The 265,017-nt window shown below is 43.8% G+C and overlaps 1 protein-coding gene, 1 long non-coding RNA gene and 2 pseudogenes across 4 annotated transcripts; 1 reads left to right on the forward strand and 3 right to left on the reverse strand.

Annotated features, from left to right (window-relative positions):
• Window positions 1-1,672: 1,672 nt before the first annotated feature.
• On the reverse strand, window positions 1,673-83,756 carry RAI2 (retinoic acid induced 2). 2 transcript variants are annotated; one of them, XM_075538697.1, is made up of 2 exons: window positions 83,540-83,756; window positions 1,673-3,658 (listed from the first exon to the last, which is right to left on the reverse strand). In XM_075538697.1, exon 2 carries the CDS (start codon window positions 3,632-3,634, stop codon window positions 2,045-2,047), a length of 1,590 nt encoding a protein of 529 aa, XP_075394812.1. In that variant the 5' UTR covers window positions 3,635-3,658; window positions 83,540-83,756; the 3' UTR covers window positions 1,673-2,044. The 2 variants fall into 2 exon arrangements, with proteins under 2 accessions (XP_075394812.1, XP_075394811.1); XM_075538696.1 differs by lacking the exon at window positions 83,540-83,756 and adding an exon at window positions 83,054-83,392.
• Window positions 83,426-140,733, forward strand: LOC142434020 (uncharacterized). Of its 2 annotated transcripts, XR_012781107.1 has the most exons (5): window positions 83,426-83,704; window positions 124,015-124,109; window positions 138,219-138,320; window positions 139,108-139,134; window positions 139,652-140,733. It is a non-coding gene; the product is annotated as an uncharacterized LOC142434020 (long non-coding RNA). The 2 variants fall into 2 exon arrangements; XR_012781106.1 differs by lacking the exon at window positions 124,015-124,109 and having other exon boundaries at window positions 83,437-83,704.
• Window positions 140,734-182,904: 42,171 nt separating this feature from the next.
• Window positions 182,905-183,394, reverse strand: LOC142433174 (putative ribosome biogenesis protein RLP24 pseudogene; annotated as a pseudogene).
• Window positions 183,395-237,230: 53,836 nt separating this feature from the next.
• LOC142433086 (nucleophosmin-like) lies at window positions 237,231-238,619 on the reverse strand (annotated as a pseudogene).
• Window positions 238,620-265,017: the final 26,398 nt, after the last annotated feature.

Raw genomic sequence — 265,017 nt, forward strand, 5'->3', positions numbered from 1 at the left:
CATATCACCTTCAAAGTACTCTCCAATACACTTAATACATGTGTCAACTCTGCGATTCCATTCTTGGAAACATTTTTCAAACCCATATGTTTGTATGGCTGACAGCACCTCCCTCATTTTTTTCTTCACCCCTTCTACGTCCTCAAATTGCTGTTCTTCTATGTCCCTCTGCATTTGTGGAAACAAAAAGAAGTCTCAGGGATCAAGGTCAGGTGAGTAAGGTGCATGGGGCACACTGAGATGGCTGCGTGATCAGGTGCATTGTCATGGTGGCAAACCAGTCCTCCATCTGCCACAAATCATGCCTTTTTGTCGCACACTGTTACGCAATCTTTCCAGAACCTCTAAATAGAAAACTTGATGAACAGTCTGACCTGGTGGAATGAACTCCAAATGCACTAGAAGTCAACATTGTCATCTGTTCAGGAAACCGATGAACATCTAGAATGAGGTTGGTCATCAATCGACATTTCATTTTTTTGGAAATGAAAAAAAAAACACTCGTGCCCTCGTGTTTTTCTCATAGCACTGTCCGTGTGAGCTGTATTCAACAGAGTGGAGCTTTGGTGGTATGCATTTTCCCGATAGGCAAGCATGTAGCAACTCACTCTGAGTTAGTGCACCCAGTGGCATCACCTGGGAAGGTTCTCTTTGGTCACAGTGAATTATTTTGTAAAAGCAGTTTCATTCAAACTTCGCTTTTTGTGATGGTCGATTTAAGAGAACAGGGTGTGGCTGTGAAATTTTCTTTCCTGCTAGGGAAAAAGGCTGCAGAAACTGTTGTGAGGTTAAACAAGAGTATTTTTAAGTCAAATACTCAGCTCCATTCTGCCCAGTGCAATTGGTGTTTTTTGAGCACCCCTCATATTCCAAAGCCTCCTTTTATGGTGGCAAAATAGTCCCTGGCTGGTGCTAAAGGTTAAATGTTCGGCTGCTAACAGAGAGATTGGAAGTTTGAGTGCAGACAGAGGGCCTTCAGAAAGAATTGGCAATCTAATTCTGAAAAATAATCCACGGAAAAGCCTATTGTGTCATAAATTCTATGACTAGATATCTCATTTTGAAAAGAATTTCCATTATGTTATGAGTCAGGATTAGTACAGGCTGCGTTTTGAGTTCATCTCCTGTGAGAGAGAAAAGAGAGCAGACCTGGAGGAAGAAAGATGCCAAAGCCACATGGACATCTCCTAGGAACCAGAAAGCAGAAGCCCAAAAGACAAAGCCCACACAGAGAAAGCCCTCCTCAGAGCTGGTGCCTGAAATTTGATCCTCTGGCCTCCAAAAGGGGAGAAAGACGAAGTTTTCTCCTCCTGTAAAGGGTTATAGTATCAGAAACCCACAGGGACATTTCTACTCTGTAGTTTGGGGTCAGAATGCTAGGGATGGCAGTGAGTTTGAGCCTCTGAAACTGTGAGAAAACCTGTTTGTTAAAGCTATCCACCTGTTGTACTTCTGTTACAGTTGCACTAGATGTCTACGACACCTAGGGAGCGCAGTTCCACTCTGACACACAAGGGGTCACCATGGGTCAATGGACACTAACAGTACCCTTATTGTTCTTTGTCCAATACACCAGGCGATAACTTGTAGTGCTTTATAAGTGACAGACTTGGGGGTCAAACCATCCTAGTAAAAGAAGATATGCACAAATGATAAAAAAAACAGCAGCCAATTAGTGCAAACAAACATTTATTGTGAAATATTCATCCTACCCTTTATTAGGTATTACATCATCAAAGCACTTTGTGGCAATGAAAATAGCTTTTTTTTACCCCCTCTGATTCACCCAATATTCCATTAAAGCTGCAAAAAATGTGCAATCTGCTTGAAAAATAGGTTGCTCTTATTTATTCATTTGTGAAAAGTCAACAATTAAAAAAAGAAAACGATCCTAGCTTACAGGCTTCTAGAGCCGCTTTGTCGCCCCCTCTGCCCCACTACTCCCCGAAATAATTAACAAAGATAATTTGTTTTAAATGCCTTTTTATAAAACCAATGCACCTTCCCCCATATGATAATCCTAAAAATTTTAAAAAGCCATTCTTCACTTTCTGGGGAAAAAGGTGGCCAGCCGTTGTTTTTTGATGGGGAGCATGTGGATTTCCTGGGAGTTCACTTTCTTTAGCTTTATGTTCCGGTTCTTTACCGATTTCCTAAGGGGCTCTGTGTTTTCCATGGCCTCTTCGCCTTGGTTAGCGATGTCGTAGCCCTGCAGCATGGCGTCTTCTCTTTTGAAAGAGAAGTTTTTGGTGGACACGCCCGAGAGGCCTTTCATCTTGCCACAGAAGATGGCAGGCACAGCATCTTCGACAGAGACAATGACCTTGGCTGCCTGGGACTCACTAACAATCTCCATGCTATCTTCGGCCTTGAGCTCGCCACTGGTGTGCTTGGGCTGGCTCCGCATCTCGGGGACATCGTGAGTACTGATGCAGTTCTCCATCATGGTGGGAGCTGCGTGGGATGTAGCAATCGGGAAGGGCATTTCCATGCCACTGGGACGTTTCTCCATTGAGGGGTAGCCTGGGCTGCCCACTAACATGCGGCTGTCATATAGGGGCTCTGGGGGAGGCTCAACTTTCCGATGGGTTGCCAGCGATAGGTCTAGCACTGTATCTTCCTGGCAGGTTGGGGGACTGCCTTGGCTGCCCTTGAGCCAGGGCACCGACTTCATAGAGAGATCCAGGGCCTCATTCTCACTCCCCATCTTGATGACCGTGTGGCGGCTCAGCTGGAAATACTCTCTGGGGTGGAGGAAGTCAAAGGGTTTCAGTTCTTCCTTTTCCAGAGTGGTCTGGGGACCTTTAAAGGGGTGCAGGCTGAAGGAGGATGCTGGCTTGGGGAAACTGGGGCTGAACTTGGCTTCGGAACTCTGAGGCACTGGGATGGGGATGGGGATGGGGACCGGCACTGGCAGGGGCACGATCACAGGGTAGGGCACCAAGAGGGTGGCCGGTGGGACCAGCGGTGTCAAGGGGGAGTTAAAGGTCTGGGGGGACACAGAAGGATAGCCTGGAGGAGGCTGGCAGGGCGGGGGACCGAGAGCGCCCTGGGTGGGAAACAAATTCTGGAGCACAGCTTCAAAGGGCAGTGTGGGCTCTTGGGGCTGGCTGGGGAGCCTCAGGTCCAGGAGCTGAGGCTGTACCTCGGGGTCTTCGGCTCCCGGGAAGAGGTTGTTGTGGATGGCACTGGAGGAGCAGGGGCCCTCCTGCGGCAGGACCAGTGGGGAGTTGAGGTGCTGAAAGACATGCTGCTCCAGGACCACGGGCAGCTGAACCGGGCCTTGCGCGGTCATGACGTAGGTGGCATTGGCATTGGGGTTGAGCTCGGGTGCAGAGCTTCCTTCCACCTGCATGTGAATGGGCATCACCACCGGACTCTCCCCAAGGCACAGGGGCTGTAGCACGGTGGCTGCCACCTTCAGGGCCATGCCGCTCTGTGACTCGGCAGGGGGGTTGAGCATGGATGGGGCTGGCACGGTGACCAGGGCCTTCTTTACCAGGTCAGTGGAGTTGATGTTCCAGGCCTCGGTGGTGATCAGCTGGGCCATCCCATTCTCCAGTCTGTTATTGGCCAAGGCAGGAGGGGAGTCGGCCAAGTCCATGGCGAGGTTCTGGGCCTGTAGGTTGTCCATCACTTGGTGCTGAGCTCACTTGGCCTGCAACACAGAACACATCGTCTGAGTCCTCCTCAAGAGAATATTTATCATGGCCTTACGTGTGCTCGCCCCATCTTTAAAAAGTTTCCATATCTTAGTCAACCGGGGAGCACAACCCACCTCTCTCTGTATACATAGCCAGTATAGATGGGGTCTAATATATACACCCGCATCAGCAGCGGTGGGCAGAGAGCTCCAATTTAACAGACGATTATTTAACACAGATGATGTCACGAAGAAAGAACTAAGTGAGGTTAAACAAGAGTAGTTTTCAGTCAAATACTCAGCTTATATGGTTAAGCCTTCCACAAAAACAAAGTTGCATTCCATGTGGTAGTACGAGACACTTAAGATATGAGGAGATTTCATATGTTTCGGTTCAAATAAGCAGCCTAAAACTGCTTTCATGAGCTGGACAGTGTACAAACCCAAATGTGGTCCTGGTTGCCCCCTGTCTGCCACCTGCTGATGAAGTCCTCTTTGCTCCCAGCCAAAGGAAATGCCACCCCCTGGAGCAGGTTGATGAGGGCGAAGAATGACCCTTGGGCCCAGTTGGCATTGACCCCACCCCGACCCCAAAGCTGCTCTTCTGTTTTTGCCTCGCGGCTTCCCTGAACTTCTCTCCAGATGAGGGCTGGGGAGATGGAACCTTGGTGGGTAAAAGCAATCGTCAACGCTGTGAGAAGCATACTTGATGTCCAGGGTACCTCCCCAGACATCTGATTACCTCCGGAGAGACCAGAGGGCCTTGGCGTGTGCAGCCCTGGAGTTCGGATGGGGCTCAATGAGAAATAGACAGTCATCGGTTTTGCTGTCGGACCTAGTGAGGACTAGAGTCCTCTGGCCATCTCCTCTTCTCCTCCACCTCCATGTCACGCACACAGGCTCCGACTGCTGATGGAGAGAGGCAGCTCAGAGCACCACTGACTTGGAAACAAACAAACTCGGCCCGGCTACAGGAAGACAGCTTGAACAAAAGAACAACTCCGGCAAGACTGCCAGCCTCTCCGAACGTGTCAGATGCACAGAGCCAGGAGTTTCTGTGAAGCAGAAGGAACGGAGGGAGGGAATGAGCAGGATGCTGTGCACACAACTTGGTGGAGAATGCCTGACAGATGATGCTCTTGGCAGGGTGCGTGGCAATGCCTCTCAGGAAGACTCTGGGAGCATGGCTCCCTATGGGTACAGTGCCTCTGGGAGCCACAACAGGCCCAATATCCCCCTGCTTACCAAGAACCCCCCACCCCGTGGGCAGGCAGCAGGGAGGTTCCCCATCCGCAGGGAGGTTACGGGGGCTTGTCCCAGCCTAACGGATTGGGTCTTCCCAAAGACGAGTGCTCCCTGACCCAGCCCAGAAAGCGGGAATGCCTCTAACAGCACACATTCCTTCCTTTGTTTGCCTGTCCAGCAAATAGACGTGTCAGCACTTTGTTGGGGGCTGGAGACGCTCTCAAGAGTGGGACCCGCGAAGTTCTTGCTTTTGCGAAGATTCATCTAGTGCGGGCACGTGCCTTCGATGAGAGAGATTTGGTTAGCACGAGAAGGCACCAAAGGTATATCTGGGTAGGGATCACACCAGCAAGACAAAGCTTTGTCGGCCACTACCACATAGCCCTGAGGACCTCAACAATGGGGCTTTTCAGCAGTGACCAGAGCCCTCAAGGTGGGGTAAGCTGGGTGAGGCTGGTGAGGACAAGGGCAGCAATGGCCACAGAAGGCTCTGGTGGCCATCCATGCCAAGCGAAGGCAGCCCGGCCCCAGAGGTCAGTGGGAAAAATCAGGACCTGTTCTGTATCATCTTTGGACTTCCTGTGACTGTAGGATGCTCAAGCTTCTGGATGCTTCTCGACCTCCACCCGCAGCCAACCTTCAGTTTGGGTGCCAACTCCATCCCTGTCTCCACCGGCCAAGCCTTGCTCCCTTCCCTGCCCAGCCACAACCCTCCTGCTCACAGTTAGAAACAGGCACCTCTTGCAGACAGCACGGTTTACAACTGGCTGAGCATTCCCTATATTCCAGCCCCACCCACTGAGCGCTTTCCATGGACAATCTCACTCAATCCATGCAACATCTCCTCATGTTACTGATGAGAAAACGGATTCCACTGGAAGCTTAAGTCGCTATTTAAGGTTCCAGGAAGGTGGGAGGACATCCCTGGTTTGATCCCAGACTCCTCCTGGGTGGGAGGTGGGGAGCCCCCACCTCCATACCCTCCCCAGTCTCTCATCCACCCCAGTGTATGTGAAGTGGCCTCAGAAGTGTGCACGGGAGAGCACTGGGGGTCAGATTCTTGGAAAGTGGCAACCGTGACTTTTCCCGCAAATGTGCTGAAACCATTTGTTTCGTTTGGGGTCCCCACTAGGAGTCTCCTCTGCCTTCCTCACTGGGAAAGATGTTGAAGGATCACCAGAGTTCCTGTACCTTAGCATGCAGCCCCAAGTGGCCATAGGTGATACCTACTTCCAGCTTACCCCCACCCCTAGCCTGCCTTCCTGAGGCAGATGTCACGTGGGTGGGAGGACCCATCACCCCCACGAGTTACAGGGAGGCAGATAGATCCCCGCAGGTGTCTCCGGGCCTCTGGGAAGAGAGTCGGGGCCAGCTGGAAAGCAGGCCCTGCTGGGATGTAGTCCTGAAGCAAAAGGAAAGGGCAGCCTGGGCCCAGAGACTCACTTTTGCCTCCTTGGACCTGATAGCTTTGGACCTGCCTGACTCCCCAGCTGACCTGGATGGAAAGCCTGTGGAGACAAGCAGGGCACCTCTTCCACCATTGACAAAGCACCGTGGCCCAACAGGAGTGACACGAGACCCGAGGAAGCAGAGGAGCCCCCCCTACTTCATCATACCCCCATTGATGTCCTCCGGTCTCTGCACCGCCTCCCCATTGCTATCCAACCAAACCGCAGACCCCCCTTGAACTCGGAGTCCACAGCCAGCGCCGCCACGCAGGAGCCAGCCCTGGAAGCCGCAGCGCTGCCCTGAGAATACAAACCCACTAATGAAGTGCAAGCTCAAAGGGCAACTCTCTTTCCCAGAGGATGAGCTGAGAAGGCAGCTAATGACTGGAGAGAAGGTGGCAGCCCATCCTCCTCCCTCCACAGTAAAGCTGCTTATTAGCGGGGATAAGGGGTGGGCTAGGGAACCTCTTCAAACCAATGAGTGTCACAAGAGCCACCGACAAAGCCTCACACCAAGTGGGCGTGATTTCATCAGAGCATGTTTTGTTTGGGTTTTACAAAACATTTTCTCATGGGTTTAAAGGAGGTCACGCTTTCCTCCTCCGCCCCATGAGCATGGGAGGTGGGGGGGGGACAAGCAATCTGGGTATGTGGGTCACCTTCCTCTCCTCCTTCCCCCGGCTGACTGATGGGACTGGCGAACTGGGGAAGAGGGGTGACCCGGACGGCTGCCATCTCTCCCTTGGGAGGGCCTGGAGGGAGGCCGAAAGGAAGCCAGGAAGGGAGGCTGCCATACCGGGCAGATGCAGCCTTGATGAGGAGCACGGGCTCGCAGCTGGATAACCCTGCGCCCACAGGAAACCCAAAGACGGCACCCAACGTGTCCTGGCGTCTTCCACTGAGGAGTCTCAGGACCAGCGTGAATTCAGAACCAGAACTTTCTCTGATCATGGCGGTCCTTGTCCTCACCGGCCTCATTCAGATTTCCTCTGGCTTGCTCTCTCTCCTCCTGGAGAAAAGCCAGGCCCTTCTAAGAGACAGGGGAGTCACACCTGGGCTGGATAGGGCTGGGGTGGGGGCAGGGAGTCTCAGGGTTCAGGGCAGATGGGCAGGGACTGTCTGGGGCAAGATCTGGTCTTGGATAATTCATTGTGGGGCCATAGAAGGGCTACTTGTTCCCCCTTGTCTAATTTTGACAAAAATCTAATTATCCCAAACTCCAATGCTCTATAGTTGCGGTTCTCAACCTGTGGGTCAAACGACCCCTTCACAGGGGTCTCAGAAAACACGAAAATATTTTACAATATATAATTACATATTTTTTGTGATTATTCACTATGCTTTAATTATGTTCAACTGGTAACGATAAAAATACGTCCCGCACATCAGATATTTACACGAAGGTTCATAACAGTAGCCAAATGACAGTGAAGTAGCAACAAAAATGTCGTGGTTGGGGGGTCGGTACTACATGAGGAGCTGTATGAAAGGGTCGTGGCATGAGGAAGGCAGAGAACCACTGCTCTACCGGCTCTGCTTTCACTCAGCCAGTTCTGCTCATCTGCCCTCTGAGATAGCTTCCTGCCCCCACTCTGCTCCCTCAGGGCCTCCACTTGCCCTAGTCTCATCCCCATCCTTCTATCCCATCCTGGGATTGCATATTGTTTCTGCACAAGGACAGGCCATCTCATTTCCTCATCATTGCATCCCAGTTCACTGGTGGCGTAGTCGTTACTCATTGGGATGTTACCCTCAAGGTCAGCAGTTCAAAACCAACAGCCACTCTGTGGAAGAAAGACAGGGATTTCTATTCCTTTACCATCTCAGAGACTCACAGGAGTGGTTCTCCTTTGTCCTATAGGGTCGCTATGAGTTGGCATCGACTCGATGGTAGTGAGTTTTGAGTGACCTGGGCAAGGTAGTTGGTGAAGAGAAGTTGCTTTGGAAGTCTTTCTGAACGAATGGATGACTACCACAGCCTTTGGAGTCTGGTGCTTTCATCCTCAGCTTCTTGTCACAGCCCCTCCCCCCTGCCCCCCCCACCATTTATAGTCACGTGGTATATCACTGCTGGAAGGGACATTAAAGAATTACAGTATTTCTAACCATTTCCTGATAGTCTCCCCCCCCCCCAACAGATGAAAATAAACGAGACCTAGGAAGGCCAGTTATTACAGAGATCACCACAGCTCTATTACAGAAAGAGTAGAAGGCCAGGCCCACTGGGACCATGGGAGGGGCAGTGAGGTGAACCCCCCTCCCTCCCTCCCTCTGGCCTATGGGAAACTCGGATAAAGCCACAGACAGGGACATGAAAAGCTCGAGGAAGGGAGGGTAGGAATGAATTCATCTTGGGTTCCTGTGTTGTTTTATTCACACTCTTAGAAACAGGAAGTTACAGGAAAATGGTATTTGCACTGTTTTCCACTTGAAGAGTTATGCTGATAAGAAGAAGCTGACCTTGGGCCCCAAACCCCATTGGTTGGTTAGTGACCTGCCCTGCCCAGTGCCTACTTCTTAATGAGGCCTTGCCCAGCCCCTCTGCCTCTGAAACCTTCCCCTTGGAGAGTCTTATAGAAGGCCTGCAGTTCACTCCACTGAGGAGCATTTCATAATGATGACTCATCTCCGACTTAATTTACAAAGTGAAAACATTTGACCGTTCAGATAATTCAGACTATTGTCTAGGTCCTAGAGTCCATCTGGTTCCTCATTGTGGACAGTTAACAGCCAGTCTCTCTCTCTCTCTCTCTCTCTCTCTCTCTCTCTCTCTCTCTCTCTCTCTCTCTCACACACACACACACACACACAAAACAAACAAACAAATAAATAAATAGGCCTGATACCTTCACCCCCAATGCCTTCAGCCACAGACTAGGGGTCGCAGTCCTGGTGGAGTATCTACACTCCCTGAAGACCGGTCTCCGCACCATCTGCCCCTAAAGTAAGCGCTGAAAGGCATTGTGCCTACCATACTGACTTAGGTTCCTGGAACCACCTCGGACCAAGCCTGGCTCCTGAGTTGTGAATTCCAACAGAAGTTCTAGGGCATGCTGGGAGCTCCCTCTCAACAGCCCACATCACCTTCTAGAACTTGGCCTAATTGTATTTTATGAAGTGAAAGCATTTGCTCGACATGAGTCCCTTGGAACCGAGGGCCCGGTGTCCCTCAGGAAATGTAGAACTGGATACCTGTGGGGCCATTGGGGAAAAGGTTTTCCACCACATAGAAACTCAAGCCAGGGGGCCAAGGCTTGCTCTGGTGCCCTAGGAGGAAGGTGGGACTCCCTGAGTGAGGTCACTGAGGAGATTCCCTCAGCCTTACAGGAACTGACTCCAGTGAGCTGACCTGGATGAGGCCAGATCCCACCTCCTGCACTAGTAAGCTCTAGTGCAGGCCTCAACATCTCTGTGCCAGTTCAGGCCCTGAGGATACCTCTTCGGCCCCAACAAGCTGCAGATGTGGTCTGCTCTCCTCTTCCAAGGCTCTTAGCCTCCTCTCGGTTTTTCTATCAAGATAAATTTCTCTAAAACATTAATATATGTATTATATATATGAAATTACTTCAAGATATGTATTTTCCAATTGTAAATATCAATAACGCTGTTTTCTGTGGAGCCTATAAGCAGCGAGAAGAGTCCTGGTGGAATAGTCCGCAAAGGCAGTACTTCAAAACCACCAGCCACCCCTCTGGAGAAAGATGAGACTCTCTACTCCCAAAATATTTACTATCTTGGACACCCCCCCCCCCAGGGGAGGCAGTTCTAACCTTTCCTATAGGGTCGCTATGAGTTGAAGTTGACTGGATGACCATGAGTTTGGTTTTATAGGCAGCTATCAGTTACTTCAGGTCAAAATTGGGTTGTCAATTGAGCCCAGCCAGAAGCTCCGTGGGACAAAGACGTGGCAGTCGGCTTTGGTAGAGACAGCAGTCTTGGAAACTCTCTGGGCAGTTCCACTCTGCCCTCCTGGGTTGCTGTGAGTTGGAATTGACTTCATGACAAAGGGGAGTTGCTCAAAACAGCATCCCCTGGAAGTTGTCTGGACATGTAGATTCTCAGGCCACAGCCTAGACCTGCTAAACCCAAGCCTGCATTTCAGCAGCATTGACCAGGGACTTCAAGTGCACATCAAGGTCTGAGACCTGAACTAGCACCCATTCTGAAGCTTGGCTGCACAATAGAACTGCTTTGGGGCTTTCAAGTTTATTGATGATGGGGGCCACTCCCAAGATTCTGATTTCAATTGTCTGGGGTTCAGCCCAGGCATTGGGGTTGTGGAATATTCCCATGGTGTTTCTCATGTGCAGTTCGCATCTCAGCAACTGCTGATTCCTTCCCCGGAAAGATGAGAGCCATCATCACCTTGAACTCCCTCACCTTCCCTCTCTACCACCTCTCCTCTTGTGGGGAGTTATACAATCATTTGTCAATTTGAAAAGAATTAAGAGTGAATGGGTGGGGGTTAACCTGTCAATCACGTTGAGGCCTCTGTGTGAGCATGGTCTTTTCCTGAGAATTCTGGAAACTCCATTATTCCTCCTTGGAGGTAGGAGATGCTCTTTATCTCTGCTAACTCCCCGGGAGACATTGCACCTGATAAGACATGCTAGCACCCTAATCTAGAGCCTGAGCTGGAGAAGCAACGTGGAGAACCCTGTCAGCACTGAGATGCCATTGAATCCAAAGACTTTCTACCCACTGGCCTGTGATCATCCTGCATTTGGCATCATTGCATGTGTTTCATGAGTCTGAAGACTTTATAGATCTGTATCAGACATATGGGCTAATATTGGACTTGATCTGAACTGGGCTGGGAAGTTTCTTTAATGCCCAGTTACTCTTTATATAAAGCTCTTTCTTATACCCATACGAGGGTCTATGAATTTGTTTCTCTAGTCTACCTGGACTCACACAAAACAGCTTCTCTCTACATTCTCCTTGCCTCAGGAGGAGCTCAAAAGATTCTGGCTGACTCCCAGGGACCTCTGCGAGAAACCTGCCCCTCTGCCAATGCCATCCAACCTTGAGTCCATTTTCTGATTCTGAGTCAGTTCTTAAACGACATCCTCAATGATTGATCTGATCCTGTATACAAATCGCCAGCCACACACTATGCGCCAAAGGAGAAAAGCATCATTTTTGTCTTTTAATGCAACATGCCGGGACCTGAGCTGCACCAAACATCTAAGAAGTAATTCCAACTGTGTAAAAAAAAAAAAAAAAGGTTTTTCTCTTCCCGCAGGATGTAATAATTGTCAATTACTTGCCCCAGCGAGTAAATTTTCTAAGCTTTAAACATCGGCACTGGACCTTTCTCCCGAAGCTGTGAACATAATGACCACAGATTGGTTAAAATGTACAGAAGACACCACATAAGTTGCTCGCCTTCTGGTAGGTTGCCTTTTCCATCCCAAGGTACACACTGCCCTCCAAAAGGAATACAACCACTCCAATCAGTTTTTGAAATGAGTTCCCCAAAGTGTTAAAGCATCTATTGGAGCAGCCATGGCCATGTGACTGCGACTGGCTCCAACCTTCATAAAGATGGGGGTGAGCAGAGGAGCGGGATAAAGTTCTTCCTAAGCAGCCCGAGTCTGAATCTTAGCTCTGACCTGATCTGGTCATGGATCTTTCTGTGAGAGGTGGCGGGAACATGGTAAACTAGCCTTGGACATCAGAGTACTCTAAGGTCTCCCGGAGGCGGCAGGCTGACGTCATCTGTGGGTGTGGCATGAAACGTTCCTTTCTGTTCCGCCTATCAGCTCATCCATCCTTGCTGGGCCCATTTCCGCCCCCTCCCCTCATTTTATATACACCAGGATTGTCAACCTGGCCGCCCGCGGGCCACATGCGACCCTTGAAGTTTGTTTGTTTGTTTGTTTTTGTGGCCTGTGATACTCTGAAATAAAATGAAATAGAAAAAATGTTAGGAAGAAAATAGCGCTTAGGAGAGTTCGAGGCAATACCTTACACACAATTCCCTCGTTAACCCTTTAACCACTGAAGACGTGGCCCAGTGCCTCTTCTGGGGGGCCTGTGGACATGCCTAAACACGCTACTCTCACGTAATGTAAACAGATCCCAACACCAAAAAGGTTAAAAAGAGCACTCTGGGTTGTGCTGTTATAAATCATACCTAGCGGCAGCGCTAGTTACCATGTTTAGAGGGAAGTTGTTGTGTGAGCAGCTATTTCCGTCATGAAATGAAATAAAAAGGCATATAGATCAAGATTAACTGATAAACATCAATCTGCCTTAATGAAGATTATCTGTTCTCAGTCTTTGAATCCAGATATTGGAAAACTAGTAGGAGGAAAGCGCTGGCAAGTTTTGGGTAAAAAAGAATAATTTTAGTTTTATAAATACATAAAATAAAATAAATGTTTAAATAAAAGCAATTATATAGTGATTTAATTATCCTATCCATATTTCTGATCCTCACTTCAAAATATAAATTTAACAAAATGTGTAAGTGTGATATGGCCTGCATGAATCTTGCCTACTGCACCAATTGGCCCGAGTTTTAATTGAGTTGGACACCCCTGATATACAGCAAGAGGACTTCAAAAGGTTTAGGGAAAACAGCTAAAATATAGGGGACTTTTCCCAGGAACATTTGGAAGCCCCCCTTAATATATGCCATCAAGAAGCAGCTGTCCTCTTTCCTTACGGCCATCGAGTCGCTACCAACTCATAGCAACCCTGTAGGACAGGGTAAAACTGGCTCTGTGGGTTTTTGAGACTGTGACTCTTCACAGCAATGGAAAACATCGTCTTTCTCCCTTGGGGCAGCTGGTGGTTTCGAAGTATTGACCTTGGGGATTGCAGCCTAACACCTCACCACAGAGCCACCAGGGCTCCAGATAAATAGAGAGGACTTGTAAATAATTGGATAATAAATAACTATAAAGCTCTTAAGGGAATGTTCAATTTTTTTCCTGTTAGGACTGAAAGAGTGAAAAAATATTACAGTTCATCAGGAGTGATGACATTCTCAAGGCCCAGTGAGACTTCTAAACTTCTCATGCCTGAATAAGTCATAAAGTCACCAGCGCCACCACCACACTTCAATTTTTCAGACAAGAAAGCTGAGGCTCGAAAGTTAAAGTCCTTGTAACAAGGTCACATAGCATCCCCTCACCCCCAGACCTCCCTCCTCCCACACCACATTCTCTCAACTCATAGTCTCAGAGGCACATTCCAGGGGATGCTGAGGGACAGCTGGGTCTCACATGCTGTCATTGGGATCCGCAGAATCAGGTAGCTGGGAGTTCCGAAAGGGTCCCTTGCTACATCTCTATTATAACCGGCGTCAAACACCAAAAGGTATGGAATGGTTCTAACCCATAAACTCACTCCAAAGGGTTCGATGGGTGAGGAGACTGGTTAGAGAGAAAGAGAGAGAGAGAGGAGAGAGGAGAGAGGAGAGAGGAGAGAGGAGAGAGGAGAGAGAGAGAGAGAGAGAGAGAGAGAGAGAGAGAGAGAGAGAGAGAGAGAGAGAGAGAAGAAATACACCCTAGAATCAGTGAAGTAGAAGAGATGAGATTCAAGACATATGGGGATGTTTCATGGCTGTGGGGAATTCGTTTGATGTCCCTGAGATGGTTTTCCTTTATCTATAACATGAGCTATTTCTGGAAAGTCACCCCAGGCGGCCCATGAGAATGGGCTGGCTAGGCAGGATTCAAACCAGGCCCCTGGGAAATGGTCTAGGAAGAATGGAAGGGACTATGAGGATGGGCAAGGTGTGGCTGATCAAGGAAAATTGGAGGGAGGGAGGAGACTGAACAAAGCATGAGCAACAGCAAGTGGGTGGGGGGGTGGGTAAATGGAAAGTGTAACGGTATTCCTGTTGATTTCATTTCTTGAGATGGGGTGTGTAATACACATATATAGGATTCTTTAACCACCCCCTCCCGCCCAGCCCCGACAAAATTTAAGCCCTCTAGATTACTTATGCCTGAAATCTTAATAGTGGTTTGAGTGAATTAAAAACAAGACCCAAAAAAAAGGGGAGAAAAAATAAAATTGAAATGGACTTGGAATCTTTAGTGACAAATAAGTTCATCTCAAACCAAAAAGAGAAGAAAGGAGCAGACAGAACGGCAGAACCGGCTTGGGAGATCTTCTTGGCCTACTTCCCTGTACATCTTGGTGCCACAGTGGTTATGGGTTGGGCTGTGACCATCATGGTTGGCAGTTCAAAATCCAGCAGGTCTGTGGGAGAAAGACTCGCTTTCTCCTCCTGTCAACAGTTACAGTCTTTGAACCCCACAGTCAGTGCTGGTTGCCTGGAGGGCAGTGAGTTTGGTTCGGTTCCATGACCACTGAGGCTTTGCTTCCTCTCCTCCCAACTGCCCCTGTAGGGGGCTGGGGGAAGCAGTTGTCATGGAAACCAAACGTGGTGAAGAGCAAGAGAGAGGTTGGGGAACACGTAGTGACTTCTTACCCAAGACGAGGGAGAGGCAAGGTGAGCAGGAAAAGAGACAGAATGGAAACCTGCGGCTTCCTTCAGAGGACGGGTTGTCCCTCTTTGGACCAAACTCCCCACAGCAGGGTAAGCGTGTGGTAGAAGACATCACAGCAACGATGAAGAATCTAATGCATGCCAAACACAACTACTAAGTGGTCTCTCTGCAGGTCTCAGATTATGCCTGGGCCTCACCAAGGACTCAGAAAAACATTAAAGCTCAGAGAGCGTCTGACCTTGAGTTTTCATTGCGTTTTACCACAACACCAGAGCTGTGAGACTGGTGGGAAGAGTCCCATGGGATTTCCCTGGTGCCTTTCTCACCTAGAATGAAAATGTGAGGTAACTTGGCTTTTAGAATTCCAGTTAAGAAAGTCTTAACTACTTCTATCCTGTCCACAGAGGCCCTAATGGAGGTCCTGGGCCTGAGTGAAGGCTTACAGCCACGCTGGACTCTTATCCGTTCATTTATTCATTCCTTATCAAGATGCTGTGGGCCAGACATGCATTTCCTCTCCCTCCACCCTGATACGGTTTCTCCACGTTCCTCTCTTTCTTGACTCAATACCCAAGGTGCTAACCAAGTCTGTTTTCAACCAGGATTGTCGGCTCCTCACAGGGCTGCCTCCTGGCCCCCCTCGCTGACACAGGTAAAGGGGTAAGTCTCTCGAGGCAGAATGCCAGTCTCCGAACAGCTGTGGGGAGTTAATTCTACTGTAGAGAAGAAAGGCGTATTGTTCAGAAAGGGCTGACTCAGCACTTAGAGGCACGACGTCCCCTCCTCAAGTCTTGGTCGGCCTCAGGGCCAGGCGGAAGACACATGGGAGGGAATCCTGAAGGGAATCCACAACAGGAGACAGTCACGTGGACCGTGGACTAGGAGGTTCAGTGAGTGTCCTTTCTGCCTTCTGCCGAAGCACCAAAGCCTTCCGCTCAACACCCAGCACCCGAAACACCACCAGATGCTGGTGCCAGAGCGGCCACCTTGTTCAGGAGGACAGGGTCCATCTAAGGTCTTGGGCCAGGGTCTTCCAAACTCCCTGCCATCGCAACCCTATAGGACAGGGTCAAATCGCTCCGGCGAGTTTCCAAGATGGTAATCCGCCATGAGAGTAGAAAACCCGGCCTTTTCCCTCTGTGACTGGCTGGTGGTTTCAAACTGCTGACGCTCCTCCCTCCGGCCAGGGTCTAGCATTTTAAAATGTTAGGATTTAGGAAAGTTTTGGGTTTTATTTTCCGGGCAGCTACAGCAAAAACTCTTACATTTAGAATAAGGAGTTGGGGGGAAATACTCTCTCTGGGCGAGAGAACACTTCTAATTCGATTGAGACATGAAGGTTACATTTTTGTTCTGGGAAAAGGACTGTTTGGGGTCTTCAAGGGACCCCTTCGAAGGGACAGTGGAAGGAAAGGGTATAGATTACTGAAGTATAAAGGACCAGAGTTTACATGTTGCCCTTCTGCTCCTCCTGGGTGCTGGGCTCCACTGCCTCTGTGAGAATTTTCAGGAACACACACTTGGAGTCCAGACCATACTGGGTTCAAATTTCAGCTCAGCCTAAGGTTCCTAGTAATATGGCCCTGAACAATTTAGTTCTAAGCCTCAGTTTCCTTCTGTGTAAAATGGGATTTAAGGAAGCCAAATGCTATGTGCTGAAAACAAGATGATCTAGGCACGTGCTTAACACATGGAAAGTGCTCAATAAATGCTTGTCATCACGCTCCTTGTCATCAGTTTTTCCATTTCATCCTTCCTATCATAGCTGCTGTCATTATCATCATCATCAATTTTTCTCCATTCTCTTTGTCATTGCCGCTGTCATCATCATGGCCATTTTATCGGGTTCACAGCCACGGGCCACATTTCCTCTGAGCATCTGGGATAGCGTTACACATGCCCCCCACACTCCCTTTTCATCTGGGTGCGTTGGTACAGTCGTCTCCAAAGGTGCGGCCCTGTTTCTTTAAAGGGTGTTTTAAATGACTGCTATGCCTGATGATGAGGCCTCCACGCCAGCCCGCAAAACCCGACCAACCTCCCCGCAAACAGCTGAAAGATTAGACATTTGAAGTTAAAACAACATGCAACACCATTGCGATCTTAGAAATTAAACACAGTGAGAAGCAATTCCATTTACCATTCCGGCTGGAAGGCTGGGGAGAAAGAAGACATGGCTATCATCTCGCGTAGCTTGAGTGTGGATGTGTGAGAACTTCCAGTGGTTCTGAAGTGACCAGTGATCGTTCTTATGCATCATGTAGATCCTATAAGGTCCCGCCTACTTGACATGAGGACCTAAGTAGCCCTCCTCTCCTAATTATCAAAGTGATGGGGGTCATTTTTCTCACTCATAAGAGGAACCACAAATAAGAAATTGGTGGACGAGGAGATAATGAGAAGAATAAGGAGAGAGAAACAAGATTTTCTGAAGTAATTAGGCAAGAGTTGAAGGAGTGAATGGGGGAAGAGGGGATTTCAAAGTATAACAAAGGATAGTTCTAGAAGGCACATTATTATGTTTTTAAAACATTTTATTAGGGACTCATACAACGCTTATCACAATCCATACGTACATCAATTGTATAAAGCACATCTGTGCATTCCTTGCCCTCATCATTTTCAAAGCATTTGCTCTCCACTTAAGCCCTTTGCATCAAGTCCTCTTTTTTCCTCTCCCTCCCCGCTCCCCTCTCCCTCATGAGCCCTTGATAATTTATAAATTATTAGTTTGTCATATCTTGCCCTGTGCGGTGTCTCCCTTCACCCCCTGGCACAATATTATAATAACATTTGCAAAGACCTGGAATTTAGAAAACCCAAAGGGAGGAACATACTTAGCATTTCTCAAGCTGAAGGATTGAAGAAAAACCCCAAGCTGTCAGTTGCAATCTGGAAGGATCTATGAGCGAAGTATTGAACGATACCGGAAGAATCGAAAAAAGATGGAAGGTACACAGTCCCTGTACCAGAAAGAATTCGTTGATGTTCACTCATTTCAAGAGTTAGCATATGATCAAGAACTGAAAGCACTGAAAGAAGAAGTCCAAGCTCTAACCGGACTGTTCTTTAGAAGCGAGGCTGGCAAGACTTGGTCTCATGCACTTTGGACATGTTATCAGGTGGAACTGGTCCCTGGAGAAGGACATCCTGCTCAGTAAAGTGAGGATCAATGGGAAAGAGGAAGGCCCTCAATGAGATGGATTGACACAGTGGCTGCAGCAATGGGCTCCAACAGCAAAGAGTGCTAGGATCATGTTTCCTTCTGTTGTACATAGGGTCGCTATGAACTCGATAGAGCACGACAACAATAACAACAATGTAAGTCCAAATGATAAAGAGATTGTTCAGCTGGAAGAGGTAAAACAGAGAAACCGGAGAGGTCAAAGGAGCCTAAAACAAGGAAAGAGGATTCCTGGTGATACGTCGCGCTATACATTGGGCTGCTAACCACAAAGTTAGCAGTTCAGAAGCACCAGCCATTCAATCCATGGGAGAAATATGAGATTTTCCATTCCCATATAGATTTATCGTCTCAGAAACCCACCAGGGTAGTTTTACGCTCTCCTATAGGGTCAGTATCCATCAGAATTGACTGGATGGTGGCTAGTTTGAATTTTTGGAGGCTGTAATGGCAACAGTGAGGCCAAACTATTGACCTGGCCAGGGGATGCTATTGAGTGACAACAGCGGATGCTATTGAGTGACAATGCTATTGAGTGACAACAGTCCAGGGTGGTGTAGGGAGAGGTGGGACTGAAACTTCTCAGACTATAAATCTTTAGGAAAGCAGACTGCCTCATCGTTCTCCTGTGGAGCAGCTGGCGGGTTTGAACTACTGACTTTGCAGCCTGATATTTAACCAAGTGTACTACCAAGACAATCCTATAACACTCAGTACCATGGAGTCGATGCTGACTCATAGTGACCCCTATAGACTCAAGGTAATATTGTCCCTGTGGGTTTCTGAGACTGTAGCTCTTTACGGGAGTAGAAAGCCTCATCTTTCACCCTTGGTGTTTGGCCAGTGTTTTCAAACTACTGACATTGTGGATCCCTGCCCAGCTCACAACCACTATGCCACCAGGGCTCCCTTAGACAGTCCTACAGAGGCACGTAAAAAGGCAAGCCAAAATTGTGGAGAGATTCGCCAGTGCTTTCAAAATCAGCAAGCACATTCATTTGTGACATGGTTGAAATACCTGTCAGCCCTTGGGAAAATTGTAAACGTTTCCTCTAGTTTCCGTGCCTGCTCTTCAGGTTTTCCTCCCCCTGCTCTCCCTTGGATAGTTAGCAATCCATTTCTTTCATACAAATTGGGTTTTCAGAAACATGTTGATGAACTCATTCACACTGTGGTGTCTGATTGATACAATTCAGGCATTGTGCTTTCTTTGCTGGCATAATAAGCATAATTCAGTCATTGATAAAACTCTAGACAAAGAAATGAAACTTTAATTGGAGAATTTCAGACACTGATTATGACAAGGAAACTTCCTAACCATGTTGAGATTTTTCCATGGAAATAAGAGCCTATAACCACGACTAAGTTTCTAGGCTCTATTAAAAGGCAGTTGAAAAAATTTTAAAGGCAGTGGTGGGAGTGGGTGTATGTGTGACATCTCAATCCTTAAGCATCAGAATTAATGCGATGAATTAATTCCCTTCGGAAAAGAAGTGAACATGAGTTAATTATTCATTCCTTTATAGATTCACCCAACATACCCCTCATGAGTGGTACTATTAGTTAATAGTGGGGCTGCTAACCACACGATGCGAGGAACCAGTGACATGACATCACACAGGTGCACTTAAACTCAGCCAATGAGGTCAGCCAATACCCTCAACCACGCCTCCCCAGCCAGTAGGGATAGGAGGGGATAAGTATGTTCCTCATGAATATGCATCTCCTGGCTAGAGAGCTGCAGTGTCCAAGCTTGTCCTTAGTTTATGACCTGGCTACTTTCTGAATCTACAAGTCTCTCTCTCTCTCTCACTCATCTCACACACGCACGCACGCACACACACGTACATACATGAAGGACCTTGCAGTGCCTCAATAGAAATTTCATGACCATCAATATGGTGATGAATGTGGTGAGAGGGGAGAAGTGGGCCGTATGCTGGCTTTTGATGAATCCAACAGATTAGTTATCTAACTTTGGGTTTTCCTGGAAGCAGACCCGGAGGCTAGGCTTCGGCTGAAAGTAGTTTCATTGGAAGGGAGTCAGTAAGACAAGACAGAGGAAGAAAGCAAACGTATTAAGCAAGTTACTTACCATTTTGGGCAAGTGGAACTCAATTCTGCTGAGGGATACTGGGTATCAGTGCAGAGCAAATGCTTCAGAGTCACCCCAGTGGATAAGCTAGAAACTACTAGGATGTGGCTTTGAAAGCTAGCTACAATAAAGGGGTTGGAAAGAGAGCAGGCGCACTAACTAGATACCTATGGGAAAATCCAATCTGGGCCCACACAGATGCGAGGCACCAGAGACATGCTATGACATAGGTGCACTTAAACTCAGCCAATAAGGTCAGCCGATACCCTCAAGCACGCTTCCCCAGCCAGCAGGGATAGGAGGGGATAAAAGCCAGCCTCCAGCCTCAGTCAAGGCCATGCTTTCTGTCTCTTGTTGGGGTGTGCTCTGCAAGTGGAGGGTGACATCATTTTTGCGTGTAAGGTGCATAAGCACCTCCGGGCCCTTTTTCTCTTGGGATGCCCTGCCCTTGGTTCTACCCACTGGCTCCAAGCTCCTGATCTGGTGTTCCTTCCATGTGTTTTTTCCGCACTCCCCGGAAATGGCCATCTTCAGCAAGAACTCTCGTGCGGTGTCAGTGAGCATCCTTGTGCGCTTTCCAGGGATAGTGTGTACTTTTTGAGACTGTAATGCCTGAAACTTCCCTTTTCCTCATAAAAGGTACTTGGATCTACACAAGCGCTTCTGCTGCGTGAATTCTTTCCGTGTTGGGAAGCGAGGACTGAGGTAAAACACCCCAGAAACCAGAGTCGTCAGCCTCCCTCTGTCACAAGTGCTCCTGCAGGATGTGTTTTCATTCCAGGGCTGATGTGCTCCTGGAGCCAGCCCCCCTCCCGCCAAACATCTTCCACAAGAGTCTCACAGTTATTTGCATAAAGCAGCCGTTGTTGTACAGAAGTGAGTCTGAAAGAGCATGGGCAGGACATCAACAGTGTCTGCTCTACACGCCATGCCCTAGAAAGTTTTAGCCAGGGCCTACTGTGACCTCATGTTTCTTCTGCTGGGGAGCGTCACCTTCCAGGACCCTATGAAAACCTTCTTCAGAATGTCCAGGCTGCAGGGAAATCTGCTTGAGAGGCACGTGACTCAAGAGCCCCTAAGTCAGGAGCGTTGGGGCAGGGGGGAGGGGGAGGCCAGGGGGGACTTTCTCTCCCAACACACACACAAAGGTCAAGAGATGCTCCGCTTGGCTAATGTGTTCGTTGTTGGGATATAACGGGAGTCCTCCCGAAAGTCCTTTTCATCATGTTTGTGCTGGCTGGAGTACAAGATGTTCCTGCGCTGAGTCACACAGGGAGTTTCTTTTCTGGCGATCATCTGTTCTAACTCAGGGACCAAAACACAACACATAAACAAACACCCCTTCGTCATCAGCTGCATGCAGCCTAAAAATAATAAGAATAACTACAGCCTGAGAAGCACCCCGACAATGCAGGAAGAAGAGGGTGGAGAGGGATCCTCTGGCAGCTTGGGAATAGGGAGCCTTTGGTCTGGAATGCTCCTTTGTAGAAAACATCCCTCTGCCGGGAGGCACACTGGGAAGAATCTCAGGCTGGGGAGCCTTTTGAAGTCCTTCTGCTTATGGCATTTATCTTAAATTAAGTATGTTATCGTGGTGGGAGCATAAACAGTACAAAGTTGAGAGAGGGAAAAGCAAGATAAGCGCTGAAACATCTGGCTACTTGACAACGAAGATCATTGGTGTTCTTCTCTTTCTTTTTGAAAGAAAGACTCCTGAAAGGCATGCATGTACACACGCGCACATGCACACACACGCGTGCACACACACAGGGCGAGTAAGTAGGACCACACCCATGTGGGGAGTAAGTAGGAAAGAGACGACCTGTCCTCTCTCTACAATTCTAGCCAGAATTCATGTTGATTCATCTCCTTCCTCACCTGCTCTTTCTGGGATATTTCACCTGGGAATTCCAGTTATCATACCTTGATTGCTGGAGGAGGTGACATGCAGTCTGTGCCTTGCTACGTGGGCAAGATATCAGCACAGGAGCTTGTGGAATGAAGGCTTTTCCAGGACCGTAGGAAGGAAGGCACAGGAGGGAAAGTGCCTCCGGGACTGGCCTACAGGCCGGTATTGTCAGACCCTAAGATTCCTGAGGGCTCAAAGGGTGCTGTGAATATTAGAGGGGTGTCAGGCTCTACCAATGGGTAATAAAAGTAGGAGGTCTGGTAGGGCCTGATCAAGGACAATGTAACCAAAGAATCACTGAAACCCAAAGGAAGGCTGAACATGATAGTGTGACAAGAGGAAAGTAAAAGGAAATAGAGGAAAGAACTAGGAGGCAAAGGGCATTTACAGAGGTTTAAATACAGGCATGTACGTGTATGTAAATATATTTATATATGATGATGGGGAAATAGATCTATGTGTATATTTTTACAGGTTTAGTATTAAGGTAACAGATAGACACTGGGCCTGTACTCAAGTACTCCCTCAGTGCAAGAACACTTTATTCTATTAAACTGGCATTCCATGATGCTCACCTCCCCGACATGATCGCTGAAGGCAAAGTGGGTGCATAAGCCAATGTGGTGAAGAAAGCTGATAGTACCCCGCTATCAACAGATATAGCATCTGGGGTCTTAAAGGTTTGAAGAGAAACAAGCGGCCATCTAGCTGAGAAACAACAAAGCCCACATGGAATAATCACACATGCCTGTGTGATCATGAAGTGTCGAAGGGATCAAGTATCAGGCATCAAAGAACAAAAACAAATCATATCATTATGAATGAGGGCAAGTGCAGAGCGGAGACTCACAGCCCATCTGTAGGCAGCTGGACATCATCCCCTTACAGAAGAGTCGCAGGGAGGAGATGAGCCAGTCAGGGTATAGTGTAGCACCTAGGAAACACACAACTTTCCTTTAGCTCTTTAATGCTTCTTCCCCACTCACTATCATGATCCCAATTCTACCTTACAAATCCAGCTAGACCAGAGGATGTACACTGCTACAGATCAGAGCTGGAAACAAAGGGAATCCAGCACAGATACACCCTTCAAGACCAATAATGAGAATAGTGATACCAGCAGGGTAAGGGGAAGGTAGGTGGGAGAAAGGGGATACTGATCACAATGATCTACAAATAACCCCCTCCCTGGGGGATGGACAACAGAAAAGTGGGTGAAGGGAGACATCAGACAGTGTAAGACATGAAAAAATAATAATAATTTATAAATAATCAAGGGTTCGTGAGGAAGGGAGGGAGGGAGGGGGAAATGAGGAGCTGACACCAAGGGCTCAAGTAGAAAGCAAATATTTTGAGAATGATGATGGCAACAAATTTACAAACGTGCTTGACACAATGGATTGATGGATGGATTGTGATAAGAGCTGCACGAGCCCCCCAATAAAATGATTCTAAAAACTGACCCCTTGGCCATTACTAACCTTGCCCCCTCAAAGATGAACAATACATACTGTCAACTCAAGTAAGGGCATTGGCTGCCTTCACTGAAGGTCTTCAGACCATCAGGTTGGAAGGAAAAAACTCACAACGGCTTCTCTCTTTCCCCCCCTCTGCTCCTCCTCCCTCTTTCTCACCCTCCTTCTCTCCCTGGCCTCCCCTGCTTTCTCTCTCTCTCTCTCTTTCTCTCTCTCTCTCTCTCTCTCTCTCTCTCTCTCTCTCTCTCTCTCTCTCTCTCTCTCTCTCTCACACACACACAAAACTATCATAATAAATCATTTACTAAGCATTTACTTTTTCTAAGTCAGGCCTCTGCTATTCATTTACATTTTGGCCAAACCAATTCACACTGATTTACGTAAATCAGTGTGAATTGGTGTGAATTGGTTTGTTGGATTCTCTTCCCTTTCTTTCTTCCATCCGGGACTTGAACCCCAGGGAATGGCTGTGAGGATGAGAGGAAGGGGCAGCTTTTCAACATTGAACAACATTCAAAGGACATTCCCAGTGGGGCAGGCTGGCCTGAGGGGTGTGGGGACTAGAAGGGCCAAGTTTCCAGGCCCCATATTTAGGGGTGGGGGAAATGTGGAAAGGCAAAGGGGGGAGGGCGAACTGCTTGGAGGTCTTCAAGTCTCTGACCAGAGCCTAGGATTGCTTAGCTGGCTTCTGCACCTGGGAAAAGCCTGCCTATCTTTGCTTTCTCCTCCCCTTTCGGAGCTTCCCCTCCATCCTTTCCATGGCAGCCAGAAATTAGTAGGCCCCGAAGAAGACAGCTTGAAACAGGTTGCTTCTGTTTTTCAGAGCCCAATTCTTTCTTAAAACCACTCGGACCCGCTCACACACCAGGCAGTGGCCCAGACTTATTTTTCCTGGGAACATTTCCCCACTGGCCTACTAGTTGACTTGTCAAAAAAAAAAAACCTTGCCCCTGGATAATGTTCCCCAGTCTCCCTGACGTGTGTCCCTGTGACGCCCTTTTAGGGAAGGAAAGGTGGGTAGAACTAGTGTGCTCAGCTTCCAGGCCCGGCTCCTCCAAACCATCCACTCTCCTTCCCCTTCCTTTAGCTGGATGCCCAATGACCCTGTGAAAACCACATATTGACGATCGTGGGGCCATGCGGTGGGAGGGGCGCCTGTGCCTGAATCATGGCTTGGAGGAGGGCCATCATCCATCAAATACATCCAGTTTGCATTTGAGGTGAACGAAAAATAAACTTTGGGGCGTGTTTGAGCCGGGCTAGGCTTTCCACTTGTGAGAGCCACGAACATTAAGGAGCCCTCCTGGGACTGTGATCAAGAGTGCTAACCGAAGGCGTTCAAACTCACCAGCTCTTTCATGGAAGAAAGATTTGGCACGCCGCTTTCGTCAAGATTTACGGGCGTGGAAACCCTGTGGGCCAGTGGAAACCCTACTGTCTTATATATGGAGTCAGAATCGGTTCTAAGGCACTGCGGAGAGTTTGGTTTGGCCTTCCCTTACCTAAAGGTGTGTCTCCTGGGAGTCGCTCTTCACAGTGCTAGCCTTGCAGACTTGGCTCTGGCTCCTGGGCGCTCGCATTCAGACACCGTGTCCTCTTTGCTCAAAGATCCATGCGGTTGGACATCTGAGTGGCTGGAACAGCCCAAGTGCCCAGAGTTTGAGCTGTCGTGGAAAATGATCGAGCGCCCTTCGCTAGTCTTTCTGGTTGGAATCTCTTTTATTATAGCTAGTTCAGGACCATTCTTTGTTTGGGGACTGCAACATGTCAACTGAGAGCATCCCTCTCATGGGCATGCACAGAGCTGGGGGAAGGGGGAGCGTGAGGTGGGTGGGGTGAGGCCTTCAGAGAGCAGGTCAAGGCAGGGCTTTCTCAGTCTTGCTTCCAGAAGCCCCACCACTCCTCGGACGACCCTTCCCTGTGAGAAGGGCACAATACAGGCTTATGGGATCCCACCAGAAGAAGCTGCTAGGACGATGACACCCACATCTCTCTGAGTGCCTTTTGTGCTTGGAAAAGGGAATCCCAGGGAGTCTGTCCTTTCCATGCCAATGGGTGGAACCACACTGGATGCTTTCAAACAAAGATCCAAGTGGACTTTCCTTTGGGATAGGTTTCCCTATGGCTCAAAAGTCTACAGCCAGCTTGGACCCACATGGTGGACTTTCTAGCTAAAGACTGCCCATTGCAAGGTCTCTTTCCCCACCAAGGACAAGGTTAAGTTTCACCATTAGCAAGTTCGTGCCTTGCATTTGACATCACCACCCTCTCTCTGGGTTCCTCTAAATAAAATTGCAATCCTACTAAGCCACGCATTGAGTTACTGCCACACACTGGGGCGATTGAGCTGATCAGCACATTTTCTACGCAGTAGGGGTTTTTCTGTGCAATGGTCCTATCAGGTATCTTCTGTAACCTCTAGAAGCAATGAGCCTGGCAGTGCAGTTTCTAAAGCACTCTGGTTGCTAAGCAGAAAGCCAGTGAACCCACTCGCTGCTCTGCAGGAGAAAGAGACAGCCGTCTGTCTGTTTCTGTAAAGACTGAGACTTAGAAATCCTCTTGGGAGCGCTACTCTGTCCTACAGGGTCAACCATGAGCTGAAATCCACATGATGACAATGGGCGACTGAGATAGTAAAAGTTTACTGTGCCAATCTGACCGATAAACACATGTGGGGTTAATTGAAGGGTGGTGAGGCAAATGGCTCCATGAGCCACCCCTTTCCAGTTCTCGGGTCTCTCACTCTCTGATGGTCGGACCAGGGTGCAGCTGCCTTAACAGTTCCCTGCTTCAGCTGGCAAGGCTCACTTCCTGCAAGACATCCCTGAGGAGAAGCCACATGGACATACCCTGATGCAGCCCTGGGTGCTGGAGCAGTCATGTGGAGAGCCCTGCCAGCGCTGAGATGCTTACACGTTCACTGATTCGGCTTTCCTCCTGCAGTCGGCATCATAGTGTGTGTTTTGTGAGATGGAGGAGGACTTTGTGGATTGGTGTCGGGCATATGGATTAAGGTTGGACTTGTGGATTGGGATGTTTTCTTGATGTACACTTACCCTTTATATAAAACTCTCTCTTATACGTGTGAGTTTCTGTGGATTTGTTTCTCTAATGTACCCAGCCTAATATAGTGACCTTCATGGTAGTCACCTCAGAATATAGGCAGAGATCATGTGTAATTTATAAGTGAAAAGCTTGAGTCTTGTCCCAAGGCCTGAACGACCTTAAACCTATATTCCCTCCCAACCAAAGTTCATAAAGTTCCCTCTAGGCCCAAGTTTCCAGCCCCTCCACTGTCTGTGATTTGCCTACAAAAGGGCATTTCCACTTGGTAACTTATTTGAAGCTCTAATCCTGTTGGTTCAAATTTCAATCCAGAGGACACACCACATCCCATCAATCCTTGTGGCTGGGCTAATGAGCACAGGGAAGGGTGATGTGGTTGTTAGGGACTATCAAGTCCGTTCCAGCGAATAGCGACCCAGTGTACAGGAAAACAAAACACTGCCTGGTCCTCAGCCATCCTCACCAGGGTTCTTATATCAGAGCCTCTGTGGCAGCCACTGGTGCCACCCATCTCGTGGAGGGCCTTCCTCTTTGTCACTGCCCTGCTACTTTACCAAGCATGATGCCCTTCTCCAGGGACTGGTCTCTCCTGATATAACATGTCCAAAGTATGTGACATAGAGTCTCTTCATTCTTGTCTCTAAGGAGCACTCTGGCTGTACTTCTTCCAAGACAGATCTGTGTTCTTTTGGCACTCCACGCTACTTTCAGTGTCCTTGGCCAGCACCATCGTTCAAATACAGGGAATGGTAGGAATGTTATTTTTAATCATGGACTTGGTGACTAGCTAATTGGCTTGATGACTACAAAAACAGGTCATATTAGTGTAGCCAAACTATGTGAAAGGGTGAGGGAAAGCCCAAACCAGGCATCCTTATGGGTGAACTCCTGAGGCTGGCCACCTAACTGGTCCTGTGCTTGGTCCTGGCAGTGGGGAATTTCTGGTTGTCTCTGCTGACTCCAAATACCAAACTCACTGCCCTCGACTCTTGGTAGGCTCATAGCGACCGTATAGGAAAGGGTAGAATTGCACCTGTGAGTTTCCAAGCCTGACTTTTTATGGGAGTAGAAGGCCCTGTCTTTCTCTCTTGGGGCAACCTTGAAACGAGCAGGCCAAAGCATAACCACTACACCACTAGGACTCCTCCATGCTGACTAGAAGGCAACAATCCTGGCCTTGGAAATGTTGCCGTATCTGCTTCCGGTGAAGCTTTTATGCAGTGGGTGGTTACTGCAATTGAAAGGCCAGCTGGCCAGGACCCACTAGAACAGATTTGTGAACGAGTTTGTGCCTGCTGGCTACTAGCGTGTCAGCTTATCGATGTCCCTGTGTGCAGTACGATTTACCCTGAGACTTACTTTCATTATAACCTGCTCACCAGGCAGGGTGGGGGACAGCCCCCCTTCCCTTTCTCTTACCGAGGCTCTGACAGCCTGCAATAGTCTTTGTGGCTGTCACGGGGGAACTCCGCACTCCCTGTGCAGGGCCCCTCCTTCCCTCTAACCATCATCCTTGCCCCCTCTTCTTCCTTGCTTCCTCCCTCCTAGGGCTTTAGCCTTGAGCTTGCCCTGCGGCAGTTTGTAGACACCCTTGGGGACTGGAAAGACTGCTTTAGGGACATTGTTGATGAGTGGCAATCTCACGTCCATAAACATTTAACACCGGCTTCCCTTCTTGGAGCATATTTCCATTAGCTGCCGTGCTAGCTCATTCTTAAAATGTCCTTTTAGAAATGCAACGACACCACTTCCACTATTGTTGGTATTAGGTGCTGTTGAGTGGGCTCCAATGCACAACCGAACAGAATCCTCAGCCTGTATTACAGACGCCCCCTTGTGATCCACAGGGCTTTTATAGGCTGATTTGGGGCAGTAGTTAGATAGCCAGGCCTTTATTCCTAATCCATCTTCGTCTGGCAACACTGATGAAATCTGTGTAGCATCATAGCGACACACATGCACTTTCCCTGGCAGATGGGTGTGGCTGTGCCTGAGGTGCGTTAGGCGGAATCAAGCCTGCTGTAATCACATCCGTTCGAACGACTAAGAACAAAAACCAGACACAAGCAAACAGCCCCAAACCTCCACCCATGCCAACTATTGGCAAGGAGGTGTTGTAACCAGAAAGCTCAGGTCATAGGCTACTGGGAAAATGGCACAACTATTTTGGAGGCGGGTCTGGAAGTTGCTAATGAAGTCAAACAATATCCATGACCCAGGAGTTCCACGTCTAGGCAACCCCTACCCACTCGCCTGCACCCGCAACCTCCCCAAGAGAACCAAAAACATTTCTTCACAAAAAGAGGTCCAGACAGAGGAGTCACAGTGGACTTGAGGCAGTTGCAGTTTTATCCGGGAGCAAGTTGACAGTAGCACCCAGAAAGAGGAGATCGAACCCTTTCGGGGGCGGCGAGTTTATGCTCATGGGGAAGGGACGGCTCAGAAAAGGATGATGAAAAGGGTTGTACAACTCGAATGAAGAATGTCGTCACTCTCCCTGAACCGCACGGGTGGAAACTGTGGACACGGGGTGTTGTGCTAGGGGCATTTCCAACACCAACCACAAAACAAATGCAACCAGACACCACCAGGAGGGAAGAATTCAACAGATCCATCTGAATACCTATGAATCAGTGCCTGGTAGCGCCTGGTGGCACAACGGTTAAAGCGCTCGCCAACAAACCTGATGTCACTCCATGGGAGAAATATGAGACGGTTTGCTTCCATAAAGATTTACATACGGCTTTGGACACCCGAGCAGGGCACTTCTATCCTGTCCTCTGTGGATTGGAATCAACTCAGTGGCAAAGGCTAGGCTACCATTTAAGAAACGAAATGGCAGTGATTACCAGTAAGAGTACACACACACACAAACACCAACTGTATCGGTGCACCAGCAGGTGTGGCTTTTGATCATCTCTGAGCATCCTGTAGGCAGGGGAGCTGGGAGGGCAGCCACTAGGAGCACAGGCGGGGCTCAGGCAATGCCCAGGGCACCTACCAGGAGGCCTCTGACTTCAGGTGCCAACAAAGGAGGTGGCAGCCCCAGGCCCCAGACAGCAACGCCCACTGCAGTCAAAGAACAGCAGCTCTAAGGCACGCTGGCCCATGAGCGTGGGAGAGAGAGGGAGATCAGGCATTGAGCCAAAGCGACTTTCCAGGAAATGCCAATATTTTTCTATTGGGGAAAGGAGAGCAGCGAGTATTAAGGTAAGCACGTGCCAAAACATGTTGGTCCTTGGACAATTGCTACTCATCTGCGAAGGCCCTGAGGGCGAAGCTGTGAAGTGCTGCTACTGAGCCTTTCTGGATCCCTGGGATCTCACCCATTAAAGCCTGGATGGAGTGCACAGCTGGAAGGGAAGTTCCTTTGGAGGCCGCACATTCCAGTCTTTAGAGGCAGAGAGGAATCACCCATTTCCCTAATAAAGAGGCTGGCCAGTCTCACCCCCTCTGAAGGCTTAGCCCTCAAGTAGCCAAGGAAGGTTTTATGACCTTCCTTGAGCTTGCAAGTCAGGCCTGCTCCCAGACTCTAACTCTGTCCGCGAGGAGCTGTGTGGCTTTAGGAAAGTACTCAGCTTCTTGGAGCTCTAGGGTTCTTGTCTGCCAGAGGGAGACAATGATGTAGCACTCACTCTGAAGGCCAAGGAGAAGCTGCCATGGTGGCTAGTATATGCACAACACACTATCTTGGCTGGGCTCTCAAGGTCTTCCCAGGGGTCTACGTCTCTTTCTCAGGCAAAGTTGGACTCCCTTCCAGCCTAATGAACAATCATTTTGTCCTTGTGACCCCACGCGAAGATTTGCCTAAGCACAATTGTTGACTCATGACACTGTGCCATTCTAAACAGGCTTGGCCTCCTTTGGCTTGTTTATTCAGTTTTAATTTACAAAATATAAAACAATAAAGTAAGCATTGGTGGACTGATCACCCAACCCAGCACCCCTGAGCTTCTCCGGGCTCCTGCTCTGTCAGTCCCTTTGCCTGTCCCTGAACTTAGGGCCCCAGTGTCTTTTCATACTTTCTGATGGTGCTCAGCCAAACATGCCACTGTGTGCTGTCATGTCAGCTCTGAGACAAAGTGACCCTAGATGAAAGCTTAGGACTGCCTCACAGGGGGTTCTCTAGGCTGTGACCTTTATGGGAGAAGATGGTCTGGTCTTTCACCCTCAGAATCACGGGGTGAGTTTGAGCTGTCAACCTTTCGGTTAGCTGATGAGTGCTTAACCATTGTGACACTAAGACTCCTAAGAAGAAAGGAAATGAGGGCAAATAGTTAGAGACACAGAGGAAGAGACAGGAAGGGGACTACTCCAGGTAGGGTGACCAGGAACGGCCTTTCTGTGATGGGAGTCTGATGGGAGTCATTTGAGCAAAGACCTGAAAGAACTGAAGGGGACACGATGACATAATGGCATTTCAAAGCTCCAGTAAAACTAACGTGTGTGTGTGTGTGTGTGTGTGTGTGTGTGTGTGTGTAGCAAGAGAGCAAATTTCAGACTGGGGAGAAAAGGAGCTAGATCACACATACCCCTTTTTAATTTTCACTTTATCAAAACTATCTAGAACAACTTATTTTACAGATGAGAAAACAGACTTAGAAAAAAGGGACTTGTGGCAGACCACATATCTAGTTACCAACAACACCCCCCCCCCCACACACACACACAATCCTCACTACCATCAAGTCAGTTCAGACCCATAGCAACCTTATTGGGAAAAGTAGAAATGACCTTTGGGTTTCTGAATTGTAAATCTACAGAAGCAGGAAACCTCATCTTTCTCCTGAGGGGTGGCTGGCGGGTTTCAATGGCCCATCTTTCAGGTAGCAGTCCAATGTGGGACCCACTGTGCTACCAGGCCTCCTTCAACCTTTATGATTACAATTCAAGGTCCCCTCTGTTCACGGCTGTGTGTATCTTCCTCATTACTACATCTCTCCTCTGAGCTCTTAAATGGGTTTAAATTCCACAGAATGCCTCTAAGTGGCTTTCAGGTTGTGGGTACTCTAGGTGACGAATTGTAATACTGACGTCATGTTCTTCCAAGCAGGACTACTTAATCATGAGCAAGGTTATTTGAAGATTAATTAGAATTATGACACCTTTCAAGGCCTTAGGATCACATCAATATCCATGAGGGTACTTCCAAGCCATTTTCTTCTAATGAGTGACATCTATTCTCAAATGAAAACCAAGGCTCTGTTAGTGATGTTCCCTGAAAATTGCATTGGGTGCTATGGTCATAAGCAGCAGCAAGACTTTTTCTTAATAACCTACACTTGAAGTCTACATGAGAGTGCTTCAAACGCCCGTGGAAAAATTCCATGGTTTTTAATTCCACTTTCCCAAGAACGCTTTAAAGCCCCTCATATAAGTAGTAGATTTCACATACATTTTAGTGACATCCCTGGAGTTCTGTAGGCACACTTTTTTTTGGCTGATTCCTAATAATGTGGGTGGAAATATTAAAACCAGAATGTAAAGGCTCGCCTCCCTCCATTTCTTTGACAGCTCGGAGCTGGGGGCAAGAATAAAACAGGAGAGAGACCCATAACTAAAGGTGTTTGAGGAAGTAGGACCTGCGTTCCCTATGCAGCCTGCGGAGGAAATGGATTTGGCAAATCTGTTCCTTCTTAGGCTGGCCTGCTCATCCTTTCCTTTCTGGAGCGGATTTGAGCCCCTCTGCTCCCTGACTTGTCTAGGATGCTCTTCCCAGCTTGTATCCCCACGCTGGCCTCTGATACAACTGAAGAAATTATGACTGACTTCCAAGAGCCTCTCCTTTCCCCCAGGAGAATAAAGCAGAGGAGAAGTTGGGCAAACTCCCGGAGACAGGCGCATTCTGGCTGCTTCTGAATGCCCAGCCTGCCCAGACTTTCCTCCGCCTCTCACTTTGCTTGGGGGGAAAGTGTGCACATGTGCTGGTGCCCGTGGTTGAGGAGCTGGAAATGCCTTGGCATAGGTGAGAGTGTTTTGCTTTTAGTGCCTCTAGCTGTGCCTGCAGCCACTGGGCACCACGCCAGTGAGTCACTGCATGTGTCCCTTCCTAGTCTCGCTGTCTTAAGCCACTCTTCCTACTCTGGACGTGGTAAACCACACGTCCACAATCCTTCACCTCCCCGCCCATAGCTCTACATCTGAGAAAGAAAAGATAATGCAAACGCACAAACAATCCAGGACCAATCTTTCTGACACAGAGAAAACAAACAAACAAAATTCACCAGCACAGAGTCGACTCTGACTCATAGAGACCCAATAGAATAGGTGGGTTTCCGAGCCTATAACTCTTTATGGGAGTAGAAGGCCTCCTCTTTTCCCCATTGAGCGGAGGGTGGTTTCAAACTGCCGACCTTGCGGTTAGCAACCCAATTTGTAACCATCAGGGCTCTGTCACTACTCATCAGAGCTCTCTAAAATCTGAACAGGGGTTACTTGGTTCACTCACAAAGTTGGCAGCTGCTCTCCAAGAGAAAGATGAGGCTAACTGGCCCCACCCAGATTTACAGCCTTGGAAACCCTATAAAAGGTCACTCCAATTTGAGATTGACTTAATGGCAATGTTTTGTTTTTTTAACCCTTTGATTATTATGGAATCACTGGGTGGTACAAACAGTTAACGTGCTTAGTTGCTAATGAAAAGGTTGGAAGTTTAAGTCTGTCCTAATATGCCTCAGAAGAAAGGCCTGGTCATCTTATTCTTCAAAAAAACAAAAAAACCTCAGCCACCGACAACTGCAACACAGATGGAGTCACTGCAAGTTAGAGTCGTCTCAACAGTGGCTGCATTGTTATTATAACCAAAGACAGGGAGCTAATGGACTGCTTTCTTTGGGGCACTGGATCATGTAGACAGTAAAGACTTTTTCTGCAGTAATCAGGAGATCTTCTCAAATATGGGCCTGGCGTGGTGCTAGGTTCCCATGGCCAGTGGCTGGCAAGAAGTGCAGGTGAATGGTCACTGCCATCAAGTCCAAAGTGACAAGTGTTAGGTCAAGGGCAAAGGGTGAAGGATATGGAAGGGAAATCCTCACTGGTTGCACACGAGACTCAGCTCCACGGTCAGGCCTGGGCATCAGGGTGTGTCAGAGCTCCTGTGGTGATGTCAGTGGGTAGCCAGGGGTGCAGACTACTCAAGTGTGGACCCCCAAATGAACACACTGCTTTTCCTCTTCAGTCTACAGGAGGCCCCACTCTCAGCCTCTATTTTCTTTGAGGACGTCAAGAGACACCCCATCAAAGCCCATCCAAGGCACAAAGTGATTAGAGTTTGCTTATGAGTCCACAGGACTGGTACACAGCCTCGGTCATGAATCCATCAGTGAGGGAATGAATGAATGATACGGAAGTAAAATTGAATGACAACTTTCTGGAGGACAATTTTAAAGCATCCATACTCACTGACCTGGACAATCTACTTCTTGGAATTCCCCCAAAGAGGTCCAGGGTCAAACACAGGGAATCTAGGACAGATGATCCCTTCAGGACCAGTGGTGAGAGTGGCGATACCGGGAGGGTAGAGGGAGGGTGGAGTAGAGAGGGGGAACCAATTACAGGGATCTACATACAACCTCCTCCCTGGGGGACAGACAACAGAAAAGTGGGTGAAGGGAGATGTCAGACAGTGTAAGATATGACAAAATAATAATTTATAAATTATCAAGGGTTCCTGAGGGAGGGGGGCAAAGAGGGAGGAGGAAAATGAGGAGCTGATGCCAGGGGCTTAAGTGGAGAGCAAATGTTTTGAGAATGATGAGTGCAATGAATATACAAATGTGCTTTACACAATTGATGTATGTAAGGATTGTGATAAGAGTTGTATGAGCCCCCAATAAAATGATTTTTAAAAAGTAAAAAGATGTTCAGGACCTGGCTGGATTTTTTTCTCACGTGCCTGATTCCAATCACAGAGAAGGCTGTGAGCTTTGCATTGGAAGAAGGGATACTCCCGAGCAACCGTGCTCTTGCAGTTCCACTTATGGGGAAAGGTGGGAGAAGGGCACCTTCAGGCACCTCTCATTCACGTTTGGGATTTACCCAGACCATCAGCCAAGATGCCAGAGTCTAGCAGCCTAAGCAGTAAAGAAATTGTCCTGGAATCTAGACAGACAATGCTTCAAGAAAGGCCTGGCAGTCAATTGCCTCCACTGAGTCAATTCTGACTCCTATCCACCTTATAGGGCAGAAGGGCAGCATAGATCTGCCCCTGTGGGTTTCTGAGACGATAAGTCTTTCAGCAGAAAGCTGCCTCTTCCATGGTGATTTCAAACTGTTGCCCTTGGTGGTTAGCAGCACGACTTAGTTCCTAAAAATTAAAGAAAGGATAGTAAGACGGGGTCTAATATCTGGTTTTGAGCAGAGCAGCCCTCCAAGGTGATGTAACTACAAAATGTGCCCCATGGGGTTGATGATGTGTGCCCCAATCCTGCCACCCGGTAAGAGTAAAAAGATCAGCATTTTACAGCCTGTTGCAACACACGGAAGACAGGTATTTAACTTGGGCTAGCCAAATATTAGCATTTAAAGGGTTTGAAAAATCATTTCATACTATCAGGGTATTTAAAACTTAACGTTGTTGTTATCATTTGGTGCCGTCTAGCTGATTCTGACTCGTAGCGACCCTGTGCCCAACAGAACGAAACTCTGCCCGGTCCTCAGTCATCCTCACAAGACTTGTGATCTTCCAGGCCATTGTTGTAGCCACTGTGTCACTCCAACTCGCTGCGGGCCTTTCCCTTTTTTTTTCGCTGACCTCATCAAGTATGGTGTCCCTCTCTAGGGACTGATCCTTCCGGAAACATGTGCAAAGTACGAGGGGATAACCAATTTCCAGGACCGATTCGGCTGTGCTTCTTCCAACAGAGATCTGCTCATCCCTCTGGCAGTCCATGGTCCAGTCAACATGCCTGGCAACTCCCCTAAGACATCGATTCTTCTCTGGTCTCCCGGATTCACGGTCGTAGCTTTCACATGCCTCTGGTCCTCAAAGACACTGGGGAAATGAAAACTCTACATTTACTGACAATGAGATACATTTGTATCCAACTTGCAGGCATCCTGGGGGGGGGGGCACAGGGGGTAACTTGTCAGGAACCAGCGCCTGCCCCTCAGCATGGGATCTCCACCTTGTCAAAGAGGAGGGGACTTGATTGGCCTTCAACCGATAGGGGCTGGCATAAAGGAGGCAACATGTTGCACACAAGTCTCAAGCAAGTCCAAGTACCTTATCTGAAACTATACAATGTGTTTGTATGTGGAGGCGATCCTTGGTACAGAAGAGAAAATCGAAGTATCTTTCAGTGTTAAAGCATTCCCTGGATAAGACCACTTATAGGAAGTGTAGTCCAGGAAAAATAGTATTCTTGTGTTACACATTCAAAGCGGTGAGGGAGAAATCAAAGGGATAATCGGGCAGGAAAAACACCCGAGTTTCAAAGTGCTGCGGGGGACCACATCAAGAGCATGTAATACTGGAGGCGGTGCTAAGCATACGTTTGCCAACAGTCACTTTTCACCGAGTGTAGCTAATGCGTGCTTTGTGAAATGACGCCTTATGGGCTTTTCTACCATGCTTGGCCCAAGAAGTTCAGGGCAGGGTAAAGGGCTGGGAGGACTTTGGAAATGAAAGGTCACACAGAGGACACCATGATTACCTCTCTAAGTCCTGCCTGGTCCATCTATAAGGGCATTGTCACAGGCATTCTCGGCCACCCATTTCGGATAAACATGGGTCAAAGTTCACAAGAAGTCCAGGTCCTAGATGTTGTGGAGTCGATACTGAACTACAGTCAGCCAATCACACATGGTGATCCCAGGATGACATCTTGGTTACTTAGGATGACATCCACACTACCACCACCATCACGGTGATGGTGATAGTCTTGCAGCCAAGAGACAAGAAAACCAAGTAGTTGCAGAGATGAACCAAATCGCTATTAAGAAATGTGACTAGATTATTGATCTCTCTAACATGAATAAGGAGCCCTGGTGGTGTAATGGTTCTGCATTGGGCTGCTATTCCCCAGCGTCGACAGTTCAAAACCACCAGCTGCTCTGTGTGAGAAAGACTGGGCTTTTTACTCCCGTCCAAAGTTACAGTCTCAGAAACTCACAGGGGGAGTATCCTGTCCTATAGAGTCACTATGAGTCAGCATCGACCTGATGTCAGTGAGTTTGGCTTCCCCCCTGAATGCTTCCTGGGGAAAATCAATGACCTTCAGTATGGCTTACACCTGGACCAATGAGCATCATGAGAAGTGAAAACAATACTGAAGTTGTCAAGGATTTCATTTCACATGGATTCACCATCATCAATACCCATAGAAGTAGCAGCCACAAAAATCAAACAGCACATTGCATTAGGCGAATCTTCTGCAAAAGACTCCTATGAAGTGCTAAAAAAGCAAGGTCACTTTATTGCCTCAAGTGCACCTGGCCCCAGCCATGCTATTTTCCAATCACACCATAGGCCAGGTGTCCTCAAACTATGGCCCACAGGCCACATACAGCCCGCAGAGAACATTTATCTGGACCGCTGGGTGTTTTTACCCCATAAGCTTTTTTTTTTTTAACTTCAAAAATAAGCTATGTGCAGCGTGCGTAGGAATTTGTTCATAGTTTGTTTTAAAACTGTAGTCTGGCCCTCCAACGGGTCTGAGGGACAGTGAACTGGCCCCCTGTTTAACAAGTTTGAGGACCCCTGCCCTAAGCCTTCCAAAACCAACCAGTGAATAAGGAAGCCCAGAAAAGAATCGATGCATTTGAATTATGGTGTTGGGGAAGAATATTAAACATACTTCAGACTTGCAGAAAAATTAGCAAATACAATCTTGGATGAAATATAGGCAGACGATGGCTAGAGACTGTCTCCCATGCTTTGGACATGCTATCAGGAAAGACCAGTCTCGAAATGAACTTCAGGCTTGGGACAATAGAAGGCGTGTCAGAAAGAGGAGAGATGCACAGAGACCGACTGTGGCTGTCACAATGGGCTCGAACGTGGCGATGAGTATGAGGACGGGCCAGACCTGTGTGTGCATGAGGTTGTTATGAGTCTAAACGGACTCGAAGGCAGCGAACTGAACGTGTCTTCCCTGGTGAGACTGTACGTTCTAAACAAAGAGACCGGGAGAGCAGCTGCTCTCCACTTTTTCCATTTGGATTCCTTTTTGTGAAGGTCACGCTGACCTCCATGTGGCCAGATCGCCTGAGAGATTCCCGGGGCCCTCCTCTTACTCATCTCTGCAGCTTGCCATGCAGTTGACCACTCCTTCCTTCTTTTAGAACATAAATCAGATTGTTTTACTCATCTGCAGAACATTCTCCAGTGGCCTCTCGTGGCACTCTAAAATAAAAGCCAAGACCGGCAAAGCCCTATCTCATCCAGCCTCACTTTAACCCTTGCCAATCTGAGTTCCAGGGAACCTTGGTGCTGTCGTGGTTATGCATCGGCTGCTAAAGGCAAGATCAGCAGTTTGAAACCACCAGCTGCCCCAGTGGAGAAAGAGGAGGCTTTCTACTCCCATCAAGCGTTACAGTCTTCAAAACCCATAGGGACAGTTTTAGCCTGTCCTAGAGTCCTTATAAGTCGGTCTCTACTCGATGGCAATGAGAATGTCATCTCCATTCACTATCCTCCTCAACCAGAGTAATCCTTGTCTTAGAAGCCACCAACGTCCTCTCCTATTCTGTAGTCTGGGTGCTGACTGTTCCCCACCTGCTTCTTCCTTGGCCCTGAAAGCTCAAATCAACATGATTTCTATAGCAAAGCTCTGATGGCCATCTGCATCAGCCACCCCACTTCCATTCCAGCTCCTCTCTCTTGTATCTCTCTTTGTGTGTCTTTGCTTTCGCATCCATCCCATTGGCAAAATAAATTGTTTATTTGTTAATGCTAGTAGTCTGTTTGTGCAATCCTAGGATTTAAGCTTTTGGGGGACAGAGACTTGGTCTACCATGTTCTCTGCTGTGTACTCAGCACCTAAGCTAACATCGGTTGCCAGTTGGTGCTAAATAGAGGTGCCTCTATATTCTGAATAATGGGTTCAATTGGCTTTGGCTATAGCTGAGGAGACACAGCCTTGGGGTCTTGTCAAATGGAACGCTGAGCTAGTCAAGCTGCTTGTGTGGCCAGGGTAAAGTAGCAACTGACTTATGATAAAGAAGAAACACTGCCAGGAAGGGAGGTGGTAAGGCCAGATGCCTTGTTCATGCAGACCTTGTGGACTTGACTTTCCCACTGCATAGAGAAGCAAGGCCAGGGTGGTGTGCTCCACTCTGCAGTGTCCCCTAGTGCTGAGAGAGAGAGAAAGTTAGTGAAGACTGCAATCCCTTTGCAGGCAACAGAATGACAGCTTAGAATCAAGCCTAAATTACCCAAGGTTAAATTCTGAGTTCTTCAAGGGTAAGGGTGGCACCTTGTTCAGTAACCAGTAAACATTTTTTTTGGAATGGCTGTGTCTAATATTTGGTTGTGTTGTTTGTTTTTTAAATCCAGAATACAGAACAAAAACCAAAATCACTGCCATAAGGTTGATTCCAACTCATGGTGACAAGGCAATTGCAGAACAGCCACTTGGCACACTGTGAATATTGATGGGAGCAGACAGCCTCACCTTTCTCCCGCAAAGCAGCTGGTGGGTTGGAACTGCTGACTTCAGGGTAGGCCGCCCAATGTATAGCCCACTATGCCACAAGGACTCTCATCTAATAAGAATATCAACAACAATTTGTACGAAGTGCCTATGATGTGCCAAGGACTCGTCTAAATGTTTGCAAACGTTCAATTCTCACAAGAACCCCACACAAGGGAGATACTATCACTGTGGCCAGGTTGACACAATTTTTAGGAAATGGTGGCATAAAAAGATGAAGGGACTTGCTACTAAGTGGTAGAAGTGAGATTTGAATTTATGTATCCTTAACCAATATTGGTACAATCTTAATATCTGTACAATCTTGATATCTTAACCAATATCTGTAAATCTGAGGTCTCCGAGGACCTAGCACTGTGAGCTTAGGATGAGTGGAAGGGAGGGTGGTAGAGAACAAAGGTAACTGTAAGAGTTGGAGACCCCCTTGGGAGGGACTGTGCCACATACTGTAAACACTGCTTCCTGTTTACACCTGGTAGTAGTTACATCATTTCATATCAACTATACAAATAGAGTAGACTCTAACCTGTCAATCTGATCACAGCCTGATGATGCCTCCTTGTGGGTGTGGTTTTCTAAGAGGAGGATTCTGGGAACTTCCTCTCTCTCTGCTTCACCTTCCCCAACAGGAGCCACTTTGATCCATGCAGATGGTGCCAGAGCCCTGAAGATGCATCCACCACCACTGGATTCATAAGACTTTGTACCCACTGGCCTTGGCCTATGATCTTCCTGAATTTGGTATCCTTGAGTATGACTGTGTGAGCCGGAGGAGGGATCTATGGATTAGTATTGGACTTACAGGCTAATATCAGACTTATGGACTTGATCTGGACTGGGCTGGGATGTTTTCTCAATATAAAATTACTCTTTGATATAAAGCTCTCTCTTATACACATCCGAATGTCCCTGGATATGTTTCTCTAGTCAACGGACTAACACACATCTGCTGTTGCTAGCTGGGGAGGTGACCATTTTCAGAGCCCTTGTAGCATAGTGCTTCCACGTTGGGCTAATAATCACAAGGCCAGCAGTTTGAAACCACCAGCCGCTCCTCAAGAGAAAAAACGAAGTTTTTTCTACTCCCACAAAGAGTTACTGTATCAGAAACCCACAGTTCTGCCCTGTCCTAGAAGGTCACTTTGAGTCAGGATTGAGTGAGTGAGTGAGTGAGTGAGTGAGTGAGTGAGTGAGTGAGCGGCTGGCTGCCGCTCTCTTCTTCCTATTTCTACTTTACCTTTGGACCAGTGGTTTTCAACCAGGGATGATTCTCCTCACCCATCCCCTTGGGAGATTGACTTTTCGGAAGCAGATCACTAGCTCTTTCTTCCGAAGCACCTCTGGGTGGACTGGAACCACCAATTTCTCATTTAATAGCCCAAACCTTCACAGCTGGAACAGACATGGGTGGTGGTGGAAAATGCACAGAACTCCCTCCACCCAGCAAAGAATTATCCAGCCTATAGCATTACCATTGCTAATGTCTAGGGATGAGTAATCCTGGTGTTGCCCCAGAGGAGAACGATTGACTGGTGGGTAAGGACATCGGAAGCAGGTGCATCTGTGAATCCCTGAGAAATGCCAGCCCAGATCCTGCTTCTCTTCTAAAGTATCTGCAGAAAAGAAGCCAGGGCCTTCCTGCTGACTTGCCACTCACTCCTGTTTCCGTTTCCTCTTGCTGAGAAGCTAAGGCTTCTAACACACACTTCTTCAGGCAGCATCTGAGTATTATGACTAGGAATTCAGTATTCCTCAAACCCTTTCTCGTCATTAGGTTCTAAAGATGAAGTTGAAAACATGGTGTGCTTCAGAATCTGTCCTACCTTTGATTTCTTCCTCTGTTTTTATAAATCATTTTACTGGGGGCTCTTACAGCTCTTATCAAAATCCATACATCAATTGTGTCAAGCATATTTGTACATATGTTGGCATCATCATTTTCAAGGGCTTGAGGCCTTGGTATCAGCTGCTCTTCGCCGCCACTACCCTCCACAGTGACTCCTTGATAAACTATAAATTACTATTATTTTCATATCTCACACCACCCGCTGCCACCTTTCACCCACATTTCTGTTGTTTGTCCCGCTTGGAGGGCAGGGGAGGGTGTTATATGTTGACCATTGTGATCAGTTTGATCGGTTCCCCCTTTCTCTCTCTTCTTTCCCTACCTTCCCCTTACCCTCCTGGTATCGCTACTCTCATTACTGGTCCTAAAGGGTTGATGTGTCCTGGATTCTGTGTGATAAGAGCTCTTATCTGTAGCAGTGTACATGCTCTGGTCCAGCTGTACTTGTAAGGAAGATTTGAGGTCATGATAGCGGGGGCGGGGGGGCATTAAAGAACTAGAGGAATGTTGTGTGTTTCGTCAGTACTATACTGCACCTGGCTGGTTCGTCCCTTCCTTGTGACCCTTCTGTGAAGGGATGACAGATTGTCTGCAGATGGGGTTTAGGTCTGCACTCTGGTCTATCTCCTTTGCATTGATATGATTGTTTGTTTTAGGTCTTCTGATGCTTGACACACCTCATGATCACACAGGCTGGTATGCTTCTTCTATGTGGATTTTGTTGCTTCCCTACTAGATGGCTGCTTGTTTAACTTCAAGCCGTTAAGACTGCAGACTTCATATCTTCTAATAGCTGGGTATCATTAACTTTTTTCATCACATTTGCTTATGTACCCCTTTTGACTTCAGCAATTAAGTTGGGAAGGTGAGCATCACAGAATGCCAGGTTATCAGAAGAAAGTGTTCTTGCATTGAGTGAAGACTTGAGTAGAGGCCCAAAGTCAATCCCCCAGTTTGATAATTAACAAATATATATACAAAGACCAATATCCTTAATGTTACATATTAATATATTTACATATATGTCTATATTTATACATCTATAAATGTCTTTTGCCTTCTAGTTCTTTCCTCTGCTTCCTTTTTCTTTCCTCTTGTCCCACCATCACGTTCCACCTTCATTTGACTCTCAGTAATTCCTCTCGGCTACATTGCACTTGATCAAACTACACCAGGCATTCTATGCCCTCCTCGCTATCAATTTTAGATCTCTTGTCATTCCCTTCTCCCTGGACTTGTTGGATTCCCCCTAACTTCCCTCCACCTTCCCCTTTCCCCTGTCCCCTCAGAACTGTCAGTCCTGTTGTTTTTTCCTTGGGATTGTTTATCCTGCCTATCTTATATAGATAGACATGAAACAAAGAAGAAAGGGGGTGGGGCTTAAATTGTTCCAGGTTTGTCTGCTGACCCTTATGAATGTTTTCTGATTTGAGTTTGATGAAGTACCAAGCCCTGCCCTTGGAGTCTGAAGTCTATTTTCAGGATTCCTTGGCGGCATCATTGCTTCGCTCCCTTTGCTGCTCTCTTGCACTCCGTTCATGTTTTCCTTGGTGGTGGGGGGATGGGGGGGTTCAGACCAGGCACAATTCCTGCACTGTGTCTCCAGTGCTGTCCCCTGCGGTGCTGTGGGTCAGTGAGGGGATGTGTCTCCTGGTAGAACCTGCCCTACTGTTCTCTCTGTGCCTTGACTGCTCCAAGCAGGAGTGTCATCCTCAGGGTTTGGTAGACCAGGATGCTGTTCTCTCTCTCTCTCTCTCTCTCTCTCTCTCTCTCTCTCTCTCTCTCTCTCTCTCTCTCTCTCTCTCTCTCTCTCTTCCTCCCTCTCCCTCTTAGTTTACTCCCATGTGGTCTGGAAGACCTGCCATGCTCCTTGGGCTGTATCTTCAGTGCTGTGTTCTGTAGTGCAATTTTCTGGGAGAGGGGGTCCTCAGAGCTGGGATTGTATGAAACGCACTGTTGCTCTGAGCAGATTTGGGAGGTCTCTGTTGTGTTGAAGTGGCCCTGAGGGGACCCTGAGGGAACTGGACCAGGTCTCCCAGCCATACTCGAGGTCGAACCCAAGAACATTTAGAATGCTCTTTCTAAATGTCAGGAAGAATAGACTCCAGGACTAGACTTGAGAGGGAAGTGAGTGAGGGACCCAGGTGGCCTGATCAACCCCGAGGGTCTAGCTTGAATCGTGGCTCTGCCCAGAGCTCAGGGACTTGGGCTCGATGCTCCCCTCCTCTCAGCTGTGATGTGGGCTTCACAGCACCACTTCGTGAAGCTGCCTCGTGAGGCAGGGTGGGCTGGCTGCGTGGAAATGACCCCAGACTCTGTGTGGATCGGAATAGAGCTTCATTGGGCCTTTGTTTGCTCACTCAACACATCCATCCTGTTATTCTCTAATCACCATTCACTCTTTCAACTGTCGTAATTAAGTGACTTGAGCATACACCAATGTTCAGAGCTGCATTATTCACAATACCCAAATGTCCATGACCAGGTGAATGGATCGACAAGCTGCAGTAGGTACACACAATGGCATATCACTGAGCCATAGCTAAGTGAAGCCCCGATGAATGCCACAGCAAGAATGAAGGTTGGACATGGTATGCTGAATGAAATACCGTCTATACTTGTGTATAAGCCAAGTTTTCCAGCACATTTTTAATGCAGTTTTTGTGGTAAAATTAGGTGCCTCGGCTGATATTCGGGTTGGCTTATACTTGAGTACATATGATAACTCAGTTACAAAGAGACAAATACTATATGATCTCATTTATGTGAAATATTGAAAACAGGCAATTCCAGAAGCCTATTTTCTTTCAAGTGTTGAAGAGCTAGGACGTTACAATGAAGACTAGGGTTTGCCTGACCCCAATGCCTCAGATGCATGTGAAAAATTGGACACTGATTAAAGGGGACTGAAGAAAAATGGATGCATTGAATTATGGTGCTGGCAAAGAATATTGAAAGTACCATGGGCTGCCCAAAGAACAAGGAAATCTGTCTTGGAAGAAGTATAACCAAAATGCTCCGTAGCAGAAAGGATGATGAGACGCTGTCTTACGTACTTTGGCCCTGTTGGCTGGAGAGACCAGTCCCTGGAAAAGGACATTATGCTTGATAACATAGCAGGACACTGAAAAAGAGGAAGACCTTCGACAAGATAGCTTGACACAGTGGCTACATGGATGGGCTCAAACATAAGCAACATGAAGATGGCATAGGACCCATCAGTGTTTTGTTCTCTTGTACACAGGGTCACTATGAGTCAGAACCACTCGAAGGCACCTACCAACAACAACACAGAGACCAACGTTTACTAGTGGTGACAGGTATGGATGAATGGGAGGGCGGAAAGAAAGGAGAACTCGTTGCTTAGGGGAAACAGAGCTTCTGTTATGGGGGACTAGAAATTTGGAAATGGACTATGGTAAGGAACAAATAACATGATGAGCATAATTAATGTCACTGACTTGTTCATGTAAAAAGATTGGAAAGGCCAAGACCTGTTGTGCACATATATAAATTAGTGCCCGAGAGATCCCAAAGCTATTTCTGCCTCTAGGCCTCCAGCTCAGGATCCATCCGACGTTCTGAGCACTTGGTAGAATAGTGACAAACAAAAGTGACACCTTGAAAGAAGGTGACACCAAGAAATCAGACGGCTAATTGGATTTTCAGAGTGGGCTTCAGCTGGTGGAAAAATGCACAATGATAGTCAAACATAATACCTAGTCCCTGGTCATGTGTACAGAGAAAGACAGACAGAAAGGAAGGAAAGAAGGCAGGGTGGGTCTCGGGTGTTGTGGCTAGAATCTTGCCCAGAAAAAATGGTTTCAGCCAGCAGTCCTCAACCTGGAAAGCGTTCTACACACATAGCTTCTTCATGTGACCCCCAAGAGTCTGACTAAGAGGTCCAGACATGTGTGGGTCTCACCCCATGTCCCCTGCCACCCTGTGCTTTTAAGGTCTGCTGGATCTAGGAATCTCTTCAGGAGATATTGAAATCGTGGGAAGCAATTTACCAAGTGCCAGGCACGGACCCATCATCCTTAAATCCCTTCCAAAATCATTAACCGACATGTTTTGCAAGCATTGTTTGAAGCGGCATTTGCTTTTACATCGAGGGGAACATTTTTAGATACGAAATTTGTTTTCCTTCCAACAAGATGCTCTCCGTCACTACTACCAATCAGGCAAGTTCATGTAAAAGCTTTGGATCCACACTTGTAAAATTCCCCCCTTTCCCCATCCAACTTTATGTCTAAACAGTGCAGCTGATGGCCATACAGTTCCATTTATGAATTCCACTCTTGTGAATGCATTTCCAAAATCATTTCAGAATTGCTTTGTCTGGGAAAGCCAGGACTGCTGGTTTTAATAAGAACATGGTTTAAAGAGAGTTATTCAGGTCACTGATATTTCATAGCTTCCCAGAACCCAGACACAGCACACGGCATCCAAAGGACCTTCTCTTTTTGCAAACCCAAACTACCCTCGCCCAGCTCCACCCTGTCCTAGAAAAAAGCTCCCCACTCCCCACCTGCCCCTTTTTTTTCTCTTAAGGAAGAATGACATAGCTTGATCAAGTGAAACCTGAAGGGAGAAATGTCTTTGGATCCCAAGTAGTCCACAACTGGGGCTAACAGAGGGCACATAGTAGGTGCTCAACCACTCACTGAATGGACGTCAGTGATTTGGAGACATCCTGGCCCCTCCTCCCTCGAAGAAACACAAACCAGAATCCAATGACCACCCGAGGCATTCTGTAGCACTCATAGCTGAGAACGTGTTTTATTACATAATCAACAAAGTCAAAAGCCCTTTTATTTTTAGCTGTGGGAGTTTGCAGGGAAGATCCGAGTCCTATGCAAACTCCCCTTTTATCCCTAACCTTCAAATGGTACTCCTCTGATTTGCTGTCTTAAATTCATATTAAAAAAATAAAACCCCAAACAAACAAACAAACCAAAAAACCCTCATTTAAAGATGGCCTCAAGCATATTTAAAACAATACAAAACAACTAGAGAAATAAACCAGATGGCAAAAATATCATAAATCAGGACAAGCCGTGCTGAACAAGCTACAAAGGCAGGCATGGTCCAACTGTACAGAGAAGACACACTGAGTTCCTCGTGGCACAGGCTCCAGGGGTGCTTCCTTGCGAAGGAAAGCTCACAGGCCCTCCAGCGGAGGGTGGCTCCTCCGTTCAGGGCCAGGCCCTTACTGCTGGATGGGAACAAGCTGCCTGACCCAAAAGGCCAGCGTGCAGAACAGGGAAGCAGGGAGGTACTTCTTGGGCGATCCGGAAAGAACCATTTGCATGATGTCAAAGGTGGGGGGTGGGGGTGGATTTTGAACCTTCCATGTTTCTCCCATGTGAGAAACACCGTGTCAACCCCCATCTAGACCAATCCTGCATCCTTATCTTTTCTACAGCACCTGTGATTTTGAAAACAACAACGAACCTCAGCCTGGCTAGGGCTACAAGACAGGAACGTGAAACCGAAAGAACCCTGCTACTTAACTGTGTCTTTCACCCAGAAGGGCGGGGGTTGGAGAAGAAGCCTGGGAACGTAGTGGGTTACACCTCTGAGCTGCTCACCACAAGGTCAGTGGTCTGAACTCTACCAGTTGCTCCGTGGAACGAAGATGAGGCTGTCCAATCCAGAAAGGTTTAATGTCTCAGAAACTCAAAGAAGCAGCTCTCCCCTGTGCTATTGGGTCGCTCTGAGTTGGAATCACTTCCATGGCAGGGAGTTATAAGGGAAGAAGTTCTTTCATTTTGGGTGGAGGGTTGGCGCTTTCTGTCATGGTATCTCTTTGATGACTGGGCAGAAAGGAACTTATCTGGGGTCTCTGTGTGTATGTTTTCTATAATATGAATCAGAAAAAAATTAATAAGGGATAAAGCAATAGCATGGACCTATTCGTCTACACCATAGGGCCCCAAACTTATGTGGTCGACTGCCCTCTTTTAAAAAAATAAATTACTCAGAAGTCCCCTGGCAATTAAACAAGTTTGTACGGTTGCCCATCATCGCTCAGAAAAATGTGCAGTGTCTGCTTTTGCAGTCCCCACCTCACCCCACCCCGGGCCATCCCAGCACGCCCCCTGGGGGTGGGGTGGGGCGTATCGCTTACCTTGGGGCACATTGGGCAATACCAACAGAAAGCATGTCGAAGAAGACATGGTGAATGAGAAGAGCCTGTCGGCAGCCCCACAGAGAACTAAGTAAACCGAACTGAGCAAGCTATGTCCAAACTCACACAAAATCACTCCTGGAAAGCAGACTTCTGCAAGCATGAAGCGACTTGAGAGCCCGTGGCCATTATGATGCTGTCCTTTCTCCCACCTCAAGCGCCGCCCCCCTGCAAAGGAAATACTACTGGGTTTGTTTTATTATGAAAAAAAAAAACTAGAGCTAGCCAGGTTCCTTTAGGAGAACACATGAGCAAGAATAAAAGCCAAACCCGAAGATCGATAGAATCCATGTCTACACCGCTGATGGCTGTTGCTACTTGCCACCGTGGTGGCGCCGGCTAGCTGACCAGGATGCCTGCTCCTGCGGCAGCCTCACACGTGTTGCCATGCTGGGGCCCATTCTTTGCAGCCACGGTATCCATCCATCTCACAGAGAGTCTTCCTCTTGTTCAAGGCCCTTCGACTTGGCCAAGCATGAGGGCCCTCCCTCCCCAGGGGCTGTGCTACTGTCAGAAGAGAAAGGGAGAGGGGTCCTGGACAGGAGGGGAGCCCTAATGTCTTCGCCATGGATAGGTTTGCACAGCAACAAACAGGGAGGTGGCAGTGCTTGTTTCGTTCGTGCACTGCTGGGTTTCCTGAGCTCTCTGTATTGAGCCAATAAAATTATTTGTACAATCAGAAAAAAATGATAGTTAAAAATAGACACTTTCATCTAAGACTTGTCACTAATGGAAGCAAAGGATTGGAAAATGTTTAGCATTTTGTCTTCCTTTTTTTGGCCATGATTTTCATCAACTGGAAGATGGCAATAAAGAAATGCATTCCAGTATCACAATAAAAAAATCTACCAGGAAAGAAGGTGGGATCCCTGACAGGAGACAGACTACAGGGAGATTAAGCAGGGAGAACACACAGGTTAGTCTCCCCAGAATGCTTCTTGTTTTGTCAACTACTTGGGGCTCTGTTGAAAATTTTAAATGGTTGTCAATGACAATGACACATTTTCAACGGAGAAAAAAAAACACATATGTTATAAATTATATGGATTATCTATATTGTTACATTGTCTTTAAATATAATTTTTTTAAAGTATCACAACCAAAACAAAAAAACCTCAGTCAAGGAGGACAGGGTAGAACTGCCCCTGTGGGTTTCTGAGACCAGAGCTATGTATGGGAGAAGAAAGCCTCCTCCTTTCTCCAGGGGAGTGGCTGCTGGTTTCGAACTACTGGTTTTGCTGTTAGGAGTCCAATGTGTAACCACTATGCCACCAAATTTTCTCAAAATATTTACAAGTATTATATAATTCTTAAGCATAAAATGATATATTTTAATATAAATGATATTACATATAGAAACACACACACATATTCCAAGTACAGTATCTGAAACAAAGAAAACTCTCAATGGATATCTCAGTCATGAATACAGGAATGAGCCTGGCTTGGGCTGACCTTTCACCTCTTACCACAGCTGCCATATATTTCTAGTGCATTAAAACTGTGGGGGCATTTTAATACCCAACATTAACAGGACCTCTTAGGCCAGAGCACATGTCCATTCATTTTAGATTCTTATAAGTACATGCTGTTCTCTTAGACCACAACACACTCTTAATCTGGCGCAAACTTTTCGATTCCGGTGCCCTTTTACAAACATATTGAATTAGTCACCCCAATACGTCGACCCTCCCCCCACTCACATTTTATCTAGAGGACTTGAAAAGTGCATATGGCATGCTTGTCGGTCTGACTTGATGGACAATTCCAAGGATCCCTGCGCATCACTCAGTGGATTACTGTTCACACCCCAATAGAGACAGTAAGCGAGCAAAGAAAAGCAGCTGGGAGATGGGGTGGGGGTGGGGGTCGGGTGGTAGGCAGGGCAAAAAGATTCAATCAGTAGCCCAAGTCTGTCTGTTTCCTCATCATTTCCTCTCCCTTCCAAAGTTTGCAGGTACCCGGATGGCATAGAGGATATGTGGTGGGCTTCATTCCACTGTCAGCAATTCAAAACTCCCAGCCACTCCGTGGGAGAAAGATGGAGCTTCCTACTTCCCTAAAGAGTTAGTCTTGGAAACCCACAGGTGCAGTTCTACCCTATCCTATAGGGTTGCTATGAGTCGCCATGACTCGATGGCAGTGAGTTTGTGAATTGTTTTCCTGAGCCTCTCTGGAAGTCGGTGAATATGTTAAGGAGATAAAGGACTTGCAGTAGACTACAGGACTTGCCAGTGAACTTCCTCTTACCACCACCAGACACTGTAGAGATTCATGACACCCCACCCCCACCGCGTGTGTCAGAGTAGAACTGTGCTCCAATGTAGATCGATGATTCCTGCTTACTTAGTTTTATTAGGGCTTCCTTATTTTGAGGAAATCAATAGGATTTGACCTCTATTGGTGAGACATGCCTTAGTAAAGAACCACTTCTATCCGACACCCCTTCTGCTGAGTTGCATACCCCAAGGGAATATATGCTGCGGGTAACTTTATATATTGTTGTTAGTTGCCAATGAAGATTCTGACTCAAGGTGACTTCATGTATACGACAGCTGAACTCCACTCCAAAGGGTTTTCAATGGCTGTTTTCCAGGGGGGTTGGGTGGTGTAGACTGCCAGGCCTTTCTTCCTAGGTACCTCTTTGGACTTAAATTTCCAAACTTTTAGTTGATAGCTGTGTGCTAACCATTGGCACTATAGGATAAGCATTGGGCTACTAACCAGCTCCTCGGGAGAAAAATGAAGGGTTATCTGCTCCCATAAAGATTTAGTCTCAAAATAATCTCATACTTTAGTCTATGAGTAAGAATCAAGTTGATGGTGGTTGGCGGGTCATTTGGTTGTTGCTTTGGTTAACCATTTGCACTATTCATGGACTCTTCTGCTTCTGGCAGCCGGTATTTCTCAATTACAGTACTCAATGCTGTATTGTCCCCGCCGAAACAATCATTTCATTGTATTGTGTTCATTTCTTTTAATTCCTCCTTTATTACTCAAGGAAGTGCTTTAGAAGGGGGCAGGGCGGGCAAAGGTCATATCTGCCTCGCTGATTACTACTCTATCCCCAAAACTTGTGTGGGGCAAGGTCTCTAATCTATGCTCAAATAAATATTAATTTTCTGGATGAAGAGATAAATGAGTGAAAAGGTCTCCCTGTTGTCAGACGACCAGTCTTCCAATCCTGACCAGGGCAGAGGTCTCTCCTAGTACATGGAAGCTTCACTGTTCAAACTGGGGAAGTCCAAGGCAAATTGGGATGATGGGTCATGCTACCTTTTCCCTTCATTTCCACACCACTAGGTTCAGCTTGTGGGTCCACCCATCCTAGGAGTTCCTAGCCCTGTGCCACCTGTATGCACCTGCCCTCCTCAACCATCACTTAGTCAGGAGGAGGGGAGGGGGCACACCTCTAAGTTTCAAAACATTCGGGCTTTATTTCTGCCGATGACAAATGTCTACTCGAGCTTTAATGCCTGGTTAGCTTTTTTTTAATGAGTGGTATTTATTTTCCAAAATCATAAAATAGGAAGGTGTCAGAAATATCAGTAAAGATGCCAACATTTAATCTGTGTCCATGAGTCTTCCCAAAGGTGGGCATGGTGCCAGACACACGGGCACTCCAGATGAGAAATGGCACCTCCGTTCTCTTTGTATCTGCCTTCAAACCCATCCAAAGTCCCAGCTTCCCATCTGTTCCTATGCTACATATCTGACTGGCCGCAGGCTCAACTCACGCCCCCTCCCCGGATTGCATTAAAGGAATCAAGGTGATGAAGTACCCTCGCCTTTGTCCCACAATGCTGTGTGCTCGTGTGTGTGTGTGTGGGGGGTGGGATGTGAAGAGAATCAGAGGCGGGTTTGATTCTCAGGGTAAAGCTAACCTAAGGCAGCCCAGTCACTGGGACATAGAAGGCTTGGGGATGTAACCAAGTGGATTCGACTGTGCATAGACTAGCAAGAAAACTACAAGTGAAAAACTAAAGTCAAGAGGAAAAAATGGAAAACAACCCGTGTTCATCCATAGAATAAGTACGGCAACTATACCTTACTCATTTAATGGAATATTGTTGTTATTTGATGCTGCTGAGTGGATTCTAACTCAGACCAACCCAATGTGACAGAGTAGAACTGCCCCCTAGGGATTTCTAGGTCACTATGAGTCTAAATAGATTACACAGCCGTGGTTGGTTTTCTTTTCTTTCTTCTTTTTTCCCCCATTTTGTTGGGAGATCTTACAGATAGTATACAAATCCATAGTTCAATTGGATCAAGCATGATGGTACCATTGTTGCCACCGTCATTCTCAACACATTGTCTTTCTTCTTGCACTCTGTGGCATCAGCTCCCCTTTATCCCTGCCCTCCCCCACCCTAGCCCCCAGGAACCCTAGTTGCTCTATTCAATAGTATTATTGTTATTCCTTTGGGGGCTATATCTTACACCATCCAATGTATCTGTCCACCTTTGTTTCGGTTTCCCTGGAGCAGATCCTCAGGTCTCTTTCCTGTGGGGCCGGAGCTGCTGGATTGTTCGGAGCCGCCAACCTCTTAGTTAACAGCTTACCCAGGCCACCACCAGGCATCCTGGTGGAGTATTACAGAGAAATATAAGAGTAGGGCTATCAGGTAGTCAGACGCACAACATGGAAGGACCTCAAAAATGAATGGCACCAGACCCAAAGGAAAAGCATACTGTATGACACAGTTTATATGCAGCTCCAGACAAAGCCAAATCGATTCTCATGGTTAGAAGGCAGGTGCTGGTCACCTTGGCAGCAGGAGAGAGGTGTGGACTCTGTGTGGGGATGGCAAGGTGCTACCTCTTGATTTGGGTGGTGGTTATTCAGATGGTTACCAAACTCATTACCATCAAGTCCATGCCAACTCATAGCAACTCTATAGGACAAGATAGAATGGCCCCTGGAAGCTTTTGAGACTGTAACTATGTGAGTGGGAAGCCCCGTCTTTCTCTCTCAGCGTGGCTGGTGGTTTCAAACAGTGGACCTTTCAGCTCACAACCCAACAGGGAACCACTCCACCACCAGGGCAAAAAGGCATTAACTGGCACACTTCAGATTCATTCACTGCATGTATTTCACCCCCATGTAAAACAAATAAAAGGAAACAAACCAAAAACCCAACACTTTACCCTGGATCCTGGAAGCCATGTCATTTAACCCTGGGAAAGGCATTTGTACCTCCTCTGTAAGTACATTATTCTGCCTACCTGCTCTGGCTGTCAAATTCAATTAGATGACACTGAGTGGGGCGCTTGTTCAATCTCATTTGTTAAACGTACGCTAGACACAGGCAGCGCTGTCAATCCCAATGAAATTAGAGTTTGTCAAACAAAGGATCTCATTTCTTTTTTTTTCTTTTCTTTTTTAAAAGACAGCTTTCTGACTTTAGGGCACCCCCTCAAAATGTCTTTCCAGCAGCTGTATTTTCAGCCTATTAGTCAAGGGCAGGCACCCAGCCAGCTGTTTGCTGAATTCCACTTCCCAGTCCCCGATCATTTCAAAGGTCGTGTATATGTTAATTTACTACCTGGTTGTTATTTAAGAGGATTTTATGACATCATTTTATGCTGATTTATTCTTTCTGTTCCTCTAGGAAATTCTGGATTCAAGAGCAGCCAATGGGGGCAGAGAGGGGGGGAGCTCTGGGTGAGTATGAGACTTCACAGAAATCATGGGGCCGTTTTTCAAATGACACAGGGACACACATGAGTAGTGTGTTTTGGTTGGGCATGAGGATGAAGGTCATTGTCTGTAGTTGGGAGAGAGGGTTTACCCAAATATGCTCCCTGCTCAGGAATGAGAGAGAGAAAGACGAAGCAAGGGAGACCCAATTTACGCACCCTGGCTGCCTAATCACTGCACAATAGCAATACCCAGATGGTGAAATTGACATCGAGGTCTTTATCGTTTGACTCAGTGCACTGCTTTCCTGAGAGGCAACCCCAAAGGCTTCTCTATTTCAGTAAGAGTGAAACCACCAACAGTTCCATTTTTCCATGGGACCAGGGCAGCTGATTGCATTTTAAAGGTGGAATCGTCAGGGAAGAATCTGAACAGAGAGAGAATGAAAAGGAGGTACCGAGGATGCGGGGTGAGAGAGGCGAGCTGGCTCATCCAAGGCAGCACATAGCAGGGACGGATGGGCTTCTGGGTGTGAGGTTCTTCCACAGGGGAGTAGATGGGGAAGAGAAAGGATGAACAGAGGATGACAGGAGGGGATCCAGAGCGCCAAGACCTTGGTGACAAAATACCTAAGGGTTTATAAATGAACATCTCGTTCTCATCTGACTTTTTCCCACACTTGGAATCTGGGTGGCCTCATTCACGGGACCTCATGTTGGTGACAAGAATGATGGATCACCATTTTTCTTCATCTTGGTTGTCACAGGCAGACGCCTGCCGTTGTCATTCAGAAATCTATTAGCAACCTAGCAAAGTCATGAACTCATGTGCCCTATTTTCACCAGACAGGGGCTGCTTCCAGGTCTGTGATCAGTGAAACAACAAAATGATTAGAAGATGTGACTGGCACCGGATGGAGCAGTGTTAACTGAACGCAGCTCACATGGTGTCATGGTGTGTGTATGCTTCTCCGTTACGGCACTGGTGAGGGCCATAAGACAAAGGGGTGTCCTTCAAACCCCCCAGATGTCCCCTCCATCCATTGGTCATCACGACTAGTGGTCAGTGGAGGTAAATGCCCTCAGACTCCCCAACATAGCCCTTCCAGCTCCCACCCTGCCTGCCCAAGAGTTGAGTGCAAGTCACTGGACACTTAGACATCCTGCCTTTGTGCGACGCTGCCAGCCTCCGCTTCAGCCCAGCTCCACAGAGACAGGTCTGCATGCTGATCCTTCTAGAACTGCACAGTCACCCTCAAATCACCCAAGGTTCTATGTAATTACAGCCCTCTGCCTGAAGCCCGGCCCCCTTCCCTGTGCCTGCTCTGAAGTCGTGGAAAAAAAAGTCCCTTTAAGAAAATACAAAACAAAACAGAAACTGGGCCAAGCTGAGTTGGGTCTTGTGATTTTTCTCCCCAAAAGGCTGCATTGTACGATTCTTTTTTTTTTCTTCCTGCTTTTCACACTTGCTGTACCACTAACTTGTGGAAAATCAAAAACCGAAAAGAAAATCATCCAGGAGTCTGGATATATTATTTTTCAAGGACAGCACCCATTGTGGTAGAGATATCGTTGTGCATTTTTACTTCTTATTCTGCATTTTTGACAAGTCATCTTCCTGGGGACCAGAGTAGCTTGATGGTGTTATTGGGTATTCTGACTCACCATGACCCCATGGTACGGAATCGAGCTGCCTCACAGGGGGTCCTGGGCACTGGAATATTTACAGAAGCATATTACCAGGCCTTTTCTCCCACAGGATGACTGGTGCATTCCACCCACCCACCTTTTTCATTCGCAGCAGCGTGCTTAGCGGTTGGGACACATACACAGAGGCATGGAGTTTCCTGAAAGAGCAATGCGTGTCCTGACCCGGGCTATTCCAAATGAATCCATTTGCCCACACCGCTCTGCAGCTCCACATCGCCTGCTTGTACCATCGCCTGCAACACTGCCAGGAAGCAACAGACTGTAAGCTGCCTGCTTTCCTGGCTGCTCGAACATGAGACACTCCTCATCCATGCCCTTCCCCTGGGTTGGCTCCTGCCCTGACACTGCTTCCAGCCAATATACTTGGTGATATCTGGGCTGGATACAAAGGGAATCATGGAGTGGGCAAAATTCCGGAACAAAATGATTGGGCGGTGGGGAGGACCGTGGCTTCGTTTGGATGCTGAGATTGCAGTGCCCAGAGTTGATAGATGAGATTTTTGTTAGCTGTCATGTAGACCGCTAGGGCTTTCCCTCCTACTCTAGCTTAGTCCAGAAGCTCTGTGGAAACCGATTCCCAGCAACACGCAAACCTCGGCTGATGAAAAGGCGGTGGGGGCACCTGAAATACAGAAGCAGCATTGGAAGTGTGAGCTCTATCCCTGAACCTGCACTGCTCTCTCTGCGGAAGGAGTTTCCGGAGAACAGTAGGGGGAAGCAGGGACGCGAGGTCTGGAAGGGAAGGCAGCCAGTACAGGGAGCGCCAGTGAACGGGTTAGGGCTGTGGGCGACCAGGATGCAAGCCCTCCGGGAGTGAAGCTCGGGTTCTTCCTGCTGGAGAGACATCAGGGTCTTTGAAAATGCCATCAGTCCTGTGGGAGGGGTGGAGGGCAAATGTTGTAGCAACTATATTCCAATTGGTCATTAGTTGAGGGCTGATCCAGGTGACATAAACCTCCTGAGCTTCTTGCATGCCCGGTGCATAGGCCAGGCATGCTCCCAGGGCAACTCCAAAAGTCTAGGGACAGAGCTGCAGGTATCCACAAGGATCTCACAGTTATGTGGAAGGCTAGGGTGATGTAAGCAAGGCACTAGTGGAGTCTGCTTAGTGGGTCAATGGGTCGGGACTACTAACCTCACATGTCACCAGAACCATCACTCTACAGCTAGAGGCTTGCTCAATCCTCCTTCTCACTCCTTGAAATTCTTCCTGGTGTCTCATGGACAAGCAATAGGCTAAGTTTTCCCAAGGGCCAAGCTCCCTAAAGGCAAATTCAGTATCTGTGCTCAGTCTTAGGGGACTTTGAATGGGAAAATCATGACACGGGGGCCCAAATCATAGCTTTCAGGACCTGTAGCAATGGACACCATTCCTAAAGACATTAATATACCTCTAAGGGTTAATTTGTACATTGGAGGTGTTTGGCCCCAGGAGTATAACAATCAAATAAAATATGCTGATTCTGCCTTCGGTGTTGTTAGATGCTGTTGACTTGGTCCAAGTTCAGAGACCCTGTGGACAATCAAAGGAAACTTTTCTGTACTGTTCTCTCATTCGTTACTACCTTTGAGTCTATTGATGCATCCACTGTGTCAATTCATCTCAATGAGGGCCGTCCTATCCTTTGCTGCCCCTCCACGTTATCAAGAATGATGACCATCTCCAGGAACTGGTCACTTCTGATAACGTGACTGAAGCATATTGGATGAACTCTCACTATTCGCACTTCTTGTTTGATGTGAAAAAGAAACGTTAACTGTTTTATTGATATATAATTACCTCAATACTAACCCTATAAATATGTTTACTTTTGTACCTACTTATATTTAGACAAATATACATGCCTTTTGGCTCCTAGTTCTTTCTTCTATTTCCTTTTACTTTCCTTTTGTCCCACTATCACGCTTAGCCTTCATTCAAGTTTCAGTAATTCCTGTTACATTATCTTTGATCAAGCCCTATCAGGCCTCCTCTTTGCCATCGATTTTAGATTATTGTTCCCTTGTCCCTGGGTTTGTTAACACCCACTTCCTTTCCCCCACCTCCCCCTCTCCCATGTCCCCCCAGAACTGTCGGTCCTGTTTTCGCCTCCAGACTGTTTGTCCAGCCTATCTTATCTGGATACACATGCAGAGATAATAATATGCACACAAAAAAAGAAGACAGAGCAAATCAAAGCAACAAAAGAAAACAAAACAACAATAAATGTCAAAAAAAGAGAAAAGCCTATAAATAGTCCAAGGTCTGTTTGCTGACCTTTATGAGTGTTTTCCAGTCGAGTCTGATGGGGTGCCACACCCTAACCCCTAAGTCTATTTTTGGTATTCCTGGGGGACTTCATTTGCTCTGCTCCCTTTGCTGTTCTGTTGCACTCCCTTAGGGTTTCCCCTCAGTGTGGTGGGGTCAGATTGGGCACAATTACCACACTGTTTCTCCAGTGTTGTCCCCCATAGCACTATGGCTCAGTGAGGGATGTTGTTGTGTCTTGTGGTGGGGCTGGCCCTATCATCCTCTCTGTGCACTGGCTGCTCTGAGCAGGGATATTGTCCTCAGGGCTTGGTGGGCCAGGATGTGTTCCACTCTCTCCCCCTCCCCCTTTGTTTGCTCCTGTGAGCCCAGATTAGACATGTTCCTCTCCCTGAGCTATATCTTTGGTGCTGTCCTCTGAAGTGAATTCTTCTGCACAGGGGGTGGGGGTGCGGTTTTCCACATAGTTGGGATTGGGGCCGGCCCCTCCAACCTCTCCAACCTCTCTATTGATTCCCTGTCACTTGAGTTTTAATCTATACAAATCAACAAGCTATAGATTTTAGTCTTAAAAGCTGTCTCATACTTTCCGTCTCTAAACATTATTTTAAATTCTATATCCCCATTTCTAAGGAGCATGCTGGCTATACCTCTTCCAAGACAGGCATGTTTTCTCTTTGGAAGTCAATGGTACTTTGAATATTCTTCACCAACAACATAATTTAAATATATCAATTCTTCTCCAGTCTTTGTAACTCACTGCCCAGCTTGCACATGTACGTGAGGTGACTGAAATATAGCATGACTTGGATCAGGTACAGTTTAGCCCTCAAATTGAGACCTTTGCTTTTTAGCCTTTGAAAGAGGTCTTGTGCTGCAGATCTGCCCAACGCAATACATCACTTGGTATTTTGACTGTTGCTTCCATGGGTGTTAATTGTGAATCCATAAAATAAAATATTTTCGCCACTTCTCATGATGTTATTTATTGGTTCAGCTATGAAGATTTCTGCTTTCTTTATGCTGATGTGTAATCCACGCTGAAGTCTTTGATCTTCCTGGGTAGATGCCCAGGTAGGTCAAAGATAATCTGTCTCTCAGCAAAGTCCGGTATCTTAGTGATCCTGCCCTTCTCCCAAATGTGATGCTGTCTCCTTTCTACAGCTCCTTTCTTCCCAGGAAGCTTGCTAGGGTGAGTTGGCTTTATTGTTAAGAGAATTTTTTATGGCCTTTAAAAAAATTGGTGGCGTAGGGTAGGGAAAAGAATTAATAATTTGGGGGGCTTTCTTTTTTACCCCTGCAAACTCTACCTTTGTCTGAAGCGATCACAGGCAACATTAAGACAGCTCTACATCTGGCCACCAAAAGAAAGATTTTAAAATATTCCTAGCAGTTTTATTTGCCAGAGGCCCAACCTGGAAACAACCCAGATATCCGTCAGCAGGAGGACAGATACATAAACTGCGATTCATCCAGACCATAAGATCCTACACAGCAAAAGCAAGTGAGCTACTGATGGATGCAAAGATGAGGGTGCTGCTCCAGCTTATTCGGTGAAGTGAAAGCAGCCGGACACAGTAGGCTGCATAGGGCCAGCTTCCCTTTATCTGAAACGCTGGCACAGATAAAACTCATCTATGGAGACACAAGTCAGACTAGCAGTTGCCTTTGGGGGGCGGGGGGTGGGCAGTACAGTGGCTCTAGGAATGTATTGTATTTGGACCTGGGGATGGGTGTGTACACACGAAAAATGCCACCAAGCAGGCCAGCTGTAGGCACCCTATGCACTTGACTTTGTGCCATGTCTACCTCACTGAAAAAGAAACTCAAATAGGAATAGTAAGTGAAATACAATGTTAAAAGGGCACGTTTTACCTGTGCCAGGGAAAGCAGTCCTCAGTGGACACTTAAATTCTTCCCCAGAACTTGGCCTCCTGAGCGGCAAAACGGTCAGGAAGGTTCACTTGGGTGGCGCTGGCGTTTCTGCCCCAAGAGACAGGGATGTCATGAGAAATACTCAGCGTGAGCGTGACACCGTGTGATAAGCACTAGGAATGCCTCAGGGGGCCACTGTGCCCTCAGACACACTTACCCTGTACCTGCCCACAATCGTACTCCACATATTCACAGCAACACGCCACGTAGCCACATGGTCAGGCCCAGAGCACAGCACACATCCCACGCTCCACATTCACACCACGCTGTGCAGTCACGGGTGCCCAAATCCACTGGCATTGAGGCGATTCTGACTTTATGGGGACCTCGTCTTTCTCCCGCTGAACAGCAGGTTGCTTTGAACCATCAGGTACAAATTCTACACACACGACACACCCAGGGCACATATACTGGATACACACACATACACGTACAGGTGGGGGGGGGTCTAGGTAATCATCGCCTTCCTCCACTTCCATCATCCTCATCATCATTAGCATCATCATCATCGCTGTTGTTTCAGGAGCCTCCCTCCTGGAAGTACACACAGCTATGCTGGCAGACAAACACATTTGCCCAAAGCTGCCGGCTCTTCCCGAAAGCTGTCCAGGAACATCAGGTTGACTCCTGGGTCTGAGCACTGAGTGTTGACTGTGCAATCTTCCGTTTCTCCCTCAGCCTCGACCTTGTGATGTCCTCTGACCACGGCTCTTCTCCCCCTCTATAAGTAAGACAGTGCAGAGCAGTGTCATCCCGGGGACCCAGGTCACCCTTGACCTTCCTCACAACACTGATCTCAGTGTCAGGAGGACACAGAGAAACCAGTTCAGGAAGGTGCCACCTTCTCTGTCTGGGCTGTTCATCTTTGCCAGGGAGTTGGAGCATGCCTGCAACATCCTGCTATTCTGTAAATATCTTACCCCACTCCTCTGTCATTTGGTCCACAACTGTACCCATGGGTACATCATGACAAACAAACAGATTGGACTTGTCAAGGATTTCATCTTATTGGGAGCCACAATCAATGGTCATGGAAGCAACAATCAAGAGATCAAAGAATGCATTGCATTGAGTAAATCTGTCACAAGAGAAAGACCTCTTCGACACCTGGTGATCACACAGGCTGCTATGCTTCTTCTAGGTGGGCTTTGTTGCTTCTGAGCTAGATGGCCACTCGTTTACCTTCAAGCCTTTAAGACCCCAGACGCTATCATTGTGTGCTCACCTTCCTGATAAGACTGCTGAAGACAAATGGGTGCATAAGCAAATGTGGTGAAGAAAGCTGATGGTGCCCAGTTATCAAAAGATATAGTGTCTGGGATCTTAAAGGATTGAAGGTAAACAAGCGGCCATCTAGCTCAGAAGCAACAAAGCTCACATGGAAGAAGCACACCAGCCTGTGTGATCATGAGGTGTCAAGGGGATCAGGTATTAGGCATCAAAGAACAAAAAATCATATCATTGTGAATGAGGGGGGAGTGCAGATTGGGGATCCATCTGTAGGCAACTGGACATCCCCTTACAGAAGGGTGGTAGGGAGGAGATGAGCCAGTCAGGGTGCAGTGTAGAAACGATGAAACACAAATTTCCTCTAGTTCTTAAATGCTCCTCCCCTCCCCCAACTATCATCATCCCAGTTCTACCTTACAAATCTGGCTAGACCAGAGGATGTACACTGGTACAGATAGTAACCGGAAACACAGGGAATCCAGGGTGGATGATCCCTTCAGGACCAGAGGTGAGAGTGGCAATACCGGAGGGTAAACAATAAAACCAAAGTTGCATCAAGAAATTTCTCGGACAACTGCGATGACAGAGGCTTTTTTCTTGGCTTTTGATCTCTGCATTATTTGCATTTAAAAAATCAATTTCTCCAATGAGCTGTACAAGCCAAGACTTCCACATTGTTTGGGGGCTCTCTTTGCTGGCTCTCTGCTCATTCTTCTTAGTCTGGGGTTACAGACTCTCAAAAGTAGCGGGGTCTTGAAATGAGAAAGCCCTGACTTCTACAGAGGCGCTGCCATTTTCTGCCTGGGGACCCAGGAGACAGGGCTTTGCCTCCTGGATCTCCCCTTCCGCCACCGACTAGCTTCATGGGTGGCTTCCTTCGTGGGTAAGCATCTTTCTTACTGCCACGGAGTGCATTCAGACTCAGAGCGACACTGGGGGTTCCCGAGACTGTCACCTTTTACAGGGATAGAAAGCCTTGTCATTCACCCATGAAGCAGCTAGTGATTCGGAACTGCTGACCTTGTGGTTAGCAGCCCAATGTGGACAAAATCCTCAGCCCCTTACCACTGAGAGCTGTAGCTAGTGCTGTGAAATGAGGGTAACTTGGTAAGACCCTCCAGAGGATTGCTATTAACATAAATACATCTGAGCATATAACAGGCCTCTGAAAACTGTCAGCTACTGTGACTCGTCCTGGCTTCCTCCTCCTCCACCCCATTGTTGCCCTGTCAATTCTGACACATGGCCACGCTGTGTGGCTCAAGGTGGAACTGTGCTTCATGGGGTTTGCAGGGGTTGGCTTTCCAGAAGTAGATGGCCACGTCTTGCCCGGGAGGAATCTCTGGGTGGATTGGAATTGCTAGCCTTTCGGTTAACCAGGGCCTTTCATTGGCTCAGTCATGGAAGTTTATTTCTGGTTTACGTAATAGCCTAAGGTGGGAGTTCCAGGCCAGGCAGTTCTGTCCCCTGCCCTTCAATTCCCTTCCCCAGCAGAAGAGGATCTGCCATCTTTGACCGTGACTGCCAACCTGACTCTGGGGCTTTCCTCCATCCCAGCCAGCCCGGGGAGAGGGCAGCAGCACAAAGGAACAGCGCCTGGAAGGTTTTATGATTGGACCAGAGGCACACACATCATTTCCACTCATATCCCATCAGCCATAACTCAGGCACGTGACCACGTGTAATACGGCAGGGGAGGCTGGGAGATTAACCACTGGCTGTCCAGGAAGATGGAGAGAACAGATTTGGGGGACTAACCAACAATCACTGCCACACTGAGGAGGAAACATCTTTCAGTGACTGTGTGTGTGTGTGTGTGTGTGAATGCGCACGCATGCATTTATCTGTGTCCAGCCTGCAAAAGGCAGGTGCTTTGAAGGAAACCTTTACTCTAGAAAATTCAGAAGCTCTTCTGTACCCAAAGTTTCATTTTCCAGAAAAGCTGTTAGAAGACATCTTCGGAAGCCTCTCCCTCTTATCATCAGGATTGCCCAGCCACCATCTGAGATATTACTAGAAAACGCCAGTCCCAGCTTTGACTTTCACAAGATTTGAGATGCTGTCAAGAAGAGATGCCAACTCATCAGATTCTGTCTGAAAGAGATGCCAGCCCACATATAACTCAAACCGAGAGCTGTGGGCACGAAGCAGTGACTCTTTGTCATGTCTCTGCCCCTAAAGAGTCCTCGACGTGAGCCAGTGAAGCCATGGGCTGAATCATAGGAACGAAGAGGAACCGTTGCTTGTACTTTTCCCCTTCGATGCAGAGGGCTAGAGATGTAATCTTGCAGTGTGTTTGCTTCTGTGACCAAGGGGATTACAGAAAGCCCGTGTGTGTGTGTGTGTGTGTGTGTGTGTTGAGATAGGGGCATGATCGTTACTACTGTATTCATTGATTTTTCATGCATTCGTCCAATCACTATCTATTGAGTGGTTCCCCATTGCTGGCTCTGTGGCTGCTGGACTGAGAGTATCCAGATGGAAGGCGGCCTCCACTGATGTGTGTGTGTGTGTGTGTGTTGGGGGAGGGGGAAGGGGAAGAGATCCGTGGCTCTGCCACCAGACACCTGCTGCAGAGAAGCACGTGCTGGGAAAGGGGATGCGCATGAGAGAGGCGATGAGAAAGGCCACTCAATGCACTGCCAGTCCTCTGAGGTACTTGGCACAGAAGCTGCAAATCAAGTAACTCATCAGAAGTCCACTTCTGCTCACTAGCTGCAACGATTGCACATGGGAAGAGAGAAGCAATGGTCGGAGCCCCCCTCATGCCCCCCACCCCCATCTCCAACCCAGGGGCTTGCGATCCACTCTGCCACAGAAAAGAGAAGTGGGCAACATGCTAGCGCTCCAGATGTTGGATCCCTGCCGCGTATCAGACATCCTTGTCACTCATGCCACCAGGCTGGTACCCCTGCTGCCCACATTCTTGATGAGCCCCGAGGGATCAAATTGCTTGCCTTATGATATCGTCATCAGCAGACTTAGGGACTTTGTCTGTTTGACCCCCAGGGCTGGTCTGCTTTTCAGCACCAGCCCTCATTGCTCCCCGCCCGCCCTCCAAGAGGACTGGGACAGGAGGCCCAGTTGGCAATGGCAGCAAAGCTCATTGGCCCGTGGTCAACCCCAGGGGCCAATGCTCCCCTCCTGGTAGGGGTGTGAAGTATCCTAAAGTCCCCAATGCTGGGAACCAGAGGCTGTTCCAGGAGCCGAGAAGATGGAGGGGGCAGTCAGCCGTCAGTGTCCACCAGACTTAGTCAGACCTGAGAGAGCATCACCGAGCTCCCTTCTCATGCCTCGTGTTGATAACTGGGGGAAAGCAACTCAAGCTGGATTTGAAATCATTCCCTGGACCTAGAATTGGGAACGACTCCCTCAATCTCCGGGAGACACTCACTGCTACAAGGATAGGGTGGCAATAGAGTAGTGGCGTTATAGATGACACTTTGTACCTTGTCCAATGGACTTCCTGAAATTCGTATTTATTACTTGGGTAACCATCAGTGGGGAAATGGACTAAGAACTGAAAGGAGAACTACAAAGAATTACAAACAAAAACAAAATCCCCACAAGGCTTCCTGGGGCTCCATCGCTTCCTTCTCTGGTTTTTGGGGTGATCAGTGGTTAGCCGGACAGGCAGACAGGGCAGTGTGCCCCTCTACATTGACACCGAATGCCCTCTGGCTACAACCCACCGCCTAAAGAATTTGGGCTCCAATCCCAGGAGCGAGATACCAAAGGGGATATTTGGGGCTGAATCCTGAAGCTTCGTTTCTCATTAGGGTCTTATGCCGTTTTTTTCCCACGAAGGCAGGCTCGTCTGATTTGCTCCTGTTTTTCAGTGCTGCTGTGTAAAACTTCACATCCTTCCTTCGCATGTTTTCTGAGCGCTCCTGAAAGGGCCAAGGCCACTGAGCACTGCTGCTAGTGCTGGAAAGTTCACTGAGAACAAATGCTCTGGCCAGGCTGGCAACCACAGTGCAGCACAGCTCGGGTGGGGGTGCACGGACAGATGTTCCTCACAGCTGCCCTGAGTGTGAGAAGAGACAGTAAAGCCAGCCAGGCCCTCAGCAAAAAACTGTGCCCGGACCCACTTGCCAGCTATCACCTGGAAGCCAAGGAAGAGGTGGCCAGGGAGGACTCCAGTCACAGGGGGTTTACCACAGTGTCTTCAGAGGAGTTTCCATGATCCAGAAGTGACCCATCTTCCCATTGCAAATGTCAAAGCTAGCCACGAAAATGCCCTCCATTCAGACCAGCAGGCCTAGCGAGGGGCTTTGGTTCAGAGCTGAAGATTCTATTTCCTGCTAGCAATATTGTTTCAGAAAAAGTAGAAGTCATGATCGAAGGGCCACAGGAAACATCTGTGTATACAAACAGCTCCATTCCCCAGGAATAAAAAGGCATTATGCAGCACGAAAGTCTAAATATTTTTATTAACATCGTTTTTTAACCAAGAACTCGGGAAATCAAGTTCCCTCAACGCCTTCTCCCGCCCTCCGCTTTTCCCATCACATCCTTAAATATCTTTAATATTTCGTTTTATTCTGAGAAGAGAATTCACTCTGAAATCTTATCTTCGATTTTAGCAATGAGTTTTCTATTAAAATTTATTTCTTTTCCATCATAGGCTGAGCAAAGCCCTGGGCCAAGGGGGTTAGGGAATTTGTTTCCAATCACTGACAGCTTGGCGACCATTCAATCCCTCAGCATCACACAGCCCCGGAGGACAGAGAAGTCCTTTTCTGATGCTGTTCCAGATACACGGCGATGTCTCTTCCCTCGTTTTCTGCCTGCGAATGTGTACCTCCCGAAGCAATGAGAGAAGGGGGCAAAACACACCTCCAAAAAGACAACGGTCCCGAGGGGGAGACTAAAATGATCAGTCACACTCCCATTTCAAAGTTGGAGGAAAACATTCCCCTTGGACATGTTTTAGTAACTGTGCCCAGCTGTCCTTTCTAGAAGGCCAAGCAGTACATGCTGGGGACTTGTGTCCATTTTGCTGTTCTAGCCTCATTCTTCCGAGTTCTCAGACATGTGTCTGTAAGACCTGGCTGGGGCTTTCAGAAGACAAATGTGGTGGCTGTCTTTGGCCAAGGTAGTGACAAGAGCAGGTGATCAACTGGCAACCGGGGCACCTCTCTGCCCCAAACACTGTCCTCGCAAAGATACAGCCTGGTAAGAGCCTCTTAGGAGGTCTAAGGCTGAGCCAGGAGGGCTCATGTGTTCTATGTCCATCTCCATCCAGGTGTGGGGAGAGTTTTCAGGCCAGGCAGTAAAAATATATGCATTTAAATTTCTGCAAAAAGGTTAGCAGTTTTGCCAGAAAGGCTACCACAAAAATCCTTTATGGATGATTTTGAGGATGTCTCTTATCCATGTATAGTTGGCTTTGAAAGCCAAACATTGCAAGAAAAGAATAAGCCATATCCTCAAACTGCTTACAAATGTTCACCTGTTCACAGTGCACATGAAATAGAAAGCCTTCAGAAAATGTTGATTCTATTATTGCATAATCCCCCCCAAACACACATACCATAGCCTATATGCTTTGGAAAGAACATTCGGCAGGCAATTTCCCACAATGGTGGACAGAAGGGCACAAATAAGTGACAGAGCTCATTTTAGGACAGCGTTGAAGACAGTTTGTTGTACTGCAATGGCTTGCTCATGGCTGTGATCCTGAAAGCTCTGCCGCCAGTATTTCAGGGTCACTCAGGATGGACAGGTTCTAGCTGACTTCCTAACTTAGACAGATTAGGAAGAAAGGGCTGGAGATCGACTTCTTTCAAACTAGCCAATGAAAACCCGATGGAGTGCAGAACATCGTCTGAGACACTGAATCGTCCACTTTAGAGAAATCACCAAACCCAAACACCAAACTCAGTCATCGACTCAATGCTGACTCATAGCGACTCTGTATACAGGACAGGGTAGAGCTGCCCCTGGGGGTTTCTGTGCACGTAACTCATTATGGGAACGGAATGCCCAGTCTTTCTCCGAAGGAGCAGCTGGTGGTTTCAAACTTCGGACCCTGCAGATCACAGACCCATGGGTAACTACTAAGCCATCGATACATCACCAGAAGGAGCCAACTGGCTGGGGAAGGGCATCATGTTTGGTAAAGCAGAGAGTCCGATACCAGGAGCGTGGGGGGAGGGTGGGGTGGAAAGGGTGAGCTGATTATAAGCATCTACATATAACGTCTTCCCTGGGGGAAGGACAACAGAAAAGTGGGTGAAGGGAGATGAGATTTTCAAAGTTTATTGTGCCAACCTGGCCGATAAACACATGTGGGTTTAATTAAAGGGCACAGAGATAAATGAGTCAGTGAGCCTCGCCTTTCTAGTTCTCTGATCTCTTGCTTTGTGATGGTCAGACCAGAGTGCAGCTGCCTCAGCTAGTTTCCTGCTTCAGCTCGCGAGGCTCACTTCCTGCAAGACATCTCTGAGGAGAAGCAACATGGATCTACCCTGATGCAGCCCTGGGTGCTGGAGCAGCCGTGTGGAGACCCCTACCAGTGCTGAGTTGCTTACACGTTCACTGATTTGGCTTTCCTCCGGCAGTCAGCATCATTACATGTGTTTTGTGAGATGGAGGAGGACTTTGTGGATTGGTGTCGTACATCTGGTTTAATGTTGGACTTGGGGGCTTGGGCAGCACTGGGTTGGGATGTTTTCTTGATGTGCACCTATCCTTTATATAAAACTCTCTTATACATGAGTTTCTGTGGATTTGTTTCTCTAATGTACCCAGACTAACACAGGAGATGTCAGACAGTGTAAGACATAACAAAATAATAATAATTTATAAATTATCAAGGGTTCATGAGGGAGAGGGGAGGGAGGGAAAAATGAGGAGCTGATATCAAGGGATCGTGTAGAAAGCAAATGTTTTGAGAATGATGATGGCAACAGATGTGCAAATGTGCTTGACACAACAGATAAATGTATGGATTGTGAAAAGAGTTGTATGAGCCCCCAATAAAATGTTTTTTTTAAAAGGCAGAGAGTCTGTGAGGGTGAAGGAACTACTCAGTGAGATGGGCTGAGACAACAGACCAAACCATGGACTCGAACATAACGGTGACCGTGGAGGTGGTGCAGGCCTCGGTGGGGTTTTGGTTGGTGATTCAGGTGGGAGGGTGGGGTGGGGGGCTATAGTAAGCAAGCTAACTCCATGGCACCAAACAGTGATGGCACTGATGGGCCTTTTCTGTCTGCTTTGCTATCTGAGCCATGTGACCAAAGGAATCTCATTCGTCCTTTTCCACACACACCCCCCTTTTTTTTTCTCACTTTTCCTTTTCTGTGAGTCTGAATTGGCTTGATGGCAGTGAGGACAATTCTACCTAGGCCACCGTCCTTATCCCTGCTGCTGTGGGTTCAGATGCCACCTCGGAAAGGGAAGCTGAGTGCTTTCCCTTTGTCCCCGGTGTTCTCCTATGATGGGGTCACCTTACTCTCTGGTGCTCTCTGCATCTCTCTTTCAGGAGCTGCCTTTGCTAAGCAGTCCTCTGTCCCTACCATTTCCAACACGTTGCCCATTTACGCATTGAGGCTTATTTTGCAAGAGCAGAACTTATCGTTGGGAGTGAGCGAGGGGAGGGGAACTTTCTGAAGACTTCCCTAAAATTGGCATTAGGTTTAAAAGAGCTGTGAAAATTGATTAGCTATAGTCACTTGACGGAGCCACACTGGTGGCTTTAATGGCAGTGTAATCAATGCTTAAGAGCTCAGCTGCTAATACAGTGGTCGGTAGTTCAAATCCACCAGCGGCTCCATGGGAGAAAAGATCTAAAAATATGCTGCCTCAAAGTGACAGGTTAGCAAACTCTAGGGTCACCATGGACTGGAATCGCCTTGACAGCACACAACCAAAACGGTTTGCAAATGAGGATGGGCTGATTTATGGCCACAAATCACATTGCGTTCTGTCGCCCTTCCTTAAAAACAAAGCTGGATGATACCTTCAGGACCAAGGGTGTGAGGGACGATGCTGGGAGAGTGGAGGGTGAGTGGGTTGGAAAGGGGGAACTGATTACAAGGATCCACATGTGACCTCTTCCCTGGGAGAGGGACAGCAGAGAAGGGGGGAAGGGAGACCCCGGATAGGGCAAGATATGACAAAATAACGAGGTATAAATTACCAAGGGCATATGAGGGAGGGGGGAAAGGGGAGGGGGGGGAAGAGGACCTGATGCAAGGGGCTTAAGTGGAGAGCAAATGCCTTGAGAATGATTGGGGCAGGAAATGTATGGATGTGCTTTATACAATTGATGTATGTATATGTATGGATTGTGGTAAGAGTTGTTTGAGTCCCTAATAAAATGTAAAAGAAGAAAAGAGGAAAAAATGATTAGGGCAAAGACTGTACAGATGTGCTTTATACAATTGATGTATGTATATGTATGAACTGTGAAAAGAATTGTATCAGCCCCAATAAATTGTTAAAATAAAAAAAATTAAAAAAAAAAAAGAAAACCAAAATCCTCACAACTGGACCAATAGGTAACATCAATAAATGGAGAAAAGGTAAAAAAAAAAAAAAAAAAAGCTGAAAGTCCTTTCTGACAATGGGCGCCAGACTGCATCATATAAAGCAACTTTTCTTACCCAAGACACAGGTGGAAGATACTCCTATGTCTGCTTAAGGACAAGTAAGGCCCAGCTTCCAGCAGGACCAAAGACTATGTTTGCTCACCTGAAATGTGCTGGAGATATCAGGCTAAGGCCTCTCATGGGCAGGACCTCAAGGGAATCACGGACCAACTTAGCTGCCTGGAATGCCGACGGGAGCGCTAGGCTCCTATTTTAAGAGAAGCACTTTGCAATGGCCTGGGAGCTGTTCTTGTGTCTTCTATTCCCCAGCACCCATTCTGCTCCGTTGTGGCACCCCTACGCCAAGTGCCCAGTGCTCGTATTTCCACTACTTTGGCCCCTACTAGCCAAACCGTTCATGCCATACCTCTCTTGTGCTGGGAAGATGACTGACTTGTGCCAGTTTGCCCAGGACTGTCCTAGTTTAAAAAAGGCAGGTCCGCCCCAGATCCCAGGAACCCCTTCGATCCCTGGAAAAATAGGACAACCGGTCACTCTACTGGCAGGTCCACGTCCTCTTCCACAGCTGGGCCTAGTCAAGGTGGGGACTGCTAGAGATTGCTGACTCTTTATTTATTTAAAAAAGATTGATTGGCATAGACTTCACAGACCATACCATTTAATCATTCAATCATATTCAGAAGAGTTGCGCAGTCATCACCACGATTCATTTCAGCCTGCTGACTGCTTGCATGGCATCTCCATCAGAACCTGAGTCTCAGAGGATTGCGTGGACCAGTGCCAAGATTTTCCTACCACTCACCAGTCATGGCTGGTCAGAGAAGGGGAGGCACAGGTCCCCACTCTCTTCCTCCCTTCCCTCTCCCCAGTTTGGTGGCCCACCCAGGGACTCAAATGAGGGAGGCCAGGGTGGTTCACCCAGGTGATGCCAAGGGTTCAATAGTCGGCAGCGTGAGCAAGAGGTTGATGGTTCCAACCTACCGGGCAGCTCTATGGGAGAGACCTGGTGATCTGCTCCCATCAAGAGCAGAGGCTAGAAAACCAGACGGGCACTTGGATTCCATCACATGGGTTGCCTAGGACTTGACATCCACTTGGTGGCATAACCAGCAGCAGCTATTACCAAATCCACTGCCTTTAAGACGTAGAAAATCCAGCTACTTCCCTCCCCCTCCCCTTCCATGCCGGCCAGGGAACGTCTGTCTCCCTTTCTCCATCTGCCCCCTCCCAGTCTACTCTCCATGAGGGATTAAAAGCAAAAAAAATAAAAACGAAACCACACACAACTATTACCATTCAGTAACAACACTGGCCTCCTTGAAATGGCTGGGGATCAACGCCCTGCTCACAGCCTGCCCTCCTACAGTGCTCAACCTCTGGCAGCCTGGGTCTCCTCATCTGCAAATGAAAAGATTTGTTTCCGCATAGAATACTACTTGTGGGGCTTAAATGAGATCACACAGATTAAATTCCTGGCCAGAGGTTTCAACTCTATCTTGGATCTTGGGAACTTGAAGTTCTTCATGCCTTTCCACTGAAGGGATAAAATGGAATGGTGGGGGTGGGGGCGCCTCTGGTATTGGCCATTACAGAGGGAGGTGGCATGCCATACATTTAAAGGAAGGAAAAGAAGCTTCTACATGGATGGGGAGGAGGAGCCTCTTGCTCTAAATACCCACAATGGAAGTGAGAGCGTACTCAGTTGACCAAAAGAAGGTGACGAGTAACAGTGACAGAGACGAGAGGGACAGGGGGAGGGGGCTCACGGATGTGCTCCTATTTGCTGAGTGCTCGAGTTGGGTAGTTGGCACAGAGCTAAATGGTAGGAAGATGTAAGGACTCAAAGGACACCAATTGGCCATTTTGCCACCTATTAATGGGGGTGAGAATTCCTGTAACAGTAGAAGTGAGGTCTTGAACTCAGGTCTTTGAAGCCTTGCTTCTAGAAACAGGCAAACCAGGACAACCATTTGCATTTTAAAAATATTAAACACATTGTCACCATTCAAGGGCTATGCTGCCAGGCACCAAGGCAAGCTGAATCAGTATAGATTGGTAGTAGAGCCTTAGGAAGAGCTGACTGCTTGCTTGCTCACTCTTACACACACACACACACACACACACACACACACACACACACACAGATTCTGAGTTAAGGCTAGGGGTTAGGGGAAAAGCTGATGTTCTATAGGAAAAAACCTCACCCATTTGTGCAAACTTTGGGGAAAAGGCGATTTTAACAGTTAACTTTTATTTTACAAACATTCATAAGAGAAACAGCTTATTGTCAGCTCTCATGAGGATTCTTCTCCACTGCTTCTTTACACCTGTATTTAAAACACAAAGCCCAAACCAAAAGAAAAGAAGAAACAAGCCATGACTTGTTTCAACACCAATGAAACCTAGATCAACAGTCACAACTGCCACCACCACAGTGCCCTTCCCAGGGGCCATTCCAAGGCTTTAGTCCCTTGTCTCCTCATTGCTCACATGCCCTCAGCTCCCATCTTGCCCCATCCCATCTGGCTTTGCGTCTCCCACCTGGACACAGACTTCAATGAGGCTGAAGAAACTTCAGGGAAAAGTCCGGCTTCATATTCTGATTGTCTCCCTTGTTGGATTTTTCCCCTCTTTTTTGTTTTCTGCTAGTTGTCTTTTCTGGCTCCCATTAATGGCAGAGGTCAGGCAGCAAATAGAATTCTCTCCCCAGGGGATCCCCCTACAACCAGAGTGGTCAAGCAACTCGTCATGTCTGTGTCCTTGCTTCCCCCCTGCCTGGCTCTCTGTCCCCCGTCCAGTTCACCGCCATCGAGCTGATGCCGACTCGTAGCAACCTTCTAGAACAGAGTAGAACTGCCCCTGTGAGGTTTTGAGACTGCACCTCTTTATGGAAATAGAAAGCCCTGTCTTTCTCCCATGTCCCCTTCCAAAGAGCCCCTCATCCACATGAATGCCATAAAGAGAAACTGCCAAGAGAGTGACCACACTTCTCACCCAAATAAACCTGGGCCTGGGAGATGAACATCTCCTTAGAAGAAGCATAGGAAAGAAGGTCTTCCTGGCTGACTGGAGCCAGTGACACTGGCTTCCTCAAGAACGAGAGGTCACGGTCACGGCACTTTCACACGCGGGTATTGCTAGGAGCCCTGGTGGGGCAACAATGTCAGGTTCTGCCGCTCACTGAAAGGTGGGTGGTTCAAATCCATCCAGAAGTTGCCCTCTGTAGAAGAAGACCTGGCCAGACCTGCTCAGGAAAGATGAACCCCTAAAGACCAGAGCTCACTTCCAACAAGGGGATTCAAACACATAGTCCCCCTAGAGGACATGGTGGAACGACCCTATAGGGTTCGCTGGGCTGTCATCCAGTCTGCTGTTCCAAGTGCGCACCTCCCGGTGCGTTACTGAGCACTTAACCACTGAACTCACAGAGCTCCTTGGAAACCTTCTGGGACTGTTTTCTATCCTGGTGTAGGATCACTATGAGTTGGAATACACTCAGCAGCACACGACCCCCCCCCCAACCAAGGTCCCAAGCCCAGAAGCAGCAGTCTCCCCCCGGATTCTCCCAGCTTATCCTGCACCCAGTGAATCAGAAACTATGGGGGGAGGGGAAGTGTTCAGGAATCTGTATTGAAAGGAGGCCTCTGACTGGCTCCGATGCAAGGGAGTGTGTGAAAGCCACTAGTGTGCCCAACTCTCAGAAGGGAAGAGCTGTGTGGTCTTGGGTTGGAAGGGGGGTGGCAAGTTCGCTAGGAGCTCTGTGTGTGTGTGTGTGTGTGTGTGTGTTTAGCAGCAAAAGATGCCCATTCTAGACCTGTGCCGACCAACCCAGTGGGCAGCAGCCACCTACAGTCATTCACATTGGAAATTAAATTAAATAAAAGAATTAAAAATTGCAGGCCTCACGTGCTCCATTATACAGCTTACCATATTGGACAGCAGGGGCCACGTTCAGCGCCACATAAAGTTTTACTGCACCACGATGTACGAAGTCTCAGTTCTACTCTCTAGAAACGGTGTGACTTAGGTGAAGCTACTCGCTTCTCTGGTCCCCTGAATCCTCCTCTGTCATGAAGCTTATACTATCCGCCTATCTCCTATGAGTGTTACAGAGCTGGCCATACCATCCTATATGTAAATCACCTGGTACAGCTGCCCCGCCTAGAGCAAGCACTGGATAAGTTCTAGGTAATATTGCTGCTATTATGATTTCATGAGCCGTCATTGAAGATGATTTCTAAGGGTATGAACAGGCTTGGCTAGGATGAGCTCCTTCCAGTACATTTCAATTGCACATTTCAGAGCCTTCTGTAAATGGCTCTATTTTCAGCAGAACCAGCCAGCAAACCCACTCGGAAGCTATAGCCATTTGCCAGCAGGCCAGAAAGGTGACATTCTAATCGAGAAGAGAGATCCAGGCGACAAAGAGCAAGGCAACAATCGTTGAAGCGAGAACGCCTCCCTTTACGCGGGGTGATCTCTCCTTTAACCACCAATACCACAAATCTTAGGCAGGTCTGTGACTTTAAACTTGCAGCTTCGGTTTTCTTCCTCTATAAAGACCCCTAAGAGGTCTCACAACTCTCTTGTAAACGAAATCAAACTCAGCCGAGAGCAATTACGCAACCTGGAGACTACCCATGATCCTCTACTGGAGGCTAGACTGGCTATATGAATGGAGAGCAGGTGGGGGAGAACTGGGTGGGAAAAATGGAGAAAGGGCTTCCTATTCAATTCCTATGGTTGGGAAATAGGGAGTCATGGAATATTCTGGAGCTAGCGTGACGGACCCACAAGAGACCGTGCAGCAAGCAGCAGCAGATACAGGGGGGTGGAACAGCAGCTGAAGGAGGAACAGTAGAAGCCAGGAATAGCAGTCAGGAAGATGGGGCCGTTTCCAGGACAGCCATTGAGCTCTGCACAGAAGGTAATGCTGGGCGGAGTTGAGGAGAGAATGGAGGGGAGAAACCTTGTGGATAAAAGCGGTGGAGCCCATCCCCCATATGAACTGCCAGTGGAGTTGGCACTGGGAGCCAGGGATAAAATGGACTCAGAGCCTAGGCTGAATGTTCAGACACGCATGTTCCAGAGGCCAGTCTGGCCCCTTCCACCTCACGTGAGAAAGCAATTCCACTCTTCGCTCAGACTTTGGACACGCTTAACAATCTGTGCAAGAAAGGTCAGAAGAGTCTGAGTCATAAACCCAGGCCAGCGGATCTGGACTCAGGATCATAACCGAGACCCCGCCCCCTTCCTGATCCTCTCAAGCCTCTTAGAGAAACCCCAGACTTCCTAATGGTATGAACCAGCGCCATGAAACCAAATGGAGATGGGAAGTACACATGCTACCTCCATCAACCCTACAAGAGGCCTGAACAGCAACAACAGCCGGAAGGGCCATTTGAGAACCACAAACACTTCTGGAAGATGGAAAAGGTTCTGCTTTGCAAAAACTCACCATGGTGCCTTTTCTCTCCCATTTCACTGTGTCAGTTGTTAGGCGCCATCGAGTCGGTTCCGACCCATAACGACCCTGGCACAACAGAACGAAATACTGCCCGGCCCTGCATCGTCCTCACAGTCAGAAGCCTTGACGTCCCAAATCTGGCTAGCTGCCTGGCCCCTCAGAGTCAACAAGCAGGCTTCTGGTGTGGGTGTGTCTGATGATAGAAGGGCAGGGGAGAAGCGGTCTTTTCGAAACTTCTTCAAGTGCAAGGGATAAACTACAAAGCATTCTGGGACAAATGGTCTCCTCTTGATATGTCCACATTCAAGAGTTTTATATTTAGTTGAGTGAATGATTTCTTTTATATATCAAAGGAAAGTGCCTAGCGAGCTAATGGCTCCATCTGAAATGTATCTGAACATCGTTTAGCTGTTGGAAAGGAATCGGGACCATTGCATGATTATTTTGTTTTGTTTTGCTTTATTTTGAGGCAAATTCCATGGTGCCTGTTTCTTGCACGGTTTTCAAGGCTTGGGGTGTCTCATACAACAGGACTTCCCATTTGGAGCTCACTGAGACCTGTCTCTTGCTTCCTAAACGCCAAAGAAAATTCATAGACACAGGCTCACTCCATTGCCCTCCATTGATTTGGCAGCCAATCAATGGCCACTGTAATCCGAAGAAGGAGGAGGAGGAGGAGACGAAGAAAATAAGGACACCAGTCTCTGTGAACCTTTCCAAGCAAGAACGTTCAGCTAAAGCTTAATAGAGAGAAAAGCAGCCCGGGCCATCTGGTAAACAGCCTTCCGGAGTCGCGAGAGATAGTGGCAGCCTTTGCCCAACCTGCTATAAATAAGTGTCTCCGGGAGGGGAGGGGGAACAACAACCCCAATTTCAAATCTGTTTCTACTTAATACAGCTGCACCAGAGTTTATTTAGCTTTTCCCTTTAGCAGGAAGACTGTTTGCATTTTCATGACAAGGGTCTAAATGTTTTTCACAGCCATTTCCACCGCCATCATTTTGAGGAGCCGCGCACCACGCGGACCTGTCTGCCTGCTTCGGCGGCGTGCAGCGGTGGCTCCCCGTGGCCTCGGCCCCACAAGAGTGGCCTCGAATGCCCAAATTTATGGGCTTGTCTCTGCTCCCAGGGCTGCAGCCATGCCCCTGGCCTGCGAGGGACTGGTGACTCTGAGTGGCCCGGAGTCACGTGCTGCCGATCAATGACCTGTCCATCCGCCTGGCCTGAGCCTGCAGCCGACTCCAACCACTCACTGCCCCTCCCTTCAGGACCATGAGGCCGACTGGAGCCATTACTCCAGCGTGGGGAAGCCTCCTGGGCAGAGCTCAACAGGTTCACCTGCCCACCTCTCCTGAGCTGCCTAAGGGGTCCCTGGAGACTCGGTCTGCTATGCTCCTTCAGAGAGCAGAGGGCTGTCAAAGAAAGTGGCCTCCGTTGAATTCTATGCTGAACAGCTGCTGTGTGTGCCCCTCCAAACAAAACCAGACGCTCTGTCATCGAGTCAGTTCCTAGGGGGTTCGAACTGCTGACCTTATAGTTAGCAGGCCTAGTTAGAAGGACCTTCAGAAGTATAAACCCCCTAGTTTCATCCTGGTGTGGCTTTTTTTGGGGGGGAGGGGGGGCGCTAGAGGAGCTTCCCCGGCAGAATCACTACAAGGAAATGAAAGTGTGTGTAAGAACCAAGAACTGAAAAGAGTCAGTGGGAGCCACTTGAATTGCTACATCCAATCGTTTTGAAAAATGCTCTCTTCCCCGCAACATGGTCTTTTCCTCTCAACAGTGCTGGAAAACAGAGGAAATTGGTGCTGGGGAAATGGGCTGCCTCCATCTGACATGAGTCTATTACCCTGTTCCGAGCCTCGCACTCACAAGTACACTAAAGGGCGAAATTAATTGGCTCCGGCTTAAGATGCTACCGAAGCAGGGACAGTGGGGAGGGGGAGGGGTGGAGGAAGACAGCCTGGTGGCTTTGAAGTCAGGCCTGGAATCAGGTACATATGAAAAAGAAATTAAAGAAGACTAAATCTGTTCGTTTTATGAAAATGAAAAGATGATGCCAGCTATTATCATGTGCTCCCAAATTACCAAGGACTTATTAAATTGTCTGCCTTAAAACAAACACACACACACACACACACACACACACACACACACACACACACTAAAATCTTATAGCTCCTTCTACCACCCTTAGAATTAAATCAGGCACCTAATCTATTTTCACCTGTTAACTTATTACCTGCCTTCTGAATGATATATAAAAGTCAGGTGGGGAAGGGGTGCTTCTATTTGATTGTTCAAATGGAATTTTCCCCCAAATCACAAATTACTTGGGAAATGTGGATCTAGATAGGTGGTTCTCAACTAGGGATGACTATGTTTCATATGGGGTCATTTGTCAATGCCTGGAGACATTTTGGGTTGTCACAACGGGGGAGATGATGCTCAACATCCTACAGCACCCAGAACAACCAGTGAACCCACTCTAAATATCAATAGGGATGAAACGAAGAAGCCCTGGTCTAGATAAAGCCTAATGACATTTGGATTGGGACACATATTTTCAGCTATGTCCAAGGGAGAAGAGCTCATTTACTTAGAAACCTGCAGTGGGACTGTGCATATGTTGTCTAAGGACATGTTTACTTCAGTGCCCCATCAGTAAAATAGGCTCTCAGTCTGAATCTAGGGACGTTCATGAAATCTGTGACAAGGGTGGGAGTGGCTCCTGTGCATTTTAGATGCATATTTCATCAGTCTAAATGGATGGGAATTAATATCTCATAAAATAAAATGTTTATCTAGTTATGTTCCATACAAAACCAAAATCAATACACTGTATCTTACTTAACCTGCAATTAGAGTAAAATGAGAAAAGCCTAAAGGAAATGCCATTCTTTCTCCTTACTTGCTAGTCGGGTACATACTTCTGAGCACAAAGCCTTAAAAAACAAACACCTCGCCCCCACCCTGACCCCCACCCCACCCAGCTCCTCTCCTGCACTTTTTTGAGGCAGGATTTTCGAGTGCATAAAAAGCTTCCTGTTTTATTTGCTGGAGATTCGATCACTCTTTAGTGTGCAAAGCCTGCAGTCAGTTCTTTTGGGTATGCCTGCCTGGTTTTCCAAATGCCCTCCAAAACCCGATGATAAATCACACACATTGGGCCCGCTGTGCCAATTCAGAGTCAGCAAAAGAATTCCACACAGTGGAGAAAGGACTTCTGCCTCACGGGGGGCAGGGATGGAGGAGAATCGAATTCCTGTAGTCAACTGCTTTCAGAGCGTCTTAAGGACAGGTACTGAGATTCCCTAAAATAAAACCCCTTTGGCTCTGGAACATCCTATGTAGCTCTGCAGTGTCCCCAGCTTGGGGATAAGCGTGGGCCAGGACAACCCTCTATTCCTAGAAAAAGCTTAGAGCTTCCAGGCTTAGCCACAAGAGAAAGAACGCATGGCTGACAGCTATACCTTTTCAATCCTTCCAGGCCACCAGCCGGGTCTCTGAATTAGAAGGCAAAAGGGGCCACACAGACCAAGGTAACAACGGCAAAATAGCCAAGGCACCCACGCAGTCCTGGCTGCCAGTGAAGTTGCTACACGGCAGCTGGGGCAGCTTTTCCAGGGAACTGGTAATACCCTGGCTGTTCATGAATTATTTTTCACCAGAACGTCGGATTCTTCCTGTACTTCAGTAAACAGCTTGCTTCTGAGGAGCCCAAGGAGGTCAGCCAAGGGTCCCCTGTGGGGGCAGCCCCCTCAGGAGCCAGAACCCCAGGCGCCTGAACTATAAATCACCGCAGTCCCAAGTTCATTACTCTATCCTTTCCCATCTATTCATATGCCCAGAGCCTGGGAAGGGAGGAGCCCAGAAATGCCCAGCCATGGCTGGAATGATACCGCAGTGCCAGCTGAAATCCTCTCCCCCACCCCCACCCCCCTCAGCTGGAGAACTTTCTTTCGGTCAGCTCTCCTCGTCCACCGCACCATGAGGGGGTTAAATTGGGTTTCTGTGCATTTAGTCTTTCTCCCTCACACACTGCTTGGATTTATTTCCTTGCTCTGATTTCCACCACAGTTGCCCGATGCCAGGCTCTGGTGGCTACGGAGTCAGCCTAAAGCCTCCCATCTACAGTTATGTTCAAACTCATTGCTAGGTGCTTTAAGGCTGAAGCTGCCAGCTTGGCGGGCTCATCTGCTGTAGAGCAGCATTGACCAATAGAAACACATATGTAACTCACACTTCCTAAAACAAAATCCCACAGATAAAATTCATTTTAATCCAATATCTAGGGGGCCCAATATATTCAAAATGTTGAAGGAGCCCTAGTGGTGTAGTGGGCCACACACTAAGCTGCTAGCCACAGACTCAGCAGTTCAAACCCACTAGTGCCTCGAGGGAAGAAAGAAGAGGCTGTCCTCTTTTATAAAGAGGTACTCAGCAACCCCAAAGGGGTAGCTCTACCCTGACCATTAGGGTCAGAATCGAGCCATCGGAATCAACTCGATGGCAATGTTTGGTGTTGGGGTTATTCAAAAGACTATCATTTTATCATGTAACTAATAGGAAAATTAATGAGATTTGTTCTCTCTCTTTTTGGCTTTCAAAAGCCAGTGTACGTTGTATGCATATGCTGTTGAGTCCATTCCAACCCAGAGAGACACCATGTGACCAAGTAGAACTATTCCCTAAGGTTTCCTAGACGGCAACCTTTCGAAGAGCTGATTACCAGAACTTTCTCCCATGGAAGTCCTGCATGAGTTCAAACTACCAACCTTCTGGTTAGCAGCCAGGGGTTAGCCATTGGGCCCTATCTTCCTGTAGACATCTCAAGCACTCAGTAACCACCTGTGTGTAGTGCAGATAGATAAAAGACATCTCCATCATCATTGGCAGTTCTTTTAGATAGTCCTTTACTAAAAGATTTTTTTAAAGCATTTGGGAAGAACAGTGCTAAGTGTGACCAAGATGTGCTTCCTAAGTCTCTAACCCAATGATTAGAATTCATGGCAGCAGAAAACAAAATCGGGACTCTTAAAAAGTGGGATGTTCTAGGAGCGCTTAGTAGAGATTAAGGTGTGTGTGTGTGTGTGTGTGTGTGTGTGTGTAAGGCCCAGAAACTACGTCTGCCTAGTGTGAAGATCAGTGGGTAGATCACTCAAGGCGTCTAGTCACTGTGCTGCCTCCATCTTGGCTGCTTCTCAGCTCTCAGGGCAAGGACTCGGTCAGAAGATCACCAAAGTCACTTACCTTCCTTCAATGACAATTCTGGGTTTGTAATCGAATTTGGTGAGGCAGATTCAGGAACATGATCAAATTACTTGTGCCTGGGTCTGCGTGTGCACGTGTGTTCGAATGTCTGTGTTCTGGGCTGGAGGGGAGAGGAGGGCCGGGTGTAAAATCCAGAAGCACTCACAGGGCCACCAAGGCCTCTTCTTCAGCAGCTGCAGTCAGAGCACAAGGAAGAGCAGGACACCAGAGGCTCATCAAGACTGGGGAGCCCCCAAGGAGAAGTCAACAGTCCTGAAAGCACCCAGGTGTTGGGAACCACCCCCCACCCTGATCAGGTGTGGGGAGAGAAGTGACAATCAGGCATTCTCCAAAGACAAGCGCTGGCAACTCTGACGCAAAGATGCCCTCCGGATCCCCCAAATCAAACACCAGTCAGAGCCTCCCACAGGCTTTGGGACAGCAATGTGTCATGAGCCTCCTTCCCCCTCTTGGGGTGTCTCTTTCTATCAGGTTCTCCCATCTTCTGAGGAGGGAGGCAGCAGAGTTAGGAAGATCAGAGTCCAAATCCTGACTCCACCCGGGGTCTCCAGGAGTTTGAGAGCTACCATCTGGTTGGGAGAGGGTTAGGGACTTGTTTTGACAATCGTTCGCATAGCAAATCCCTGCCTCCTTCTGCCTGAGTGTTGATTGAGTTGAGAGGAAGGCCTCACCCACTCTGCAGTCCCACCACGGACCTCTAATTATATAACCTGGCTCGGCCTCTGTTTCTTCATCTATAAGATGGGAATAATATGGGTCATCATCTCACAGGAGGATTGTAATGATTCAATCAGGGCTTGTCCACAGCCCCGGTGGCGTAGTGAGCTCCTTGCTGGACTTCTAACCACAAGGTCACCAGTTCAACATCACCAGCCTCTTTGAGGGAGAAATAAGAAGCTTTCTACTCTCTGTCCTATAGGGGCACTCTCAACTGGTAGTGAGTTTTGTCCACATGAGATCATCAAGGGCTACAACTGGAGCATAACCCCAGAGACCTTCGCGTCTCCAACCAAACATATCAATCTCTCACTTTCTCTCTGCTGGGTCTTCTCCATGGTGATTCATAGCTCCCCCACCCCCACCCCCAACACCCTTCATGCCATCAGTCATACCCAGTTCTCATGGAGTAAGCAACCATTGGGTGCTCGGAGTCTGAGATACAAAACCACAGGCTGTTTGTCCTGACATCTTAAACAGTTAGGGATGCTTTTGGACTTATCTATGTGGCATGTAAGCATGAATTGTGATTGGCCTACCTCTCAGGTGGGCCCCACCTGCCCAGGTACATATCCCATTTTGTGAATGGACAAGGGCTGAGGATTCTGACCACTGGGAGAAATAAATAAGAAACTCAGAGGAGGGAGCCAGGAATACATTGTCGGCTTTCAATCCTAATCACCACAGTCTGGCATCAAAGAGGTGACAGGAGCCCAGGTGGCCCTGTGAGTGAGATGCCCAGTTGTGAAATGCAAAGTTGGTGCTTCCAAACTTGGTGGTTCCAAGCCACCATCGGCTACTCAGGAGAAAGATGAGGCTGGTTGCTCCCCTAGAGACCTACAGGCTCTGAAGCCCTGGGCAGGGTTGCTATGAGTCAGAGTTGACTCAGTGACAGTGGGTTGGGTCTGTTCCTGATTTGGTCATTGATGCCGCCATCCCAGGAAAGCCAGGAATGCTTCCCATGCATACCGTGCCTGGCAGCCGTCCGCTCCTACATCTACCAGTAGGGGAGGAGCCACTGGGTGTGGACATGGTTCTTCTCCATCTCTGATCAAATACATTAGGAGTCCCTACTAGTCAGGTCCACTAGAGCAGGAGCTCCCTGTTCTCCGGGGGCCACAGCCCTCACAGCCATGCTGCCTCCCACGTCTCCAGCACCTCCCAGTCTTCCCTCGCCCTCAGATAGCCCTGTCTCCTGGGCTTGTTTTGCCAGGTTTCTTTCTTTCTTTTTTTAAATTTCTCGTCCAAGTCCCAACCACCAAGTTTCTGTGCTAGCAGCAGGCATTACATGGAAAAAGGTTTGCTCATTTGTTCCTGAGATAGGCACGATCCCTGGATGGAAGCCCACTCCAGGAGGACCAGGGCTTCTTTGCATTATAAAGGAACCCCTGGGGTCCCAAAGTAGTAGTCAGCCAGTCAGCCTTGGGGGACAGTGTCAGGGGTGCCTCCACGATGCCCCTAGTGGGCATCTGCTCAGGAAGGATAAGTCCTACTCTCAGGGCTGTGTGTGTGTGTGTGTGTGTGTGTGTGTGTGTGTGTGTGTGTGACACTTTGGCCTGCAAGCCCATCACTGCCTTTAGAAAGTGGCAGGTGGCACTCCTCAAGATCACCTTCCAGAAGACATAAAGGGAGCCCCTCGGGGCTGGGAACCCAGCACTGCTCTGGCCAGCAGCTCCCCTCCCAGTACTCCACTCCACTCCCTACTGTCGCCCTGCCATGCCACCCACCACCCTTCTCCTGTAACAAAGGCACGCTGGAGCTACATCTTCAAAGTTATCAGAAGTCTCCTGGTCAAGGAGCAAATGATTCTGGTGACTCAAAGGGCCGCTGGGAGATGTCTACACAGCAGTGGGCAGGGTTCCCATCGGAAAAGCAAGGCAAACCTCGCCTGAGCTCGAAGCCCAGCGACGAATTCTTTTCTCCCTGCTGGCTGCTTTGCTCTCTGTACTACAGAGAAGCTTTCAAAAGAACCAGCTACATAAAGGGATCATACCAGAGGATGCGAGATAATGCTAAACCAACAAAAACAAAGACCAAACGAAACAGAGCGAGCCCTGAGAATACGCGGCTATCAAAACTTTGTTTGGCCTATCTATTTATCATCGCTGCACACCCGGACTCTGCGGAATATCATTCGGTTGATGTCACTTATCCTCAGCAAAATATTTACACATCCTTCAAAACGCCAGATGAGGGGGCCTGACCGCGAACTGCTGCTAGCCGTCCTGTCAGCCCCAGCGCCCGGGAGGTGGGCAAAGCAGGAGGTGGGGGCCCCTGGCGGGTGGATCCAGCGGGCACAGGTAAGAGCCACCCATAGTTCCTGGGCGCGCGACCACCCAAGCATTCTGCCTTGCCTTGCCCACCCCTCCCCTACCTGTCTCTGCAGGCGGCAGCCACCTCCCCTCCCGGCATGGTGTCCGCGCCGCCGCCCCCTGCCTTTCTCATTGATTAAGTTCTCAAACCATTGTTGAAGCCTGGTGGCTTCTCCCTGGAAAACCGGGCTGGATTCACTCCGCACGCCCTGGCCACAAAAGGAATATTCATAAAAGTTTGGCAGGCAGAAAGGGCGGCTGACTGCGCGCCATGGGGTGGGTGACAATTCTCTCTGCTGAAGCCACCTTCTTCCTCCTGGCGCCATCCCTCTCACCATCCACCCGTCGTGCCCCAAATCGACTCCAGGGACTTCTGAGACGGAAACACAAAGCAGCAGCTGTTTGGCAACATTTCTGCCCCTCGCCAGCAACTGTGGTGGGATGCCATTTCCCCACCCAGGCGGAGCTTCCCCGGAACAATAGTCGGGCTGGAAACGGGCAAACACTGGGAGCACAACCCCAACCCCAACCCCGACACAGCCACCGCGGGGAGCGGCCGAGAACTCGCCGCGCCAGGGAAAGCACCACCAGGACGCTCCCCAAAACAAAAACAAAAACACCGCAGCGACAACGCTGCCCGTTGCCAAACGTGGCAGAAAGCCCGAGCTGGCGCGGGCACCCAGGCAGGGCACCGGGTGCGGGGCCCCGGGCGCCGGCGGGCGCGCACTCACCCGGTTCTGGGGGACTGCGGGGCTGGCCGCGCGGCACAAAGACGGGCCCCGGCGGGATCTGGCAAAAGCCAACTTTCCACCCGACTCGCCAGAGCCTCCAGATACGTCAACGGGATCCATCTTTCAAAGGGCCTGGAAGGCGCTGGGTGCGCCGGGCCGGGTGCGGTGACCGCGGGGTGGCGACGTGACCCACGCCGGGCCCCCAGCCTGCCTGGCCCGCCGGCGCCACCTCCCCCTTCCCGGCCCGGCCCGGCCCGGCGGGGCCAGCGTGCGGCGCCCGAACCGGAGTCAGAGCGGGCCCGGGCGCCCGCGGTGGCGCTCGGCGCTCGGCCCGCGTCCCGCCCCGCCGGCCCGGCGCTGGCCCGGCCGCGTCCTGCCCCCGAGCAGGCCCCTCCCCGGCCCGGCCGCCGGCGCGCCCTGCAGCCGCTGGCAGGTCCGGCTGGAGGGCGGGGAACCCGGCCCGCGCGGGGCCGCCGTGGCCGCTACCTCGATCGCGGCCACCGCCTCCAGGAAGCCTCGGGCTGGTCGCGGGTGCCGGTGCTCTCGGGACTGGCCTCGCCACCGCCCGCCTGAAGGGGGTGCGCAGGGCCGGGAGCCGCCGTCGCCGCTGTCACAGAGCCGCTGTCGCTGCCGCCGCCGCCGCCGCCGGTGGTGCGTGAGTGTGTGCGCGCCGTGTCCGGGCGAGTGTGTGCTGCGTGCGGCGCTGGCCTTTACTATATACACGAGGGGTGGGAGGAGCGGGGAAGGGGAGGGCTTGGGGAGGCGACGGCGGCGGAGGGGGAGTCAAGGGGGACGAAAGTGTACAGGAGGAGGCGGCGGCAGAGGAGGGACAGGTGATCTAGCCCACGGCGAGGGCGTGGCGGTGGGCGGCGCGGGTAGCAGGAGGAAGGGGCGCCCACGACTCGGCAGTTGGCTTGGGTGCCTGAGGAGCAAGGGCCATGCTGGCTCCTAGCTGACTGGGGACCCACCCTCGATCCCAGGATGAAGAAGACAGAGGGGCAGACCCTAGAAGACAGGATGAGGTTGGCTGGTGACAGCGGGGGCTGGGGAGGTGGGGGAGGCCCAGAAAGCCACCTAATGCCAACTCTGAGTCCAGGCGAATTGGCTGCGTACAAAATGTGAGATGATTGTAAGCAAAATTGGTCCACGGACATCATCTAATTTCCACATACTTGCCAGAGAGGTGATTCCTTTATTAATCTGATGATTAGCATTTATTAAACACTTAGTCTTGGCCAGACATTGAACTCAGAGCTGGAGTTAACAAAGATGATGGATAGCTGGTGGCTGACCAGTAGAGAGATGCTAGATAGCAGTAGTAGATTGAGCATTTTCAAAACCAACAACGACAATAACAAAATTCTGGGAAAAATGTTTTAAGCAAGCAGAGGATGCAATTACATTGGCTTAATTAATCCCTAAAGAGGTAAAGGGGCTCCCCCCCACACACCTATTAATCAAAACAGGATGAAGATATTTCACACAGCAGGCAGAGGGGACATGACTTTAATCTGAGCAGAGAGCTGTAGGGAATCCAGCTGCCTGTTTTAGACCCCGAGTCCTAACTGTGCTAAGGCACCGGGATTTCCTTCTGGTGAAAGCCGTCAACCACAGCAGCTTGGCTCCTTTGTCATTGGTATCAGAACCCAAACTGGTGTTGGAAACGCTGGATTCTCCCCAGCCTGTGCTTCTTGGGATGGCAGTAAACAGGGCAGGTAAACTTCCCTGGGACCCTTTGTGGCCTCTTCCTAATTAATCAATCAATCAATGTATATTACATTTTACAACTGCATTGGTATAAACACAGATATATTAATGTTGCATAGCAAAATACTTTCTCTGTCCTTCAAGGGCATATTTTTCTCCCTTCTGATTTGAAAATATGTCCAGGGTCCCCTAAGAGCACAGGGGCGGCGGGGGGGGGGGGCGGGGCGGCTGTACAGGCACTGTGTCTCATGAAGAAAAGATGGCTTTGGTCCTACAATTCCTTAGTGCAGATTTTCTTCTCATTAAAAAGAAGAGCTACAGAGAAGAGGATTTGATTTATCTGGGGGGCAGGAAGACCCACAATGAAAGCTTCATACTACTAACAGGAAAACCAATCCCTATGAGTTTCAGTTGGGCCGCTGAGGTTTTAAATTAGCCCGAACAGTTGATGATATTTGTGCCCCGGTGGCACAGCGGTTCAAGCTAACTCAGTTGCTATCCAAAAGGTTGGTGGTTTGAATCCACCAGCTGCCCTCTGATAGAAAGAGGTGGCCTTCTGCTTCTGTCAAGACAACAGCCTTGGAGACCCTCTGGGGGCAGTTCTACCCGGTCCTGCAAGATCACTCACTACAAGTCAGACTCTAGGGCAATGGGTTTGACTTTTTTTTTGGTGGACATCGTTGGCTATGACTGTGTCTTCAGCTATTTCAGCCACCAAAGACTTATGCAGAGCTCAGAAATGTCCTGAGTGCTTAGATTAGGTCTGTGAGTTCTCAGTTGCCAGGATTCTTGCCTGAGTAGAACTAAAGCCACAGCTGGGCAGTTATAATTGGGCAAGTTCATGGCTGAAAGAGCCATAAAGGTTTTGTGTGTGTTGAGGGGGCCTGTGTGTATACGGTAGGGATTGATATCTTGGGAGGCAATTATCAGCCTCTTTCTTTTGTTGGCCTAGATCGCAACCCTGGGTTAATGTTTGATCCCCTCTGGCAGTTGTGTGTCATAGTCGCTGCCCTTTGAGGTGCTTACGGTTTCAGGAAAGATGCCATGGATTCAGATTGATGCAAAATAAACAGGCATCATGAACTCCATCCCCCAAGAAATGTACAGTATCAACTGTTTGTGTGTCCTGAATGACTGCCCCTGTGTGGCAAGGGAAAAAGGAGGAGTCCTACACAGGCAGGCTGGGCGGTGTGTGTGTGTGTGTGTGTGTGTGTGTGTGTGTGTGTGTGTGCACGCGCGCGTGACAGAAGGGGGAGAGAGGATGAGTATGTAGGGGATGCTTTGGAACTGAAATATGGTATTAATATGCAAGAAATCTGTTCATACAGTTAAATGAGTACCGAAGGAAGGAGGGAATAAAGAGCAGAAAAGATCACCAAATATCTGTCAGAGGGGTGGGTCAGGGTGATTTTTCAGATCTGCAAGTCAAAAAAAAATGGGGTACTTTTAAATGACAAGACAAAATGAAATGAAATTCGTTGCCATGAGGTTGCTTCAAACTCATCTTGGCCCTGTAGGACAGAGTCAAATCTAGGGTCTCCTAGGCTATAATCAGTTTGGAAGATGATCCTGGGAGCAGCTGGTGAGTTTGAACCACAGGACTTTCCATTAGCAGCTGAGTGTTTACCCACTGCACCACCAGGGATCCTTGATGTAAGTTCCACTCCCCAAATTTCCCACCTCAGGGCTGCTGATGTGAATAGAGGCTGCCAAGGAAGGAGAGAAGGAAGTGAAGTTCCCCATTCTGTCCTGTGAAGGAGCTTTCTTCTGATCTCAGTGGGAAGCCAGTGAAACATTTTAAGTAAAGGAGTGACCAGGGCAGGTTTGCATATGGGAAAAATCACACTGGCGGTCAGTGTGCTGCACTGATTGGAGGGAGGTGAACTTGATAGCCTAGAACAGGCTGCTGCAGGGATCAGGGTTTGAATTCAGGTCGTGGCAGCAACGAGGAATTTGAGTCAAATGGATGGAGAATCAACTGGCAAAGAACAGAGGGAAGGAAACAGGAGGAGTTAGGGTAATGGATACCTAATTTTCTGAATCAAGTGGCAGGCTGGGTGGGGGTGTGGTCATTGAGCTAGAGGGCCTTATGGGGAGCTGGAGATTATGAATGTTATAGATCTCCCCTAGGAACAGATCTTGAGATCAGGAATCAAGTACCGACAGTTCATTTGGAAGGTCAAGGAAACACTAGAGGAGGAGTGATGTGTTAGTCTGGGTAGACTAAAGAAACAAATTCATAAACACGCATATGTATCTAAGGGAGAGGTTTATATACAAGAGGAATTGAACACCGAGAAAACATCCCACCCAGTCCAGTCCAGGGCTGATAGTATAAGTCTGATATTAGCCCATATGTCTGATACCAATCTATATAGTCCTCTTTAGGCTCACGAAACACATGCAATGAAGCCAAATGCAGGAAGATCACAGACCAGTGGGTAGAAAGTCTTTGGGTCCCAGCACTGACAGGGGTCTCTCTGTGGCTCCTTCAGCTTCCGGGGTCTGGTTGTGTCCATGTGGCTTGTCTCCTGCAATGTCTTCCAGGGAGTGGCGGGGGGGGGGGGGGGGGGAGGGAGAGAGAGAGAGAGAGAGACCCAGATTTCCCAGAATTCTCAGAAGGAGGCCACACTCACACAGAAGTCTCATTGGCTATCTCCAGATTGACAGCCTAGACTCCACCCCTTCACTTTTAATCCTTAAATTGACACCAGATTAGGTGAGTACCACAAGTGGGAAAGGAAAAGAGAAGCCAATAGGAAGCTTGTTATGCAGACCAATGACCACTATGGGCAAGTGGATCTTCACCCCTACCTCCCCTGAGGCAAACTCCGGAATGTGACCCAAAGCGCCCATTTCAGAGTTATCATGCGCCCAGGAAGCTGACTGAGGGTTATCATGGGGGTTCCGATTTTCTGGTCATTGCAACCTGTTGCTTAGCATTGGCAAAGAGGGGGTCCTTTTTGGGTCCAGACATAAGATCCAACAGCTGGATATCTACAGAGAGCACTGGACTGGTGATATTTGAGAGGTGGGGCAGCATCAGGGAGATCTTGAGTTTTAGGTGCCGAGGGAGAACCTGGTGGCAGAGTGGGTTACTTGTTGGGCTGCTAACCACAAGGTCAGCGGTTTAAATCCACCAGCCACTCACTGGGGGAAAGATGAGGCTTTCTGCTCCCATGAAGAGTTACAGCTTGGAAACTCACCGAGGCAGCTCGATTCGTTCACCATGAATCCGAATGGACTAGGTGGAAGTGAGAATGAGGTGGGTAGCCCTTCAGCCAGAGAGAGTCGCCTGGTGGACATTTGAAAGAAAAACGTGGAGTTAAGAACCTAACTGGGTACTTAGATTTCGAAGGTGTTTGGCCATGAATGGCTAAGAACCTAAGCTGGGAGTGTGACCCTGGGGGTCTCACTGGTGGCACAGTGGATTGTGTGTTGAACTGCCAACCACATGGTTAGCAGTTCAAAACTACCAGCCATTCCACAGGAGAGAGATGAGGCTTTCCACTCCTGCAAAGATTTACAGCCTTAGAAACTCAAAGAGGCAAGTCCACTCTGCCCTACAGAGTTGCTTTAAGTCAGAACGGCAGTGGTTTGGTTTGGAGAGGCCATGAGTACTGGTTGAAAGGGGTGGGGGTATTATTGAGCTTTGCAGAGGATATATTTGAATTGAGAAAGTAGCTGAGCCTGTCATGCTGGGGGGACATTCCCTTGTTCTTTCAATACATAACGTAGGCCCATTTGCAACTGTCTCCAAAAACGTGATGGAGGTGACCATAAATTTGATCATTGAAGCAAAGACATTACCAAAGAAAGATGAAGGGGCTGTGATTAATAAATAAATCAGAAAAACCGGGAATTCCCAGTAAACCCAGATGTATGCTCACCCTGCTATCTTGCTGGGGATCATATGAAGACTGGATGCTGAACAACAGAAACAACAGAAACAACCTGGAACGGGACCATATCATTGAACTTCAAGAACAGACAACATTGGAGCCGCCATGCCTTGGACTTCCTGTTATGTAAACATTGCCAGAAAGGTTACATTTCTTGGAGTCAGGTCCCCATTGCTTGAAATGGGACACATCTTAAAGACCTGCATGTTTGTTTTTGTCTTGCTTTTAGTCACAGCGACAGAGACCCATTCTGGAGTCAAGAAAGCTAACGAACCAAGTGTAGGGAAGAAGTAGGTCAGGAATTGGTCATTTTCATCTGACTCAAAACAACTAAGAAAATATGCTAAGCTAGAATTAGATTGGAATACATTGTTCGGAATGTGGTAGAGCATATTCAGATTATTCTGGTTATTCTAGTGTGCTAGTGGACGTTCTCATTCCAGTGGTGCTTTGATGTCCTGCTCTTCCCTCTGCCAAAAGGGGAAGGCTCCTGAACCAAGGCGCTGGATGATTTCTTTCTATCTCCTGCTCTGTCCCTGGGTAACTGAGTGATTTGGGGCAGGGGATGCTTCTCTGTGACTAGAGTTCCTTATTTGAGTACAGCAGTAGCAGTCATTCCCCCTCTCCCCCCCCCCCACCCCCATATGCCTTGTGTCGGCCTCCGGGGAGGGTCTATAGAACCTGTTTGTTATATTCACAATGACTTCCCATCACTTTTGTACTTTTGTCTCTCATTTCTAAACTGATTCCATACCCATTATCTCACAAAACATTGCAACTATTACATGCACCTGCTTTTTGAGTGTGGAAGGAGGCTAGTGGGCAGCGGGATTTGGCTGGGAGTCGTAGGACTATGGCCTTAGAATGACCTGCGTGCTAAGATCGGTGGAGCAGGGAACAAGGCGGCACAAAGCCAAGCTGCATGAGACAGAGGAGAGCTCACAGAAGTCACCAAGACGGAAAGAAGTAGAAACAGAAATTATAGCCCAGAGACAGCTCTGGAGTCAGGAACATGACATAATAAGGCAGTGGCTTTTGTTGAAGTAGAAAATTGAGGTTTGCTTTTGCAGAAGTGAATTGCTTTTGCTGAATGAAGGATCTTTCCCACTTGGAGCATGAATGTGGTTTATGCATAAATGATTAGGGAAAGGACAAGTTAGAGAGGGCACACAAGAAAGGCACAACAGATAATATTCCCTGGTCTTCGGGTGGGGGAAATGACACCTTAAGAGGTGAGCACAGACAAATTAGACACCCCCCCCCAATGCACTTGCACATATGCCTTTACACATACACACTTACCTTTACCCATGAGAAGCCCCGAATTCCTTCCAGGTGTCATACTTAGATTTTCTCCTTTAAACTCACATCCACAGTCCCTCAACGGTGGCCCTTTGTCACCTTTCAAGTCTGGAACTGAACCCACTCTTCTGTTACAATAATCAACTCTTGGCATTTACCCAATAACAAAGTACAAAGGGTTAGGAAAGGAGGAATAGAAACAGGAAACCCAGGAAGGAGGTGGTGTAAACAATGGTCCGGTGAGAGGATTGCAATGATGCGTTGAATCCGAATGGTTTTGAGTTATTGAATGTAAAACTGTGATCTGTTCTGTAAGCCTTCACCAAGTTCACAATTTAAAAAGTTAAAAATAAATTCATTCGCCCATGAGCCAACTTGGTCACCCCATCAGAAAGAAAGCAGAGCAATAAGGAGTAACTCCTGAGACACTCCAAGGCAGAACTGGTGCCTTTCAAGAGGGTGGTCGTGCAGTCGCCCACAGATATGTCCACCCCGCCCCCTCCCCCAAACCACAGTCTTCTGGCGCCTGGCACTGTGATGAGCGCAAGATTATCTATAATATTGCCTCTTAGAAGAAGAGTTATCTAGGACTTTCTCAGCCATTAAATCCATTGACGGTTGGATGTGATTAGGGCTCCCATTGATAGAGCCTATCTGAGGTGCCTAGCATGCATTTTATAAAGAAACAAGAGGGTGGCATCTCATTTCCCAAATGATGTGTACCACAAACTCATTGTGTCAGTGGCCTGTTACGCTTGTTCCAATTCAAGTATGACAGTTCCCTCCAGTATCCCTGACAACGTTTCGGATGGTATACACTGTAAGGGGTTAAAAGAGTTCACAAAGTCGTTAATTTCTGAACGGAACACCAAACATCAAACAGAACATCGAAATCATTTCATTTTCTTTCTTATGGGGTAACTTCAATCATTTCATTTTTTTCTTGTGGGATACATCATGATGTTGTGAATAGAAAAAGAACCTTGGTGGCACAATGGTTAAAGTGCTCAACTGCTAACCCCAAAGGTTAGCAGTTTGAAACTCATCAGCCAGTCAGTTGGAGAAAAATGTGGCAGTCAACTTCTTAAAAAAAAATTTTTTAATGTACCGCCTTGGAAAACTATGGGGCCGTCCTGCTCTGTTCCATTGGGTCGCTCTGAGTCAGAATCCACTCCAGGGCAGTGAGCTTTGTTTTTATGAATGGGACAATTTCATAGGAGGAGAAAGCAAGCAAGAGGAAAACCTCACTGGTCTAAGATAGTCAGCATTTTTTAAAGGGCATCAGACATTTACTGTTTCATTTATTATTTTTTGTTTGTATCTTTGAAACTAGACCATGTACCATGAGAGCATTGAAGTTGGTTTCAATTCTACGCTTCCTCTTTCTTCCTGCTTTTCCTCCTCAGATGTGGGGTTAAGTCTGATGCGGAAGGAAACTGGCAGGGTTTCAAGGCTGTGATCTCTCTCTCTCTCTCTCTCTCTCTCTCTCTCTCTCTCTCTCTCTCTCTCTCTCTCTCTCTCTCTCTCTCTCTCACACACACACACACACACACACACACACACACACACACACACACGAGTTTCTTTGATTTATGGAGCAGAACACTAACAAGCTTACAAAACAGTTGCACAGCTTGTCTGTCTCATCAGTCAGACAGTGACAGTATCCTGCTAAACTGCCCCATGTCTGCAGTCCTTTCCTGTTCTTGCTCTTCTTCCCACCCCACCCCCTGCACTTCCTGCTTTCCTCCCTGTTTCTCCCTCACCCATCCCTGTGCTTTCCATAGTCTTCACAGACTGCTCCTTTTGTTGTGACAAAGATTTTCCTACTGTTTTCCTCTATAATAATGGTGTCACGAAGTAGTTATATTTTAATGAAATCGACTAACTTTGCCCAGTATAATGTCTTCCAAATTTGTCCATGTCATGAGGTGTGTTTGACAGTTTCATGATTGTTTTTTAGAGATGCATAATATTCCATTGTGTGCATGGACCACAATTTATTTATTTATCTATCTCTATTTATCCATTCCTCCACAGATGGGCTCTGTGATTGTTTGCAGCTCCTTGTTATTATAGAAAGAGCTGTGATAAACCTGCGTGTGCATACATCTGTCCATGTTTTGTTCTTTATCTCTTTGGAGTCTATATTGAGCAGAGAAATTGCAGGGTCGTGTGGGATTTGTATCTGCATTTCTTTAAGGAAGAGCCATATTGGTTTCCATAGTGGTTATACAATTTTTCAACCTATCAGTAATGTTTAAGTGTCCTAAGCTCTTGATATCCTCTCCAGCATTTCTAATTTTCTATTTGTTTGAATTTTCCTATCAATAGCTTTCAATTTTGGTGATGTCTTTGCCTGGCTTAGGTATCAGGATTATACTTACTTCATAAAATGAGTTTGCAGTACATTATATTTTTCTATATTCTGGAACAGTTTGTGTAGAATTGGTGTTAATTCTTCTCTAAATATTTGGTAGAATCCCTCAGTGAAACCATCTGGCCCTTGACTTCTTAATGTTGGGAGTCTTTTAATGACCAGATCTACTTCTTCTACTAAATAGATCTCTTACAGTTTTCTACTTCAAACCGTGTTAATTTAGGGAGGCAATGCGTTTCTAAATGTTTGTTGAGGTTTTCAAATATATTGGAATACAATTTTTCACAATATCATGTAATTATCTTTTTATTTCAGTTGTGTCTAATGTGGTATCACCGGTTTCATTTCTTAATCATAATATTTGCATTATCTCCTTTTTGCCTTTGTTAGGTTTGCCAGTAGTTTATAAATTTTGTTAATTCATTAGAACAGTGGTTCTCAACCTGTGGGTCGCTACCCCTTTGGGGGTTGAACGACCCTTTCAAGGGGTCTCCCGATTTATAACAGGAACAAAATAACAGTGATGAAGTAGCAATGAAATAATTTTATGGTGGGGGGGTCACCACAACATGAGTAACTGTATTAAAATGTCGCGGCATTAGGAAGGTTGAGAACCACTGCTTTAGAAGAACCAACTTCTTGTCTTATTGATTTTTTTTCAATTTTTAAAATATTTGATGCATTCATTTCTGCTCTGATATTTATCATTTCTTTTTTTCAGGTGGTGGAGGATTTGTTTTGCTGTTCTTATTCAAATTATTGTAGAATGTATATTGAAAGGTTTATTTTTGTTCTTTACCCCTTTTCTTTCACTTATTGCTGTTTCCCAATTTGGTAGGTTGACCTTTCATTCTCATTTTTTCAAGGAAATTTGTAATTGCACTCTGTATTTCTTCAATTACCCAGTGGTTTTTAAGTAACGTATTATTTAATTACAGTGTACTTGCATTTTGATTGATATTCTTGTTGCTGAGGTCTAATTTTACAGCATTGTGATCTAAAAATAGTTTGTAGTATCTCTGTTTTTAAATGTATTGATGCTTTGTGGTCTAACATAGGATCTATGCGATAGTATGTTACATGAGCACTAGGAAAATGCACATCATGGTGTTGGGTAAATGCTTTGGATCTGTCTAAGAGATCAAGTTAATTGTGTTATTTAGTTCTTTATCTTTGTTGACTTTTCCCCCCAGTTGGTCTGTTTTTTAATCAAAGGTGGTGCATTGAACTCTCCAATATTTTTGTCTGGTTGCCTATTTGTCTCTTCAGTGCTGTCAAAGCTTGATGTGTTTCAAGAGTCTTCCATTGGGTAGTCTTCCATTGATGAATATGTCTTTTTGTTCGACTGTGACTTTCCTCATTTTTTCATGAAGGCTTTTACCTTGATGTCTATTTTGTCAGAAATTAATATTACTGATAGTAAACCTTTTAAGCTGCCATCCTTTGCCCTTGTGGTCTCTCTGTGCCAGATCAATAGCTAGTTGCTCTCACAAGATTGCTCATCAGCAACCTCTGCTTCTTTGGCCTTCTCTCAGAGGATCTCTCATGCTCTTCACGTCTAGAACAATCCTTGACCAATCACTGAGCCAAAATGTCAGGACTTTGGGCTGGAACTAAGTTGGCTTCTTGCATGTGTGCTCCTCCTGTCCCTGAGGCGAGTCCCCTGGGTGTCACTGGACCACGTGTCCACAGCAGTCCCCAGCCATCCTCTCCATGAACTCATCTGCTTCATTAGTCCAGGCATAAACTTAGCCTCTAAATCTGTTTCTTTTGAAATTTCTCAAGCTTCCATTGGAAAAATAGTTCTACCACAGGATCCAATCCCTACATGTGAGACATCAACTCTGATGTCCACATTGCTGCACACGTGGGGGAAGGTTGGTTTCCATTCATGGACGTCCTGCTTTAAAGTGACTGCCTGAAACTGCACAGGAGTGTTGCGGACATTCTAGACTGCCACCATCTTTCAGAAGAAAAGCTTAGTTATTGCCTCCAAACATCAGTCATTGAAAACAGCCGAGTTCTACTCTGACACACACGGGGACCCTGTGAGTCAGAATCAATTCCTTGGCAACCAATTCTGATCCAACATCCTGCATTATCTCATCTCTCCTATCAGATGTCCTCATTAGAGATTTAGTGCAGTTGTTTTTGCCTTGTGAAGAGCAAACACTTTACTGGCAAATGGAGATGACCTTTTAAAAAGCGCAATATTATTGCTTTAGAAAAACATTCACAGTGAATGTAGAAATGCTACAGAATACAATTAATTTCTTCTTTTAAAGTGGACTTTTATTACAATATTCATTTTTAAATGAAACACAAGCATAACAGACTATTCTGTTTGTAATATAAATATTCAGTGGAACTCATTCTTCATGATACGTATACTGCCTTCAAGTTTTTTCTATTTATAGTGATATTTACACTACCAAAACAATTTAATATATGATTTTAGTTCTGCTTTTGTTTCTTAATATCTCCAACTAATAAGCGTCTGACTATCTCAAGCTAATAAGAATTTTCCCATAGCATTCCGATAATTTGCCTTAATTGTAATAAACATTTTTACTGACTTCATAAAATTTTATTAAATGGATTCACCATCATATAATTAGTGTTCACTTTACTGTTGGGGATGTAGACTAGTTCCAAAATCTGCTGTTATTAAATTATTAGTATCAGTGTGAACTAATAATTTTGCCATTAATAATAAGATAGATACTCAAGTATAATATTTCTAATGCAGACAGAGAAACATTTATATATTGCCAAACGGACATGGTCATGCTGTGGTTTGGGTTTTGGTTGTTGATGGCAGAAATGGTTCACACTTGGCTGATGACTGAAGGTCGATTGTTCCAACCTACCCAATGACACTGTAAAAGTAAAGCCTTCAGTAAAGATGAAAGCCAAGAAAATCCCGTGGGGCAGGTCTATTCTGTAACATACAGAGTTTAGAGGAGTTGGGATCGACTAAATGGCACAAGACAACAACAGACTGATTACAAACAGGCTATTCCCAGTAGAAGTGGGAGAGTGAGTACCTGTCTTATAAGTACTCACCACCCTAGGACAAAAACAAGGTCTCACTGTTTTATACTGTATTTCTCTGTTCACTTGCTACTTGGGAATGGTTGGTTCACTGCCTTCACACAATTTTTAATTAAATTATAGTGTTTGCATCTTATCAGGGTGCATATGCCCTTTAGTTAATAAAAAAGTAAATATATGTGGTGATGGCAACAAACATACATCCCATGATTTGTTCCATGAGTTTTGGCTACTATTTTTTATGCACAAGTTTTATACTTTTGTATGGTTAAAAATCTACCTTCTCCTTTCTATTATTTAAGTGAAAACTCATCTAATCTAAAGAATGGCATTTAAAAAAATCATGTTATTGGGGACTCTTATAGGTCTTATCACAGCCCATACATATATACATTTTGTCAAACACATCTGTACATATCTTTTTCAAAATATTTTTCATTCTACTTGATCCCCTGGCATCAGCTCCTCATTTCGCCCCTCCCTCTCCCATGTCCCCTTGATATTTTATAGTTTTTTTTTTCATGTCTTACACTGACTGCTGTCTCATTTCACCAACTTTTCTGCTGTTCATCCCCCTGGGATGGGGGCCATACGTTGATCATTGTGATTTGGTTCTCACTTACTCCCCCTGCCCCACTACCCTTCCCTCCTAGTATCGCTGCTTCCCTTATTGGTCCTGAGGGGTTTACCTGTTCTGGATTCCCCGTGTTCCGAGCTCTTATCTGTACTAGTATACATGTCTGGTCTAGCCAGATTTGTAAGATAGAATTGGGGTCATGCTAGTGAGGGAGCAGGGGAGGAAGCATTAAAGAACCAGAGAAAGGTTGTGTTTCATCGGTGCTATACTGCACCCTGACTGGCTCTTCTGTCCTTATGGCTGTTCTGACAAGGAGTGTCCACTTGACTACTGATGGGCTTTGGGTTTCCACTCTGCCCTCCCCCTTATTCCCATTGACATGCTTTTTGTTTGTTTTGTTTTGGGTCTTTGATGCCTGATACCTGATCCCATTGACACCTCATGATCTACAGGCTGGTGTGCTTCTTCCATGTGGGTTTTGTTGCTTCTCAGCTAGATGACCACTTGTTTATCTTCAAGCCTTTAAGACCCCAGACGCTATCTCTTTTGATAGCAGGGCACCATCAGCTTTCTTCACCGCATTTGCTTATGCACCCATTTTGTCTTCAGTGATCGTGTCAGGAAAGGTAAACATCACAGATTGCCTTCTTAGTAGAACAAGTTGTTCTTGTGTTGAAGGAGTGCTTGAGTGGAGGCTCAATGCTCATCTGCTACTGTAATACTTTATAAATAAATATATGTACATAGCTCTATTCCCCTGTCCTTGTATATAAATGTATTTGCATATATACATGCCTGTTTTTAGACCTCTATAAATTTCTATTCCTCCCAGTTCTTCCATTTTATTCATTTAGAAATTCCTGGTATTTGCTTGTATCATTTTCCCAAATAGTTGACCAACTGTTGTGACACTATTCATTTATTGTGAATTCACTTCTCAAGTGACGTGTGCTTTATTATGTAGAAAATACAAAATTTGATATTCAAGGGGTTCTATGTCTGGAAGGTCAGTTCTGTTTTGTAATTATGTCTCTTTGGGTTTTTTGAATTAAACTTTTTACTTTGAAATCATGGTAGGTTCACATGCAGATGTAAGAAAGAACACAGAGAGGTCCCATGGCCCTTTACCTAGTTTCCGCCAATGGCAACAAATTACACAATTACAGACCATATAAGGACCAGAATATTGACACTGATAAAATCTACCAACCTTATTCATATTTCCTCAGCTATACGTGTGGCCATTGGTTTGTAATTGTGTGTACGTATTTAGTTCTATGAAATATTACAAGTAGGTTTGTGTCTCTGCCACCATAGTCAAGTTATAGAACTCTTTTTATCATCACAAGGGTGCTGTGCACTGTCCCTTTAGAACCATATCTACTCCCTTCCATTCCTTGCAGGGTTCCATTTACAATATGTAGATTTCAATTGACTAATAATTTATTGAGGTTATTTACATTTGACTCTATGAACTATATTGGTATGTAGTTTTCTATTCCGCCCCCTGCCCCTTGGTACTATTTGGTCTTGCTTTGGTATCAGGTTAATATTCGCCTCCTAAAACAAAGTGTCTCACTCTTTGGTCAGTTTGTTATACCATTGTGGCTTGTATGTGACAGTGATGCTGGAAGCCCATGGCGAATAGATTGCAGCAGAGCTTCCAGACTAAGAACAGACTAGGAAGAAAAAATTGGCCATCCGCGTCGGAAGGACTAGTGCCTGAAAACTTTATGTTATAGCAGCAGGACATTGTCTGATACAGGGCCCAAAGATGAGCCCCCGAGGTTGGAAGACTGTCAAAATACAACGGGGTAGCAGCTAGCTGCCTCCTCACTGGAGAGCCCACTTTAATGCATCTGCAATTTTAAAAACTGTCCCCGCCCCCACAAAGAAGTCTCCAGCCCCAACTCAAGGATACACAACAACCAAAGAGCTACAGATGAGTCAATGCCAGTTTCACACAACGTTTCCTGAAATCTGGAGCACAAGCACACTTCCTGTTTCAGTGACTGAATTGTGCTAGCATAGAAATAGCACACGTGTATGGTTTTCAGGAACCGAGACGGACTCTTTCACAGTTTCGGAGGCCAGAGGCTCACATTCGGGGTACCAGCTGCAAGAGAAGCCTCGCTCTGTTGACCGGGGGAGAAGGTCCTAGTCTGGGTTTTCCTGAGGTCTAGGAGAGGAGTTTCATTTTCATTAATGGTTACAGAGGTATTTAGAGTGTTTATTTTACCTTGGCTGTGTTTCAGTCGTTAGTCTAGCTTTTAAATTTCGTAGCACACGGTTGCATGTACCATTCCCTTGTGATCCTTTAGTGGCTCCAGGATCTGTAGTGATAGGAATGCCCTGTTTCATTTCGGAGAACTGGTGATGATGCCGTCCCTGTTTTTATTCTCATCAGCTGCACTAGAACTTTAGCAATGGCATAAGAACTAGCATTTTATGTCATTGATTTTTCCCATTTTCAGTTTTATTGACTTCTGGTTTTTCTTACTTCCTTCCTTCTCCTTCATTTGGTCTTATTTTGCCCTTCTTTTGTAATTTCTTAAGGTGGGAACCTAGGTTATTGATGTGAGATCTTTCTTCTTTTCTAATGGTAAAAATGCCCAATCCTTTGCTCTTACCCCACAGAGCCCTTAGTGTCTGTTTGTTTATTGTGGTTGCTCTTCTTCATTAATATTCCTGTTTTTCATATTGGGTTAATTCTACTGATTTGCCCTTATCTCCACTCTTTCTGCCTGCTGTCATTTCTACTCTATGGTTAAGCCTACCCAGCAAGTTAAAACCGTTTTTGTCATTGTATATTTCAGTTATGAAATCTTCATTTCATTCTAATTTGTCTTTCTTTGCTGAGGTGGTCTATCTTTTATCTCAGGAGAATTTGTGTTTGTTTACTAAAGCCTTGTCAAAGCAGGGTATTTTGAAATCCTTCTTTCAACATCCAGTTCGTCTCAATGTTGATGTTGGCTGATCTCATGTTCTCAATAAGGCAGTGATTGTCTTGGTTCCTGATATGACATGGTTTCTTATTGTCTCGCCGACATTTTTTCCCTGTTTGCTTAGGAAATGCTGGGCCCTATCTAAACCTTTCATGTTGGTAGGTCGTCTCCTTCTTTAGATTTAACATGTAGGTCTTGGCCTCATTTGTGGACTATCATTCCAATGGCAGTTCAATTTTCAGAGCTTTTACAGTGCTTTTGGGGTCTGCTTAGTGTAGCTATGCTTCCAAGCGCCCCACTAGTCCCTGCTGGGGATGTCTGAGGGGAGTTAAGGGAATTCCCCAGCCAGGGCCATGTGATAACTGAAGGTGGAGAAGACCCACAGGGAGGAAGGGTGCTTCCTTTGGTAGTCAGCTCGTTCTAATAGCCTTCCCCTGACTGTCATCACCTGGCTGTCCTTTGGTCAAGGAGGGCAGTCTGGTTTGTGGGAATGAAGAGGCTTTCTGGGCCAGACTGCTTGTTCCTGTGCATGGTGGAATCACTCTTGCCTATGTCAACCTGCCACTCTGGGATCTCTGACCAGGGAAGGAGACATTTAAGTTTCAGGGAGAGAAGGGAGAATACGTCCCTTGTTAGGTGCCATGCAGTGGGCTCAACTCAGAGCTGTCTCGTGCACAACAGAAGGACATACTGCCTGGTCCTGTGCCATGCTCACAAGTGGTGTTATGCTTGAAGCCCTTGTTGCAGCCGCTGTATCAATCCATCTCCTTGAACGCCTCCCTCTTTTTCTGCTGCCCCTCCACTTTACCAAGCAGGAGGCCTTTCGCCGGGCACTCGTCTCTTCTGATAACGTCCAAAGGATGAGAGACAAAGTGGTACCATCCTCACCTCTAAGGAGCATTCTAGTATATTTCCTCCAAGAAAGATTCATTTGTTCTTTGAGCAGTCCACGGTGCTTTCAAGATTCTTCCCCAACATTATAATCCAAAGGGATGGCTTCTGCATTGCCCAATTTTCATATGCATATGAGGTGATTGAAAATGCCATGGCTTGAGTCCTACTTCCCTTAGCTGCCCACTTCCAATGCGCTCCGGTTCCTGTCCTCTTGCCAGCCCTGTCAGGCTCCTACAGTGTTATCCCAGTTCAATCGGGATGAGGAAGGATCCTGCCTAGGCTGTCTTCTGTTGTTGTTAGGCTGGGAGTCGGCACAAGGCCAGGCCAGGATTAGTTCCCTCTTCTGCTGGCTGCGGGGAGGTTAGCCGCCCTGCTGCTGTGTTGTTCCTCCAGTCCTGGAATCCCAAATCAGCTCGCCTTCCTCCTTCCGCCTGTCAGAATTCTCTTCGGGCTACCTCTTGCATTCTTTCCAGACTTTTCCATTGTACCTACCCGGGAGGAGCAAGGGGACATAGGTCTAAGCGATCTTTTCCAGTCAGAATTGGTGCTTAATTGCTGTTGATTTTTAAATCGACCAAAATAATTCTTACTGGTCATTATATGAGTATTACTTCAAAAAATACCTAGCATAGAAAGAATGTTAAATTTAAAAAATGATCTGCTCCAGGTATCAAATATACTAGTTATGTTGGTGAAAGAAAGCAAAGTGAAAGGCGAGATTAGAAAGTTTGTGAAGAACTGCCTCGAAGCCAAGAGTGGAAAGGGTGTTAAGAAGCTGAGAGGGGTTATTATTATATTTGTTTTATGATGGGATTAGAAACCAAAAGATCTGAAGCATTAGTTGGCTTGTCCAACACTGCTTGAGCATTTAGTTGCAGGAGGGTTGCTGAACTCAGGATTATGACATTCCAAGACCATGGTAACAGCACACGGTTTCCCGGGGCGCTGCTCACAAACTCCAAACACAACATTTGCTAGAAGACGTACTCCAACAGTGAAGCAAACCTTTTGCCTACCTGGCAAGTGAATGAAACAGCACACTGGAAACAAATGTTCACTACATTTGATGAATAGGAACAGTGTGTTATTAATTCTCTCTAATCATCCTGCTTGGAGGGGACTGAAGGGACTTCATTAAGGTTCATGTTAAGATAATATTCACCAAGCAAAGTGCTGACACTTAGAGGAGCATGTTCAATGATTAGGGGCCTTTGGATTACTTTGTGGAACGATTGCTTGCCTCTTTCTTTAAGCTTCTAGAATTTATCGAGTAGTCTTTTTCATCTGGACTGCTTTTCTTGAGTTTCATTTGCCCATCGCCACGTCCAGACCAGCTAAATCTTTGTTCCCGACAGTATACGCAGGATTTCAGATCAAAGCGAATCATTTCCCAATCACATGTGTTTCAGTCTCTCATTACATTTCTAAAAGCAATCACTTTGAATATATACATATAATTATAGTATATAATAAGACATGTAATATAATGGAATTGATTTACCATGTAAAGCATAGGTACACACATATATGATTTTTATTTTTTCAAAGAATTTAGATCCGTTTTTCAACAGGAAAGTCTTCCTTAAAGAAACTCAACAGAAGAGAGAGAAAGAGAGAGAGAGAGAGAAACCCTCTAGGAAAACTATCCCCAAACAAAACCAAACTGTGTATAGCATCCAGGATGAAAATTAGATCTGCTTCACTACCAAATCCAAAAAGTCTATGTATTTTGGCAAGAGCAGTTGGGCCGTGATTCGATTTGTTATAATGAGCCATGGGGAGCGACTCACTGTAAACACATTAGGATTATCTTTGGAAGCTCCTTTAACACTTTCAAGTCATTGAGATACCATCCCCCATTCCAAAGTTTCTTCTAGCACATTAAACATTCTGGAAAAGCAAACCAAGCTTCTTAAAATGTCCATATGACAGTTAAGCTGATGATTCTGCCCAACAAATAAGAGGCTTCAAGGGTCTTTGCTTCCTCCGCCACGTTTTACAGTATTTGTGGTAAAAGTTACGATGCTTTGGTAATTGAAGACCTCCCCTCATAGCTGAGCTAGTAAAACATGACTTTACAAGGAGACGAGATGGCAAGGATTTGTGCAGGAACGATCAGGTTTATAAATGACCAGGGCAAGAATTAGCCCATTAGTATAAATTATTACTCAATTTGGAAGAATCTAGGGGTCAGATCTAGGAAATGTCCTTCATATGATGTACAAATGACTCACCAAGAGAAGTGATGTACTCATATGCACGGTGGGCTCTAACATCTATAATTCTACCACTCAGGGGAGCAGAAAGCAAGTCTGCCCTTGCAAGCTTGCTTAGAAAGAGTCTTGCTCCTCGTTTGCTCAGCAATAGCACATGGATGCTTCAGAACATGCCTGGCCCAGCTACTGTTCTAATGTCAAGTGAACAAATGTCCAAATAGGTAACTTATTTGCAGTGTGGCTAGCCTGGAGCACTAAAGCCTGGCAGAGAAACAATTATTTGATATAAAGAGAACCCAAAGTATTGTAACCCAAAGATTTCCTAGATGTTAGTGGTATGATCGAGGCCAAGTGAAACCAAGCTGCCTGGCTCTTCACTCTACTAGATTTTTGGAGTCACCAGCTTTCTGGAAAAGTTCCCATCTCCCCAAACGTCCTGACAGGGATTGGGGCAAGAGAGTATTTCACACATTTCCCACAAGCCAATAGGACAGTTTTACACCTCATATCCATTCGGGTCCATGTCTTCCTTCTTTTGCCATGGCTTCCCCTTGTCAATGTCACATGCTTAGCACTGGGGAATCTCTTCCTCTTGCCGCTTGTTAAGTGAGAGAATTCTAACTTCTCTATCAAGGACGCTCTCTGGCCATGATACTTGATGTCCCCAAGTCCTGGAGTTCTTCAATTCTTTGTCTGAAGGAAGAAAGGAAGTTTTCGACACACAAAACATGGAGGCTGAGAACTGAGAAATGAGGACCCGGGAGGGGAAGGCAAGATTGTCGTCCTTGTTAGGTGTAATAGATGGTTTTGAGTCCGGGTGGGACCTAACACTGAAGTCCTTTTTTAGGAGACACTGGTGAAATGGAACCCGTACATGTAGGTTTTGGGCAGTAGTCTAGAAAATACCTCTCTTCTCGACCCCAGCAGCTCATTCGATGAAAAAGGACAAAGCCTCAGAAACCCACAAGAAAAGTTGTTCTCTGTTCTGTAGGATCAGTGTGTGTCGCAATCGACTTGATGGTCAGAGGTGTGGCTTGAATTCTTGGGTTCTTTTATTTCAGAAGTGATTTCAGGGAGCACATTAAGAAAATAGGGAAAGGATGCATAAGAGGCAGGAAAATCCACAGGGAATTTCATTCTGCTCCGGACTCTCTAAGAGATTGTGTAGATCTGAACTGTGCCTTGGAGGGGGAGGAAGCTGGCATATTTGTCCACTGACTCTTCTACCTCACTGGTTGACTCATTCCAGAGGTGTTAGGCTCCCAGCACGTCCAGTTCTCTTGTCCATACTGACCACACACAAAGATGTCCTGCAGGGAGATACAAGAAACTGTCACTTCCACAAGAGCTTTCTGCCAGTGACTGTCACGTAGGGTGAGCGGGTTATATGGAAGGCACTGACAATGTCTGTGACCCACAATGAACCTGACTGTGTGTTGGTTTTGAGCTATTAGAAAGTGCTAGTAGAAAACCATGACCATTCAAAAGACCTTTGAAACTACAATGGATTTTCTCTTGTTCTTGCCCCTTCAAGATATATTTTTGTGTAGATGTCTCATAATCTGCACAATACATTTGAGCATCGGCACACAAATATAATTTAGAAATAAATTTCTCTCTCTTGTTGGCTCACATGTAAAATGTTTTTCTTGATTGGGTACCGTGATGGAAATGTAGCTCACTCCTCTGAAGGCGATTAGAATCTTAGAATGGTTTATGAGCCTAACTACAAAGCCTATAGTAACATTCCAGCCCAGAGAAGAGCCATGGAACAAAAATCACAAGCCCTCTTTTATTCCCAGAGCTATCTTAGAAAAGACTCTCTCTGCCCGTCTCTCTCTTGGTTCTCAATTTATTTGCTTCTTGGCTTCTCTTGTATCATGGCATTGAGGACCAAGTTGTTTTGTAGACAAAAATTTAGGGGTTATGGTAGGCAGAGGAGGGGTGGAAATAATAAAGAGAGATGGTATTGAAAAGATGGGACCCTCATGGTTCACTACCTGGCCCTCATTGTTACCAATGGACCCTGTTGTTCAGCTATCAAGCCCTCCGTCAGGAGAAGGGTCACTTTTCTGGGAAGCAGAGTCGGAGATGGGCATGGAGAGTGTGGTAGTCACCTGATCTGGCGCCAATTTAAGGATTAAGAGTGTAGGGGTGGAGTCTAGACTGTCAATCTGGAGATAGCCAATGAGACTTCTTTGTGGTCATGGCCTTCTCCTGAGAATTCTGGGAAATCTGGGACTTCCTCCTTGGAGGTGGAAGACACCTCTGAGTCTCTGCTCATACCCTGGGAGAAAGAGCAGCTGACAAGATATAGACCCACCCTGATAAAGAGACCCCTGCCAGCGCTGAGATGTTTCCAGTGACACTGGATCCAAAGACTTTCTACCCAGTGGCCTGTGATCTTCTACATTCAGCATCATTGCGTGTGTTTTGTGAGTCAGAAGAGGACTTTTTATATTGCTATGGGTCATATGGGCTAGTGCCAGACTTAGGGACTTGCTCTGGACTGGGCTGGGATGTTTTTTCAATGGTCAATTGCTCTTGAATATAAATCTCTTTCTTATACACATATATGTGTCCATGAATTTGTTTCTCTAGTCTACCCAGACTGACACAGAGAGTCATAAGGATCTCTACTGGTTTATCAACTTGATTTTTCTGCTTCACCTTTTACAGAACCTTTGTCTTAAAATAACCTTGATCTGACACAGAAGTAAATCTACCCATTTATGGACAGCTACTCTTTGACAAAGGGCTGAAACCCGTTAAATAGGGAAGAGATCATTTCTTTAACAAATGGTTCTGGCAAAACCAGCTATCCATTTGCAGAAAAACTAAAAAGTTCCATATCTCTCACCATATATAAAAGCCAACTCAAGATGATCCAAGATCTAGATGTAAAACCTATAATAAAGACCAACTTCGAGGTTCTAATACATCGTAAAAAATATACTATGAAAGAATGCTCCTTAGAAGTGAGGCTGGCGAGACTTTGTCTCATGTCCTTTGAGCAGTCCCTGGAAAAGGACATTGTGCTAGGGCAGGAGACTCTTAACAAGGTGGATTCATAGACTGACTGCAACAATGGTCTCAACTATGGCCACAGATGTGAGGAGGGCCCGGCACAGAATGGAGCTCCCTGCTGTTGTTTATCAGGTTGCTGTGAATTGGAACTGACTCAGACAGCACCCAACAATGATATATCTAAAAAAAAATCAACAAACAACAGAAAATAAACTAGATGACTGAGACCTCCTAAAAATGAAACATATATGTGCATCAAAAGAGTAAAAAGAGAATCTGCCAATTCGAAAAAAGAAAATGTGGCAGTGACCTATCAGATGGAAGATTAATCTCTAGAACTGATAGAAAACTTCAGCAGCAACATTTTAAAAATCCAATTTAAAAATGGGCAGAGGACATGAACAGCCACTTGACCAAAGAAGACATTCAGGCAGCCAACAAAGACATGAAGAAATACTAGATCGAGCAGAACAATATGGAACACAGTTAGAGGAGAGGAAAGGCTTTGACATGTATCCTGGTGGCAACTTGGAGACATGGGAATGTGTTTGAATAGTGAGATGACATGCTAAAAACATGATTGGAGGACTATTTAAAATGCAAGATATGTCAAAATAATAATTTATAAATTATCAAGTGTTCATGAGGGAGGGGGAGCAGGGAGGGAGGGGGAAAATGAGGAGCTATCAAGGGCTCAAGTAGAAAGCAAATGCTTTGAGAATGATGAGGGCAATGAATGTACAAATGTGCTTTACACAACTGATGTATGTATGGATTGCGATAAGAGTTGTATGAGGCCCTAATAAAACAATAAAAAATAACATAAAATACCAGTTGTATATTCCATGGTCTGGAATAGAGCAGGGGAGCGTGGAAGGCTAGACACATAAGAGCTAATGAATTTATCTAAGCTGCTTAAAGGTCTATTTCTAGATCTGTCTTTCCAAAAGAAAGAAGGGATTCTTCACTGTTGCATTTTGGTGAGAAGGACCGGCCAGCCTTCCTTGTGGAAAAGAAGGCAGCGGCAAACAAATGGAGTCTGGGCCTTGGTCTTCCATGATTCACGTTTTCCTAACAAAGGGACAGCATGGAAATCCTCAAGGAAACTCCCCTAGTCAGTGCCGGTTCGATGGGAGAAGATCCAGCTTTTCAGGCCGCCAGTGGATCCGTGATGGCCTCCAACCCAGGAGTGAGGAATTTTCTGTTTATAGTCTTAACTTAAAAGGGATCCAAATGTGCTCCACCCTGGAAGTCCATCTCTAAAGGAGAATACTCAGTGCTTAAGTGGTTTATAACAATGTCATGTGGAAATGTTCTCTCTCTCGAACTCTCAAGGGAAATGTAATCTGGGTGGCACTGATTCCACGTCAGGCAAGAGAAGTGCACATGCGCATTCACAGATGCTGGAGCCTTGGCCAGGGCTCTGCTCTGAGAGAGGGGGGTTCATGGAGCAAAATCCATAGGAGTGAACCGGAAAACCATCTGTTGGGAACGTTTGGAAAGGTAGATGAAAGAGGAGTTGAAGACAAGGGGGGAGACTTGGGAAGCAGTCCAAAGAAGCTCTTTCCACGACTTGAATAATGATCGAGCATAGATGAAGCCAGGTGTGAGGCTGCGTGAAAGTCAGCCCGCGGGCCCGTCCCAAAGATCTGGAACCAGAATGGGGGTGGGTAAGGCGGGAACCAAACCTCTGGCGTCTTGCAAGGTACCTGTTTGGTGCCTTTGTTTGGCCTTCCTGCTTCTCCATGGTGGGCTTTCTCCCATTTCGTGCTTTTGCCTTTCTTCTTTACCCATCAACCATTTCCCTATGGGGCTGAATAATAGTAATTTAGTCCAATCTAGGGTTCGCCCCAAAATGTTGTGTAGTCAAATCAGATTGCTTGTATTGTCTATGGGCTAGATGGGCGGTGGCCTGCTATGATTGCCCCCGTTTTAAAGATGGGGGGGGGGGGAAATCAACATCAATATGCTAGGGGGCAAACGATTGGGTGCTTGGCTGTGAATCAAACGGTCTGCTTCAGTGGTGTGAACCCACCCAGTGGCTCTATGAGACAAAGACCTGGTAATCTGCTCCCATAACGAATATAGCCAAGAACATCCTAGGTGGGGGGGGCAGTTACACTCCGTTCTGTGGGGTTGCCAGGGGTCAAAATCAACTTGAAGGCCCCTAACACCTTTTGACCTCAGCAACTGAACTAGACGCCAGAGCTAGACTGTAGCAATTCTTCGGGATTTTCCTGTAATGAATGTGGCAACGGAGAAGATGGCTCTGCCAGTTTTTAATTCAGCGTAGGTTTGGGAAATATGTCTAATTCTTGTGCCACATCCCACATTTTCTCATGCATAAAATGGAGCTAATATGATAATTAGGATCTATCTCATTGCGTTGTTGTAAGGACTAAATAAGTTAAATAATGTCAAGCATCTACAACAGTACATGGCATCTAATAAGCACTCAATAAATTATTATTATTATAGTAATGACAATTTATTCTAAGGTAACCTTAATTTCCAAATCTTTTTATACCAGACAATCTCTACATGCAAATGAATCCTACTGGGTAGCCTGAGAACCTTACTGGAATGATAAAATAAAAGGTGGAGATTGCATGGATACGTGGCCCACCACTGCCCCAGAATGCGCTGGCAATTAAACTCTTTGTTCCACGTTATTTTGATCAGGGTTGGCAGTGCCTATGGGAAATGAGACCCAAATGTTGTAGGTTCCATTCCTGCTCCCACCTGCTTGAACCCCATAATAGAGCAATTTCTGTCACTGGGAGTCCAAGAGTGTACTGTGATCAAGCCCTGATTTAATATCAATTATATCTGTGCTTGCTAAGACAGTCCGACCTGTGTCTCACACCTCTAGAGTAAGTCCCCCACATCATCACTTCTCATACTTTCAGCATAGGGTTGTTTTCTCTGCTTTTTAGTTCTTATTCTTTCTGTCCTTCCCGATTCCCCCCACAGCGTCCAGTACCCCTTCCATTGCCAACAGCCCTGTGCACACTCATAGTCCTCCGCCTTCTAGTATCCGTTGAAACCTGGCTCTACCATGAGCTTCTTCTTCTTTTCATCATTTTATTGGGGGCTCTTACAGCCCTTAGAACAATCCATCCATCAATTGTATCAAGCCCATTTGTACATATGTTGCCATCATCATTTTCTAAACATTTTCTTTCTGTTTGAGCCCTTGGTGATGGTCCTCTTGTTTTCCTCTTTCCCCCACCATCCCACACTCGTGAACTCTTGATAAATGATTATTATTTTCATCTTACACTGATGTTCTCCTAGGCAGATGGTGTCTTTTCTATTGGGTTTCATGGAGATTATTGTCTTCATACACTCTTTCCCTCCACTTTTTAATAAAAGGCACTTGCAGAACTTCAACTTCCAGGGAGATGGAATAGGCATACGTGTCCCTATTCCTTTCAGTAACCACAACTACAAATCCTGGGAGTTATATGGAAAAGCCACCCTCAGAAGAACAGGAACAGTGTGGGTTGAAGAAGAAATGTAGGCAAAGGCCCTCAGGACTGGAAGAATGGCAGGATAGTAAATTCCCTGAATTTCCTCTTGGCCTCACACTTATATATCCCCGATTTGGAGCTGGGCAACCTCAGGAATGCTAACAGACATCAAGAGTTCAAACAAAACCCTACTTGAGGGCCAAAGTGCCAGGAAAGGGGAACTTAGCCAAACAGAAACTCTTTAGAGAATGACCACCCTACTGCAGCCAAATACCACAGAAAGAACTGTGCCTTCACCCCCAGGAATGCTAGTAAAAGCCAAATGAAGAGTCCAGACTTCCATTACCGGGCAGCTGTACCAAGGCCCCCTCTCACTAGAGTGATGACAGAGAAGGCCTAGTAGGGAGCTGGGTCTTCCATTCTGGCCGGAAAGTAACAAAGTCCTGCCCTCCACACCAAGTGAGCCTTATAAATGATGGTTGGTGGTTCAAGCAAAAAGAACAGCATTAACTGATGCATTTCTAAATGTGTTCAGATAAAAGATTTCAGACAATTATAAACAGAGAAAGGTAGAAGGGAGGTAAGGTTTCTACACATCACTTGAACTGGCAAAATGTCAAGTAGACCGTGATATGTAATGTACATATGATATTATACTTAAAGGGAACAGAAAACACATAGAAGAGAACAAATATATATATATATATACATACATACATACATACACACAATGACAGAGGTAAATATCAATAATTCTATCAAATTTAACTGGTCTGTTGTTGCTAGATGACATTGAGTTGTACAATAGAATATGAAACACTGCCCAGACCTGTGCCATTCTGACCCGTGTCCTTATTGTTCTGTTCAAGCTCCTGGTGTGTGCATCTATCTCCTTGAGGGTCTTTTTCTTTTGTTGCTGAGCCTCTACAAAGGATCATGTCCTTCTACAGGGTACTGGTCCCTTCGGATAACTTGTCCAAAGTATGTAAGATCAAGCCTCGCCACCTTTGCTTAGGTGAATTCTGACTGTTCTTCCAAGACAGAGTTGTTGTTCTTATGGAAGGCCATGGTATTTTCCCCCCACCAGCCTCATAATTAGAGGTCACCAGTTATCCTTTGGTCTTGCTTACTCATTGTCTAGCTTTTGTAGGCAGGTGGGATGATGAAAAATACCATGGCTTGAGTCAGGAGCACCTTGATCCTCAATGGGACATCTTTGCTTTCTAGCATGTCAAAGGGAGCTTGCAGCATATTTGCCCAAACATTTGATTTCTTCATTCTACCTCCATGTGGGTTCATTGTGGTTCCAAATAAAATGAAATCTTTGATAGCCTCAATGCTTGTCATCGTGTTGCATATTGATCCAGTTGTGAGGATGTTTGTTTTATGTTTAGTCGCCACGCAGAGTAATTTTCATCAGTATGTGTTTCATGTTGCTTTGCTTTCAGCAAGCAGTCTTGGGTCATCTGCATATTGAAGGTTGCTAATGACTCTTCCTCCAATCCTGATGCTGCATTTTTCTTAATATAGTCCAGTTTGTCAGATGACTTGCTCAGCATACAAATTGGTGAAAAGATACAACCCTAATGCATATAGTTTCTGATTTTAAACCATTAGCTGGTCTATGTACCCAAAAGACAGAGTAAATTAAAAACATCATCCAACTATATGGTTTTCTTGCATATAAGAAACATCAAATATAACAAAATAGGTTGATTGAAAGTAAAAGGAAATGATACTCATATAATGCAAACATTAGCCAAAAAATGCAGAAATGGCTATATGGATATTAGATAAAATGTGCTCTAGACCAAGGAAAATGACCCGAGCTGGAGAATGACATTACATGATGATAAAAGGGTTAATACACCAACTATTTATAGCAATAACCCTAAATTTATATGCACCAAACATCAGAGCTATGAAATATATGAAGAAAAAATTGATAAAACTGAAAGAGAAATTGACAAATCTACAATTATATTTAGAAATGACAATGCCTCTGTCTTAACAACTGACAGCACAATTAGATGAAAATAATCAACATCTATCGATATGTAAAAGAACTCAACAATACCGTCAACCAACAGGATATTTATAGAAGACACCATTCAACCACAGAGAATATCTTCTTCTTTTTTTTTATGTGCCACAGGTCATATAGCAAGATAGACCATACATTTGTCAAAAAAACCTCAACATTTAAACTGAAAGAGAAATTGATAAATGCTGGCAAATAATATTGAAAGTAGGATGGATTGTCCAAAGAACAAACATCTTAGAAGATGTTCAGGCAGAATGCTCCTTCGAGGCAAGGATGGCGAGACTTTGTCTCACATACTTTGGACATGTTGTCGGGAGAGCTGAGCCTCTGGAGAAGGATGTTGTGCTGGTAAAATGGAGGGACAGCAATAAAGAAGAATGCCTCAATGATCGGAGCTGACACAGTGGCTAGAGAGTAAACCATAGGCTCAAGCACAGGAATCACTGTGAAGATGCCTGTGGACCAGGAGTGCTTCCTTCTGTTGAGCAGAGGTCGCTATGAGTCAGCACAGACGGGGTGACACCTAGAAACAAGAATAGCCATGATCACTGAGATTTAATCTACTCTTTCCATGGGCTCAACAATGAAATAGCTCTGCATATGTCTAGCAAAACATTAACATAACTTGTATGCAGAAAATGAGAAAACAATAATACAAGACATAAAAATAAAACAAAAATAGAGAGACGTACAAGTCTGTAGACTGATAGATTCAACATAGAAAAGATGTCAGTTATCCCCGATTGACCTACCGGTTTCACCTAAGACTTATAAAAATTCCAGGATGATTTTTTTGTAGCTTTAGACAAGACTAGAACTTAAATGGACAGGCAAAATAGCTAGCGTAGATCAAAGAATTTTGAAAAAGAATAAAGTGGGAGGGCTCCCTGTACCCTATATTAGCGTTTACTATCTAATTACAATAATCAGGACAGTGTGAATTGGAGTTGTGTGTGGGGGGGTAGTTACCTAGGTCAATAGGACAGATTAGAAAACCCAGAACATTTTGTGTTTAAGTAAAACTATAAAATTTTTAAGAGGAAAATGATAGCATCAGATCTTTGCGATAGAGGCATGACACGAGAAGTAAATATTAATAAATTGGACTCTGCCCAAAGACTTTGCTCTATGAAAGACCATATTAAAAGGTTGAAAAGATAAGCTACAAACTTGGCAGAAAATACTTGCAAACTGCATGTCTAACAAAGGGCTAATGGTTAAAATATATAACAAACTCCCCAAACTCAACAGTAAGAAGAAATATCCAATTTTAAAATGGACTAAAGACACACACAAATATTTCACCCCAGAAGATACACAGATGGCAAATAAGCACATGAAAAGATGCTAAACAGCATTCAGCATTAAAGAAATGCAAATTAAATTCACACCTATCAGAATGGCTCAAAGAAAAAGCAGTGACAACACCAAGTGCCATCGAGGATACAGAAGAACTGGATCACACACACCTTGCTGGGGAAGATGTAAAATGGTACAGCAAGTCCCCCTACAATCGTTTTGCATTTAATTTTTTAAGTTCATCATGCAACTTTCAAATAATTAATCAATCGCACTCATGGGAATTACTCCTGGGAATTTATCTCAGAAAAATGAAACTTAAGTTCATGCAAAAACCTGTCCCTAAACATCAGTTGTGACTTTGTCCGTAATCACCCCAAACTGAAAAAAAAAAAAAACAAAAAACCACATGCTCAGCCACAGGGAAATGGCTAAACAAACAAACTACAGTCATCCATACCAGGAAATACTATTCAGCAATAAAAGGCACTAACTAATAAAATGAATTCACAAGCAACATTTTAAATGGATCTCCTGGTATTATGCTGAATGCAAAAGCCAGTCCCCAAAGGTTACACACTGCATGCGTCCTTTTCTATAACATCTTTTTTCACTCTGTCATCGACCAAATGGAAATTGATGGTGACTTTGATTAGAAAAAGAAACCATGAAGAAGGCCTAATGGCTTCATGGGTTATGAATGGGGCTGCTGGCTACAAGGTCAGCAGTTCAAACCCACCAGGCTGTGTCTTGGGAAAAGAGAGGGGGTTTCCCACTCCCATAAATGTTTACAACCCAGGGAACCCAAAGGTGCACTTCTGCTCTGGGCTGTGGGTATGACTCACTAGACAGAGTATGACTCTGAGCCCAAGTCAAAGTTGCCTCGATGGCAGTGAGATGCTTTGTTATTTTGTTGGTGTTGCCGAGAAAGGAAATGGTGGCTTTGGTAAGACGTGAACAGCTTCTGAGTAGTTTGAAGAGAGAAAAGCAGGAATCCTAACATGCCTCTAAAGTTCATCCTGAGCCATTTGAATGATTAATTTATTAGGATAAGGAAGACTGCTGGGAAAAGTTGGGATTTGGATTCTGGGAATTTCCAGTAGAGGTTGCAGGGAAAATGTACATCAGGCAATTGGATACATGACTCAGTGTTCAGAAGACAGGTTGGATGTGGAGGTAGAAATCCAGGTGTTATCAATGGGTAATAATTAGGGATTAAGATGAGATGATCTATATCATAAGTAGAGGACGGAATTCGCCGAGGTCTGATCCTTGAGACCAGAGAGATGAAGAGCAAGCAGCAGACACTGGGCAACAATGACCTTGGTGAGAAAGTGGAGATCCTTGAGAGAATGGGGTCTTGGAAACCAAGACCCAACTCTCTGTCATTCCTTGGCCTTTTCCTAGGGTGCCTTGGCTTTTAGTTTCACCCTCAGTCCTTTGAACTGCCACGAATGTACCGCTTCTTCTCCCCAATCATTGTCTTCAGCATTGAACTTCCCTTGAAACTTCAACTCATAAAATCTAGTGATTACTGTACAGCCCCATTGAGGCACCACATAGGCCCCTGTTCTAGTTATTCATCACTCATAAACTGAGTGGCTTCAAACAATAACCACCATTTATTATCTCTCACCATTTCTATGGCTCAGGAACTCAGGATTGGTTTGGTGGGGCAAGATTTGGCTTGGGAGCTCTCAGGTGCACGCAGATGGCTGGGGCTGAAATCATCTGAAAGCCCACTCAGTCACCTAGTGTGACACGTGGGCCGGGAAGACTCGAACCATTGGTTCAGATACACCTCATTAATCTCAGAACTATATAATACACAATACCATCTCAGGGTATGGCATTTTGAAGCATTAACCAAGTCATATCCATCACCCTCCAACTCTTAGGGTTGGCACAGTCGAAGTACATACCAGAATTCAGTGATTTGGAACCAGAACAGGGGTTGGTTTCCTATGATAGGGGACAGAGTCTTACCAGATGGAATGGTATTATCCCCATGGGTCTATGTCAGGCAGTCTGTCATTCTCTAACACCCCTGCGGTACAGCTGAAACGGTTAACCTCAATGTCTAGAATCGCTGCACACCCCACATGACAGAGGAAAGACAGAAGCTTCCATGTGAGAAACTTTGCAAGTCTCTCTGTGAGCTTTGGAGATTGCCATGGCATAAGCATTCTAGGTATCAGGATTGTCAGCATTCCCAAGTTGGCCATCTCTCACCCACCTTAATTATGGATAGTGCCCCTTTCACTCATTTTCCAAAACATCCCAGTTAGATGAAACGGAGGTCATTTCCCCCCGAGGTGGCCACAAAAGATTACGAAGAGAAGAGAATCCGGTCTCCCCTAAGTCAGGGGAGGGGACAGATCTTCCCCCAAGAGATCCAATATCAAAAGAGAATCCCAGGTAGACACTAAATGGAAAGTAATTCACTCTGGTAGCAGTAATAAGGGAAATCTGCAGAAGCTCCTTGAATGCATCTCCACCTCCTTGATTGTCCTGGTGAACCAGTGCTTGCCAAGGAGATGAATACGCATGCCCAGAGTCTGGCATGGCTCCAGGCTGGAGGGGCTACGTCCTCAAGTCCCAGGAGGGCTCCCACTGGCTGAACTGTGAATGTAGCAAAGTGTGTGTGGAGGGGTTTCCAAACCTATTGATGTTGGTAGTTGTCATTCGAACACTGCATCTAGAAAAAGACTAAATGCGAAGAAAAGGTCTTTGTGAAAGAAAATGATCCATTATCTAAGATAGGACCTCGATCGATGGAAAAGGACTGCAGCAAGTGGGTGAACAAGTTGCCAGGAGTAAAACAATATGAAACACGAAGGTACTGGTTTTAATTTCGCTGTCAAAAGTTTAGGTGGAAATTAGGAAACCCTAGATGGATTCTGCACTAAGGTTTCCTCACAACTATAAGGAGATTCTAAGTTTTGGTCACATTGAATCTTTTGGAAACTCCCCCTAGGTTTGGAGCTTGTCCCACAGGGGGAGGGTGTTGATTGTGTTTCCACAGGGAAGGAGAGACCAGACTATAACCCGGAGCTCCAAGACAAGAATGCAACACACTGACATGAAGCAGGGAACTGATAGAGAGGCCTGAGGGGCCGGCCCCATTACCAACTAAGTGGACAGCACCACCCTTCCCCCAAGAAGAATTCCCTTCAGAGGACAGCACTGACGCTACAGCTCAAGAAGAGGGGAAGAGGACTGGTCTGGTCAGAGCACACAGGAGCCAACGCGGGGGCATAGGTGTGGGGAAGAAAAGAATGATGCACATCCTGGCTCACCAAGCCCTGAAGACAATGTTCCTGCTCAGAGCAGCCAGTGCACAGAGATGACCACAGGGCCGGCCCCATCATGGGACACAGCGTTCCTCATTGACCCATAGCACCATTGGGGACAACACTAGAGACACAGAGTGGGAATTTTGCTCGCCATGAGCTCACCATGCCGAAACCAGCCCCTTGGGGCATGCAGCAGAGCAGCGGGGGAAGCAGAGCAATGAATTCCCCAGGGATAGAGGTGGTAGCAGAGCATGGCACCCCATCGGACTTGACTGGAAAGCACCCGTGAAAGAAAACAAACAGACCCTGAACTATCCATACATTTATGTGTGTATGTGTGTGTTGTTGTTGTTGTTGTAGCTATTGTTTTACCTTCTGTTGTTGCTTTGTGGTACTCAGTCTTGTGATAATACATAGCATGTCTACCTGGAAGGGAGAGGCGGAACAAACAAGCCAAAAGAGAGAACAACGGGATGACAATTCCGGGGGCACATGGGGGTAGGGGAGGAGGGGGAAAGGAAGAGGGTGTTAACATTCCCAGGGACAAGGGAACAACAAGGGATCCAAAATAAATGTCAAGGAGGGTGTGAGAGGTCTGGCAGGGCTGGATCAAGGGCAATGTAACCGAGAGGAATTCCTAAAACCCAAATGAAGGCCTAACATGATAGTGGGACAAGAGGAAAGTACAAAGAGACAGAGGAAAGAACTAGGAGGCAAAGGGTAGTCATATAGATTTAAATACAGGCACATAAAGATGTAAATATATTTATATATGATGAGGGGGAAATAGATTTATGTACATATATTTATAGGTTTAGTATTAAGGAAACAGTTGGACAGTGGGGCCCTGCTCAAGTACTCCCTCAACACAAGAACACTTTGTTCTAACAATTCGGCAGTCTGAGATGCTCACCTGCCCAGCATGATCACCGATGACAATGGGTGCACAAGCAAATGTGGTGAAGAAAGCTAATGGTGCCCAGTTATCTAAAGACATAGCACCTGAAGTCGCTGAAGACAATGTGTGCACAAGCAAATGTGGTGAAGAAAGCTAATAGTGCCCAGCTACCAAAAGATATAGCACCTGAAGTCTTAAAGACCTGAAGATAAACAAGCAGCCATCTAGCTGAGAGAACAAAACCCGCATGGAAGAAGCACACTGGCCTGTCCTGACTCAATTGCTGAGGACAAAGTGGGTGCATAAGCAAAAGTTGTGAAGAAATCTGATGGTGCCCAACGATCAAACGATATAGCATCTGGGGTCTTAAAGGGGCTTGAAGACAATCAGGTGGCCATCTAGCTAAGAAACAACAAAGCCCACACGGAAGAAGCACACCAGCCTATCCCGACATGAACACTGAGGACAAAGCGGGTGCATAGACAAATGCGGTGAAAAAAGCTGATGGTGCCCAGTTGTTAAAATATATAGAATCTGGGGTCCCATAGACTGGAAGATTAACAAGGGGCCATCTAACTGAGAAACAACAAAGCCAACATGGGAAATGCACACCAGCCTGTGAGATGACAAGTTGTCGAAGGGATCAGGTACCAGGCATCAAAGACAAAGACAAAAAAAAAACAAAAAACCATAGCATTGTGAATGAGGGGGAGTGCAGAGTGAGGACCCAGGGCCCATCTGGGGGAAATTGGACATCCCCCTTGCAGAAGACTTGTGGGGAGGTGACGAGCCAGTCAGAGTGCAGTGTAGAAATGATGAAACATACAATTTTCCCCTAGTTCTTAAATGCTTCCTCCCGACCAGACTATCATGATCCCAATTCTACCTTACATATCCGGCTGGATCGGAGGATGTACGCTGGCACAGATAGGAACTGGAAATACAGGGAATCCAGGACAGATAAACCCCTCAGGATTAGTGTTTAGAGTGGTGATATTGGGAGGGTAGAGGGAGGGCGAGGGAGAAAGGAAGGGGGAACAGATGACAAGGTCTACATATAACCTCGTCCCTGGAGGATGGACAGCGGAGAACTGGGTGAAGGAGACGTCGGATGGTGTAAGATATGATAAAATTATTATTATTTATAAATTATCAAGGGGCAGGGGGGAAGGAGGGGAAAAATGAGGAGCTGATACCAAGGGCTCAAGTAGAAAGCAGGTGTTTTGAGAATGATGATGGCAACATACGTACGAATGTGCTGGACACAAATGATGTATGTACGGATTATGAAAAGAGTTGTCTGAGCCCCTAATAAAAATGATTATATATAAAAAAAGAAAAGCCAGAATGCATTCTTCCAGTCTCCCTTGCAGGTGGGCAGCCGGCACAGAAACTTGAGGGTTAAGATTGTATGTCGGTGGGCAGCATGGAGAACGGGGTTGGCGGGAGGCGGTGGCAAAGGTACCCACCTGTCCAGCAAGCAGCAACGGCAGAACTGTTGGTTTTCAATGCCAGGGTTTCATGGTGCAAACGAAGGGATCTGCCCCAAAGGGCAATGGCCTTGGAGCATTCACTGAAACCGCTGTTGTAATGTGCTACGGGCCTTGCTCACCTCATCACAAGCTCCAAACCCAACCCCACTGCCTTGCCAGCAATTTTGTGAGCTTGCAAATGCCATTAAGGGATTCAATTTCTGGAAATTATAGATGCTATTCCAAGGGTACTTTTGACCCAAGAAAGACATTAGCAACCTCTGGTGGGCAGTCCCCAAAGACAGGGCATTGGTCCTATCTCAAAAGGTCTCTGGATGACTGTATGTTTATGTTTTAACTTAATTAGATCATAAATATCTAATATATTTTTATGCCTATTTTTAACTGACTTTTTGGTAACCAATCAACATACTGTATACACGACCAGACAAGAGACAATATATTTTGTAAGTCATACTTTCTCTGATGGAGTTTGTGTCTCCTCTACACTTGCTTCCTTAGTTCTGTGTGTCAGAATCATGTTATTTGGCTACTGCCAGGTTCGGCCAGTTCTAATGCGCCTCCATTCACTCAACAGCCAACAAATATTTCGTGAATGTAGGTGGGTCTCTACAAAGAATGTCTGCTCCTTAGGGATGGGGGTGGGGGGAAATCATGGCCTTCCTGTGTTCCTGGGCAAGTAGCTGACACTCTCTTCTTGAGGTAACCCAAGGAAAGGCATCAGGGAAAAGTCATTGTGTTCTACAAGCAAGAATCCAGTGGAGGTCACAGTTTCTTTTGCCCCAGGCCCTGAGTGCCAGACACAGCTCTCTGCTGCTCTATCACCCACCCTTGGCCTCTGGCTTTCATTCTGGGGCTATTTCTCCTGCCTTATCTGTCCTCCCCAGTCATTTCCCTATCTGTAGGAAACTTGGAGAAATAATGAGGAAGTGCTGAGGTGTGTCTAGGTCCTTGTGTACTCATTACAGGTTGTTCTGGGACATGAAAGGAATGCAGCAGGAGCCACACAGGAATGGCCTGTGGCATGTGTGGGATTGGACATCCTTCTCCAAAATGCTGGGGTTTGGTCATCCTGGCAACAGTGAGTGTTTAGGTACTTGTCAGCATGCTTACCCTTCTGGGGTTGCCACGGCCCATCTATAAGATAGATGGAATGCCCACAGTGTTCCCAGATAGTTCTGGGGCTGAAGGTTTTACCAGGAGAACAGGGCTTGGCCCTTAGGGCTGCATCAGGAGTCTTAATAATTATGATCATGGGACCTCCAGTACGATGGTGAACTGGGCAGACACACAACAGACTATGTACACCAAAGACATCAGCGGAAACAGATACAATAGTAATCCTAGAACCCTGACTCCAGAGGAAAAGATAGAGAAGTGGATTGAATACCAAGTAGGAAGGAGACGAAGCTGAACAAAAGTGGCCAAAGAGGAAACTAATGAGTGAATTATTACTGACCTAATGGTGGCACAGCCATAATCAGCTCGGTGTGCTCAGAAACAGTTCAAAGACCTAGAGTGGTAGCTGATGGAAAGAAAGGTAGTACGTTCCCTGGTTCCCCACATCCTCCTGTTGACCATAGGAGTGGCTGGCCCCAGTCTGACCTACTTAGCCTCATCCTTGCGGATTGTCTCTTAGTGTACAAGCCCCATCTCTGGAGGTACTTGAAAATCACAGTGCTGGGCAAGCAGCCTGTAGCTGGCCGCCCTGAGCAGGCATCACCTTCCATAACCACCTGCCTTGCCTTCAGCGAGCTTCAAGGCATTAAAGAGTTCTGTGGAACTAGCGCCCTAACACCAGTCATCACCTGATCCTGGGCCAACTGCTTCTAGATCAGCTACCTGATCTCAGATAACAGCTAAAAGGGCTAAATCGGTGTAAGATAGACCTCCCACCCTTTATCCCACTCCCCTATCCACCCCTGAGTTCACTGATTATTACTACTCCATACTGGGTATCCCAGACTTCCATAGTTTTCTCCTCCCTGAATCCTGCCCTGCCTCCATTTTCTGCTTTTTGATTTTGTAAATCTTTTGTTGTTGTTTTTATTTGCTTTTCCTTTCCTTCCTTTCTCTCCCCATCTGCTTTCTCATTTTTCTTTTCAGTTAACTTTTTAAATTTTCTCATTCTCTTTTGCTTTGGACTTTTCCATTTCTGTGTGCCTCATTTTGCTTAAAGTTTTCTTTTTATCTCTATGCCTGTTTTTACATTTGTATGCTTTTGTTTTTCTTTTGAAGTCACTGGCTTTTTTTGCCTGCTAGTTTAGGCCCACCCAACTGTAGACAGCAACCATGACTGACCCACCAATGCAAATACAACTCCATCACACTGCCATGGAAGCACCAGACACACGAAGAAATGAGACAGAATGGCTCAAGCAAGTGACTAATCTGTAGAGCCAGAAGATACTCTCAGGAAGAAAAAGCGTTCAACTGACCTAACAAGGCATTCGAAAAAATGATAATTTTTTTAAAAGCGAGAAAAAAATGATAATTTAAGAACTTTCATTGCTTGGGGAAAATATTGAACAAGTTGCAGAAGACCTTAAGGAAAATCCAGGGGGCTGGGGGGACTTCAGAAGAAGTCAGGAAAGCACTACAAGAACAAAATACTTGAAAAGTGAGAAATAATAAAAATAAACAGAAATTCAGAAGATGAATGCCAATATTGCAAAATGGATAATGCATAGAAAGAGCAAAGGAATAGAACTGAGTTAAAGGAAGACCTACTTAGTGATCTGGAAGATAAATCTCTCAATACTAAGCTGATAGAGGAGCAATTTTTATAAAGACAAAAACTATCTGAAGAAAGCCTGAGAATTATGTGGGACACCATCAAGAGAAATAAGTTACCTATGATAGGAAGTTTAGAATAGGAATTTAAAAAAAGCATAGAGAAAATTGTCAAAGAGTTGTTGGAAGAAATTTTCTCCAACATCATGGAAGATGAGAAGATATGCAGTAAAAAAGCTGAATGATCCCCAAACAGGTAAAAGTACAGGAAATCATAATCAAACAAAAGAAAAGTAGAATAAATCATAATCACACTTTCCAAAACCAAAGACAAGGAAAGAATCATCAGAACAGCTCAGGCAAAACAAAAGATTATCTACAGAAAGGAGCCAAAGGACTAAGCTTTGATTTATTTGCAGAAATGTAGGCACCAAGACAATGGAACGACATATATAAAACTCTGGGGGAAAAATGTCAAGAAAATATACCCAGCCAAATGGTCTTTCAAACATAACAGTGCAATTAGGACATTTCCAGACATAAATGAAAGGAATTTGTAAAAACCAGACCAACCTTACAAGAAATACTAAGGGGAATTTTTGGACGGTGATTCAACAATAGTAGACAACATCTTGAGATTAACATACATGATAATATGACTGGGAAGTCAACCCAAACAGAGAAGTATCAGAAGCAAAGCAGAAACACACACACACAGATTGAAATAGAAATATCAATTTGTAATAAAAAATTAACAGAGAAAATAAAAGGAATAGTGTAGTTATATAACTTTGAAATGGAGAGTAAGTCAAGTGGATTTTAAATGTGGGGATAAATTAATTAATTACAGGATAACCTAAAAGAAACTGAATTACAGGGTAACCTTCAGCAAAAGAAAAAGATGAAAAATGTAAAGCTTTAGTATGCAGGTGTTACAGTATTAAATTGTGAAAAAATAGACTTTCAACAAATCCAGCATAAGTCACAAAGAAGGCCACTACATAATGATTAAAGGGTCAATTGAACAAGAGGCTATTCACCAGCAAAAATGTCTATGAAAAAGCCTCAAACTACATCAATTAAACTTTTATAGAACTGAAGAGAGAGACTCTTCAATAGTCCTCTCTATGGCATAGTCCTGCCTAATACGCCACTTGCTATGAGGAATAAAACAACTAGAAAGAAACTCAATAAAGTCACACTGATTTCATAGACTCACACAGAACCCTCCACTCAATAGAAGCCCAACACACGTTCGTTTCAAGCACAGAAAAATCATTTTCCAGAATAAATTACATTTTAAGCCACCAAGTTATATATTTCAAACAATGTGATATAACAATGCATCTTCTCCCATCACAATGCTATAAAATTAAAAAATCAACAATAGAATGATCAAGGGAAAACATATGTGGAAAGTTTATAGCATCCTTCTTAAGAGCTACTGGATAACAGAAGAAATAAAAAATCCTTGAATAAAGGATAGTAAATAAAACCTTTGAAACACAGCAACAGTATGTGCAGAGGGTAATTTATAGCAATGAATGCACCCAGCAAACAAGAAAAAAGAACCCAAATCAACACCATCACCCAACATCTCCAACAATCAGGAAAAAACAGTAAAATAAGTCGATAGCCCTCAGAAGAAAAGAAATAGTAAAGATTAATGCAGAAATCAGTGAAATAGAAAACAGAGAAGCAATAGAAAGAATGAACAATTTGATTCTTTGAAAGAATGAACAAAATCAACAAACCACTGGCAAATCAAAGGAGAAGATGCGAGTACCATGAATAAGAAATGAAATGGGTGTCATCACAATAGAACCAAGTGGAATTAAAGGAGAATAACAGAATGCAAGATTGTATTGCAACCAATCTGAAAATCTACAAGAAATGTGCAACGTTCTAGGAACATACTACTTACCTAAACTAACGCCAACTGAAGTAGAAAATCTGAACATGTCCATGACAAACGAAGAAATTGAGCAGATCATTAAAAACACTCCCAACAAGAAAAAGTCTAGGCCCAAACAGCCTCACTAGCAAATTTGACCAGCCATCCAGAGACGAGCTAACATGAATTCTACTCAAATTATCCCAGAATATAGAAAATGATGGGAAACTTTTGAATTCATTGTATAAGCCAGCATAATCAGGATAGCAAAAATATCACTAAAAGAGAAAATTATAGACAAATATTTCACATGAACATATATGCAGAAATTCTACTCTTGTAGACATTTAAAGTCTCAGACAGAGAACATTTTAAAGTTAATATCTTTTCATTTGATACCCCTTTTGACCCTTTTAAAAACCATTTCAGGTTTTGTTTTATTCTGTATGTCTTGTTGTTTTAAGGTGAAGGAAAAATACATGGGGATTAAAGCCCTGGTGAATGCCCTCTGATCAGGGAGCAGGGAGGGAATAGCTTTGCTGTCATGCAGAATGCATTGGAAAGTAGATGGTGGCAGATGCAGTTACGTTAACACTTAGCACCCTGTCATTTGATCGCCCCTTTGATCCATTTAAATTTGTTCTCATTTTAATTATTTTCTGCTTTCTTTCAGTTTGAGGTTTTACTTTGTTGTAGTTGTTAGGTTTTGTTTCTGTTTTTGATGCTTTTCTGTATATGGAATCCGGGATAGGTAAATCTGTAACGATGGAAACTGGATGAATAGTTCCTTGGGTTTATGGCAGGGGAGGTTGGGCGGGGGGATGGAAGCTAATAACGATGAATACATGAATGAAGAAAGTGTTCTAAAACTGATTGTGGTGATGATGGTACAACTCTTCTTGATGTGATTGGACTATTGAATTGTATGATATGTGAATTTTAGGCCAATAAAACCGTTGGGGAAGCAACTACAAAGAATATCGAAGAAAAATATGAACAAATTTAGGGACCTTAATACAAAGCATAAATACACTATCAAACAAGGAAAACCCCACAAACAGCAGAAAACATAATAGATGACTGGGAACCTCCTAATTTTTTATGGGCACGGGACACATCTCTAACATTTAGAGAAAATTTTAATCTCTCAGTAAGAAAAAGACAAATGACTCCCAATTAAAAAATGGACAAGAGGACATGAACAAACTCTTCGACAAAGCAGACATTCAGGTAATTTACAAACATATGACGAAATGCTCATGCTCATTAGCCATTCAAAACTGCAAATGTAAACACAATGAGATATCACCTCACCCCAATATTAATAGCGACATGAAGATATCTGTAACATCAAAGGCTTGGGATGTAAATTGTGTAATCAGGATGGAATATGGTATGGCAACTTCCTCAAGGTGTTTGGAATAGCAACACCCTATGACCAATCAGTATCCCCACTTGGTATATTTCACTACCATTGAGTCAAAACTGACTCACAGTAAAATAAGAACCGAGACACAACTAATTGTATGCACACCCAAGTTCATCACAGCACTTCCCAATAGCAAAAGGATGAACATGAGCTTCGTGTTCATCACTGGAAGGATGGACAAATAAACTTGAGTGGTGTTGGTGGTGTTTGTTAGGTGCCGTCAGGTTGGTTCCGATGCAGAGTGCCTGCACAGCAGTCTGAAGCACTGCCTGGCTCTGCCCCATCCGCACGATGGTTGTTATATTGGACCTCATTGTTGCAATCATTGTGGCAACTATTCCCTACCAGTTTTCTTCTGTTTTGATGACCCTTCACTTCACCAAGGTATCTTTTTCCAGGGCCTTGTCTCTTCTGATAACACGTTTGAAGTGCATATAATGAAGCCTTGCCAACTTTGCTTCGAAGGCACATTCTCTGCCTGTACTTTTCCAAGGTATATTTATTTGTTCATTTGTCAGTCCATATTTTAAAATAGTCTTTGCCAACTCCACAATTCAAATGCATTGATTCTTCTTTGGTTTTTCTTATTCATTGTCCAATTTCCACAGACATCGAAGGCAATTGAAAATATCCTGGCTTTGGTGCACCTTAGTCTTCAAAGTGACAATTTTGCTCTTCAGAATTTTAAAGAAGTCTTCTGCTGCAGACCTTCTTAATGCAATATGTTGTTTAGTTTCTTGACTATTGCTTGCATGCGAATTGCCTTTGGATTCAAGCAAAATGAAAGCTTTGACACCTGCATTTTGATTCATTTATCATGATGTTGTCAATTGGTCCAGTTGTGAGGATTCTGGTATCCTTTATATTGCATTGTAATTCACATTTAAGGCTGCAGTTCTTGATCTTAATCAGCAAGTGCATCATGTCCTCCTTGCTTTCAGGGAGCAAAGTTGTGTCTGCATATCGCAGGTGTTAATATGCCTTCCTCCAATCCCAATGCCGAATTCTTCTTCATATTTTGGTACATGCCCAAAGTGGAGTACTATGCAACGTTAAAGAATAACTATGAATCTGCAAAACACTTTATAAAGTGAATTAACTTGGCAGACATTATGCTGAGTGAAATGAGGTAATCACAAAAGGACAACTATTGAATGACACTCCTATTAAAAAAGAGTCCACAAAAAGTTTCACACACACACACACACACACACCATTCTGTGATGGTCAGCAAGGTGGGAGAAGAAGGAAGGAGGGAAAGGCACAGGTTATAGGGTAGACAAATGTTAACTTCGGTGAAGGGAAAGGCAGTTGTGTTAATTACATGATGTGTTCTCAAGTTGAAACTTGAGTGAAGGGTGGAGTTTAGCCTGCCAATCAGGTCACAGCTTGATGACCTCATTTGGAGACACTAAGGAGATAAATAGTGGGACACACACTCACTCCCTGCGAGAAAGGCTTTCTGACAAGACACATGGAGCAACACTAGAACCCAGGAACTGGAGGAGCCACGTGGAGACCCCTGCCAGTGCTGAGATGCTTCCATTGACAACTAAGTCCACGAGATTTTCCACCCACTGGCCTGTGGTCCTCCTGTATTTGGCATCATTGCAAGTTTTGCATGAGTCTAAAGAGGAATTTATAGGTTGGTATAGGATATATGGGCTAATAACGGACTTATGGACTTGATCTAGACTGGGCTGGGATGTTTCCCAATGTACAATTGCTCTTTTATATAAATTTATTTCTTATATACACATGAATGTTTATGAATTTGTTTCTCTAGTCTACCTGGACAAGCACAGCAGCATAGAGGGAGGTTGGCAAAAATTATGAAAACAGTACAAGACACAGGGAGGTTTGCAAGAGTTAAAGGCAAGAGAATCAAATTCTGCTTTTATACACAAGCCAGCAACAGTGATGATTTCCAAACACACACACACACACACACACACACACAGGCTGAACAGGTGTAGGTAGGAGAGTGGGAATATACACACACGCATATATAAATTTGACAGGATATTTGTATTTGTGTATTTAGCTTTGCTGAAAATACAACCATGAATGTGGTGAAACATACAGGAGAGAAAGTTGTGGAAACTTATTAAACTTATTAAACTGGACTTGGAGCTCAGGATCATCAGCTAGGTGGGCACGAAGATCAATTGGCCTAACAGTTCACAAAGACAATGCTCTAGATCCTCCTTTGGTGAGTAGCAACTAAAGTCGTAAAAACTCATGAGCAGCCATCTAAGATGCAACTATTGGTTTCTCCCCATGTGGAAACATTTAGTTGAAAGGACTGATGGTCCATACAAATATGAGCCTCCAAAATCAGAAGAATTAGATGGGGTTTGTCTACCACTATGAACGGATCTGAAAAGGGTCATATTAAAAGGGCCTGGATCGAGTAGTAGAAAAATGTGGAGAAAATCCCCAAATCAAAAAAAGAGAGTCGGCTTACTGATCAGCTTGAGATTGGTGGGACCCCAAGACTATGGCTATTAGTCGCCCTTCCGGTCTGGAACCAAACTCACTCCTGTGTTAGAATAATCAGCCAACCATTTCAGAGAAAAAGGGCAGCATTTCCCCAAGGACGAAATACAGAGAGGGGGTTTGGAAAGGAAGGATGGAAACAGGGAGCACAGGGAGGAAGCTTTGCCCAATGCAATCCATGTATTGCACGATTTTCTGATCACGCCTTTCATGAGTGTTGGGTGTGAATCCAGGGAAAATAAATCCTTGCCAAGTTCAACATGTTCTCCTTTTATCATGTTGTTGTTTATTGGTGCAGTTGTGAGGACTCCTGGGTTCTTTACACTGGAAGAACGGGTTTATTTTCATTATGATGCTACTGGGGAAGCTAGACAGCACCATGGAATGTGCCAGAGGAACAAAGGAACAGCCTTGGAAGAGGCACAACTCCAGTGCTCCTTGGGGGGCGAGGATGGAAAGACTTACAACATGTTATCAGGAGGGGCCAGTCTCTGGAAAAGAACATCATGCTGGGTGGAACAGAGGGTCGGTGAAAAAAGAGAAAGACCCTCGCAAGAAGACAGATCGATACAGTGACTGCAATAATGGGCTCAAACATAACCAAAAAAAATGTGAGGATGAAGCAAGGCTAGGCAGTGTTTCAGGCTATTGTTCATAGGGTCACTAACAGCCTCTGCCAGGGGTTAATGAGGTAGGATGAGGCCATGTTCAAGAGGATTAGGGTTTCCTTTGTTGTGCTAATTAGGCATGATTACTGTGAGATGCATCACCCCCACTGAGGTCATGGCCTCATCCAGTGCCAGTGGGGTTTCCTTGGGATATGGCTTCCATCACTTTTTTTTTTTAATCTTTCAAATGACAAAAGGAGAGAGAAGTGAGCAGAAAGAGACCTGAGTACTCCCAAGAAAAAAGAGCCAGGGATGAAGCATGGCCTTGGGATCCAGGATCCTTATGCTGAGAACCTCTTATACCCAGGGAAAGATTGCGTTTAAGACACATAACAGATCTCTAAGGGACACCGCTGTTGAAAGGAAACCAGGACCCAGAGCCAACACAGAGGGGAAATCTTCCCTTAGATTCGACCTCCAAGTGTCCTCACTGAGAGCGGATACATTTTCGTTTGTTATTTATTGATTATAGCAGTACCAGAAAACTCAGACAAGGAGGTGAAGGGCAGGGCAGGCATTTTTTTACTCAGTCATTCCTACACCAATGTCTATCTAGTATTCTGATTTTGCAACGCTCGTTTTGCATTTTGCAAAGATTCCTGGGAACTCAACGCTCAGCGGCTACCTGGGAAGTCAGTGGTAGGCTGCCTCCATAAAGATGGACAGCCTTGAAACCCCGTCAGGCAGTTCCTCTCTGTCCTGTGTGGTTGCTGCTAGGTGCCAGTGCCTTAGGCCCACCTCTTAGCAAACCTATGTCAGACAGAGCGAAACACTGCCGGCTCCTGTGCTATCTCATCGCTGTTCTTATATTTGAGCCCCTTGATGCAGCTACTGTGGCAAATCATTTTGTTAAAGGCCTTCCTCTTTAACACTGCCCTTCTACTTTACCAGGTAGCTGTCCTTCTCTGGAGTCTGGTCTCTCCTGACAATATGTCCAAAGGTTATGAGACGAGGTCTCACCATCCTTGTCTCCGAGGATCATTCAGGTTGTACTTTTTCCAAGACAGATTTGTTTGTTCTTTTGCAAGTCCATGGCACTTTCCATATTCTCCTTCAGCAATTCAAATGCACCGATTCTTCAGTCTCCCACGGTGGTGACATGCAGTCTCAGAAGCGCACAGGGGCAGTTCTACCCTGTCCTACAGGGTCCCTGTCACCATGAGTTCGAATTGACTTGAGAGCTGTGAGTTGAGCTGAGTTTAAGAAGAAAAATAAGTAAGAAATTAGAATATTAAAATAAAAATCTGAAACAAAGAGAAAGCATGGAACTGGAAATATTCAGCAGCAGCAGCAAAAACAAAACAAAATTCTGACATTTGGGGGATAATGTAACGCTGCTCTATAGGGTCACTATAATTTGGTTTAGACTAGATGGCAATAGGTTGGATTTGGCTTGGTAAATGCCACCTGAAAATCCTCCCTTGTCTCAAAAAGCAAGCGATCTTATACACCTTTAAGAGAAATATTTTTGAAAGAAAAATCTTTAGAAGTTAAGTGATAGAAGAATTGAGGAGAGCTAGTATTAAAGACCCGAAGAGCACATCATTTCTCCTGGCTGGAGCATTTTCAGAGGCTCCCCAGGACAACGGACAAAGCTAAGTTCTTCCCGCTTTGCCATCTTGCTTGCTGAACTCGAAGGCAGTGACATTAGGGCAGAGTCACCAGGAGACTCTGATGAGATCACGCACGTGACAACATCTTGCACAGTGCTCAGGGCATAGTAGATAGTCCAGTATTTGAGTTTTTAATTATATGCAGGGTTGGCTGCATGATTTGTGGCCCCAGTACAAAATGAAATGGGGCGGGGGGGGGGCTCTTCTTCAAAATTTCAAAAGGTATTAAGATGGAAATGTTTTCTTTTTCTTTTCTTTCCTTCTTTCCCCCTTTCCTCCTCGATCTTTCTCTTGCTTTGTCATGGTTCTTTTATTTCCTATTGAGTGTCATCCTGAGGAAAGGAGCATTCAACACTTGAAGCTGTTAGTCTAAATTTTGCTTCACACACTCGGGCCTGTTGGCTTCCTGGTCCCCGACCCATCCACCATCATACCCACAGGCTGCACTCCGGCTCGGGTAGACTCTGGGAAATTCAAGCCAAGCATTTCCCTTTCCCTAAGTGTGTTGACTCCATCCACTGTGATGGGCAGCCCTGCAGGATTTTCATAACTTTGTGCTGGGGCACATTTGCTACATGGATTGGGGAGTGGGTTAGAGGCAGCTTCCATTAATCTGCCTGGACATGTGGTGCCACTATCTGACCTGAGGCAGGTCATTACACCCTCCTCTAAGACACCCTTAGGTATGTGCATCTGAGTCCAACCATCCCCACACCTGGGCCCCCACAGAGGGCAACAGTAGAAAACAGGCTTCTCCCCATCTTTTCTTACTATTGCGACCCAGTAAGCATTCTTAGTGAAGGGCAGCAGAGCTTGTGGGGCAGGGGACTGGAAGAGAGAGAGGAGGAAGAGTTGGTGGAGTGGGGGGAAGGGAAGGGGAAGGGAAACAGGAAGGAGGAGAAGGCAAAGGAGAAAGAAGAGAGGAAGAGAGAGAAGCCGGATGGTACTTGAGGCAGTAACAACCGAGGAGTGGATGCCAAGAACTTGTCGTTGGGAGATAGCACTGTGTATGAGTAGGGACTCCAGGGCCAGGGATGTTCCCTTAGGTTCCACTGGACTTCATATGGATTGATTGAGATATACAGATGTTTGTTTTGTTGTTATGTTCAGTGCTGTTGAGTCAGTTCCTAATCAGTGAGGACAACCGAATGAAACACGGTCTAGTTGTGCAGCATCCTCATTGTTATATTTGAACCCCTGGTTGCAGCTACTGTGTCAAGCTATCTCACTGAAGGTCTTCCCCCTTTTCAGTGACCTTTGACTTTACCAAGTATGATGTCCCTTTCCAGGGACTGGTCTCTCCTTATAAGGTGTCCAAAGTATATGAGATGAAATTTCACTTTCCTCCTTGCAGTCTGGCTGTGCTTCTTTCAAAGCAGATCTGTTCATTCTTCTGACAGTACATTCAATAGTCTTCACCAACACCATAATGCATTTCCTAACTCTGTAGTTTGTCCTTGGGGAAATGCTGCTCTTTTGCTCTTAAAGGGTTGGTTGATTCTTTGAATACATGAGTGAGATCAGTTCCAGACCTGAGGGGTGACGAATGACCATACTATGATTTGGGGCTTTGCTCCACATTTTCCTACCACTTTATCCAGGACCTTCTCATACTTCTTTTGCATGGCCATGTGGCTGAATTATAATCTATATGGCTTTTTTCTGTAGGTTATTTGGAATCTTTCCCACTCCGTTTCTTTTGAGATTTCTTTCCTTATCTCAGGTGGTTTTCTTTTTAATCATTTTATTGGGGCCTCATACAGCTCTTATCACAATCCATACCTACATCCATTGTGTCAAGCACATTTGTACATTTGTTGCCATCATCATTTTCAAAATATTTTATCTTGGGTGTTTCATAGTTGCATCACATTTATTTAAGGGTAGATTTGCTTTTCTTTATCCTGTTTGGGGCATGATTTGCTTCTTAACTACAAAAAAAAACTCATGTGATTTTTCACCTTTGGAATTTTTCAGCCATCTGTTGTATTATTGCTCCTCCCCCATTTCCCTGTAGTTTTCCATTCTGCCACTTCACATTACGCTGATACTTCCTCTAACTCACTGAACTGCTTTTCCATCGTTCTCTTTACTCATCGCACACAGTAACTCTTACTCAGTTTCTTCCTACTGCATTTTGCATTTTGGATTATTTCCTCACAACGACCATCTTCTTTTCGTTTCTTTTCATTTTTAACTAGATAACTGTTCAACCTGTCTACTGATTTCCACAACTCTGCTTTTATCATTAGACACTCTATTTGGTTTTGTTCAGATAATTTTGCTCGTGTCTCATTGTTCTCTCTTTTATGTTTTCAATAATTGAAAATATGCAATGTCTGCAGTCTGGATTTGGTCAAGCATGCAATCAAGATGTACTTGTAATTACTAGGGATTGGAAAGCAAAAGTTGGAAACAAAGGATATGGATCAATAATTGGAAAATGGGAACCTTGGAAATTGGAAAACATAAGAACAATGCTGGAAATCCCAGTGTAGATTTTATAGTCTCATTAAGATTATTCTATTCTAGGGGTGTTGCTACTCTTGCTTGGTATGATTTCTAACTCTCCCTCATGATGGCTTCAGTTTTCACAAAGTTATCTTTTTATTGTAAATTCATCTTCAATGTGTTTTTGAAGGACTTCTGTGAGTCATTAGTAGAAACAAACCTACAGAATAGTTGTGAATTTGTTTCTCTTGGGAATCCTCAAGAGTTTCAGAGGATCTAACTCAGTTTTGTTGTTGTTAGTGGTTTGGCTTGTGTTTCCAGTACCATACCAGTAGTGTCAATGTTCCATCGAGTTCCTGGAGATGGGTTTTCTTCCACCCAAGGGCTCAGATTCTAGCTCCCTCATTACTTGCCAGAACCTGGGTTGTTTCCCTAGCAACCCTCCTAGCCCCATTTCAGAATGTGGCTGGGACAGCTGGCTGAGATACCAGCTTCCTTGCACCATATCATATGGGTGTTATGACTCAAGTTCCCAGCCTGTGAGATCTATATGTGGGTGTGAAATCTTCATGGTCTGCTACGGTATTTGTTTGGCCTTACTGCTCTGCTGCTCTGGCTCTGACTTTGATTTCTTTTTCCCTGTCTGGCACTTAGGATTTCCCTTTTAGTATTTTTTTAGCTCATATATGTATTTCATTTTGGGGAGGGATATATTTAGCTCAACATTTCTACACTGTTAGTAGTGGGGGAAAAGTCTCACTTATGAGCTTACTTATGTCTTATTGCTGGAAATCTGCTGCTAATTCTTTTGTATAATGTCTAGGACTCTCTAGTCTCACTCTTCTTTGATTTACTCCAGCTTTGTGTGTGTGTGTGTGTGTGTGTGTGTGTGTGAGAGAGAGAGAGAGAGAGAGAGAGAGAGAGAGAGAGAGAGAGAAAGAGAGAGATATGTATGTGACGTTCCTAATATAGACGGTATACTTCATCATCCAAATAAATGATAGATACTTAATTTATGTGAAATTGGTCCAAGAAAGAAATGATATATGTGTATATTCTCTTAATAACATACAATGTAAATGTCACTCAGTAGCTTGAAAATTAGGATCAGAAAGCAATGACCTTTGCATTCTGCCGAATATGTCCATGGAGTAAATTGTATTTATATTGTATTACATATATACTATTACATCACTGCAATTATATGCAACTCCTGTTGGAATTTTGAACAGTTCTCTTTTTCATTTGAAATATGTACACATATTCTATATGGCAATTTGCGTGTTTTATAAACAAAAGTCATTGTACAAAAATGGAATAGAAAATTGTGATAACTCAATTGCAGATAGAAAAATATGTTCTAAAATAATAGTTTCAATAAGAAAAAGTATATGGCTTCTAAAAATAAACATTTTAAAGCAAGTCAGGTCATCATATTGGGCCTATGGCAAAGAACCACTTTTGCTTACCATTTCAATATTTCAAGGGAAATCAAAGAAGCAGTTTTCAAAAACAAACACAAAGGAGGATTTTTGGTACCTAGCAAATTTCTACCAACCCATTTTTGTAGTATATAGAAATCTTGGCATGAAACTACTTACAGTTTTTTGCAAACAACAATTAAGGTGTATTGGAAGCTATATTTTTCATGCTGGATGCTTCTGAAAAAGTGGTGGGGAAAAAATCCTTTGGCTTGTCTCAGCTCCCTTGAGAAAGTGCAGGCAGTAAAGAAAGACAAAGAGAGACAAAATGGTAGAATTCTCTAACACAAACATGACACACACGCCATTTTCCTGACTTCACACTGTTCAGGAGAGTGACAAAACACCCATTTCTACAAGATGGTCTGTTTCCCAAATCTGGACTGCTTCCCATTCAAATAGGTATATGGGGCATTCTGAGTCAGGCAGCCAAAATGGGTAGCAATCGCTTCTGAATCAAAATAGCCACCCTCCCCATCCTGAGGGCTCATCAGTGCCACTGACACACTCCCGAAAGGAAGCCAGCCCTTCTCCTGGCATCGATCTTATGTCTGTAGCCTGCTGTGGGGGCTCCAAGAGGCACCACTCTCAGCAGGAGGGTTCCTTTGTTGGTGACATACAGTTTAGAGGAAGAAATAATATACGTTTGGTGTCCTCCGGGTCGGTCTGTGAACAGACTGGTTCTGGGCCCTGGTACTGCTTTTACAAGATGCTCAAGATCCACATGTGCAATGTGCTGCCACAAGCAAGTGGCACATAAGCAAACCTGTGTGGATTTCCAGGAAAGTGCACTTAAACCATTTTAGGAGACCCATCGCTCTGCCTCAATCCAAAGGATGTGTCAAATGAAGAGATGGAGCCTGCCAACAGAGCTGGTAAGACCATACCTGCTTGCTCAATGTGCAGACCTATGATCAACTTCAAAGGAGACCGAGCCATTGTCGCCGGGCTCTACCTGTGTCCCCTCACTCCTTACCACTTGGGTGCATTCCAGTCCGACTTCCCCTTGTCCAAACCTGCATTTCTTTGCCTTCTCTGGCCCCTGACTCTGCTTTGCCCTCCCATGTGGCAGGCTAGAAGTGAGAATGAGTTTGATACCGCACCATTCATTGGCTGTCTTCCCTCCCTGGCTCTCCTATGGTCTTTCCCTAGACCACCTTTCAAATCAGCTACCTACACTAAAGTCATCGATTCAGAGTCTATCACCACGGGAACCCAAACCATGATAATCACCTTCTCCTAGAACTCCTGACCACTTGGCACGTTGGCAGGCTTCAAGACACCAGGTTTAGTTGAGGAGGACATATATTCAAATACTGTGTCTACGAAGCATACATTTTCCAGTTCACTGTGGAGATTTAGAGTTAGTTTTGCGTTCTAAGCTCCAATCTCTATAGCTGCGCCTTTCTTCTCCATTGTTTGGATGAACCTTGCTCTAGAGTTCCTAGACTTCCAATTTACCACAAGTTCTCTGGTGCCTAAAACATCAATGGTCTGCCCTCATACAATGGTGAAACCACCCATATCCAAAAAACTGTCCATCTAAGTTACTTAACGCTTCTATAACAAAACAATCTCAAGTAGGTAGCTTTAAAGAGCAATCACATTTTTTTCACAGCTCAGGAGACTAAATGTCCAAATGAGGACATCAGCTCTAAGAGAAGGTTCTTTTTGGCCTCGTGTAGTTTTCAGAAGCTTCCACCAATCGTTGGCCTCCCTGGGCTCATGAATGCATCCCTTTCCACCATCACATGGTTTCTGTCCTCCCCTAGTGTGTGTCTCTTAACGTCTATTTTTATTTTGCATAAGACACAACTCCGAAGGGTTTAGGATCCATACAACTCCAGTCATAAACCTCATTTTCAACAAAGTTATATTTACAGGGCTTATGGCTTCCACTGATCTTTGATTTTTGTTGTTGTTGTTGTTAGGTGCCATCAAGTTGGTTCAGACTCATAGAAATCCTCTGCACAACAGAACAAAACACTGCCCAGTCCCACACCATCCCCACAATGGTTCTATTTGTGAGCCCATTGTTGCAGCCACGGTGTCAGTCCATCTCAATAGGGGCTTCCTCTTTTTCACTGCCTAAGCATGATGTCCTTCACCAGGGACTGGTTTCCCCTCACAATGTGCCCAATGTATGTAAGACGGAGTCTTGCTATCCTTGCCTCTAAGGAGAATTCTGGCTGTACTTCTTCCAAGAGAGAGCTGTTTATCTTTTGGCAGTTGATGGTACTTCCAATATTCTTCTCCAGCACCACAATTCAAACACATCGATTCTTCTTTGGTCTTCCTTATTCAATGTCCCAACTTTCACATGCATATGTGGCCATGGAAAATACTATGGTGTGAGTAAGGTGCACCTTATGCCTCAAAGTAATATCCTTGCTTTTCAATACTCAAATGAGGTCTTGTATAGCAGATTTACCCAATGCAACTCATTGTTTGAATTCTTGACTGCTGCTTCCATGAGCATTGATTATGGATGCAAGCAGAAAAATATTCTTGGCAAATTCAGTCTTTTCTCCACACATCATGATATAACCTCTTGGGCCAGTGGTGAGGATTTGGGTCTTCTTTACATTGAGTCGTAGTCCATACTGAAGGCTGCAATCCTTGCTCTTCATCAGCAAGTGCTTCAAGTTGTCCTCACTTTCAGCAAGGAAGGTTGTGTTATCTGCATATGTCAATAAGCCATCTTGTGATCCTGATGCCTCATTCTTCTTCATATAACTTGGGTTCTGTGATTATTTGCTCCACATACAGATAGAATACGTATGATGAGAGGACACAGCCCTGAAACCCACCTGTCCTGATTTTAAGCTATGCTGCATTTCCTTTTTCTGATTACCCAGCTGCCCTTGGATCCATGCACAATTCTGCATGGCCATTCTGTTGGGTCACCTTTCTTTGGAATGGGCACAAATGCAAATCTCTTTAAGTCAGCTTTCCAAATTTCCTGGCACCAACAAGCACTTCCAGTACTTCACCAATTTGTTGGAATATTTCAATTCCTGGAACCTTGTTTTGGGCGAATGCTTTCAATGCAGCTTGAACTTTTTTGTTACATACCGTGCTCATATGCTGCCTCTTGAAATGGTTGAATATCAACTAGTTTTTTCGATACAGTGACTCTGTGTATTCTTTCCATCTTTGGACTCTTCCTGCATCATTAACTATTTTCCCATAGAATCATTCTATATTTCAATCATTCAAAATTCCACTCAAGGCTTGAATTTTTGAGTTCTTTCAGTTTGCCATATGCTGAACAGGTTGTCTTTGGGTTTCAAACTCCTGGTCTTTGCACATTTCATTATAATATTGATTGTACTTTGTCTTCTTGGCTGCCCTTTGCAATGCTCTGTTCAGCTCTTCGACTTCATCAATTCTTCCATTAGTCTCAGCTATTCTATGATTAAGAGTAAGTTTCAGAGTCTTCTGTGTCCACTTTGATCTTTTATTTCTTCCCTTTCTTTTTATAAGGACCCTTTGCTTTCTTCAGAATTTTCTTGGTAGCTTCATTAGGTCTTCTGTCATAAGTGTTCAATCCGTTCTTGAAGTATTGTCAGAATTCAGGTAGGTTAGACTAAAGGTCATGTTTTGGCTCTTGTGAACTTGCTTTCATTTTCTCCATCTTTAGCCTGAACACACAACTGAGCATTTAATTGATGGTCTCTTTCTCAGTCAGACACCCTGGCCTGGTTTGAGCTGTTGATATTGAGCTACTCTATCATTTCTACCCATATATGTAGTCAATTTGATTTATATGTACTTCTTCTGGAGAAGTCTGTGTGTATATTTGTTGTTGAAAAAATGTATTTGTCATGAGCATGTTTTAGTCTTGCAAAATTCTGTCATGCAGTCTCCAGATTTGTTCCTAACACCAAGACCATATTTTTCTTCCTCTTTGTTTCCAACTTTTGCAGTCCAATTTTCAATGATTATCAATGCATCCTGATTGCATGCTTGATCAATTCCAGACTGAAGATAGCGGTGGAATACTTCAATTTCTTTACCACCAGCTTTAGTGATTGGTGCATAAATTTGAATAATTGTATTGATTGGATTTTCTGGAAGGTGGATATATAAAATCCTATCACAGACAGCATTGTACTTCAAGATAGACACCTCGAATATCAGTCTTTATGTATTCCATTTCATTCTTTACAACTTCAAAATACATGCATTCCAAGTTTTGATTATTAGTAGATTTATGCAGCTGCTACTTCTCGCCCTCAGTCGTGTCGCACCAGCAAATAAAGATCCCGAAGGTTCTACTCCCACAGGCTTTACTCCATTTATGTCACCATGGTCAACTCTAATTAGTCACATTTCAAGTGCCTTCCCAACCAAGGAGCTCATCCTCAGGCACTATGTCCTACAATGTTCTGCTTCCACTAATTATGCTCTGCATAAGGTTTTTAGCAGTTACTTTCTACAAAGTGGGTAACCAGTTCCTTCTCCATAGTCTGTTTTTAGCCTGGTAACTCCCCTGAAACCTGTTCACTTTGGGTGCCCCTGCTAGAATTTGAAATATTAGTGACATAACTTCAAGAATCACAGCAACCTGCAAGCCACTACAGTATGACAAAGCGAGAGACGAGGTCGACCTTAGGTTTGGAGAGGGTAAAAATCTCAATCTATAACATTAGCCAATCACCATCTTAACTGATAGGATGTAGGGAGGAAATTGGGCTATGTTACATGTTTGGAAGTAAAATGTTGAGTGGAGGTAAGATTAGAGTGGCATTAATGCTGATCTACATATTTAGGAATTAAAAATACCATTTACCAATGGTTAAACAACATGATAAACATAACTAATGTCACTGAGTAGTACATGTGAAAAATGTTGAAATGCCAAAAGGTATGTTACATACATATCTACCGCAATCTTAAAAAACAATGACAAAGTCATAGCAATTAAAATCATTAAGATCTTTTGTTTGGGGAAGAAGTGTCCATTATTATACAAGTTAGTGTGGCTTAGAGATGGAAGTGCATGGTAGCAGCAATGTGACCTTCGAATAATGAACTACCTGAAGGCAGGGGTCATTCAGAGATGCCTGCCACCACCTGATAAAGATTCTACCAATAGACATGGAAAAATAGGCAGGGAGCCTAAGGATTCTGCTTACAGTTGGCCTTGCTTTCTCCTTCCCTTGGCTTAATTTCCATGGGAATCAAGATTCTGGAAAATTCATTCAATGCCTTTGTAGAATCATTCCACCTTCTACTTCTATTTATTTATTTTATGTGCCTCATCAATTTTTCTTTTGTTTTCCTTGTTTTGTTTTCTTTTTGCCTCTCCCAATGTGTCAGATTATCACTCAATATAAAGAAAACGAAAAACCCCGTAACTGGATCAATAGGTAGCATGCTGATAAACGGAGAAAAAAATGAAAAGTTGTCAAGGAGTTAATCCACGACAAATTCTCATAGAAACGGCAGTCTTAAGATTAAATGATGCATTGCATTGAGTAAATTGACACATATGACCTCTTTAAAGTGTTGAAAGGTAAGGATGTTCCTTTGTTCCTTTGACCCAAGCCATGGTGTTTTCAATTACCTCATATGCATGTGAAAGTTGGACATTGGATAAAGATGTCCAAATAAGAGTTGATGCCTTGTAATTAGGGGACAGGTGAAGAATATTGAAGGTATCATGGACGGACTCCAAATCAATGCTTAGGGAAGTAGCAATGAATGAAATGAAACAAAATGTGGATGAGTTGTTGAATGTACAGGTGATTATCTGCTCAGCCCAACGCTTAACCTCTACACCACCAGGGCTCCATATGGTGCATGTAAGTCCACATCCTAATATAAAATGACAAAAGAAGAGCTTCATTGGGTCACATTTGAGGTTCTTTCTGTTTCTCCCAAGAATACCAAAAGGCAGCCCTATGAGGCTGATGAGTGAAGGAGAGCTGGCAGTGGAGAAACCTGGCAAAGCCATCATGTTGGTAGTATGTACCCTGGAGATGAGGTGAGAAAATTTTCACTTTACCTCTCTGATCTCCCTTGCTAAAACTCATGACCGCAGCCTAACCATGAGCAAAACATCAGACAAATCACTGCAGAGGAACATCCTCCAATAACAACTGACCTATTTACAATTGTCAAGGTCATCAAGAACACACAAAGTTTAAAAAACTACCACAACCAAAAAAAAGCCTAAGGAGGCATGACAAGTAAATGTAATGTAGCCAGGAGCAAAGGGTAAAATCTAAGGAAATCTAAAAAAAAAAACTACAGACATTAGTTATTAATATGTTACTATTGGTTTATCCGTTGTAAAAACATGCCAGGTGACTGTAGGATGTTAATAATAAGGGGAATGAGAGGATGGGGGCATTACCTGGGAACTCTTTTTTTGGTAACTCAAATTATTCTGAAAACTAAAACACATTAATCTTTAAATGCCACGAATATGTTCACTGGTAGCCTATGTTCTCACCATAGCTCACTGTCAAGCTCTATTCTTAAGTTCCATCAAATTTTCTGAAATAAATTTATCTATTTATTTTGCTTTTCCTATAACTGTGCTCTCCAACAAGGTAGCCACTGAGCCACATGTGGTTTGTAGCTAGTCAAAACTCAGATGTGCTCTTTGTCTACATGCCAAATTTTAAAGACTTGCTACTCCCCCAATTGTAAACTATCCCCTTAATATTTTATATTTTGAACCAAAAATATTTTAATATAATGGGTTAAATGAAATATAAATGAATTAAATAACATTATTTTTACCTGTGTTTTTTTTTCTTTTATAGTGTGGCTGTTAGAAAAAAAAGTAAAAGGTAAGTAAAAATGTCTTTCTAGAAATCATAGAAACCTTAATTCAACAAAATATCAAAATATGGAGCTGTTGTTTTTCAACATATACACCCAGGCAGGTCTATACACATACATCTAAAGGTGGTATTTCCATCTCTCTAACCTTCCCCCCAAATTCTGTGCTTCTTGACTTATATTTGGAAAAAATGGCCATTTTGGCATCTTCAAAAGTCTCGATGTTCTTATGAAATATTTTTGAGACTTAATTTTGTTTATACGAGTACTGTCCCCCAAAACCCAAAGAATAAAACAAACAAAAAACTCACAGGAAAAAACTCTGCTGGGTGGAACTTTCGTAGTACACATTTTTCCTGGTAGGTGAGCATCCAGCAACTCGCTCTGAGTTAGTGCACCCAGTGGCATCACCTGGGAAGGTTCTCTGGTCAGTGAGTTTTTTTGTAAAAGCAGTTTTGCTCAAACCTCGTTTTTTGTGATGGCCAATTTAAGAGACCAGGGTGACTGTTTTTGTTTCCTGCTCAGGAAAAATGCTACAGAAACTGTTGTGCTATTGAAGACTACTTACACAAGGACAACGCTATGGGAAAAACTCATGTGTACAAGTGTTTTTCTCATTTCAAAAAAGGTGAAATGTCGATTGATGACAAACCTTGTTCTGGATGTCTGTCAACTTCCCCAACAGACAAAAATGTTGACAAAATGCATGCACTGTGCTCAAAGACATACTACGGACCATTGAAGAGCTGGAGAAGCTATCCGCACTCTCTTGGAGCCCAGTTCAGGGAATTTTAATGGAAGATTTGGGAAAGAGAAGGGTCACTGCGAAATTTGTGCCTCAGGTTCTGACTGACCAGGAAAAAGATCTCCGAATGTGCTTTGAACGAACAGCTCCAAGGCAACCAAGACCTTTTTTGCAGGGTCATTAGTTGTGAGGAGATATCATGCTATTCTTATGACCTGGAAACCAAACATCAATCAAGCCAGTGGAAGACGCCATCATCACCTCACCCAAAAACTCATCAAGTGAAATCAAAGATCAAAATCATTTTGTGTGTGTGAGGGGGAGAGTGCATTGAGAGTTCAAATCAAGGTTTCTATTTAGAGGATCTAAAAAGATTACTAAAGGCCTGATTTGTGGCAGATGGGGGACTGCTTTTGCCACCATGACAATGTCCCTGCCATACACCAGTACTAGCCATCTCAGTACACCAGTTTTTGGCTAAATGACTCTCTTGCCCCATGCACCTTACTCACCTGACCTCTCTCCATACGATTTATTTTTGTTTCCAAGAATGAAGAGGGACATGAAAGGAGAGTGATTTGACGACATAGAAAAGCTGAAGAAAAAAAAACAAGAGAGATGCTGTCAGCCATCCAAACAGATGAGTTTGCAAAATGTTTCCATGAATGGAATCACAGATTTGACATGTATTGAGTGTAATGGAGAGTACTTTGAAGGTGATAAGGTGGCTTGAAAAAAAATTAAATATATCACTTTGAAAAAAAATCCTTTTTTGGGGGGTACCCCATCATATCTGTATTTCATATAACTACAAGGGTAAGTAACAATAAGTATTGCTTCAACATTGTAAAACTTTATTAAACAAAAAGATCAAAATGTGAAGCTACTGTTTCCCAACGTGTCCTCCATCTAGTTCTCTACAGTTCTAAAGGAAGTGTTTTCATCTCTCCAGTTCTTCCCTGAGAATTCTGCAGCAGTGTTGACATATTCTTGGAACATGAATATGTTCCTTTGAAATATCTTTGAGATTGGGTGTGTTTGGGGTGGGGTGGGGAAGGGGAAGAATTCCAAAAGGGAAAGATCAGGACTGGAATGTGGATGGGGTAAGATTTCCCAGTGAAATTCTCATAGGTCAACCCTTGCTGTCCTTAAATGAGCAGGTCCATTGCCATGATGGGGGGAAAAAACATCCCTTAGCACAGCAGGCCTGCCCTTTTCCTCACCAATGCAGCGTTCTCTTTTCATAAAACATTTCCTAATAACTCCCTATGGTCTTCCTCTAGCCTTCCAGAAAATCCACCAAGATGGCCCCTTTGGAATCCCAAAACACAGTTGTCACAACCTTCTGAGCTGACCCCTCTGTCTTTAATTTAATTGACCTACCAGTTCCACTCAGAAACCACTTTTTGAGTTGGACCTTTTGTTAAGGCATCCTAGGGTGATTAAGACAAGTGCATTACTGAGAGAACTTGTCTGCAGCCACCCACTGATCATAGTAGCAAAGCTTAAATACATTTTGTTGGGAATAAACCTGTGCCTATATGAGCTGAAACCCCAGTAGCAATATTTTAAAAATTCATTCTCATATAGAAGTCTATTGGACAACACTGACCTGTATCATCTCAGAGAATATTGAATTCCATCAAAGCATTAGTAGTATGGGGAAAGAAACAGGGCTAGAGTCCCATGTGTCTTACACTTAAATATACTATTGAGTTGCCTCATTTTAGGAAGCCGAGGCTCAGAGAAGTGAAGTGCTTTGCCCGAAGTCACAGTCAATGGGCTGGCAGAGCAGGAGTCAAACTACAGTTTCCTGTTTTTCCGTCTAAACCAGCTGTTCTCAACCTGTGGGTCTCGACCCCTATGGGGGTCAAATGACCCTTTCACAGTGGTCGCCTGATTCATAACAGTAGCAAAATGACAGTTATGAAGTAGCAACAAAAGTAATTTTATGGTTGGGAGATCACCACCACATGAGTAACTGTATTTTTATTACATATATTAATTTGAAAGTTTATTTATATAACAACAGTGTGCATTAAGCACACACAAAAATTTTAAATTATGTTAGTTGTAAGTTTACAGAACATGTTACTTATGAAGGGAAAAAAAGAAATCTATCAAACAGAAATTATTATGCACAATATTTACTTATCACCGGGTCTTTTTAACAAGAACTACTTAAAAAATAACTCCCCTTTTCCCCCTAAGAATTGGCTGGAAAAAAATTATGAACCAATGTCAATTTATCTAACAAAGAAAATAATTTTAATAAAAGCCTTAACTTAATTAATATCTACTATTGTAAAAAGTCTTCTACTAAATAGTCAAAACACAAATAGTATTTTCTTCATATATAATTTTCACAGCTGTACTCAAGATAGGTACTAATGAGAGAGGCTTATGCTGTTAGATGCTGTCAAGATGCTTCTGATGCATAGCCATCCTTTGTACAGCAAAACTAAATACTGCTCAGTCCTGTGCCAGTATCACTATTTTTAAAATTCATTTAACTGGCGGCTCATACACCTCTTATCACAATCCATCCATCCATCCATCCATCCATCCATCCATCCATCCATCCATCCATCCATCCATCGTGTCAAGCACATTTGTTGCCATCACCATTCTCAAAATATTTGCTTTCTACTTGAGCCCTTGGTATCAGCTCCTCATTTCCCCCTCCCTCCGTGCTCCCCCTCCCTCATGAACCCGTGATAATTTATAAATTATTATTATTTTGTCATGTCTTACACTGTCGGACGTCTCCCTTTCCAACCTTGTCATTGGTTCTACCCCACCTTTCTTCCACCCTCCCGGTATAACCACTCTCACCACTAGTCCTGAAGGGAGCATCTGTCCTGGATTCTCTGTGTTTCCAGTTCCTATTTGTACCAGTGTATGTCCTCTTGTCTAGCCATATTTGTAAGGTAGAATTGGGATCGTGATAGTGGGGGGGAGGGGCGGAAGCATTTAAGAACTACAGGAAAGTTGTATGTTCCATTGTTGCTACACTGCACCCTGACTGGCTCATCTCCTCCCTGCAACCCTTCTGTAAGGGGGTGTCCCATTAGCTACAGATAGGCTTTGGGTCCCCAATCTGCACTTCAACTCATTTACAATGATATGATTTTTTGTTCTTTGATGCCTGATACCTTATCCCTTCAACACCTCGTGGTCACACAGGCTGGTGTGTTCTTCCATGTGGGCTTTGTTGCTTCTGAGCTAGATGGCTACTTGTTTACCTTCAAGCCTTTAAGGCCCCAGACGCTATATCTTTTGATAGCTGGGCACCATCAGCTTTCTTCTCCACATTTGCTTATGCACACATTTGTCTTCAGTGATCGTGTCGGTAAGGTGTGCATCATAGAATGCCAATTTAATAAAACAAAATGTTCTTGCATTGAAGAAGTACTTGACTTGAGGCCCAATGTCCAGCTACTTCCTTTATTTCCCCATAGTCGTATAAAATATATTTACATATGTACATGCCTGTATTTAGACCTCTGTAAATGCCCTTTGCCTCCTACTTCTTTTCTCTATTTCCTTTTACTTCCCTCTTGTCCCACTATCATGCTCAACATTCATTTGGGTTTCAGTAATTTCTCTCCATTACATTACACTTGATCAATTCCTACCAGGCCTCTCACACCCTCCTTGCCACTAATTTTGGATCACTTGTTGCTCCCTTGTACCTGGGTTGGTCAACATCACCTCCTTTCCCCCACCTGCCCCTCTCCATGTCCCCCGGAACCATCGGTCCTATTGTTTTCTCCTCCAGACTGTTCGTCCAGCCTATCTTATCTAGACCTGCAGAGATAATATGCACAAAAAATCAAGACATTGCAAAACAAAACGACAAAAGAAAAAATGATGACAACAACAACAAAAACCCCCCAATGACCAGTAAATAAATATCTACTTAAAGGAAAAACCTGTAAATATTTCAAGGTATGTTTGTTGACCTCTAGGAGTGTCCTCCAGTCGAGTCAGATGGGGTGCCAATCCCTGGCCCCAAAGACTATCCTTGACACTCCCTCAGGATCTCCCTGCTCTGCTCCCCCCGAAGCTCTGCCACATGCCCTTAGTGTTTTGCCTCACTGTGGTAGGGTCAGACTGGGCCAATCCTGACACTGAGTCTCCAATGTTGTCCCCCGTAGGGCCATGGGTCAGTGAGGGACGCTGTGTTTCATTGTGGGACCAGCCATATGGTCCTCTGTGTACATTGTCTGCTCTGAGCGAGAATAACGTCCTCCAGACCTGATGGGCCAGCATGTACTCCACTGTCTTCCTCTCCTTCATTTGCCCTGTGTGCTCCCATCAGGCACATCCCTCTCCCTGAGCTGCAGCTTCAGTGCTGTCCTCTGAAGTAAATTCTTCGTCGGGGAGGGTCAGCTGTCCACGTAGCTGGTATGGGGATTGAGCCCTCAGGCCACACCACTGGCTCCCTGTTCCATGCCGGCACACTGTGTTCACATCGCGGAACACCGGGTTTAAGTCTGCTCCCTTTTTCCCGGTGGAGATATGAAGGATACCCTCCCCTTGGGTGGGTTAGTACCCTATTCCCCCACTACACATTTCTATTTCCCCACCTCCTTTTTAGTTGACTACCATATGTACTCCTGGATTTGGTCCGGCCCCTGTCATACCACCTGGACCTCACCCCAGGAATGTTTGTATACAGTCACTTTTCCCCTATGCCCCCTTTGCATTTTTTTAAGCTTACCTCAGCGGACTCATGTTGTACTTGTCCTTTTGTGCTTGGCTTACTTCACGTAGCATGATTTCCTCCAGTTCTTCCCATGCGGTTATATGCTTCATGCATTCATCGCTGTTTTTTAGCGAGGGTCATAACGTTAGGGAGGTTGAGAGCCACTGGTCTAAACCTTTTCCCCTTAATGCCTTCCTCCATCAAGCCAATCAAGAAAGCCAGACAGGCCACATAAGCCTGTATGAAAAAAGCAAGAGTAAATTGTTCCTGAATTTCAAGAGTTGATCATTTCATAAACTCTTGATAGATTTCTAAAAGTGGAGCTACCTGATTCAGCCAATATAATTTCAAGATACCCAGTTAAATTATGTATGGCCCCAATATTTCACAGGGAGACGTATACAAAAATATTCCTTGCTTATCTGAAACATAAATATAATGGAGTATTAGTATCTATTTTAAGGATATATGGGTCATTTGCAAGGAGCTCTGCTGGTACAACAACAATTAAGTACTCGGCTGTTAATCTAAAGGCCGGTGGTTCAAATCCAGCCAGCAGCTGTGTAGGATTACAAACCTATCTATCGACTTCCATGAAGATGACAGTCTGGGAAGCCCTTTGGGCAGTTCTACTCCATCCTATTGTGATCCTGTGAGCCCAGAACAACAGGACCACATGGGACAACCACTACACCGTAGCCTAGGGAATCATGGGTACACTAAAAACGCATGTGTGGTTTATCTGAGATCCAGTCGAAATCTGAATCCGGCATTGCATCTGGCCACCTGAGCACAAAGTTTTTAAAGAAAGAACCTTTGGGCCGATTTCTCCCAGGCCCTTAGCTGTCTGTGTCCCTCTAAGGAAGAGCTCAAACTAGCGAGTCATTCAGAGGCTTCATAAGGAACAACAAAAAAGGAATCTCTTAGACTTGCCTTCCCATCTGCAGGCTGTCGCTGTCAGAGCTATCTTGCTAAACAGCCAACGTAGCTGGGAATCAAGCCGCAGATCTCAACTGTCTCTCCCAACCTTTATCAGCAATTTGACTTGGGCAAGATGCCAGCTTCATACAAAACAAAACAACGCACAGCACCAACGCTTGTAACTGTGGAGATAAGAGGAAAGGAAAATCCCATGGAAGCAGACAAGCTTTCCCTTTCTTTCTAGAAGCACTTCTAAATGTAACAGCGGTAAGTGGTACAAATATGCCAGTCATTTCCTGGAACTGTAGACATAGCAAAGAGAGCAAAGGGAAAGTTAAAGGGATTTTTATACTGCGTGATCCGGCTTCCCTTCGTTAGTATTATTTTGAGGGGCTATAGGAGTGGTGCATTCAGGAGGCAGGAGAGCAGGGGTTCCAGGCAATCAGGGTTCCTTGCCTGGAGTGAACGTAAAGCTAATCATCAAACAGTGAAAAGTTGTGCTTCTTTTTATTACCCATGTGTTGGAGGTTCTCAACAACGTTGGTGATAAAATATTCCTCCCTTTGTCCCCACCTCATCCCCTTTCAGACTGCTCTTATTTTAAGTTAGACCATTCCCCATAGCAAACAAGCTTGTTTTGTTTTGTTTTCTTGAAATCATTTTACTGGTGGCTCGTACAACTCTTATCACAATCCACGCATCCGTCCATTGTGTCAAAGCACATTTGTATATTTGTTGCCATCGTCATTCTCAAAACATTTGCTTTCTACTTGAACCCTTGGTATCAGCTCACCATTCCCTTGATAATTTATAAATTTTCTTTTCATGTCTTACACCCTCCAATGTCTCCCTTCACCCACTTTTCTGTTGTCCATCCCCCAGGGAGGGGGTTATATGTAGATCCTTGTGATTAGTTCCCCCGTTCTCCCTCCACCTTACCCTTAAGTGCCTGGAATCACTACTCTCATCACTGGGCCCGAGGGGTTTATCTGTCCTGGATTCCCTGTGTTTCCAGCTCTGATCTGTACCAGTGTACATCCTTTGGTCTAGCAGGATTTGTAAGGTAGAATTGGGATCATGATAGTGTGTGTGTGTGGGGGAACCATTAAAGAACTAGAGGAAAGTTATATGTGTCATCGATGCTACACTACACCCTGACAAGCTGGTGTTATGAAGCTTTTGTTTCTGATTTGTTTTCTTTGTTTGTTTTTTGGGGGGAGTGGGTTGTGGTAAGTAGGAAGTGGAGTGGAAGGAAGGAAGAGCTAGATGAGGATGTGTGAGCAGTCAGAACAGCAGGAATATTGCTGAACAAAAAGGGCTCTGTCTTGAGATTCCCCTGGGGGTCAGGGGAGGCAAAGTTAGAGTAAAACTAAGGAGCACTGGAATAGGAGGCTGAAGACCGGATTCGAGGTGTGGCTCTCTATCTGTACATCTGTGTGGCTGAAGACAAATGGTACGTCCTCTCTCAACCTCAGTTTCCTCCTCTGGCAAATGCATATTTTTACCATTTCCTCATCTAGTGACTTCATGGTTGTCTTGTGCTGCTTCATGAGAAACCATTTGAAAATGCTCTGTCAATTTGAAAGGGCTTGGCCAATGCACATCACTCTCCTTTTTATAATGACCCAAAGTAGAGGCTTCAATAAGACTGAAGACCTCGTTCTCTGTTAAGCCAAGGTTCAAGCTGGGAGATAGGATGGCTTTGCTCCTCAAGGTCATCTAGAGACTCGGCTCCTTCTCTCTTATTGCTTCATCATCCTGCAGGGCGTACCACCACCCACACAAGGCAGAAAGGAAAATCAGAGGATGAACCATTTCCTTTAAGGACAGAACCCAGACTCTACCCACATCACTTCTGCTCTTATCTTATTGGTTAAAACTTAGTCACACGGATGCCAGGGAGGCTGGGAAATGTAGTCTCCCGCTGGGTGGCCGTGTGTTCAGTTAAAATTGGAAGGTTCCCTTGCCAAAAGTTGAGAATAGATACCATGTGATAATATGCAGTACCGCCTCAGTTACTGTCGCTATTTTCAAGCTAGTGAATAAAATGCTTTTTGTTTGTTTGTTGTTTTATTGCTCTGGGAAATGAGACAAGATGAAAAGTCTTATATTTCCCCTCTGGCTGATGAGTTTTAGGCCCTGATCCTAGATGATCCTAGTTAAATTGGGAATATATTCCCTGCGTAGTATGCTTCCAAGCACTTTCATCTGGAACCTTGTGTGAAAATATTCCCAGGAGACCATTTCAGTTTGAGTTGGGACCCCTTTTATAAACACAACGCTGTGCTTCTTGGCAACCAGGCCCCCAGCCCAGGAGACACATAGGATTTAGCCCACCTTGCCACTGGATCGACTCTCTGAGCCAGGCACTCAGTTAGCTCATAACCGAGAAAGTGGGACATTATCGGGTGAGTGCCTTATCGTCCTCGTCCTCGAGGTCTTGTGTCACTGCCTCTGTAATTAAACACACATCATTAGCTCTAATCCACTGCACCCACATCAATTATGCCAGTTTGCATAACGGCCACCACAGACACCCTCCTTTCCCATCTTCGGCTTCTCTGGAAATGATGCTGCTCGGATCCCTCAGGTAGAGTTCGCACCGCCTGGGCTTTTTTAGAAGGTGTCAAAGTAGCTAGGCTGCTAAGCCATGATGGAACCAAAGCCTTATTCGTCCACACGCTGATTAAAAGGTAATTTAACCTCTCTTTAAAGTGGGCTAGCCAGTCCCCAGTAGTATTGACATTGTGTTCATGAGAAATTGCTCTCTAGAGTGACAAATTAGCCCTCCGAGAGTAGTGTGCAAACCTATCTCTCTGGATCGCTCAGCTTTAAAGGTCAAACTTGGGGGTTTCATCGCCTTCTGCTTTCCTTCAATTAAATCTGCATGGATGGATATGCTATATCTGAAATGCTGGATCGGTGTGCATTAAAATTCACACTTGTAGCCCCTCGGCGATGCAAACTGGCCTGGATGGTTGATTTTCTCACATGTGGTAGGCCAATGCAGGTGTTTAAGTCATCTCATTTCTTCAAGATTAGAAACTCAATTTACCAAGAGAAAGGAGAGAACAAAGGCAAAGCATCTTAGCATGTGGAAGGAGCCGCATTGTTCCCTTAAAGCCCCGCTTTTAATTTACATAGAAACATATGAGTAGAATACGATTGAGCACTTTCTTAATAGTATTCCTATTACTTCGGGTCTAGAGGCTCTGGGGAGCCCTGGTGGTGTACTGGTTTCGAGTTTGGCTGCTCATAGCAAGATCAGCAGTTCAAAGCCTGCTCCCTGGGACAAAGATGAGGTTTTCTGATCCTGTAAAGATGCAGTCTTAGAAACCCGCAGGGGCCACTCTACGGTCTCCTATGGGGTTGCTGTGAGTTCAAATGCACTCGAGGGCCATGACTTTGAATGTGCGAGGCCCTGTGTCACACCATCAGTTAAGCACTTCATTACCAACCAAAAGACGGGTGGTACGAATCCACCTCGAGGTGCTTGGGCAAACAGGCCTGGTGGGCTCCTTCCCATAATGCATGGAGCAATTCCACTCTGCCCTCACTGAGTCACCATGAAACTCAGTCACCTTGATGGTGACTGACTTAAGGTCCCTGGGTGGCACAAGCTGCTTGCGCTTAACTCCCAACTCAACTGTTACTAACCCCAGAAGGAAAGGCCTAAAAGTCCACTTCCATAAAAATGTCAGCCAAGAAAACCCTATGGAGTACTTATCCACTGTGACGTAGGAGCTCACGCTGAGTAGGAACCGACGTAACAGCAATGGTTTCCATTTGCTTTGATTGGTGGTGCTGGTTTGTCAGCTGGGCACCTAATCAATTATTCAAACATTCTTTTAAAACGTTTAATAGTCACTGACTTATGACTCTCTATCTCATCTTTAAAACTGTAGTGACGGGACTTAGCAAATGTTTACTATGGTCCAGATACACTGCCTCTCCTCTCCAGATACACTGCCCCACCCCTGCCACCTCTTGGCTCTGAGCTCCCATTCAAAGAAGAAAAATAGGTGTATTGGTCTTCTATGTCCATATCAATGCTGTGGAACATGGAATAATGGCACCCCAGTGGCATACATCACCAGTTCCTATGTCTGCAAGCTGACTGGGAAGCCCTGCTCCTCTCAGATGGGCAGGTTTGGCCTGTGTGGGTCAGCTAACTAGACGGACAATGGCGGCTCTCCTCGACATTCCTCTCATTTTCCTCCTAGAACTGGAGGCTTGCAGGAACAGTCTTCTCAGGAAAGAGGCAGACACATAAGAGATCGAGAGAAGGACAGAAAAGCTCCTAAGGCCTAGGCTCAAAATAGGGCCGGGGCCCTTCAGCCTCATGTTGCTGCCGAACACACACCACTTAGGCAAACTCAAAGTACAGGGTAGGAAAACTGTAGCTCACTCCTTTAGTGGGAAGAATGAGCAAGATAGTCTCCCACACTAGGTGATTCTCGACCAGATGTTGCTTGGCAAACTCAGTCCAATGTACACTATTCAGCACTTCCTTTGCTAGATGCTGGAAAACAAATAGTTTGTCCCAGAATCTGGCAAGATCTGCTTCATGCCTTGGTTCTGAGTTTGCTGTATCTGTTTGCTTTGCCTGTTGGAAAATGAAAATAATGGTTCCCCATCTTCAGACTGTGGTCAATAGGCCAGTGTTTTCATTTGTATGTTCTCTCAATTCTCTAAGATTTTATTTTATTGGCCCCCAGGGTTCATGCGTGTACATTTTCAGTGATTTTTTTTCCAATGTTGCCTTCATCCTATTCATTATGAAGATGACTATCTTTGACAGGAAAGGCGGTGAAACTGGCAACAGATATTGACTTCTTGTAATATTCTGTATAGTAGAAATTGCTCACTAGGCCTACTTGGAATTTGCAGGCATTTGAGAGGAAGGCAGAGGGGTGTGCTCCGGTACCAAATAATCATCCACCTAATCAGAATATTACCATCTTGATTTCCCTGCATCTCCTGTTTTACATATGACTAAGAGTGCAAAAATTTCAAATTAGGAATTCAGAGTTAAGATAAAATTGATTTCATGCTCAATGGTGATTAATATCAGGTCCTCGGTGGCTATTTCTTATCTACCTATTATATAACATTTAAAAGTAGTTTTCCATCATCTTTAAATCATAGCTTTAAATCATTTTCATCACAGCTCATTGCTATTTGAGTATTGAAAAAACAGAAATTCTTACTGAACATAGTATTGATAAACAAATTACTAATTGGTCTTCTTGGAAATATGCCTCCCTCTTTCATCTGCACAGATAATATTCAGCAAAGTGAAAAGTATGTTTGAGATTAGCATATTTGGGCAGCTAGGAGAAATGGAAAACATCAGGTGTAAAATATAATCACTAACTTTGCTTCTTCCTTAGACCATTGGCACGGTTCCATCACAGCCACACCAACCTCTGTGGGATTTTGTCATATATCCTTCTGGAGACACGGGTCCACCTTAAGAAAAAAGTCTTGGATTTCAGTAACTCAGGTTTCCACTAAGAAGCTCTGTTGGTGCAGTGGTTAAGCACATAACTGATCCCCAAAGTTTGGTAGTCTGAACCCACCAGCTCTTCCATGGAAGAAAATTGTGACAATATAATTCTGCCTTGGAAAGCTTATGGGGCAGTTCTAGTCGGTCTTATAGGGCCACTGTTAGTAGAAAGCAACTCAACAGCAATGGTTTCAGACCCTTCCACTGGGTGCATTTGTAAGAGGCTTGATCTGCACAAACTGGCAAAAAAAAGGTAAAAACCAAATCCACTATCATCTAATCAAATAATGACACACACACACACACACACACACCCATGTGTGTTTCTGAGGCTTTTGTACATCTTTTCTGAAGCAGATAACCATGTCTTACTTCCTCTGAGAAGCTGATAGTTTTGAACCATGGACCTTATGGTCACTAGGCCAACACTTACTCAACAGCCCCACCAGTGCTCCTTGCACAACCTAGCAAAGAAAGATCAAGTTGTGGGTGGCCCTTCTGGTGGGGTTGGGAGACTACAGGAAGGAGATTTAGAAGTTAGGGTGCAGAAGACACGTGAAAAAATGGAGACTGCGAGGTGAGAAAAGTAGTGAAACGGAGAAAGAATATAGGTTGCCTAGGAGTGTAAATAATGATAAAAATAATCATATCAACCGAACCTTTATTAAGTATCCAATACCCTTCTAAATGTTTCCTAGGTAAGAACATATTTCTTCCACTCCCCAAACCAAACTCATTGCCATCAAGTTGATGTTGACTCATACTGACCCTTTAGGACAGTGTAAAACTGGTCCTGTGAGTTTCCCAGGCTATAAATCTTTACAGGAATAGAAAGCTTCATCTTTCTCCTGATTTATTCCCCTAGCTACTTTAAAAAGGGAGCACTGTTATTGATTCCATTCTAGAGATGGCAGAACTGAGGTATGTACAAGCTTTGCCCCTAAAAGAGAATACACAAAAAAGTGATGCCCCTTCATGTCATGCTGTCATTATATTTCAGCGATTAGTGTTCTTGGTGTATGTGTCTATGTGTTGGGGAGGGGGGTAGTGTATGCACATGTACACACACACACACACACACACACACACACACACACACACACCAGGACCAAGAAGGGAATTGCCACATTCATGGCCTTGCTCATGAACTTATCTCTACACTACACTTACTTGAAGACAGTATTCTGATGAAATGTAACTTTGGGGGGAAGGGGGTGAATACTTAGTTTTGGTTTGCCCAGGGCCTTACTGATTTTAGTATCATTGAAAGACAACTGGTTATGCTACCCATATGCATATGGAGAATCAACTCTCTGTTTTCTTCCTTTTTGCTTACTTGAATACACAAGGTGGCATTGTAGCCATTCAGCCACAAACGTTTATTGAGGTCCGAATTAGAAGTGTGTTTCCTGCCACTGAGGATGGAGTGGGGTGGATGAAGGTAAGAAACTGTCCATGATTTCCTATCAGAAAGAATAAAATATGTGTTTAAATGTCTTTAAATGAACAAATCCTGACCTAGCACTTACTGTGTGTTCATAGGAGTCCGGGTGACGAGGCTGGGTTAATGGTAGATTGCTAACTGAAAGGTCTCCAGTTCAAATCCACCAGCAATTTTGTGGGAGGAAGATGAGGCTGTCTGCTCCCATAATGATTTATAGCTTCAGAAACCCTCTATAGACTGCCTAGGAGTCAGAATCAACTCAATGACTGTAGGCTTATGGTTTTGTTTGGTTGTTGTTGTTTTTTTTGTTTATTTAGGAGCAAGTTTCATTGTGTGCTGATTATTGTAATAAATGCTTCACATTTTTAACTCATTCAAACATGAAATACCACATATACTCGTGTATAAACTAAGTTTTTCAGCACATTTTAAATGCAGTTTTTGTGGTAAATTTAGCTGCCTCTGGCTGGTGGCAAAGGTGACTAAGAATAACTGAACACAGGACCCTGAGAAGCTTAGGAACAATGCCTGATTCATTAGCAAATAAAATATAACCATTAAAAGAATTAGGTGCCTTGGCTGATATTCGGGTCAGCTTATATTCGAGTATGTCTGGTAGTTTTAGTATCATCCAAATGTTAAAGAAATGGAGGCAAAAAGAAGAGCTAGTTAGTAATTCGCCCATTATTACACTGCAAAGCAAGATTAGAACCCAGGACGACCCTGGTTGCCCCAGAGTCCATGCCCAACAGCTATGCTATGCTGAGAGCAAAGGACCAGGGCCCTAAAGAACTCCATAGCACTCCATCTTTCTTGTCATCCCGTTCTCCCCTTCCTCCCCCCCCAAGGGCACTGGCAGTATAGTTGGGTTGCTAATCACAAAGTCAGCGATTGAAACCACATTCCATTCCACAGGAGAAAGATGGGGAACTTTACTCCCATAAAGAATTACATTCTCAGAAACCCGCAAAGCCAGCTCTATCCAGGCCTATAGGATTACTATGAGTCGGCGTCAACTCTATGGCTGTGAGTGAGATGGTCTGGTGGTTCTCAAACATTGTTTGCACGTTAATGATCACCCAAGGGACATATTGAAAATGAACACAGACTCTGTGGGACCCCAGCTCCATAGATTTTTATTTAACTGAGCTGTATTGGTCTGGGCATCAGGATTGTGTGTGTGTGTGTGTGTGTGTGTATACATGAGTCTCACCATAAATATCAACACACACACACACACACACACACACACACACGTCAACTACCACTTGTCTCAAAGTTTGCCATACTGTGGTGACTTGTGTGTGTGGCTGAGATACTGAAGAATATGTCGCTCATATTTCAAACAACCAGCAGGAACACCTAAAATGAACAGATTTCAGCAGAGTTTCCAGACCAGGGATAAATATACTACAACAAAGTAATAGGTTGGCTGCTCCAAAGGAATTAGCCATTGAAAACCGTATGGACAACTTCCAAACATTGTATGAATAGAAGCACACCATTGTCAGAGACAGTGCCTGAAGGTGAACCCCTCGGGTCGGAAGGCACTCAAAATATGGCTGAAAAAGAGTTGCCTTCTCAAAGTAGAGTTAGCTATAATGACACATATAGAGTAAAGCCTTTGGGAGAAAAGTCTTTGGGGCCTTGATTTGCTGATGGGGCGTGACACAAAATGAGAATAGCTGAAAACACTAATTAATATTGGAACTTGGCATCATTCCACACTGCATGCAGTATGAATCTAGGAAAATTGGAAGTTGTCAAAAATTAAATGGAAAGCCTACAGATCTACATTTTAGGTTTCAGTGAGCTGAAATGGACTTACATTGGCTCTTTTGAATCAGACAATCATATGGTTTACCCTGCCAGGGGTGGCAGATTCAAGAGGAATTGTGTTGCATTTATCATTAAAAAAAAGACATCGTAGGATCTATCTTGAATTGCAATGCTGTCTGTGATAGAATAACAGCTTCAAAGAAATCCAATCAATACACCTATTATTCAAATTTATACGCCAACCACTAAAGCTAGTGATGCAGAACTTGAAAAATTCTGTCAACTGCATTCATCAGACATTGGTTCTATCAACTACTTCCATCAGACTTCCATCAGACATGCAATCAAGAGACGTGGATAATTGAGAATTGGCTATTGGAATGCAAAAGCTGGAAACAAAGAGGAAGTTAGATTGTTGGAAGATATGGTCTTGGTGATATAAATGAAGCTGGAGATTGCATAATATAATTTTGCAAGACCAACGACTTAGTCATGGCAAATACCTTTTTTTTTCCCAAAAAACCAAAAGGCAACTCTTCACATGGACTTCTCCAGATGCAGTACACAGAAATAAAGTTGACTACATCTGTAGGAAGAGAAAATGGAGAAGTTCAATTAAACATCTAAAATAAGTCTAGGGGCTGACCATGGAACAGAATACAAATCACTCATATGTGAGTTCAAGTAGAAGTTGAAGAAAATTAAAACAAATCCAGAAGGACCATAATACAACCTTGAGGATATCCCACTGAATTTTGAGAGCATCTCAAGAACAGATTTGCTGCATTGAACACATCAGAAGACCTGTGGGATGACCTCAAGAACATCATACATGAAGAAAGTTAAAAGGTCATTAAAAAGTTAGGAAAGCAAGAAAAAAATCAAAGTGAATGCCAGCAGACACTCTGAAATGTGCTCTTAATCCATGAGTAACTTACTGCCATTAAGTCGATGCTGACTCATGGTGGCCCCCATATGGGATTCTGAAACTGTAACTTTTTATGGGAACAGAAAGCCCTTTCCTTCTCCCTTGGAGAGGCTGGTGGCTTGGAACCACCAATCCTTTGGATCACAGCCCAAGCTATAACCACTACACCACCAGGGTTTCTAGAGTAGCTACGGCAGAGTGGAAGAAATGAAGAAGTCCAATAGATGAACAGACAATTTCAAAGGGCACTTCAAGAATACAAAGTAAAATATAGTGAAATGTGCAAAAACCTAGAGTTAGAAAACCAAAAAGGAAAAAGATTCTCAGTAGATCTTAAACTGAAAGAACTCCAGGAAAAAAAATGTCAAGTTTCAAGATTAAAAGATTCAATGGGTAAAAGATTAAATTATGCGGGAAGCATCCAAAGAAAATGGAAGAAATACACAGTCACTGTGCCAAAAAGAACTAGTTGACATCCACTCATTTCTGAACAAGAACCAATGGTACTGCAGGAAGAAGTGCAAGGTGCACTGAAAGCATTAGCCAAACATAAGGCTCCAAGCATTGATGGAATATAAATTGAAATGTTTCAACAAACTGATGCAGCAATGAAAGTACTTACTCATCTTTGTCAAGGTAATTGTAAGACAGCTACTTGGTCAACTGATTGGAAGGGATCCATATTTTTACACATTCCAAAGACAGGTGATCCAACAGAATGCTCAAATCACAGAAAAAATGTCATTGATGTCACATGCAAGTAAGATTTTTCTGGAACATCCAACAACGATTGCAACAGTACATTGACAGGGAGCTGCCAAAAGTTCTGGCATGAATCAGAAAATATAGAACAAGGGATATCATTGTTGATGTCAGATGGATCTTGGCTCAAAGCTGATACTGGTAGAAAGATGGTTAATTGTGTTACATTGATTATGCCAAGGAATTTGACTGTGTGGATCATAATAAACTATGGATATCCTTGAGACGAATAGGAAATCCTGAACACTTCACTGCACTCGTGAGGAATTCGTACATGGATCAAGAGGTAGCTGTGTGAACAGAACAAGGATATATTGCATTATTTAATATCAGGAAAAGCCTGTGTCCAGGCTGGATCTGCTCGCCAATTGTATTCAATCTGTATGCTAAGCATATAATAAGAGAAGCTGGGTTGCATGAAGAAGAATGTGGCATCAGAAAGACTTATTAACAACCTGCGAATCGCAGACAACACAATTTTGCTTGCTGAGGGTGAGGACAACTTGAAGCACTGGCTGATGACGAGCAATGGTTGCAGGCTTCAGTACGGATGATGACACCATGTCAGGACCACCCAAACCCTCGCAACTGGGCCACTAGGGAACACCATGATGAATGGAGCAGAGGTTGAAGTTGGCAAGGATTTCATCTCGCTGGGATCCACAATCAGTGCTCCTGGAAGCAGCAGTCAGGAGCTCAGAGGACACATTTAAAGGCTAAGGTGCACCGGACCCATGTTGTTTTTAGTGGCCTCGTCAGCATAGGAAAAGTGGACATCAGATAAGCAAGACTGAAGAAAAATGTGATGCCTGTGAACTGTGGTGTTAGCAACAAATATGGCAAGTACCACAGGCGGCCAAAGAACAAACAGACCTGTCCTGGACGAAGTACAGCCAGCATGTTCCTCAGAAGCAAGAATGCGACTTCACCTCTTGTACTTTGGACATGCTGCGAGGAGAGACCGATCCCTTGCGGAGGACATCAGGCTAGGTCAGGGGGAGGGGCCATCAAAAAGAGGAAAGCCCTCAGGAGATGGACTGACACCGTGGCTGCAACCCTAGGCTCAAACAGAAGAATTGTGAGGACCATGCAGGACAGGGCCGGGTTTTGTTCCGTGGTACATCAGTCAGTATGAATCAGCATCAACTCGATGGCATCTCACAATAACAACATATATATCTGCATCTATACATAACAACATAGATGTGTGCCTATTTGTATATTAACACACACACACACGAGAGTCCTGGTGGTGTTGTGGCTTACAGGTTTGAAACCACCAGCTTCTGGAAGGGAAATGCCGTCTCAGAGACCCACAGGGTCAGTTCTCCTCTGCCCAATAGTCAGAACTGACTTGGTAGCAGGGAGGTAGTTTTTGTTGTTTAAGTATGTATAGCACAACACTTTCCAATGGAATATTTTTCAACAGAGCCTGTGTTAGGCATGTGCCAACGTCCTGCCTTCTCTTGGCTTTGAGGTACTTTCCAGGTCAGGAATTCAAGGTCACACAGCTCACAAGTAGCAGTCCTGGGGTTGAAATCAATAGAATCTCATTTCAGAATCACTATGGCCTTTCTCACACTTGTGATACTAGAGAAAAAACGTGCAAATAACCCAGACGATGGGAAGTAAATAAGAGCACAGAAATTGGGTGGGGCAGAAAATGCCTCCTAAAAAGACTTAGCTATCTGTTGCTTCAAAATTCGGTGAAGGCCTTAGGACCATGATTGACACCTTTCCAATACAACTGGGGAGGAACCCAGGGAGTGGCCGTGAAGACTGACGAGCAGATTTCAAATTCCTCAGTGCCAAGATGAGACCATTTTTCACCTCTGCCTAGCGTTCAACCTTTGGTAGTATTTGCAGGTTTTCCCTGGAAAAAAATCAATCAGATTGATTTTGTTTTTCCCTAAGTGCCGCTTTTGAAGATTGTGCAGGCAATTGGGGCCCAGGTGACCCGTGCTCTCGGTGTTGAGGGGGCTGTGCATTGTCTGGGCAAGTTTCTGAGGGAAGCAGCTTGATGATGAGCAGGACTGGCGTCTGGCATACTCTCCTGGAAGGAACCCTGGAGGTGATACGGTTAAGCTCAGCTGCTACCTGAAAGGTCAGTGATTCGAACCCGCCAGCAGCTCCAAGAGAGAAAGACCTGGAGATTTGCTCTTCTAAAGATGACAACCCGATGGGGGCAGTTCGACTCTGTCATATGGGGTCATGACGAGGTGGAATCGACTCAATGGCACACAACAATGGACTGTGGTGGGGGCTCTGGGAGAGAACCACTGGCATGTCAGACCTTCTCCATGAACGATTCAAGAAGGTCTCTCTAGAATACGCCAAGAAATAATCTTGTCAGTGCCACTAAGGATCACAGCCTGGCTTTTCCATGCCAGGACAAAGGAAAGCAAAGCACAGAGAGAAGATCCAATTCCAGGGAAAGACTCAGAGAAGGCATTTTCCCTACGCTGCTCACTTACCTCGTGGCATAAATGCAGAAAGCCCAGACAAGCATATAAGGACTGCTACTCTTTTGACAGAAGAGCAACAACTATGGATTCAAACGTCCCAACAAACACCAACTCAGGAAATGTTTGGTTCTGGTGTCCAGAAGGACAACATGAGGTGGAGCTAACTCAATGACAACTAGCACAACTATGTGAATCCTACAGAGGACTTAGGAGTGTTGAATGAATCTAGATGAGAGCACTTGGGTGTTGGAATACAAGCTGAAGCTACTGATACTGAAGTGAGTGCATGAAAAAAAATGAGAGAGAGAGAGAGAGAGAGAGAGAGAGAGAGAGAGAGAGAGAGAGAGAGAGAGAGAGAGAGAGAGAGAGAGAGACCAACTCTGCAATCGTAAGTAAAGCTTGCTGAACGGAGGTAAAATATCGTTTTGGGTTTGGTACTCAGGTTGTTCTCTGTTAGCCCTTTCTCTCTTCCATCTGCTATCACTACCATATCTGAAAAGCAGGAAAAGAAAAGAATTGATGGCCTTGATTGACGAAGAGCTTCAGCAGCTGTCTCCTAAGATCTATACACAAAAGAAGAAAAACAAACAAACACCCCCACCCCCACCCCACCCCCACTGAAAACCCACACTTCTTGATCCTGGAGCTCAGTAGCACCTTGGATTTGGCTCACAGTCCTGAAAGCCAAGGGAGCATATCAATCATAGGAGAACAATGCACTAGCCCTTCTAAACAGATACTGGACACCGAAACCAGGGACCGCTGACAAAAGCTCTAGAAGCCATCATGTAGCGCATGTAAGAAATGACCACAAATTGGGAATATTATTCATCGACAAAAAGGCCACTTTGTCACTTGTTTTCACGGTGCCAGCTTCAGCTCTAGTCACAAGAAAGAGATTCTTCTGGATATTCAAAGGCTTTTTGTAACGTAGTTCAGTCGATGAGCCGCAGAGAAATTCTAACCAGGTCAGGGATGGAAATGTTAGTATTGAGCTTCTCCATTCAGTGTGATGCTTCCCCCCATCCCCCCCACCCCCCAGCACTGCTCCACCTAGCCACCTTTCATTTGTTCATGTAAACATAGGCATCCTCAGACATTTTTTTTTCCTTTCCAAGTAGAATTTGAGAGCAAGTTCTTTAGAACTAAACTACCAAGCTGGGAACTCCATTTACATGAGAATCTACTTTGATCACTTCATTTCCCTTCCAAAGCTGAGGATCTGAGAGGGAGTAATTATCAAGACCAACAGACAAATGCACTCATTCATTTACACATTACCTGAAAATTGACCTTTTACCTCGTTAATTTTGTTCCCCACCCTTCACTTTTATTTTGTTAGAGAATGTTCGGAAGCATACAAATCCAAGGTAGCTATTTGCAAAATGTGAAAGCTGACAAGCACAAAACACAGATAATCACATTAGTCAAATGATATATTGGTGGGAATCTCTTCACACTGTAGTCAGGCTACACAGTTGTGAGAAACCAAATTGAAAAGTAAGATTCTTGAAAGGCAAGAGATGTTGCCCAGTGTACCTAGAACAATGACTATCGAACTTTTCTCCCTAATGTACTCCTAAAAGAAGTTTGAAAAAGTATATACTCTTTTGCACATTAAAATATTTTAAATTGAATCAACATACGATGAATTATTCCGATATCAAAGGCTCCCAACCTGTTAGTTGCAACATTTGAATAATTGCTACTCAAATCAAACTATAGAATATTTTCATTGCTCTAAATTATTCCCTCATGCTCCTTTCCAAATAAATCTCCAGCCGCTTCCTGACTCTTTTCCTAGATTGTTTCCTTGGACCTATCTTTAATTTGAGAGCTATATATTTAAAATACATTTAAGTACTTCCAAAAGAAAAAAAAAGCCAGCTAAAATTTTCAACAGTTTCTGAATGAGGAATGATTGGACATGAATATTACAACTATGTTGTATACTATTTTGAGATTAGTATGTACAGATTTTTACTTGATGATATCTAGTTCTCATTCCATCATTTGGATCCCGCTAGTCTCCCAATCTCTGTGTGTGGGTTCTTTGCTTATTAAGTTAAACAAAATTATCCCATCAGAGTTGGTAAGAAGATATGCTACCATGAGTTTAGTGCTCAGAGAGAGACAACCAGGTCAATGGTGGCCTTCTTTTCTCGAATGCTGTCCTAAGAAGAGTTAGGGAAGGGAGATAGAGAAGCATGCTTCTACTATATTTAGCTGGTTCGCTGGCATACTCCATAGCCTGCTTTGAATCATTGCATAAACTGCATGGGTAGGATATTCGATTCCCCAGTTAGGCTGTGACTTAATGATAAGAGAATCGAAATTGGAACCGGAAGATCTGGAGAGGGATTCTACCACTTATCTTATGATCAGAGACAGATGACTCAAACTTTCTGAGCCTTTGTAGCTTCAGCTTCACCTGTCAAATGAAACTTAAACCTCCCTCCCTGGGCTGCTGGGAGGAAATGTTCCATAAGAAGGGTGAACGTGCTCGGTCAAATATCAAGTTCCCATCATTGAAACAGGTGCTATTTCTGATACCTCTTTCTAACTCTGGCAGAAAATGACATGTAGAAAGTCTCAGAACCATGTATTCATAGAGTTTGTTTATAAACCACAACAAGAAATTGTAAATGATTTTGCTTAGGAGAGGTAAAGAATTTACAAATTAAAATGGCAACATAGACACATCTGAATTTCTGATCTCTGATGAACAGACATATGTTAAGTTCCAAGGGGGGGGGGAATGCATTCCGTTTACAGAGATGACACCCACAAGACTCCTTCTTTTGTAAATTTGAAGAGAGGCATGTAAAATTGTCACTATTCTATCACCACCTGAAAAGTTAAGTACCACCTCATCAAGCAACCTCCCTTATGAGAATCTGCTTTCTATTCTTAAGCACATCTGCTGTTCTCCTGAGAACAGTTTCAAAATGTTCACAGTTCTCTAACTTGTAAAGCTGAGAACGAGATGTGCTGTTTGAGGAAGATTATGCTATAGTTGGATTTTACGAGTCTGGCTAATAATTAATTAATTTACCTAGCAAGCCATGGTTATTTTAAATCACATGAGAGATATATTTATATAGATAATAAATATTTGCCATTTTAATATTTTTATGATTTTAATCCCATGACATTAATTCCATTCATCGTGATGTATGACTCTCATCACTACCCATTTTCAAGTCTTTCCAATACCTTAACAGAAACATCATTCACTTTAACGACTCTGTTCAAGAGCAAGTTTCAGCGTTGCTTCTGACATCCATTTCTTTCTTTCCTGTCTTGTTAAGGCATTTTTGCGGTTTTTTCCCCGTGTATAATGTCCTTGTTGCCATCTCACGTCTTGTCTTGTCTTCAGTCATTAGTGTTCAACGTGTCAAATCTATCCCTGAGATGCTCTCTGAATTCAGGTGGGGCATACTCAATTGCATTTGGGCTCTCCTGGACTTCTTTTCATTTTCCTCAGCTTACAATTTGAACTTACATTGATGGTCTGCCCCGGCCTTGATCTGACTGATGATATCTTGAACATAGAGCAGCTAAATTGAGTGGAAGAAATGATGACATGAAAGACCAGAGCAGAAAATATCAAAGGGAGGCTGGAGAAGATAGAGAAACGTATTATAAGGAAGGGTACAGAGAGCTTGAAAACCAAAAGGTGTTTCTAATGGTTGAAAGGCAGAAGAAAAAACTATCTCTTGGGGGTCAGTAAGAGTTGGAATCAACTCATTGGCAGTGAATTTGAGCATCTAGACAAAATACTGAATGATTCAGAAATCACTTGAAGATGGAAGGAATATACAGTTACAGAGTCAATGTATCAGTAAGAATTGGCTAATGTTCAACTATTTCAGGAGGTATCATATGATCAAGAACCAATGGTGTTGAAGGAAGAAGTCCAAGCTACCCTGAAGGTACTGTTGAAAAACTGAGGTCCAGGAATTGATGAAATGCCAATGAGGATGCTTCCACATATACAATGCTAGAAGCACTCATTCATGCATGTTAAGACATTTGAAAGATAGCCACCTGGTCAACTGACTGGAAGAGATCCATATTTATGCCTATTCCACAGAAAGGTGACCCAACAGAATGTGGGAATTGTCAAACAATATCATTAATATCACATGCAAGTAAAATTGTACTGATGATAATTAAAACACAGTAGCAACAGTACACCCACAAGGAACTGCCAAAATTCCAAGTCGAATTTAAAAGATGACATGGAATGGGGATGTCATTGCTGATGCCAGATGGATCTTTTATGAAAGCAGATAATATCGGAAAGATGTTTAGCTATGTTTTGTTGACTATGCAAAGGCATTCAACTGAGTGGGTCATAACAAATTATGGAAACATTGTGAAGAGTGGAATTTCCAAAACACTTAATAATGTTCATGCAGAACTTGTACAATCGTTTTAACAGAACAAAGGGATACTGAGTAATTTTCCGATCAGGAAAGGTGTGTATGAGGGCTGGTTCCTCTCCCCAGGCCTATTTGATCTGTCTGGTAAGCAAATAACCTGAGAAGCTGGACTACATGAAGAATAAGGTGGCATCAAGATTGGAGGAAGATTCATTACCAACCTTCCATATGCAGAGGGCCAAAGCTTGCTTACGACAAGGAAGAAGACTTGAAGCACTTATTGATGAAGATGAAACACTGCAGTATTCAGAATGGCTTACAATTCAATGGAAATCAAGCAAAAATCTGCACAACTGGACAAATAGACAGCATCATGATAAACAAAGAAGTGATTGAAGTTGACAACGATTTCACTTTACTTGGACCCACACGATCAACACCCATGGAAGCAATAGTCAAGAAACCAAACGATGTATTGCATTGGTCAAATATACTGTAAAAAAAGTTCTCTGTAAAGTGTTCACAGGAAAGATGTTACTTTGAGGGCTAAGGTGAGCTGGACCCAAGTCATGGTATTTTCAATCACCTCATATGCTTTGTGAAAGCTGGACAATGACTAAAGGCAGCCCAAAGAGGAATTGATGTCTTTGATATGGGTTGGCAAAGAATATTGCGTATACCTTGAGCTAGCAGGAGAATGAAAAAAAAATATATGTCCCAGAGGAAGTAGAGCCAGAACTTAGCACTTCACTTGGAAGTGAAGATGGCAAGATTTGGTCTCTGCTCCTTTGGATATGCTATCCAAGGGGACCAATCCCTGGGACAGGATTTCCTGTTTGGTAAAGCAGAGGGTCAGAGAAAAAGAGGAAGATCCTCAGTGAGGTGGACTGGCAAAGTGGCTCAAGCACAGCAATGACCGTAAGAACAGTGTAGGAATGTGCTTGACACAGTGGATGGATGTAGGGATTGTGATAAGAGTTGTACGCACCCCCAATAAAATGATTAAAAAGGAACGGTGTAGGACCAGGCAGCATTTTGTTCAGGCGTACAGAACTGACTCAGCAGCACACCTCAGCAACAACATACATTATTTTTTTGTTGATCATTTTCTTCGGAGCTGTTACAGATATCATAACTTCCCATAGTTCAATCGCATCAAGCAGTAGTGTACAATTGCTACCCCAGTCAACAACATACATTAATAAGACAGAGATTAGGATACAAAAATAATGTGAAGGAGGGGGTACTGGTCAACGTGAAGTAAGCTTATCTCCTCCCACTGATTACAACTAAAAATTCTAGAAAGAATTTCAAAAGCAACTCCCAGAGAGCTCTGAATAGGCATATTGGAGAGGGAAGTCAAAATTTGTAGATGACAGTACAGTGACAGTGGTGAATTTCCTGGTTTTCCTTTTTTCTTTCTTGTAGTCCCCAGTTCTGACCAATGGTGGCGCAAGCCACAGAACTGCACAGTAGCTCAGTATCTACCATGCGGTGCCACTCTCCCCTAGATACCCATCCCTCTCTCTTCAGCTAAGAGGAGAATGAGGACCAGATATCAATGGGTTTTATGGGGTATGTATAGAAGTGGCACAGGGCACATCTGTGTATCCCATTGGCCACAACTCAGCCACATGGGCCACTGCTAATTGGAGAGGAGGCTCGGCAATGTAGTCTAGCTATGTGTTCAGAAGGAAAGGAAAGTATCATTACTAGTCAGCAGTAAAATGACCTGTTCAGTGTAGAAAACGGATGAACAAGGAGTGTTGTGGGCATAGACTTGTCACTGTTAATTAACTATTGTCAAGTCAGTTCCAATGAAGAACAATTGTCAAGTCAGTTCCAATGAGTTAGAGTAGAGCTGCTCCACAGAGTTTTCAAAGCTGTCCCTTTTCAGAAGCAGATTGCCAGGTCTTCCTTCCGCAGGGCTTCTGCATGGACTTTGTTGTTGTTCGGTGCTACCAAGGTCAGTTCTAACTGACAGGTCCCCTATGTGCAATAGAACAAAACATTGCCCAGTCCTGTGCCATCCTCAGAATCATAGCTATATGTGAGCCCATTCGTGCAGTTGCCTCAGAAACCAAATCCACTGCCACCAAGTTGATTCCAACTCATCATAATCCTAACTAGGGTTTCCATGGCTATACGTCTATTAGGAAGCAGTAGTTAATCTTGTTTGTTTGTTTTTGTCCCTCAGAAGAGCTGGTAGTTTTGAACCACAGCCCTTGTGGTCAATAGTCCCATGCTTACCCGACAGTGCCTTCTAAATCAGAATTGGTACACAGAGACCAGAGAAAGCTTTTGAATGATAGGATGTGAAGATTCGTTAGGATAATTAGCTGGGTCAAAGGGGAGCAATGGGAAGAAATCATTCTCTATGCAAAGACTCAGAGGCAGGACACATGCTGATAAATTCGGAAGACCCCCCAAGGAGTTCCTTCTTTCTCTGGTGATGGCTTCCTGAAGAGAGTGAGTGAGCCAGGATGTGAGCCTGAAAAGATAATCCAATGCCAGAAGTGGAGAGTGAGCATTCTTTGAGCGCCACTGCTGACTTTTAAGCAGGGGGCACCGACGGTCTTGTGTGCATGTTAGAAAAAGTCCAGTGGCTGTATGAAGAGTATCTGGAGGCAAGCAGAGGAGTTGGGGGACTTCTAATTGGTTCAAGCCAGAAATTCCACCCTCAAGTCAGCAACGGGATGCAGAGATGAGCTAGACGATATTCTTGTATCAAAATCTATAGGATGTAGTAACTAATTGAATATGCTAGATGGGATTACAAAGGGCATCGAGGAAAATTCCTTTGTTTCCTTTATTTCTTGGCTAATTAATTCATTTATTCAACAAATATTGACTCAGCATCTACAATGTGAGTGCTTCTGGGTGCTGAAGAGACAACAGTGAACAAACAGAGCCCTATCCTCATGGAGTTTAACATTCTGGCGGAAAATGATTAACAAGTGAACGCAAACTTATCATGTGATTAGTGTTGCTATATTCAGCAAATAACATGTGGGGCTTGAGATCCTGCTGGGACATACGTTGGGGCATGTCTTTTCTTGGGAGGTACTTCTATGAATCTTTTGCTCAGAAGAGAAATCTCTTCTGAGCAAAAGATTGTGAGGGGGGGTGGGGTGTCATCAGTACATGGGTAGTCACAAGTGACAGAAAATCAATACAAACTAGTGCACAAAGAAAAGAAAATTCATTGGCTTGGGCCACCCAACCCCCCAGGGGTTGGTTGGTCAATCTAAGACCTAAACCTAAGGATTTAAATGATAGCATTGAGTCTCTGTTTCTGTTTCCATTTCTTAGATCACAATGGCCTCTGGAATATCCAAGTTCCCAAGTCATAGTAGGGTTTTTCTGTCTGATTACCTACCCCAGCAGCAGAGTCTCAGTGAAGGCTGTGATTGGTCCATGAGGGGCTACATGCCCCTTCCTGAAAAAACTCCAGTAACCTGGTTTGGAGTATTCTAGTTGGCCAGGTTTGGGTCATTGATACAAACCTATGGTCCTGGATGGAACAGTGTCGACCCACACATATATACCTCCTAAAAAGAGTAATCCTGGTGCTAGAGGCACAGAATGAGATCCTGAGTAGACACAGTTGAATATTCATTTCAATTGCCTTATGTGCATTTGAAAGTTGAACATTGAATAAGAAAGCCCGAAGATGAATCAAGGCATTTGAAGTGTGCTGCTGGAGAATACTGGAAGTACCACGCACAACAGGACAACCTGACTTGTCTTGGAAGAGGTACGGCCAGAGTGTTCCTTAGAGGTAAGGATAGCGAGACTTTGTCTTACATACTTTGGATATGTCAGGAAAGAGAAGTCTCTAGAGAAGGACATCATGCTTGAAACAGGAGCAAAGAAAAAGAGGAAGGCCCTGGATGAGAGAGATTGGCACAATGCCTGCAACAATGGGTGTAAGCATAGAACAATTGTAAGGATAGCAAAGGACAAGGCAGTGTCTCATTCTGTTCAACATGGGGTCGTTAGGGGTTGGAACTGACTCAATGGTACCTAACAACAATTGAATATTTTCAAACATGGGAACTAGGGTTTTAAACAAGGTCAAACTGGTTCAGTCATGCCCAATGCAATGAACCCAGTACAGATCCAAATTTCAAAATTTGGATGATCCAGTACACTGAACTGGAAAGGCAAAAATTGTGTGTCACAGCCTTAAAGTGGGGGAATCAGAAATGGCATGGTGAATCCTGTGGGGAATCTGATTTGGGAGAGGACACACAGGGGAAGAGGACACATATTCAAGACTGCAGGGTAGCGGCCATCACTGGTTCCCAATCAATCAGTGGTCAAGAGATTTTGTGTCTATGCAACACACATACTACCCAGGTTTTCAAAGAGAGAGATTAACTTTCTAGCAGGACTTTGATCCATAATTTTTCTCATTCTTCCCGGGTTCTGGTTCACCCACAATTTCAAAATTTGAGCCATTCCAGTTGCATTTCTTTGCCCAAAACTGACCTGGGAAGAACCTGTTCTAATCCCTGGTAGAAACGGAGTATTACTGTACAGAAATACTGGGCATTACTGTACTGAAAACATTCTGGGAGGAGATCTAGAATGATCATTATCTACAGCTCTTGTCAAACTCCCAGAGGAGCATGACATTTAGGAGTTGAATAGAAAAGATGATCCTGTAAAAGAGACTTGAGATGGAGTGGCCAGAGATGTAGAAAGATACCCTTACACCAGTGGTATCCCTGGTTTCAAAGACTGAGTGGTCAACATCTATGTTGGCAGTCAAAGAAGAACCAGTACCCTGACCATAAGTGGTCATGAAATAAAAATAAGCAATGATACATTCAGGTCAAAAGTCACGATTAAGAAGAACTTGGTAGGAAGTGCACTCTGGCTGTTACATAATCTTTCACCTTGAGCAAAGGGGTGGATGGTTAGCCTGTTCATCAGGTCACAAGGTAATATCCACCAGGAGGATTCTGAGAACTTCTTCTTTTTCTCCTGGCAAGAGGACCGCATACTCTCTCTGAGAGAACTTGCTGTTGACAAGCCTCAGGGAGTCACGCATATGACAACCAGATCCCTGACTCTGGAGGAGCCCTGGAGCTGGAGGAGCCATGTGGAGATCTGCCCCAGACTTGAGATGTTTCCATCACCACTGGCCTGTGCTCTTCCTGAATTTGGCATCATTGCCCATGCTGTGTGAGTCTAAAGAGAAATTTATGGACATATGGGCTAATATCGGACATATGGACTTGATCTGGATTAGGCTGGGATATTTTCTCAATATACATTTGTTCTTTGATCTAAAGCTCTCTCTTACACATATATGAGTGTCAATGGATTTGTTTCTCTAGTCAACCCGGACTAACACACACACACACACACACCAAATTGCTTTAGAGGAGAATCTGGGAAGGTCAAAGTTCACCTAAGCATATGCTTCTAAATGTCTCAATGTTTCAAACTGAGAGAGTATCTAGATAGTCAGGGAAGTCATGGGATGAACACAAAGCATCTTTCGTGATCTTCAATTTTATGCCTAAAAAATTAGGAGAGCTTGAACTGTAAGAGCCCCCAATAAAATGATTAAAAAATAATAAAACTAGTATACAGGTTTTTAAAAAAATGAATTTAAGAAGGAAGAAAATGTTTTGAAACTGCTTTTGGTAGCAGTTGTACAACACCGCTTGATATGATCGATCTATGGAATGATATGATGTCTGGATTAGCTCCTAATAGAATGAATGGCTTGGGGAAAATTAGGAGGAATCACATTGTTTCTAAAATAAAGCAAATATAGCTCTACCTGGTGCAGGATGGAAATTTTGGGAGGATTTTTAAAGCTAAGACATTAAACTGCAAAGAGACTTGTACTTGAACCTCTTCAGATGACACTCCCAGAGTTTCCTGCACTGAGCACGCCTTCCTCTCAAATTAAGGACTCTTCAATGGGAAAGCATAACAGTGTTTTATTTCAGCACTTGATACCTGCTTCATAGGCAAAGAGGTCACCTTTCAAAGTATTTAGGGACAGACCCACTTACAAATAATGACAATAATGGTTAACATCTGTGAAGCACTTAACTATGTTCTAGACACTGTTCTAAGTGCTTGACCTCTGTTACTCCTTACAGCAGCCCATGAGACAGGCACTTCTTTTGTAAAGATGAAGACGTTGATGTACAGAGAGGTTAAGGAACTTGTCCAAGGTCATACAAGTCTGTCTTCAAACCTAGGGAGTCTGATTTTTGAGTAAGAATCCCTAACCACTATACATAATATACCAGTGTGTAGGCCCATCGTTCCTGTTTGAGCCTGTGCACTTGTCAGATATTGACCCTGATACTGACTTTGAACAAAAGGCTCAACCTTGTCCAGTCACATGTGAATTTCTAGAAGGGGTACAAAGGAGAATTCCAGTCTGGTAGCCAGACCACTCATTGGACCCCATAATGGGCATGCCACAGAGGCTCAGAAGTCCTGCTTTCCAGGCAGCTTCTCCCTGGAACTTGAAACCATGGAAATTCATTAGCCCACAGAGTGATGCTTCTTGGACCCCTATAATCATGTTTGTTTGAACTTACATTAAAATGTTTAAATTCTTTTTAGTGTGTTCCCAAAATGAAAGAATAATTTCAAAAGTGCTTCACACTATCTGGTTTCATCAAATATTTCTTCAATTGAAGCTCTTTCTGCTCCATGGATAAAGAGAAAAACAAATTTGCCATTGTCTAGCATAAGTCAGTTTTCTTTAGATTTATACATATAAAGTACTTTCAGTTTTATTTCTGAACAGGCACAAAGGTGGGTGGAACAATATATGAATCCTTTGGCAGGAACCCTGGTGGTATAGTGGGTTGCACTTTGGGTGGTTAACCACAAGGTTATCAGTTTAAACCCACCAGCTACTTTGTAGGAGAAAGATGAGGCTGTATGCTCCCATAAAGATTTATACTTTCAGAAGTCCCATATAGGTCCATGATCAGTCAGAATAGACTCAATAACAGTGAATTAGATGGCTCTGTAGTTCAGGAATAACCATTTGCCCATAACTAATCATCTCATTTCCTCTCTTCTCTTCATATTATTTTAAAACAAACCCAGGTGTCATATTTATTTAATCCATAAATATTTCAGGACCTATCTTGAAAATATAAAGATGATTTTGAGAGCATAGCCCCAATACCATGGATCTTTAATATTAGCAAATAGTCATTCATGTTCATAATTCAAGAAGTCATTTTAAAAGTCTATTATTACCTTGCTCACTATTGTTATCACTTTGGATATTGCTGATATCATTTTCATATTTTATTATAGAATTTTTCAAACATCCAAATGTAGGGAGACCAGTATAATGGACCCTTTGGACCTATCTATCACCCAGCTTCAGCAATGACTGACCTTTGGCCAATCTTGCTGTATCTATGTCACCCCTTATGTTGCTTTTGCTGGGAGACATACTGGCACAATGGTAGAGTGCTTAACTGCTAACTGAAAGGCGGGTGGCTCGAATCCACCCAATGGCTCTGCAAGAGAAAGACCTGGTGATGTGCTTCCATAAGGATCACAGACTAGAACAATTTGTGGGGCAATTCTACTCTGTCACATTGGGACACTATGAATCAAACTTCACTTACTGATACTTAGCAACACCAACATTTCTCTGTCATTGGGCATGCATTCTTAGCTTGGGTGGATGTGGGAAAATATCGAAGGCCTCTATGATAGGCATTTATACATTTATCTCACTTCTAAATCCCTGGAAAAAGGATTAGATTAAATGCAGCATTTTTAGTAGATCAGATAAGCCACCATTTGGTGTTTTTGCTGTTTCTTTTTTCTTCAGCAAAGTTTAAAATAAAACCAAATTCTAAACAAATGGCACTAATTGTCTATGACATGGATACCAAACAGAATATCTGTGTCACACACACTCTGTCAGCTGTGCCCAGATCTGTAAAAGTACACATTTTCCCAAGACTAATTGAATAAAAACTGAAACAAAAATTGTAAGCCTAATTATCATTTGAGAGGTGGCAGAGGAGAAATGTAAAGTGACACCATCAGCTGGTTTAGCTTGGAAATGGTGCCTGAATGATGACACTGCATGGGCCATGTTCTTTTCACACTCCTAGATTGTAAAATCCTCTCTTTTGCAAAGAGTTCTTGGGGGACCTGTGAGAATTGTGCATCTCATTGCCTGGGAGGCAGAAGTAGTTAAGGCTTTGGGGTTTCATAAGGCACAAGCCATGATTTGTTGAGGTTTAGCAAGATGACCTTGTTTTGTCACATCCAGACTTACCATGAAATCCACAGTAACACCCACGCTAACTGTGAAATCATAGTGTCACCATCTTGTTCTTTCCGCAGTTGCCACCACAAGCAAATGACAGCCATGTTGGCTTATACCCCATAAAAAACCCAAGGGGGCAATGAAAATGAATCATAGGCTAGATCAAGTAAATAGCACGTGAAGAGCAATTGAGCATGGTGATGGCCAACTGTAGAAAGACTAGACAAGGAGAAAGCCACTAAATATGACTGTAAATAGGTCGAGAATTTTGCCCAAAGAGGTGACAGTGCCTACTGAAGTTGCTCAGTGGTTAAGTGCTAACTGAAATGTGAATGATTCGAATCTGCCCAGTGGCTCTGAAGGACAAAGACTTGGTGATCAGCTCAGTAAAGTTTACTACCCACTCCCCAAAACTCACTCCCAATGAGTTCATTTCGACACGACAATGCCATAGAAATAGAACTACTGACCTTGTGGTTATCAGCCCAACATGCAACCCATCATGCCACTAAGGCCTCTCTGATAAAGGTAACAGACTATGGGGTCCCCAGGAGCCTCAATCTACACAGGGGCAAACATACACACACATAGGTTTCAGCTAAAGACCAGAATAATGCTTACCCAGAGGGGGTATGTGTGAGCCTTCTGGAGCACTGGAAAGGTTCATTATATTGATCTGGTGATGTCCGCGTGGATGTAGTTAGGTATTGTGTTCCAGCTCATAGGAATCCCATTTACAACAATACAGAACACTGTCTGGCCCAGCACCAGCATCACAATTGCTAACGTTTGAACCCACTGTTGCAGTCACTATGTAAACCCATCTTGTTGAAGGTCTTCCTAGTTTTCTCTCTGACTCTCTACTTTACCAAGCATGATATCCTTTTTCCAAGGACTGGTCTCTCAGGATAACATGTCCACAGTGTGTGAGACAAAATCTCAACATCCTAAAAATTCTAAGGTGACTACGAACAAACAGACGGTTAAGAATAGGCTGTCCATTTCTGAGGAATTAGCCACTGAAAAGGTTATGAACAGCAACAAAATCTTGTCAGATAATTAAAACCACATAAATATCAGTGAAAAAGTTAGAGATAATACCTGACGATGAACCCCTTAGGTTGGAAGGCCTCAAAATATAACTGAAGAGGAGCTGCCTTCTCAAAGTCCAGTCAACCATAATGATGTGGATGTACTACAGCTGTGTGGGTCTTCAATTATTGACAGGGTATACGCCAAGATTAATGATTGGAACTTGGAATGTATAAAATGTGGATCTAGGACAATTGGAAGTCATAAAAATGGAACACATAAGACGATTAGTGAACTGAAATGGACTGCTATTGGCTATTTTGAATCAGGACATGATATAGTTTACTATACCTGGAATGACAGATTCGAGAGGAATGGCATCCTCATCATCTTCAAAAGAGTATTTCAAGATCTATCTTGAAGTACACAATGCTGTCTGCAAGATCTACCGGCACATAAGAGAATCCAGTCAATACAACTATCACTCAAAATTACACACCAACCACTAAAGCTAGTGAGGAAGAAATTGAAGAATTTTACCAATAGCTTCAGTCTGGAATTGATCAAACATGCAACCAAAACATATTGGTAACTATTGGCCATTAGAATGCAAAAGTTGGAAACAAAGAGGAAGGAACAGTAGTTGGAAAATATGGTCTTGGTGATAGAAACAACGTTCCTAGTTGACATCCTATCACTTCAAGATGTGGCAAATGTGCAATAACCAGTGGTCCTGAAGGAAGAAGTCCAAGCTGCCCTGAAGGTATTAGTGAAAACGAAGCTCCAAGACTTGATGGTCTACATATCGAACTGCTTCAGCATGCTGATGAAGCACTCCCTTATCTGTGTCCAGATATCTGGAAGTCAGCTAACTGCCTAACTGGAAGAGATCCATATTTGTACCCATTCCCAAAAAAGGTGACCCCACAGAATGTGAAAATTATAGAACCATATAGTTGATAACACCTGGCATTTTGCTGAAGATCATGCAACAAGGTTGCAGCAGTACATTGTCAGGGAGCTTCCACCCAGTCAAGCCAGATTCAGAAAGGATGAGGGACAAGAGCTATCATTGCTGGTGTCAGATGGACCTTGGCTGAAAGCAGAGAACACCACGAAAATAGTTACTTGTGATTTGCTGATTATGCAAAAGCAGTTGAGTGTGTAGTTCATAGCCAACCATGGACAGTCTTGAGAAAAAGGAAAATTACAGAACATTTTATCATGAATGTGAGGAAACTGCATGGATCAAGAAGCCACTGTGTGAACAGAATAAGAGAATACTGCATGGTTTAAAATCTGGAAAGTGTGTGGCAGGGTTGAATCCTCTCACCAGACTTCTTCAGTCTGTTTACTGAGCAAATACCAGAGAAGCTGGATTATCTGTGGAAGAATGCAGCATCAGGATTGGAGGAAGGTTTATTAACAACCTGTGAAATGCAGACGACACAACCTTGCTTGCTGTCCGTGAGAAGGACTTGAAGCCCTTGCTGCTGAAGGTCAAAGACCGCAGCCTTCAGTGTGGATTACGACTCAATATAAAGAAGACCAGATCCTCTTTTTTTCCCCTCCCTCCCCGCTGCCCCCTCCCTCATGAGCCCTTGATAATTTTGAGAGTGATTAGGGCAAAGAATGTACGGAAGTGCTTTATACAATTGATGTATGTATATGTGTGGATTGTGATAAGAGTTGTATGAGCCCCTAATAAAATGTAAAAAAAGAAAAGAAAATGATTAGGGCAAAGAATGTACAGGTGTTCTTTATACAATTGATGTATGTATATGTATGGATTGTGATAAGAGTTGTATGAGCCCCTAATAAAATGTTTTTTTAAAAAAGAAAAAATAAAATAAATTAAGATCCATGAGTCCAAAAAAAAAAAAAAAAAAAAGAAGACCAGAATCCTCACAACTGAGCCAAGAAGTAACATCATGATAAACGAAGAAAAGATTGAAGTTGTCAAGAAATGAATTTTGTCTGGATGCACAATCAGGGCTCATGGAAGCAGCAGTCAAGAAATCAAACAATGTGTTGCATTGGATAAGCTGCTGCACAAGAGCTCTTTAAGGATTGAAGACCATGGATCTCACTGTGGGGTCTAAGGTATGCCTTACCCCAACCATTGTTTTCTTGATCACCTCACAGGCATGTAAAAGTTAGACAACAAATAAGATGGATGAAAATCGTGGGTATAGAACTATGTAAATATTCACTGAACCATCTGTGTTGGACAGGGTTTTCTAGAGCGACAAACCAGATTGCTAGTAATTATAAATAAATATATTTTTAAAGATAGATATATAATTCAAGAAATGAACCGTTAAATTATATACAGATAGATAATACAAGAAATGAACAGTTAAATTATAAAGCAGTGAGACACTAGCAGTCCTTTAAGGCTTGAGAGATGCCAGTTGCCAGTCCCCTTCTGTAGAGAGAGCTGGGCTATATCTATCCAGGCAACAAACAGCAAGGCAGGTCCCCAACTGTCAGTCCCCAGCTCCAGAGGTGAACATTCCAATCGTGTGGGCTTGAAGGGACCTCACCTTACAGCGACACAGTCCACAGGCTAGGCATCCCACAGGTAGTGTACCCCTTTAAACTGAGGCACAGAACAAGCAAGGAGAGGCTCGCCAAGCCATTTATCCCTCTGCCCTTCAGTTAATCCTACTTGTGTTTATCGGCCAGGCTGGCACAATAAACTATAGCACCGTCCTCTTCAGATTTATGTACTCTCCCATATCTCATAAAAGAAAAGAAAGTTTTAAGAATTGCGAATAAAGCAATATTGGGGAAGTGCAGAGCCCTGCTATTGGAGTGCGTTAGACATCAAACTGCTAACCGCAAGGTCAGTTGCTGTACTGGATAAAGAAAAGACTGTCGGCTCCTGTCGAGTCACTATGGTGTAGTGATTACCCATGGGGCTGAGATCCTCAAGGTCAGCATTGGAAACCACCAGGAGAAGAGGGCACTTCTACTCCCAGAAAGAGTTACAGTCTCAGAATCCCATGGGGGCTGTTCTACCCCGTCACCCAGTGTCAGAATCGACTCAATGGAAGCGAGTTTGGTTTTGGTCTTGGTATAAGTCTCAATAGACTCATTGGCGGCGGGATTTTTCTTTCTTTTTCCTTTTTGGTAAAGCGTTGGCCATTTAAGAGCCTTCTAACTCTTAAGACAATTCTGCGTTCACTAGAAACCCATGATAATTTCCCAGGGAGAGGTAAGTCTCACTCGCTCCAAGAACCTGGTGAAAGTCCCCAACATGATAAAAGCCGCCCGACTATCTTGGAAGGGCATTGACATATCTGACAGGTACCAATATAGGCTTTAACTTGAGACATTTATTTCTGGCGCATTTTGCCATTCTCTGATGAATTGATACCAATGGTTGAAGGTTGGGTTGTTTTTAATTGCCCTTTCCTGGAAAAGTCAAAGTTGGCAATGGCCTGTCATATCCCAAATTACTTTCTAAATTAATTTAAGTTAAATGGCAGACTCTGCTGGCATGGCTTAATATTTTTTCAGAAGTAGATTGAAGACCCCACCACTCAACATTGTGTTTGAGTATCCTTTAATCATTCATTTTGATTCCAGTTATTCAGGTGTTGTCTGTTGGTAGTAAATCATTGAAAAATCCCCCTAGCAAAGTTTCTTGGCTGATATGCTACCAGGGGAACAACGTAACCCTCCCCGGTACTTGCTCCTGGCCCGGTACCAAGCTCTTCTCTGTTCATAGATTTCAGATCATTGTAATTTGAAAAAGGAGGCCGACTTGTACTTCAGATACTCTGTCGTGGAAACTATAATGGGCTCCTAGTGGACACAGAACTGTCTTAATCAAGGGCCAAGGTCTTTTTAAGTAGCCAGTACTTTGCAAAAGGATGCAGACCTGAAATAAGACCACCAGGTTGTCAGAGGATTTGGGTTCCAGATTATGAAGAGAAATTGGGAAGAGAAAGAATTCTGAATCAGACAGCATACAAACACACATGGAATCAAAATAGGTATAAATCCATGCATATTTTCTAGGTTGAAGTGGTTTTCCACTTGTGTATCTGTAGGTTTAGGAAATATGATCATATTAATGCAAGAATATGGCTATGGCTTGGAAGGAACTGCTGCTAAATTGGGAACCAAAATGATAGTGCATGTACCAAGACAGAATATCATTTTACTATTCATGACTTGGTATTACAGCCTTGTGGCATCTTTCAATATGGGACAACCTGTGAAGATGAACCAAATGAAACTGTGGACCTTTCCTGGAAGCAAAAATGCTCTAGATTTCAAGGACTTACACCCCCTGGATATTTTTATTTGATTTTAATTCAAGGGCCAAATGTTTATGGTTGGGTAAACAGTCAAAAAAGATTCCATCAGTTGCTTTTGAATGATTATATTGAGGGGGGGGGAACCTAGTATACCTTTCCCATTTAAATGATTTTCTTTAAAGATCAGAACATGTGTTCCACTTCATGGTATCAAGCACAGAGCAAAGTGGATCTAATTGGGAACATACTTGGGCCACAACTGGATTAAAATGACTGAGAGTTGTACATGCCTGACATGTCTATTTCAGGTACGCATCGGGAAATGGCACTAATTTCTAGAGTGTGCACATACTGATTAAATTAGCCCACAGAGATGAGGAGGATATCAGCATGTACCCTAGAGAAGAAACACCATATGAATAAGGAATGAGTCAATCAATTCTTTAGTGGGCAGCAATCACCATGGATAAGCCCTTCCCTGATTGCTTCTATCCCTTTATCATATGATCACTTATCTATCCCTTTTCTCCAGAATCCTCTTACCCTTTTCTGTAGTACCCACCAAACTGAATAAAAGGCTATTAGTAACCCCTTCCTTAAGCAATTACTCTTTGAGGTCATGTGTAGACCATTTTAAAGGAGTTCCAAGAGATGAATCGGACTTAACTGTTAGGGTGGCAAATGCGATCTAACCTTTGACTTTTGTCTTTACCTCTGACCCAATGAACGTTGGCATTTCTATCTTCTCCTTAGCCCCAAATTGTTTGGGGAATAAGTTATCAAAACTCACTGCCATTAAGTCAATGCTGACTTCATAAGGAGCTCCCTGTGGGTTTCTGAGACTGTAACTGTTTATGGGAGTAGAAAGCCCCATCGTTCTCCTGTGATGCTGCTGGTGGTTTTGAACTGCCAACCATGTGGATCACAGTACAACATGTAATCACTACACCACAAAATCAGGAGAGGTAAAAAGACACATATAATACACAAGCGTACACAATTTTTCTATTGCTCTTCCTTTGATCATGACTCCTAGGCCCAACAAGCACAGCTTGCGCTCGCGCGCTCTCTCTCTCTCTCTCCTCCCTCCCTCCCTCTCCCATATTCCCTTTCCCCTCTCTCCTCCCCCTCCCCCCTTCATCTCTCTCTTCTACCTACAAGGCTATGGGTGACTGTGGTTAGAGAATATTCGGAGAGGAAGTGCTCTACGAAGCAGCAAATTTAGGGTGTGAGTCTTAAGGTATAGTCACTGTTGGTGAGGACTCATATATTAACCTTTCCAATAGATGCTGGCAGGAGATAAAAACTCCCTGAGAGCAACCTTCAGGCAATACTGGATGGGAATTAGAAGGAACTACACCATCTTTCGCATCCCTTTGATAAGGATAACCCCAAGGCATGCTCTACTCCGTCTTCCAGAGTTCCCCGTGAGTACTGAGCTCCAGTTTCCCAGAGAAGTGCAGAGTTCCCCGTGAGTACTGAGCTCCAGTTTCCCAGAGAAGTGCAGAGTTCCCCGTGAGTACTGAGCTCCAGTTTCCCAGAGAAGTGCTATGTTCCACAATGTAGTCTGCCCTGCTCTGCTTCCCTTCATCTACACAGGAGCTTTCTGCTCACTTCCCAAGGAAATTTCGAGAACTTGAGCCCGTTTGTCAGGGTCTTGTCTGGGGGAATCAATCTAGCTCAGATGGTTTCTGGCTCAAGGAAGCATGGCATTTGGAACTTAAAAGGTGAATCTGTTTCCTTATCTATAACATGGGGGTCATAATGCCGTTGTTACCTAACAGCGTGGGGAGGTACGCAGGAGATAGTGTATCTTATGTGAAAGTGGTGGTTTTGAAAGTTATAAAGAACCAGGCAAGTCCACGTTATCCTTCATGAGGATGAGTCTCTTTTCCTCCCCCAGGTAGGACTTTTTGTAAAATGTAGACGCACAAGCAGGTAAAACAACAGTACATAGAAGTCTGGGTACCCTTCACCCAACTTCCCGTTTTTGTGACATTTCATTTGATGCAGTACAATATATAAATCCGGACATTGACGTTGATGCAACACTGTCAACTAGATTCACAGCTTTGTTTCTGGCTTAGGACTGCTTTGTAAGGCCCTTGCCCATCTGTCAAGGAGCTCTGGTAGCCCAGTAGTTACACAGTTTACACCCTTTGCTGGTAACTAAAAGGTAGGTGATTTGAACCCACACCGTCACTACGTGGAAAAAAGACCCAGCCATTTGCTGCCGTAAAGATTACATCCTGGAAAACTTATGAGACAGTTGGACTCTGTCACCTGGGGTCACTAGCAGTCAAACATTGACTTGATAGCACCTAATGGCAATGATCGGCCGTCCTGTGTATCATCTGACAGGTGGTCTCCACTGTCCCCATCTTTAGTGATCCTTGTACGATGAATCCCTTTGCACTTGAATCACCATTTCTTAGCATCCACCACATTTGAGCAGGTTCTAATTTTTCACTTTCAACCATTGTCTTCCTCGCACTTCAAAACGGTGGGACACAACCCCATTCCTTCTAATCCAAACCTTCCCTATCGTTGCCTCTTGAACAACAGGTGGACTTCATAGGCTAGCTCCTAAGATCTTGGATCCTGGTAAGAAACTTTCTGAAACAGTGAACGTAGCCCTTGCCAAGAGAGCTGTTTCCAATGATGAATTAGATACAATATTTTCATTAGGAAGCGAGTTCTTTTACTTGAGTTGCTTTCAAAGTCTTACATAAATGTTCTCTTTATTTAGGGGATTCATATTCTTCTTAGATTTTCAAGTTGTTTGGTCACCCTTTGCTGTGTAATCCTGGGGCTTCACCTATCGTGCACAGGGAAAAAGTGTGTGTGTGGGAGGAGTGGGGGGGCTTTTTTTCATCAATTCTCCAGTGAAGAAAAGGGTCGAAGGGTCATTCTCAGTAGCGCCTCAGTAATCTCCTGTTCTCTCTTTGAATGCAACCATTATTCCTCTGTGAGCAGATAATTTATCTCCTCGCCAACTGCCTTCTGGTTAAAGGTTAACAAAAATGATATCCCCTTCAAGTTCAAACCCTTGGAATGTGCAGACCCCTGCTGCCAACAAGGTTTTTCAAAACAAGGAAACAGAAAAACACCCCGAGCCAGGTCGCAGAAAGTTGCTGTCATTTTCCTTCTTGATGCCCGTGGGAGCTGAGGACCTCTGTTCGCTTCTGAAATGCTTTTCAAGGCCCCCCAGGCTTGTATTCCTCTTGTAGCAATTCAGGGTCCATTATCTAAATGCTAGAGCTAGCCCACTCAGAGCTTTCCAAGCTTTTATAATTTTCTACAGAATTCTCTCTTGTTTGTTTCCTCTTTTCAATGCAATAGCTCTACCAGCACGATTACCACATGTCTCAATGTCTCTCCAGGAATTTGATCTCATAGCTCTACTTACTCACAAGTCTGATGATGTCCCTTTTCCATTGGTGACACCACCATTCTTCCTATTGTCACAGTCAAACCCTCAGTGTGTTGTTTTATCATTGATGCTATTTTTACTTCTTAGGAGGTGCTTCAGAAACTGTGGTCCCGTTCTAGCACCTCTGCCATATCCACCACCCAGCAAATCACTGTAAGATATTGAGTGTGCAAAAAATGGATCCTCACGATGTTCTATTTTGCGTCAAACTGATATTGCTTTAGAAATTCCTGAGTGATACAAAGAGTTGAAGCATTCAGTTGCTAACGAAGGCTGGAGGTTCGAATTCACTCAGAAGTGCCTTGGAAGACAGCCCTGGAGAGTTACTTCCATGAAAAGCCTGTGGACTCCAACTCTGGTCTGATACACATGGAGGTACCATGAGTCAGAGTTGACTCCACAACAACTGGCCTTATATCGCTTTAGAAACACATCACAGGAACACAGGGCATGCAGAGCGTGGAGCCTGGTTGTTCCTAACCCATAAATCACTCTCTCTCTCTCTCTCTCAAACATTCCATGTCTGTTTCCAGATCACTGCCTTTTTATTTTGTTTTGTTTTTCTCCATTCCTTCTTCTTGGCCAAAACTACCTTCTGGGCTTTTGCTACAAGTAATATTTCACCCAGACTTAAAATGTGGCCACTCCCAGCCCTGTTTGCATCCTTTTTTGGAATGCAGGATCACCACTTGAATTGTTTGTGAACTTCCTTTGCCAGTATCTTGTCTCTTCTTCAACTAGACTGCAATCTCCTTGGGGGTAGAGACAATGCCTCTAATTTTCAATAAAAATTTCACTGTAAAGGGCATTTTAAAAAACATATTATTAGTCATAGCATGATCATCATTAGTAATTTCTTTTTTCATCATCACATGAATGCTGCTTAGGGCCATTATCCAAATAGGGATCATTTATATCCGTAATTCACTTCTGTAGGAACAAAAGGAATTTCTGTGATTTACCTTACTGAAGATTTAACACTAACATCTGTGATAATTAATGTTTTACAGATAGCAATGTAGGAGAGAAGTATTTTTTAGAATCATTTCAGTTACAACTCTTATCACAATCCATATATACATCCATTGTGTCAAGTACATTTGTTCATTTGTTGCCATCATCACTCTCAAAACATTTTCTTTCTCCTTGAGCCCTTGGTATCAGCTCCTTATTTTCCCCCTCCTTCCCTGTCCCCACTCCCTCATGAATCCTTGATAAGTTATAAATTATTATTATTTTGTCATATCTTACACTGCCCGACATCTCCCATCACCCACCTTTCTGTTGTCCATCCCCAAAGAGGGGGTTATATGTAGAGCCTTGTAATCGGGTTCCCCCTTTCTACCCCACCTTCCCTCTACCCTCCTGGTATCGCCACTCTCACCACTGGTCCTGAGGGGATCATCTGTCTTAGATTCCCTGTGTTTCCAGTTCCTATCTGTACCAGTGTACATCCTCTGGTCTAGCCAGATTTGTAAGGTAGAATTGGGATCATGATAGTGGGTGGGGTGGAAGTGTTTAGGAATTAGAGGAAAGTTGTATGTTTCATTGTTGTTGCACTCACCCTGACTGGCTCATCTCCTCCCTGCAACTCTTCTGTAAGGAGATGTCCCATTACATACAGGTAGGTTTTGGGTCCCCAATCTGCACTCCCCCTCATTCACAATGATATGACTTTTTGTTCTTTGATGCCCGATACCTGATCCCTTCCACACCTCATGATCCCAGACACTGGTGTGCTTCTTCCATGTGGGCTTTGTTGCTTTTGAGCTAGGTGGCCACTTATTTACCTTCCAGCTTTTAAGACCCCAAATGCTACATCTTTTGATAGCCGGGCACCATCAGCTTTCTTCACTATATTTGATTATGCACCTATTTGTCTTCAAGGATCGTATTGGGGAGGTGAGAATCATGGAATGCCAGTTTAATAGAACAAAGTGTTCTTATGTTGAGGGAGTACTTGAGTAGAGTTTTGTCTATCTGCTACCTTAATACTAAACATAGAAATATATGCACATAGATCTATTTCCCCATCGTCATATATAAATATATTTACATATGTACATGCCTGTATTTAGACCTCTATAAATGCCTTTTGTCTCCTAGTTCTTTCCTCTATTTCCTTTTACGTTACTCTTGTCCCACTATCATGCTCAGCCTTCATTTGGGTTTCAGTAATTCCTCTTATTTACATTGCCCTTGATCAATCCCTACCAGTCCCTACCAGGCCTCTTATACCCTCCTTGCCCCTGATTTTGGATTTGTTGTTCCTTTGTCCCTCAGTTGATTAACACCACTTCCTTTCTCCCACCTCTCCCTCTCCCATGCCCCTCCCCCAATCATTGGTCCCGTTGTTTTCCCCTCCAGATTGTTTATCCCACCTATCTTATCTAGATAGACCTGTAGAGGTAATAATATGCACACACACACACACACACAAAGACAGAGCAAAACAAAGCAACAACAACAACAACAAAACCAATGACACAAAAAGAAAAGCCTGTAAATTGTTCAAAGTCTGTTTGTTGACCTTTAGGAGTGTTTTCTGGTCCAGTCTGATGAGTGCCATGCCCTAGCCCTAAAGTCTATTTTTGGTACTCACTCAGGACTTCTTTGCTCTGCTCCCCTTGCTATTCTGTTGCACGCTTTTAGTGTTTTGCCTTGGTGTGGTGGGGTCAGATCCGGCGCAATTCACACACTGTGTCTCTAGTGTTGTCCCCTGTCAATGAGGGATGGATGTCGTTTCTCATAGTGGGGCCGGCCATATGGTCCTCTCTGTACATTGTCTGCTCTGAGCAGGGATATCGTCCTTAAGGCTTGGTGGGCCAGGATGTGCTCCACTCTCTCTTCCTCCCCCTTCATTTGCTCCTGTGTGCTCTGATCAGACATGTCCCTCTCCCTGAGCTGCAGCTTCAGTGCTGACCTCTGAAGTAAATTCTTCTTGGGGGAGGGGCGGGTGTCCATGTAGTTTGGATTTGGCCAGCCCCTCAGAGAGTTGTATTTTTAATCACCTTTCACCTGAGTGACCTTAGGTTACAAATAAACCAATAATTTAGAAGTTCCAAGATTCCAAATTTTTTGAATGCACATATAGAAAGGGTTACAGGCAGCAAGATTTTAAAGAAGTATCTTTCATATCCACATCCTCTTCCATTTTCTGTTCCAATTTGTCTTCTAGCTGCTTTCCTTTGCCTGAAAGAGGTGTCCAGATGAGATGGATGTTTTGCTTAACTTTGATGTCCTGAATTTTCTGTAGCTCTTCATTTTTCTTTAACCTGCTCATTATGAATGTAGCTTGATGTTTCTGCTTGATCTCTTCAACTTTCTTCATTGTATCCGAAGTTTTATTTCATAGCTCTCGCTGGTACTTGTTTTTCAAATTCAAATGAACTAGCCATCTAAGCTCTCTACCAGCAGCTTTTCGGAATGCCTTGGTCCAACTGACCCTGTGAGGATTTTATTTCTTTTGAAAATTTTTATGACATTTTGGATTTACAGACTCGGAACACCTTCCAGTTATTGTGCATGAACATCATACGATGACCGGGGGAGATGGACCCAGAACAGAAAGAACACTTCTCTAGATACATGTTGACCCCTTGTGGATGCCCATCTCTATTTTTCATAGCTTTATTGTGATATAATTCACATGAGATACTTTATATTTATTTTAAATGTGCATACAATTCAATGTTTTTTAAGTATACATATAAATCTATGCAACCATCATGATAGTCAATTTTAGAACATTTTCATCATCTTAAAAAGGAAACCCTACACTCATTAGCTGTAAGTCCCCTACTCTCCCAGCCCCTGGTGATGGCTAATCTACTTTCTCTCTCTATGGATTTGTATATTGTGGACATTTCATATAAATAACATGATATAATATGCATTTTCAGGGTTTATATGCGTAGTATTTTCAGGGTTTAATGATCAGAGGAAGACCAGGAAGTAACTACGAAACAAACCATCAGTTGTTCCCATGAATGTTCACATTGACACCCTCTCCAAATTTAGTCAAGTAGATTCTAACTCATAGTGAGTGACTGACCATACAGTAGCTTAAGCAAATGGAAAAAAACATGATAAAAGAGAGTATTTCCAACAGTGGTTTGAGAAGACCAAAAGATATTGCAAGAAAATCCTAGAAACCTTTATTAACCAAAAAGATCAAACTGTGAAGCGACTGTCTCTCAGCATAGCATCCATCTGCGTCCATATAGCCCTAAGGATGGTGTTTCCATCTCTCCAGTCCTCTCCCCAGTCCTCTCCCCAAAGAACTCGGAACCTTCTCATTTGCACATCACAACAGCAGCTCAGGGATCCTTAAGAAACTCAAGTCTTGTTCTTTTGAAATGTTCTTTGAGTTTGGTGGAACAAAAAGAAGCTGGAGCAGCAAGATCAGGGCTGTAGAGTAGATGAGATAACATTTCCCAATGAAATTTCTGGATAGCCTCCAAGAATGAGCGGGTGTATTGTCATGATGCGGGGGAAAATCCTCAGCACGTCTTTCCTGACCTTTTTCTTCACCGATCCAGTTTTTCACTTGCTTAAAGCCCTGGGATCACAGGCCCCTGGGATCACAGGCCCCTGTGATCATTCTGTGTCCTTAGAGAAAATCTATCAAGACTACCTCCTTTGGAATCCGCTGATGCTCCCTCCCCCCCACCCCCCCAAATAGTGACCAGCAAATTCCCTTGGAAGCCATTGTTTGGATTGAACCTTTTTTTGAAAGCCACCCTAACGAGACTAACATGGGTGCATGGGTGCATTCCTAGGAGAACTTGTATTCAATCATCCAGAGAGGAGAGATATGTTCAAACAGTTTGTTGTTGTTTGCAATAAACCCATGCGTGTATGAACTGGAACACTGTATTAACCAGGAATCATTTTTTTACTGACCCTCATATTATATTGAAATGTGCAAAGACCTGAAGTTTCCACAATAAAAGAGAAAGCACTTAGCATTTCTCAGTTTGCAGACCTAAAGGAAAAACTTAACCTTGAGTTGCAGTATTGACAGTTTCTATGGATAAAAGATTGAATGATACACAAAACAACACAAGAAGATGGAAAGAAGTCAGAATTATAGTACACACAATAATTGGTTATTATTCAACCATTTCAAGAGACAGGTTATGGTCAAGAATCGGTATTGCAACAAAAAGTCCAAGCTGCAACGAAGGCACTTTGGAAAAACAAGGCTCCGGGAATTGCATATGACTATCCAGCTGTCTGAAAACCATTTGTGGAAATATCCATTCTTTCGCTCCATTGAATGGTCTCCTTTGTCGAAATGTGTTGACCATAGATATGTGTTTATTTCTGAATTCTCTACTCTGTTCCCTTGATCTACCTGTAAGTTCTTATGTTCGTTCCATACTTTTTTTTACTGTTGCTTTGTACTAAGTTTTCACATTAGAAAGTGTGAGTCCTTTGACTTTGTTATTCTTTTTCACAATTGTTTGGACTATTCTAGGCTCATTGCAATCTCATATGAATTTTAGAATCAGCTTGGCAATAGTAATAGGGGAGACAGCTGGAACTCTGATAGGGATTATATTGAATCTGTAGCTCAATCTTGGGAGTATTGCCATCTGAACAGTATTAAGTTTTTCTGAATTGTGAACATGGATTCTTCCCCATTTATTTACATCTCCCTTAATTTCTTTTGTTTTTCTCCCTCATTTCTTTTGATAATGTTTTTAGTTGAAAAAATATAGGTTTATGAACTTATTTTATTAGATTTATTCCTGAGTATTTCATTTTGATACTATTGTAAATTAAAAATTAATATGTTTTGAATTGTTCATTGAAAATATATAGAAACAGTTGATTTTGTTTCTTGAACTTTTGGGTCACAACCTAACTGAAGTTGTTTATTAATTCTAACAGGTTTTGGGGGGTAGATTTCTTATCATTTTCTGCATACAAGTTCATGTCATCTGCAAATACAGTGAAATACTGTACATCTAGTTCAATGCTGAATTGAAGTGGTCAAAAGCAGATATCCCTGGCTTTTTCCTGATCTTAGTGGGGGAAACATTTACTTTCACCCATACATCTGGGGTTGGTTAAGTGCTCGTGCTGGCGAGTTATTTGTACCCACAGTGACCCTATGTTCAACACAACTAAACACCAACTGGCACTGCACCATTCTTACAATTGTTCTTAGGTTTGAGTCTGTTGTTGCCACTACATTGATCCATCTCATTAAGGGCCTTCCTCTATTTTGCTGCCCCTTTACCTTACCAAGCATGATGGCCTTCTCCAGGAACTGGTCTCTCCTGATAAAATGTCCAAAGTATGTGAAATGAAGTCTTGCCCTCTTTGCCTCCAAGGAGAATTCTAGATGGTGTTAGTTATGTTTTTTGGTTTTTTTTCCCCATAAAACCTCTCTATTAAATTCACGAGGTTCTTTTTTTCCTGATCGAGATGATCATGTTTTGCTTTTTATTCTAGTTTTTTTCAATTCTATTGATAGGTATGTATTACAGTAACTGATTTGGGGATGTTAAGCCAACCTTGTATTCCTGGGATAAATTTAGTGTGTCTTCATAGTGTTTATTTATTTTTATGTGCTATTACACTTGGTTTGAGAGTATTTTATTAAGGATTTTACATGCATATCCATAAATAATCTTGGACTGAACTTTGTCTACTTTTTTGCAGCCTCCATAAGAAGTGAGGTGGGCACCCTGGGGTGCAGCGGTTATGCATTGGGCTAGTCACTGTAAGGGCACCAGTTTCAAAACCTTGGCATCAACTAATGGCAGTGAGTTTTATAAGAACTGGGAATCTGCCTCACTTAGAAAAGCTACACCATACACATAATATTTTGAAGTCCCCTTGTATTTCTCATGGTGGGCTGATAATTATGTTTGTGTGTTCACCAGTCTCAGGAAAAGCAATTAAACTAACTCTTATTGTGCAGCTATGAACAACACAGTCTTCTCTGACCATCTCATGTAAGTGCCCCATGCCCTCACCTGTAACGTTACTCAGTTCTATTTCCTGTATAATACTTATTGCTCAATGGAATTATCATGTTTAATCATGTGTTTATCTAAGAAATGCTTCTATTGGAATATGGTTCTCATTCATTCAGGTATTATGTGTAATGGCTCCTGGTTAAACTAAGTGCCTCTCCATGAATTTCCATGAATCCCCTGGACGGGATCATGTAGTCATTATTCATCATCTTTTCCTGGATTTAATAACTGATCGGTACAGGTACAAAAGCCCTCATACCTACTTTACTCTGCAGCAACTCTGTCCCAAACCAAACTCATTGCCATTGAGTCATTGTTGACTCATCGTGACCTCCTGTGAGTTTCCAAGACTAACTGTTTACGGGAGTAGAAAGCCCAGGGTTTTTTCCCCCCATGAAACTGTTGGTGATTTTGTACTGCCAACCACACAGATCAAAACCCAACTCTACCACCATGGCTTCTGCAGCAACTCTGTTGGCTCATCAAATTTCTCGAGCTCCTGGGGAATTGAGTGAAGCTTCCGTTACACCTACATTGTAGTCCAACCTCTCCCTCTGCCCAACGCATCTTGTCTAACTTCCCTACTAGTGTTGTTCCCGAGAGCATGCATCCTATGCACATATCCACTTCAAAGTCTGTTTCCAGGAAAACTGAACTGAGACACTTTAGTTATTTATTGGCTCTTCTCCCTATGAGATTGTACCACAAGAGCAGGAGCTTCACCTATCTTATTTACTGGGCCTATGGTAGTGTCTGGCATGTGATAGGTGCTTAAAAACATTTGTGGACTGTGAATAAATGAACAAATGACATTTTCATCTAGTATCTAATGTACTAATGTTGATTTCTTAGTGGTGACAAATGTGTCAGAGTAACATGTCAACAACTTGTGAGTTATATTCAGGAACATTCTGTACTATCTTTACAACATATCTGTATATCTGAAATCGTTATAAAATAACCTTCTTAAAAATAAAAAATGGTTACTCTGTTCAATTACTGAAGAACTTTTTAATGTGTTTGGAACAACGTGTGCATGTTAACCTACTTTTACAATGGCAAATTTTACGAAATGTACATGCTTTTTGTTGATGCCCTTGAGTCAGCCCTAATTCGTAGTGAACCTATGTACAAAACAAAAGGAAACATTGCCAAATCCTATGCCATCCCCAATTGTTGTTAGGTTTGAGCCCATCATTACAGCTACTGTATCAATCCATCCTATTGAGGCTCTTCTGCTTTTGCATTGAGCCTCTGCTTTACCAAGGATGAAGTTCTTTTCCAGGTACTGGCCTATCCTGCTAACATGATCAAAGTACGTAAGAGGAAGTCTCACCATCCTGGCTTCTATAGGGAATTCTGGCTGCACGTCCTACAAAAGATTTATTTGTTCTTCTGAAAGTCCATGGTACTGCCAATGTTCTTAGACAAAACCATAATTCGCATGCAGCAATTCCTCTGGTCTTTGCAACAGTTAGATTTTATGTCAACTTGCACCTCTGAAAGTGTAGGGGTGGAGTCCAACATATCAATAATGCCTTCCGTGGGAGTGTGGCCTATATATAAAAGAGACAATGAGAGCTTCTTTCCTCTCTCTGCTCCTTTTCCCTCCCTGCTTGCTGGGTATCTGTGCCTGCCTCCAGGGGCAACCCCACATGGGCCACTGACCTTGGGAGCCGAACTGGAAGCTGTCAATGCCCTATCATATTTCTATCAACCTTGGAACCATGAGTCTCTGTTCTCATCAGCCTGTGATCTCCCTGCATCCTGCTTCATCTTTCTGTTTCATAAGCCTGCAGCTACATGAGTCTGAAGAAGGCTCCAGGTAGCATAGGGCCCATGGACTTGAGTTAAACTGGGCTGAGATGCCTTCTTATTCTAAGATTGCTTTTGGATATAGAGCTTTTTCTTATATGGATGTAAGTGTCACTGGTTTTGTTTCTCTGGACAACCTATCCTAACATAGTCTTGCATATGAGGCTATTAGCAATACCATGGCTTGGGTCAGGTGCCCCTTAGTCCTCAAAGTGGTATCTTTGCTCTTTAACATGCGAAAGAAGTCTTGTACAATCAAATTACCAAACGCTGTACATTATTTTTGGAGCCCTGGTTGCATAGTGGGTTATATGTTGGACTTCTAACATCATGCTCAGTCGTTCAAACCACTCCGCAGGAGAAAGATGAGGCTTTCTCCTCTCCTAAAGATTCATAATCTCAGAAACTCACAGGGGCAGTTCTACTCGGTTCTTTAGGGTTGTTATGAGTCTGAATTGCATTGACTTATTGGAAATAAGTGTTGGATTTTTTTTCTTAGCTATGCATTATTTTCTTTCCTGTCTGCTGCTTCCTTGGATATTGACTGTGAATTCAAGTGAAATGAAATCCTTGACAACTTTAATCATGTATCTGTTTATCATGATGTTGACTATTGGTCCAATTGTGAGGATTGGGGTTTTTATTACATTGAGTTGTAATCCACACCGAAGGCTGTAGTCTTTGACCTTCATCACTAAGTGCTTCAAGTCCTCTGTGCTTTCAGTAAGCAAGATTGCATCATCAATACATTGCAAGTTGTTAATGAGCCTTCCTCCAATCCTGATACCATATTCATCTGCATATAGTCCTGCTTCTCAGGTCATTTGTTCAGCACACAGACTGATTAATATGGTGAGAGGACAAAATCATGACTCACACACTTCCTGATTTTAAGTCATGGATTATCCCCTTGTTCTGTCCACATGATCTTTCTATCTACAGGTTCTGCATGAGCACATGAAGTGTTCTGGAACTCCCATTCTTCTCAACATGATCCACGGTTATTTGTTTGCTGTTGTTGTTTTTATTTGTGCACATAGTGGAATGCCTCTGTGTCATTAATAATACACAAATAAACAGCTTTCTGGTCTTTGATGCTTTCAGCCAAGATCCATCTGACATCAGCAATGATATCTCCCATTCTACATCCTCTTCTGAATTCTGCTTGAATTTCTGGAAGCCCTGTCCATGTCTTGCTACAACCATTGGTGAATTGCCTTCAGCACTATTGTACTTGCATGTGAAGTCAATGATATTGTTCTATAATTTCTGCATTCTGTTGGGTCACTTTTCTTTGGAATGAGCACAAATATGGATATCTTCCAGTCAGTGGACTAAGTAGCTGTCTTCCAAATTTCTGAACATAGATTAGTGAGTGCTTCCAGCAGTACATCAGTATCAGTTTGTGGAATCATTTGAATTGGTATTCTGTCAATTCCTAGAATCTTGGTTTTCACTAATTCCTTCAGTGAAGCTTGAACTTCTTCCTTCAATATCATTGATTCTTGATGAACCATCTTGAAATGGCTGAACAGTGAACAGTTCTTTTTGGTATAGTGACCATATATATTCCATCATTTTCTTGGGATGTCCTCCACCATTCAATCTCTTGCTCAAGAATTCTTCATTATTGCCACTTGAGGCTTAAATTTTTGTTTTGAGTTCTTTCAGTTTGAGATAAGCTGAGCATATTTTCCCTTTTGCTTTATTTATTTTGTCCTATTTTCCTATGATTCATTCCCCCTGCTCATTTCTTACTATTTTTTAAGTTGTGGTAGTGTGCTGTTTATGGCTGGATTTATTTCATATTTGTTTTTATTTTAAATCATTTTATTGGGGGCTCATACCACTTTTATCACAAACTTCCATCAACTGAAAAGTAGATTAAAAACCTGTGATATTTCAAATTTTTCTTATTTATACATGATTGAAATTTTACCTTTTGTTACTGTTATTCACCAAGTGCCTTTTGCTTCTCAGCCCATCTTTCTTCCATCAGTTTTCTCCTTCCTGAAGTCCATCATTGCTGATGTCACATGGATCTTGCCTGAAACCAGAAAAGACCAGAAAGATGTCTATTTGTATATCGACTCCACAAAGGCATTCAGTACGTGGAATGGTTAAGTGTAAATATAACAACTACTGCTTAACATATAAGTGAATTAAACTAACTAGTTAAAAAGCAGAGATGGTCAAAAAAGAGATTTTTTTAAATGTAGCTATATTCCCATTATAAGTATCACACTTAATTAAGGCACAAGAAGGTAGAGAATTAACCAAAAAATTTAAATGACAATCATTAACTAAAAGAAACCAGCCCTGGGGAATATAGACATTTAGACTAAAAGCATAATCAGGGTTAGGAGGGTCACTAGGTAACTATAAAGAATCCAGTTCTTCCAAAAGATAAAACAACCCTAAACTGTATGCACCTAATAAAATAACCTAAAAGGCATGAATATTGACCAGGGAAAGGGCCCATAGGGAGACCCTGTGAGCAGGTGATGATTTTAGGAGCTTAATGAAATTGAACATTTCAGTTACTGGGGTCAGAAAATCATGTGCTCCATACACTTAAAAATAGAGCCATGCCCCCAAATAGAAGATGACCCAATTCCATGAAAAGGAGTGTGTTTGTTGGTTTTTGCCCCCTTTTTAAAAAGTTAATTAATTAGAGAGATTCCCAAGGGCAAGTGAGGTGGGGCATGTTGGACGCTTGTAATTTACATAATAGTTTAAAGGCCGGCTGGAATCCCTTATTCCATTCCCTGCACGTGTGCCCTGGAAAAAGCAATGGAGAGAGACCATCTGGCCGGCAAGAGAGCAAAGCTAGTCAGTTTTCTCACAGAGGTAAAGCTGGCCCTACACAAAGGAGATCCACCCCAGCTTCATTTACTTCCAAAAAAGGTAACTTGGCCAGCCAAGGTGGACATTTGGAACCCTGGGAAGAATTTGGAAGGGGGAGGGGGGAATCGGCAACAACAGTGAGAACATAATGTTGTGGTTATTTATCATTATCATCTGTCAGCTCAGGGGGGTGTACAGCATCGTGAGCATACCTGCTCTTTCCCTTCACAGAGCAGCCACTCTCATTTGACAAGAAATGCAAACATCCTATGAAAAGATACATATTTTTTAATGTCCATCTCTTACAAACCTGATACAGAACCACTGCAAGAGTTCAGTCAGGGAATACAGTCAGGACTATTTGATGACTCATGGCTAAGGGGAAGTCACTAAACTTGATGGTTCCTGGTATCAAAGATGGAAAAGAGTGAGAGGTGGAGATGAGTGGACTTTCAGTTGTGACAGGAAAAGTGAGGCCTGTTGGCTATTGTCCTTTCTCTCTCCACTCACCCCAAGCTTATCCTTTCCCCACGGTTCTCTGTTGGCTCTGTGTCCTGGGAAGCTGAGCCCTATGGATATCAGTACTTGGGATCACGTACTGCCTGACTTTCTGCAGGCCAGCTCTGATTTGGCAGTGCATCCTCTCTTGACTCCATTGGACCTCCACCGATTCTCTAGCTAAAAATAGCCTTAGCAACCAAACAAACCTAAAGAAACTAAAACTAGCAGCAATTGCTGTCAAGTTGGTGCCAACCTGTAGTAAGCCCACGTGACAGAGTGGAACTGGTGTTAGGTGTGGTTGAGTCAGTTCCGACTCATAGCAACCCTCTGTAGGCCGACTGGTCTTACACCCTTCTTACAATTGTTCTTATGTGTGCCCTCTTTTTTATAGCCCCACTACTTTACCAACATGACGTCCTTCTTCAGGGACTGGTTTCTCCTGACAACATGTCCAAAGTGCGTGAGATGAAGCCTTGCCCCACTTTGCTTCTCAGGAGCACTCCATCTGTACATCTTCCAAGATAAGAGTATGGCTACTTCTTAGAATTTCCAAATCTGCGATCTTCACAGAACCTGCACAGCTGTTGGTAGGTTCAAACTGCCAACCTTTCGGCTAGTAGCTGAGCCTTTCACCACTGTACTGCCAGGGCTACTTCCAACAGCCCCACCTGCCACAAATAGGAAGGTGGTACTGACAGGTTGCTGCTAGACTGCAAGGTCTGAGTTTCAAACCCACCAGGATGAAAGAAGGGGCTTCCTACCCTTATAAAGTTACACTTTGGAAACTCAGCAGCGCAGTTGTACGTTGCCGATAGGGTTGCTATGAGGCCATGAGTTTGACTCTGGGTATCTGCTCCAGTAAATATTGAGTGTCAGAAACCTCATGAAAAGGGGACAGATCAGATACATATGGAAACAGACCCTAGAATAGCAGTATTTCTTTGAACTCTTGCTTTGAGATAGTGCAAAGGGAAAACTTAGCACTTGTTCTCAGCTCTGGGGGCCTCTCCACAAGGCTCCTGGCATTATTGGACAAAGTCCTCATATTTGAAAGTCGCTTAGTGAACACAATGTGTGCTGGGGAGAAAGGGCAGGATGCCTTTGAGTTGGTGGCCTTGGGGAACTGAAGAAGGTTGGGTGGAATAAGGGGGTTTTCAGTTATTGAACTCCAGTCACTAGCCTGGTATTCTTCTTTCTTTATTACATAAATTGTGAATTTAGAAATACCAAAGATTAAAGTGAGTAAACATAAACACCCATTGATCTGTCATCTAGATAGAGCAGTTGTTAGCATTTTCCTGTATTTGTTTCGCCTACTTTCTGGAAAAAGTATTTAAAATTGTTGACATACTAATATTTCACCTTCAAATTTGTAGTGGATCATACACAGTCACAATGCTAGCAACATGTCTAACAGCATGAATAATAATAATTCCTCAATATTTACTTATACTTATTTTATATTAAAATGTCCTCTAATTGTGGCCCAAGTGTCTTTCGTAACGGGTTGTTCAAACCAGGATCCAATCCAGGACCGCGCATTGCATTTGGTCATTAAAATTAAGACTCTATTAATCCAGAGCTTACTTATTCTCAATAAATTTATTTATTCTCAATAAATGAGAATACTTTGTCTTCTCAAGTTGCCCTTTGAAATTTTTGGTTCAGCTCTTTTACTTCATCCTTCCTTCCAATCAGTCACTTTATGTACTCGACGTTCAAGCACAAGTTTTACACTTTGGCGTTTCATTCTTTCCTGTCTTTTTAATCACCTTTTGCTTTCTTCATAGAAAATGTTCTTGATGTCATCCCACAACTTGCCTGGTCTTCAGTCTTTAGTGTTCATTGCATTAAATCTGTCCTTGAGATGGTCTCCAATTTCAAATAAGATATACTCAAGGTCACATTTTTGGCTCTTGTGGACTTGTTTTAATTTTCGTCAACTTCAACTTGAATTTCTGTGGGGAACAATTGCTTGTCTGTTCCAGAGCCAGTTCTTGTCCTCGTTTGAGCTGCTGATATTGAGCTTCTCCATCAGCTCTTCTCACAGATAGACTTTTGCTGCGGGGTCTTCTGAGTCATGGTTCCTCAGCAAATCAAGGTCCCCAATGCTCTGCTCCGTCCATATCATTAAGGTCGGCTCTATTTTGAAGAGATTTTTTCCCAGTCATAGTTTGAGTGCCTTCCAACCCGATGAGCTCATCCTCTGGCACTATATCAGACAATGTCCTCCTGCTATTTATAAGTTTCAAAAGCGGTCTGCCTTTTCCTTCTTCCTAGCCTGTCTTAGTCTGGAAGCTCTCCTGAAGCCTACTCACCATGGATGATCCAGATGCCAGAGTATCTCACATCATAGCACCATGAAAGGCACCACAGTACGACCAACTGACAATTCAGTGGTGGATTCAAGCCTCAAGTTGCAATGTTGCAGGGCTCTGTGAGCAAAGTACTGAATGAGGCAGAATGCATCACCAAAAAGGTAAGAAATACACAGCCACTATACCCAAAAGAATTGGGTGTGTGGTAGTTATATAATCTGCTATCAATCTGAGAGGATTATGAGTGCAGGGGTGGAGTTTCACCTATCAGTCATTGTACAGCCAAGGAGGCCTCTGTGTGGGCACAGCCTTCCCTTGAGGATTCTGGGAATTCCTGTATTTCCTCGTTGGAGGTAGGAGACACACACACACTCTCTCTGCTCACTCCCTGAGAGAAGTTCTACTGACAAGACACATGGCACTAAGCTGACAGACCCCATGCCCTGGGAGCTAAAGGAACCACATAGAGATCCCTGCCAGCACTGGGATGCTTACAATGCCACTGGATCCATGAGACTTCCACCCACTGGCCTGTGATCTTCCTGCATGCAGTGTCATTGCATGTGTTTAGTGAGTCTGAGGATGACTTTATAGATTGGTATTGGATATATGGGCTAATATCACACGTATGGACTTGATCTGGACTGGGCTGGGATGTTTTTCTCAATTTCAATTGCTCTTGTCTATAAATCTCTTTCTTTTACACATATGTGTGTTTATGATTTTGTTTCTCTCGTCTACCCGGACTAACACAGAGTGATACTCAACCATTTCAAGAAGTAGTATATGATCAAGAACTGATAGGATGGCAGGGAGAAGTGTAAGCTGCACTGAAAGTATTATCAAAAAACAAGGATCCAGGAACTGACAGAATATCAATGAAACATTTTCAGCACACTCATGCCGCACTGCAGGTGCTCCCTCCTCTAAGTCACAAGATGGGGAGGAATGTTCCAGCCGATTGCCCAACTAACTGGAGGAATATTAAATATACTAGACCATTCAACACATCTGTGTTGGAAGAAGTACAGCCAGGATGCTCCTCAGAAACCAGGATGGTGAGAGTTGGGGCATGTTACCAGGAAAATCAATCCCTGGAGAAAGACTTCATGCCTGAGAAAGCTGAGAGTCAGCCAAAATAAGAAAAGATCTGCCACCAAAGGGACCGATACCATGGCTGCCGCAACAGGCGGAAGCATCGAGGTGAACCAGCAAGGTTTCCTTCTGGTCGACATGAGGTTTCTAGGAGTAGGGACCAAATCAACGGCACCTTGTAGCAACAATACTAGCCATGATTGGCGAGGGAGAAATAAAGTTTTATCTTGTTTTCTTAGCTATACAATGTTGCTATAATAGCATTACCACAAGCAATTCACAGTTTAGGGGGCTAGAAGTTCATATTACAAATGTCAGCTCTAGGGGAGGATTTTTTCTCTCTCACTGTTGGCTTGAGGGGAAGGTCTCCATGTCCAGCCCATCTTTCTTGGTGGCGCTGAGGTCCCTCTATCTGTTTGTCTCACTGGCCTTTCATCCCATGTCAGATTAAAGGTGATGCAAGCCACACCCCAGGGAAATGACTTTTACATTGGATCAGAACTATGTCTTGAGCAAGGGTGTTGCATCTCACCCGAACCCCCTTACAGCTGATTGGCTGATCACATCTTATGACATCATGGGGGAATCTTTGCATTATTCTATAACGGCCAAATTGCATGTTACATAACTGCCAAATCACCGAGAACCACGGCCCAGCCAAGTTGACAACTATTTTGGGGAGACCAAACATCTTTGCTTTCTGCGCTCTTAAAGAAGAGTTTTGCGGCTGATTTTCCCCAATGGAAAACATCATTTGATTTCTTGACTGCTGCTTCTGTGAGCACTGATTGTAACGCTGCGTAAAATTAAATCCTTGACAATCTCAGTGTTGTCTCGATCTATCATAATGTCATTTATTGGTCCACTTGTGCAAAATTTTGTTTTCTTTATGCTAAAGTGTTATCTATACTCAAGGGTTGCAGTATATGATTTGTATCAGGTAGATTTTGGATGAATTTCTAGTCCATTGACTCATGCACCCTCAAGGTGCCTTACAGTTGGAGATGAAGGTTATGAGGGAAGAGATGGAGTAGAAAACATGCTGGAGGGCTGGATCTAGTGTGGACCTCCACGCTGCCCATGAATCCTTAAGTTCAAACTGGAGTTTCCAGGTTTGGCAAAGGTAGACAAAGAAGCTTCAAAGATTTTGTGGGAAAATTCCATTATATTTTTGTTTTATTTTTCCATAAACCTTCCTAAGCCCCCCGGTATTTCTCAAGGATGGGCATATTTTGATGACTAGTTTATTAAGTGATTCCTAACTCTCATGTGCTCCTAGGCAAATGGGCTTTATCTGTATTCTGAGCCCAGGTCTTACAAATGTAAATGTTTGTCTGGACCTGCTTGTGCATAAGCTTCAATGCGGCGTCCTGCCTTTGACACAGCAATGTACCATGTAGTCCCTATGGCCTGCCCTCTGGAATGTTTGCTTTCCTCTCATATTTTCTAGTATTTTCCTTTTCTCCCCCAAAGTTGCCCTGTGCTGGTCACCATGCACCTGGAGGTGTAACTTGACCTTCTGTTTCTCTTGTAGATCCATGGTCCCTTAGTTCAAGAGTGTTCTGGGCACATGGGTCATCTGTCCAGGGGGTCTCAACCCTCCCTGGATGTCAAAATCAGGAGAGGAGTGCTCTTGAAATACAGACTCCCTAGCCCCATCATAGATTTCTGATTTTGGAATCAGGGATGAGGTTGGAGAATCTGTGTTTCTTTTCTTTTTTTTTTTTTTGTTTACTTCCCCATATTTTCTGAGGGAGAGTTGTGGTTGAGACACTGGACACAGTGTCTGACTGACTCACACATTCTTGAGACCAGTGTCTTCAGGGAGAAAAGAACATGGCGGAAGCCATGAGAAGGGGCAAAATAACTTGAATGTCCTGAACCTTCCAAGGCCTCATCCGCCCAAGCCCAAGGGCACTGCATCTGTGGCGCATTCTACTGGCCTCCTAGCAGTGAGCAGACGTTTTGTTTTGTTTTAGCCCTTCAAAGCTTGATTGGGAAGTTTAAAATCAGGGTGGGAGCAGGGGATTCTCAAAATTGTATCCATACTGGTTTATGTTTTCTGTGAATGCATTCCTAATAATCCTTCATAGTGATTGACATATGATGGATATGTGTGTAAACGTTTGTCTACAAAAATATCTTTTTTTGTTTATTTTAAATGTTATATTAGGGGCTCATACAACTCTTATCACAGACCATACATATACATACATCAATTGTAAAAAGCACATCTGTACATTCTTTGCCCTAATCATTTTCTTTTCTTTCTTTCTTTTTTTCCTTTTAATTTTTTACATTTTATTAGGGCCTCATACAACTCTTATCACAATCCATACATATACATACATCAATTGTATAAAGCACATCCATACATTCCCCGCCCCAATCATTCTCAAAGCATTTGCTCTCCACTTAAGCCCTTTGCATCAGGTCCTCTTTTTTTCCCCCTCCCTCCCCGCTCCCCCCTCCCTCATGTGCCCTTTGTAATTTATACATCGTTATTTTGTCATATCTTGCTCTATCCGGAGTCTCCCTTCTCCCCCTTCTCTGCCGTCCCTCTCCCAGGGAGGAGGTCACATGTGGATCCCTGTAATCAGTTCCCCCTTTCCAACCCACTCACCCTCCACTCTCCCAGCATCGCCCCTCACACCCTTGGTCCTGAAGGTATCATCCACCCTGGATTCCTTGTGCCTCCAGCCCTCATATGTACCAGTGTACAACCTCTGCCCTATCCAGCCCTGCAAGGTAGAATTCGGATCATGGTAGTTGGGGAGAGGAAGCATCCAGAATCTGGGGGAAAGCTGTGCTCTTCATCGGTACTACCTCGCACCCTGACTGACCCATCTCCTCTCCTAAACCCCTCTATGAGGGGATCTCCAGTGGCCGACACTTGGGCCTTGGGTCTCCACTCCGCACTTCCCCCTTCATTCAATATGGTATACACACACACACACACACACACACACATATACACACACACATATTCTTTTTACAAAAAATATCTTGACCTGAGTTCATGGTCTGGAAAACCATGAGGGTCACTGAGGTTTTATAGTCAGATTCCTTAGAAGAGGTGAACGAAATGTTCTTTTTAGTCATATATATTCCTAGACAAAGGTATTTGTTAACTACACCTTGTAATTTGGGTTAATTACTAACTCAAAGTTAGAAATCGAATGGGGATATGAAAAATCCCAATTACTTCGAAGAAATGCAGGTAAAACCTTTCTGCCTTATCTTTCCCAGACATTTTAACCAAGACTTCGGACCCTCACCGTTTTAGTATCCCCATGATTTAAAATCCAATAATTTAAATTTATTTATATTATTGGACATGATTTAAAATACAATAATATGTCGTCACAATCTGCTTGAAGCCGTTGGGGCTTCATGCATTCTATGCTACCTTTTTAAGATAAAGGTAAGTTCTTTCTGAGAACACAGAGTAAAGCTGAAACTCAACAGACATTTAGAAAACACACAACAGGAAAACCTCAGAGCTGGGGGCCAGATGTCCTGAAGAATTTTTCTAAGGAAAAATCTTTGAGATGAACTGTCTCTGTTGGTTCACTGCCCAGCCTCTTTCTCCTCGGAGTTGCTATTGCACAAGATTGCAACAATAGCTTGATCTTTGTCTTGATCTCAGTTAGTGTGGGCCCCAATAGGTTGGGATTATTTTCAATAACTGTGCTGGAAACAGCTCTGCCAAGTCCCTTTTTTGTTTCATGCCACAGATCTTGACTGAAAATAGTACAATGGCTTCATTAGGGTCTATGAAAGGCTCACACCAGGACTCCTGGGAAACCACAATAGAGAGATACCAAGGCTGTTTAGGAGGATGAAATGAGAGCAACTATCTACCAGTGGGTCAATTTAGCATGAGCTTCCTCCTTTGCTGAACAAGCGAATGAACGCACCTCCTATTTGGGACCTGCTTCTCACAATGGCTCTCACCAACTCCCCCCACAGAGCACAGGGCAGGAGTTGCTGGAGCTTGCCTCCGGGTCATCGGCCTTGATGCTTCATTTAAGCCACACTGGGAGATGAGGACCCCTGTTAGGTTCTCTTGAAGGAAAATGTTAAATGGAAACCAACCCCATTGCCAGTGTTTCTCAGAAGAAAAGGCGCCTGCTAAGTGAGACAATGGTAAAGTATCCTCTCTTCCACTCTGCTTTTTGCCAGAATATTCTATTAACGTAGCAACATTCAGAACCTTGTTAGTATTCCATATTAAAGTCTACGGGCTTAATTGGGACCATACAGAGGGAATGGCAAGCATGGGCTAAGTTTCCCAGGAGCTGAGGATTATTAAAAAGAGAACCACAAAGTATAAGCTGTGATGGAGGGATTTAGGGCGGGTATGGGGGGTAGGCAGAAGGAAACAGAAGGTTTAAAAGGAAGGTCTACTGCAGCTTAGAGGATATAGGTTTGCCACTGCTTCGTGTGTGTGTGTGTGTGTGTGTGAACTATTAAGCCAGGACTAAATGTTTAAGATGATCCTCTAGATTTCATGGGTAAGATACGAGGGTGTACCTAGAAGGAGTAGTGGGTTACAAGTTGAGCAGTTAACCACAGGTCAGTAGTTCAAACCCACTGGCTGCTCCACAAGAGACAGATGAAACTTTCAGAAATATTTTTAGCCTCAGAAACCCACAGAGGCAAGTCCACCCTGTCCAATAGGGTCTCTAACTATGAGTTGGAATAGTCTCGATGACAGTGAGTTTGGTTGGGTTTGGAGAAGGGTAGAGGAACTAGATGTGAGACTCCAGATCACACAACTGGGTTGTTCAAGTTCAACTATTAGAACTGGTAGCCTCCGAAAATGTTGGTGGGTGTGCAGGTTAGCAACTCTGCTACTGCCTCACTACAAAATAATGTCAAAAAGCAAGTCTCTATCCCCTTGGATGAAAAAGTCTCTCTACATTGGACCTCCACTCAAGTACTTACTCAAAGCAAGAATACTTTGTTCTATTAAATTGACATTCCATGATGCACACCTTCCTGACACGATCGCTGAAGACAAATGTGTGCATAAGTAAGTGTGGTGAACAAAGCTGATGGTGCCCGGCTATCAAAAGATGCAGCGTCTGGGGTCCTAAAGGCTTTCAGGTAAACAAGTAGCCATCTAGCTCAGAAGCATTAAAGCTCACATGGAAGAAGCACACCAGCCTGTGTGACCACGAGGTGTAGAAGGGAACAGGTATCAAAGAACAAGAAATCATATTATTGTGTGCTCACCACCCTGATATGATCGCTGAAGACAAATGGGTGCATAAGCAAATGTGGTGAAGAAAGCTGATGGTGCCCAGCTATCAAAAGATATAGCTTCTGGGGTTTTAAAGGCTTGAAGATAAACAAGTGGCCATATAGCTCAGAAGCAACAAAGCCCACATGGAAGAAGCACAACAGCCTGTCAATGAGGTGTTAAAGACCTCAGGTATCAAGCATCAAAGAACAAAAATTCATATATTGTAAATGAGGGTGAGTGCAGAGTGGAGACCCAAAGATCATCTGTAGGCAACTGGACACCCCCTTACAGAAGGGTCACGGGGAGGAGACAAGCCATTCAGGTTGCAGGTTGGCAACAATGAAACATACAACTTTCCTTTACTTCTTAAATGCTCCACTATCATGATCCAAATTCTACCTTACAAGTCTGGCTAGACCAGTGGATGTACATTGGTACAGATAGGAACTGGAAATACAGGTAATCCAGGACAGCTGACCCCTTTAGGAACAGTGGTGAGAGTGGTGATACCAGGAGTGTGGGGTGGAAAGGGGGAACCGATTACAAGGATCTACATATACCCTCCTCCCTGGGGGGATGGACAAAAGAAAAGTGGGTGAAGGGAGATGTCAGACAGTGTAAGAGATGACAAAATAATAATAAGTTATAACTTATCAAGGGTTCATGAGAGACGGGGAGGGGTGGGGGAAAATGAGGAGCTGATATTAAGGGCTCAAGTAGAAAGCAAATATTTTGAGAATGATGATGGCAACAAATGTACAAATGTGCTCGATACAATGGATATATGTATGGCTTGTTATAAGAATTGTATGAGTCCCCAATAAAATGATTAAAAAGAAAAAGTCACTCTAAAGTTGACTGAACAACATAACAGAGACACCGTCCCCACCCCCAGCCAGTCCTGGGGCTTTGGGACTGGGCTCAAGGGGAGTCCCTCTGTGACATGGGGTACAGTGAATGGTGTGACCCTTTCCTGGACATGCCTACACAGTAGGGGCTGCTGGGCCCCTCTAGGGTTTCCCATATGGGCTCCAATAAGTTTCTTTCCTTTTGCTTCAAAAAAAAAAAGACTCTTGACAGTCAGCAGTCAAGCTGCAAAATCCTCTGAAACCAAGAGCTGGGCAAGGGCCTAAAGGTCAACTCTTAGGCACCATCCCTAAGGGCACAGATGCCATCCCTGAGGGACATCGCTAGGTTATTATAGCTTAGCTCCTGCAAGGATTCATCGTGCTAAGTAATAAACCATTCATTTTGCCAATGAACCCCTTTTCTGACATTCGTTTTGCTAATGAGCATAGTAGTATTCGCCTCCAGATGGTATTTTCTCTGCTTAGGATGGCCACAGACCAGCCCCAGAGTGGTGCCCCATTGATTCAGTTTGATGGATGTAATGTCACTTTGCAAACAAAATTTCTGACACCAGAACAAACTGATGAGTGTGAAAGGAGGACACAAATTCATGTCTCCCATTCCACAATAATCTCCAAAGGGCCATCTGACTCTGTGAATTAAAAAACAAAAATCAGAAAAAAGGCCAAATAACTCGTTCTTGCCTGCCCAGATTATTCTGAAATTGGTTCTTAGGAACCCAGGTTGATGTGTCCTAGCAGTTTTACAAAGAAGTGTCATTCAGATCTGCTTGATAACCCATCTTCTCAGAGTCCCACAGATCCATGGGCACATTTACAAGATAATATTGGGCACTTCAGAAACGTCTCTGGCCCATGAGGTGATTTTGCCTTCCAGCTTGTCCAACTAGGCCTTGGGGATATGGACCCATAGGAGGCACTGAATAAATACTTGTCAAATTAAATTGTGCTGGAAACCCTGCTGGTTCCTTGGAGAGGTTGGGGGGGGGGTGTCCATAGGGCACTGATTTAGGCTTAGGACTGCTTGTTTTGGATCCTTGCCTTCTCTATGATTGTGTATAATCCAGTGATTCTTACCCTTGGCTGCATGTTACAGTCACTTAGGGGAATTTTGTGACAATTCTCAAGACCTTGCTCTATGTTAGAGCAATGAAATCATGATCTCTGGGAGCCGGGGTCCAAGTGTCAGTATGTTTTTAAGGTTCCCAGATGATTTGAATGTGCAGCTAGTGCTAAGACCCAATTGTCTAATCTCATGCTTTTCAAACAGTAATATAAAAATTACCTGGGGATGTTATTACGAGGCAGATTCTAACTGAGCAGGTCATGGACAGAGCCCAAGATTCTGCATTTCAAAGGAACTCCCAGGTGATGCCAGTGCTTCTGGTCCACAAACCACAACTGGAGCAGCCACATTCTAATCAATTCCCAACAGGCTTTGAGAGCAAAACCACTTAAACAAAACCTGAATAGGACCCAGAGGATCCAGCTCAACCCCATAGCCGATCCTTCTGGAGAATATGGGGAACACATCGCCCATGTGATTATGAAGCAAATAAAATGATCAAGAAACTACACACTGTCTAAAAAATGAACTAAAATCCCACTTCTCTTAGATGCGCCTGAAATGTGCCCTAAAATCCTTCACAAAGCTCAAATCGTCAGCCCTACCTCGCTAGCCATCTTAGATGCATGCCGAGAAGCCCTGTCTCTCCTCATTATCCCTTGCATAGTTTGATCGCCGTGGACGGCCCGGCCTCCCGAGTGAGCCTGCACAGTGTGGCACTTGCGTTCACTGTTCTGTGCACATCTAGTTAAAGCCCATTCCTCGCAGGATTCAGGGATCCTGGTGAAGAAGCTGCGTCACAATCTCAAACAGCCACCAGGTCTACAAATAGCGTGGGCCGCCGCTGGAGAGGCGAGGGCAATCTGGACATGTAAACAAAGGAGCAGACTGGGGCGCATGAAGTGCCCTCTTTGCTCCACCTGAATCAGCAGATAGGAACTGACAGGGGCTCCGGCAGCTTGGCGTTGGGGGATGAGAGAGAATGTGGCAAACTCCGAGAGAAAAGAAAGCCGCAGCCACTACCCACAGAGCCCAAGGTGCTCCTGCCCAGGTGATTTCTGTTATCAGCCGCACAGCAGGACTGCAGAAAGCACCAACTATGAACCATCTATAAATTCCAGGGGTCATTCAATGAGCAGATCGAGTTGCAATTAAAATGCAAAAGACTTTCCTTTTTACCTGACTCAGAAATTTTGTGCTGCCTCTCCGGAGCACACTAGAGTCTGGAAGAGCATAAAGTACAGTGTGTGTGTGTGTGTGTGTGTGTGTGTGTGTGTGTGTGTGTGTGTGTGTGTGTGTGTGTGTGTGTGTGTGTGTGTAGAGAGAGAGAGAGAGAGAGAGAGAGAGAGAGAGAGAGAGAGAGAGAGAGAGAGAGAGAGAGAGAGAGAGAGAGAGAGAGAGAGAAGGGGGGGTGGGATGAGGGGACCAGATTACCGGACTGAAAAAGGCTAACATGCAATTTGTGTTCTTTTTATGTAGATTAAATGCATTGACTGCAGCTTGTACCGCTTAGATACGCAGCAGGGAGTCAAAAGCTTGGGTATCAGTCAACCACAGCCAGCAGCTAAACCATGGGGCCAGATCTGTTATTGTGCCTTGGATGAGACATTTAATTTAATCTAATGGGAGCAAGCCCCTCTGGACAAATAAAGGGGCATTATAAGCAGCCATGGTAGCTGTAATGTTAAGAAAACATTCCAAATATTTTTGGTGATAACATAATTAACAATGGTCTCCAGCCTCCTGCTTGATCCTTAAACTCCTTGTCTTCCAGTCCTCAGTGCTTTGGCTCCCACTGGGATGGAGACTCTCAGGATATAACTAACAGAAGGCAGTGCCTTGCCTACTCACCCTCTCAGGAAGCCATGCGGTCTAGGCACACTAGTCAGAGAAACAGGGTTTCTCTCCTGGGAGCCCCCTATCCTCCTCAAGGAGAGAGAAAGAAACAATGGCCTCAATGTGTTTGCCCTATTAAAGTTAACAAGAGAGAGGCTGCGGGTAGGAAGGAAGGAGACAGTGAAACTCAGGATTCATGTACTCTCTAGTTACAGGCTGGAAGCAGACACCAAGATGACAGAATAGGCCAACAGAATATTACTAACTACAGTGAGCCTTGGAAGATGGATGGTGAATGCTACCTGTCAACGTGGTTAGGTTATTCTCAGTGGCTTGGCAAACACTGAACTGGTTACCGTTCCACGATGTAGTATAATCGAACATAAGCATCTTCCATGGTGTGCTCAGTAATGAAGTGAAAGGGGCAATTCCTTTCAGGCGTGACTTACCTCCAGTATACCCATATAAATGGATGTTCTGGTAGAGTTTGGGGAACATAAGGCTCCAGAAGTCTCTAGTTTGCCACCTGATTTGCATATTTGCAACTTCCCAGAGCCCATTTCCTTGAAGCAAATTTCTCTCTGTCTCTCTCCCTCCACCTCCACCTCTCCTCCTTCCTCTGCCCCGTCTCCTCTCTCACTACATATATCCATTATCTTAGAATTTATTAATCTCTTTAAAGTAATATTTCTTCATTGTATTTTCCACAAGCTTTTTGAGGACCATACACACACACACACACACACACACACACACACACATATATATATATATATCGTTACTCTTTTGTTGATTCTGACTCATAGCGATTTGATAAGATAGAGTAGAAATGCCCCATATAGTTTCTTAGACTACAATCTTATTTTTTTTATCCTTTTGGAAATGAATATTATATTTTGTTTTTATATATGTGATAGTTTGGATATTTTAGAGAAACAAATCTACAGAAACTCATATGTATAAGAGAGAGTTTTATATAAAGGGTAAGTGCACATCAAGAAAACATCCCAACCCACTACTGCCCAAGCCCACGAGTCCAACATTAGCCCATATGTCCAACACCACAAAGTCCTCCTCCATCTCACAAAACACATGCAATGATGCTGACTGCAGAAGGAAAGCCAAATCAGTGAACGTGTTAGCAGGATTCTCCACACGGCTGCTCCAGCACCCAGGGCTGCATCAGGGAAGGTCCATGCAGCTTCTCCTCAGGGATGTCTTGCAGGAAGTGAGCCTTGCCAGCTGAAACAGGGAATTGGCTAAGGCAATTGCACCCTGGTCCAACCATAAGAAAGCAAGAGACCTGAGAACTAGGCGAGGCTCACCGAGCCATTTCTCTCTCCACCCTTCAACTAACCCCACATATGTTTATCAGCTAGGTTGGCACAATAGACATTAACTATCTCAATATACATATATTTATTTAAATTTGTTAGTGATAATTGAGAAAAGGTGTATAAAACAGATAATCAGTTTTACATTCAACGATTTGTACATATTCTGTTTCCTCTCAATAATTGCAATCTCTTCAATGTATTGTCACTGATCCAATTTCCTATTTCCATTCCTCCTTTCCTACTCTTTCTGAATTTTGATTTGGGTAAATGCTGCCCTTTGGATTGTAAATGGCAGATTTTTCCAAGAAATGCATACCCCCCTGGTGTTATTGCTCTCCTTATAGTCCTGTCTATTGTTTGCCTAAAAATTGAACCAGGGAGGTAAGTTCAATTCCAAATCTAAAGGGTGACTAAGGGCCATAGTCTCAGGGCTCTGATCAATAAGCCTGGTCTCCTTTATGAGTTTGCTACTTTTTCTACATTTTCTCCCACTTTATCAGGACCTTCCAATGTGACCCCTCTCAGAGCAGTTGGTAGTGGTAGCTGGGCGCCATCTAGTACTGGTCTCAGGGGCATGGAGGCTGATGCTCCCATGGTCCATTGGTCCGCTGGACTAATTGCTTCAAAGTGTTCACTTTTCATCACTCTTCTCGTTTCCAGTTAGAGCGAGATCAGTCGTTACCCTAGATAGCTATCCAGGGACTTTTAAGACTCTAGTTGCTACTCATCAAAGTAGAATATAAAACATTGTCTTCAGGGACGAAGTTATGCCAATTGACCTTGATGTCCTGGAGACTATAGTCCTGAATCCTCAGGCCCAGTGACTCATTCCCTCAAGGTATTTGGTAATTTCTAAGAAGTTTTCATAATTTTGGCCCCTGCATGCTCCACCATATTGATCGATATATTTTGTAGCAGAGGTAAATACATACATATATATAATGATCCTCTGTGAAATTCATATCTATCTGTAGATAGATAGCTATCCTCTGTGATATTTATAGCTATCTATATTTATCCATCTCAGGAGCCCTGGTGGTGTAGTGGTTATGTGGGTTGGGCTGCAATCCACATGGTCAGCAGTTTGAAACCACCAGCCGCTCCTCAGGAGAAAGACTGGACTTTCTACTCCCATAAACAGCTACAGTCTAAGAAACCCATAGGGGCTCGCTATGAGTCAGCAATGACTCAATGGCAGTGGGTTGAATATATATATTCCCCCTCTACCTCCCACATGCATTCAGCCTGCGTGTTTCCCCATGCATCTACTCACAGATCATCGTTATTGCAAAATTGCCTATGTAACAGTATGTATCTCTCTTTAGGCTGTGATCGTTATGGAAGCAAACTGCCACATCTTTTCCCCAATGGGATGGCTGGTAGGTTGGAACCGCTACTGGGATTCCCATCATGTACTCACAGGTTTGTTCCAAGCCACACGTCTACAATCTCTCCATGATTGGTGGATGACAGCAGAGAAGTTCTCTCAGTCAAACACCTATCTTCCTCTTTAAAACATCTGGCATGATCTTGTGAGCGTGCCTTCAAAAATAGTGGCTTCTGAGGGAATCTGTTTGGCCAGTTAAATTCAAGGTAGAGAGGTCAGCTCAGAAGTGATGGCAACTGGTTTGGGGGATCCCAAAGGGTTCATCTTAATATATTTTCTTGAAGGACTGTGTTGGACAGGGTTCTCTAGAGAGACAAACCAGATTACTAGTAATTATAAATAAATATATTTATAAAGATAGATATATAATTCAAGAAATAAACTGTTAAATTATATACAGATAGATAATACAAGAAATTAACAGTTAAATTATAAAGCAGTGAGACACTAGCAGTCCTTTAAGGCTTGAGAGCCGCCAGTTGCCAGTCCCCTTCTGTAGAGAGAGCTGGGCTATATCTATCCAGGAAGCAAACAGCAAGGCAGGTCCCCAACTGTCATCAACTGTCGGTCCCCAGCTCCAGAGATGAACATTCCAATTGTGTGGGCTTGAAGGGACCTCACCTTACAGCGACACAGTCCACAGGCTAGGCATCCCACAGGTAGTGTACCCCTTTAAACTGAGTCACAGAACAAGCAAGGCGAGGCTCACCGAGCCATTTATCCCTCTGCCCTTCAGTTAAGGTGGCAGTTGTCAGCAGACTTGACTGGGGTCGATCTGCTTTCTAGGTGGTCTGTTTTACATGGCTGGCAAATTGGCTTTGACTGTTGGTGGGAGATCTTACATCCATTTCAGGAGGGCCTTTCCTGGGGGTTGTTGGAGTGTTTTCATACCATGATGACTGGCTTCTCTAAGAAACCAAAGCAGAAGCTGCAACCCTCTTTATGAGCTAGTCCTGGACCCCATGCTCTATTGGTCATTAGCTGAGCCATGAATTCTGTATGAGAAGGAACTATAATATAAGGGTGCAAATAGCAAAAGGGAAGGATCATTGTGAAGGCCATCTTAGAGGCTGGCAACCACACCAATTTATCCAAGGTTCCCTATTCTCTCTGCAAAACACACTGGCTGGGGTCCACAGCCCACTGACTGCTCAGAGCTACACTCTTAACACATCGTGGGCTTCTGATCACGCTGGTTGAATTCTATACTTACCACAAATCCATTGTGTTTACCGTCAAATATGTTTGACGTTTGTGCCAGTGGTACTTGTTATTATAATAAAGTGATCTCCACAATATATGAATTGATGAAATATGAATGTAAAAAGGACATGTTGCTATGACAATAAATTGGAAAATTTGAAAGACACAATCATAGGTAAATAAACGTTCTACTGAATTATGTGTGCCAAAACAATTGTAAAATATTGGGGGGAACCCTAAAAATTAGGATTGTACACTGAGCTCCCTTCTCAAGTGTTTTAAATTCTGGCTCCTCTATAAAGAAACTGAAACTGGCAATCATAGAAATGCGTGTTAGGTATGGATCTTGCAAGAAAGAACATTTGCAACTGACATCAGCAGATTTGTACTCAAAGTTCCTGCTCATGCATCACAAACTCAGTAAATGAATCTACATTTATTTACATGTTTTAAATTAAATAAGAGGTTTTCAGTTTGTATGGACCAGTTGGTTCTTAATGATTTTTTTCCCTTCATCTATTGATTTATTCGTATTAGCCAACCAAATTCTGAATCAGATGGATGGTTAAGAAAGCATCCATTATAAATGGGAAATTGTTCCTGGAACGGACTATTTAGACATAGGAGAAAGAGGAGAGCTAGCAAGAATAAGAGGAGCTCCACCATCTCATTCTAGAAAGTCTTATGCCAAAAGACAATTTGCCGTTTCATCAACTTGCTACCAACAAGTTGGGATAACAGTGGGTCTCACCTACACATACCTTGGGCTGCATATTGCCCTTTTGTGGTAGAATATATATAGCAACACATTTTCCAGTTTATGTGTACAATTCAATGATACTAATTACGGTGGCCACATTGTGTAACTATCACACCGCTCCCCATTTCCAAATTTTTAAATCTCTTTTAACAGAAATCCATTGCCCTTTTAGCAATAATTCATTTCTCCCTCCCAATTGCCTATGGTAACCACTACTAAATTTTTTTCTCTATTTTTTGCCTAATCTCGATATTTCATGTGAGTTGGTATCCTCTAATATTTGTCCTTTGGTGCCTGACTTATTTCATATAGCCTACTGCTTTCAAGGTTGTCAATATTTCATTTCTTTTTATGACTGAATAATATCTTATTGTACAGATACACCACATTTTATTTATCCATTCATCTGTTGAAGAATACTTGGGTTGCTTCCACCATTTTTGTTATTGTGAATAATGAGACAGTGAAGTTTGGTGTATGAGTGGCTGAGTAGAATTGCTGGGTCATGAGCTAATTCTATGTGTTACTTTTGAGGAACCGTCAAACTGTTTTGCACACAGTCTAGACAATGTTGTATCCCCACCCACAATGTATGAGGTTTCCAACTTCTCCACACATGTACCAACACTTGCTATTCATTCATTCATTTTTCTGGCAACAGCCATCCTAGTGGGTGTGAAGGGTTTTCTAAATTTCGTTTTGATTTGCATTTCTCAAATGACTAATGACATCGGCCATATTTTCTTTGCATATCTCCTATAGTGAAACATCTAATCAAGTTCTTTGTCCACATTTAATTTTCACTTAGATTTTTGGTTTAACATAAATTATGGAAAATAGGAGTATTAAATAGGAAGAAGTTTAAATTCTGTGTGATGTCTCTTCCCAAGCATAACCACTGCTAACATTAAAAAAAATTAACACTAAATTCTTAGATCAGTTTTAGATTTATAGAAAAAATTGAGCAGAAAGTTCAGAACATTCCCACATATTGTCCCCTACCCGTGAACACACACAATTTTCCCCATTATTAACATATAGCATTGGTATGTTACATTTGTTAAAATTGACAACCCCTCTTGATACATTATTATTCACTGAAGCTCCTAGTTTATTCTTTGGTTTGTATAGTTGTATAGTTTTACGGATTTTGAAAACGGTATTATGTCATGCATTCACTCTTTGTAGCATTATACAGAATAGTTTCACTGCCCTAAAAATGCCCTGTTGCCACCTGCCTATTTAGCCCTCCTTCTCACCCCACCTGCCAGAGCCCCAGTGATATAATGGCTACAAGACAGGGTGCTACAAATAAGGTCAACAGTTAGAAACCACCGACCGCTCCATGGGCGAAAGGACAATCTACTCCAGTACAGACTGCACTTCTCCCCTGTCCTATAGCATCGCATCACTGAGCCATTATTGCCTTGTCTCATCCCACCTCAACCACTGGCAGCACTGATCTTTTTACTGCCGCCATACTTTTGCACGTAGCTGCAGTTGCATAATCTGTCACCTTTGCAGACTGCCTTCCTTCCCTTAGCATTATGTATTTAAGGTACTCCTTGTCGTTATAAAATGGGTTGTTTTCTGATTGTTGAATTTTCCCCACAGGTTGATTGATTTGTCCTGTGTTGTTGGGTTGTCAGAGTTATTTTGTATATTCTTTATTATGGATATATACTTTTCAGGTATATATGGTTCTCAAATAATTGCTCCCATTCTGTCGGCTGTCTTCTCTGCCTTTGTTGATCAAGTCCTTGGATGCACAACATTTTTCTATTCATTTTGATGAAATCCGATTGACCGATTTTGTCTTATCTTCCCTGTGCCATGGCTGAAAACCAGGTGGCGAAGCATTACTCCATAGATCTTTCTTTTAAAGATTTTATAATTTTCTTCTAAGAGTTGTGGATTTTGTTCTTAAATTTAGGTTTTAATTTAGCTTTGTATATGAGTGTGAGTTCATATTGTCTTTTTTGTTTTGCTTTACTTTGTGTTTTTTTTTAATCATTATATTAGGGGCTCGTGCAACTTTTATCACAATCCATACATCCATCCATTGTATCAAGCACTTTTGTACATTTGTTGCCCTCATCGTTCTCAAAACATTTGCTTTCTACTTGAGCCCTTGGTATCAGCTCTTCATTTTTTCCCCTCCCTTCCTGCTCCCCCCCTCACCCATGAACCCTGAATAATTTATAAATTATTATTTTGTCGTATCTTACACCATCTGACATCTCCCTTCACCCACTTCTGCGCTGTCCGTCCCCCAGGGAGGAGGTGAGATGCAGATCCTTGTCATTGGGTCCCCCTTTCTCTCTCACCCTTTTGATGACTTCTTTTCCCTTTCTACTTTTCCCTCACTACTTGCCAGTTGTTTTCACTGGATTTCACTTTTATACCAGGAGCCTTCAAAAAATTCATGAGAAAACGGGCTTGAATGACAATGACATTTTTCCACGAACCTCCCTTGTACATTAGTTAGGGAGATAGATGACTTGTCTGCCACTGACATTTGGTGTTCCATGCTATAGAGTTTTTTGCTAGTAAATGGTTTTCCAGCCAAGAGCTACATTCCTCAGCCCCATTTCCACCCAGATAAGGCCCCTGTCACCAGTTTTCATTGAGGTAATATGACCAGAAGTGATGGGTAGCACCTCTCGGGTGGGAATTTGGGGAAAGGCTTGTTGTTGGTAGTTCTTGAGTCAACTCTGACTCCCGGAGAGGCTATATATAAGAGAAGGAAACATTTTCTGATACTGCACCCTCTTTAGTACCCATATGCTTGAGTCCCCTTTGTGGTTATTGTGTCAATTCATCTCATCGACGGTTTCCCTCATCTTTGATGGCCCTCTACCAAACATGATGGCATTGTCCATCCTGATAACATGTCCAAAGGAAGAGAACCAACATCTTGCCATCCCTACTTTTAAGAAACAATCTGGTGTCCATTTCTTCTGAGGTTTATGGAGTGGACATACCTTATCAATGGCCTTTCTCCTGGCTCTGATGCTCTGAGGGATGGTAAAGTCTCATGGTAGAAGCCGGAGTTCATGACTCACCAGCTGTGGGAAAGTCACTCTTCTCCATTCAAACTAAAAACACCGAACCTATTGCCACTGATTCAATTCCGACTCATAGCGACATTCTAGGAGAGCGCAGAACTGCCCCCACTGGGTTTCTTAGGCCATAAATCCTTAGAGAGGCCAACTGCCACAGCTTTCTCCTGGAGAGTGGCTGGTAGGTTTCAACCCCTGACCTTTAAGTTAGCAGGGCCCCTCACAAGGGACATTTAAGATACTAACATTTGAGAAATTAGTGACAGAAGCTAGTGTTATGTGATTTTAACTAATAGAGGCGTGCTCACCCTGAGACTTATCTTTCTCCATTATTCTGTCCTGCTTTTTCCTTCCATTCCAGTCCCTTTCATTAGGATTATTCTTTTGTTGATGTAAGATATAGATTAGCAACCTAAGGATTTCATACAACTGTAAGCATACTGTTGTCTATATGTGTATTTTTTCTGAGAAGATGGTCCACTGCCTTTTCCTTTGTTAAACAATTGTAAAAGTATATATAACAGATTTGCCCATTTAATATTTGTATGTATTCAATTCAGTGAAATCAATTCATGTCGTACAGCTATCACCAGTATCTGCTGCCAAATTTTCCATGCCCGTAAACAGACACTCAGTGGTTCTTAAGCAATGTGGCCCCTTCTCCCATGATCCACTGATGGTCACCTGATTTTTTGAGTGCCTTTTGGAGACCTGGGCCTACCTCCAGTTGCTATGAACCGCTCTAAGGAATTCTCCTCCAGTGTTCTCATTCCTAATTAATCCATGTTTGTACAGATCTGAATAGCCATAGATAATCCATAGATATAGATAAAAATGAAAGCAAAACCAAAGATCTCTAGTGAATTTTGAGTGCAAATGGAGAGGTATATTAGGGTCTACCTAGCACTACGAATCAAAGAAGACAGATGAAAGCCACCTCTGGGATTTATCAAGCAGCTGCCCTTCTGCTGCACTAAGCACAGCCTCAAAGGAGCCTCCGATGACCTCAAAAGCTACCGTGTTCCTCTCTCACAACTGATGGATGGTCTGGGACGATGGAGATCCTGTTCTTGTATATTCTGAGAAGTAATTCTCCTCCAGTGCCACTCTTCTTTTCTGAGAAACCTATTTCCAGTAAAACGTCCTTAATGCCAAGACAGTAAAAAAAAAAATAGGTATACTAATCTTCAGGATTCTGTAAGAGATTGGAAATGTGAGACAGTGGACAGGTATATCCCAAGCCTTGAACATGACTGGGCAGAACTAAGGTTCTCCAGAGAGCTTATTATTAATACAGAGGTGTCTAGTCTCCTCTTCAGAACATGAATGACCTGAATTCTAAAGCCAGAGAGTCACATCAAGCTAGCCATTTTATTTGGTGTCTTAGAATAGAACCAAACCAAAAACCAATGCCATCAAGTAGATTCCAACTCATAGCAACCTGATAGGGTAGAACGGCTCCTGTGGGTTTCTGAGATTATAACTCTGTATGGGAATAGAAAGCCTTGTCTTTCTCCCAGAGCGGTTAGTGGCTTTGAATGTGTAACCAGGGCTCTCCGATGATAGAATAGATATGACTGCCTTCCCACATCTTGAAGGCTCAGGAGCTGCCACATACAATCCCCCAACTACCATCTCCATTCCAAGAACCAAGCATGTGTCTCTGGGCTAGGGAAGAGGGAGAGACTGTTCATATGAGGAAAGGGAGACAGGGTAGGGTGTTGATCTTTCAGAATTCACCCCCAACCCATGTGTTTGGTGCCCGTCTGTGGCCACCGTCTCTTCTTTCCCCAGATTTTAGATAATGTTCTGTGCAATGTATTCCTGGGATATGCTGGATCTTGGTCTAAACCCTTGACTTTGGTGTCAGTCAGTGGTCCTTAAGTGTAATCTCCAGACAAGTAGTATCAGCATCACCTGGGAATGTGCTAGAAATGTAGATTCATGGGACATCTACAGACTCGATTAATCAAATACACTGGGAATAAGACCCAGAAATCAGTTTTTTTTTAACATGCCCTGGAGGTAGTCCAGATGCAAACTCCAGTTCGAGGCTCATTGGACCAACCTTGGCCTTCACTGCCTAACAGACGACGGATTTCTCATGTAGTCTCATAGCAGACTCACATCCTCCCAACCTGCAATCCGAAGTGCCTAAATTCTAAATACCTAAGAGGTCTTTAGTTTCTTTGCCATCACCATGATAACGCGGCGTTTCTCTCACCCATGAGCCACGTGGCAGAGAAAAATTTACCTTCTGAGAAATGTGTGCATTTGTATGCTATGAAATATATTCCATCCAGGACGCCATTCCGGGGTCTTTCTTCCTCCAAGGTTTCTGAAATGCTGGCTCCCTCTGAGTTCTAATGTGTGGGGAGACCTGCTAGGTCCCCATGCCCATCTAACACCACAGAGATGAAATGTCTCCCCATTTGAAAGCCTGCTAATCTCTATTACTTTAATCGACTCCTTTAGATCGTGTAGCTTCAAACAGCCATGTATGCCTTTGGAGTTTATTAGAGAAAACCCTGCTTTTGAAAGCTCGGCGCTTTAAAGGTGGTCTTTGATCCAGAAGCCAATGACTATAGGACTCTCACAACCCTACCGCATTTGAAGCTTTCTCTTCTCTCTGCTTCCTGCCTTTTCTCCATCTCCTTTCCGGTTCACTTTCGGCATCTTTTTCCGCCTCTGTGTTCTTCCTTTTCGTCTACCTATGCCGAACACCCTCTAAGACTACATTTCCCAGCATATGTTTTTAAGACCCCATGCCTTACATCTGGGGTGGCAAGTTATCATTAAACATGCAAGTTCTTAAGTCCTGATTAAGACCTAAGATGAATCAGGAGCTCAGGAAAAGCAGCGCAATTACAGACCTTTTAAACACATCCAGGTGGTTTTATGCTCACCTGATTCCATGAGCATCATTTCCAGGAGTTGGAAGAGCAGCAGCTCTAGAAAGTCTTAGGACTTGGGGGTAGTACTCACCTCTAAGAGGTTAGAAGAGGGCCGGGTGACCTGTCTGGCTGCATCATCTAGCAATCACGTGGTTTCTATGTTTATTCTTAGATGTAGTAGTCTGCCCTTACAGGTAAAACCCCAAACCAAACTCACTTCCATCAAATCAGTGCTGACTCATAGTGAGCCCTCTGTGGATTTCAGAGACTGGAACTGTTTACAGTTGCAGAAAACCCCGGCCTTTCTCCAGAGGAGCTGCTGGAGGTTTCGAACCTTGTTGCAGGCTGAATCTAGAGCTCAATAGCCAGGCCTAATTTGGGAGATCAGATTGCCAGAAGATCAAGAAATTAGGAATCAGGACCTCTCTCCTCCTGCCATCAGAAGGAGAATTCTCCTCCCTGGTTTGTTATATGGCATTTCATCACTTTCATGGACACCAAGTCACAATGTCATGTGATAGGTTCAAGTCTCCTTTGGCTGCAAACTAGCACACACAACCGGATCTTATAAAGACACTGCAGAAAAGGATTCTTTAGGAAGAAAACCACGACAACGAGAATTTACCATTCTCAAATTAGCACTTGGAACATACTGCTCACACAAACATATGCCAGCCTCAGAGAGCATCTCACTCAAGCCCTCATTTAACCACCAGGGAGCTGAGAGCCAAAGAAGACGAGCTATAACAATAACCAGCATTTAGTGTTGATTCTCTTCCAGGCACTTAATTACTTTATTCCGGTGCACAACAACCAGATGAGGTGAAATCATGAACTCTATTCCCGAAACGAATAGACAGCTGTTCTGAGAGGGTCAATAACTTCCTCAAGGTCACACAGCAGGAAAATGACAGTATTTAGGATGAGTTGAAAATCTGTATCCCCAACCATTTACCTAAACTGTACCTCTAGGTGACCTGTTACCTCTACCCATAGTCACATAAATTGTTAATAGTCAAACTAAGTAAGGGAAATCACATCATACCTAGAATTCAACAAATGATGCTACAATTCAAGTCCAAAGTCAAAGTCAGAGTGCGTGAAAGTGAATTCTTATAAAAGGAACTCGAAGCACAGATCTTAGGAGGCTTACAGGAGAGTCCTTTTCAGGAATAACTGTGAGCGTAGAATGAGCAAGGACCGTGGCAGTTCTGCTTCTTTCTAGCTTAACATCTCTGTGTCTCAGTTTTCTCAACTATAAAATGGGAGTCAAAACAAACTCATTGTCATCGAGTCAGTGCTGACTCATAACAACCTCCTGTGAGTTTCCAAGACTGTAACTGTTCATGGGAGTAGAAAGCTCAGTCTTTCTCCCGAGGAGCTGCTGGTGATTTCAAGCTGCTGACCATGCAGATGGAAACCCAACGTGTCACCACTGTGCTACCAGGGCTCCTCTAAAATGGGACAGAGGAATGGTATTTGCTGAAAAAGGGGTATATTAGTTACCTAGTGCTACTAAAACACAAATACTGCAAAGGTGTAGCTTAAAAAAAAAGATTTATTATCTCCCAGGTCAGAAAGGTAGAAGTGTGAATTCAGAACATCACTCTAGGCCAGTGGTTCTCAAACTGTGGGTCGTGACCCCTTTGGGGGTCAAACGACCCTTTCACAGGGGTTGCTGAAGACCATCAGAAAACACATATTTCTGATGATCTTAGGAGCCGAGACACGGCTCCTCTAACTGTCTCCAGGCAGGTCTACCCACATGTAGATATGCCCACCTATGAGTACCCGGCGTGAAGACTGCTACCATGGTACACCATGCTTCAAGACAAAATTTCATTTATTTGTCATTAGAAATCATGAGGGAGGGGGGAGAGAGGTGGGAGGGGGGAAATGAGGAGCTGATGCCAGGGGCTTAGGTGGAGAGCAAATATTTTGAGAATGATGAGGGCAATGAATGTACAGATGTGCTTTACACAATTGATGTATGTATGGATGTGACAAGAGTTGTATGAGCCCTAATAAAATGATTAAAAGAGAAAGAAAGAAAGATTTCACAATATATAATTACGTATTGTTTTTGCGATTCATCATGATGTTTTAATTATGTTCAATTTGTAACAATGAAAATACATTCTGCCTATCAGATATTTATGTGACGATTCATAACAGTAGCAAAAATACAGTTAGGAAGTACCAACGAAAATAATTTTATGGGTGGGGGTCACCACAACATGAGCAAATGTATTACAGATTCGTGGCATTAGGAAGGTTGAGAACCACTGCTCTAGCGTGAGGTCCTTCTTTGATATTTGTGGAAGTTTCTTGGCATTCGTTGGTCTTCCTTAGCATCTGCCTTTCCCCTCTGTGCTTCCTGTGTCCATTGTGATTAGGTTTATAAATCACCCAACCAGGGTATGGTCTGATTAACATAACAAAGAACCCCCTCCAAACCAAAACCAAATTCACTCCCCTTGGTCAATACTGACTCATAGCCACCCTGTAGGACAGGGGACAACTGCGAGTTTCTGAGAATGTAACTCTTTACAGGAGCAGAAAGTCCTGTCCTTTTCCCAAGGAGCAGCTGATCTTTTTAAACTGTCAACCTTGAATATTACAGCCCAACACATGACCACTAGACCACCACAGATCCTAAAGAAACCCTATTTTTGTTTTTGTCACAATAGGACCACTAAAGGAAATCAAAGTTTTCCATAACTCAATAGACAAGCAGATGGATTCAGGGCTACCACTTAATTCTAGCCCCAATCCAAGAACAGTCAGTTCTGATAACATGGGCCTGCTCGATAATCAACTAGATGAAGAGATCACCAAAGATTAGGGTGCTACAGCAAAGTATGGTGAAGAAAGCAGATGGTGCCCGGCTATTAATTGGCATAGTGTCTGAGGTCTTACAGGCTTATATTCAAACAAGCAGCCATCTAAGTGAGCTGTCAAATAAGTGTACATTGAAGAAGCACAAAAGTTGTGTGAACCAAAGATGACAATAAAAAAATCCACATATAATGAAGGTAAAAGTATCAGCTTAAATTGAAAACACCCAATTTGTAGAAGGCTATGGAGGACAGTGAGAACCAGAGTATCTGGAAGATTCCCTCTAGGCACAGGTGTGGGACTCAAAGAGCTTTTTTCTATAAGACACAGATTATTGTAAACTTGATTATGGTGGATAGAACAATGGCATAATATGATAGTTGGTCAGTTGACCTCTCTCTTAACCCAACAATCAAAAAACATAATTACACAAATAACAATGAGTGCCAGGAAGAACAAAATATTCTATAATTAGTTGTAGTCATGACTGTAAAACTCTTCTTGATGTGATTGAACTACCAAATTGTGTGATATATGGATGAAGTGCCAATAAAATTATTAATATTTTTAAATGTTAAAAAGAACACTTAAAGGTTACAAATAAGATTTTTTCCATTTATTTACATATATATATATTAATCATTTTATTGGGGGCTCGTACAACTCTTATCACAAACCATAAATCCATCCTTTGTGTCAAGCACATTTGTACATTTGTTGCCATCATCATTTTCAAAGCATTTTCTTTCTACTTGAGGCCCTGGTATCAGCTCCTCATTTCCCCCATCCTTTTCCCATCCTCTTTCCCTCATGAACCCTTGATAAATTATAATTTTTTCATGTCTTTCACAGACCGATGTCTCCCTTCATCCATATTTCTGTTGTTCATCCCCCAGGGAAGGAGTTATATGTAGATCATTGTGATCCGTTCTCCCTTTCTCCCACTACCTTTCCCTTAACCACCTGGTATCACTACTCTCATTATTGGTACTCAGGGTTTTATCTGTCCTGGATTCCCTGTTTCCAGCTCTTATCTGTACCAGTGTACACCCTCAGGTCTAGCAAGATTTGTAAGGTAGAATTGGAATCATGATAGTGTGTTTGGGGGGACGGGGTGGAGGAAGCACTAAAGAACTAGAAGAAAGTTGTATGTTTCATCATTGCTATACTGTACCCTGACTGCCTCATTTCCTCCCTGAGACCCTTCTATAAGGGGATGTCCAGTTGCCTACAGGTGGGTTTTGGGTCTCCACTCCGCATTTCTCCTCATTCACAATTATATGATTTATTTTGTTCTTTAATATCTGATACCGGATCCTATGGACACCCCATGATCACACAGGCTGGTGTGCTTCTTCCATGTGGGCTTTGTTGCTTCTGAGCTAGATGGTCGCTTGTTTGTCTTCAAGCCTTTTGATAGCCAGGCACTATCAGCTTTCGTCACCACATTTACTTATGTACCTGCTTTGTCTTCAGTGATTGTGTTGGGAAGGTGAGCCTCATGGAAAGGCAGTTTAACAGAACAAAATGTTCTTGAGTTGAAGGAGTACTTGAGTAGAGGTCCAATGTCCATCTGCTACCTTAATACTAAACCTATAAATATATGCACATAGATCTATTTCCTCGTCATCATATATAAATATATTTACATATGTACATGCCTCTATTTAGACCTCTATAATTGCCCTTTGCTTTGTAGTTCTTTACTATATTTTCTTTTACTTTCCTCTTGTCCCACGTTCATGCTCAGCCTTCATTTGGGTTTCAGTAAATCCTCTTGGTTACATTACCCTTGATCAAGCCCTACCAGGCCTCCTACACTCACCTCGCCATCAATTTTAGATCACCTGTTGTTCCCTTGTCCCGGGGTTTGCTAACATTCGCTTCCTTTCCCCTGCCTTCCCCTCATCCATGTCTCCCGAGAACCACTGGTCCCATTGTTTTCTCCTCCAGATTGATTATCCCGCCTATCTTATCTAGATAGACTTGCCGAGATAATAATATGCACAAAAAACAAGACAGAGCAAAACAAAACAAAACAAACACACACAAAACAACCAATGACAAAAGAAAGAGAAAAGTTTATAAATAGTTCAAGATCTGTGTTTCCAGTCCAGTCTGATGTGGTGCCACACCCTGCTCCAAAGTCTATTTTTGGTATCCTCTAAGGACTTTGTTGCTCTGCCCCCCTTGCTGTTCTGTTGCACACCCTTAGTGTATTGCCTCAGTGTGGTGGAGTCAGATTGGGGCAATTGTTGCACTGTGTCTCCAGTGTTGTCCCCTGTAGTGCTATGGGTCAGTGAGGGACGTCATGTCTCATAGTGGGGCCGACCATATAGTCCTCTCTGTGCATTGGCTGCTCTGATCAGGAATATCATCCTCAGAGCTTGGTGGGCCAGGGTGTGCTGCACTCTCTCTTCCTCCCCCTTCATTTGCTCCTCTGTGCTCTGATAAAGCATTTCCCTCTCCTTGAGCTGTAGCTTCAGTGCTGTTCTCTGAAGTAAATACTTCTGCTGGGAAGGGGGGGGTACTGTCCACATAGTTGGGATTGAGGCCAGCCCCTCAGACCACAAATAAGGTCTTTTTGTACCTGCCGCCATCCAGATAATTCTGAATCATAGTCACCCTATAAGGCAAAGTAGAACTGTTCCCTAGCATTTCTTCGGCAGTAAATCTTTTTTAAAAGTTTGTTGACATATAATTCACATATTATATAATTAAATAGTTCAATCATATTAAGAAGAGTTATGCGATCATCATCACCATCAATTTCAGAACATTTTCTTCTTTCTCTTACTTGCTGTTAGCTCCCATATCCCCCAACCCCTCCCCTGCCAAGCTGCAAGGAAATGATTGATTCAGTTACTATCTCTATAGATTAACCTATCTTGGATTTCATATGCAGAAAGACAAGCAAAACAACAGCTATGACAAAATAAAAAAGTAAAACCTCAATTGAAAAGAAAGCGGATTATATGGAAGCAAACGCTATTTCTTTCTCGCGAGGAGGGCCTAATGGGTTTGAACTGCTTATCTCGAGGGAAGCAGTCCAACACATAACCTCACTTGCCACCAGGACTCCCATCCCTTCCTAAACATGTCTTTCAGTTAAATTTGTAGGTAAGTCAGAGCAGGTACATACAATTCTTATTTAGCCTCACTTTAGTGGTAGCGTCGTGGGTTAGTTATGAGTTGGGCTGCTAACTGCAAGATCAGCAGTTCAAAGTTACCAGTCACTCCTCAGGAGAAAGTTGAGGCTTTCTGCTCCCTAAATAATTACAGTCATGGAAATCCACAGGGCCAGTTCTACTCGGTCCTATGGAGTCGCTATGAGTCAGAATTAACTTGATGGCAGTGCATTTGGTTTGGTGTGTTTTGAGTGTAAGAAAAGGTTCAATCCCCTTCCTAATCATTTAAAGCCTATATGCCTGTGCAGCAAGGGGAAGTGAGTGTGATGGAGAATTTGTTGTGATTACGGTTGGCTCCACTGTTTCAAAGTGAAGACACATTTACATAACAGTACAGGGCAAGTACTGGTAAGTCAAATGTTAGGAATCTAGGGACTTACTGCATTTTCCAAACAAGAGCATATCCACAGGTAAAGGGGCCAGGTTTTAAATACATTTTGGGGGGAGCATAGCAGGATATAGGTGAAGGACAATTGAAATTAATAAATACAAAGTGTTCGGGACAGTGTCTGGCACATAAACATACAAACGAAAACTCCATTGGTGACAAGTCAATTCCAACTGAGGGCAACCCCATTTGTGACATAGTAGAGCTTCTGCACGGGGTTTTCTTAGCTGTAATCTTGACAGATAGGCAAATATTTCTTCTGTGGTACCTCTAGGCAAGTTCAATTGCTAACCATTTGGTTCATAGTTAAGTGACGTTTATGCCACCTGAAGTATGAATGCCTGACAAACAGCAAGGTCTTTATAAGAAGTTAATGTTCTTAACTTTGCATCTCCAAGGCTCACATAGTTTCTAGCACATGGGAGGTATTCAGTAGATAAGTGTTGAGTTAATGAAGCTAAATGTATTAGTAATTCCAATCGTATTTATCTATTCTCTATCTCCTCCATACAGAAAATAAGAAAAACTTTGTTTTTCCTTGACTTTATCTTCTAGACTTTCCGTATATTAAAACCCAATTCTTCAGGGATAGAAACCACTTTTCCTTGAACAAGCTTGGTGGAACTTGAGGACCAGCTGTTTTCCACTTTCATCCTCATCTTGAGCCCATTTTATCACAAAAGTGACATCTTAAATATATGAAGGACCACAACTTCAGGATATTTTTTTAGGTCCACCAGTCAAAAACCCAAGTAGAACTGGAAGAAGCATGGAAGTGAAAAATACAGGGATGACTTCAGGCATGGCTAGATTCAGGAGTCCAAATGACATTATTAGGATTTGGTATTAGCTTTGCCTTCTTCAAAAGCGATTCACACCTATTTTCAGGCAAATTATTCTTTGTGATAGTAGGGTGGCTACTATAATTTCAGATGTATACCTCTATGTCTCGGGGACCAGGGAGAATAAAATTCATGCTGGGAAATAGTATATACAGGAACTGAAACAAATGCTTCGCAGAACAATATCAAATCCTTTCCAGGCCTGGTCAACCACAAAATAGTATTTCGTTTTTACTACCTGCAGTATACTCTGATAGTTTCTATTCTATTTTAATTCAACTTATTCTACCCCTTCCTTTTTCTTCTCATTGTTCTCTTCCCTTCATTCTTATTAGTCAGGACGATAATGACAGCTGTGGAAACAAACAACCCCCAGTGGATCAGGCAGCTCTGTTGGGTGTCTTTCTTCTCCCTCCAGGGATCCCGTATGAAGCCACAATCTTCAACACAAGATCATGGCAAAAGAGAAACAGAGAGTGGAGAATCATTCAGGGGATTTTGATTTGACTTGAGTCACGTCTATCACCTTTGCCCACAATCATTGGCCACAATCCAGTCACATGGTCCCAAGCTTACTGAGCACCCAGGAGGCAAAACCCAGATTGGTGAGCAGCTCCTCAGTGTATTTTATACTATTCTAGTCCAGTTTGGAATAAGAAGAAGAGGAAAGAAGCAGCAGGAGGAGGATGAGGAGGAGGAGAGGAAAGGGGGGAGGGAGAAAGGAAGGAAGGAAGGAAGGAAGAAAAGAAAAGAAAAATACTGGTTTTCACCAACTCAATGGAATTCTGGACATTGCAACTCTTTAATTTGAAAAATTTTAACCTCTTGAAGTGAGACTGTCTTTGATTCTGCCTCCCTGTTCTCACCTGTCCATCCTAGCACCTAACTTCCTCATCCTTGCTGAGAAGACCTTAACTTCCTCCCTCAGCCACCTTCCTGCCTAACTTTTCCTGTGTCCAAAATGCCTTGAACTCTCTTTTGACTGGTGCAGTCACCATGGCGCCTGGCTCCTACCTCCTACTGCCCTTCCTCGTCTTTCTTAGCTTGTCTGCTTTGTGGCCCCTGCCCAGCCACAAGGCCCGTGCTAGGCAGATGTCACTTCCACTTACTGCTCCCTGCGACAGTAAATGAGACCAGGTTATAACAGCCCCTCCAGCCTTAGAGCTCTTGCCCTCGAAGGCTCCGGGGTCTGTTGAGGGAAAGACTAAAGTAATGGAGTCAGCCAAGCAAGTAATAAGATAACTTTTGTTCCCCTTTGCTACTATGGTGCATAGCTCTCGATTCTGATTCTAGTAGCATCTTACTGGCCTCAATAACAAAACCTATGGCTGTTAAGTTGATTCTGATTCACAGAGATCCTATAAGACAAAGTCGAACTGCCCCATAGGCTTTCCAAGGCTGTCATGTTTACAGAAGCCGACTGGCACACCTTTCTCCCAGGGAATGGCTGATGGGTTCAAGCCACTGACCTTCGGGTTAGCAACTAAGTACTTTAACCACTGCACCACCAAGACTCATCTCCTCAATGGGTTTCAGAATTAATTATCTGAAAAAACATCTCTTTTCAGAGTTCCTCTTTAAAATCAGGCAGGTGGGGGAGCAGATCTTGGGCTCTCCACTTTGGTAGGCCTTCTGGTTCTGGGAGGCATGAAGGATTACTGCTGCTCGGGGTGATAAACAGTTTTAGCTAATACTTAAGAGATGTTTACCATATGCTAGACACTTTTCTGGATCCTTTACAATAGTAATCCACCTAAATCTCTCATAAACCCTACAGATGAGGATACTGAGGCTTAGAGAGGCTAAAGATCTGCTGAGGGTTATACAGCTTAAACATATTAGAACCAGAATTTAAACAGAGCAAGTCCGGCTCCAGACACTGCCCTCTTGACCACTGGGTTATATTCTCTTCATGAGAATAATTTTATTTGTACATAATATTTTCATGCTGCTTATAGTGCCTGAAATGGACCTTAGTGGCATGATGGTTAAGCACTGCTAATGAAGAGATCACTGGTTCGAAATCATGAGTGGCTCTGCTGGAGAAAAGACCCCCTTAAAGGTCACTGTCTAGGAAACCTGATGAGCAGTTCTACTGTGTCATGTGGGGTCACTGTGAGTAAGAATCAACTCACAAGATGCAACAGCAACAACACATAGGTTTCCACATACTTTCCTGATACTTACGAGAACCTTGTGATCTAGATAAGATTATGATGAAGAGAATCCTATTTTATGACTGAAAATTGAGGCCGAGGGAGTTACATTGCATTCCCATGCAGGAATGTGTTAGAGTCTGCTCCAAGAAGCCTCACGGGGCTAATGGATGAATTTTAACGACTTTAGAAAGCAAGTTGTAAAGTCTGGCTATTATTGATACTATCTACATTTATATCATTTTGGAGTCTTCAGGGTGGCAAAAACAGCCAAGCACTCAGCTACTAATGGAAAGGTTGGCGGTTTGAATCTACCGAGATGTTCTCTTTGTATGCTAGGCAAATACTCTGAGAAGCAGGACTATAGGAAGAAGAAGGAAGCATCAGGATTGGAGGAAAGTTCATTAACAACCTTTGATATGCAGAGGACACAACCATGCTGAAAGCAAGGAGGACTTGAAGCACTTTACTGACGAAGATAAAAAAGAAAAACCAATAGCTTTCAGTATGGATGATACCTCACAGATTACCTCACAACTGGGCCAAAAGATGGTCAAGAAGTTCATTTTACTTGAATCCACCAACAGCCATAGAAGCAATGGTTAAGAAATCAAGCAATGTATTGTCTTGGGCAAATCTGCTGCACAAGAATTCTTTAAAGTGTTAAAGAGGAAAGATGTCACATTGCGGACTAAGGTGCACCTGTCCCAAGTAATGGCATTTTTCAATCACCTTATATCCATAGGAAATTAAGGCAGAGTAAAGAAAAATGACTGCCTTTTAATTCTGGTGTTTGGGAAGGTTATTGAATAGGGCATGAACTGCAAAAAGAATAAATAACTCTATCTGGAAAGAAGTATTACCCGAATTTCCTTTTGAAGCAAAGACGATGAGACTTCATGTCAAGTGTTACAGTTGGATGTGTTCTCAGGAGGGACCAGTCTCTGAAGTAGGACATGCTTGGTGATGTTGAGGATGTACACTGGCAATGTTGAGGTTGTACACAGATAGGAACTGAAAACACAGGAAATCCAGGACAGATGATCCCTTCAGGACCAGTGCTGAGAGTGGTGATTCTGGGAGAGTGGAGGGAGGGTGGGGTGGAAAGGGGGAACCGATGACAAGGATCTACATGTGACCTCCTCCCTGGGGGATGAACAACAAAAATTGGATGAAGGGAGACATCAGACAGTGCAAGATATGACAAAATAATAATTTATAAATTATCAAGGGTTAATCAGGGAGGGAGGAGTGGGGAGGGAGGGGGAAAATGAGGAGCTGATGCCAAGGGCTTAAGTGGAGAGCAAATGCTTTGAGAATGATGAGGGTAACAAACGTACAAATGTGTTTGACACAATGGATGGATGGATGGATGGATTGTGATAAGCGTTGTATGAGCCCCCAATACAATGATTCAAGAAAAGAGGCTCCTGGGGAGTTCAAGAAGAAAGAAAACCTTTTGAAACTGATGGTGGCGGCAATTGTACAATTATGCTTGACCTATTTGAATTATGAACAGTTGCAACATCTGTGAGAGCTCCCAATAAAATGATTAATAAAAAAGAATAAAAATTGCCATCATCATCGCAAAGAGAGAGAGACAGAGAGAGAGAGAGAGACTTCTCGGAAGAAAGACTTGGCGATCTGCTTCTGCGAGATCATAGCATTTGAAAACCTGTGAAGTGCAGGAGTTCCACTCTGACATACAGGGCGTCAAGATGACAGGACATTGGCTGATGGCAACTGCTGCTGTATTAAAAGAATGCATGTTTTTCTTATATATACTATTTATTTGCACAGATTATTTAACATGGAATGTGAAGTAACAGTATATGTTAACTAATATATTACTTAACATATAATATCATAGTATGTTGTTTTAATTACATACTATCATATTATAATGCTCTACTATAATAGAGTCAGTAAGTAAATAATAATAAAGTTAAAATCAGTTATATTGGACCAAGGTCATAGAGACTCAAAATACCTCCCCTCCCCGATATTTCACTACTTTTACCATTATCTGCACATTTGGACTGAAATGTATCGCTATCCCTTCTGCCTGGTGACGATGCTGTACAATAGGGTGTTACCAAGCAACTCTTCCAATTCTGTGTTTAGTGACATCACACTGGTAGCTTGATATTGGCCACAGTGGTGGTATTGACACTGTAGAAGCTTTGTGGCTTCATGAGCTACATGTTGGGCTGTTAGCCACAGGGGTGATAGGTCAAATCTACCAGTTATTCCTCGGGAGAAAGAGAAGGCTTTCCGCTTCTATAAAGATTTGCCATCTCAGAAACCCGCAGGAGCAGTGGTACTTTGCTCTAAATAGAAATAAATAAATTCTATGAAAGAGTCTCCTGCTTAACCTACTCATATTCCTGTAATGAGAGCCAGTTGTTAAGCATTTGCCCGCACACTCCATGAGGCTGACCCTCCTTACTTCCTGGACATCTAAGATGTGTGTCTTATGTCACTCTTTTTCCTGTGTTACTCAACATTGTATTTCCAAGCCTAACATCGTCTCCTCTGACTCCAGCCTAGACTCCTGACTTGCCTCTCTTCACCACTTCCTTTTTCCTTTTGACTCCTATTTCCCAGAAGGACCTTCCCAGGCAGGCAGCCTCCACCGGACTCAGTTGTATGTCCGCTGACATACACACAACCCCATGGCCCTCATTCCTGCTAGGGCCAATTGCTGTCCTTATTTTTGCAATTTCTATGCAGAAAGACCCATCCACCTGCCAGTGCTCCTTCTCAGACATAGGAGTCATTGAAGCCCAGAAAGCTTTCAGCTCTAGACTTTCTCCCACAGTCTGGCCCAGCCTGTTGGGCAAAGGGGTGGTTAGTTTCCCTGTGTGTGTTCTTTGGGAACTGGTTACAGATCAAAGACTGGTCCTTCCCTAGCCTTGATGCAGAACATCCTGAGGCATGACAAATGCTCCTGCTTGACAGTGTGGGTATTGATTTATGGGCATCCAGAATCAGGGCAGGGATGTTAGAAACTCATTCAACATGTACTAATAATCTTCATTCTCCCTGGCATGCTGTTAGATTTCTTTTAATTAACAATCTTCTTTCTTTACAGCCTCATGGGATTGTTGGGATTCTAGAATACTACAATAATATATTAAGGATCATTCCATGCCAGGTATTGTTCTAATTGGTAAAAAAATGACAAGTTAGGAGGTGACATTGTTATTGGGTGCTATCCAGTCAGTTCTGACCTCCAGCGACCCTGTGTACAGAAGAACAAAATACTGCCTGGTCCCATGCCAGCCTCTCAAGTTTTATGAGTCCATTGATGAAGCCCCTGTGTCAATTCATCTTGTCAAGGGCCTTTCTGTTTTTGCTGCCCCTCTACTTTATCACGTCTGATGGCCCTCTCTAGGGACTGGTTTCTCCTGACAACAAGTTTAAAGTATGTCTCTAAGGAGACAAGGTAGGTACTACGATTGAGCCAAGTAGTCCGTTGCCTGTTGGGTTCATTTCAACTCATGAAGATCCCCAGGTGTGTCAAAGTAGAACTATACCCCATAGAGTATTCAGTGACTGTTAGCCACAGGGGGTCAGCTTTCTTTGAAGGCACTTCTGGGTGTTCTTAACCCTCTAACCTTTGGCCTAGGAGCCGATTATCCCCATTTTAAAGGTGAGAAAACATTTTCATGAAAGCACAGAGAGGTTGAGGCACTGGCCCAAGTTCACACAGCTAATATATCCGACTTCAACGCTTCTTTTTTCCTTAATGCCCATGGTGAAATGATCTTGGCATAGCTGGTTCCCTTTCTAAACTTTGACCGCATTCTATTTATACTAGGGTTAGAGAAGCGACTATATTTTATTGCCACTTTCTGTTTATGAGTTTGTCTACACCTCTTCTGGTTCCTCAGCTTGAATACATTGGAGAAAGACAACAGGCCTTATGGTTGTTTGAGCCCAGGACCTAGGGCAGGATCTGTTTCTTGTGTGAAGTAAAATGAATGGCCCTCTTTCCTTTCAGCATGAGGAAACCGAGGCCCAGTGGTCTGACAGAGAGCTCCCTTGGAACCCAGGCCTCATGGCTGCTAGTCCAGCACTATCTATACCCTGCCGCATGGCTCTTCCTGTTAGCCTGTCAACTGGAAGTTGGATCGTAGGGACTGAAAGCAGCCTGGCATTGCTCACCCGCCATTTGAAACACTGGTGTGTGACTTTATCCCGAAAGCGTATGCATGTCCCCAAACCACCTTCAGAAATGACGGAGAAAAGACAAAAAGCCACTGCTATGGTGATCACTCACCGCTGACACAAGTGGGCACCGTTTAACCGGAGGCCACCCTCCCACACCGATGGGTCATTCAATGAGGGTCTTAAGAACGTAAGTCAGACACACTTCATTCCTGATTGACTTGCCTCCAGTTCATTCTGGTTCAACACTGATCAAGGAAAACACAAGAAGATCCTCAGTCACAAGTCCCACCCCTTCCCCAGTTTCTCAGAAACTCTTAACATGTGCAAAGATTCCCCTGGTCTCATCCACCTTTTCTGGAAGCCGGAGACTTCAGCGGGCTGCTTGCATTCTTCCCCTTAAGTAGAGACTATCAAGGGGCAGAGCCTGCTAGAACTGACATGCAAACAACCAGAAGAAGCAAAGGCAATCTGGGTTTTATACTATGTTAATAATCATAAAGAAAGAACAAATCAACGAGATTTGAAAAATCCACGGACTCTGACAGGCTATCCCAAGACCTGCATGATTCACAGGAACGGTGCAACAAAATATTTGTAGTGTCACCGAGTGCCCCACAAAGCTTGAAGCACCCTTGACAGATCAAAGAAAGAAAGAGGTTAAAAGGCATGATTCCATTTAGGTGCCGTGTTATGGAAAACTTGGAATTATAGTTCATAGTTCTTTGGGAATGATTAACTCCATGTGGTATTGATGGTAATACCCCATTTTCTGGAATCATGAATTGGGCATTTCTCCAAAATTCCCTAGCTTGGTTTCATTCTCTGTGTACATATCCATCTCTCTCTCTCTCTCTCTCTCTCTCTCTCTCTCTCTCTCTCTCTCTCTCTCTCTATATATATATATATATATATATATATATATATATATATATATATATATATATATATATATATATATATATATAATTTTCAGTTTCACACACACAAATGAAAACATACCCCATAGGCTGTCACGGGAGAGAACACCAACCTGGAAACTGATTTATTTTTATCACCTCGAGTAACCTATTTCCTAACCTGAGACGTGCAACCACATCAAGGAAGAAACCGTTTTTCCTTGCATGACGTGGAAGGGAAATTGCTACTCTTCAAGCTGGGCACTCAGGACCCTTTGTTGAAATGTGTCCATTTTGATGGAACACATTCGTGCTCCGGGAAGGCCCTTGTGTGGAAGGAATCATTCTTCCAACAGAGGCTTGCCCATCAGGCATCCCACTCATGATTAGTTAATCCGTGAAAATGAGAAACAATCTCTAAGTGGCTGATATACTTTAGCAGCAAGAGATATCACAGCCTCTAATTTTTGAAAATCATGATTATCTTGTGATGGTGTGATTTTGAAACTGCAGGATCCCAATAGGAAGGCATGAGGCAAAAAGTCAGTGGGTATGACATCTTGATTAAATCTGTGTCATGTTGGTTGTTGGTGGGTTAGTTTATTGTTGTCGTTGTTTTCATTCCTTTGGAAATGGGGAGCTGCCGCTAAGGTTGCTAATTTGATTCTTGGCATCTCAGACTTCCCTTGTCTCTTACACTGAACCATCTCTGTGGCACTTAAAAGTGAAATATTTGCTTCTGAAATAAAGAAGGCAATAAAATCTTGTGGTAAACAAGCCTTTGTGGCTTTATTTTTCATAGATAAATACACAATAAGTTCAAAGTAGAATTGAATTCCTAAAGCAATACTCCACTAATCTGTATTCGGGGGTCTCAAGCGTATTATCTGTAATTTACAACCAATTTAAATGGCATTAACAGCCTTCCCCTTATGGGAATTTAAATTTGCATCCTAGCATTGAATTAAATAGTGATTGCACATTTTCTATATGGGACAGAATGCTCTTTGGTGCTTGCTTTGAATAATGAAGCAGCTATTCATGCACTGGGTGCAGTGTGCTCCTTTGTCCTCGATGTAATTGACGCAAAATGCCAGTTAAAGGGATTTTTCTCTTTTGCCAAAGGTTTGTTGATTGCTGTCTATTTTCACCTATTCAAAATTAAGAAAACAGTAATCTCTCACCACACTCGAACCCATTTACCCAAAGAAGGCCCTGAATGAAGGGAAGTCAAGTTGTGCCTTTTTTGATCTTTCCAAAGATGGAGCCAGATGTCAGAAAATATTGGGAACAAACCTTTGCAGCAGTGCATAGTGAAATTATTTGCAATTCTTCACTAGGACTCAAAACAAGAGAGTTTGAAGTGTAGGGTAGGGAAAAAGGAGAACATGGCTTGTCTCCAAAGTAAGAAACTGAAATATAAATCCCTGCCCTCCTTCACCAAACTCTCCTGTGATGAGAAAGAGTTTGTAGAAATCCAGGGATGGCAAATCCACACAGAATTTCCTTCATCTCCCATAGTGTGTCCATAGCAGACATCAGTAAGATTGATCAGCATCAGTTGATGGGAGCTGGCACTGGAGGCAAATATCTTTGCCATTTCAGTTCACTCACCCATCTCATTTCATAGCTGGATCGAGAGAAATGGAGTGACCTTTGGGTAGAGCCAGAACTAAGAACCAGTCATTACTAATTTTCTCAATGGCGCTCTTTCCACCTAACCCCACCAGCATACTCCTGGTGGCAGGTACCATGCTTGTCTGGTGCACCATTCTATCCCCAAAGCAGAATACCGCGTCTGCTCCCAGTAAATCAAAATCCAAACCCATGGCCATCTAGTTAATTTCAACTTATAGCGACCCTATAGGACAGAGTAGAACTGCTTCATTTGATTTCTGAGACTGTAAATCGATGCAGGAGTAGAAAGCCTTATCTTTCCCCCTTGGAGTGGCTAGTGGTTTTGAACTGCCAACCTTATGGTTAACAGCCTGATGCCTAACCCACTATACCATCAGGGTTCCTTGAACCCATAGGTGCTCATTAATTATTTTTTATTCTAATGAATGAATGAATAAGAAAGACATACCACTCAGCACCTTCACTGACCTCTATCTCCTATGGGTCCCTCCTCCTCCTTTCGAAACACTTTATCTCAGCAGATATACCATTTTTTCCCTAATAAACAAGAGGTCGGGCTGGACTATCGAGTCTTACTCTTGCCACATTAGCCTAGTATACAACCAAATCCAACATAAACGGTTACTGGGCGAGGTGAGATTATATTCCTGAATAACAGGTCTCTGATCCATTTTTGAAAACACCATCTTTCAGGCATGTCTGTAGCTTGACCACCTCAGCCAGGAGAGCCAGCAATGTTTGTCGTTATGATGCGTCCAGTGCCATGGAGTTCATTTCAGTCCATATCGACCCTGTATAGGATTTTCAAGACTGCATCCTTATGGGAGCAGATATAGCCTCCTTGGAGCAACTGGTGGGTTTGCACCGCCGCCTTGCAGGGAGCAGCCTACCACAAACACTTTTGTATGTATCTCGATAAACACTCAAGACAATCTCCAGTTCCACATAAGCCACACAATGTGAAGGAACTCGAATAGATAACTTAGTTGACCATTGCAATGAATTCAATCAAGTCACTTTCCCCCCTAACAGTTTTATGGGCATGTAATGTACATATCATACAATCCAATAGTTCCGTCACATCAAGAAGAGATGTATAATCAACACCACAATCGGTTTTAGAACATTTTCTTCAATCTTATACTCAACATTATTAACTCCCATTTCCCCCTACCACATACCCAAAGGACCATTAGTTCTGTTATTATCTCTATAGATTTACATATCCTTGATTTCATATACAGGAAAACATTAAAAACAAACAACAAAACCAGTAAGTAGGATAGCAAAGTAAAAGAGATAAAAGCCTCAATAGAAAAGGAAGCAGACAATATTAACTGAGCATTTATGAACAGTGATTTGAGTTTATGATTTAAGTTTTGTGAACAATGATATTTATAACTTTGACTTTCAAATATGTTTGGCATACATGTGAACACATTTTAGTATATATTTACATACATAAACCAGAAAGTGTCCAAAATACTGGGAATAGTCATTAAAATCTGGGAAAGTTTTATTTATGTATCAAGTGAGATTTAGTTTTTATTATCTTTTGCATGGAGATAAATGATTGATATTACTTTCTCTATACTAATACATGAGGTATTGAACACATTATGAGGGAGCAACATCTACTACTGTTGTATTCGACAAAATATGTTTCTGTTTTGCCATGAGTGTGTTTCTGAATTCCTCATACAAAAAAGCAATAAAGAATTAGTATCAGATCGTTACATTTATATTTGATAGAAATAGAATAATTCCTCTAGGAAATAAAAATATATATCTAATTAAATAATAAAATTACATGCCAATAAATCTATTTTCCTTTTCCCTTTAGACTGACTTTCTTTTAAGAAATTGATTGATATTGTTATGACTCACAAAATGAACTTTTAGGTTGAGAAGTGGTGCTATTGTTATGGTATGTACACATTGCTGAATGTACAAGTTGAATAACTGCACAAAGAAATAAAATGGACAATTTAAAAATTTTGTATATGATAACAATTCTGTGTTAGTCTGGGTACTTTAGAGAAACAAATCCACAGAAACTAATATGTATAAGAGAGAGTTTTACATAAAGGGTAAATGCACATCAAGAAAACATCTCAACCCAATGTTTCCCAAGCCCAAAGTCCAACATTAGCCCATATGTCCAACACCAATCCACAAAATCCTCCTCCATCTCACAAAACACATGCAATGACACAGACTGCAGGAGGAAAGCCCAATCAGTGAACTAGTTTAATCATCTGAGTTGGCAAGCGTCTCCACACGGCTGCTCCAGCACCCAGGGCTGCATCTGAGTTGGTCCATGTGGCTTCTTCTCAGGGATGTTTTGCAGGAAGTGAGCCTTGCAGGCTGAAGCAGGGAACTGGCTAAGGCAGCTGCACCCTGGTCTGACCATCACAAAGCAAGATATCTGAGAACTAGAAAGGCGAGGATCACCAAGCCATTTATCCCTCTGCCCTTCAATTAATTCCACATGTGTTTATCGGTCAGGTTGGCACAATAAACATTAACTATCTCAAATTCTATTTTCATTTTCATATCAGATTGGTCAGGGAAACCTTATGTTCAGTTGGTTCTTGTAGACAACATACATCAGCGGCACTCTAACCAAATGACTCCTGTCCTACACAAAGTGAACCAAAACATGTCTTCATTTGGTATTTGTATCATGTTTTTGTGAATAATCTCACCCCACTGGATTCAGTAATAGCTCAAGGAATTGTGAAGATGTAGTAACAGAGATGGGAAATGAATGTGCAATGTTTTAAGTATTATTTCAAGACAAAACATCCATGAAGATCTGCAACAAACAAGTGAAATTATTTCCAACTGCTTTCTCCCTCTTATATCTTGACTATCTCATCTCTAGAGAACAAAATTATATGTTTCAAATCAATATTTTTGCTTATTAATGTTCTCATATAATTCTATGTTATATCCACATTTGAACATACAGTTTATTTAATCCATTTTATTGGTTTCATAAATTTTATCTATTTTCAAATTTTAAAAATCTATTTTCAATGATTCAAATGTATTTACTAATATAGAGCCAAGTTTTAAAAGTGATATAATTTTATATCCAGGTAAATTGAAATGGCAAAAAACTAAGTGGAGTATAAAAATTAAAGAGAGAAAAAGAGAGAAAGAGTTTGAATCCCTTAAGACAATCCCAAATTAACTTATTTTTTAAGTGTTGTGAATCAAAGAAATTACCTTCATTAAGCACTCAAGTTTAATGCTTGTAAGTTATTTACTAGTTATTACCACATCCATCTCTTGTTGTAGTAAAAATAATAATAGTGGTATGAAAAGTAAAACTATTTTAGAATCTGAAATTTTTATATCTGCAGACCCCATTAGTAACAGAAACACAGATCCTGCTTTGTGGGTTTTTTTTAAATGATGTAAATTCTTGGATCGAAAGACCCAAGTGACTGTCAACATCACAGGAGGACCATTTGGAAGTTCATGGAGGAAATTTCTGGATGATAAACAAACATGGTACTGTAGCCAGAATATATTTCTAGGATACAAAGCTAGTGGTGAAAGTTATAAGAGTGAGTGGCTACTGTAGTCTCCATCAGTCAGCTGTGGATATTGTTTTATTGGCAAACTATTCAGTCCTTTGCTACAATTGGATTTGGTGATTGATGCATCTCATACATGACTGATAAACATGAAAACATCCCAATTCACAATATGTTGCCATATTTAGGCTAAATACATGGATTTAGTTTAACTTATGAACTGAAATAAAAATTAAAGAAGAATATAATTTGGAAAACCATTGTGCAACACAGCGTTAATATCACTATAACAGCTGCTGAATGTACACTATCTTTTGGAGGAAGAAATGAAATATTTAGGTCCTCACAAAATAGAAAAATTAGGGAGTTTACTTGAACTTGTTGCTGATCATGTCATAAATTTGATAACACAGAAAAGGGCAACCCATCATGTATATCTGAAATAATGTGTGCTTAATGAATAAACCTCATAAGTGATGAAGTTAAATCAACTATTTCAGTGAAAAAATATATAGCTTTATATTCCAATTTGTCTGTAGTTCCACTCCTGATATTTTGCATACAGATCAGCTAAGTATTGTTTTAAGATACTATCTTAGGCTGAGTTCAATAGAGAGTAAAACCAGTGATATGTGTGTGTAAGTACATCTAGAGAGAAAATTTTATCAAGAGCATGGATCACATAACTGTAGATGTGGGCAAATCAAAGTCCACGCAGGTGCCAAGTCTCTGGATCAAATGTTAAGCTGGAGGTTTCTCTTGAATCAAGTAGCTATGGGGACTAATGAATTTAAGACCAACAAGAAAACCACCTGCTGCTGCCAAGATGGATGAATCAAAGATCAGCATGTCTGAGGATGGGCTACTGGCAACTCTCAAGTAAAGCAGGTAATATGGCAGGCCATTGACTCAAGTCCAAAAAACCGGAGGTTAATGCAGGTTACAGGGTACCTGGCATAAAGCAAGTAAGCTTTTCGATTGTATTCATTTATATTGGAAGTAGGCCACACACCCAAGGTGATTAATTACATCAAGGCTATGACCTAAGTAAGTATATTGCATTCCACCCTAATCTTAGACCATCATCAAGGCTTACAACTGATTAGTTGTGATCACATTGTGTTAGATCAGGTCATGGGGGATTACACAGTGTTAAATGTCAACCCACTGAGAATCCTGACTTACCCAAGTTGTCACAAAACCTTAATTATCACAGATATGTGTTTTCAACAGACAGGAACCCCGTTGAGTGATTTTTACTAGCTTTAAAAGTCCTATTGTTGACAAGTGCTTCGATATTTATGTGACCTTTGCAAAATCAATTTCTCTAAGGGTTGACGGCATTCTTATGACAAAGCTACCATCATGTCCAATGTTACCATGTGTCAAGGTGTTATCAAGGCAAGCAATAGAACATTTTAGAACATAATAAAAATGCCATTTTCAAATCATGCACTATGCATGCACTTAATCATTTAAGACATGGCATCGTAGATTTTTGTTAAGGAGCAATTTATTTTCTGACTATTCAGTTATCCGACACATTTTTACCACCTTTAGACACTGATGGGAAGTTCTTAAAACATATTTAGGCAATGGACAAATATTAAAATATCTTTTTAATACATGTTGGGAAGCTCATGTGGTAATAACAAATGCAATCCGGGAATTATACACCGTGATCCTAGATGCCTTAGAAAATACAGCTGAGGACCAGACACAGAAAGAAGATACCAAAAGAGAGGCTGAAAACATATCTAGCAAAATGCAAACACTAGAGTATATATTTATGTTGGTTATATGGAATCATGTATGACAGAATGTTATTGGATGAGTCAAACTCTCCAAGATTCAGAAGCAAATTTGAAGAGATAGCAGATCTCTACCCATCAAGATGTGAGAGAAATTTTTGCAAACACAATACAACATATACAGCCAAATACTGATTATCAAGCAGGTCACCATTGCAGAAGCTTGAGAAAGAAACAAGTAAATAACAGAAGTCCTCCCTAAATGTCATTGAGTCCCAGAGAGCAATTTCATATAACCTTATTATTGACACATGTGAATCTTGCATGGGAAGGGGAAAAGTTTATGAAATCCTGTCATAGCCTTCTCACTGCCATCGAGTCAATGCCAACTCATAGAAACCCCATAGGACAGGGTAGAACTGACCCCGTACATTTCCAAGATTAACTCGTTTTTTTAAATTAAAATATTGAGTTTTATTTCACATGCATATTTTTGTCTCCCCACCATTTCCATTTGTCTGACCACAGCTCCTACTCTGCCCTATCATAACCTTCCATACACACTCAGAACCAAGCAAAAGGTGGAACTCCCTCTTTACAAACCAAACAGAAGTTTTGCACAACACATTCTTGGCAAAGGAACCTGGAGAAGATGTATCCGACACAGGAGGGAAGGTTCTCACTCTGCATTTTAAAAAGGACAGCCAGATAGCAGTGGTTACAGACGTGAAATAAGACGGAAAAGTTTAACAAACTGTTTAAACTCGTTTCATAGAGACTTCCTCCACTGCCAGACATCTTGAACAGCCTCCTGGTCAGTAATCCGGAAGCAATTCTTCACATCGTTGATGGATTTGGCTTCCACTTTAGGAAGAAAACCACCCTTTTCTATGCCTGCTTGCATTTTTGCTTTAATGTCTTCTACAGAAGTAGGGCCTTTCGGTGTTTGGGGAGTGTTTTCCTGTTTTTTAAAGGATTTTTGACCTTTGTATCTTGGTGGGGATAGTTTTGAGTCTTTTCCATTCTGGTTTGATTTTTGTGCTTTTTGGGCCTGTGTTAGTCTGGGTAGACTAGAGAAACAAATCCATGGACACGCATATGTATATAAGAAAGAGATTTATATCCAAGAGCAATTGAACATTGAGAAAACATCCCAGACCGGTCCAGATCAAGTCCATAAGTCCGATATTAGCCCATATGTCTGATACCAATCTATACAGTCCCCTTTAGGCTCACGAAACACATGCAATGAAGCCAAATGCAGGATGATCACAACAGTGGGTAGAAAGTCTTTGGGTCCAGTGGTGTAAGCATCTCAGCGCTGGCAGGGGTCTCTCTGTGTCTCCTCCAGCTTCCTAGGTCTGGTTGCATCCATCTGGCTTGTCTCCTGCAATGTCTCCCAGGGAGTAGCAGGGAGAGGGAGGTGTCTTCCAACTCCAAGGAGGAAGTCCCAGATTTCCCAGAATTCTCAGAAGGCCATGCCCACACAGAAGTCTCATTGCCTATCTCCAGATTGACAGCCTAGACTCCACCCCTACACCCTTAAACCTTCGACTGACACCAGATTAGGAGACTACCACAGGGCTGGAGCCTCCTGTACAGATTTCTTCACTGGAGCTTGTTCTTCAGATGCATCACTGTCATCATCGTCATCATCATCATCTTCTTCAGCAGCAGCAAGTTTTACGTTTTTTTCCTGTGGAGCCTTGTGCCCAGTTGTAGGGGGCTGACCATTTTCCTGATTTCCTTAAAAGTGCCATATCCCCCTTTGCTTCATCATTTTTTGACTCTACATTTTCTTCCATCTTACTAAATGCTGTTCATTAATATGCACAGGCCCTGAGCCCTACTTCACCCGTAAGACCACTGGTGATGTTAGACCAAAGCCCCCAAGGGAGACTCGTTGACTGTACAGATGCTTTCAAAGTTGCTGGTGTCATTTAATTGGGCCGCCTTCGTAATTCATTGCCTCTGCTTCCACAATGTGCAGTCTGCCCTTTGCACCAGCACCTAAGCGGACTGTTCGTCAAGGTAACTGGTGCTTATTTTCATCATTATCCACCATAAAATGTTTATCTTTGTCGGCCTTTAGTTCACAATCAAAAAGATCATTTGGGGGCCTCAGGAGGCTCATGCCCGTACCCATCGATTCTGCCATGGGGTAGTGGCACGCCCATTAGTGAGAGAAATGGGAAACTGAGGTAAACCACTGCTGCTGTTGTCTACAGCAGTGCAGGATGGAATCACACCAGGGTCCAAGACGAAATCTTTATAGGAGTAGAAAGCCCTGTCTTTCTCCTGTGGAGAGGTTGGCAGTTTCAAACTGCTGACCTTGAGGTGAGCAGATCAACGTGTAACCACTACGCCATCAGGGTTCCATGAGTTCAGTAACGCCTCTGCTCGTTTTCCTAGAGCCATCCATTGTACATTCCAAGTTCCACTTGTGCATCGATGCTTGCCACTGTTCCATATCATTTTGAGTTGCGCCCCATCAGCAAAGGAAAGTCTGAATGTTTTACTCCCAAAGGCTTTCCTCCATCTGCATCGTGATGGTCAACGGATCTTTGAGAGGGAAGCTCTTCCTCAATCATATTTTGAGCACCTTCTGACCTGAGAGGTTCATCTTCCGGCCCCATCTCGGACAATGTTCTGCTTCTGTTCATGAGGTTTCAGTCCCTGACAATGCTTGATGCTATCCATAGGGACTTCAGTGGCTAGTTCCTCTGAAGGGGGCCGCCGCGCCTTTCCTTGCAGTCTGTTCTTAGTCTGGAAGCTCTGCTGAAACCTGTTCACTTGTGGTGACCCTGCTGGATTTGAAATACCAGTGACATAGCGTTCAGTCTCCCAACAGCACAGTACAGCCAACAGACAGGCAAGTGGAGGACTAATAGTATAGTCACATTCAAAAAGAACTAACATTATGAATAGCTAAAACACACACACAGGAGTAGATACACATGTGTATACATAACACATATTTCTTTCATATGTGTGAGTTAGCGGAGCAGGGGGACCAGAGATTATTGGTGTTTATGGCCCTCCCATGGTTCAGTCTGGCTCTGGGCAGGAGGGGCTGCATCCCCAGCGAGCTCTCTCAACCAAGAGCTACCTACCCTTCCAGGTTAGGATTGAGAAGCCCTGGGATAGCTCCCCACCACGACTATTAATGTCAGTGCAGTCCTCTCGAGACTGTGCTGCTCTGTGGCAAATAGCTTACCGCTGTCTGTCTGTCTCTTTCTCGCTCTCTCCGTGCCTCCGGCAGAGGGGAAGCTAGCTACGTCAGTTCCTCTTCTTGGCCTCTTCCCACAGCCAAAAGACGAGCTCAAGTAGCTCAATCCTGAGTTTTGCTAGCGCACAGAGAAGGGTTTCAGGAACTCCCAGACCTAGTGCATTCTCCCATTGGCCTCATAAAGGCAAGCAAGGGCAAGACCCGCCTGCTGCAGCGTCAACCCGAGGGTGGCTGCCTTCTGAAGGTTGACAACTCAGTGAGAGAGCCAGCTGGGAGAGTGGCATGTTGATTTTGTTGTTGCCTTTCGTCTACTAATTCTAGTTCTGCAAATACTTTGCTTTGTGATCCCAGAGAGGGTGTGTCTGTGGCTTTATCTTTCCTGCTTTTCCATTCTTCTATCCAATAGATGGAATTTATACTGTTCTGCTTGAGGATTAAAAGGGGGTAATAAATCCAAGATGGCTAAGGCACTGCTCAGTACAGGGTGTTCTAACTCGGTGGAATCGGAACTGTGCCTTGTTTAGTCTATAGCTTCAGAACCCTCTGTTGGTTCTGTGCTTGGCCCACAATTCCTGCTTAATTAATAAGTCTCAACAATGTCATGCTTTGGAAACTATTTGTCAGCAGCTCCTAAAACAACGAACCAGTGATTTAGTCCTTTGACTCGAACGTGTATACCCAGGAGAGGTGAGGAGACAGGCCCTGGAAGGAGCAAGAACCCAAAGTCTCCTTGTAGCTTTTTTTCACAATAGTCAAACATAGGGAGAAAATTCCCCATGGCCATCAACAGGAGAATGGATGGATACACTGTCCCTGCCCCGCCCCCTCAGCGGCGCCACTGCAATAAAACAAAGATTGACCTGCTCCAGGTGAAACTCTCAGCAGAGGGATTGGCAGGAAGGGATGCTCAATCATGATAATGACAATGATGACAGCACTTAACGAGCACTCACCACATGCCGGTCACTTTTCGGACTTTTACACGTACTGATTCCTTTATTCCTCAAAATGATCGGATAAGATAGTTGCTATGTCCAGCTCTATTTTACAGAAGAGAGCAAGGAGGCAATAACAGGGGAAGTTCATATTTGCTACCCTCAATAGAAATAAACCTTCTGGGATGTGTGCGTGTGTGTGTGTTGGCACAATGAGAGCAGCATTGGCAAGTTGAAGCGGCGCTTTGCTTTCTATGGAGCATGGACATATCTTTTCTCTCCGATGTCTTAATGCTTCATTCCAGATCTCTGCATCTCGGACCTTTGGGCTGATATTAGTTTTCCAGAGTCAAAGCCCAGGAAGCTAAAGATCTGGCAATGGACCGTTTGGAATGCTCCAGTTCATAGTAAGGGGGGGAAGACGTGTTCCCTTCTATTTGCTGTGCCTGCTGGACACAGGACGGCTTCTGGACTCCTGGCAGCCAGGAAGTCCATGGAAATCGGAAGATGACATTTTGAGGTGGGAAGGGGGAATTCTGGGATTCCTCAGCTTCCTTGCCTGTCCCATCATGACAATGTGGCCCTTCTAGCTCCTGAAGCTGCAGAAGGGATGAGGGAAGGGACGACTCCTCCCACCAGGTAGTTCTGAGCTCTCCAAAGTGAAGAGGTCGTCTACATTTCACGGTGGATCCACACAAATGCGAGTCAGGCTGCCATAATCTTTGTACTGCCCCCACGTGTCTGGCTGTTGAGAAAATCGGGGGCAGGGTGGTATCCGAGTAAGGAGCAACTGAGTGGGTACCTCAGTTATTCACATCCAATGTTTCCATCCATGACTCCGGACTGACAACGCCTCCATTGGGAGAGGAAATAATTACAAGCGACACAGGCACGCTCGCCTCCCTGTCCTCTTAGAAAACGCCACCATTGGTAATAATGAATTCCTCGGTACATGTGTATGTGAGCGTGGAGAGTTATGATCACATCCTAGCCGCAAGTTTATTTATGCTTAGCTCAAGGTTTCCCTCCCCACCCCCACCCTGTATCCCCAATAGAAGGATTTGGAGAGAGCAGAGCTGGGACTATTAAATCCCCTCCTCAGTACCTCATCTCTGCTCTCAGTGGCAGCTGGTGCCTCCCCTCTGCCGAGCGGGGTAGCTGTGAGTTCTGGTTGAGGTGATAGATAAAATGATCCCTGTGTTCCTGGGAGCCATTCTGGACACTCGTTTAGACTAACTCAACAATTTAGCAGGTTCTATCTATGTAGCTGCCTATGTTTTGTGGGAGACAAGTAAAGTAACTGACCAAAAGAAAATTATTGTTGAATCGTCAATTTGAGGGCAGAAGGAAGTGACTTGGCATTAGAATTCCGGGAACATTAAGGAGAAATTTCCTTTCTTTAAGGAAAGCTTCTAGGGCTTGTTTGAAATTTGAAAACGTATTTCATGTAAGTATGAGCTGATTACTTTAAATTTTGCAAAATTATACAGATAATAGAGGTTCACTGTAAAAACCTGTAAGGGTGGAGCAGTAAAAAAGAAGTTAATACTCAAAGAACCAATATATGGCATATAATCTCTCAGCGTGGTTATATTCATATGTGTGTTTCTGTATTCCTTAATTAAACAGGAATGTATTTAATGATTTGCAGCCTACTCTTTTAGATTGAATACTCTCACTTGAGCACATTTTCACATTGATAAGTATGTTTTATACAATTACTTAATCTGGTTGCCTAGCATTCCATTGTGTGGTTACTAGAATTTTATTTAACAAATCCCCTTTGTGAATATGTATCTGAAGTGGGTTGTTTCTAGTTTTCCACAGTCATGAATAAAATTGTGATGATAATCTTTAGGCAAACCTATATTTACATTTATATATGTTCTCTTGGAATAAATTGCTGGAATTGTCATGGATGGGAAAGGGGGCATTTTTAGGGCTCTTGATACATACTACCCCAGAAAGACACTATGTGTAAGGATGGCTTATTTTCAGCTTATTCTCTAAACATAGTGGTTTGTTTAAGCTAAACATAGTGGTTTGTGATTAGCTCATCTTATATTGTGTTCTTCTCTTCCTATCAAGTTCATGGTTCTCTCTGACCTCTACTCCCTGTTCTGGCACTCGTAGCAAGCCAAGAGAGAGGTTAAAACCCCATGCAGAAGCCACTGGATGGGGAATTGGTTTGGGCAAACTCTCAAGGAATCTCAGTTTCATACTAGAAGGCAAAGGCACAAAGAACTGCCCATTCATTCTGTGAAAGTGGATATTTACATCACATTTTATAACAGTCATAAATGAAAATGGCATTAATCTGCCAAGTTGTTGTCTTTAAAAGAGAAAAAGGGAGGAGATGGTTGACCTACCAGAGAAAGCCCCGTGTCTGCCAGAGCTTTGCTGTGCACATGATTTTAAATAGCAGGGCAAAGGTGATGAAGCCAGCTCAACATCTCTGTCTCCATGGCAACAGCATCCCTGCTCTGAGCCTCTGACACAGTGGCAGGAACCAAAAAATACACTCCTTGCGCACAGTTACACTGCAAGTTAGGAGTTTCTTTTCATGCCTTGTAAATGCACATTTACAAAATATGAGAAAGGGCAGAGAAAGAGCAAATCCTGCACGGTTCAAAGTAGGGAGTCTTTAAAATGACTAAGTGAAGAAAGGGTTTGGTCAGGTGTGCAGCCTACGTTGGTCATCTACACAGAGACTGGAAGTCTTGCTCGTGTGTGAGGAGAAAAAAAATAACTATGCCTACATACTATAAGTGTGTGCATTAACATGGTTAATGTCCTTTCCCTAAATTTTTAACATACGTCAATCTTGCTTTCAGCATATCCACTGAGCTCTGATTATGATCTAATCAATTAAAGAAGTCATCCAATTCACATAGCTGGGAGCCCTTCTTATGCTAAACCCTGCAACACTTCAAAGACACAGCATTCCTTCTGAGTTGTGGAGGGCATGGTCGCCTCCTTACAGATCACTTACAACCTAGGGTGACAACCTACGGAGGCATACTTGACTCCTGTTAAGGTCTACTTATCTATTTACTTTGAAAGGAACTTTAAAAGAAATAAATGCAAGATGGGGATTATAAACAACTGGGTTCTTTCGGGAAATGGTGCATCTGCTACCAGGTGAGTGAAACCTGGAGTGAGGATGTGACTACTGAAGCTACTCAGCATTTAGTTCTTTCAAAATGTGCCTCCATCCATGGCCAGGGACTAAATGGATGAGCAAGTACTACCAAGGGAACATGAAATAAATTCGGGATTGGCTCCCTCTGTGTATGTTCCCATTAAGGGTGCCAAGATGATCCAATTCATTGAGTCTCCACCAGGGGACAATTTTGTCCTCTCAGTGGACATTTGGTGATGTATGGAGACTTTTTGATGATCATAACTGGGTGAAGGGAAGCGCTACTATCATTTAGTAAGTGAAGGCCAGTGAAGCTGCTAAGTAGCTCACAATGGGCAGGATAGCCCCAACACACACACACAAACGTGCGCGTGCACCCAAGCCCAAATTATCAAGAGCGACAAAGTGAGAAACCTTAATCCAGTGTGGCTGGCCATCTGGTTACTTTTGTTGCAGACAATACTGTGGATAGATCAAATGGCTATGGGTTCTGTACTCATAAAGACAAAATTCTCCCTGAATTGAGCATGAGTATTTTTTCCCGTTGCTTTTATTATTACACAATTTGCATTGCTTTAAACACAATATGTTCTATTTAGTCGTAAGTTAAGCACTCCTGAAAGGCAAAGATAATAAACAGAAAATGAGAGGCAGATCACTGAAAATAAAAACCTGGGATTCAGCTACATACTCAAAAAATATTAGCTATTATGATTCCCCCCTGCAGTTTGTGGCAAGAAAAAAGTATGTATAAAATAACCCCCTCCCAGGGGGATGGACAACAGACAAGGGGATAAAGGGAGACATAGGACAGTGCAAGACATGAAAAAATAATAATAATTTATAAATTATCAAAGGTTCATGAAGGAGGGAAGAGGAGGGAGTGGAAAATGAGGAGCTGATACCAAGGGTTCAAGTAGAAAGAAAATATTTTGTAAACGATGATGGTAACATATGTACAAATGTGCTTGAGACAATGAATGGATGGATGGATTGTGATAAGAGTTGTACGAGCCCCCAATAAAATAATTTTAAACATAAATACTATTGCGTATGTATGCTCATTGCTGACATATAAATAACAAAGCACATTTCAATGCTTACTGCCCAACACCTTTGGAACCCATTCATCTCCTCCTACTTGTCATGGAGTGGATTCCAATACATGGCAGTCCCTGTGTGTCACAGTAAGACTGTGCTGCATAGAGTTTTCAATGAAAGGGTTAGGCATTGGGCTGCTAACCACATGGTGAGCAGTTCAAACCCACCAGTAGAACGATTCAGTGTGCTCCCATAAAGATTTAGAGAAACTCTGTGTAAGGTCATTATGAGTTGGAGTTATAGGATTGAGTTTGTTTTTTCCTGGTATATATAATCTGGTTATCCTTATGTAAATGGAATCATATATATATATATATATATTTACTCTGAGCTGCTTCTTTTATTCCATATTGTTATTAGGTACCATTGAGTTGGCTCTGACCCATAGCGACTCGATGCACAAGAGTGCACTGTCCCGCGCCATCCTCACAGTTGTTCCTAAGCCTGAGTCCATAGATGCAGTTACAGTGTCAATCCATCTCGTCCAGGGCCCTCCTCTTCTTCACAGCCCCTCCACTTTACCAAACACGATGTCCTTCTCCAGGGACTGGCTCTTCTGACAATATACCCAAAGTATGTAAGAGGAAGTTTTGCCATCCTTGCCTCTGAGGAGTACTCTGGCCTTACTTCTTCCAACTCAGATGGGTTTGTCCTTTCAGTAGTCCATGGTACTTTCAATATTATTATGCAGCATCATGATCCAAATACATCAATTATTCTATGGTCTTCCATATTCAGTGTCTAATTTTCACATGCATATGATGCAATGGAGAATACCAGGCTTGGGTCAGGCACACATTAGTCCTCAAAGTAGCATCCTTGCATTTCAATACTCTAAAGAGGTCTTGTGCAATAGATTTACCTAACTCAATATGTCTTTTGGTCTCTTGACTGTTGCTTCCATGAGCGTTGATTGTGGGTCTAAGCAAGACAAAATCCTTGATAACTGCAACTTTTACTCCATTTATCATGCTGTTACCTACTGGTCCAACTGTGAGGATTTGGGTCTTCCTTACATTGAGTTGTAACTCATACTAAAAGCACAATCCTTGATCTTCTTCAGCAAGTGCTTCAACTCCTCACTTTCAGCAAACAAGATTATGTCATTTGCATACCACACGTGGTTAATAAGCCTTCCTCCAAACCTGATGTCACACTCTTCTTCAAATAATCCAGCTTCTCTCACAAGTTGCTCAGTCCGCAGACTGAATAAGTACGGTGAGTGGACACAGCCCTGACACACACCTGTCCTGATTTTAAACCACGCAGCGTTCCCTTGTTCCATTCCCACAACTGCCTCTAGATCCATGGACAAGTTCCAAGCGAACACAAAGAAGGGTTCTGGAATTCCCCTTCTTCTCAAGGTTAGCCAGAGTTTATTATGGTCCACACAGTCGAATCCCTGGGCATAATCAATGAAACACAAATAAACCTCTTTCTGGTATTCTCTGTTTTGAGCCAAGATCCATCTGGCATCAGCAATGAAAGCTCTTCTGAATAAGACCTGAACTTCTGGGAGTTCCCTGTTAATTTGCTGCTGTAACCATTGTTGGATGATCTTAAGCAAAAATTTACTTGTGTGCACTATCAATGATATCATTCTACAGTTTGAGCATTCTGTTGGGTCACCTTTCTTTGGAATGCACTAAGAACAGACACCGAAGAAGGACTTGGCTCCCCACTTCAGAGGAAGAAGCTTCTGAAACTGATGATGGCTTCTCGGCACTTTCAAATTAGTCAATATAATATGTTTTTTATATTCCTCCATGATCATGTAGCTGTGGTTGACTCCTGAATATATTATTCTACTGCATGATTGTATTGGCACTTGTTTACTCATTTTACTTGTGGTGGACCTTTTGTTGTGTCTTGGTTTTTTTTTCTGATTTGCCTATGACAAACAAGGCTGCTTCATACCTTGTTATACATCTTTCCTGGGGCACATACACACAGGGTTTCTTTTGGGAATATATTAAAGAGTGAAAATACCAGGTTAAAAGTTTCTGGGTGATACATTTTCTAGGTAAGGTCAAATTATTTCTCAAGATTTTATGTACCAATGTGCACATTTATCAACAGTATACAAGAGTGGGCATTGCTTCAACATAAAGATATAGTAAACAATTGATATTACCAAGATTTGATGTTGCCATTTTGGTGAACATGAAATTGAATCTCATTGTGGCATTAATAATTACTATCAAAGGAGCCCTGGTGGTGTAATGGTTACACATTAGGCTGCTAACTACAGGTCATCGGTTCAAAACTACCAGCTGCTCCCCAGGAGAAAGATAGGGCTCTCTACTCCTGTAAAAAGCTACAGTCTCAGAAACCCACCGGTACAATTCTGTCCTGTCCAACGCGGTCCCTATGAGTCTGCAGTGAGTTTTTACTTTAGTGGTGAAGTCAAAGAGTACTGGTAACATGGTGGGTGTGGCGGTTAACATAATCTCCTATCAACTTGAGTGAAGGGGTGGAGTTGATCCTGTCAATCAGGTCACAGCTTGATGTCCTCATTTGAAGGTGCAAATGGAGATAAATAGCTCACTGGAGGCCAGACTCAGTCTCTCTGCCTTCCTATTCCTGCTGTCAAGATTCTCAGAGCTGGAGGAGACACATGGAGACCCATGCCAGCGTTGAAATGCTTCCACAGCTGCTGGATCCATGAGACCTTCTACTCACTGGCCTGTGATCTTCCTGCATTTGGCATCATTGCATGTGCTGCGTGAGTCTCAAGAGGAATTTATGGACTTGTATAGGACATATGGGCTAATAGTGCACTTATGGATTTGATCTGGACTGGGCTGGGATGTTTTCTCAATATACAATTGCTCTTTTATATAAAGCTCTTTCTTATACACATATGAATGTCTATGAATTTGTTTCCCTGGTCAACCTGGAATAACTAACCAACATGGACTAAACACCACCAAGCCATGGTATTTTTGATTGCCTCATATGCATGTGAAAGTTGGACATTGAGCAAAAAAGATGGGGAAAAAAAGCATCGATGCATTTGAATTATGCTGCTGGCAATATTGAAAATATCATGGACTGCCAAAAGAACAAACAGATATGTCTTGGAAGAAATAAAGCACAAATTCTCCTCCGAAGCAGGAATGGAGAGAATTCATCTCATATATTTTGGATATTTTATCAGGAGAGACTGACTAGTCCCTGGAGAAGGACATCATGCTTGGTAAAGAGGAGGGGTATCCAAACAGAGGAAGGCCATCAAGGAGCTGGAGTGATGCACTACCTACAGCAAAGGTCTTCAATAGGGAGGATGGCAGCACAGGGCCGGGCAGAATTCCCTTCTGCAGAAGGGCTCAATGAGTCGGAACAGACTCAAGGGACTTGAGAGCACCGTACCACAAGGTGTGTGTGTGTGTGTGTGTGTGTGTGTGTGTGTGTTTTCCTGGAAAAGAATGTTAGGTTAGTAATCTGTGTTGCAAATATTTTCTCACAAGTTGTGGCATTTTTTCACTCTCTTAGTGGTGATATTTGATAAAAAGAAATCCTGGCATTTAATAGGACCAAAATGTAGCAGTCTTTCTCTTGAAAATTTGAACTTTTAGGATCTTATTTAAGCAATCATTCACTACCCCCAGGGTGGTCATATCAATCTTGTTTTCTTTTTAAAAAATTTTAATGTTTTGTCTTTTCGCATTGAAGTGCTTAATTCATCTGGGATGGATTTTTTTTTAGTTTAATACGGTAGAGATTCATTTTGTGTGGTGTATGATGTTATGTAGTAGGGATTCATTTCCATTCTTCCCTTGGGGATAACCAATTATCCCAGTACCATATATTGAATCATTCATCTTTTGCTTCCCAATTTGCAATTCTAAGTATCAGGTTTCCATATATGTATTAGTCTATATCTGGGGTTTCTTTTCTGTTCTATATTTGAGCCCTCCCCATGAACACACTGTGTTAACTATAGCTGTATAGTTAGACATGATATTTGATGAATCAATTTTTTTAAAGAAGCATTTCGGTTTTTCTGGGCATTGTTTTTCATGTATATTTTTGAAACAACTGTGTCTAGTTGCAACTTGTTGGATTTACATTGGGTTTATGAATCAATTGGGGGAGAACAGATTACTTATAATATTCAGATATTCCTTCCTATCTGTGAGCATGGCATGTCTCTTCATCTTTTAGATCTTACAGTTATGTTTAAGAACCTACTCCATACAGTCTGGGAACATATTTTGCTACATTTATTTCTAGATAACATATATTTTTGTTGCTATATTAAATTATCTTTCTGTTTATTGCAAATATCAAAAAATGCTGTTTACTTCTGTAGATTGGTGTAAGACACAAAAATATAATTACACACCAAAGAAAAATTTTGAGAGATGTTTTACCCTAATTTTCCAGAAATCAGTTAAGGTATTAAGAATTTCTAGAAGAATATTTTCTTACTTTATTTTATTCTCTTATTAATTTTTATCCTCTGTCAATATTTCTAAAATTTCACCATAGACATTTTGACATATCTGATCACCATGGGATGACTGTAATTCACAAGTGCCACATAGGAAACCAGATCAGGAAAACCATTCTATACCAAAGGTTTTCAAAAATTCTGCTAACTACCTGCTTTCTTAGCATGTTCACAAAGGTTTAAGAAATACGGGTACTCTGTGCACATTCACTTTCATCATTTTCATTTCTAAATGATTGCCTTCTGTTGCCTGAGCAATGCATATCTTCAAGGAAACCTCTTCAGGAATGCTCTTTATTTCAAGATGAAACTATAATGGAAAAGATATGTCTGTTAGAACCTTGACTCATTCCAGCTGAGGTTGGAGCAGGTTCACCTTGGGGGTGAGTTTCTGAAGGGGTTGGAGGTAGGAGACTGAGTGGGAATTGCAAGTTCTAACCTAAGGGAACTAAAGACTAGTACTAGAGTGACAAAGGGTTGTGAACTGTGAAGGTGTACTGAGATCCAAGAAAGCAGTGAAGGGAGATCAGAAAGTCCCTAAAACTAAAGAAGCTCAACTAGGGCCTTAAGGTTGTGGAACAAGATGCAGTCCTTTGCTAGGGAACATGCCTTCAGACATCTCTGAGAGGTTGTTGGTAGTTAGGTGCCCTTGAGTCTATTTGTCTATCCTCACAATTGTTCTTTTTTTTTTTTTTTTTTGAGTACATTGATTCGGCTGCTGTGTCAATCCATCTGGGTACAGGTCTTCCTCTTTTTCACTGCCTCTCTACTTTACCAAGCATGATGTTCTCATCCAGAGACTGGTCTCCATCCTGATAACAGGTCCAAAGTGCTACATGAGACCACATCTTGAAATCCTTGTTTCTAAGGAGTACCTCTTCCAAGACCTCTTTTGTCTTTGTTCTTTTGGCAGTCTATGGTACTTTCAATATTCTTTGCCAGCACTAAAATACAAATGCATCAATTCTTCTTTGGTCTTCCTTAGTCAATGTCCAACTTTCACATGCATATGAAGCTATTGAAAAGTCCATGGCTTGGATCAGGAGCACCTTAGTCCTCAAAATAATAGCCTAGCTCTTCAACTGTGAGGTATACTAGAAAATTGTTGTAAACCCCCAAACCAAACTCTTTCTCAAGGATATAAGAGAAGGCCAGGTTCTATTGACAGGCTACTCCAGGATAGCTAATGAGCTCAGAACCCAGGGCCAGCCTTGAAGTTGGAATCAGGAACACCAAGAGGGTCTCAGCCATTCATCCTGATGTGGTCCAGCTTCTCCTCAATCTCTGTCACTCCATTCCTTTCCAACCCTTCACTCCAGTCTGCAGTCCTGAACAGGCTTAGTTCCTTGCTTCCTGATCTTGCAGAACCTCTTCTCTGAGTTTCTATTCTCTGATTTGTTACCAGAATGTTTTGTTCTTTAGTCTGGTAGGTTAGGGTGCTCAGGATTTTTTGTCTCCTGTCCTTATCTGGCTGCCTTATATCCCTTTTCCAAGAATTTATTACCCCCCATAATAGCTATGGGAAATGGAGTACCATAAGAAAGAGAGCCCCCAAAATTCAGTGACTTAAAAAAAATCAAAGAAGGTTCATTTCTCTAAGTGTTAGTCCAAAGTAAGAGTTCTTGGCTCATGAAAGCCTTATGGAATCATTCAAAGACTCATGTTCCCTCCACATGTGTAGCTCTCATTAGGGGTTCCTAACATGGGCTTATGGATATAATTCAGGAAGTTAGTGAACTTGGGTGGGAAGAAAATCATTATTACTTTAAACAATCTTGTTGCTTGTAATGGTCCTAATAAATGGTTATAATAAATGACCATGAATATATGGTGTAAACAACACAATTTTCCCCCCTCTGAAAGTTCTGGAGGTAAGAATGCTAAAATCAATCTCACAGGGTTCAAGTTAGGGAGTCATTAAGTCTGGTCCTTTTTGTTGGTTATAAAGGAGTTCTGGTAGCACAATGGGTTAAGCATCAGACTGTGAATCACAAGGTTGGTGGTTCAAACCCATCAATTTCTCTGTAGAAGAAAGATGTGTCTGCTCCCACAGATGTTTAGTTTGGGAAACCCCAAGGAGTATGTCCATTCAGTATGAATCTGAATGGATTCCGTGGCGGTAGATTTGGTTTTAGTTTAGGGGATAAGTAGTTTCTTGGCTTTATCCCACTTCAGAGACCACCTACTGTTCCTTAACTTCTGGGGAAAGTGACCTTCGTTCCACTCTGCTAACGTTGTAGAGTAGGAAGTATTCAGCAGCATCTCCTCTGAAGGCCGCTGGATGCATACTATTGATTCTCTGTGCTGTGGTATGAAAACGTAGCTCTTGAGGCAAGACTCAACTACCCTCATTGGTCCTATGCATAGTTCAAGAGCAAAATGATCAGACACCAAGGATTACATATAATACTATCCCATGTACGTGAGATGTCCAGAGTAGAGAAAGCTATCAAAACAAAAGGAGAGCTTGTCCTGTGGTTATGTAGCAAAACCGAACGGTTAGCAGTTCAAACCCGCCCTCCAGCTGTTTCTCAAAAAAAAAAGAAGTGATCATCATCTTCCATAAAGACAGACAGCCTTGGAAATCCTCTGGGTGTAATTGTACCCTGTCCTACATGGGGTCCATATAGGTCAGAATTGATACAATGGAAATGGATTTGATCTTGACTTTACAGAGGCCAAAATCTGAAAGAGGTTTCTTAGGGCCTATGATCATGAGAAGACATGGCAATGATGAGGGGAAAAACAAACAGAGGACTTGGGCTCAAGTCTAGAAACACATGATTATTGTTGTATGCTGTGCCATTATGACCTCATGGGACAGAGTAGAACTGTCCCATAGGGTTTCTAAGGCTGTCATGTGTACTACGCAGACCTCCCAGAGTCATTTATAAACAACTCATGGGTTTGAACTGCCAATCATATGGTTAGCAGCTGAGGGCTTAACCACTACACTACCAGAACTGCTTTCCCCTGTCGTGGTGTGGAAACTATGAGGGGACTTCAAAACTCTTGTGGGACAGTTCCATATACCTTTAAATTCATTTTCTCCACAACATTTGGGAAGGCCTCTCCTAATTTCTTCAAGGCCATGGACCAGGAAGGTCAAGTGGAGGTGTTTTGAAATTAAGGCTGTCTTGCCACTGTCTCTGCACCTTTTCCCAAACCAAATCGAATGGCTAGAAACTTTGGGAACTGTAATTGTAATGCAAAGAATCACTTCAAAGAGTCCTTGAACCCACGAATAGGAAGGGAATCTGGGTCTTCCCAGGCACCCTGGTTTCCTTTTGGATCGTTAATGTTTCTGGTAGGAACCAGTTGTTTTGATGCTGGTTACAGTGGCCCCAGACCAAAGGCTCCAAAACACTCCACTGGATTCAGCCCGGCTAGAAAGACAAAGTCACACATGAAAGGAATTTCCCCCAATAAGGTCTGTAAGCTGCCTTGGCTGGACCTGATTCATCCAGGGAAATGGTTTTCATTCCAGTTGAGCTCTCTCTGGCGCTGTCTCTTTTCTTTCCTCAGTTCAAGGAGCCAGAAGATGCACTCTGGAAAGCATCGTAGGGACTCTTGAGAGAGGAGAGGAGTGTTCAGCTCAGTCTCACAAAAAGGAGACAGATGAGTCCTACTAGAAGGCTTTTGATGCGAGAGATTTCTGTCTCCCGGTGCCTTCAAAGGGTGAAGCGAATTCTGATCTCTGCGGCAGTAGGAGAGACTGGGACAGGCAGCCAGGCGTGGTGGCCAATTGATATGATGACAACGGCAACAAAAATAACTTAGGATCATGTCTGGGGCGACACCGTTTCGGTTTCTATAGCTCTCCCTTCGTCGCCCAGTTTGAGCAATAATATCCTTGGTGCTGAGCGAAGCAGGTTCGTTTCATCTATGCTGCGCTCTGTGTTCGCCTTGCAGGGAGGGCAAGGCTGTAAAATGTTGGTGGGGATAGTAAATTCTTGTTATTTATTGGCAGGACTTTCTATGCCCTTTGCTAAAAGCTCTCATTGGGAGAAGCCGGCAGCAAGGAGGGAAGTATTTCTTTAGCATAGTTGTCATTTTTCCGTGAATGGAATGGAGTTAAAAAGGTCATAACTGCTGCCTCTATCTATTCACAGAGCAGGATCGTCGCATGTGCCAATATTTCATATTGAAGTTAAAATCAATTAATTCTTTGAAAGTGTCCGTTTCCGAGGAAGCGGCTTCAATGGGGGCTACGTCCCGGGGTGGTATTAATTGTTGGGGCCCCAGTCTTTCAGGTCTCATTCACAAATGAATGCACATCCTGAGGATCAAAAGCAATGGCTAGCGCTTCCCAAATGATTGAAAGAGGGTTTCCTATCTGGCTGTAAAAATACAAATTGGTCTCATTTCCTCTGTGTCAGCTCAGAGAGCAGCTGCTTATGATAATATATATATATATATATATATATATATAGTTTATAGCACCTACTACAAAGACAAGGATTTTTAATTCATTTGAAGAAGACTCTTCCTTGGATCAAGCCAAGTTGGAAGGAAAAGTGGGAATTTTTATTTTAGTGAGTGTCACAAAACATGGACCAGGCAGAAGCTGCCAGCTTCCCTCCATCTCCACCACTTCCTTCCCCCAAGACTCCTGCCATTTCAAGTTCCCCGGTACCATCATCTTTCCTGAAGAGTTCATTTCCCACAAGAGATATTAGGACTGGTGGGGAGAGGAGGAGTCATTTTTTATCTAGGGAAGAATCGAAATCCTGGTCATTTCTCTCCAGTCAGATGATTGAAAGGCATCTCATCCCAACCCCCTGCAAGTCAGGAAACACGACATCAAAATTCCTGAGAGCAGTATCGGAAGAGTGAGCTCAATCATCAGGACGTGAGGCCTTGGGCAGAGTCCATTGAAGTTGGATTCCCTGTGGTTTTAGTGTATTGGCTTTCGGGCTGATTTCCCTTGTTCACATACTTAATGATTTCTTTCTCCCCTGCCTTATTTCATGAAGGATTTGAAGGCACTAACTCTCAAATAAAATAAAAGGCACACACTATCAAGAGAAAAGTGCAAACAGTTGAACGAATCAGAAAAAGAGAAGATGTGGGTGAGAAGTGCCCCTACTGGGATATGTCAGCACTGTGATATGGAGGAGGCTCCCTATGGCTCAGAATTACCTGGCAAACCAGAACTGGAATGTCAGCTTCATGAGAGCAGGGAACACGTGTCTGTTTTGTTCCCTGCTGTGTTCTTCATGACCTAGACTGGCGCCTGGTGCCTAGATGGTGCATGAATCAATATGAGTTGAATCAATATTAAAGAAAAGTAGAAAAAGCAACCAACTCCAAGATTTATAGTGCTGGCAACTTCCACAAGAAGGTGTTGTTCCAAAGCAGTTCTGGGAAACCAACTAAGAGGGGAAAGGGTCCCTGAGTCCTCACAGAGAGAACAGTAAAATGGTGGGTTACATCCTTGACAAATCTCCTGAAATTGATTGGAAAAAAAATCAGTGTCCTCCCCTGTTGTTTATATTCCACTGATACTCAGTGCAAGTAGAAGGTACAGAGTCGAAGTGCTGTTCACTTAAAAGGAATTCATTCTACAAGAGGATACATCATAGAATGCAAGTGTCATAAGTCTACATCGCTTTCATTCAAAAAGATATGTGTTGCTGGGGTTGGGGGTGGACAGAAGGAAGAGGCTGTGGATAAAGGGAAGGGGCTGTGGAGCTTGAAACCACGGATTATCCTGAGGTGCTGGGTTTATTGGGAAATGGAGTTGAGGAAGGTGAGGAAAACCAGTAAATAAACCAGAACTGAGACCTGGATACTCAAAGTGTACATGGACCAACAACTGTGGCATCCGCTGGGGTTTGCTAGAAATACAAACCTTCCAGGTTCCCCTAGACCAGGTGAACTGAACTTACATTTTAACAAGTTGCCCAGGGGATTCATATACATAAAGGCTTAAAGAGTGCTTATTTCATCTATTATTTGCATAGTTAGAGAAACGTGGATTGATTATGGAGCAAAATTGAAGCTTTTCATTAAGTTGTAAAGACCCTAGGAGAGGCTTCATTGAAATTTCTCATTAGTGGTTAGCAGTTTGAGCCAACAGCTCTCAATAGGTGGAGAGGTTGGGAGAGTTCAGGCTTTTTGGTCCTTAGGGTAAAGATGGTAATGTTTGAGAAGCATTGCTCTGATTTGCTGTAAAAGCAAATCTAAACTCTCCAAGTATTTAAAGATAGCTCTGAAATTCTCTGCATTTTCCCCTCAAGGTTTTCGTTTCCTTCTTCTTCTCTGATTGAACACACTATCATTGTCTTCTATTATTCTCTATATCAGAGAATTTCTGACAGGGGTGTGCTGACAAATCAGCTCTCTAAAAAACAACAAGGCCTGATGGTAAGCACTTGCCAATTGCCATGGTGTCAGTACTTTCATGATGGCCTATTTGAAACAACTTATGCTTTAACCACCAGCTCAAACAATTCATAAATATTTAGTTATTTCTAGCCAATGAGTTCCAGCAGTGCTAGACCTTTGATTGGTTCTGGACCGTTGTCCACCTTGGCGACCTGTCTTGGATACCTTGCTACTTGTCAGTCCGCCATGATCTGAGCACTATAACCCAGATGGAGCCTTCTCAGTATATGAAAATACCAAGATTACATTTAATACTTGGCAACCATGTCATATTTTTGGCTAATGATTACTTTATAATAAATTAACAGTCCTAATATTTCCCTGTAGGCATTAGGGAGCTGAGGTAGACTGGTATTGGCCAATTTTGAATCAGAACTCATATGGTCACTGTGCCAGAAATGACACAATCAAGAGGAATGGCATTGCCTTGCCTTCATAGTCACAAAGGACATTTCCAGGTTTATCTTGAAATACAATGCTGTCTGTGATAGGATTATATCTATCTGCCCTCAAGGAAATCCAGTGAACACAACTATTATTTAAATATGTACACCAACCCAAAAAGCTAATGATGAAGAAATTGAAAAATTTTACCAATGTCTAGCAGATGGACTTTGGGCCTCCACTCAAGTACTCCCTCAATGCAAGAATACTTTGTTCTATTCAACTGGCATTCCATGATGCTCACCTCCCCAACAAAATTGCTGAAGACAAAGTGGGTGCATAAGCAAATGTGGTGAAAAAATTTGATGGATCCTGGCTAGCAAAAGATATAGCATCTGGGGTCTAAAAGACTTGAAGGCAAACAAGCGGCCATATAGCTCAGAAGCAACAAAGCACACATGGAGGAAGCACATCGGCCTGTGTGATCACGAGGTGTCAAAGGGATCAGTTATCAGGCATCAAAGAGCAAAAAATCAAATCATTGTGAATGAAGGGGTGTGCAGATTGGGGACCAAAAACCCATCTGTAGGCAACTGGAAATCCCATTACAGAAGGGCCACAGGTAGGAGACGAGCCAGTCATGGTGCAGTGTAGCAATGATGAAACATACAACTTTCCTCTAGTTCCTAAATGCTTCCTCCACCCCACCCCACCCCACCCCCCACTATAATGATCCCAATTCTACCTTACAAATGTGGCTAGACCAGAGGATGGTAGAGATAGGAACTAGAAACACAGGGAATACAGGACAGATGATTCCTTCAGGACCAGTGCTGAGAGTGGTGGTGATACCGGGAGGGTAGAGGCAGGGCGGGGTGGAAAGGGGGAACCAATTACAAGGATCTACATATAACCTCCTCCCTGGGGCATGGACAATAGTAAAGTGGGTGAAGGGAGATGTCAGACAGTGTAAGATATGACAAAATAATAATAATTTATAAATTATCAAGGGTTCATGAGGGAGGGGAGAGGTAAGGGAGGAGAAAAATGAGGAGCTGATACCAAGGGCTCAAGTAGAAAACAAATGTTTTGAGAATGATGATGGCAACAAATGTACAAATGTGCTTGACACAATGGATGGATGGATGGATGCATTTTGATGAGAGTTGTATGAGCCTCCAATAAAATGATTCAATTAAAAAAATTATCAATGTCTTCCTTCTGAAATCGATCAAGCATGCTATCAAAATGCATTGATAATTATTGGTGATTGGAATGCAAAAGTTGGAAACAAAGAGGAAGGAACAGTAGTTGGATACTATGGCCTTGGTGATAGAAATGTTGCTGGAGATTGCATGACAGGATTTTGCAAGATCAATGACTTGTTCATAGCAAATACCCTTTTCAATAACACAATGGCAACTGTACACATGGACTTCTCCAGATAAAATGCACAGGATAAAGTAGATTACACCTGTGGGAAGAGATGATGGAGATACCAGTCCAGAAAAGAAAGGAAGAAGGGAAGGAAGGAAGGAAGACCAAAGTGGATGTAAGAAGAGACTCTGAAATCTGACCTTAATCTTAAAGAGTAGCTAAGGCAAATGGAAGAAACGATGAAGTCAAAGAGCTGGTAGAAAGTTTCAAAGGGCCGCTCAAGAAGAAAAAAGAAAGAAATGTGCAAAGACCTAGAGTTCAACACCACCAGCCCCCCAAACAGCATGCTCAGCCTATCTTAAATGGAAAGAAATCAAGAAAAAATTCAAGCAAGCCTCAAGTTGGAATATTGAAAAATTCTTATTGAATGATGCAGAAGTATCCAAAGAAGATGGAAAGAATACAGAGTCCCAGTACTAAAAATAACTAGTTGCCATTCCACCATTTCAGGAGGTGGCAAGCGAGCAAGAATAAATGGTGATGAGGGAAGCACTTCAGGCATTAGCCCAAAACAAGGCTCCAGGAATTGATGGACTCCCAATGAAAATGTTTCAACAAGCTGATGAAGCACTGTAAGTGCTCATTTGTCTATGCCAGAGAATTTGGAAGGCAGCTCTTTGATCAACTGATTTGAAGAGATCCATCTTTGTACCCATTCCAAAGAAAAGTGACTCAAAAGAATGTTCAAACTATAGAATGATATCATTCATGTCACATGCAAGTAAAACTTTGCTGACGATCATCTCAGAATGGTTGCAGCAGTATACTTACTGACAGGGAGCTGCCAGAGCTTCAGGTTGGATTCAGAAGAGGACGTGGAACAAGGGATATCGTTGCTAATGTCGGATGAATCTTGGCTCAAAGCAGCGAATATCAGAAAGATGTCTACTTGTGTTTTACTATGCCAAGGCATTCGGCTGTGTGGACCCCAATAAACTATGGCTATACTTGAGAAGAATGGGCCTTCCAGAATACTTATTTGTGCTCATGTGGAACCTGCATGTAGATCAAGAGACAGTTGTGTGAACAGAACAAGGGGATACTGCATGGTTTAAAATCAGGAAAGGTGTGTCTCAGGGTTGTAACCTCTCACCATACTTATTCCATCTGTTTGTGGAGCAAATCATCAAAGAAGCTGCATTATGTGAAGAAGAATGAGGCATCAGGATTGCAGGACAGCTTATTAACAACCTGCGCTATGCAGATGACACAGCTTTGCTGGCTGAAAGTGAGGAGGACTTGAAGCATTTGCTGGTGAAGATCAAGGATTGCAGCCTTCAATGTCACAACCAGACCAACAGGTAACATCGTGATGAAAGGGGAAAAGGTTGACGTTGTCAAGGATTTTGTCTTGTGTGGATCAATAATCAATGTGCATGGAAGCAGCAGTCAAGAGATCAAAGGATATGCTGCATTGAGCAAATCTGCTGCAGAAAACCTGTTTAGAGCATTCAAAAGTATGGAGGTTACTTTGAGGACTAAAATATGCCTGACCCAAGTCATGGCGTTTTCAGTTGTCTCATATGCACGTGAAAGTTGGACATGGAATAAGGAAGACCAGAGAAGAATCAATGTGTTCTAATTGTGGTGCTTACAAATAATACTGAAATGGACTTCCAAAAGAACAAGCAAATCTGCCATGGACAAATTATGGCCTAAGCATTCCTTAGAGGCAAGAAGGCAAGACTACGTCTTACATTCTTTGTACGTGTTGTCAGAAGTGACTGATACTGGGAGTTGGGCATTATGCTTGGTAAAGCTAAGAAGGGCAGTGAAAAATAGAAACACCCTCAAAGAGATGGATGGGCACAGTGGTTGCAACAATGGGTTCAAGCAAAGGAACCATTATGAGGGTGGGGCAGGACCGGGCAGGGTTTCATTCTGCTGTGCTTGGGGTCACTAAAGGTTAGAACAGGCTCAATGGCACCTAAGAAAAACAACAAGACTTGCTCGTTCCATCACAAACATCACCACTGCCACTATACTGTTGGTCTATATTTTATTTATACTATGCTTACATAGTTTCATTTTTAACCCAAAGCACGTGTATTTGTGGTCCTGCTCAGTAATCACCCTCATGAGGATATTCCTGAATATATGGATTGCTATAGAAAAAATACGGGTAATAAAGAATGCAAAGTACCTAGCTATCGGTGGGGCGGGGGAGGCCTCTGGGTTTTAAAAAAATCATTTTATTGGGGCCTCCTACAACTCTTATCACAGTTCATCCATCTATCCATCCATCCATCCATCCATCCATCCATTGTGTCAAGCACATCTGTACATTTGTTGCCCTCATCATTCTAAAAACATTTGCTCTCCACTTAAGCCTTTGGTATCAGCTCCTCATTTTTAAAGACTTGTGTCAAACAAATAGCCATCTACGTGATCGGTCCGTTAAGTCAGCACAGAAGAAGCACACCAGCCTGTGTGATCACAGAGAAGGAAATAGTGCCAGCTCCTAAATTCTAAACACCTGGCTGGCAGAAGGTTATGGATGATGGTGGAAGCCCAAAAGCCATGTATCTGCTGGATTCCGACTTGGTCTTAGTCTCGGGTGAATTCCCACCGACCATTGTCTAGAAATGTGAATGTCAGACTAAAACCATTGTCAAATGGAGGTCAGCTGGAATGTAACACTTGGTCATTACATGTACCTTTGGACCATTTTTTATTTTAATCTAGTTTTTAAAAAAAATTTTGTTTCCATTTTCATTAAGGTGTTTCTCTCTTTTAATTGATCATTGTTGAAGGGGACATTTTGTCTTTGTTTTGCATGTTTTCCAGTATAGGGACGTCAGGAGGGGTGAACCTATGAAAATAGCAACTGGATTAATAATTAGTTGGTAGCATGGAAGGGGAGAGTGGGGGAAAATAGGGAGTCAATAGCAATGGATACAAGAAGGAAGATAATGTTCCCAAGTTGATTGTGGTGAGGGTTGCACACCCTTCTTAATATGATTGAACTATTGAATGGGATGATCTGTCCATTATAGCTCAACAAAACTGTTTCAAAAGTACCTGCATTTGAGTGCATTCTTATTGCATTTAATCTTGTTCAATGGAATCATTCTAGCTTGAGCAGCCTCGGAATTCCAAAGGTATCAGTGATGATGGATTCTATTCATCCCATTTTCCCCTACAAATTAGCTTGACTTTCTCTTTTATGATAGTTTATTATCATGCTCATCTTAATAAATTTGATATTATGGTGTTCTCACTCATCTAGAAGATTCACAAATGCAGAGAACCAAGCAAATTGGAAGGGGCTGATTCTTTGAATTAGACTGAATCCCTGGGATGGTTTGGCTAGTTCCATGTGAGTGACAGGCCATGTGAGGGAGCAGAGGAAGTCTGACCAGTGGGTGGAACATGTTGGTTAGAAGGTATAATGCTTCACACCGTTTTGGAAAAACAAACAAAAAAACCCGATGTATTGGAAGACTCTCAAGAAATAACAAGGAATAGAACTGGTTGCCATGGTTACGTTCCATTGAATCCAGCCCATGGCAACTCTAGGTACAACAGAATGAAACAGAGTCTGACAGGGAAGCCAGGGTGGATGATACCTTCAGGACCAAGGGTGTGAGGGACGATGCTGGGAGAGTGGAGGGTGAGTGGGTTAGAAAGGAGGAACTGATTACAAGGATCCACATGTGACCTCCTCCCTGGGAGATGGACGGCAGAGAAGGGGGGGGAGGGAGACTCCGGATAGGGCAAGATATGACAAAATAACAATGTATAAATTACCAAGGGCACATGAGGGGGGGAGTGGGGAGGGAGGGGGAAAAAAAGAGGACCTGATGCAAAGGACTTAAGTGGAGAGCAAATGCTTTGAGAATGATTGGGGCAGGGAATGTATGGATGTGCTTTATACAATTGATGTATGTATATGCATGGATTGTGATAAGAGTTGTATGAGCCCTTAATAAAATGTTTAAAAAAAAGAAAAGAGGAGAAAAAAAAGAAAATGATTAGGGAAAAGAATGTACAGATGTGCTTTATACCATTGATGTATGTATGGATTGTGATAAGAGTTGTATAAGCCCCTAATAAAATGTTTAAAAAAAAGAAACAGAGCCTGGTCCTGTGCCACCCTTGCACTTGTTCTTATGTTTGAGCCCGTTGTTGGAACCACTGTGTCCATCCATCTTTTTCTCTGCCCCTCTGCTTTACCAATATGATGTCCTTTTTCCAGGAATTGCTCTCTCCTGATATCATATACAAAGTACGTGCCAAGAAGTCTTGTCATCCTTGCTTCTAAAGAGCAATCTGTCACTCTTCACACACTTTTCTGTTCTTCCCCTGGGAGGGGATTATAAGTTGATCCTTGTGATTGATTTCCTCTTTCTCCCCCCACTTTCCCCTTATCTTCCTGGTATCTTTATTCTCATTGTTGGCCCTGAGGGGTTTATCTATCCTGGATTCCCTGTGTTGCGGGCTCTTGTCTGTAGCAGTGTGCAGGTTCTGGTCTAGTCCAATTTGTAAGGTAGAATTGAGGTCATGATAGTGGGGGGAAGGAAGCACCAAAGAACTAGAGGAAAGTTGTGTGTTTCACTGGTGCTACACTGAACCCTGACTGGATCATCTCTTCCTGTGACCCTTCTGGGAGGGGATGTCCAACTGTCTCCACTCCACACCCCACCCCACCATTCACATGGGGTATGACTTTGTTTTCGGTCTTAGATGCCTGACACCTGATCCCATTGTCACCTCATGATCACACAGACGTATGTGCTTCTTCCATGTGGGCTTTGTTAAAAGACAGAACTTTTTGTTGTTGTTTTTGTGTTGTTTAGGCAGTGCATGGTACTTTCAATATTCTTTACCAGAACCATAATTCAAATTCTTAGCTTCTTCCTCTATAAAATGCAGGGCCAATGAAAAAAAGAAGAAACCTCAACTAGATGAATTGACATCACAGCCGCCATGGTGGGCAGAACACACCAATGCTGAGGAGCACATAGGACCAGGCAGTGTTTCATTCTGTTGCATATCGGGGTGCTGAGAGTGAGAACCAGCTGGAAGGCACCACACAACAAAAGACTCTTTGAATATTTGCTTAAAACCTGTATACTTCCCTCTTAACCATGAGAAGACCTTGAATCGCTTGACTGCTACAATATCAAGTGATAATCTATCTTTGCTATTCTTGTACACAATTGTTGTCCCTGGAAGAAAATTGAAGAAACACAATAGAATTGAGGCTCCATGGAGGGAACTCAATAGTTCCAGCACTTCAAGCAGTATTGTACAATTGCTACCCCTATCAATTTCCAAATTGATTCGTATTCTTCCAGAACTACTTGACATCCTTTTCCTTTTACTCCCCCTCCCCGCCACGATACACTCTCCCCCCCTCACTCCAAAGCTCTTATTCTACTTGCTGACCCTATAGGTTCATCAATCCTGGGTTTCATATACTGAAACACAGGAAAACATATAACATAACTTCAAGAAAGTGACCTCCAGTGACATACCACCTCTGGGGTATATCCTAATATGAACAAACAGAAACAAAAATACAGAAAATGTTGAGAGCCAGATCAGATCCAGCACGCATCAGAGTGGAGATCAACTGAAAAAGTTGACAAACTGTTCAAGTCTGGTGTATCCCTTTGATCTCTCTACTCATCTCTCCAATGCACTCTGTTTAGTAACCACTTTTCTCTCATCCCTCAATTGTGGAAAGAGGGCATTCACAGGAGGCTTCTTTCATATGTAGTTCCTGCAAATGACTCTGAGGCTACCAATGTTAGACACAGCCTTCTGCAAATCTGCTTCTCACAGTTTAGGCTCTGATACTAATCCCTCCTTCAATTTTGGATTCTATGGATTCCAATCCTTCAGTGACTGATGATGGTGTGCTTCTTCCAGGTGGATTTAGTTGACATCTCACGCTATTTTATCTGATACCCGGGCACCATCTAACTTCTTCGCCATACTTTGCTATAGCAGCCATATCTTCTGCGTTCCCTTCCTGAGTGTGTGATGTAAGAACTAATTGTTCTTAAGTTAGAGCTAGGATTTAGTGTGAGCCCCAAACCCATTCGTGGATCTATAGGTTTTTAAAAAAATTATTATTAATTGGGTGTAAATACATATATCATATTCCATAGTTCAATCACGTCAAGCAGCATTAGACAATTGCTTCCACAATCAGTTTCCACACATACTTTTTCTCCTGGGAAGCCCTAACTTTGTCTCCCTTTTACCCCATCCCCACCCCACCCCCACAACCCTCGTAGCCCTCCACCCCCTCACCCTGTGAAACCCTGATTCTACTTCCTGTCCCTATAGGTTCATCAGTCCAGGAGTTGACTTACCGAAAAACATATAAAAATTACTTTTAAAAACCTTTTACAGTTTATATTCAGGCTTTCTTTCTGAGCCACCTGCATGAAAATGAAAACATTTGAACTCTGATTTCAACAGTTTGTAAGTATGAAGACTATCCTAAAAACCAGAAGAGATTACCTTTTTACGGTGATGCAAAAGAAATACAAAAATAATAACAATAAAAGAGAACAGAAGTAGCAATTTAATATAATTAAACCAATTCACCTTAGTTCCCTTTCAAGGAATATTATTGAGCTAAGGTTAACTTATAGCCTGGTGAAAGGATTGGATTAATCTACAAAGAAACACCAAAAAACTAATGCAGACACAAGTGGAGAAGAGTGGTGACGTCCAACTCATGCAAAAGAAGATTGTGCGTGAACACAGGAATGTCACAGGAGAGGTTGGGAGAGAGATGCAAAGCACATGCACTCCATTTTTTTTAAAGCACTACAAACAAAAATTTCAACTTAAACTAGAAAAGTACTCAGACTGGCATAAATTTGAATTCTCAGGGGATAAGTCCAGTGTCCAAGATTTATAATCCTAAAAAAGTGCTATGTTAAAGTCAGAAACCCTGTTGTCAATGTAAATGCCTTATGTCATGGTATCTGAGATTTAGGCTTTATTATTAACATGAAGGGTATGGAAAATGCTTTGCTTCCTTATTCTTAAGACAATAAATGCTCCCCCCTCCCTTAATTTACTATTAGCCTACTGTCAAAGTGTGCTAGATGCAGACCATGGAAAAGAAAGTAAGACTATATCACAAAGAAGGAATATTCTGAAAAACAAAGAGGAGTAAAAGAAACACACACATGCATGCATTTTTCTTTCAAAACAAAGCCCAAGGCATAAGAAGAACTCTATAATCAACCTATAACTTCATATTAAATCACCACTCTGACAACCGCAATTTATGCATCTAACTGTCTAACACACATTACATACTATTTTGGAACATTGTCACCTATACAGATATGAGGGATGGCTGGTCAGGGAGAAATCATGCCGATAGAAATCATCATATCGGTTGGGGTCATAAAACAAAAAAATCCAAATGACCTCTTGGTTTTTCCAAACAGGGGCATTTTGCTTTTGCTTCCAGGTTGGAGGTGAAAGTGAAAACGGGGACAGAAATTA

The sequence above is a fragment of the Tenrec ecaudatus genome, chromosome X, assembly GCF_050624435.1.
Source record: "Tenrec ecaudatus isolate mTenEca1 chromosome X, mTenEca1.hap1, whole genome shotgun sequence".
In the NCBI taxonomy this organism is placed as follows: domain Eukaryota; kingdom Metazoa; phylum Chordata; class Mammalia; order Afrosoricida; family Tenrecidae; genus Tenrec; species Tenrec ecaudatus.

Excerpts from the sequence above, each read along its gene's own strand:
- RAI2 (XM_075538697.1), bottom strand. The coding sequence starts at position 3,634 with ATGGACAACCTACAGGCCCAGAACCTCGCCATGGACTTGGCCGACTCC.